At 40.7% G+C, this 234,685-nt stretch overlaps 1 protein-coding gene across 1 annotated transcript; it reads left to right on the top strand.

The window, feature by feature from the left end:
- Positions 1 to 81,300: 81,300 nt before the first annotated feature.
- On the top strand, positions 81,301 to 224,616 carry Sdc2 (syndecan 2). The gene is made up of 7 exons (XM_042672908.1): positions 81,301 to 81,464; positions 84,062 to 84,198; positions 114,259 to 114,563; positions 207,875 to 207,986; positions 217,325 to 217,458; positions 221,641 to 221,776; positions 223,298 to 224,616. Exons 1-7 carry the CDS (start codon positions 81,301 to 81,303, stop codon positions 223,459 to 223,461), a joined length of 1,152 nt encoding a protein of 383 aa, XP_042528842.1. The 3' UTR covers positions 223,462 to 224,616.
- Positions 224,617 to 234,685: the final 10,069 nt, after the last annotated feature.

Raw genomic sequence — 234,685 nt, 5'->3', positions numbered from 1 at the left:
ATGGCTGGTCCTGGGCACTCAGGGCTAGTGCTCTACCACTTGAGCCACAGCACCACTTCCAGCTTTTTTGAGTAGTTTATTGGAGCTAAAGATCTCACAGAGTTATCTGCCCATGCTGGCTTCAAACTGCGATCCTCAAATCTCAGCCTCCTGAGTAGCTAGGATTACAGGCATGAGCCACCAGCACTCGGCTTATAGTTACAATTTTTAACTTTACAATAGATAACATTTGTTTAGTTTCACTCTGCATTTTGCTTTCTGAATTGGGAAAGCTTACATTCTTCCTCCATGGTGTCTGTACCCATGGCATGTCACTGAGAATTTTCAGGTTTGTTTTCCAGCAGAGATGGGCCTGGTACCAAAGCACTCTGCTGGCTAGTCCAGTTCCTCCAGAAGAGGTCCATGACTTTTCTCTACCACCAGAGAGAGGAGGTGACCTATAGATTGGGTGGTTGAGTTCAACTTTGCTCTGGCATAAATCAAAGAGCGAAATATGCATGAGAATTTTTCTTCTGTGGCGTTGTAGGAAATAGCTAGGAAAGTCCTTCAATACTTTCCATACATTTTCACTGAATTTAAACTTTCTTTTTCCCCTTTCAGCCAGTGCTGTTGACTATAGCAGTTACAAAGCCAGTACTTTCCATGACTGGCCAGAGCCACAACTACCATTTCTCCTCCCAACCACACTGCTGGGCTTGGCCTACTTTTCCACCGTCTCTATGGCAATGGACTTAACATTGATGAAAATAGAATGTCTCAAAGTCAGCCTTCAGGATCTGAGATGATTTGATTGTACATCACCTCATACCAACTACAAATTACTGTCTTTAAAGACAGCACTGCTGAGGGCATGAAGCATGGTGATTGCTTTAATGCATTTTTCTCCATAGATCTTACTGTATTGAGTGTTACGCACTCTTCTTTGCTTGTCATTCAGTTCTTAGAGTGACGCTGAGTTGTCTCAGGCCTCATCCACTGTTTTTCTGTCCACTTCACCATTTGTAAAAGCTTTGGCCAAACTACCCTCCTGGTTGTGCTAGTATGTGCCACTGACATGTTTATACAATGACAGAAAGCATCCTGGAAATGACTGTCTTCCTTACATCAGGACTGCTATTTTAGCTCCAGAGTCAAGTTCTCACCCAGGAGAAAGAAAACTCATTAGCAAGTTCATCAGCTTCAGCCCCATTGGTCTTTCCTCATAAGCCACTGACTCCATAGCATCCGGATGCAAAGCCTGCTGTTGTTGAAAGTGGACTTGCAGAGAGTTTTGGGTTCAGTGGTGCATTAAGGGGACCTCACAGAGTTACTAAGGAGGAAGGAGGTTGGACCCAGAAGGGTAGGTCTAGTCTATAGATTGGGAAAGAAGAAATGTAACTGTTGGAGCTGGATTGCAATGAGCCCATTGAGCCTGCAGTGTATTCTCTGCTGTCCACATTGTACTCAGTGGCTTCTGTGAATTCCTGCGCCCACCAAGATGTGTACCAGATGAGTGTTGTTGACATCCTTCTTATTATTAGGACAGCTAGAAACCCCACAGGCAGACCATTACAGTGCTTGATGTATTTCCCATTCGTGTGATGGAAATCAGAACGTGAGAGTGGGCTGTGACTGTTGATAAGTATTCCATCACCTAATGGAACACCTCTTTTTTATACATGTATGCACATTTCCAGGACTAGTTGAGATTTTGTTCTTTGCAAGGGTCACTATGGGAATGGTTGAGACTGGTGGATTGCAGTATTGCTAACTCATAATTACAGCATTTCTGCTAACTAGTTTTTATTCTAAACCTAAAGATACATAGGTGAGGGTTGCAGTACTTTTTTTTTTTTTTTTTTTTTTTTAAATTTTATTTTATTTTATTTGAGAACATACTGTACAGAGGGGTTACAATTACATGGGCAGGATAATGCATACATTTCTTACCAAGCATTGCATCCTCCTCCTTTGTTTACCCTTCACCTCCCTTCCCAGCCTCCCCCCTCCCTCCCACCCAATCATACCCCCCCTCCCCCCCCCCCCCACCGACATTGTAAAGCTGGTTTTGACATGACATTTTGTACTTCTCATTGTTGCAACAGGTCCACCTGAATCCTTAAACGACTTGTTTGTCCCCGTCTCCTCCACATGTTATACTGACATCAAATATAGTGAAAGCAGGGGTTACACTGTGGGGGAGGGACACACAAAGCAACAAAGAAATAATCTTATAAATGCATTAGAAACACATGCATGAAAGAAACAAAAACATTAAAATACATATTTGAGGTTTTGTTTTCCTAACATCACATTATCTGACTTTTTCCGCTTGACTCATACCTATACTAGATATTGCAAATAAGGGAAACCATGGGACCTATGTTTCTTTGGGCCTGGCTTACTTCACTTAATATAATTTTTTCCAAGCCTTTCCATTTCCTAACAAATGGGGCAATGTCATTCTTTCTGATGGAGGCATAGAATTCCATTGTGTATATATACCACATCTTCTTGATCCATTCATCTACTGAGGGGCATCTGGGTTGGTTCCATGTCTTAGCTATGGTAAATAATGCTGCAATAAACATAGTTGTGCTGGTAGCTTTAGTGTGGCCTTGTTTGTGATCATTTGGGTAAATGCCCAAAAGTGGGATTGCTGGGTCGTTGGGGAGCTCTATGTGGAGTCTTTTGAGGAACCTCCATACGGTTGCAGTACTTTTTAAGACCAAATTTGATGCTGTAAATAAATACGGCCTTTTGAAACTGCTCTCTTCTGTGAATTTAGAGAAATCATTGACGTCTACAAAAGAAATGAGGGACTTGTATTGTTTTTATTGGTAAGCATACTGAAACCCTTGCCTCTGATGTCCATTCTAAAACTGCCATTAGTACATTCCAGAAATGTCATCTGTGGTTAAGCGCTGGTGGCTTGGACCTGTAATCCTAGCCACTCCGGAGGCTAAGATCTGAGGATCGCAGTTGGAAACAAGCCTGGGCAGGAGAGTCTGTGAGCCTCTTATCTCTAATTAACTACTCAACAGCCAAAAGCAGAACTGTGGATCTAGAGGGCTAGTCTTGAGCAAAAAAAGCTAAGGGACAGCACCTAGGTCCTGAGTTCAAACACCATCCCCTTTGTGGCCACAGCTGGACACCATATACAGGCTCAAAATAAGCCCAGATCCCTTCCAGGGTTCACATGGCTCAGGTGAACTTACACTTTGTAATTTTCAGAAAGTGTGATACTCTTGTTTGTTGAAAACCAGTCTCCAGGTTCAGCTTACCTGGCTGGCTAAAGAGGTAGGTGACAGACAAGCTTTCTACCCAGACTCATAGTAAAAGAGGCTCCCAAGCCAGCAGCCTTATTCTCATGGAGAAGAGATTGGAGCATCCAGTTAAATCTGCTCCTCTTCTTAAAGCTCAACAAAGCCACTAACATCTTTCAGAAAGATATTGCCAGAGGGCTTTGCTTTCACAGCTGAGTCAACTCCTAAGCCACTTCAGCTGACCTGGGCTCTTGTACTTTTTGTGCTTTTGTGTTAATGACTGTGTTTTCTTCGCTGTTGGAATGTTCTAAAAGCATCATGCCGCCCAAGGCCTGCATGTTGCGGGGCCCCATGATGCTCTGGGATAGCAAGAAGATTTCCTCACCACCGCCTGACCTCCTCCTGTTCCCAGGAATCAGAACTAGAGTTCCAGGGCAGGGTGTGTCTCTTTTCTGGATGCTGAGTAAAGGGGGCTTGTGGCTTTACAGACCACAGGAAATGAGATGGTGTTCCCCGCCCCCCCTTTTTTCTTTTTCTGCCTTTAAAAGAAAATGATTTCTTAACATTTCAGACCAAAGAACCAAAAGATTGCATTTTCACATCTGAACTATACACACAATAGCCTTAATGACAGGGTCAAGTTGCAGGCTGAGTTGTAGAATGCTCTGTGCTTGGAAATGTGTGCTATAAGCCTGACTCATCCCACTGCCCTAACAAAGGGTTGCTTGCGCTCTTCCTGGTCCATCTGACTGCTATATAACATCATGGGCTGGTGAGGTAATTTATGGGGCAACTCCCAGGACAGAATAAAAGATCTCGAGCATGCACACTGAATGTTTAGGATCCTTCACCTTTGAGTGAAGGAAACCCATTCAGGAGCAGGAGAATCTCACCAAGGCTTCCTTATGACTAATCTTCCAGACAAAGTCTTTTGGGGGATAGATGCCCCTGCGGAGGGCTCTTAGAAGCTCATTTTGCTCATCAATTTCCCTACCAGCCAGCAAGATTGGGTTTGTTAGTGAGCCAAGTGTAACATCTTAATTCTAGAGGAAAGGGCATCGCAGATCCCCACAAAAATAGCTGTTCTTCCTGAGTCCTGTGACTGTGGTGGTATCTTCTTATTTCCCAGGAATCAGAGGCAGAGAGGCTGGGTACTTGCCTCAGGCACATGAATCTTGGAGGAGGAAGGTGGTATCAGGTCAACCTAGGACCTGAGATTCTTTCTACCTTCCAGATTCCTTGGCTTGTGGTGTGCACAAGTCTTATGCCCTGTTGCCAGACCACAGGCCTCACAGATCCCTACCACCTCCCTCCTGACCACCCTGAGCAGTTGACACATGGATGATGAACAGCCATTTCCTTTGTCTCTCTCTCCTTACAAATAGCCTCAACTCTCAGGGACCACTTCCTGATCAAATATCAAGCTACTCTGTGGATATTGGTTCCAGGTAACATTGACTGGGTGGGGGTGTAGTAGAGGAAATGACTGGTGTTAGCTATCAGTGTCTGCCATGTTGGATGGGTAAATGGTTCCCAGTCTTTCCACTCCTTTGTGGCTTAAATGGGCCAAGATGTCATACAGATCTCTGTATGGGCCTCCCCTATACAGGGTTTTACCTCTTCTCTCCACCTAGGTACTTTTTCTGGTGGTTTGATGCATGCTTTAAGCCATTGGAAGGCAAATCCTGTCCTCTATAGCAGCTCCCTCTGCCCTCAGGAATGTGATTTACAATCAGCAGAGGCCATAAAGCTCTGCTCCTCACCTCTGGAAAACAGCAAGTATGGGAAAGAATGTAAATCATAAATTCTGAATTCCTATGGTCAGCGATAATGTAATGGTCTGGGTAAGAATTTTTTTTTAATATGGGATGCATATGGCTTTAATTTCTGAGACCTCTCTTATAAACACCTCTCTCTCTCTCTCTCTCTCTCTCTCTCTCTCTCTCTCTGCCATATATCTAGGGAGAACAGATAAGAGCAGAAAGTCCTGCTGAGGTCCAATGTTTTTCCAAAATGAAAAAACATTTCTGAGATGACTTACTAGCCAAATACTGCAAAATGTCACTTCACAAAAGGGGATGGGGCAGTAGATGATGAGGAGACCCCATACTATCAGCCTGGTGATCTGGTATCTCACCAACCCAAACTACTCACCCCCACCTCCCCCCGCTGACACCCTGCAGTGTCCACACTTAGATACCCCCAGCTTTAACTTCATAGGAGGAGATTATGAGAGTTGGAATTTTCTTTGACTTCCTCATGGGTCAAGATTCTGCTCACTGATTGGGAACAATTTATTGCTGCTGCAAGCAGTTAAGGCAACCACAAAGCCATCCGAAAGTTTTCATTCCAGCGGTGGGTCAGCTCCTTCCTTAGGTTTCACAAGCTGGGCAGCAGTGGCCCCTGGCCACGTGAATTCCTGCTGCCGGAATCCTCAGACCGCAGAAGCCAATGCCTGGTATTGCTGTGCCAGTGTTCAGCAATTTTCCCCCTTTTAAACCTAGCCCTGGCCCAATTCAAAATGATGGGTGAAAGCTGAAAAAACACAAAGGGCTCAGAGTTCCCAAGCTACTGTTGTAACAGCTTTGAGTCTGCCAGAGCACCTATTAAACTCATCACCAGGCTCCTGTTTTTCTTGGTGTGGTCAGAAGTCTGCTAACAGTGGAACAGTATACACACTGTGTGTGAGAATATGATGCTTAAAAATCACAGTCGTATCTGCCACAGAATCGATCACCTCAGGAGCACCTGTTCACTCCCACATTCATTCTGTGTGTCTTCCTGTTGTTCTCTTTAGACTACATGTGGCTCACAACATACCAGCCTCAGCTTGAGTATGGAAAGCCAGCCCACCTAGCACATGAAAAAGAAATGGCCTTCGAAAATGCACACTTGGGCCACGCAGATAAACTCAGTTGGGAGTCCCTTCCCCGGCATCTTGTCCTTATACAGGATTGCAGCTCATGTGCATCTACACATTTCAACAACAAGAAGAGATATCCACAGAAAATATATATGTCAGCCTCAGATTTGCTTTGTAAGCTTAACTCATGAAAGAAGTAGCCAGTCCAGGACATATTGGTATATCAATTTAACTTGTCACTTTTTTTTCCCCAGACATCATTGCTGGGAACAGCAGAGTTACTGTTTAGTACAATGATATAAACACCACTTCTACTCTGTTTCTACTACTTTATTAATGTGATTGGAAAGTTAAAAACTAACACTTAGGTTGACTATGTGCCAGTCACATGCTTGGAGATTCCCATGGTGGGTGGAGATGATTGACTCCTCACCAACTCCTCAATGGTGTCATCCAATTTTACAGATGAAGAATCAAGAGGTTTGAAGAAGTGGGCTGACTCAGGTAACCTAATTCCAGAATGTGAGTCTTGATCCCTCGACCTGAGAGGGGATAGTGGGAGAATCCTGACATACACACCTGACTTCCCTGTTTCAAGTCCTGCCTCCTCCACTCACAGATGTATGACTTTGTACAGGTTATTTTATTTGTATCTCCCGTTTCCTTGTCTCTAACGTAACACCTACCTCATGTGGGTGTCAAGAAGAGGGAATATATGCTTCCTTTTAGATCATATCAAATGGGATTCAGCCTGTTGTAAGTGCACAATGATCACTGTTAAGGAGACAACCTTCTTTTCAGGCAGAACCATTAAGGGGGCATATTCAGTAAACTAATCAGGACCTATTTAGGACCTAAATTAGAGAAGCCACAGGATGGAGAGGACTGAACAGGCAAGAGTGCTCAGAGAAGCAGTCAGATTTGATACTCAATGGGAGGAGAATCCCGGATAAAGCCCATGTTGTTTGGTATCTTTAGGGTCATCATACTTTGACCTAGCCATTTGCCCAGAATCAGCTCTTCTTCATCTTTAACCACCCTTATACCTCATGCTATGGGACTCTGGGTCTTCTTCATGGCCAATCAAGTGCACCATTCTTCAGAGTCCTCAACATTTTAATCTCTGAACATTCTGCCTGGCAGGACCCACTCATCCTTCCAATTCATCTCAAGTACACCTTGCAACCTCCAAATCCCTTGTGCACATGGGTAAGCTCCCTTCTCTTAGGTTCTGTTGTTTGCCTCTAATGGTGGTTGCATCTCCTCAACTAGTCTGTGGGCTTTTTGAGCTCTCCATCCCCAACAGCTCACTTACCATCCAATGTTCTTTGAACCAGGTGGGAGAACAGAGGCCATGGGCAAGCCCTTTCAGATATAGGACTCCTGTAACCCAACATAGGGATTCCATCTGATTCTTTGGAAGACTTTGACAAGGTCCTCTGGTCCAGCCACAGCTGGCCACCTCGACTTTCTCAGCCCATGTTGAACTGAGACCCCTCCCATGTCCCATGGATGCTAGTTCAAGGATATAACTCAACCCTCCAGGTTTTTGTGGGGTCTTATATTTGAGATTCACATTCCTAGAAGTCCTCAGAAAGATAATATGGGAAACTCTTGTTCCTGAAATTTCACACAATCCAATACTGACTCCATTGCAAGGCTGCCCCTTGGAGTCTTGGAAAAGCCCATGCAAGGTACTTAAAAATCATTCCTTTGCATTAACTTCATACTCAATCCGCACCCAACCCCTATAGAACCCGCATAATTTCCTCCACCTGGTTAGAGTTCAAGCAAGCCACATGTCATATTTTTCCAATTAATCTCAAATCCTAAAGTGCCATTACCAGCAGGAAGTGTAACATTACACCGAGGCCTACCACCTTACTCAGATTTTCTGAAGCATACTAGGGGTGTCTTCATTCCACTAGTATCAGTGAACTGGTCAATCCTACCAAACTGGGAGCATCAGAGGTGTTCCACCCTCCTACCCCAACACAGGGCAAGGAACAATGACCTGATCCACCATGATGTTTCCTCACCAAACCCACCCCACAGTAGCAGTGTCCCAGATCTAGTGGCCCAGGTGGCATCATGGACAAGCAGTCATTCCCGAAGCATGAAAGTAAGAATGTGGTCAAAAGGTTGAGCCTCAAACGGATCCTGCCTAGACCCAGCTCTTGCTTCTTGTGGAGCCTGGACAAAGTCCACCCTCTTTCCTCATGAGGAGCTTTCATTTGGTCTTCATCTGAGTCCCCATCCCTTCCAAGATCAGTCCTTCTATAAGGACTGATCTAAAGGAAAAGGTGTAGCCCTCAGTTTCTTTCTTCCATTTTAAATGAGCTCCACTCAGTATCTTCTCCTTAGGATCCTATGCTAATAGAGCTTGCTGCAAAGTATCTTGCCTGGCTGCAAAAACAGAGCAGAAATGTTCAGCTACTCCGCCATCCCCACTTTTATGGTTCTTTCTCTATGTTTTTTGTACCAGTATTGAGCTACACTGCTACTTGTGGTTTTCTAGTGGTTAATTGGACATAAGAGTCTTAAAGACTATCCTGCTCAAACTGGCTTTGAACCCCAATCTTCAGATTTTAGTCTCCTGAGAAGTCAGGATTACAGGCCACTGATACCAAGCTCCCCCTCCCCGTCTTTTTTAAGGAGCTGTCAAGATCTGCTACCTAGGATTGGAAAGTTTACAAAGAAGTTCTGGTTTCTGATGGGACCTATAGCCATTCTGGTTTTCAGATAGACAGCATTGGTGGAAGGTTTTTCTGAAGCTTTGTCAACAGCAGGTTGTGGGCTGTCAGGGGCTGCATCTGCTTCTGTATCTGGAAAAGATGTCCTGCATCTTGCAAAGGCTGCTCACTGCTTTCATGAGCCCAGAAGAAAAGGCCATTGGTAGCTGTTCCCAAAATGAATTAATCATTTTCATCCAACTAATTCTATCCTGCTGCAGCCAATTTAGTTGGGGGTAACTATTTTTGCTTTTTTGTTCTTTCTTCTTGCATGTAATCACCATAGGCTTTTCAGATAGGTGATGATAGATTCTTGAGTAAAATGCATTCTAGTGAATAAAACATTTTCTAATACACTTCCTGGAGAAAGCTCCTCCTTACTTGCAATATCCTCCTTGTATGAGCCCTCTAACTTCCCTCTGGCATTAACTGAGCCCCACACTACTAATTCACTTGGTTTCATGAAGAATCCGACTCACTGTTCTGCAAGATTCCAATCCTGTAATCACTTCCCAGCCCCTTCTGCTGATGGAAACCGGAAGACTGGACTGTATTAAAAGATGGTTGAGGAAATGAAACAGAATCACACATTTTCACCCCTTTCCCACCCAAAGAAAGCTGCTCCCAGATGCTGTGTCTGCTGTCCAGCTTCTGACTCACAAATGCTTCAAGGAGGAGGTGGTAGCCTTAATGGCTAAAAGCCCTTATTAGAGCATAGCTATCACATCGCTACATGTTCACATTCCAACCTTGGGAAGAAGGGACCATAGAGAACATCTCATAAAGCTGACCAAGGGCATGGCTGGCTGTGCTAGAGCCAGGCTTAAAACCATCTCTGGATCTCTACTATTCCTGCTGTTGAACAACATGTCATTAGCAAGACACCAAAGAGGACTCTTGTTGCTTGGGAAAGCTCCAAGATGGGGAATTTGTTTTATTGTTTCTTTTTCCTTTCCTCAGCCTCCACACTTTCTCATCTTCAGAACCCAGGTCTACTCTCCAAAGCCTTCTACTACCAACAGCTCAGAACTGGAAAGATACACACACACGCACACATACAATGTACTATACATAGCAAAGGATCTTTACAAAGAGTGACGGAAACTTTAAAAAGAGATAGTCTTCCCACTGATAAACATGAGATATTTAAAAAGAGATGTGTTCAATTTTCTAAAAAGGAAGTGGCTAACACTTTCCAATGAAACCTATAGCACAAGGAGGGAAAACAAAAGAGTGTCCTTGGTTTGGTGAAAGAGATCAGTGCAATGGTGTCTTTGTGCCAGGAGCTCTGGGAACTGAGCTCTAGTTCATATATGCAAGGCAAGTACTCAACCAACTGAGCTACATCCTCAGCCCACTCTGTTTCTTACCATATCTTGTAAGTCAGTCTCTGGTATCTGTACCCTCCAGGAACTTTCTTTCCTCATCTTTGTCCTTCTGACCAGTTTTCACTTCTTGAAAATGCATTAGAGTTTCCCCATCATACCCAGTCTCCTTCACCAACACCAGGCCAGTGTTGTCCTCCCAAAATCTATCACCTATGAGCAGCTTTGAAGTCTCAGGGAGGACCATTTGAAGTCAACCTTGACCATGAATCTGATTACTTAGCTTTCCTTTATTAAGTTCTCAGTCAAGATATAATAGAACCAAAGCCCAAGACAACATCTAACTGCATTTATAAGTCTGGGCTCCTGGGATAGGAATTCTCAGGGCACTAAATTTGAGGTATTAAGCTCTGATGAACAAGAAAGTGTCACATCAGGAAAAAGGAAGGAAAAAGTAGATTTTGAAAACTACATCAGCAAGCATAGCATTAATCCACAATAAATCCTAGAACTGATTATTAAAGGGTATCCTGGGCCTGGCCCCACAGGAAAGCAGAGGTTAAAGAAGAACAAGTTGCATGAGGCCAATGCTGAGTCCTTGTCCGATCAGGAAGCCAAGAGAATATCACAAATGAACAAATCTCAGAGCAAAAATATAACCTAAAAAAATTAACCAGGCACCAGTGGCTCTACTCAGGAGGCTGAGCTCTGATGATCACAATTCAAAGCCAGTCCAGGCAGGAAAGACCAAGACTCTTATCTCCAATAAACTACTCAGAAAAATCCAGCAGTACCTCTGGAGCTCAAGTGGTAGAGTGCTAGCCTTGAGCAAAAGAAGCTCAGGGATGGTGTCCAGGACTGAGTTCAAGCCCCAGGATCAGCAAAACACAAAAAACCTTATATACCTTGAATTTTCGAAGCCCGGAACGCTAAGATAGCTCCTCTTGGAGAGCTGAAATGCACTGTAAGACGTTAAAGGCTCTAAAAAGTTGTATAACAAGGAAATATGTTTAGTGTTATGCTGCTGGAAATAAACTGTTCTACAGAGCATATGTGGAGAAAGGATGCTTAAGACCAATTTCAGCAAGGTGTTTTTTAAATTATATAAACTGTGAAAGAAGAGAATTATGAGGTTAAAACAGCTCACTGCAATCACGCAGGATAGACGACTATACCTAAAGGGCATGAGTTAATCAATGAATAGCCACTTGGTAGACTGTCTGTAATAGAATGTCTCTAGGTCCTACCATTGGTCCTAGCAATAGTTTCCCTGACTTGCATGATATAGTACTGAGAACCTTCTTTTTAATTTTTCAGGTAATCTTCATTCAGCGAGGCAAACACAGAGAGGCAATCAAGAAAAAAAAACATATTGAAACACTCTAAACCAAGAAATTAAGAGAATCCACCAACTTAAGTAGAGATAGAATGTATCTGGAAACTACCATATGAAAAAGACCTTAGGTATAACTATCCCAACATGAACCCAGGCCTCACGTGGGCCAGGCTACTGTTTCCTCATGTCAATGAAGCCTGAGTAGGCCAGCAGGCAGACGAGATGGTCTGCAGTCACTGAGTACACCACCCTCGCCTCACGTTGCATGTAAAGAGGCACACTGACACACGAAAGCATGTTCAGAGATCATGCTCCATGATCTTGTCGGGAGAGATCTGGACAACAGGCCCTGAGAAGGAAAGGTTGAAAATGAAAGACTTTTTCTGTGGTCTATAGAAGAGAAGAACATGACAATGACAACTGGGATGGGATGGTAGAAAAGAAGTATATTTGGGCGTAGATTCTGTTCCAATGTGCTAGGCTGTATAACCTGGGACAAATTTCTTAAGATCTCTTAGCTTCAGAGCCTTTACAAAAGACATCATTATCCATCTTTAGGGAGGTTATTTAGAACAGGCCAGGAGCTAAGTCAGTGGTTGATGTGTGCTTCTATTCTCTTTCTCCAAGTAAAGAAAGCAAGTCAAAACAATGAGAAAGGTGATCAGTTTGGTTTGGTCTCAAAGAGGAAACTGGGACCAATGGAGAATTCCCCAAAGGGAGATAGATTTGGCTGATGAAAAGTAGAAACTGTGAAACCCCAAAGGTTGGGAAACAATGGAATGACTCAATTGCCTTTAAGCTGACAATGGGATTGCTCATATGTTACAGGAGAGATATCTATGTTGAGTGAGAAAGGGAATCAGATTCCTTCCAACTCTAACATTCCATGATGCAGTGTCAGCCAGACTATGTATTGCCCTCTTCCTTGTATAGGGAATTACATACTCAGCCTGCATTCATGAGCAATGCTGTGCAGTTACGTAAAACTATTCCTTTGTCATGCCCTATGGATGGGTTCTTTCTCTTCTGTTTTGATGTCTCCACTACTTCCTAGGTCAGAGACTTGTCCACAACTGGGCCCTTCAGAAATGTTGATAGACAAACAAAGACCACACACTCTCTGTGTAGGACTTATACCAGGCATACACTCGAATCTTAGCTTCACATCTTCCTCATGTTATTCTCTGGGAAACCATTTCCCAATCTGAAAGCTGGAGGTAGTAATTACAGCATTATGAGATAAAGTTGAATAGGGAATTTTAAGTCCTTGGAAAAATAGCACATACGCAATAAATGACAGATACCATTATTTTTGCAGTTGCTATCAAAGTGAACATAAATCCACCTAATACTCATACAGAGGTTTTCTGACTGCAAAATATGAGGCTTAGGGAACAATTGGTTCTTCCTACACCTCCTTATTTCAAACTATTTTCTCTTAAACAGTATTTTTGGTTACCATGTCATAAGCTTACTTAAGTCTGTTCATCTTGTTCTAGCAGCATTTGCGATTGGGGAAAAGAAGAATCAACAGGAAATGAACACAAATGGAAAGAGAAGTGAGGTTGATTCACCCTAGCCAGAAAAGAGAGCAGTCAGTTCAACCTAGCCAGCCTGGAGCACTCTGAAGCACCCAGAAGGGGAACACCTTGTATGCAGTCTACTCATGGTGGCTGCCTATGGAACAGTGACAGTGGGAGCAGATTTTGCACGCATCCCTTCTCATGCCCTGTAGAGGAGGAAAGGTAGCCAGAGAGGATGCTGTAGGAGCCCCATGACTTCTTCTGTACAGCGCCTGTGTCTTAAGTAGTTAGTGCCTTACCTCACTTAGACTCTAGCCTGGCCTTAGAGATGTATGACCAGAAAAGGAAGAAAAAATGGAGAGAATGCTTCCCAAAATGTTTTAATTATGGTGTTCCCCACAGACACATACACATTCACAGTTTAGCACCTAAACAATTGTAGATGGATAACTCAATAATATCAAAAACATTCATATTGTTGTGCAATGAATCTCCAGAACTCCTTTTATCTTACAAAACTTAAAACAGGACACTCAATAAACCACAGTGCTTGCTCCTCTCCTTCAGCCCCTTGCACCCACTAATCTATTCTCTGCTCTGTGAATTCAATTCCTGTAGATACCTAGTGTAAACAGAACCATATATCTTTGTCTTTTTATGCCCAACTTATTTCATTTAACATAATGTCTTCAAGCAGCATTATTGACAATAGCCAAAGGTACCAGAAACCCAAGGGTCCATCAATTGATGAACAAATTGTCTATTCGTATAATATATTCATTCAATACTCACTGTGTACATTTATTCGTATATATTGTCATTCCACACATTTGTGTTTAGTTATACATGAAAATAAGTAAAATAGCAATACATGCTGCAATTTGGATAAACTTTAAGGACATCATGGCAAGTGACAGAAGCCAGTTACAGAAGGTCACACATTATATGGCTCCATTCATGGGACATGCCAATAGTAGGAAAACCTATAGAGACAGGAAGTGGTTGAGCAATGCTCAGCGTTATAGAGAGGAAGTAAAGGGATAGAGGCAAGAGCTGAAGATGACACAGGCTTTTTTTTTTAGTAGAAAAGGTGATGAGCAGGAGAGTTACTGTTACATATGTAAGGCAATGAGTACAATTGTTTTTAAATCATTGTTACCCCATCCCTCATCATCTCCCACTTACCCCTATCTTTCCCCCCAGGTGTAATGTTCATATCCAACATTGACCAAGTGAGTATCAATATTTCTTTGGTTCATCCATTATCCTGCTGTTTCTGTGATTCCCTTTCCTTTCCACATATTGAATATTCTTATATGCAAAACACAAGGTTAAAAAAAACTGAGAAAGGAATAAAAAAATAAAAGAATAGAAAAAAAGAACACACTACATACAGGGTCTAATAATTACTTCTTGTTTCCATATACTGGAGTTCATGTTGATGTGCTTCATTATATATGAGCCTATGCACTAAGCCGTTGGGTTATTGAGATGCCCTGTTAAGAATACCATATACATATTCTAGTTCTTACAAATGAGGGAATCATGCAACCTACTTTTATTTGGGTCTGGCTTACTTCACTTAATACAATTTTTTTCAAATTTTTCCATTTCCTTATGAATGGAGCAATGTTATTCTTTCTGATGGAAGCATAGAATTCCATTGTGTATATGTACCACATTTTCTTGATCCATTCATCTACTGAGGGGCTCTGGGTTGGTTCCATGTCTTAGTTTTGGTAAATAATGCTGCAATGAACATGATTGTGCTGGTAGCTTTAGTGTGTCCTTGTTTGTGGTCATTTAGGTAAATGCCCAGAAGTGGGATTGCTGCGTCATAGGGGAGCTCTATGTTGAGTCTTTTGAGGAACCGCCACACTGCTTTCCAGAGTTGTTGAACAAGTTTACACTCCTACCAACAGTATAGTAGTATTCCCCATTGGCCACATCCTCACCAGCATCTGTTGTTAGATTTCTTGATTATGGCCATTCTAACTGGTGTAAGGTGGAATCTCAGAGTTGTTTTGATTTGCATTTCTTTTATGGCCCGAGATGTTGAGCAATTCTTCATATGTCTCTTGGCCATTTGTATTTCCTCTTCAGAGAGGTCTCTCTTAAGGTCTTTAGCCCACTTTTTAATGGGGTGGTTGTTTCTTTGGGGGCTTTAGGGGAATGGCTGGTGAAAATATTCTCCCAGTCTGTGGGGTTTCGATATATATTGCTAGCTATGTCCTTTGCAGTGCAGATTCTCTGCAGTTTCATGCAGTCCCATTTATTCACCTTTTCTTTGATTTGTTGTGTTTCTGGGTCTTCATTAGGAAAGTTTTGTCCTGTGCTAAGGAGCCCTAGTGTTTCTCCAATTCCTTCTTGTAACATTTTCAGGGTATCTGCTGTTACCTCCAGGTTTTGATCCATTTGGAGTTGAATCTGGTGCAGGGAGATATATAAGGATCTAACTTTAGTTTTCTACACCTCTTTAGGCAATTCTGTCAGCACCATTTATTGAAGAGGCTGTCTTTCTTCCTTCCTATTTTTTTGGCTTCCTTATTTTTTGTTTTTTGGGGTTTTTTGGGGTCTGGTCGTGGGGCCTGAACTCTGGGCCTGGGCGCTGTCCCTCAGCTCTTCAGATCAAGGCTAGCACTCTACCACTTGAGCCACAGCGCCACTTCTGGCTTTTTTCTTATGTGGTGCTGAGGAATCGAACCCAGGGCCTCGAGCATGCAAGGCAAATGCTCTACCACTGAGCCACCTTCCCAGCCCCTTGGCTTCCTTGTGGAAGATTAGGTGGCCATGGTCTGTGGGTTCATTTCTGGGTCTTTGAATCTATTCTATTGGTCCTCAGGCACAGGCTTCTTTTTGAAGTGATGAAGATGTGTTAAGATTGCACATATCTGTGAATATACCAAAGATCATTGAATTGTATGCTTTATTTTTTAAAAACTATTTTATTGAGAAATGATTGACATACAACCACTGTATGTAATCCAGTGAGTACACACCCATGAGACTGTCACAATCAAGCCCAAAACTTATCCACAGCCTCCAAAAGTGTCCAACCACCCACTTTATGTATGTATATGTGTATTTACATAGGTATGTATTCATCATTTTACATATATATGTATGCATACATATATTTCAATAAAATTCCTTTTGTAATAAAAGCACTTAACCTGATACCTCTCTCAGAAAATTTGTAGCAGTACAGTACAATATTGTTTAACTATGGACAATATTCAATAAAGTGGATATATAGAATTTACCTATCTTGTATAATACAAACATTGCACCCATTCATTAATTTCTTCCCATTTCCCATCTGTCTTGACATGCACTCTTCTACTCTTTGCATCTATGAATTTCACTTCATTTGATTCCTCATAAAAGAGGATCACACAATATTTGCCCTGTCTGACTTATTTCACTTAACATTACATTTTATTCTGTCCAATAATGTTGCAGTTGGCAAGGTTTCCTTTTTAAGACTGAGTAATATTCCATTTTGTATATGAATCACAGTTTTTTATTGTCCACCCATAGACCCTCAGTTATTTCAAGTTAGACAGCTGTGAACATGCAAGGACATCTTTTTGTGATTTTGACTTCACATTCTTTGGAAATACACCAAGAAGTAGTATAGTTGGAGAATGGCGTAGATCTATTTTTTTATATCTTTAAAGAAACATCATTATGTATCTTGAGGCTTGGAGCTGGTACCTCACTATTTTGATCTCCATTTCCCTGGTACTCTGGGATGTGAATCATCTCTTCACGCATCCATTGCCATTTTGTATATCTGGTGAAATATCTCTTCAGGTCTTTTGCCCACAAGTTATTTTGTCAATTTTCATTTTTGTGTTTTGTTTTTGTTGTTGAATCATAGCACACCCCTACATATTTTGGAGATCTGCAAATACTTTCTCTAATAGCATAGAGATACCTTTTCCACACTCTATTTTTTGCTCTTTCACTATGTAGGAGCTTTTTGATTTTATATAACCCCAGTTGTCTGGCTATGCTTTTGGCAGCCTAGCCAGGAAGCCATTGCCAAATCCAATGGTTGGAATCCTTTCCCTCATTTTCTTATAAGAGTTTTAGTGACTCAGGGTTCGAATTTAACTTTTTAATCCATTTAGAGATGACTTTTATGCATGGTGTGGAATTATGTAGGAAGATAGTACAGCATATAAATCACTATATCTCACTAAAGCTGTTTATTTAACAAACAAAACAAAACAAAATGACCACGTCTGGGTATGATAACTCATGCCTATAATCCCATCTATAGGGAAGTTTAGGTGGGAGGCTATTGGTCTGAAACCAGACCAGATAAAAAACTGTGAGACTTTTTTTTTTTTAATTGTGAAAATAACTTTTCAACTTTGGCAGGGGCGGGGTGGGGGGAGGGATGAGAAGAAAAACAAAGGAGGAGGCAACAATGCTTGATAAGAAATGTACTCATTACCTTGTCCATGTAAAACTGTGAGACTCTTATCTGAAAAATACCTAAAGCACATAGGGTTGAAGAATCTATCAAACCTGAAGTCCTGAATTCAAAACTCCAGTACTGCAAAAAAAAGAAAGAAAGAAAGAAGGAAGGAAGGAAGGAAGAAAGAAAGAGAGAGAGACAGAAAAAGAAAGGAAGAGAGAGAGAAAAATAAAGAAAAGAAAGAAATAAAGACAAGAAGCAAACATGGGACGCAGACCTGATGGGACCTGTTTTCTCAGGCCTGGAGTGATCAGTTCAGGGAGCAGGGGCGCCTGGGCCTATGCTTAGCCTGGCAATGTTGGATGAGCAATTGTGATCCTCAGAGGGAATCAAAGTCTATTTTCAGCTTTTCGTACAGAACCAACATTTAATGAGCACCTTTTCTGTGCCACATTCTGTGTCAACTGCTTTCACAAATCTAATCCCACTTAATCGCCATCCACATAGAGTGAAATGAAAGCCGGTGCTGACTCAAAGAAAACATTCTCAATCCAGTTCAGCTTGTGGTGTGTGAATAATGTCACATGAAGGCCACAACTGGTAAAACCATCTACCCAAGGGGAGGAAGAGGCCTCGTCAAATGGGATTACCAGCCACAGAATCTGGTGACCAGACACTAAGTTGTTTCTTCTTCTTTTTTTTTTTTCCTCATCAACACAAGACCCAGAGTTTCTCATGGTAACCGAGCCACATTTAGTTTAAGGAGAAATATATGCAAACAATGTCTATTGGGAGGGTGAGCTACAAAAATCATATTTGGTTCTTAAACATGGGCGATGTATGTGCTCTCTACTTTACAGTCCTCTAGGGCCTTGATTATCTGACTTTACTCTTTTGGAAAGGGATGATTGCTAGTTCCTGGGGTTGAAGGTGAAGAGCAAAATACAAGGAAAATCCATATTCTTTAACATAATCAGTGCTCATAGAGGAGGCACAATCCAAATCCAAACCACATTTTCAAAAAAAGATTTTCCCCCTCACTTCTCAAATCCATGTGTCTTCCATGAGAAATCTAATCCGTATGCCTCTTACTCATTTACACTTAACTCATCAAAGCGTTTCCTCGGAAGAGCTATTTGATGTTCAAGGAGACTTTAAAGACTTTTTTCTTTTAACAACCCTTTGTTCTTAGAAATAAAGAAACTGCTCAAGTAGTAGAGGCAAAGAATAAATGAACTTGAACCCCAGAAAGGTCAAGCTTTGTTTCAAGTAGGTTCTATATTGGGAAGAAACAACTTTAGGAATGAGCTCTTTTTTTTCTTTATTTTAGGAAGGGTTCCAAATGGATGTTTGGATTTTTTATGCCAAAATAATTTCCTCTCCATCCAATGGTAGGCCCCATTAGATGGAGAGACTCTATCCCCTTAAGGCACATTGTGAAGGTTTTTCAGTTAGCAAGGATTACTCCTGAATTTGATCTCTACCTGATAACTTGGGGCAATATCTTCCTAGAGGAAGCTGCCTTCTTCTAAGAGTCTCAGCCTAGATGTGTTGAAAAGAACAAAGCTCCCAGGTGAGAGAAGAGCTGTGGATCCATGGGGTGGGACCATCTCTCCCATCTCCATGTTCTGGTATTCATCTCCATCCTTCTTCCATGTCACCTTACTGGGTATCTCCTAGCACACCTGTGTCCTGGGGCAGTGAGGGATGGAAAGAAGTCCAGGATGGTTGTTGTCCTTGTCTCTGAGGACAGTGGTAGGAGGATTAAGGTTTAAGTTAAGGGGTAGAGCATCTTCCTCTGGGTTCAAACTCCAGTACTGGGGGGATTCGAAGGAGGAGGAGGAGAAGAAGAAAGAATGGTCTAGGAAGCCAGAATTCACTTAGCTTCTCCTTTGTTAGGTTAGTCTGTGGTGTCTTACAAACACATTTTCATTTGTGTTCGTTCTCTGGAATATTACCACAAAGCCGACATGTGATGCCATTCTATGAGCAGAGGGACATGCATGGAGCTAACTTCTTTCCCACAGGCAGCAAATGAGTGAAGTTTGGATTGGAATCCAATACAAAACCAGGTCAACATAGAAATAGGTCTTGCTGACCCCCAGCCAGGGCCCACCACTAGGGCACATGCCTCCCTCTCACAGGAGAAGCAAAGGAAGGTTGAGCCTGATTGTGGAGAACAGAATGCTGATGTCTTGGGAGATGTGGCGCAGATCTCACAGCTGTGAAGAGTGGGATGGACTGGGGGTGGTGATGATTACAGTCAGGAGGAGAAATGAGGAGCCATAGAGAAACCTCAGGCCAAACAGAGGGAGCAGCTGAAGGCAGGGGAAGAAGAGAATAAGGCAATGGAAATTGTATCAGTGACTCTGCTGCCGGGAAACACCTGGGCTGAAGATGGAAGGAGAGGGAGAGAAGTTTCTAGTCCTAAGAAGACATTAATGACACTGAGCCTGGATGTCAAGGGAGGACATGAGTTTGAAGAGAATGATACTAAGTCTTTTGTTTTTGAAGTTCAAGGGGGAAGTTCAGGGTTGAAACTTCTGGAACATGCTAGACTCATCATGACCTCATGATGAGTCACTAAAAGCCAAGGTGGGATCTGTAGAAGGCTGGGACTACTAGGGAGGAAAACAAAAGAGCCCACAGAACACTGAACCTTTGGCGTTACCATACTGTGTTTTCACAGCACAGCATGGCTGCTTCCCTGGGAAGCTCGGCTGCCTTCCATGAGGAAAATAGAGACTAGGACTGTCCCAGGAAGGGGAAGCTGCAGGTCTACACTGGGTATGAGATCCTGTATCCATGTATAATGAAACATTACTCTAGCATGCTCCTCTATCTAAGAGGGCTTACCAAAATACCCCATTGAGTGTTTGTGTAGATTAAAAAAAAACTGTTTAGAAGTCTCTGGGTCTAGAGTCTAATTACAGTTTCTATATATACTCATATCTTTGGCTCCATTTAAATTTATTTCATTTTCTCAGGAGTGGAATTATATGTGTGTGTGTGTGTGTGTGTGTGTGTGTGTATGTATATATATATACATATATATATATATGTTTGTGTGTGTATTTCTCCATATATATGGAAAAAATAATGCTTAGTTTTGTTGGAACTTGACTGAGTTGTACTTTAGAAAATCCCATCTCTGCTAGGCATGGCGGTTCATGTTTATAATGCTAGCTACTCAGAAAGCTGAAATCTGTAGGATCATGGTGTGTCATTTCTAGGAAGAGGTGTATGTAGCTCAAGTGATAGAGGGCCACCTAGGCAGGCAAACTATGCAAGCTCTAGGCCCTAAATTCAAACTCTAGGGAGTATGGGGAGAAAAAAGAATATTTCATCTCTGATGGCATTACCATGCCCAAACTTATCCTGTAACATTATCCCAGTAATGGTGATTCTGCATAGGCCCTCAATTGTCTGGTTGTTTGTCTTTCTTGTCTAGCCATGCATTGACATAATTTCTTTATAGGTTCCTTTCCTTCATCTTTACCATCTGGGTGGCCATTATACTATTTTTGAAAATTTTATGTGTGTGGTGAGTTATATTATGTTAAGCTCCATTTCAGGAGAGTGAATGGCTTTAAAAGTATTATAATGTCTAGGGCTGGCAGAGTTGAGAACCACTGGTTCTAGCCATCACCATCCAATAGAAATTTAATATGGGACACAAATAAATATTTAAAGTTTCTAGCAGCCACCTCAACCCCCCCCCCCCAAAAAGAATGGAATATAATTCTGCCTTTAAAAGGAAGGAAATTCTCTCCTATGATTCAACATACATGACATTTCTGTGGGGTTCTATGGATTGAACTCAGTGCCTTGAGCTTGCTGGGCAAAAGTCATGCCCCCAAACCTACAAATGACACGTGAGCATATTCTGCTAAGTAGACACAGCTAGCACAAGAAAGACATATCACATTCCATTTAGATGAGATGTCTAGAGTAGCCATGTTTGTAGGGACAGAAAGTGGAACAGAGCCTACCTGGACTGGGGAGAAGTACAAATGAAGAGCGAGGGCTTCCAGTTTACAACATGAAGCCATTGTGGAAACCTTCAGAGCAATGAGGACTTGACATCACCAAAGATGACTTAAACAGAGTCAAAATGGTAAATTTTATGTTAGGAGCTATTTTGTCGCAATACTCTTTTTTAAACCTAGTTTCTCAGGAGGTGTAAACCAGAGTATTGATGCTTGAGGCCAGCCCAGATCAAAGTGAGATAAAAACTAGTCACAAACACAAACTGACTGTGATGGTACCTGTCTATAATCTCAGATACTTGGAAGGCAGGGTAGGAAGATTGCAATCAGATGCTTGAAACCTTATCTGAAAAACAAGTTAAAGCAAAAAGAACTGAGGGCAGGGCTCAAGTGTTAGAACACTTGTGTAGCAAGCACAAGGCCCTGAAAGTTCAACCACCAGTATCAACTAAAAAAAGGAAAACTATGCAACAAGTGAAATTATTTTTGATAATGTATGTAACTCAGTAGAAACCAATCACTATAAATCCATGATCAATCAATATAAAGCTTACCAAGAAGATATCATATACTATATTCACTTTCCTGATAGGACTCTGAAATCTGTGTATATTTTCTCTACATATGCATATCAACCAGGAGCGTCCATTTCTCCAGTGCTCAGTAAGTACCCATAGCTAGTAGCTGGGATACTAATGAGCAAAACTCTTAAAGAACAGGTAACAGCTGTTGAGCAGACCTTAGGTGTCAGCACTATTGTGAGTCCTTTACACTGAGTGATGTTTCATCAGCGCCTACTGAGATGGACACCAGGAAACTGAACTCTTGAGACTTAAGCGACGTGCCGAGGTCAAGCATGCCTCATGGCCAAGTAGACTGTTGAACCTAGGCATTTGATTCCAGATTCCCTGGTCTTTACTACTGGGCTCTTCCCTCCACGTTGGAAGGGTGGTGATTTTCCTCAGGATCCATCCCTTTCCTGACCACCTGGGAACCTATTTAGCTCTTCTTCTGAGGGACTTGACAGGGAGTTTCTTTCCAGGGCCTAGAAGAGCAAGTTAGATGTGGGCACAGGTTAGATGTGTGGCTGGCCCTCTGGAGAGCCAGGTAGCTTGTCTTCCCCTGTTGTCCTGGGGCCAGTGCTCCCGGGTTCTAAGCAGCAGAAAGAAACCTGAGTTTGCTTTCCCCTGCACCGCAATGTTCTCTACTCTCCTCTGTAGTTCCATTCCAGGAGGTAATGGGCCTGGTGACTCAGGACAAAATACAGATGTGGCAGAAAGACTGTCCCAACACACACACCTAATAAAGACTTGCTACCAGGGCCTTGCTGGTGAATTGCCTGCATTCCAATAACTTTTTCTCCTGAGTGTTCCTTAATAAAGACAGATTTCTTCATTTCCTGCAGCTCCCTCAAGATTAGACTGACAACTTCCCCATTAATTATCAAATTATGGCCTGGGTTGCAAAATGATTACGTTTGCTTCCTACCTAAACACCTCCCCTCATTTAGAAAAAGTCTCATTTAAACTAATCTGCTTTTAACTTGCTTAATTTCAACACCTCCACGGAGGCTACTAATGAGCTGATTCTTTGCCCGGCTGGTCCCTCGGCCCTTCCTTATGTTCGCTATTCCAAGACCAATTTTGATCTTGCAGCACAGGAAAAGGGAGGACTTGGCCTTGGAGTTGGATGCTTGGCAGGAGCCTTTCTTGAGTGATTGGTGTACTTAAAGAGGTGACCTAGACTATGAGTCCCCTCCATCCCTCACCAAGAAAAGGCAAAGGTGAGGCTCCACCTGCAGCTTCCAGACAGGTGGAAATTGCCTCGGAGTGGGGAACCACAAGAGGAAAGTGACCTCCCACTTTCAACTGGGCAGTTTAATGAGTCAGATATAATTATACTCAGTTCCCCTTTCCAGGGGTGTCTTAATTATTATGTAATAAGGAGATGATTCCAGGCTGAGGCCTGCAAGGCTGGCAACACTGTAACCACAAAGCTGGAGAAGTTCTGTCTCCCAGATGTGGTCCTCCTCTGGCAGGGAGACAGAGGTGCTTTGAAAGGACCTTTCCGCTCTGCCTTATGGAGAAGAGCATGTTCCCAGAGCTCCTCTTCTTGGCACAGTCTTCTCCGAGGTGTCAGATGGGTCACTTCGCTGGGGTGCTGGGAATCAGGTCAGACTGTTCCTCCGATTAACCCTGATCTCATTCAGTTGGCAGCAGGCAGTAGCCTGAGGCCCTGCTGCCTCCTGAAGCTGCCCACTCATGCCAGGGCCACTGGGAGGAGGAAGAGCCAACAAGAACACATGAACCAGAATGTCTTCTAAGGGCTCTTAATGCCTTGTTTCCTCAACTTTTCGCTATGCTGCCTTTCTCTGTTTTATAGATTGGGAAACAGGCTTATAGAGGTTAGATTCATTTCAAAGACCACACAATTTATTGGAAGAGCTGGAAGTTGAACTCAGGAATTTCTAATTCCTGAGCTTGACTCCTCAGCCATATCCAAGGCTGAGGGTAGAATTGGGGCAGAACATTAGTGGATTATCTAAAGATGTTCATTGTTACCAATGTAACATCATACTTTGGCCTTGTGCAGGAATCTATACAATCCATCATGGTGGCCTTACGCCATCATAATCCTTAGCCTTAAAGATGGGCCCATTACCGCAGCCAGACCAATAGAACGACTTCCCCGGGATTTTCAAAACAGAACTAAAAAAAAATATGGGTACAAGTGGGTAGATCAGAGGCCCCGGCTGCGCAGGGAATGAAGCAAGGGAGTGGAAAAGACAACATTGATAACACATAAAGAAAGAGAGAGAATTCCAATGGAACTTGAGTCCTGAAGATTCCTCAGGTACAGCTTTTACTTTTTTTTTTTTTACAATTCAGTCATATAAGCCAATGATTGATCTCCCCCTTCTACTCAAGCTAGTCCTGGTTATTCCTTGTGATCAAAGCACTTTCAATGTACCACGTTCTGAGGACAGCATGTTGTCTGTACAGGGCTTTAATCTGCACTTCAGAAAAGCAGCTGTTCTGTGCCATAGGAATAAGAATGTGGCAGATGATACAGGTATCAGGGAGATCAGCGAAGGCCTCCTGCTCCAGCGGAGAGACAAAGAGAAGCAGAACTGAGGCCGGGAGGGCTGGTGGGCCAGTGGGAATGGAGTCAAGGGGTGTTTCACTTTTAGAAGTTCTTAGACTTGGTAACTGATTAAAATTGGGGAGATGATGGTGATGCCATTGCTCAACAGGAAATGGGAGGCAGAGCAGACTTGGGAGAGGCAAGTAAATGAGCAACAGATAAATAAACTTAACCTTGAAAAGCCTATTAGTCCAATTGGGTGGGAGTGGCTACTTCAAGCCAACCCAATATGCTGTGCTGTAGAGGAGTGCTGTGTTCATTTCCTGCTGTTCACAGCCTCATTCTCACCTGGTCACATACCCTGTTCTTCCTGCTCCCAGTTCTTCTACTGCCCAAAGGTCTTCTTACTCTGCAGAGTTGTCAGGGCTGGCACTGTCTTTCTGGTAAAACATGGGCAGCTTTCCATGAGATCTGCTCCTTCCTGCTGCTCAGCTGAACTGAGCCACCTTGGATGACTCCCTCCCCAGAGTGAAAGGGAAGGGAAGGATGGCTAGCACCATCAAAAACAAACTCAGGAGCCATGCTGTGGAAGGCAGACTCCAGCCAATTTAGCTGAGTGTGACTGTTGGGTTCTTTTGGCAAGATATCTAGAGCCTACCATATTTAAAGGGAGGTGCAGATCACAGATCACCTCCTGAATCTTACTCATAGATACCACGACTACCTAACTAAGAGATATGAGCAGGTTGTGCTGAGTGCAAAACCCCAATTGAATTCTGCTATACCAGAAACAGGCATCATAATAATGCACAACCTTTTCTTCTAAGCTCAGATCTTTGCTCTTTGACCCATACCTAGCATGATAAGGAATATTCCAGAATTTAGTAGAGCTAAATCAGGCCAAGAATCATGTGTTAAGTGGCACATAAGACTGATGGTCTTCACCATGTGAGCCATTCTGAAGGACTTTTGACCTTGAATTCTCATAGTCTTCTCATACAAGCATGAAAGCCCCCGATTATATTCCTAGCCATCCACATATCTCATGTGCCAGGCCTGTCACCAATGGAAAATCATTTGTAAAGATATGACTCCAGCTGCAGGAAAAGAAGGACTGAGAAAGCTATTTTCCAGAAAGCTTCTCTCGAGTGTAGAGTTGTCGCGAGAGACTTTCACAGCTAATGAAACACTCTGGCATCTGTACTCCTGACCAGCTCCTTTACATGTTAACAAATCACACCCAGAGTGCTGGTTAAGCCTAACACACATCCCTCCCTTGATCAGTGTGGATATATTTGAAAATAAAATCCATGCAATATCATCCAAACTTCTGGGTGTGATGTCTTTGTCTCCTTTGTATCCACTTGCACAGATAACTCCTATTTATCCTAGCTGTCACTCAAGGAAGCCTGGCTCTGCTGTTATCTCTTTTATTTTTGGCTGGTATAGGAGCTTGAATTTAGGACCTCACACTCTTGCTTGGCATTTTTGTTTTCACCACTTGAACCATGCCTCCACTTATTTTGCTGGGTAATTATAGAGAAGAATGCTGAGGATCTGTCTGCCCAGATGGGCGAGCTCCAAAATCACAATTCTCAGATCTCAGTTTCCTGAATAGCTAGTGTTAAAGGCCTGAGCAACTAGCAACCAGCTTGTTTTTATTTTAAGTGTTCCAAGTTCTCACTGCATCTGCTCTTAGGTCAGCTCTGGAGCTGGGGATTGGCAGTATCATCTGCATCTACTGATTTTTAATTTTAACCCGATAAGGGGAAAGTAGCCAGAAGCCTCATTCATCCACTGCTTCCCTACAAGTCATGTGATTACTGGCTGAGTGGAGGTAGGTGAGTCAGACAGAGAGCCCACCAGGAGGCCGCTGACCTCATTTTTGTCCACCACCATCCAAATACATAGACTTGAACTTGACATTTGCCAAAGCACAGCTAGACAAATAATCGTCAAATGATGCTCCACCTGTTCAGCTCCACATTTAAGCAGTCGAGTGGGGTTTTGATGGTAGAAAATAGACACAACAGATATTCTGAGACAAGAGTCCTTTATTTGGAGGTACTCTTCCTTTGTAACTCTGAACCTGTCATTTTAAATAAGACCAAGTGCATCTATCATTGGGCACTTAATTTCATTTAAATAAACAGTGAAGAACAAGAGGATAATGTGGAATTGATACATTCAACATGTGAAAAGTTCATGCTTTCAACATGATGGGGGAAAACACCGTGATCAAGTGGCTGCTGTTCCAGGAGTTCCAGGAAAGGAGCTGGAGGCTGGGGAGCAGCCCAATTTCTCCTTGATGCCAAGCTACAACATCTCCTACCCCAACCTTTAGTCCTATGTCATACCACACTCAGCATTCTGGGGCAAGGGCAAGAGGCAGGGAAGTTCTACAGCACAGAGTCAAAAGCCATAGTGCTAGAGAATGGAAAAGAGATTGGTCAGTGTTCACTGAGAAACTGGGCCTGCCTTCAGTTTGAGCTGGACTGGTTTCCTATGACCTAGCCTAAGCTTTATTATTCTTCCTTATTGGAGAACAAGGAACTTTTGCAAAGACATAAAGTCTTTTATTTTTATTTTTTTGTACTGAGGTTTGAACCTAGGGCCTATAGCTCACTAGGCAGGCCCTGTGCTACTTGAGCCATACCCCAACAAGGATGAATGTTCTTCAAATGAATGTTGCTCAAATGAATGAGTATGCTCTGGTAAGTCTGTAAATTTTTGTGTTTAGCAATTAGTGAAGATACTTAGAAGGGAATCACAAAAGACTCCAATCAAGCTGGGAGCCAGTGGCTCATGTTGTAATTCTAGCTACTCAATAGGCTGAGATTTAGCCAGGCACTGGTAGCTCCCACTGCAACGCTAGGTACTCAGGAGGCTAAGATCTGAGGATTGTGGCTTATAGCCAGCTCCAGGCAGTAAAGTCTATGACAATCTTATCTCCAACTGACCACCAAAAACCCTGAAGTGGTGCTGTGGCTCAAAGTGGTAGAATGCTAGCCATAAGCCAAAAAGCTCAGGGTCAGCGCATGGGCCCTGAGTTCAAGCCCCATGACTGACAAAGAAAAAAAGAAGAGGCTGAGACCTGAGGATCATGGCTTGAATCCAGCCCAGACAAGAAAGTCTGTGGGACTCTTATCTTCAATTAACCGCCAAAATGCCAGAAGTAATCAGATGTGGTTCAAGTGGTAGAGCACTAGCCTAGAGCACAAAAATCTAAGGGAAAGCATCCAGGTGCTGAGTTCAAGCCCCAATACAGACACAAAAATAAATAAATAGAGTGAATAAATAAACAATTTAATCTCTCATCTCTAATACTCACAAGGTCAGACTTGCCTTAGAACACATTTTTTGTTTCAGAAATATAACATCATAGCTATCACTTCATGGAATCCTCCTTACCAAAAGAAAAAAAAATCACTTTTGACTATTTTTTATTTTGACGTAACACTCATACGAGGCCACATGACTATGAAAAGTACACATCTCTCTAGATCCTTATAACTCACTGAGTGAGTTATAAGAAAAGCTTTGGGGAGAAAAATCAACATGCCATCAGGGTGAAAAGAAACAAACAAAAAAAAAAAAGCTTTGGATTTTCAGAGCTGCTTGAATTTCAGATTTTTGAATTAGGGAGCTCAGTTTAGCTTTTCAGAAAACAAAGATTCCAGAAATCTCCACTATGCCGCTTAGGAAGCCTTAACCTGCCAAGGGGTCAGGTGGAACAGCAAGAGCTCCTCTTCACAGAATTTCTTTCCTAGAATGACTTCGTTTTCCTTTCTTCTATGTTCTATTTAAAGCAGCACTGGCTTCATCACGGCACACATCCCCAGCAGGCTGGCGCAAGACAGAATGAGAGGGCTGGTGCGTAGAAGGCACTTGGTTGCAATCCTACCTCTGGCACTGTTCAGCTTTTGTTGAATTCTAGTAGCTGCTTCACCTCTGAACCCCTGCTTATTCCACCACAAAGCCCTCTTACAAGGTTATTGAAGAGTTAAATGAGACAATAAGTTGCCAACATCTGTGGCATGCTTGGCTGTGTGAAGCATTGTGTTGAGTTTTACGTGGAGTTCTGATTGATTGAACAGATACCATTCCTAGTTTACAGGTGAGGAAACTGAGGCTTAGGAGAATTATATAAATGGATTCATGTTGCCATTAATGGAGAAGCTGATTCAACATTATGTCGTCTTTCTCCAGTCTCACTCCACCTACTCTTTACTGTTCTGCTATCTGACTCATTAGATAGTGGGTGAAATATTTAGCAGTTTCTGGAAGAGTGAGCTCTTTGTGTATAGTGTGTGGTAGGCATGATGTCATAGTGATGGTTGTGGTAACAATAAAGAGGGATCAAGCTTTCCAGTAATCTGGTGGATGACCACCGAAGGACATGGCTGTCATTGACCAATGGCACAGTGCCCCTGATGACACCTTGAGGACAACACCCCCCTAAGACTCTGTCAACATCTTTTCTCCCTTCCTTCCTTTCTTTCCCTCTCTCTCCCTCCTCCCTCTCTCCTCCCTCTCTTCTTTCTTTTTTCTTTCTTTTTTCCTACTCCTCCTGCTGCTATCTCAAGAGTGCTGCTGGGATTACAGGTAGGCACCACCATGTTCAACTTCTGTCATCTTTTGAAGAAGCTCCCCCCCACACACACAAAGTATTACTGGCATCTATATACTTTTTAAAAATTTGTACCATCTGTTGTCTATGTTGAATAGCACTGCTCTTGTGGATCTGAGGCCTTGGGAGACAGATCCACAGGCAGAGACTTCTGTGTAGAGAATTCATTGACTACCAGCAGTAGGGCTCAAAGGGAGTAGAAGTAGCCAGAGGGGAGAGTTGCTCTGTGAGGCTGGGCCCACAAAGGTCTGGCTGACACCCAGGGAGTGCTGGGGCAGAGGTAATTGGTAGTAGACAGAATCCAAAATAAACCTGACAGCCCACCCTCAGGTGCACATGTCTTGAATATTATTTATTTATAGTTTGATCTGTATCTCTAAGACTTTTCTTCATTCTGTTCTTAGTTAGCACCATACTCAAAATCACTTCCCTCTCTCTACTTCACAGAGTTCGATCTTGGACTTTGGGGGAGGAGGGCAAAAACATGGGCTGTTCTTTGGCCACTCTTGGCCCCTAGCCCCTGAATCTGTGTACCAAGATGATCCTGCTAGACTCTTGGACACTCATTTTTTGTCCCCATTTTGTAATCAATATTTTATTTCAATCTTATATAAGAATTAAAACAATATGACATTATTGGTCAACTGTGCATATATATATATATATATACATCCTCTTTTTTCTTTTATTATTATTAATTATTATTATTATTATTATCTTTAAGCAGTTGTACAAAGAAGTTGCCATGGGCACTCAGTCTGGAACTTGACAATCGTGGTGTCATGGATTGGATGTTTTGGTGAAGTGTTAAGACTGCAGAGATGAGGCTCCAGCCTGTTTCTTCCTAGGGACTGTGCAGTATTCAGTAACCGTGTGCTAATGTTCGGGAAGATCTGATGCCCTCAGGAAGCCCCAGGGCACAGACTGACAACTCATCCTTCACCTAGTCTATCAGCACATTCGCCGAAGACTGAATCCCTTCTCTATCTTTCTCACAGATCTCTGCCTTAAGCCCACTCTAATTCTTCCAAAAAAAAAATGTCACTACATGGCTCAGGAATCCACTCTCAGTATTATTCTACCTGATTCCTCTCTCTTTACTTCTAGTTCCAGGCTGTTTGTTCAAACCTATGGTCCCTCCATTTATAACAGCTCTTAGGGTGTCCCTTTGCAGTCCCAAACCTGTCTGCCTGGCGGCATTCTGGCTGCCAGTCCTCCAGCTTGATGTGCTGGGAACAGCAGTGGCAGTGATAACAGCAGGTAAGAAGAATGACTTTGAGGAATGACTTCAGGGTGGCTTTGGTGGGTTGTAAAGATGTGACAAATGATTAGTTGAAGGGCAAGAGGCCTTCAGAATGGAGATTTCTAAGTATTGCCTGTGCGAGGAAATAGAGAGACGCAATGGCCAGCTACAGACTGGTCTTTGCCAAGGACAAAGCTTTTATGTCCTACTTTAAAAAGAAAATCAAAGCTTTATTAACATGTGGACATCCAATCACCCTGTTGGCTGATAGAACAGTAGATGAAAGCAGACATTTCACCAGGATGGTCTTTCAAAACCCCAGTTCATCATCATAATTTTAAAAATTAAATAATTAATTAATTGATGTTTAGCAGCACTGGAGTTTGAACTCAGGGTCTTGTGCATGCTAGGCAGGTACTTTACCATAAGATACATACCTCCAGAGATTTTGCTCTTAATTATTTTTCAGGCAGAGTGTCTTGCTTTTATCTCTAGGCTGGCCTTGGTCCACAATCCTTCTACTGACTCTCTGCTACTCTTGGCCAAGTACATGGCTCAGCTCTGCAAGGTGCCTGGGGACACAGCACTTCCCCTCCCCAAAGTTCCCTTTCTGTTCTGCACCAGTCCTACCTGCGTCTGACATACTTCCTCCCACAAACAGGCTCAAACATTACTAAGCATCTTCACCACAGCACCCTGTGCCAGAGGTTTGGGTGGGAAACTAAGAAGGTCTAGAAACCACCTTCTAGACTCTTTTGTTTAAAAAGCAACATCTTCAAGTGCCTACTAGAAGGCGAGTGATGAAGACTGGGAAAGAAGCCTGAGTGGATTTCAGTTGGTTTGTGTTTGAACCAATGGGTAGCAATGAGAGGAAGGCATGAGATGACCCCACACTCCCTCACCAGTCCCTGGTGAGACTGGGGAGATAAAATAACAAAATACAATGGAGAACCCAAGCAACATTGCAAGGGCTGGCAGAGCACAGGGAGAGGATATTCCTTGACCCAAATGAGATGGGAAGAGTAACAGACATTGAATGTCCATGTCCAGCAAAGTACAAGAGTATTGTGCTTAGGTGTTCATTTGCCCCTGGGAAACTTTTTTTCTGGTATTTCTCAGTAACACTGAGATAGACCAAGAACATGTGATACACCTAAAAGAAAGATGAGTATAAAATATGAGCAGTTCATCCAAAGCAAGCAAGCATTAACTGCTCACCTTACTCGGAAAGCATCTCTTCTTCCTCTGTGTACAGCTCTTCCTCAGATGTAAGAGAATGTATGCTTTCATTTTTCAGTAGATAGCATAGCTGATAGAGAATGAACAGCATCTTGTTTGATGGAAAAAAGTTGACTGTGCAATCTGGGTTTATCTGCTGACTGTTAAAAATTGTTTTACAATAACTAGGAGCATAACTCAAGCGTTAGACCACTTGCCTAGCTAGCACAAGGCCCGGAGTTCAAAACCACAGTAACATGAAGTTGTACTAAATTCTCCACAGATGACCTAAGAAATGAAGGGCACAGATGCTAATTTGGAAAGAGAAAGCACATTGTGCATCCTGAGTGATCCCACTGATGTCTAAAACTAAAGAATATTTTTTTCTTTCACTCTTCCTCCTGACTTTCCCAGCAATAGGTAATGGTGACAATAATAGCCAGTAATGTTCAGAGGGGTCATGTAGCTTATTACCCAGACGTGGTCCCTTTGAGAGTAGAGTGCTAATAATCATTACTCCAAGACAACAGATGAAAACAGAGACACTTGCTCATCCTAATAACAGTGGGAGCACTATGGATTCTGGAGTCAAGGCCCAAGTTTTAATCCTGTCCCCCACACCTACTGATCATGTGAAGGCAGACCCACTAAGTCACCTTTTTTTTTTGTCAGTCATGGGGCTTGAACTTCAGCTCACGGCAAATATTCTACCACTTGAGCCACGGCGCCACTTCTGATTTTCTGGTGGTTAATTGGAGATAAGAGTCTCACAAGCCAGGCGCCGGTGGCTCACACCTGTAATCCTAGCTATTTAGGAGGCTGAGATCTGAGGATCGAGGTTCAAAGCCAGCCCGGGCAGGAAAGTCCGTGAAATTCTTATCTCCAATAAACCACTCAGAAAACTGGAAATGGCGCTGTGGCTCAAGCGGTAGAGCGCTCGCCTTGAGCTGAAGAGCTGAGGGGCAGTGCCCAGGCCCAGAGTTCAAGCCCCACGACCGACCAAAAAAAAAAAAAAAAAAGAGTCTCACAGACTTTCCTGCTCGGGCTGACTTTGAACAGCGATCTCCAGATCTCAGCCTCCTGAGTAGCTAGGATTGCAGGTGTGAGCCACGGTACGTAGCTCTACTAAGTCACTTTTAAGGCCCCTCTCCACACACTGTGATGATAAAACTATTTATACTTATTGTCATGGGGATTGAGATAAGATATGTAATAGCACCAAGCATAGGGACAAGACCAGTATTGCAAATATGTCCATATTCCTTGCTTTCTATTAGAATTTATTTGTTTATCTGTGCACTTGTGTGTGACTTGGACAAGTGTCTATTGAGCAAGGCCCTTGGCTCTCATTAGAAACAATGCTGCTCCCTAGGAAACACTTTGGCAATGTAGAGGTCTGTTTGGTTGTCACTATGTGGGGAGTCTACTAGAATTAAGCAGAAGGGTGCTGGGGACACACACTCTTCTGTGTGTATCTTGGAACACACAGAAGAGTCCTATACAATAAAAGGTCATCTCTCATCCCTCCCAGCCTCCTGATGTCTCACTGGATGTTAATGAAGTTTAAAAAAATCTTCATAATTACCTGGACCTAGAGTCATTTAGCTTACATAAAGCGTAAAACCTTTTTTTTAAAAAACAAAACAAAACAAAACTCTAGTATGCACCGAATTTTTCCAGGAAGGTATGTGCCATGTAAATTAAGGAAGAGAGATTGTGTCTCAAAGCCAGTCCAATCAGGAAAATGTATGACATTCTATCTCCATTTAACCAGCAAAAAAGTGGAGCTGTGGCTCAAGTGGTAGAATGCTAGCCTTGAGCCAAAAACTTAAGGGACAAAGCCCGGACCCTGAGTTCTAGCCCCAGTATTGGCATGCATGCGTAAATAAATAAAGGGCAATGTGTGCTTTCTTCATTTTTTTAAATCAAGAATTGTGGAATTCTTGTGATTGGTGACAATACCACAGTTGGAAAGTAATGGTAAATGGGGAAGAATATGTCCCTCACTAATAAAGCACACCAATTCCAGCCACACTGAAGACCTTTAGGGTCACATGACTGTCCACATGAGAATGAGCATTGATCCCATGTCTCTTAGTGTGGCTATTCTAAGGATTTGCATAATGGATGTCATAGTATGTTAATTTTCTATTTTTAAATAACATGGACATTGTTTTTGTGGCAGACTGCTAGATACCCATCAAAATCCACATTCTCCTCTCCCCTAAACACACAACTAAACTTAGTTTCTCAACCAACTTGGCAAGCAGTTGTGGTCATGTGGGTGTATTCTGACCAATAGTCTCTGAACAAAAGGCTGATATTAGTCTGAAATTTCTCCTGTGGAAAAAAAAAAAGCAACAACCTAGGTTTTAAGTAGACTCCAAGTTTTTCTCATTTTGTAACCTCATTGAAGTCAAGAATTTATTGAGTAAGAAAGATGCTACAGATTGTACATGATTCCATATTATATACCATGAAAAATGTCACCCCCAATTAAATCATGAGTAAGCTTTCTTCAAGCATCAATTGTAAAATGCATCCCAATATAAGAAATGTTAAAATGTTAAATAAGTAATGCATGCCCTAGAAATGATAAAAATGGTCATATATTTCTAAAATGAATATATTCTATCCATTTTACAACATTCAAAGGAAGTGGAAGCATCCTTAAGTGGTTGAGAGTCAACCTTAAGCAAAAAGGCCAAGCAAGAACATAAAGGCCCTGAATTCAAATCCCAGTCCCTGTTCACACACAAAAATAAACTATACACTAAAATAAAAAGATACACAAAAAGAAAGTTCTAAGATGTTGGCCTTTAATATGCAAAGATCAGATGTTCTTATTGTACCCCTAAGGATTACCACGGACACCCCACTCTGGGGGACCCTGGCATGGAGGGCCTCTGTGGGCTCAGAAGAACAGGTGGTTCGTGGCAGCTCTGCCTGTGTGGCTCTGGCTGAAGATGAAGAACATTCCAGATGAGGAATGTTGCCAGAGCACAGAAACAGATGGGGTGTCTGGAAGGTACTGAGGGACAGTAAATAAGCCACAGAACTGGAAATGTTCTGTGCCTCAGTATTGGGGCTAATGACAGAAGGAGGGCGTAGCCAGGCTAGGCAGCTGCTTTCTGAAAAATAACATAAACAGAGGCATCTATGTGGAGCTAACCTGACCAAGGTGAGCAAATGAGAGCTGAGTTCTGTGTCTAACGTCAGCACAAAGAACAACAGGAGATTGGGTAAGTGTCACTCCAGGCTGATCTTACAAGTCAGGAGCTCCAAGCCTATGATGTCTCCCTTACAGCTTGTCACAGTGCCTGCAATTGATCCTTGGGAAATTAATCCTTTGGAAGTAAAGGACTAAAATCTCCACTTAAAATGCACCGACCCTCAACACAAGCAAGTCATGTCTTTGTTTCTTGTGAGGGAATAAGTTGCTTAGAGGAAGCACTGTGGACATGCAGTGAGGAGCTAGAGATAAGAGAGTAGGAGCCCAGGTTGAGATGAACAGGAGGTAGAGGACACGAGGATTTGCTCAAGTGATCTGGATACTCAGGACTTGCTACAGTTCAGTTCAGTTCTTCTCTGAGTTTATTCTCTCTCTGCCTCTATCTCTGTTTTGTCTCTTCATACATGTGTTTGTGTGTTCTCACACAGTTGTTTCTAGCCAACAACACAAGACAATCATAAGGCAACTCAGAAATAACCATCTTTAAGCTTTAAAGAAAAGAAAGCATAAAGAGAAAGATCAAATAGATACAGTTATCCCCCTTACCCATGCATGAAACAATGAACAATTTTACATAAATAGTTTCATGAGCCCCATAGATAGATAGAGATAAATATATTTTTTCTTATGCATATACACCAATGATAACATTTTAATTTACACATTAGTCATAATGATAACTAATAAGAAAAGAGAAACCAAGTGCTGTGACTCAGGCCTGTAATCCTAGTTACTCGGGAAACTGAGATCAGGAGGCTTAAGGTTCAAGGCCAGCCTGGGGAAAAAGTTAATTAGATCCTTTCTCAACCAACAGCTGGACTCACATCTGTCAAGTGCAGGATGCTGAGACTGGGATGATTGCCAGCCCTGGGAGAAAAGTCCTGGAGAATCCCTCTTGACAGAAGAAATCAGGCATGATGGTGTGCACCTGTCATCACAGCTATGGCTAGATGCCTGAAATAGGAGGATCATGAGCTATATGCCATTGTCTCATCCCTGTAATCCTAGCTACTTGGGAGCTGAGAATGGGAGAATCATGATTTGGGGACAATTAGGTGCAGTGGCACACATCTGTCATCCCAAGCTATGTGGAAGGCTGTGAATGGGAGGAAAGGCAATCAAGGCCCACCCAATCAGAAAAGGCCATGAGACTATCTCTGGAATCTATGGAAGGGATCCCTAAAGTGACTGAGATCCCAAAGAAGATGGGTCATAGCTCAAGTGTGTGCCCTGGCAGGAAGTGAGACTCATCTCAAAAATCACTAGTAAAAAAGCAGCTTGGTGGAGGGTTAGACTGATAGAGTGCCAGCCTAGCAGAGAAGGACCCTGAGTTCAAATTCCAGTACCACTGTTTATGTCCAACGATGTAGCAGACTTCTTTTTTTTATTATTGTAAAGATACTATACAGAGGGTTACAGTTTACATGAGTGAGGTAATGAGTACACTTCCTCTTGAACATTGTTACCCCCTCCATTGTTTTCCCCCTATCATCCCCTCCCTCCCTCCCTTCCCCGAGGTTCTTTTTTTTTTTATTGTGATTAAGTGATTACATAATTTCCGGAATTTCACAGTATTGTGGAATAATGATGCTCATTTAAAGTCACAAGTTCATTCTAACTTTCCTGGAGCAAATTGTCTATCACAGTCTGTAACATATAACGGTGTTCACATGTTATATACCATATATGTGATCAGCAGCATGGGGATATTTAGTAGTGGTTCAACCAGATGAGTGGGAGTTCTTTGTTTCTTAAGTCCTGTTAGTTTTGTCGTATCACCTAACATTTTGGATTTAGCATCCACTTATCAGGGAGACCATGTACCGTTTGTCTCTTCGTTCTTGGCTTACCTCGCTCAACATGATTCCTTCTAGCTCCATCCATTTCCCTGCAAATGCCATTATTTTGTCATTTCTAATGGCTGCATAATATTCCATTGTGTATAGATACCACAATTTTTGGATCCATTCATCTGTGGTGGGGCATCTGGGTTGTTTCCATATCCTAGCTATTGTGAACAGTGCTGCAATAAACATGGAGGTGCACGTGTCCTTGTATATTGGTTCCTGTTGTTCAGGGTAGATGCCTAGAAGTGGTATGACTGGGTCGTAAGGGAGGTCAATCTTTAGCTTTCTAAGGACCCTCCAGACTGCTTTCCAAAGTGGTTGTATAAGTGTACATTCCCACCAGCAGTGTAATAGGGTTCCTCTTTCTCCACATCCCCTCCAGCATTTGTCATTGGCTGATTTGTGGATGTGGGACATTCTGACTGGGGTAAGGTGGTATCTCAGGGCTGTATTTATTTGCATTCGATGTAGCAGACTTCTAAGGAATAGTATCTAGTGAGTCTAGGACCTTCTCAGGCATAATAGCAGCCATGTAAGTTGCTGGGACTTGGGCCAGAAAGCAGTTGGTCAATCACAAAAACCTTGATGAGATGGGGACTAGAACATTCCTTACACCTCCATGGAGGTGCTGCCTGTGGGTGAGAGCAGGCACTTAAGAACCATCTTGTGAGGATGTTTACTTCCCCTCCCCACACCTCTGCCACTGGCCCTATGGGCCCCAAAGATTGGCTTGGAGTGTTGAGTGCCACATGGAGCATGGTTGCTTGGATCCCCCAAATACTTTCACATGACGAAGAAGGAAGCTTTTATTTGTGAGGTCATTGAGACATTAGCATTGCTTATGATCACAGCACACTTAGCCCAGCCTGATTAAGATACTTACTTATTTCAGTGAACATCAGTTGAACTAAGCACTTACAATAAAACAGATCCAAAATTCTATTTATAAGAAAATACTAAGAATTGAGGGGAGGAGGGTATAACCCCTGTTTTCACTGTATTTGATTCCCATGAATTGTGTATTCCCTGAATTGTGTACATACATTTTTCTAATTTGGGGAGGGGAAGGGAAAAAACAAAATGCTGAAATAAGGATATAGGTTGACCCATTGTAACTATGAGATGTACAAGACACTATGTTGAAAACGAACTTTACAACTTGGGGGGAGGAGGAGTTAGGGAGGGGGGAGGGAAGGGATGGTAGAGGGAAAACAAAGGAGGAAGTAACAAGGCTTGATAGGGAATGTACTCATTAGCTTATTCATGTAACTGCAACCCCTCTGCACAGTATTTTTATAGTAAAAATATATACAAAAAAAAGAATTGAGGGGAGGGGAGGCCATTTTCTACTTGAAGATGTATATGGAATGGTATTTGAACTAGAGTTCTTCTAAAAGGTTAGTTGCTAAAGAAAAGCATAGCAGGAAGTGGCACTGTGGATCAAGGTGGTAGAGCGCTAGCCTTGAACAAAAAAGCTCAAGGACAGCACCCAGGCCTTGAGTTCAAGTTCCACAACCAAAAAAACAAAAGCAAAGCAAAGCATAGAATAGCATATGCAAGGAGTAGATCTTTATGAGGAAAATATATTAATGGAGAAATATTTATGATTGTCATCCTCACAAACGTCCTATATATGTAAAGTAAGATTGATAGAAAAATGCCCCAAAATGTCAGGTAAATTTTCCTCCTTATTCTTTCTACAGGTTAGAATTTTCTCAGTGTTTAGACAAATTTTTCCACAATGAAAAACTGCTCCTCTTTCAATTGTTCAGTTTTATAAATGTAAAAGTAATAGGCCATTTTACTATTATTTCATTGGTAAGATTATTTTTAATCCTGGAAATAGATCTTGCTCAATATGCTCCAAAATCCAGATGATAGATATTTATATTTGACTTGTTTTCTAGGTTTGAAAATACACATTCCACAGAAAAGATTTTTATGTATTCTCTTTTAAAGGCACTGCAGGCCATGTAGATTTTAAATGAGTGAGGCTGAGCTTCGCCCTCTGCTTAGGAGCCCATTGGCCTTTTGTATCCAGTGAGAAAGTTGAGATATATGTCCTGGAATGGTAGAAATGATATCCAAGAACAGGGGAGAGGAAACTTGATTGGATACATCTTCACTCAGCCTGGGTCAATTCTGGAGTGACTGGCTTGTTACCTCACTGGCTGCCCCTCCTCTCTGGGCCTGGGTTTTTGCATGTAGACAATGAGGAATGTTGACTAGACGGCCTCTAAACTAGCCCCTCAAAACCCCAGTAGTATGCTTGAGCCAATGTTTATTGCTGATGTCATGTGATAACCTTACCATTGATTTAAAACAAAACAATACACACAAACAAAAACCAATCAACAGTAAAGATAGGAGAGTCACAGATTGAGGCCAGCCCAGGCAAACATTTAGCTAGATCTACGTCAGAGAATGAGCCAGGTATGGTCTCTTGTGCCTGTAATCCCAGCTATTACAAGATATAGATAGTGATAGTAGGTCCAAGGATTGAGCAAAAATCTCCAGATCTTATTTCTTTAAAACAAACTAAAGTCAAAGGACTGACATGTAGTGCAAGTGGTAAATCTTAGCAAGCAGGAGGCTCCGAATTCAATCTCCAGTACTTCTAAAAACACAGACAAACAAAACAAATGAAACCTATGATACATATACACCAGGGTGTTTATCTGGCCAGGTTTCATGACAGATGCCTGGTTATGGGGGATGCTCTCCAGGTTTGCCTTATCTTGAGCAGTCATTTGCCCAAGCAAGCCTCTGCCCAAAGGTGCCTGGCTTGATTAGGCTTTGAGCAAAGCAATTACATTCATCCCCAAGCCAGATTTGAAGAGCAGAGAGGCTAGAAGGCCAGTCTCACTCACAGACCCTGGGGCTGACTAGAGAAAAGGGCATTTCCTACCACGTAGGGGAAGTTGACTACACTGACACAGCAATTATCTCGTTGACCTCTGGGAATCTGGCTTTGGAAGAGAGATCAAGAGGTCAGGAATCCCAGAGCAGAAAATATACAACATGGATCTAAAATGTCAGTAAGAATTTACAAACAGGGTTGGGATATAGTTTGGTGATAGAGGATCTGTCTAGCATGTGCAAGGCCTTGGGGGTGGGAGGAGGGGATTTACAAGCAGATCATCTTCTCAGAAGGAAATATAAGGATTATCATCCAGGGCTGCTGTCCATGACCTGGTGTTATCTTTCCTCTTAGCTCCTCCTCAGCCTCCTCTCTCCCAGACCTCACCCATACCTGTAGCTCTCTGCTAATCTTTGATTGACAGTCCGACAATGATCTACCTGCAAGATGGAACACATCCTCCCACCTTTTCCCACTCTAGCGCATCCAAATTTGCAGGAGGAGGCAACCCTGAATCAAGTCAATGGAGAAAAAGCAGCTGGGGAAGGTATTTCTGCCCAGCTCAGCCTTTCTCCATCACTTGCTTATTTTAAGGGGCTGAATGTGAGTTTTAGTTGATCTTCACATAATGGGAGCTACTGAAAGATTACCCCCTACACCGTCCCCCCTCTCCCCCCCCCCATTATAGAGCTTGAATTTTGGGCCTGAGCATTCTCTCTAAGCTCTTTTGCTTGACTAGCACTTTACCACTTGAGCTATAGCACCACTTCTAGTTGTTTTTTTGTTTGTTTGTTTTGGTGGTTAATTAAGAGTCTCATGGACTTTCCTACCAGTGCTGGCTTTAAACTATGGTCTTCAGAGCTCAGCCCCCTAAGTACTTAGGATTACTGGTGTGAGCCACCAGTGCCTGGCTTCACTGGGAGATTTTCAATGGGGTGGTATTGCTGTGAGGTCCTGAGGGATTGAGTATACTTTGGAATTCCACATTTCCAGTGAGAGAAGTTAGTTTGCAAAGGACAACAGGATGAGGAATTCTCTGCACAGCATAGTGCAGCAGAAATGTGCACAATCTCTAGGTTTGGTTTTCTTCTATGCATCCACCTGCTCAGCAAGAGCAGAGCATCACTAAAGATCTGTCTATGAAGCGCTGACTTTATTACACTTCCACTGAGCTGGCCTGAAACTTGGTTGTCTTTTTCTGCTTCTGGGCTGTGGCTGCCTAAGCAGGAAAAGAGTTGGGCTTATTTGTTATGGGAAAACTTCCCATCATGCCTTTCAGCTTGACTCCTAGACAAGAAGTAAGGATTCCTTCCAAAAAGCCTCACTTCACTTTGCTATCCCAGAACTACTGAGGAAGATAAAAATCTGGGCTTCAAACATGTTCAACAATGTAGTAGCTGCTCTAGTAGTTGATTACACACACACACACACACACACACACACACACACACACACACCCCTTTAGGATGATTTAGCCTGGAAAGACTACAATACACTAAGCACTTTCTGTAAAATGTCCCATCCTGGGTGTTAGAGATGTGATAAAGATTTCCATATATGGGAGTGAGACTAAAGGCTGGGGGAGCTTGTGGCAGAGACTGCTGGCTACACATCTCGGATAATTCCTGAGTAGGAAAAAGGATAATAGACCTGCGGTGCACAAGAAATGTCTGGCTAGCATAAAGGCTGAACACATTTGTGTGGGAAAATGCTCCAGCATTCAGTGGAGAGAGGACTTCAGGATGCTTCCTCCTCCTTTCTCCAGCCCTCCCTCCTCCCTTTCAAGCATCTCAGAGTTTCTTCAGGGACATCTGAAAAAGACCACACCGGAGGCCAGCACAGTTTGAGTGAGAAAATCACTGCCTTAGTTCCTTGTTCTTTGCAAAGCACTGAATCTCTCTACCTCTAAATTTTGTTTGGAAGTCGTGAACTTCTTTCCAGGCTTCTTACCTTTCAGAAGCTAGCCCAGCATGTTTTACTCATGAACAACTGGTAGAAAGTAGCTTTAATGCCAAACTAAAAACTGTAGCTTGCCTTGGCATTTATTTTTATATAAAGTTAGATTCTGTCTGCCAGATGTGAGTGTATGCCATTGAATTAAAGTTGTTTAATCCTTGGCTTTACATTGTTTTTCTAGTCTAAAAATATCTCAGCAGACCAGAATGCCTGGATGGATGAAGAAAATAGAAATTAGCCGAAAAATCTGGTGTTTCTTGCTTATCAGGAGCAGCATCCCGGTGCCCACATGCATGCATGGACTCTGTGCATATAAGGTGGCTGCTGCTTTTTTTGTGTGCATGTGTCAGTATCAAGGATCACATTTTTCTGCTCAAGCCACACCTATAGTCTGGCCTTTTGCTGCTTAATTGGAGACAGAGTCTTTCAGTCTTCTCTGCCTGGGTTAGCTTCAAACTGTAATCCTCTGGATCTCAGCATGCTGGGTAGTTAGGTTTATAGGCATGAGCTACTGGTGCCTAGTCAGTCTGCTGCTGCCTGAAGTTTTCTTTGTGCCCTCTTCCATCTCTCCCACCAGCCACATCGAGGCATCAGGGTGCTAGGATCACAGTCCATCCTCATGACAGCAGGTATTGGGACCTAGTCACTTACCTTTGCTAGGCTTCCAGTGAAGAAGACAGGAAACCTTTCCCACAGACAGGTAACACTCAAATAAGGTGACAGATGTTAAGTCTGTACCACAATGTCTGACAATGAGAGCCCTCTATCCCCAGAGTTGTCCCTTTGTGTCTGAGCATCATTTTAGAGGACAAACTGATAAAAGTTCCACTGAGGTTTTTTTTTTTTCCAATAATGGGGACTGAACTCAGGGTCTTACATTGCTACTGCAGCCACATCCCCAACATTTCTTGCTTTAATTGATTTTTCAGGTAGAAAAATAAAACTTTAATCCTCCTGTCTATGCTTCCCACATTTCTGGGATTAGCCCCACCACATCCAGGTTGGTTTTTGAGATAAGATCTCATTAAATCATCATCATCATCACCATCATCATCATCATCATCATCATCATCATTATTTTGCTTATTCAGGCCTCAAACTTGAATCCTTCAATCTGGCTCCCCAGTAGTATTTCTGATATAAGCCAATTCAGGAAAGGTCAGGACATTGAAAAATATAAAGCCTAGAAGTGTGTCTTCAGAGTTAACTTAAAATTCACACTCGAAAGAACTGTGAAGCCATCTGCAGAGTTTCAGTAATGGATAGATTTGTAATAACTCAGTCAGTCACCTGTGTCAACCCTCCTGAGTAGGGCTAAGTTGAAGACCAGGATTGTTCTCCTCCTATTCCTTCTTTGAGCAGAATCACAGGAAAAGAGAAGTCAAGGCTTCTCTGAGTCCATGACTTTGCAGGTTTTATTAACTTGAACCCCTACATTTCAGGACTGACATTCCTACTTGGAAAAGGGTCTGAAAATACCACCATATTGCCTGCCTTTGTACATATAGTGTACAAAGATAGCCTGAGGTTAGTCTGGGGTCCCAGGGTCCTGGCCAGCCACTGGGTATATGGACTGCAGCACAGTCACTTCACCCTTCCAGGTTGACTTGAGAACCATGGATCATGAGCTTTGAAGGGATGATCATCCCAGCTACTCAGGGAGGTAGATATGGGAGGATCCTGAATTCAAGGTCAGGGAGGGAGTAGGAAAGAAAGAGAGGAAGGGAGGGAGAAGGGAAGGGAAAAGAAGGGAAGGGAATACAGAGGGAGAGAGGAGATGATGTTGACATATATTTGACATCTCCTCCAAGAACTCTACTTCTACCAGAAGCCCACAAAATGGGCTAGCCTGAGCTACTGATGATGGCAAGTGCTATGCTTAAATTAAGGTTATTCAACCACACAGGGTAAAAAAGAAAATGTCATCATTCTACCAGTGGAGACAAGAAGATGCACACAAGAGGTACTAATGTGAGGATGGCAAATCAGAAAATGAAGCAAAGGGGAATTTTTCATTATCTATATCTGGGTTTTATGTTTCTGGGTTTTATGTTTTATGTTTTGGCTAAACCTAGTCTATAACCATCTAAGCACTCCATTGGGCTGGAACTTAAGCAAATATCTTGTATTCTAGTTAGTAGCTTTGTAGCAAACATCAGCAATATAAAGGGAAAAGCAAACCTGACTTGAAGTATTCCCACCTTAGACTTAATAAATGTTCCCTTCTCAAACTCAAGTTGAAAAGAAGGAATCTTGGCTGTTGTCAGGAAGAATGAATTTTCTCACTTTTTTTTAAAACACAGACAACATATTTATTTTATTGAAGGCCCTTGGCATTCAATTTCAAGTTTCAAAGTGTTGGAACTTGTTCTTGGAGCAATATTGGGGGGAGGAAAAGCACCACATCTCTTTAATGGATTTTTTTCCCACTGTCAATAAAAGTCAATTGAAAGCTTTCCCAACATTCTTTACTCCTACGCCATGTCCCAACTTTACCTTTCAGTTCAAAACTGCCAAATTTCAAGGAAAGTCTTCCTTCCCTAAATGTGAGAAAGTTTGAAAAATGAAATTAAGCCACCTGTCTTTGGCAGTGAGGAAAGAACAAAACCCATGGGATGTTTTCACTGCTACTTATTCCAATCATCTATGAAGCCCTGAATGATGCAAACTCACTCAAATTCATACAATGTGAAGTACATACCTGATGTATACCCAGCCAGCACAAGTCTTAACTATTGTGCTATATTGCTGTGTCAAAGTTGGGAGAAAAAGGATGAAACATGAGCCCCGGTGCTCCTCCAGACAAAATTTGAGTACTCCTAAGCCAAAGAATCAGACTGAAAGGCTCCGGGAAACAAATGAGAGCCTTGTCCTGGAGGCTGGGAGACCCATTCCAGCTCTAATCCTTTGCTCACCTTCATGGCTTGGCCAATTTCCTTGGTGTCTTCTGTGAGTCTCCAGGATGATCAGAATACTTTTGAGTCTATCAGAATCTCTGCTTTTTCATTAGTAATACAGTGATGGCAACACAGATGGTCCAGATGAAGATGCAAACTTCAAAAAGACTGATGTAAATGATTAATTACTAGATCACTGTTCCTGTGAGCTTTCCATTTTTCACCCACTGGGTATCTGCGACAGTTGTATTTCCCAGGTGGGTCTCATGCTGAAAGGGTTCAAGGAGAAAGCACATGGACATATCTTGACACAGAACCAACATCTAGTGGGTTTTTTCAGCTTGATTTTACCGCTGGGAGATGAGGCCATATCCTGCTCCAGGCCTGAGTTATAACTCACTGGCAACTGGGATAACTTCCTAACCAGTCTTCCCATGATGTCTACCCTAAGCTATTCTCCACATTAGAAATGAGTATGGTTTGGTACAGAGGAATAAAACAAATAGACCAATAGAGAAAAAATGGAGAGCTTAGAAATGTATCTTTGCACCTACAGAAATGATATTTAACACAATTAAAAGTGGAGACGAGAGAGAAAAGGATGATGGAATCAATAAAACTGGGTGCAGCGTTGTGAGTTGGATCATGTCCCTCAGCCTGGATTTAATCCTTTTAGTGTCTTCCAGTGATTCTTAGAACAAAGCTGAAATCTTTAACAGGACCTCAAACATCATATATAGTCTGGTTCGGAGCAGCCTCAGTGCATTGGAGCCTCACCCTGTTTAGCTCTGGCCTCCCTGGGCTTCTCTTGCTCCTCACCTCCATCTTCAAGAAAGTCCTATAGAAAGTCAGGAAGTCTTACCTTAAGAAGGACCCTTAGATCCCATTTACATGCCTTCATGGCTTTATCTTCATTCACGACTGTGTATCTACATGTTTATTTCACTACTGTTGGTCACTAGACTCTTACGAATCTTGCACACTTGCTTACTAATCTCACTGCTATCCACTGTGAGAACTCTGAGTAGGAGCTTTGAAAATGTGTTGCATGAGTAAATGGCTTTGGTAGGAGACACTATCAGCATCAATTTCTTTAAGGATTAGGGTAGACTTACTTCAACATCCCTACTTCCTCTGGGAATAAATGACTCCATGTCTCCTATATCCTTCTGTCTCATTTCCTGAACACCTTGGTATTTAGATGAGTCTACAGATGAGTCAGACAAGTAGAAAATGAACCTTGAACTGAATATGTATAAACTTATATTCTGATATTATCTTACCCCTTTATGATAAAATAGACATTAATCATGCATACAATCTGAACAAATGAAATGGTTCTTTATTGTTAAAAGTGGTGGAGATGGACATGGAAGCTCAGTTGTCCTGTAATCCAAGAACTCAGAAGGCTGAAGTAGGAAGCTAGTGAACATTGGAGGCCAGGTTGAACTATAGCAATCCCTCCTCCAAAAGGAAAGAAAAATCTAGTAGAGAATTCTACTAGATTCATAGATATAAGTTCAAAATAAAATTTCATTTCTTGAAACTGCTAATAAAATATATTACTTATAAAAAAACAATATGTGAGGGGGTCTATGAATAAACATCACCAAAGTTATGCAAGAACTTTGTGAAGAAATTATAAAGCTCATCAAAAGACACTAAAGAAGACCTAAATAATCGAAGATATAGACCACATTCATGGATAGGAGCACTCACACTTTTTTTTTCAGAGAAATCTATAAACTCAATACTATTCAAATCAAATTCCTGACAGAGATTTTCATAGATTTTCATAGTTCAAGCTGGTACTAGAACTAGATAAAAGGGCAATGAACCAAGAAAAAAGTCTTAAAAGAATCAGATAGGGAAAATAAGTTACCCTTAATTGCTAACAATTTATAAGCAATATGGTTTGGCACAAAGAGAGAAAAAGAGACCAACAAAAAAATGAATAGAGTTCAGTAATATATCTTCACATATACAGGAAAAATATTTAACAGAATTAAGATTGAAGATCAAAGAGACAAGGATAAAACTAGGCTGAAAAACTGGTTGTATGTGAGGACAAATAGAAAATTGACCTTCAGTTGATTCAGTTTTCTAAGATTCTTTTTACATGTAAAAGGCATAAGAATGAAAGGCAAATTTGTAATCTTTATTTTTTGGAAGAGGGGGAACTATTGTAGGGCTTGAACTCAGCCTGGGCACTGTTCCTGAGTGGTTTTGCTCAAGGCTAGTGCTTTACTACTTTGAGCCACAGTGCCACCTTTTTTAAAGTTAATTTCACATAAGAGTCTCACACAATTTCCTGCCCATGCTGGCTTTGAACTGTGACCCTCAGCCTCTTGAGTAGCTAGGATTACAGATGTGAGCAATCAGCACCTGGTTTGTAATCTATTTTTTTCAGACAAAATCCAATATATTAATAAAAAATTTCTAGTACATGACACAAAGTTCAACCCTTGCAAGGAAAGATGGCTAAACGTGAATGCATGAAAATCTCAACCACTATTAATGAGACTGTGTAGATGTTTCAGAAAAATAAGTTCTAGAGTTGCTGGTGATATTTGCACTGCCATGTAACTGCAGTGAATGCCATAGAATGATATATTTAAGAATGGTTAAGGGCTGGGAAGGTGGCTCAGTGGTAGAGCGCTTGCCTTGCATGCATGAGGCTCTGGGTTCAATTCCCACATAAGCAGAGAAAAAAAAAGAAGTGGTGCTGTGGCTCAAGTGGTAGAGCACTAGCCTTGAGGTGAAGAGCTGAGGGACAGCGCCCAGGGCCAGAGTTCAGGCCCATGACTGGAAACCCCCCCCCCCCCCCGAAAAAAAAAGAATGCTTATTTTTTTTAAGAATGTTTAAAATAGTGACTTTTATGTGGTTTATTTTCACCACCAATTAAAAATTCTATTAATTAAAGCACTATTAAAAAGGGAAAAGACAAACTATAAAGTGGATAAAATATTCTCACAAATATCCACAATAAGAAGCCACACAAATGAAAAGACAAAAAACAAAAAACAAAAAAAAAGGAAATTAGAGAATGGTCAAGGTCAGAAGAGTGAATCCAAATGGCCAAGAAGAACATCAGAAGACCCTAATGGAGTCCTGATCATGGTAGGAGACTGTAGATACATTCTTCACTAAGATATTATTTCATATCTATCATACTGGCAAAAGTGAGAATGCTTCACAATACCAAACATTGGCCAGAAAATGAAAAACACAAATTCTCCTTCTTATTTCTGGGAGTACATTGGAAGCCAAACACCTTGAGACACTGTGGTAGCATCTTGTTACTGTGTACTGAACATTTATACCCAGTCTAAGTGCATCTTCTAGGTTAGGTTTGCCTAACCTCCAGGGTGATACAGTGATTGGAAGGTAAGAAAGTCATGGGGCTGAGGCTTTATGAACGAGGCCCCAGAGAACTTGTTTGCTTCCAACACCTTTCTGCCAACACAGAGAGCAAGTTCTTACCATATATCAAATCTACTGGACTTCTGACCTTGAACTTTCCAGCCCCTAGAACTAGCTGGTAGCTTCCATATCACCCACGTTGCCCCCTTCCACCAAGTTTAGGAATAGGTGCCACCACGCCAAAGTAGATGTTCAGAATCTGTCCTGTTCTCTTTTTTTGGTAGTGGGCTGGGATTGTAGAAAAGGCATATGGGCTTGACACCCTTCCCAGCTCTGAGCATAGCATGGAGTGGAGCCTGTGCCCTATTTTCCCCATGACGTTGCTAATGTTCATAAATGTTCGATATGTGTCCAGCTTTTCACTTAACACTTTATATCCATATTATCTGTTTTAATCTTCCTAAGAACCCCATGAGGTGGGCCATAATACTAATATGCATTTTCAAATGAGGCTAAACATGGATTGTGGAGCTTAATAACATAGCTCCATCTTACCCACCCTCTCTACCCTTCACACTCAGCCATGAATTGCTTGAATCTGCCATCCCTTGGCCTTATTTGTTCTGTTAGCCCCTCGTAGGAGGAGGAGGAGTGGGAAGGAGGGGGCAAGCTTTTCACTTTGCCCTCTCCATTCATCTTGGCTTCCAGGCAGTATACCAGTAAGTTCCTAATGAACTTAACTGTTGTTATACAATATCCAGTGATTGGGCTGTATTAGACCCCATAGTGTGCGGATTGTGACACAGTTACCCTTCTCCTCTAGTGCAGAGGAGGGTGAAATGGGAACAGATACTCACCCTCAATAGATTGCAAATGCATCTATTAAGAGCTGAGATTGAATAGCAGGAGTGATTTTTCTGCTGAAGCCATCTGGAAGACTTCTTGGAAGAGGTAAAAGGATAGAAAAGGTGTTAGAGGGACAGAGCTGGGATATGACAGAGTATGAGACAGAGGAGGAGTTTCCTGCCCCCACCCCCCAGAAGGCCTCATCCTCAGAACCTCAGTAAGACAAGGGTTAGAATGGGAAGGGCCTTACAGCTTAGAACTTCTCTCTATGGTCAGAGTTGTCCTATGACCTGGCCAAGTGAGGCTCAGGTGGACTGGGCACAGGTCTTTCTTACTTCAGGGAGTGGTTTCAGTTTTTAAAAATTGTATTATATATAAATTAACTATGGGCCATAGTTTGGGTCTGGAATGTTTCCCAAAGGCTCATGTCACTCAAAAGCTTGTCCTCTGCTTGAAGCTACTGGCCGATGGTGGAATCTATAAGAGGCCGGGCCTAGTAGAAGGTTTAGGTCACTGGGCCCATGCCCTGGAAGGGGATTCTAGGATGTTGGTCTCTTCCTCTTTTTTCTCATTCTGGTAATGAGGTAAGTGATTTTGCTCTTCTACATGCTTCCTACTGTGAGCGGCCACTATAGACCCCAAAGCAACAGGGCAACCAATGGGGAACTGAAACCTCTAAAATTGAGCCCAAATAGATTTTCCTCTTGATTGACTGATTGATTGATTGATTGAGGTATTGGGGATTGAACCCAAGAACTCCAGTTTGCTAGGCATGTACTCTACCACTTGAGCTATAACCCAGTCCTTTTGCTTTGATTTTGTTTTTTCTAAATAGGGTCTCAGTAACTTTGTCCAAGGTGGCCTCAAACTCCTCAGTCTCCTGTCACCAACTCTCAAGTACAAATGTACACCATCTTACTTGGCTAATTTATTTTTCTTTGAAAGCTGATCATCTCAGCATTTGCTACACAAGAGAAAGCCAAGAAACACAATATTTTCCTATTTATTTTGTGTACAACATGCCTGACACTGATTTAAGTACATTACATCCTAATGTACATTATCCTCACCCTACCTAAGTAAGAAGATGCTCATCCCTCATGTATGGCAGAGGTAAGAACCTCAGGAATCAGCCAGAGGACACTAGCCCGAACCAAGCCTGTATGAAGTCTGAGTGATGTGGTTCCAGACTCTTCACCACACCTCTGCTTGAGCACTCACTAAGCTGCATCATCAACATTATTACGCTATTACTGGTGTTGTGACAGAGTCTTCTCCAAGTCTATGGGGGCTCTAGGCCACTCCAGTTTTTAAAGCTTCTGGTAGAAATAAGGAAGTGTGAAAATAAGTATTTTTTAAACAATTTTAAGCATTTATATTAAATGTTTAAACTAGTAAACAATTATTTCAAAAAATATAAGAAGGCAATGCCTTCAGGATCAATAGGAAAAGAGAAGTTCTGGGCTGTTTTCTGCCTCACTTGCTTGCTTTGAGACCTGTATACTCCTTATCTGCTCCAGGATCTCACCCCAGTATTCAGGGTCAGGGATGGAGGTGAGAACTAGGAAGCTCTTTTGAGCTCTAGCCCAGGCTAGTTTGGTGGGAAATGCATGTAATCAATTAGAAGGAGCAAAGTCTAAATGGTCATTGTTGTAGTGTAACTATTAATATTCTATGACCCAGGAAATAATATTTTGCATTTACTTACAAATGTGCATTCATGTAGCCAGTTGTTACTTTAGATTCTAAAAAAATTTTTTGGATATGTATTATTCATTTGTTCTTGGGGACCAAGGCAAAAATCACTCTCATGCCTCCTTCCTCCCTTCCAAATGAGGCTGTAGAACAGAATTTAGTAATTATTTGTTGGGTAGTCCCATGCTTGGGACTATAGCAATGGCAGTGACATTTCTACCAGCTACCTACAGAGCACCTACCCTGCACCAGTTCAGGCTGCTGCTTCCCATATCGTATTTTTATTTAATCCACATAACAACTCCGAGAAGTCTGTTTTTATTATACCAATTCATCTATACAAGGAAATGGAGACTCAGAGAACAGGTCTATTAGAGCTAGTAGGGCTGTTCACATTCTCTAGGGATCTACTCCTATGGTAAAGTCCTAATTGAAGTGACAGGTCAAACTGTCCCTTTATGATTAAGTTTTGTCACCCATCAAATGTGAGAACTAGAGTATTTCTAACATTCCTTCAAAATTCTAGCTTCCTCTCTACCTAAAGAGTACACATTTCAGATAAAATAGAAACTTATCTTCCAAATTGTATTTGATCTTGGGGTTTGTATGTCTGTAACTTTTTTTTTGGCAGTAGTGGGGTTTGAATTCAAGACCTCACAATCACCAGGCAGGTTCTCTACCACTTGAACCACATCCTCTAGCCTTTTTGCTTTTTTTATTGTTCAAATATGATTACTTCAAATATTTTTCTCTTTATAAGTTACTAAGGTAGCTAAGAGGAAAATATATATTAGGATGTAATATGCTTAGACCAATGCCAGGCATGTTATAAACATAATAAGTAGTAAAATATTGTATTACTTAGCTCTCCACTGTTGTAACAAATGCTGACATAGCTTATATTTGAAACTATTTTCTTTATCGTGCTTTCTGTCTGGGCCAGCCTGAAATCCTCCTGCCAATGCTCCTTGCATAGCTAGGATAACAGGAACACCACAGCATCAGCTTTTTTATTAGCTGAGATAGGGTTTGGGAGAACATTATGTCCAGGCTGGCTTTGAACCACAATTCTCCAGTCTCGGCCTCCCAAATAGCTAGAATTACAGAAGTGAGTCAGAATGCCCTGGTTATTTTTCTAACATTTTGTTGAAGTTGTAGCTTGTATATAGAGAAATGCATACATCTTGATGAATGGTCTTCCTTCTGATGAATACCATAGGTAATCAGCCACTAGAATTATCTCAATTATCTCAACCAATATTCACTAAGCATCTATAACTGGCTAAAAAATATGCAGCCAAGAGGATAAACACAAGTCATAGACATGTAGGAAATATTTTTTAAAAGACATATCTGGGGCCAAGCATGGTGGTTCATGCCTGCGATCTGAGCTATTTTAGAGGAAGAGATGAAGATGATTATGTATCAAGGCAAGCTTCAGTAAAAATTTAGCAATGCCCTATCTCAACCAACAAGCTAGATGTGGTGGTGCCAGTCTCTGATCCCACTGACAGGCAGATATAGGTAGGAAGATCATGGCCCAGGCCAGCACCAAGCAAAAACATGTGACTCTATCTAAAAAATAACTAAAGAGAACAAGGCTGGAGGCGTAGTTGAAGTGGCAGAGGATGTAGCTAACATGTTCAAAGCCCTGAGTTGAAACCTATGTACCATTAAAAAAAAGGGGGGAGGATATTTGATAAGAGCTAAACGGGGAACTAGGAAACAATAAGAACATTAATGATCTAATTGAGCACATGAGAAAAGATCTGAAGAGACATCTTTATGAAGAAGATAAACAAATAAGAAAAAAAAGCATCTGAAAAGATACTGTAGCAGCAACAAGATAACACAATGGTCTAGACAGATGTTCTAGACCACCAACAGCACCAAATGCTGGCCAGGCTGCAGGACAGAAGAAACCCTCATTCCTTGCTAGCAGCAAGGCAAAGTGGCCCAGCCCACTGGCAAAGGCAGCTGAGTAGTTTCTTACAAAACAAAACACTCTTACCACACAATCCAGCAATTGTGCTTTGTGGGTATCTCCCCCATATAGTTGAGTAATATGTGTCTGCACAAAACCTGGTACATGACATTATTACAGCTTTATCATAATTGTCCAGACTTGGAATCATGGTGTCCTTCTGTAGAGGAACAGATAAATGAACTGTGCTGAATCTAACAATGGAATGTCATTCAGGGCTAAATGGAAATGATCTACGAAGCAAGCCATGAGAAGATTCAGAAGAAATGTAAGTGTATATCGCTATGTCAAAGAAGCCAGCTCAAAAAAGACATTAGATTTCATGATTCCAGCTACTTGACATTGTGGAAAAGGCTATATACTACAGAGATAGCCAAAAGATCTACGGTTGTCAAAGCCTGGGAGTGGAGGGGTAGAGAGATGACTTGGGGACTTTCTGGGCAGGGCAACTATCCTGTGTGATGTAGTGGTGTCCACACCCCTGTGAATTTATCCAAATCCATAGAAAGCCTAACACCAACCATGAACCCTGAGTGATAGTGATGTGTTCATGTAGGTTCAGAGTGTAACAAATGTATCACTGTGAGGCAGATATGGGTAACAGGGGGGATCTCCTTGTACCAGTGCAGAGGACAAAGGAATTCTGTACCTTCTGTCTGGTTGTTCTCAACTTAAAATTGCTTTCAAGAAAGATAGACTATTTTTAGCCAGGCACTGGTGGCTCACGGCTGTAATCCTAGCTACTCAGGAGGCTGAGATCTGAGGATTGCTGTTCAAAGCTAGCCCAGGCAGGAAAGTCCATAAAACTCCTTTTTATTTTTATTTTAAAATACCATACAGAGGGGTTACAATTACATGAGCAAGGTAATGAGTACATTTCTTATCAAGCATTGTTGCCTCCTCCTTTGTTTCCCCTTCCCATCCCTTTCCATCTCCCCATCCCCCCTCCACATTTCCCCCACCCTCCCACTCCCGCCAAAGTTGTAAAGTTCATTTTTTGACATAACATCTTGTACATCTCATTGTTGCAATGGGTCCACCTGTATTTCTATTTAAATGATTTGTATTTTCCCTTCCCCCACAAAGTATACCAACATCAAATACAGTGAAAACAGAGGTTATACCGTGGGGGATGGACATACAAAGCAACAAAGAAATCATCTTATAAATATGTTAGAAACATTAGCAAGAAAGAAAAAACATTTGAGTCCTTATCTTGGGGTTCATTTTGCCCAACATCAACTTATCTGACCATTTCTGCTTGTCTCAAACATACACTAGTTATTGCAAATAAGGGAAACCATGGGAGCTATGTTTCTCTGGGCCTGGCTTACTTCACTTAATATAATTTTTTCCAAGTCTTTCCATTTCCTAACAAATGGGGCAATGTCATTCTTTTTGGTGAAGGCATAGAATTCCATTGTGTATATATATCACATTTTCTTGATCCATTCATCTACTGAGGGGCATCTATATATCACCAGAAAACTGGAAGTGCTGCTATAGCTTAAGTGGTAGAGAGCTAGCCTTGAGCTGAAGAGCTCTCAGGCCCTGAGTTCAAACCCCAAGACCGACAAAAAAAGAAAGATAGCCTATTTTTTAAAAAATGATAAAGAATAGAAATTGAATTAGGCAATCCTAGTTTCAGCTTTATTACTCTTGACCCAGGACAAATTACTTAATCCTTTCTGAAAAATAAAGTAAGGCTTGATAAAAAATCCCACACTCCCCTCCAACTTTAGATCCCATGTAATAAAATTGGTATTCAAGCACTTTACATCATTTTACAAAGCATTTTTGTCTTTGCCAAAGTGAATCCTCTTTATATTTAATTTTCTCCTGGGACTATGACAAGAAAAGCTAATCAGATTATAATAATGTCACAAGACTTTTCTACAATTTTAAATAGTGCAGGGAGTGCAGATCTTCAAACAAAATTGTGAAAGGAGCAAACACTTCCTCTGTGTTCACAGCCCCAAGGTCCCTTCCCCCTTCCCTTGTACTTTTCCTGTCTTCTGGGAGCCAAGGACTCTCACAACCTTCCCTCCTCTTTTTTGAAGATCTGTCCACAAGGACTCGATATGCTTCAGATAGGGTGCCTGACGCACTGGGCCCCAGTTCCACAATGGTACCAGGGTTCTGGATCCTGCATCTGTGCCCAACTCCTTAGCTAGAATTTTAGCACCTCTACAACCGTAGCTCATGCTGAGCACAGACTCTATATATCCTTTCAAATGAAATAATTTCATCCTGGTATAGTAGCCAAGATGTTAGCACTCAGAAAAAAAAACTCTCAGGACTCAGAAGGCTGAGTCAGGGGCGTTGTGAATTCAAAACAACCTCAGCTACACTGCAAGATCCTGTCTTAAGAGAAAATGAAAACAAGTCAATAAAGTCACCTTACTTTTTCATCCACTGCTGACGAAGCCCATCTTAGCTCCCTATGAAGTACATGTGGCTTCTGCAGTTTCTACTTTATTTCAGATTTATTTGCTACCTCAAATTCTAAACTCAAGGACATCAGGGCCATGCATAAGACAGAGTGGTACAAACAGACCATCTGATTTGCCCAATCTCAGCAGAGTCAAACAAGATAAGCAGATATCCATTCTGGAGTCTACTAAGTGGCAACACATTTTTTTTCTTTTTCTTGGTGATCTTGTCTAAAAAGTATAGTGTTGGAGGGTGGGGTGTGTTCCTGAGAGAATGAAGGCTGTGGTTCTGTCCCTTTTGGATAAAATGCAATGTTAGACAAGCTTCTTTAGTCCTAATGCTGTGGCCCTGAGTTCAAAATAGATAAACAAATCTACAATATATATTAAATTAGGTACCTTAGAAGAGGAATGCACATAAAACAAGACTGTGTTGATCAGTTGAGCAAAATGTTGGGACCAGAGACTGGGGAGAAATCCAGCCAGCATTTCCCCTGGGAACAAGCAATGGTTCAATGTCACCCATCCAGCATTTGTAGGGACCTTACAACACTGATACCATGAATTTGCAATTTTCCTAGGACACAAGGCCTGAAGCTCTTTGTTTACAGGATTCCTATGAGCATCAGGAGCACATGATCTGGTCAGTCAGCCAACAAGATGGGTGAATGGTCACTCGTAGTGACCACCTGGAGTCCACATAGTTGAGAGCATTCGACACAACTGTCCCGGAAATGTAAAAGCAGCATACAGGTGTGTCTGCACTTCACAGCTTGTGGCTGCAGGAATCTGGAACCAAATCCAATTCTTTTCGGCACCTAAACACTATTAGAGACATCATTAGTGAATAATTCTTCTTTTAAGCAACTTTTTATGAGAAAAACAAAAATAACTCTTATCTAACCCTCAGGTCTATGATATTCTAAATTCAGATTCTTTTTCAAAGATTAAAACACAGATTAAGTATTAAAATGTAAATCATACTGAAGCTCCATAGAATACATTAGAAGATTAATATTGAACAAAATAGCTCTTTACCACTTAGGAACTGTAAATAAAAAGGCTTTAAAATTTGCTACTTATAACTTGAATCTGGGGTCCATTAATTTTGCAGGCTTATTTTCCCCAGGGAGACCAGAAAGATGAGAGAAATAACCTTAAAAACAAACAACAAAAATTATAAATGTGGCTATTATAGTAATTTTGCCCAATAGTTTAGTGTTGCATTAGCTTCCCGTGGCTACTGCAACAAATTACCACAACTGGGTCTTTTCGTCTCTTTAAACAACAGAAATGTAATCAAGGTAAGGCCATAGTCCCTCCTGAGGCCAGAAGAGGGACATTATTCTTTTTCTCTTCCAACTTCTGCTGGCTGATGGTATTCTTTCCCTGTGTCAAATTCCTTCTTCCTCACTTTTATAAGGGTAAATGTGATTGAATGTGAGGCCTGTCTGGCTGATCCAGGATTATCTCTCCCTCTCAAGATCCTTAACTTTAATCACAGGTACAATACCTTTTTATTTTTTGGCCAGTAGAATAATATTTGCCTGTTTTAGTGATTAGGACATGGGTATCTTCTGGGAGAAAGGGAAATTGTGTAGCCACATCATCAATGGTAAAACCGATCTCAGTTGTGCCTGTGTGCCCGTGACCTAGCTCACGGGGAGTGCCTGTAAGAGCAGCACCCATCCTGAGCCCTTACACTCAATGATCAGTTAAGATTCTCTTTGCATCTGGGTGATGAGCAAAGCTAATGTTCACTGGCATCCTCTGTGCTCCTGTTCTAAGTGTCTATGTTTTACCCGATGACCCTTACAGACACTCTGTGAAGCTAGACTATCAGAGTTCAGTATTATACACATGAGGAAACATTAGAAGCTAAACCCATGTCAAGAGTGGCAGAGCCAGGGTTCCAAGTAGCAAGGGTCTGATCCCACCTACTCTTCCCACCGTACCCGGAAAAGGACATCACAAGCAGGAATGGGTGGCCCTTCCACAGGCCAGCAAAGCCACCTGCTATAACACTGGTGCATGAGCTTCATGTTACCCTGAGATAAAATTATGGGCAAGTGCTCATTTTAAGCTTACAAGATAATCCGGGTAAGTCTTACCTTTCTAAAGGCACTGAGCCGCTCTAACATACTGCCTCTAACAACCTCTTTAGAGTTTCTGTGCATAGCCACTGATGAGCATGGAGCCCATGGAGTGAAAGATGCAGAGGACAGAGGGTGACAGAGGCTGCAGCTCCTTCCACACAGAGCTGTAAACAGACAGGAGGGATGGACCTGGTAAATGCCTGCCACGGAGGGGCCAGACTCACTGTGGACATAGATGGAGCGAGCTGTGAAATCGTATTTCTGTTCTAGAACACATCATCTCCATGTCTGTGCTCATAACACCCTTTCTGGTTTCAACTCCCAGGGAATGGAGTCTCTCCATCTGGCTCCACGGAAGGCAGTGAAACAGGAGACCACCCCACCATGGAGCTGAGTGAGGTCACAGAGAAAGAGAAGTGGGCAATTTATTCCAGTGCGTGTAAACTAGTACAAGTTAGTCATTTGTTTGTCCATTTAGCAGGTATTTTAGGAGCATTGATGTCAGTAATGTTTAACAATGCCTCCTCCAAACTCCCATACGACTTGTTACAGTCTCACTGACCAAAGCATAGTCACCTCAACTAAACAGAAAGGCTAGTTAATAAAATATTCTAGCTTGATTTCTTGCTACTCCCATTTCAGAATCTGGACTGGACCTTGGATATGTAATTAGCAGTCTCTGTGAGGGCCATCAAAGAAAGTGAAAATAGTCTAGTCTCTAGCATAGCAGTCAAGGATTTCCATGGATGCCATGATGTGTTACCTTGGTCTCCTGCAATGGAGGACCAATAATCTTGGCTTCCAAGAAAGCTGGTGGCAAGGAGCCTGCTCTCTCAGGCCCCCCGGAATTGCCTGTGTGTATGGGGTGGGCGTGGGGGGTGGAGGGAGGAACAAGGAGTCTCAATGACCATGGAGGTAAGAACACTAGACACAACCACATGTTCCAACTAAGAAAAATTCTTTCCAGGGTTTTCCATGAACTTGACCAAGGCCACTGTTGGGTCACATTGTAGCTTGACTTTTCCCTCTCTTCCCACTTCTGCTTCCCCTTTCCATGGTGCTGGTCCCCAGGGCTCTCAGTATAGACCTGCCCACAACATCATGGGTTTGCTTTCAGGCAACTCAAGCTGGGACAAACAGGAGGGTTTGTCTACCCAGGCCGCGTGTCAGCATTTATAGGAAAGGAATTGTTCTTATTTGCTGGAAATAGAAAGGCAGGGAAAGGGCCACGGTGCGAGCATTCTTCTTGATTGGCCTCCTGATTGTTTCTCATGTGACTACTGAACCCTTCCAGAGCCTTCCATGTATTAAGGTCTCCATCTGTTGAGGTCTGCAAACAGGACTTCTCATGTTTGTTAAAATTGTGTGTAAGGAGAAGAAAATGGATGTTGGACAAGAACTGGGCTTCCTAGACAGCGAGAGACAGAGAGTGTGCATGCATAAAATGTCTACACTCCCTTGTCATTTTCCGAGAGCTCTTTTTGGTTTCTTTCTTGGTTCTTAACCAAATAGATGAGCTGTCCTTGCTCCAATCCTCTCTTTCCCTTCCAACCTCTCTCCTCTCCCTTCTCTCTGTGCTAGAAGTTGAACTCAGGTCCTCATACATGCCAGGCAAGCACTCATTCACACACTACATCTTCAGCTCCTCTACCTTTAAAAAATATATATTATCTTCAAATAGTTGTATAAAAGATGACCTGCTATCTGGAGTGTACTACCATGAAATGTTGAAGACATGAGCAAGGGAGTTTATGGCTGAAATACTGAGTGACCGAGTGAGTATGAGCTCTGGACATGGAGGAAGAAGAGGAAGGGAGAGGGTTAGACCAGCAGTTCCCTAGCTACATGTTGGAGTCACCCCTCTGTGGCAGAAGGGGGGCAGGGAAAGCAGGGTTAAAGGTTCCCAGACCAATGAAATCAGAGAAGACATATTTTCTCCACTCCCCATACTGGAGATTAAACTCAGGCCTTTATCAATGTTAGGCAACACTCTACCACTTGAGCACCCAGCTCTTCAGTTTTGGGTTTTTTTTTGCCAGTCATGAGACTTGAACTCTAGGCCTGGGCACTGCCCCTCAGCTCTTCAGCTCAAAGCTAGTGCTCTACCACTTGAGCCACAGCGCCACTTCCGGCTTTTTCTGCTTATGTGGTGCTGAGGAATTGAACCCATGGCCTCATGCATGCAAGGCAAGCACTCTACCACTGAGCCACCTTCCCAGACCGTTTTGTTTTGCTTTGAACTGAATTCTCTCTAACTTTACCCTGGCTGGCCTAGAATCATGATCCTCCTGTTACCCGCCTCTCTAGTAGCTGGGAATTATGAATGTGAGCTACCACATCCAACTCAAGATTGGTATTTTCTTTTTTTAAGTTGCTCCGGAAATTCCAATTGCGGGCAGGATAGACAATACTGAGTCAGGAGGATTAGGAACAGATTGACAGAGGAAGTGGCTTTTGTGAACACACTTTGAGGCTAGGTAGAAATGAATGGGAATACGGGAATGTGGTAATGAACAAGTCCTGACTCTGTTCTTCTCTCAACCGCAATCCAGCTTGTCTCTTCTACCTACTGTGGATGGTGGTGACTATAAAGGGCATCTGGATAGTTAAGCTCTTCTCTTTCCTCAGAGCCCTATGGCAGTATGGGCCCTAGCTTCAGAAGGACTCTGGTGGGGCTCTCAACACAGAACATCCTAGAGAGCTGGCAGCCAGCATTGCCCACGCCATGAAATGTCCGCATCAGTTGGAAAAGCACATCCTGTTTTCAGTATGGAAAGTTAAGCAGAAGTTGTTTCATCCTTCAAGTTGTGCGCTCACAAAAAGTCAGGCAAATGAAAAGGCTTCCTTCCTCTGGCCTGCTCAAGTGGTCCACAACCCACCATTTCCTCCAAGTCCATAAGCAATAACTATGCTTGGAACAGATGCTCCGTATGGTTCTCACCAGCTCCCCGTGAAGTAAGCATAGGAAACAATACATTAGAGAAAGGCAATAATAGAGAGAATTAAGAAGCACAAACATAAGACAAAACATGAGACACTGTTAAAAAAAAAAAAGCTCTTAAAAACAGTTCATAAAGCTGATATAAATACACTCCACTGTCTAAGAAAACAGAGCAAAAAATAGATAAGAGTGGAAATTTTAAAACCTCATTCACAGATATGTAGAAATTCACAGATATGTATTATATGCTAAGTTCATGCATATCAAGAGGAAACTGCCAAATTTAATCCATGAAGAGAAAAACCTGAATAGCAAGTTATAATAGGGGAAAAGAAAGATTATTAAATATCTACCATTGAAAAAGGTATCAAGACACATGATTCCACAGTTCAGTTTTCTAATCTTCAAATAATAGATAATATCAGTGTTAGTTAATTTAAGCTAAGGGGGGGAATGAAAGTTTCTCAATTTATTTTATTAAACAAGTGTAATTTCAACACTGATAAAGATAATGTGAAAAAAGAAAGTATTGGCCAATCTTATAGCTGTGGAGGCAAAAATTCTCACTAAAATATGAAGTTAGAATGCAATATGGCAAAAGGATAATTGCTGATACTAATTTCATGTAAAATTATCAAGCTCAACAATCAATGATCATAAATATTCTCATTAATGTTAAAAAGGTAAAACAGTATTTCATCCTATCAGTGGTTCATTTTTTTAAAAAGGTGCTTGATAGAATTCAGCACTCATTTTTATTTTGGTTGGTTGGTTGGTTGCTGTTGGTTAAAATAAAGCATCTTTAAATAAATAGATAAAATATCTTTAAAAATCAATACTATAACCAATATGCCAATCAGAAAAACTCCAAAAGCATTAAAAGTTAAGAATCAAATAAGAGGGCTGGAAAGGAGGCTCCATGGTAAAGTGCTTGCCTCTCATGCATGAGGCCCTGGATTTGATTCCTTAGCACCACATAACCAGAAAAAGCCGGAAGTGGCACTGTGGGCCAAGTGGTAGAGCACTAGCCTTGAGCTGAAGAGTGAGGGACAGTGCCCAGGCCCAGAGTTCAAGCCCATGACTGACAAAAAAAAGAGAAAGAATCAAATGGCCACTATTGCTATTTTAATTCAACATCCTCTTGGAGAAACCAGTTTATAGAATTCTTCTTGTGCCTCCTCCCAATTTCTGTTCCCATCATGGAGGACTGCTCTCTTGATGTCGAATATCACAGATTTATTTTGTCTTGAAATCTTTTCTTTTTAATGAATAAAAATGTGCTTGAAACTTACAAGGAGAAATAAATATCACAGAGAGACAGAGACAGAGAGACAGAGAAGAGAACTATAATTGAGCAAAAAGGAAGGCTGATCTTAACATTAAAACTCCAAAAAGCCTTTGCAAAGTCATCATCAGGAATTAGACTGACTGATAAATACAGCGATGAAAAAAATTGACCCCAATATAAAGATGTTAGCGTTTCAAGCATTTTATGCATAAAGTTAAAATCAACAGGAAAAGAATGGACCATTTAGCAAATGATACTTAATATTTTACTCTCTAGAAGAACACATCAACTCCCATTTAAGGCCATATACAACATGAAATTCCAAACATACTAAAGACTTCTAACATTTATATAACAGAACAACAAATAGCTTAGAAGAAAATCTAGGTAGGAAGTCCTTTAGAAAAACCTTCTTATCATTACAGGACATTTAGACCCTCTGGAAAGAAAAGATATATTTCGTGTATTTAAATAAAAATGTTTCATAAAGGATAATGGCCATGAGATAGATCGGGAGGACGGAGAGAGTTCAGTAGATGTATAGAATTCCTCCTAGAAATTGTCAAGGAAAACTAAATCTAGGAGAAAAATCAGCAATGAATATGAATAGAGTAATTCACAGAGAAGCAAATTCAAATGCCTAGCAAAGAGTTGGAAACATGCTCCATTTTACAATTCAATGGCAAACTACAAGGTAAGTTTCCAATGAGAGGGGTTGTATTGTTGTCATAATAGAAAAAAGTTAAAACAAGAAGGATAGTAACAGTTGCTATGAGAGTGTATGCAAAGAATATTCTCCATCTTCTGCGCTGAAAATATGTCAGACTTTTTGAAAGCAATCTGGAAGCATACATTTTAAATTGCATATGCTTTTTAACCCTGGTATCTATTGGTTGGAAATGAGAGCATCCATATGCAAGATACATGCCTAAGAATATTTATTGTGTCATTATTGGCAGGGATGGAACTTAAAAGAGAGGAAATGCATATCAATAGAGAAAACATCTGATAAATTATGACAGAGCCTCATTATTGATTATTATGTAGCCTACACAAATAATGGATTAGAGTCATAAATGGGACAGAGAAGGATTTCCACAAGGTATTTCTCAGTAAATAATTAAGATACAGAAAGCATATGTTTCAATTTTCGAAAGAAAATAAGGAACTTGAGGAACTCCCCCAAATGTATGGATGTATACATAAGTACTTATATATATATGTAGACACATACACAGGTAGAATATGCCTTATTATATATAATATCACACACAAATATATGATGAATACATTATATATAATGAAATATAAATATATATCATGAATTATCTTGGGGATGAGGCCCAAGCTATGTATCTATGTTCCAGATACACCGTATACACATAGCCTGAAAATCACTTTACTCATTATTTTTACTCTATCTATCTGCATTTTGACTGTAATCCATCATTTCAGGTCAGGTGTGGAATTTTTCAGTGATGGCATCATGTCAGAATTCAAAAAGTTTTGGGTTTTGAAATATTTTGGATTTGGGATTTTCTTTGATTATGGATGTTCAATCTGTACACTCACATATACACATGCTGGATCCTTGGATGTTGTAATTTGAGCATTGACAAAACAAAAGATCTTAGTCATCTAGGGCTCAAGGCTGGGATTGGAGCTGAGAGGAAAAAGGAAGAAACGTGAGAGAGCACTTGCAGAGCAGGGAACAGTTCAGCTAGCCTTAGGGCTGCTACCAGCTTTCGGTGCTGAGCTCCAAGCCTGCCAGCAGGGCCATCTTGTGGAAGATGCCAAGGCTTTGTTTAGAAGATGATCTTGCCAGACACATCACAGTATGTACTCTCCTCCCTCCTAACATCTGACCAGTCAATAACTGCTCTAAGTCTCTGCACCATGAGTCTGGGGTAACCATGGAATCTCTATGCACAGAAGCAAATAAGCCCCAGGGCTAATCTTATTCAGTTTTGTAAGCCAAAGCCCTACTGAAGCCCAGAAGATATAAAGAATATATCCCAACCTTCCCTTATATCCTCTGAAGAACATTTATGGATCCAATTCGTAAGCCACATGCACACATCTGCAAATACCCTTTCTCAGGGTTTTACTTTAGAGCAACGGAAAGGTGTGGGGGTTAGCCAGAGGTGGTTGAAGGCACACGTGAATTTTTTACCTGCCACAGAACTACTCACCCTAGAAAAGCTACATTTCTGTTAGGTGAATCCCACCCTAAAATATATTTAAAAGTAAAGAGCCCTTTCTCTCCCAGCCTAAGATTATGAATCTTATGCTCCCCAAAGTTCAGCCCACATAATCCACCATTTTCCTCCCCATCCCTTCGCTCTTGTATTTTTGTATTGTCCTGGTTTGCCTTAGCCAATATCTCAAAATCTCAGGGGATGAGCTGCCAAACACAGAATCACCATCTGGGCCAGAGGATGAGAGGAGAGGGAAGGACACATTTCTCTTTCTCTTTAGCTGGTGGTGGGAATGAACGAATGAGAGCTGGCATTACTTATTAATGTTTGGTCCTTTCACTTGTGTGATCTTGAGGTACTTTGGGGATGGACCACCCTTTGCTGCCTGCCTTCTGTCATACCACACCCTAACCTGTCATGACAAATGTTCTTGGTCCCCAAAGCCAAAGCCTTGTAGTTTGGAGCTCCCAGATGAAGAGCTATTGTGTCAGTGTTCAACAAGAAATGTTGAACTCATTTGTACTCATTACCTTACTTATGTAACTGTAACCCCTCCAGTAGAGCACCTTTACAACAAAATAAAATAACTTTTTTTTTTAAAAAAGAGCTAATCTGTGTGTGTGTGTGTGTGTGTGTGTGTGTGTGTGTGTGTGTGTGCCTGTGTATGCACGCACATGCATGCCTGGGGCTTGAACTCAGGGCCTACGCACTTAGCTTTTTCCACTCAAGGCTAGTACTCTACCACCTGAGCCACAGCTCCACTTTTGGCTTTTTGGTGGTTAATTAGAAAAAAGAATCTCATAAGTTTTTCTGGCTGGGCTGGCTTCGAATAACCATCCTCAGATCTCAGCCTCTTGAGTAGCTAGGATTACAGGATTGAGCCACCCAAGATGAGGTGCTGGCCTTGGAGAGCTCTTTCATATGGAGTGTAGGTACTACTGCCTAGTCCTCATTGTTCCGCAGTCTCCTGGAGCCCTGGCCGTGTGCATTCTCAGGGAGGCCAAGAGTGACGAGAGAGCTCCAGGCTTGGCAGCACACCATCTCACAACAGGTGGTTTTGTTTATTTTTCTCTATTCAATTTACCAAATTGTACCCTTTACGGAAACAGCCTTGGGGTACAAGCACAACCAGTACAGACACAATAAGACGACATTTAATTAAAATACAGAAATACAAGCAGTAGGCATGATGAAACAGTAAACACTGCCACAAAATAAACACTTAAGCTGCCACTGCTATTTGCTCAGCAGCTGAGAGGACAAGGAGATAGCAGTGTCCGGCTTGGACTATGTGGGCAGCAAGGCCAGAAATGGTTGTCATCTGAAGGGTCTGAGATACGTCACCCCCTGTTCCTGGCCACCTCTTCCCTGGTAATAATGTCATCTCTTCCAATATTTTAAATCCCGCCCCTCTGGGATTGTCAGATTAAGTAAAGAATGGCCAGAAAATTCTGAAGTTTAGATGAACAAGTAGTTGTTCATTCTGAGCATGATTCATCTCATACTTTAATGTGTATTTGCTAAATCCAGGGATCCTGGATCTTTCCCCAGGCCTAGGTTTCAGAAAAGTGGTTATTTGGACAGGGCATCTGATTGTAGGGTAGCAGCTTACTACTCACATCAAGAAAACTTCTGGAAGTCTAAAATTCATGATGGCCCAGTAGAAATGACTTTTTTTTCTTTCTCTCTTGACATCAACTTGACCTGGGTTTATATCCTGGCCCTGGGCCCTTCCAGTTCTATTGAACTTCCACAAAACCACAAATTATCTAGGCTCCGTTTGTTCATTTTGGGAAAGGTCACTGGCCACCATGCTGTAACTTGCTTAATGGGGTTCTCAATTTATTAGAGGCACTAATACGGGATATACTTGTTTCTGCCTACACTTGCCCCTCATTGTTTTTGTGCCAAATCTTCCCATTCCTCACTGGTCATAGCAACTTTGATGAGACATTGTCCAAGGCCATGATATTATAAAACAGTTACTTTTGGTCTTTAAGACTCTGACCTCTTCATTTGCAAATCTCAATCTTCAAATATTTGTTCTGTCTACCTAGGATCACCAGGTAAAAACAGCAAAACCCTAGCAAATTTAAAATTGGAGATATGCAAATAATTTTTGGCCCTATGTGGTTTTGTTTCCACTTTTTTCCAATTTTTAAAAATTGTGATCATAAAGGTGATGTGCAGAGAGGTTACACTTATGTTTGGGATTTTTTTTAACTGTATTTTTTTTGTCTTTTCTTTTTTGGTACTGTGGATTGAACCCAGGACGTTGCACTTGCTAGACAAGCGCTTTGCCACGGAGCTACATCCCAGCCCAGGTTACACTTATGTAAGTCAGGTAATGAGTACATTTCTTTTTGGACAATGTCACCCCGTCCCTCACTGTCACCTAGTTTTTCCCTCCCATCCCCACGTGCAAACTGTGTAGTGCATTCTCAACATCATGTCCAGGGAGTACTACTCTAACCCTAAGTGTTTTTTTTTTTTAATTTTGATTTTACTGTAAAGACGCTGTACAGAGGGGTTACAGTTACATGAGTAAGGTAATGAGTACATTTCTTTTTTTTTTTTTTTTGCCAGTTGTGGGGCCTGAACTCTGGCCTGGGCGCTGTCTCTCAGCTCTTCAGCTCAAGGCTAGCGCTCTACCACTTGAGCTACAGCGGCGCCACTTCCGGCTTTTTCTGCTTATGTGGTACTGAGGAATCAAACCCAGGGCCTCATGCATGCAAGGCAAACACTCTACCACTGAGCCACCTTCCCAGCCCGTGAGTACATTTCTTGTTGAGCATTGTTACCTCTCCTTTGTTTTTCTCCTACTATCCCTTCCCTCCCCCACCTCCCTTACTTCTCTCCCACCCCCAGAAGTTGTAAAGTTGATTTCAACATAGTGTCTTACAAGTATTGTTGTTGCAAGGGTCATCCTGTATCCTTGTTTCAGCATTTTGTTACTCCCCTTCTCTTCCGCAAATGTATATACAAGATGCAGGGTACCAAAATCAAATACAGTGACAACCAGGGATATTATCTGGTGACCCTGCACCTCTCACCAAGCACAGGCAATTACTTTGGCTATAGAGCTGTGGTTCTCTTCTGGGTTATGCAGAAAGAATCTAAACGCCTAGGTTCTGCCGCAGACCGGTCAAATAACATCTAGGCACATCCAAATCTTTTAAAAACTTCCCCGGGTGGGTCAATGTGCATCCAAGGTTGAGATGACTGCTAGGGTGGCCTTGCTTCTTCTGGTTCTACCAAGCCCTCCCACTTCCCAGCATGCTCTGCTTTGGTCTTGGGGATGTGAAGAGAGAGGGAGGCAGGTCTCATTGTACTTGACTGTCTGTTGTAAGTCTCTAATCTTCTCTATTGGTCACCACAGCTCCATTTGACACCACTGGGCCATTTGTTCCCAGTATGTGGCTAGTGTCCAAATACAGGTTCTCCTGTGAAGCCCATTTGTTGCATTATCACAGGGGCCTCCAAGAGGCTTCCTCCTGCCTGTCTCTGGGGTAGGAGATTAGCTTCTGGTCTACCCTTTCTACATCATTTTTCTGCCAGCAGTCAATGCCACCCAAACAGTTGTGACCAGAGGCATCCCTCCTACACTGGGCAGCCTTTGGCCGGAGGGCAGTAGATTCTGGCATACCAGTGTAAAGCATCACCTTCTGCTCAGATGTCTCCCAGGGGCCTCAGGTCCCTTCCTACACACACACTGATGCTGAAGGAAGAATGCTTTCTCCTCAGTCCCTTGACTTTTTTCACAGCCTGAAAACTCTGTACAGTGGCCCAGGGGCTTTCCTATAACAGACCAGTCCCTAGATTAGTACAGACAGTGGCTCAGTTCAGACCCCTGCTTAAATAGTTAATTTCATACCCCTAAGAGAGATATAGGCTTGACACACAGTGGTCTCTCTCAACAGCAGGGACTATAACTATTATATCTCAACAAGCTCTATTGAGCTCTCTACATCAAACACCACACCTCTCTGATCTATTAGAAGCACCTCTCAGGTGAGGGCTCATGTACCCACTTCCATACTCCCTCTTGTTCTACCACTGTGGTTCATTGAAAATAACGCACATTTGTTGAAGTTTTCTGTCTGGCACTTGCTCAGTTATGTCATATGGGTCCTTTGATCTTCAGAACAGGGCAGGGAAGTAGGAAAGAAGACCCCCACTTTCCCCCAAAATAAAGTTTGGCTTAGAGTTAAATAATCCACTGAAACTCAAACAGCTAATAAGCAAGTAAGGATCAGAGCTCCAATGAGACTTTTCTTTTGTCATTATAATTTACAGGACTTGTACTTCCTCCAGCTGTGATGTAATTTATGAATAAAACTTACTTTGGTGTCTGCTTCACTGCAGGCGCTCAACAAATGCTAATTCTCTTCCTGCAAAACTCTCATCTGAAAATCTACCAAGCACAGTCCTCTAGTGTTCAATCCAAGTTACCAGGAAACATTTGTTCTCCTCAGACATTAATCTACTGACTAATTCACTCTTTTCAAACATCTAATATGTGCCAAACACTGTGCTACAGCCAAAGATAGTGAATAAATACTGTTATTTTCCTATGGCCGCCTTAAACAAATTATTACAAACTAAGTGATTAAAACAACAAAAATCATTCTCTGACCAAGTGGAAGTGTGAAATGTGCTGACCTTCCTCTGAAGGCCTTTTGTGCCTCCTTTGGCTTTTGAAGGCTCCAGCCATTTCTTGGTGACATCGTTTTAATGTGTACCTTCATTTTCACATTTTAGGGTCCATCTAAAAAATTCAGGATTCTTAATTTCATTTGAAAAACCATTAATTACATCTGCAAATTGACCCTTAGTTCTTCTGTTACTATAATGAAAAACCTGAGTCTGAGTAGCTCAAGTGTGGATATGAAATGGGAAGTCCATGATAGAGCAGATCATATTTCAGATAGTAAGCTTGATGTTCTTTTGTGGTAAAGCTGGAGTGTCTTCCAAACATTTTGATTTGGGAATACCAACTTCAAAGTAATCATGGAAGGGAGGTAGAGATACAGAACTGGTCTTCTTAGGTTCAAGCCCCAGGTCTCCCACTCTGGTGAATCTGATTCAGTCTCTTACTCTCCAAAGTCAATAGCAGTACCCACCTTGCAGCATTGGTAGAAGGATTAATGAGTGAATATCTGTAAAACAGCAGTAGCTGGAAGTATGTGTCATTTCACCATAGTTAAGATACAGAACCAACCCTGATACCCCTCAGTAGATGAATGGATCAAGAAAATGTGGAATATATCTATATATGTGTGTGTATATATATATATATATATATATATACACACACACACACAATATACATTGTAAACACACACACACACACACACACACACACGCACACACACAATGGAATTCTATGCTTCCATCAGAAAGAATGACACTGCCCCATTTGTTAGGAAATGGAAAAATGGAAAGACTTGGAAATGGAAAGTCATATTAAGTGAAGTAAGACAGACCCAAAGAAATATAGGTTCCATAGTTTCCCTTATTTGCAATAATTAGTATACATCTAGGATAATCTTATCAGATGAGCAGAATAGCTCAAAAGCTATGTACATATGACCATATAAGATAATGCTAAATGATGAACCCCAAGATATGAACACAAAAGATTCATCTTTGTTGTTGTTTTTAATGTACTAAGTGATTTTCTTTTGTTTCTTTTGTATGTTCTTCCCCCTGTGGTATATCCCCTGTTGTCTCTATTTGCTTTGGTACCCTGCATCTTGTATATACATTTACCTAATTTGGGGAGGGGAAGAGGAATAACAAAATGCTGAAACAAGGACACAGGATGACCCACTGCAATAATGATACTCACAAGACGCTATGTTGGAAATGATCTTTACAATTTTAGGGATGGGGGAAAGTGGGGGTGGTGAGAGAGGGAAGGGATAGTAGGTGAAAAACAAAGGAGGTGTAACAATGTTTGACAAGAAATGTACTCATTACTCATGTAACTGTAACTCCTCTGTACAGCATCTGTACAATAAAATAAAATTTAAAATTTTTTTTAAAAATTTAACACTAGCCAGGTGCCTGTGGCTCACGCCTGTAATTCTAGCTACTCAGGAGGCTGAGATCTGAGGATCACAGTTCAAAGCTAGCCCTGGCAGGAAAGTCCATGAAACGCTTATCTCCAATAAACCACCAGAAAACTGGAAGTGGTGCTGTAGCTCAAGTGGTAGAGCGCTAGCCTTGAACTGAAGAGCTGAGGGAAAGTGCTCAGGCCCAGAATTCAAGCCCCACAACCAAAAACAAAAAAAAAGTTTAACACTAGAACCTTCTGGGGTTCCTGATGTTCTTGTAAATTTCATCCCCCTTCCCAACACATATCTGCATCTATCTTCTCCTGGACCATGGTGGAAATGTCTGTTAAAAGCAGAATGCAGCCTGGTGCCAGTGGCTCAAATCTGTAATCCTAGCTTCTCAGGAGGCTGAGATCCAAGATTTGCCAGGGCAGGAAAATCTGTGAGGTTCTTATCTCTAATAAACTACAACAAGCCTGAAGGAAATCTGTAGCTCAAATAGTAGAATGCTAGCTAGCCTTGAGCAAACAATGCTCAGGGTCAGCACTCACGCCCCAAGTTCAAGCCCAAGGACCAGCACCAAAATGCAATTGGTCGGCTCTCAGCTCTACAAAAGATCTCTGGAGGTAATGGATGACAAGAAAGAAAGAAAGAAAGAAAGAAAGAAAGAAAGAAAGAAAGAAAGAAAGAAAGAAAGAAAGAAAGAAAGAAAGAAAGAAAGAAAGAAAGAAAGAAAGAAAGAAAGAAAGAAAGAAAGAAAGGAAGAAAGAAAGGAAGAAAGAAAAGAAGGAAGGAAGGAAGGAAGGAAGGAAGGAAGGAAGGAAGAAAGAAAGAAAGAAAGAAAGAAAGAAAGAAAGAAAGAAAGGAAAGAAAGAAAGGAAGGAAGGAAGGAAGGAAGGAAGGAAGAAAGAAAGAAAGAAAGAAAGAAAGAAAGAAAGAAAGAAAGAAGAAAGGAAAGAAAGGAAGGAAAGGAAGAAAGGAAAGAAAGGAAGGAAAGGAAGGAAGGAAGGAAGGAAGAAAGAAAGAAAGAAAGAAAGAAGAAAGGAAAGAAAGGAAGGAAGGAAGGAAGAAAGGAAGGAAAAAAGAAAGAAAGGAAAAAAGAAAGAAAGAGAAAGGAAGGAAGGAAGGAAGGAAAGAAAGAAAGTAATAAAGGAAGGAAAGAAGGAAGGAAGGAAATGTACTCATTACTTGATTTATGTAGCTGTAACTCCTCTGTATATCACCTTTGTAATAACAACAAAAAAGTAAAACATTTTTTTAAAGTTTCATCTCTGGGGACTGAATAAACAAAGAGCTTGATTATGCTTAGACTTTGAGATCACTCTAGTCTCCAAGTCATTCTTGGATACTAAGAAGTCAGTGATTTACAAAATGGTATGTGGCTTGTAGAGTGACAGAGGGAATGCTAGCAAATGATTATGTTTGTGGAACACCATTCTGGCTGGGTAGCAGCTTCTAGATTATGCTAGGAATTAAAGTTACAGGTAATGATTCTATTTGCAGCTGTTGGTGGAAGCCTTTTTCCTAATCAGAAATTCAGACAGTGACGCTGACAAAATGTAGTGGGATGTTTATTACAGTGTAGTTTGTCATAATGAGAAATTAAAAATGATTTAAATAACCAACCACATGGAGTGGTGAATGATCATGAGGATTTGGGATGTGGCTCAATAGTGTACACTTGCCAAGCATGCACAGGGCCCTGGGTTCAATCTGTGTGATAAAATTATTCGGTTACTGAAATTCTTATTGTTTGAACGTAGGGCCTCATGCTTGCTAAGCAAGCTCTCTGTCACTAGCCATGCCTGTCTTCAGTCCCTTCTTACATTTTGAGATAGGTCTTACTTTTTTCCCAGGCCTATGCTAGTCCTGTTGTCCTGTGGCTTACACTCAGAGTCCAGGTAATGTCCCTGAGATTTTTTCCCCTTAAGACTAGTACTTTACATCTTTTGAGACCATCTCCAATTCTGGGTTTTGGATGTTAATTGTAGACAGGAGTCTCATGGACTTTCCAGGCCAGAATGGCTTTGAACTGCGATCCTCAGACCTCAGCCTCCTGAGAAGCTAGGATTATAAGCATGAGCCACTGGCCCACATCTGATTATACTTTTTTGCTTCCTGCCTAGCTGGGATGATAGGCATATACCATAATGTGCAGCTTCTTCCATTGAGATAGATTCTCATGAACTTTTTGTCCAGGCTGGTCTGGAATAGGAATTCTCCCAATCTCAGCCTCATGAGCAACCAGGATGAAAGGAATAAGCCACCACAGTGGACTTAAAATTCATATTTTCCAAAGGACTTCCAATGACAATTCAATGTATTTGGTACAAAGGGTAGTAAAGAGAGCAAGATGCAAAACAGCATAAAGTATACAACCTCAGTTTTGTAAGAAACACGCATACCCACACTCTCAAAAAATAAAGATACTGGAATAATATACACTAGAGACATATTCGTGGTTGTCTTGGGGAGTATTAGATGGTTTAATTGTCTTCACTCTATTTTCCTAGTTTTCAATAATTATGACACCTTCACCTTATTACTTGTTGCAAGTTACTAAATGATTTATTCCAAGAGGACAGGTCCACATATTCTGCCTATCTATGTTCATGGTCCTAGCTGTGCTGCTTCAACTTTGTTGTTCATACTCTCCTTGTCTGTTATGTGATTCCCTGATCTTCATCCAGTAATTTTCCTTTTTGCTTAAGAAGGGACACAGCTGGCATACAAACAAAGGAATGTTAATTATTACTATGCTCTATTTCCAGTACATACATCTTACATCTTTGACTAAATTAAGTTCTTTGATGCGAAGGACTGTGTCTTTTACTTCCCCCTGTACGAATCAGATATGCCAATTCTTGAACATAGGATTTCCACTTCTATGGATTTCTTTCAAATAGGCTCGGAGTACAAAGAGGCATATCACAAACACTTAAAAGGATACAGTTCCCTGAGTAGCCTGAGGTCCATTCAGAGGGTAAAGGTGGCACAAAACACAGAGCATCTTCTCTCTAATCAGCCAAAGAGGCACAGCAGGGCCTTTCAAGAGCAGAGCTAGCTTTCAGGAGGCAATGTTGCTGAGCACTGATCCTGTCATGAAGACATTCTTTTCACTGCTATCATTAACTACCAGGCTAACCAGCCTCAAGGCAGGGCACCAGCCATGAGAGACATAGAAGACTCTCTCCACAGCCTAATCAGATATGAAACTGAGGCTGGACTCAGTATAAACATGGATCCCAGGGACATTGGGAGGGGCCATTGTGAAGTCAGCAAATGCAGGCTCAGACCTGCTTCCAACCCTCTTTTGCCATTGTTTTGAATGAAACAATGTCATAGCTAATGAGGTTTTGCAAACATGATGCCATAGCTACAGCATCCCCTTCAAAATAATAAAAGACACAAGTAGAGGTCAACTTCAATGTCTCCATCTGCCTTTGGGGGTCTTTCCCTTGTTGGATCTATCCTTGTCTCTGGAAGTCTCTCTGCTTCTTTCCTTAGCTCCATTCTTGGGCTTTGATGGGGGAATGACAGTGCCAATATTTCCTCTGTGAGCACACGTTCTGGCAGCCCTAGGCTGGTAGCAATGGCTCTTTTGTGAGTTCCTTAGCACCCTGATAATGTTCTTCCCAGCACGCTTTGTGGTGGTCTATTTGCGGTCTTTATGGCACTATTGTGAGGCCAGGGATCCGGCCTCACTTCACTGGTGTCACCATATTGACTCTAGCCTACGGCATTCAGCAATGCACTCCACAAATACTTGCAAAATGCACTTTATGCTCCAGGACTATCTGAGTACTGGGAAAGAGGTTTGCTCTCTGTGCATATAGAACTTACCTTCTGATTTGAAAAACAGATGTACATCCAATACAACACACAAATAAATATGCACATCTATTACTGTGCCGAGCTCTATTCTAGATGCTGGGGATATAACAAGGAAACCATATCCTTATGGAATTTGTGTCTCTAGTTACCTTGTTCTTAATATACAATGGGGGAAGGATATAGTACTATAGAGCTTGGGACAAGGACTTGGCCTGCTCTGGGTGGTGTTCAGAGAATGCTTTCCTAAGGAATTGACTCTTTTAAACACCTAGGCCAGAGCCTGAGATACTCTGTGTGTGTGTGTGTGTGTGTGTGTGTGTGTGCATGTATCTAGACCTATATCTCAATCTAGCTATAAAGCTAGATGCAGACATAGACATGGATTCAGGTTTATTCTGAGCTCCACAGGATGAATAAAGTGACCCAAACAGCAGAAGGGAAGGCATATTGCTGGTAGCATCTGTGGGGCTCTGGTGTAGCTCACATCATAGTGTATGGTCCTGAAGGAGCTGGCAGGACAGACAGAAGAGGAAGTGGGGAGAGCTGGGAATAGACAGCTGGGGCTCAATGGCTTCTGTGTGATGAGCAATTCAGTATCTTCCACTTCTTTGGGAAAAGTAGCCTCAGTGTACACCTGCCTTATCTTACCAGGTGAAAATGGCATCTCCTTTAAGCAGCCATCCCTTTCCTGGCACTCAGGGTCTAGGGTTTCCTCCTAACTTGCTGATCATTTGTTGATTTCTTCTGGCTTGGGGCCTGGCTTACTCCTGTGGTTGCTTGGATCATTTCTTGGTGACAGGTCTCTCCTCCTCCTCCTAGTTTACTGCTGCTTCCAGTATCCATGCATTGTCACACACTCAGTAATTCAGAGTGACATCAGGAAGCCAGGATCTGTTATAACTATATTATATAAACACACACTGATAGCATTGTCCACCTTCCTTATGCAGGAAAAAAAAACACTGGACTGAATTACCATCTGATTTTGTTATTAAAATTTGCCGTCTTTGCAAAAGGCATGAGGTCACATACCTGTAAACTCAACACTTAGGAGGCCAAGGCTTGAGGATATCAAATTCAAGGCCAATCTGAGCTACATAATAAAATCCTGTCTCCAAATATGTATATCTTCCTTCCTTATCCAAAGCTGAAAAGCTCTTTAGGATGATGACATGGATTTTCCTTGAGGAATTTTAGGAGTAATCTTTTAGAAACCTATCTTGTGCTTGTTGGAATAAACCAGGAAGCTACTCTAGCTTCTTCTGGAAGACTTTTTGAAGGTATTTTTTTATAGATCAAATATGCTGGAATAGGCTCTGAATCCTTCATTTGTGACTCACCATCTCCTGGAGAATGGGATGATTCATATGGGAAGAGCATAAGAACCCCTCTTCTTACCTCTATGGAGCTTAGGAGGAGATATCAGAGGAAAGGAGAGAAGAGGAGAGAAGGTGAAGGGAAAAACATAGAAATGAAGGAGAAAGAAGGGAAAGGGAGAGATGGGAAAGGGAGGGTAGGGAAGCATAGAGGGAAGGGGAGTGGAGGAGAGAAGGGAAAGAGAAGAGAGACAGCAATTGCTTTGCAAAAACAAAAATGAAGGCTATGAGAGATCAAGAAATTGCATGTAAACACAAAACACACAAGGAACTAGAGAAACTGGGCAGTGAGGAACACATCTGAGCCACTAGCTTTTGAGTATCAGCAAGCTCACTTCTACTGCAGATGACCTGCCCATGGGAGACATTGATCAAGTGGTAGGCTGCATGTAGGGAAAATGGTTCCAACCTAGGATGAGTTTGAAAGCAAAGACAGGAACTAATGGATATTGGAAATCAAGGAATGATGACATTGATTGATGATGGGAGAGAGCGTGACTTCCTGAAGCTGGAGACATTTCTAAGCAGTTGGCCACCTATAGATTTCCTGTGAGGCATCTTGGATCTTCAAGGAGATATTTGGTAAATGAGATAACTGGTTAAAGTAAAGCACTGAACATACTGATGTCTTCACTTAAAATAAAGCTGTGTTTCTGGTCACCAAGACAAAATACACAGATGAAAAGCATTCATACAAAGATTATCTAATCCCATCACCCAGGGAGCATATTAAGAGTCTTTGAGTATTTCTTTGATCATAGTTTAATTTATGTATATACAAGCACCTCTTCCCCCAAATTAAGAAATCATATGGAATATTCCATGCTGTAACCTGCTTTTTAAAATCATTTAAAAATGCTTTCTTTATCAATATCTTTATCAATATCTGTGACTTCATATCTCTTATGACTAACTAGTATACAATCATATGGATTCAGAGTAATTTATTTAATCTATGAGTTAGAAATATGTCTTTTTAAACTTTTAACCTTATAAGCAGTGTTTTATTGAAGCCTTTGCTGATAAGACTCACTATGGAGCCACAATGACTATCTTAGAATACAGACTAAAAGTAGAATTGCTAGAATAAATAGCATGCACTATTTGTGTTTTATATTCTCTTTATAAAGGTCATACCTATTTATATCTCTGGATCATACTAGCAGGATTGAAGCCTCCTCATTTTCTCAAGAAAGTGTAGCTCTCTAGATATTAATTCATAGGAACACTAGCCATACAAACTAGGAAAATTTGAAGGAAAGCACTTGTTAACATTTTTATCTTTCCTTCCATCATATTTAACACATCGTCCATTCCCTTGTTTTCTTCGTAGCATTATTTGGGTGTCAATCTACTGCTTGTGCAAAAATCTTAACTAGTTTGAGAGTAATAAATCTGTCCTATTCAATTTATAGTCTTCTATACCCTTAGGCACTAACACAGAAATTTTTTTATGTGTATGTGATAGATTTGTTAAATATTTGCTCAAGTAAATTAAATGAATTCAAATGTTTAATTTAGCTCCAAAGAAACTCAAGAGATAGTGACTCAGTGCAGGGGGAAAAAACAGTGTTTGGGGAATTATGAAAATGATTGTTTCATTTTGAAGTCTAAAGATCACTTTGCAAGAATCCATACTCTTGAGATTCTTGTTAGGATGCTGTCCACAGTCAACATATTTCCCTTCCTTCATCCCTCCCTCCATCCCTTCTTCCCCTCCTTTCTTTCCTTCCCCCTCTTCCTACTTTCCTTCCTTTTCTCATTTATTCAAACTTACCATGGACATTCTGAGCAATAAGCTCATCCATGAAATAAAACGCAATTGCCACATTCAAGATTTTTTTTTACAAAGGTTTGGACAGAAGAAACACACACTTCAACAACAGGTGTCCAGCACTGGGTTTTACCAGACCCTAGGGCTACAGAAATAAATCACAACTCATCTGCAACCTCTCAGTGTTTATGGTCCCATAGAGACAGAACATTACAGAGAAATAATATCACTATCAGTGATGATCAGTACTATGTGTCACACAATTCCAAGCAAGCAGGAGACACTAAGGTGTGGTGGGAAAAGAACAAGGTTGGAATTTATGATTTTCTCCATTCTAATTTTGTGACCCCTCAAGCCAGATTCCATTTCCAGAGACCAAACAAATGGGCCAGTGGAGTGAAATATGGTATACAAAGTCCTCTACACATTATCCAGAGAATGCTGTTAAACATTTACTATTAGCAGGGACAGATTTACAGAAGAGGATGGCTGGGCCTGGACCAGGAAAGAAGGTGCGGCATCACTAGGCACAAAACACGAAGACAGGAATTTCAAACATTCCAGGCACGGGGAACTGCACATCCAAAGCAGAAGCATGACAACCAGTTGGCTTGTTTGGAAAATTAAAGAAGCCTCATGGCATTTCACCATAAAATAAGTGAGAAGCAGATAGTAGAAAAGAATGGCCAGGGCTGGGAAGGTGGCTCAGTGGTAGAGTGCTTGCCTTGCATGCCTGAGGCCCTGGGTTCGACTCCTCAGCACCACATAAACAAAAAGAAAAAAGCCAGAAGTGGTGCTGTGGCTCATGTGGTAGAGCACTAGCCTTGAGCTGAAGAGCTGAGGGACAGCACCCAGGCCCAGAGTTCAGGTCCCATGACTGGATCAAAAAGAAAAAGAAGAAGAAGAAGAAAAAAAGAATGGCCAGTGGGCTTTTAAGTTCTGACAAGGAGTCTGGACATGATCTTCTGCAACATAATGTCCAATACACAGTGGTTGGCCACATGTGGCTACTGAAATAACATGCAAAGTTCATTTCCTCAGTCACACCCCATCTCCAATGCTCAGTAGCTACATGTGGCTGGTGGGTGGTGGCTCCTATATCCGACAGCACAGGCTTAACATTCCCACTGTTATCTGCATAGCCATCAGCACAATCCAGGAGCTCAGCTGCTCAAGTGTTCAGCTAGCTGGACAGAGTCTCAGGCCTTATGTCAGACCTACTTGAATTAGCCCCTGCATTCCATAAGATTCACCTCACCCCCACCTGACTCCAGGTGATTCTTGTGAGCAAGGAAGTTTACGAAACACTGCTCTCTGGAATGGGAAACTATTGAATGGGTTGAGTAGAAGCAATGAGGTCAAAGCCACAATTTAGAAGTTGATTCTAGTATTTTAGAATAAGAGGAGAGCAAGACAGAAGAAGAGAGACCAGTAAAGAGATGGTAAACAATTGGGCAAGTTAGAGATAAGCTCCTCTTCTGGACAAAAGAGCCCAAACAACTATGGTAAGTGATTAGGCTGGGCTTAATCCCTTCCCTTGCCACCCTGCGCAGTGCCCCCCTTGCCCCCCAACATGGCACAGGCACCCTTGTACAATGAATATTGCATACCCGAGGAGTCAAGCATGGTGAGGGATGAAGAAGGCCTAAACAATACAGCTCTGAGGATATTGATTAGCAGCAACCAACTACCATGAGAGGAAGTGTTGTTCTATAATATGCTATGGCAGGAAAGCGTGGCAGTAGGCATAAGAGAGTAAGGCCTGCCAGGAGCACTAGTCTCCCCACGTCAATGCTAGTGGGCAGCTCTGCTCGGTGGAGTCCTTGCTTCATTTCCCATCAGGAAAGTGATTAAACTAATTGCCTTAAACCAGGGCTGTATTTCCTCTGTATAACACCCATAATTTGGGGTTTGAATACAATTGCAGTAAATTATACTAATCACAGGAAAACTTCATTAAACCAATATAGGTTTATTCAAAAGAATGTAGTTCTAAGCAATCAGTGCTCCTCTAGATGAAATGGTGCCTTCTGGTTTCATAATAAAAGATAGTGGATACTTTAAAACTCTGCTAATTTTTTTAAATGATGGGAAGTTTTTGTTTTGTTTTGTTTTGTTTTAGCAAATGTGAACCCATTTGGAGAAATGATCATCTTTTAAACCATGAACCACAATTGCTTGAAAGAAAACCAAAGAGCAACCTCGAATAGAAAATCTTGAAATGTAGTTCTCTCTATTCGGAGTATTTCTGCATTTCTGGGACAAAGCCAACTTTAACTTAGGTGTTTCCAATTGCTTTAGGTTACAAGAGTTGAGGAAGCGAAAATGTTCACCATTAACTGCACAATATTGCACACATGCGTGTGCGCACGCACACACATCTTGTATTGGCCAGAGTTCCTAGAGGAACTAGGCAGCCCACTGACCAGTCAACACTGAAGATTGTTTAATGAAAGAATCACTGACAGCTGTTGAAGGTGAAGTCATAAGGAATAAATGAAGATTACTAAAGCACTCTGGGTCTGCAACAGCTGGAAAATGTTATCACGCTAGGCCAGAAGGGAAATAGAAAGGAGAACTTTCAGAATCTTCAAGAAAGTAGCACCAAGATAGGGACACAAGTGATTTTTTTCTTGCTTGCTATTGTTTCTAACGTATTTATAAGGTGCCATGTAATTTTTTTTTTGTTTCTTTGTATGTCCCTCCCTCATGGTATAACCCCGTTTTCACTGTATTTGATGTTGGTATAATTTGGGGAGGGAAAAGGAAAAACAAAATGTTTAAATAGGGATATAGGTGGACCCATTGCAACAATGAGATGTACAAGGCACTATGTTGAAAAACGAACTTTACAATTTAGGTGGGGGCAGGGTGTATAGTTGTGGAGGTGGGAAGGAAAGGATGGTAGGGATAAAATAAAGGAGGAGGCGACAATGCTTGATAAGAAATGTATTCACTACCTTACTCATGTAACTGTAACCCCTCTGTACAGTATTTTCACAATAAAAAACTTACTTAAAAAAAGAGAAGGCTGATCATGAAGAGCTTTGGCCTTTATACCAGAGGATGCAGTCAACTTGCCATGATCCAGAGCAGAGGAAAGCAGACAGGAGGGGAGGAGAGAGGAGAGGAAAGGGAGGAAAGGAAGAGGAAAAAAAAATACCCAATCTCACACTCCTGCTTTTCTCCTGGCACCTACTGCTCCCAAACAGGAAGCCCGATGTTAGAGACAGCTGTTACTGCAGCCATTCAGTGAGCTTTCAAAATTCAGAGCAAGGTGAAGGGGAACAAGTGTGTAGGTAATAGGAAGTATTCAGTCCTAACTCCACAAACATATCGTGTTACATAAGCATGTCTGACATTTTCAGAACACCGTACAATTAGCAAGTACTTTCAAAGATTTTTCAATTATATATATAAAATATAATATATATAGTTATTAAGAATTTTTCAGTACCAAGGTTTTGAACTCAAGACCTTGTGCTTGTTAGGTAAGTCCATTACCACTTGAGTCATCTCTACAGTCCTTTTGATTTTAGTTTGTTTTTCAGATAGGGTCTCATGCTTTGGCCCTGAACTACAATCTTCCTTCCAAAATCGCTAAGATTACAAGCAATGCACCACCATGCCTGGCGTATATTTATTAAATAAAAAAAATTATTTGCCACTGAACAGATTCCTTCCACTTTCAATAACTAAGTTTCATTATTAACTTTTTATACTGTGAAAAATATACCTAATATGAAATTTACCATCTTAACCATTACAAAGTATACAATCCAGTGTTAAATATTTTCACAATTTGTTCAGTTATCATAATGCTGCAGAACTGTCTGCCACACCATCCCAATGGGGATCTCAGGCAACAAATTTACTCTAAAAGCAACAGACTTGCTTTTTGTATAAAGATTGTGAAAGATGAATGGTGTGACAATTTTCCTAAGAGTCAACATTTTTAAAAATCAATATAACTTTATCAGTTGAGATACAGAGAAATCCATAGAAGAGTTACTTCGAATTAACATAAATAATGTAGTTAATTTAAAGACTTGAATATTTAAGAAAATAACTTCTTGTTGGATACTCTGTTTGATCAAATTATTTTTTTTCTAAACAATTTGGTACTTGTGTGGCAGAAGAAATGCTAATACAATTGGGTTTACTAATCAGGTGTTAGTGTAGTGGTACATGCCAATACTCCTAAATATTTAAGAGGTCTCAGTCTGAGTTCCAAAGGGAAATCCTATCTCAGAAATTTAAAAAGGCTAGGGCTGTGGCTCAAGTGGTAGAGAATATGAATCCCTAGTGAGAGTCAGACTGGGGATTGGGGTGGGGTGTGGGGAGGAAGAAGAAGAAAAAAAGAAAAGGAAAAAGGAGATGCAAATGTCCTGATAACATATTCCTTCTTTAATGGTGAAATAATTTCAATCCCAAGCATTGCAAATGAAGCCAAAATACATTTCCAAAGAGTTTTAAGCAAACCTAACTTCTATCTCTGTAGGGATGTTAGTGGCAAGTGAGCAGTGCTGTCCTAGCTCTGCTGTCCCTGGCCTTCTGCATGCAGGCCAACAACTTAGCCTTTCTTATCTGTGTGATGAGGGTTTAAACTTTGATCCCTGATGCCCCTAGCAATTCCAATGTTCCCTACGACTTTAGGCATTGCCTTCAAACCTTCTAAGCTCTCACTGGAAATGTTCTCAGACTAAGCACATCAAATAATTAAACATACAGTATTTACTCTTTTGATGAAACAGAGCGGAACTTGACCCTTTTAAAAATCCTGGATGTGGGAGCCAAACATTTGTGCACATAAGCTAGTGGGACATGGGTTTATCATTTAAGAACACAAGTAAAGCAGATGCATTGACTCACCTGTCTTCAATGGGTATTTTAATAATACGGAGACACAGTTTTGACCTATTGTTGGCAACACAGTTTTCTCTGTGGAGCTGGCTGACTGGCACTGATCCATCCTCACTCTCCCACCTGGTCTCCTTGGTAACCATGGGCCTAGATCTGTGGGATGTTTGCAGGACATCTGGTGGGATTAAGGTTCAGACTACTGCTATCAGAGATCAGGCCTATAGCTTGGCTTTTGAGGACCCCCAGCTAATTAAAGAATCAACAGCCACAGGCAGGAATGTGGAGAGCCCCGATGTTGCTAGGAAGTGAGGACAGCCCAGCGGTTAACCATCTAGCACCAGAACAAAGTTGCTTGGGGCTGAATACTAGCCAGTGGTAGAACCTGGGGCAAATTAATGAGCCTCTCTGAGCTTCTATTTCCACATTTTCCAAACCAGTTTAACTGAAGTCCCTTCCTTGTGCAGACACAAAAGCATCTAGGTGCAACCAATGCAACAGGAATAAGAAAACAACCCCTTTCAAGATAACTATATGCAGCTTTGTTTTAAGGGGACTATAAAACTGTAGCATACAAGTGAGGTGCTAGTGGCTCAGGCCTATAATCCTAGCTACTGAAGGCTGAGCTCCAAAGCCAGTCCAGAAAGACAAAGCCAAGAGACTCTTATCTCCAACTAGCAGCAAAAAGCCAAAAAATGGAGGTGTGGCTCACGTGGCAGTGTGCCAGACTTGTGTGAAAAAAGCCACAAAAGAGCACTAGACCCTGAGTTTAAGCGGAAGCATCTGTACCCCCCCCCCCCCCCCACCAAATGTAGCTTCCAACACCTCTGCTCTGCACACAAGGCTAGAGCGCCAGAGTGAGACAGGACCACAGCCAAAGAATGCAAATCTTAAGATCATATTTGGTCGTCAGATCAAGGTAGGGGTCTCAGCTTTACAGATGACTTAGCTGCATTGACTTGAGCACGTCCATCTGCACTTTGCTCTAAAGTGCAATGGAGATAAACCCAGAATCTACCTCAGAAAGCTATGCCAACGAGTAGACAGATAATGCACAAACAGTACTCCAGGCAGTGCAAGTCATCAATAAGTATGATTGGCTACCTCTGCTATGTCCACTGATGTCTCACACGACCCCAGTGTTCCTGTATCTCTAAGTTTATTCCTTTATTTCATGTGTCGAGCACTTATACCAGGTTGGACGCTAGGACACTCGCAAATACTTAAAGAGAAGAGGCTCCTGCTCCTAAGTATCTCACATACTTAGCTAGAAATAAGTAATACATACATTAAGTAATGGTAGAACCTTCAAGATGAGGCATTGTATGGACCATGAGTGGTTGGCCAGGACTGGGAGCCTGGCCAGGACTAAAGAGATGTTGGGAAGATAGTCTTGACAGCAGAGAAGTGGGGCAAAGCCATCTGATGGTGAGGGGTACAAGTTTTAGATTTTGACAGCCAATATTGATAGTCCCAGATCTGCCACCATGAACTCATGTGACCTTGCATGTCTCTGTCACCATTGCATCCCTCCATGCTCTTTTCTCAGCAGTAACATGACAGAATGACGCTAGTTACTGAGTTACATGAGTCAAAGCACTTGACTTGTAGCAAATATTGTTATGGCATGAGTAAGAAAAGAATCTTCAAACAACGACCTTCCCTGGAGCTTTGTGTTTCATTTTGCTTTGGTTTTGTTGTTGTTGTTGTTTGTTTTTTTTTTATGTCTCTGCTCTGTAGCCCAGGATAACCTCACACTTGTGATCCTCCTGCCTCTGTTTCCCAAGTGGCAGGATTAATTACATGTATGTGCCACAACATCTGGCTTTAGATAACAAAAAGAAAAAAACGAGATATGCTGGTTTAACACCACCACTGTGGATCTTAAAATCTAGAAAGATGAGTGGATCCTCTTAGTACAGTCTCACTTGTGAACTTTCAGAAACATTCATGGCCTCCAAGGACTGGGGTGAGTATTTCTTCATTCTTTCATTCATTCTCCAAAGTCTTGCTGCTAAGAAGTAGCAGAGTTAAGGGGTGAAGTCAGATCATTTTGAATCCAGATTCATTTATCTCTATCTTTGGGTTTTCAGCAGGTAATATACCTGCTGGAGCCTTCCCTCTTATCATGTTCATCTCTACACAGTCTCGGCCTCAGCCTGTCATTTTCCTGGGCTCCTTACTGATGCTTGACTTGGGTCTTGTCTGTCTGTGTTTCCAAAATGTTCCGAGTACCTGTCTCCTAAGCAAGAAAGCTCACCCTAGAAGCAGACCTCTTTCAGGCTAAAGCCAGCTTCCTCCATTTCAGGCTAATAGCAACTCTCCCCATTAACAGAGAATGTTGTTACTCCTTAGTAATGTGAGTGGACATAGCATTGAAACTACAGAAAATCTCCTAAGGAATTTCCTACTGAATTCCTTCCCTATGCTACGGTCTGGAATAGAGCACAGTTTGTGGCTTTCTTTATAAGGTCATCCAATGTCAAGATTAAGCCCCTGAGGTCTAATTTAGGAGGGTTAAGGGTTTAACAGAGGATTCACATTGCCTGAGAGCAACTGAATAGAAGCAGCATTCCCTAAGCCCCATTGGATTCTCATTCCTGAAACATCTACAGACTTATCATCTCCTGACCGCCATGACTCAGTGAGCAGCCTGGCTCAGCATGTCACCACGATGTCATCACTGGATGCATTTGCTTCTACTGGCCATATGGTGGTTTGGAAGAGCTCTTTTGTAGTTTGATGGTCTGGAAATGATGGAGGTTCTTTTTACTTTCTGTGTTGCTGGCTCATTTCTGTTTGCGAAGATGCAATGCCACTAGGACTTGACAGTATTGAAGGAAGCCTTATGAACTGATTTTTTCCTCCATCAGTCAAGCTCTAATGTCTTAACTTGCTGAGACAGATGGGTAAGGATCAGAACTTTAGAAACCCTTATCAGCAAGCAGCATTACAAAACAATGAAAAGGTGCCAGCCAGAGTGTTGGCTGCTGGAGATGGAGATAAACAAGACAAATAGCCTGTTCCAGTGGGGGAAGCAAGGTAAGGAAAGGGTGATCATGGGGGAGTTGGAAAAGAGCATGGGAAAGCAGGGTTTGTGGGAGACCATGAAAGCTGAAAGAGCCAGAAACAGCTTCCCAAAACAAATTCAAGTTGAGTTGTAAGGGCAGAATATGTTAGTTGAGCTCCTCTAAATCCTGCTTCAACTCATTCATTCTCCAAAGTCATGCTGCTGAGACAGAGCAGAGTTAGGGAATGAAGTCGGTCATTTTGAATCCAGATCTATTCCTCTCCATCTCTGAGGAATAAGATCTCAGGACAGGGACCAACCTTCCCCCATGGGGAACAACTCTGTATTCTTAGCCAAAGAGGAAAGGGAAGTAGAGTTCTCCCTCAGGTCTGTGGTAGAAATGCACCACGGTCTGCTGGCGAGTCCTGGAGTGGCTTTAGGTATCCAGGCACCCCAGGATCACCATGGATTGGATGGGAAACCTGGGCACCAGAGGAAACAACTAGAAAAAATTTGGAAAGGCCATTAGATTTCTAAAGGAACCTCACAGCACACAGAGATTCTGGAACATGATTCTTCTCAAGTTCTCAGTTACCTTAGGAAGAAAAAGTGATCAACTAGGAATTCAACAACTGAAATGTGGAGGGCAATGCCTACCCAAGGAATAAGACCTGAGTTTAAGGGCAAGGTGGCTTTATTGGCAGCAGGGATGGGGCGGGGGGGGGGGGTAGGGAGGAGGGGGCGCTGCGGAGATCTCACCTTAGCTACCATAAGCACTGTTGACTACTATACTAAATCCAGGCTCCAGAATGGCACCAGAAGCTGTAAGAAGGGATCACAATTGCTCACTATCTCAACATTGGAAACCTAACAGCCTTATTCAGACTAGCTGTGGCTTTCATCTCTCTAAGGCATGCTGAATGTCCATGGCTCCCCTCCTTGGCAGAGTTTATTCTATCTGTATTAACCTGGAGTATCATTCCCATCTAGTCAGAACTTTGATTAAAAATCTACAGTATTGGGAGGCATTTGTAGCTCATGTTAGTAATTCTAGCAACTCAGGAAGCTGGGATTTGAGGATTGTGGTTCAGAGCCAGCCCAGGCAGACAAATCTGAGAGACTCTTATCTCCAGTTAACCAGCAAAAAGCCAGAAGTGGGATTGTGGCTCAAGTGGTAGAATACCACTCTTAACATAAAAACTTGGTGGAAAGAGCTCGAAGCCCTGTGTTCAAGCAGGAGAGTAAAACCAAGAATGTTAGGATTGGGACCAGTGGGAAGAGGAAGGATGATAGGAGCGGATGGAATACTTTAAATACAGGTTTGGAAATAGAATATTAAAACCTATTAAAATTTTAAAAAAAGAAACCTAAAAAAACCTATTAAAACTTTTAATTAATTTATTTTTTTAAAATTAGAAATCTTCATTAAACAGAAGGGTTACACTTAAATAAGTCAGTCAAAGAGTACATTTCCTTTTGGACAATGTCACCCCTACCCTTGATCTCTCCCAGTTTTTCCCTCCCATTCCATCCACAAATTGTATAGTGCATTTTCAACATAGTGTCCAGTGAGTACCATTTCTGCATTTGTTCACCCTTGGTTCCTTCATTTCTGTGCCCCCTCCTTTATACTCCCAAAGACATAAAGACAAACCAATGAAACAAAAAGAAAACATTGTAAAACTAGTTTTTAAAAGGGAAGTGAGCCAGGCACTGGTGGCTGTAATCCTAGCTACTCAGAAGGCTGAGATCTGAGGATGGAGGTTCATAGCCAGCCCCGGAAGGAAAGTCTGTGAGACTCGTATCTCCAATAAACCACTAGAAAACGGGAAGTGGCACTGTGGCTCAAGTGGTAGAGTGCTAGCCTTGAGCTGAAGAGCTGAAGGATGTGCCCAGAGTTCAAGCCTCATGACCGATTAAAAAAAAGGGGAGAGGGGAAGTAGATAAAAGGTTGAATCTGATCAACACATGCATAGATATATCATAAGGAAGCCTCCTTCTAAGATTGATATATACTAATAAATTTTGTAAAAAACGTGTTTATATGTTGGTTTACATACTGGAATTTTAATACTGTACAAAAAGGTGGCAATCTTAGTTACCCATCATTAAACTGACCATAAGCTAATATTGTCCACGTAGCTTGGACTAAGTGGGAGGTTTTGCTTGGCTTTCTGGCCTCTTTCTCGCCACTTTCAATGTCAGTAGCAGACAAAACTTAGGAGAGTTCACCTCCATGCTTCTTGCCGCAGTGATTTTGCTTATCTCCACTTTGCCAGAAGGGTCCCCTCTCTGCCCCCACCACATTACCTGCTCATTCTTCAAACCTCCACCCTGCGCTATCTTCAACTGTTCTTTACTTTGTTTGGAAATTCAGGAGGCTTACTATTTTTATTTCTCTTCAATGTCTTTGGGTGTGTAGAGATGTTTGATGGTTTTATTTTGTTCTTACTTCTGGAGCACAGGTCTAAAATGAGATTCAAACTGTTTATATCATTTCAGAGGCTAGAGCAGCTGGATCCTAGGCTGCAGTTATTTTGTAAGAAGCAGTTTGAAAGATTGTAGCAAAGGGCTGTTTGTTTTGCTCCGGACTTGGAGAAAGATTGAGGAGGGCTTTAGAAAAACAACAGGGTACATGGCAGCAGGTGCTGTTCCAGAGCAGAAATGAAGCATTAATGTAACACTAGAATCAAATTCAACTTTTCTCCCTGTGCTTAGAAGTCACTGGAAGGAAGCCAGGCTGTTGTTTGGACACCCTCTAGGCTCTCTAAGAAATACAGAATTGGATCCCAAGAGGGACAGAAGTTTGTTAGCTATCAAGCTCTTAACCGAAGCAAAATCCACATAAACACTGATTCTCCCTCTCCTGGGGTAGTTCTATGACAGAGGATAGAGGCCACTAAAGTTTTAATAGAGTAAGGAATTTAACCTGACAGTGCCTTGGCCAAAGATGATACGGATCGCTTACATGGAGCGTTAAAGCTATTATCGGGGGCTCAACCTGGTGATACGTACCAGGTAATTCCAGACCCAAAAGTCTGAAGGAGAAGGATTGTGGTCCCAAGTCCTAGGCAAACAAAACAAAACATGAGACCTATCGGAACAACCAACTAAAGGCAAACGGACAGGGAGTGTGGCTCAGTGGCTGGGCCCTTACCAGGAAGTACAAGGCTCTAGTTCAATCCCGATACCACCAGAAAAAAGAAAATGATCAGTGAAAAGAAGACGAATCAATCTGGTTCAACTCCAGCCTGCAAAGCCATTGAGAATTTTACCAGGAGATGCACACATGTGCACGCGCACACGCGCACGCGCGCACACACACACACATTCAGTCCTATAAAGTCACACCGGTGCATCACGCTGGGTATCCCCCATGAAGTCCTCACCACATCTTGAGCCATGGATTGCTGACTTTCATGTTAATGAGAATATTACAGTTTATATCTGTTAGGCATCCTATACAGATGAGCCATTGACAAAACTACTCCAGAGTTTTGGAATGCTGTTATTGTAATGGGCATCGTCATCATCGTCATTGTCATCATCATTATCATTACTAACATGGAGTGAATTGACTGCAATCTCCGTAGCAGTTTATGACTCTCTTTTGCTGAAACAATTTTCTGAACCAAATTTTATAGGACTATAGGAGTGAATGAGATTTTAGCATGCTAAAGCAAGGAAAGGCCCATGTGAATGTGGTATGGTTTTCAGCAGGACAGAAGAAATGAAAACTAGGGCGACATTAAACAATTAGACAACAGTCAGTGACGATTATTATTTACACAATAGATATATCTACACAATAGATATATATTTATATAGCAATATATAAATAATCAATTCCTATATTTTTAAATGATCATATAGTAAAAATCATCCTGTTTACTTTTGAAATATCTTTATACTCTGGAGATAAGTCATTTGTTGGATACTTGACTTGCTAACATTTTCTCCCAGTCTAGAGCTTTTTAAAAATTCTAACAGTGTCTTACACAGACAAAAAAATGTCAAAGTCTAAATTATAATTGTCTTCTATGAATCATGCTTTTGTGTTATATATCTAAGAACTCACCCCAGGTTGTAAATATTTTCCCAAGTGTCCTTTTTAGTTTTCTATTTCTAAGTTTTACATATAGATCTGTGATTTATACTGAATTTTGCTTAAGGTAGAAAGTTAGGTCCAGTTTTGTTTTATTTTGCTGTCTTTGCCTAAGACTGTTCAATTGTTCCAACACCACTTATTGGAACAATTCTTTCTCCATTGAGTTGCTTTTGCCCCTTTATCAAAAACCAATTCTCTCTATTAGTGTAGACCTATTCCTACACTCTTTGTCCTGTTCCATTGATCAGTACAGCTGTGTTCCTTCATCAATACTGTGATGACTGTCTTCATGACTTTAGCTTTCCAATAAGTCCTAGAAGCACATTGTGTGATTCCATCAATTGGACTCTTCTTTCTCAAAATTCAATAATTAGGTTCCAATGAGCTTCTGCTATGAATCCAACACCATGCCAAGCACATTACATGAATGAGCTCATTTAAGCTTGCCAAGAAACTTTTGAGTTGGAATCTACCAGAAAACAGATGTTCAGGAGGATGTAATGGATTTATTGGGGGAAAGGCTGTGAGAGGATTAAGGGGGAGAGGGAGCTGGACTAAGCAGGGAAAGCATCACACTGAGCATGAGATTGATCTGACACAGCACACTGAGGCGGCAGGAAGGAGGCTTGAGTAGAAGTCAGGCTACAGTCCACCCAAGGCTATGGTGGAATTTCACAGCAGTGGACCCAGAAGAGTGTAAAAGTATCACCAAGGCTCCTGAAACCAACTGTGTATTAGTTTCTCATCAGCTGTAGAAAGTATGGCCTCCTTAGGAAAGCAGCAGAGGAATTATGTGCAGAGTGTCAAGATTCTAACTATAACTGTCATTGCTTCCCTAACCGCAAACTCATTCTCACCAAGCATTGGGATGCGCTTGTAGTATGTAGTATGTAGCTAACTGAAGAAGGGTGTTTCCTTTCATTGCAAGTAGCTTGCAGTATGTAACTAAGAGGAAGAGTGTTCTTATTGTTGGGAGCTTGAGTATCAACAGGACACCACAAGAAGGGGGGCTGGGACATCCCCCCCACTTCTTACCTGCTCATTGTGTAATATGTAGCTAGTTGGCAACAGGAATAGCCTCACAAATAAATAGCCTAACAAAATAATGATCTTTGTTTTTCAGACCTGCTGAGACTTAAAACAACTAATAACTAAGTATTCCGGATAGGAAATGTATTACCCAGCCTTTGTCCAGCTGTAGGAAGGTAGCCATCAGCTTGGCCACCTACATAAACCACTTACATATTCCCAGAAAAAATAGAACAGTCTTCTGTCTTTGGGCCAGCCTTTCCAATAAAGTCATCTTTGGTGTCTTACCAGCCTAACTCTTAACTGGCCAATCATGGAACAAACTGTCAGACTTTAATTCTGGTAATATCATCTCATGATCAAACTTAATTACAGTATTCGAAACATACAAACTAATTTGATCCTTCTCAGAAATGAACATATCAAGGTTGATAGTTACAAGTTCTCTATCAGTTTTGTGCACTGTAATACCCAAGTGCTCTGAGACAGCATTTAGAGCCATTTTCCTAGACAGACATAGGGAGCTAGTTCTTGCCCTGTCTCCTTGTTAATTGATTCTTTTTCCTCCTTTACTATTGGTCCTTCCATTTCTTTCTCTCTTATGCCTCTCTTTAAATTTCTCTGAAGATCAAAGTCATGGCCCACCCACATCCTCCTTCCAGCTGCCTTCTGCTTTATCTATAAATGAAATTCCAAATCTCCAATCCATGTTCCCACTTGCCATTTGTAATAAAGTGTCATATTATTCATTGCACAGATGAGGCCTCTTTCTTTGCAGCACTGGTAACTGGTTGGCAAGTGTTTCCACAGGCTTTGCTACTTTAAGTGCTATGTCATGGAACACTTCAGGGCATTTGAGGGTCTTCATGTACATACTAACAAGCAGCTGGCCAGCCCCAAGTTTCTTCTCCTTTGATCTGCACCGATCCTTCTATTCATTAAGAAGAGCAATTGACAGGGAGCAGAGAGATAAGAGGACAGTGGTCGGAGTTCCATGGGCAAAAAGTTGGTAAGAACTTTTCTCAAAAAAGAATCTGGGCTTGATGCCTCATGTTTATAATCCCTGCTACTAGGGAGTTAGAGGGAAGAGGATCAAAGTTCCAGGATGGTTCAGCGAAAATGAGTTTGAAATTCTATCAGAAAAAAATCAACTAAAAGCAAAAGGACCAGGGGCATGGTTTGAATGGTAGAGTGCTTTGCCTAAATGTGAGGCCCTGAGTTCAGTCTTTAGTAGTTCAAACTAAAGAACAGCAAGGAGGATGTCAAGAAAGAAACATCCATTCAAAAGGTATCGTTTTTAGTAATAATGACATTGGCTAAAATGTATAAAGTTCTCTTTATTTTGGAACATGCCTCTCACTTTTCATCCTGGAGTGAGTCTATGAGAAAACAAGAGCTAATGGAATCATCACTCTTCTACACATGAGGGAAGTGCGACTAGAAAGCTAGAGGAACTTCCTTGACAGAGCTCTACTAATGAAAATCTATGAAGTTTTATTAGTGGAATCGTATGTTTTCTTCCCTGTACATGAATCCTGCATAGTGGCATCATAATATATAAACACAGAAAATACACGAACATGAAAGAGGAAATCATTGACAGAAGGTTTTGAGTGTTTGTGAACAAGGAACATGCTAGGCATACATATGTTTATGAGGAAGGCCAATCATAAGGGTGAGTGAGAGTGGCCTAGAGATGGTTGACTCTTGAGTGATGAATGAGGGCCTGCCCCAGACCTGGGCAAACATCCCTGCTGTCAGCATGGGGCTCAGAACATAGCCTCGGGGTTTATTTGTTCCAGTACACATCTTCCTATGTCATGATGTCACATGCTTTCCCACTCCATTTGTCCCCTTCCAGGAAGTCTCTGCTGGTGGTCAGAGAGTGAAGGAAAAGTGTTTTCCCTGGCCCGGGGTGGGCTGGAGAGGGTCGATATAGGATGAGAGGGATGCTCTTTCATGATCTGGAAGGAAATAGAAGTGCTGGGTCAGCCTTTCGAATGGGCACATTTATGTGCATTCAATTCGTTCTAAAAAGGTATCTCTTCTTCCTGCATCAAGAGCTCTGTCATTTAACTTAGCACATTGCCTATGTGTTCATCTCCATTATTTTTGGAGCAAAATGACTAGTAGAACACATCATTCATCTTTACATGTTTAAATGCCAGTCACTAGAGCCAATGGAGTATCAGTGCATAAAACCATGAGTGATTCCCAGTACTGCCTGCATAATAAAAACAACCACAACAAAAAGTTTCATTCAACCTTGGTCTTCCCAAGAAGACATGAAAGATCCCCTGTGAAATTTTGAAACCAAGTCACCTTAGCTGAGGAAGGGAAACAGGTTTTAGTAAGGCAGATGTTGAGAAGCTCACAGTTACAGGGAGAAGAGACCAGCACACACATGGAAAGAGTGGATGTGAACCTTGCCGTCTGGATTAGCTGCTCATTTATCTAGACAGTCAAGCCTCTACCCGTTGGTGTACACCATGTGCCTTTACTGTGCCAAGTGCTTTCTGGCTATTATCTTAGTAATGCTTCAAATGGTTCTTCAAAAGTACAGTACTCATTATTCTTAATTTACAAATGAAAGAATTCAAGTTGGAAAACGTGAGTAATTTGCCTTAGGTCCTAGTCAGGAACAAATGGTAGATTTGGCTTCCATGCCAGGCCACACAATTGCAGAACCCCATGTGATGTCTTGTCTGCTGCCTCACTCCCCCATCTGACCAGAAGGCATGGGAGAGACCGGGTAATGCTTCAGTAGAAAGGGAGATCTCCAAAACATGTGCTCAGTGGAGAAATGATGATCCTTCTGAAAGACTGCTAGGATACACTAGCTTTATCAGCTTGGCAAGCAAGTCTGTCAGAATCTTAGGGGAAGGGGACAGGGGACAAGTACATAGTCATCTTCTTTACAGACATGGCCAGTCTGTATAAATCTAAAGAGAAGCAGATTGAAAAGAAGGTAAGGAAATGATAGAGACCAAGTCCACAATTTCATCAGGGCTGGCTCTGCTTATGGGGTAGAAGAATTATGCTTTAGATTTTTTTGCCCCTTGGACTTTATTCTGCTTATTTTTATTATTTTATAAGCAGAAGATTATCTAATAAAATAGTAAACATTTGGAACACTTAATAGATGTTTTGGAATGTGTTCTAAGTAATGTTTACATCAATTATGTCATTAAATCCTCACCACCACCATGCACTGAGTTGACTCTCAATAAATATGGGTTGAATAAATGAATATTGTATGTAGTAATCTGTGGCCTGCCTTTTATTTCTTTGACAAACAATATGTTTGAAGAGTTTCCAAGTGAGGATATAGTTATGTGTTACATTCTTTTAACTGCCCAGAAATTATTCTATAGTATTGCCTTATTCTGATTTAAATAACCATTCTCCTATGTGTGGGCATTTAGAACATTTAACTTTCTTACACAAACAATACTCCAAACCAGTACCCTTGTTCATACAACCTTGTGCATATTTGCCAATGAATCTGTAGGATGAATACCAAAAATGAAGGTCACAGGTTTTTGTTGTTGTTTATTTTGTTTGTGATACTGAGGGTTGAATTTAGGGCCTTCTGCTGGCTGGACAGGCATTCCATCAGTTGAGTCTCATACCTAAATCTTCTTTTCACTATTATTACTATTATGTTTTTATTACTTTTCTTTGAGACAAGATCTCACTAGCTTTGTCTGGGCTGGCTTCAAACTTTCCTCTAGCTCACAGATCTCCTGTCTCAGACTCCCGAGTACCTGCAATTACAGATGTATGCTGCCACATCCAGCTCATGGTCCTCTTTAAAACAACAACAACTAAATCTAAGCTTTCTGAATTGTTGAGTTAGTGAAAGAACTCTAACTTCTGACCTAAATTAGTTTTTGAACCATCCATTTTCTGTTCTAAAGCGAAACAAAAGCATCATTTTTAAAAGATAGTAGTATAAATTATATGCCTTTTCTTTAAGATAATAGAGCAAAAAGCTGTGCAATCATAAGACAGCTATAAATTTGTGTTCTGTTGTGCAGCATGAGGCAAATAAAAAATATCAGACTAATGAATATAATTTGGATGCTTTCATGTCTGTCTCAGGCTTTATCTCTTGAAGTAATACTGTTTATGGTTTATATTTTTGATTGATTTAAAACAATTTTTTTTTGTCGGTCGTGGGGCCTGAACTCTGGGCTTGGGTGCTGTCCCTCAACTCTTCAGCTCAAGGCTAGTGCCCTACTACTTGAGCCATAGTGCTACTTCTGGCTTTTTCTGCTTATGTGGTGCTGAGGAGTCAAACCCAGGGCCTCATGCACACGAGGCAAGCACTCTACCACTGAGCCACCTTCCCAGCCCAGATTTTTAGTTTTTGCATGGCCCACCAAGACATAAGGGAACATACTAGAGAATCCTCAAGTACTTCTTTAATATGTATATTTTTATTGTAAAGATACTGTACAGGGAAGTTACAGTTACATGAGCAAGGTAATGAGTCCATTTCCTATCGAGCATTGTTATCCCCTTCCTTTGTTTTGACCCTACTATCCCTTTCATCCCCACCTCCCCAACTCCTCCTCCTTCCCCCCCCCCCAAGTTGTAAAGTTCATTTTCAATATAGTGTCTTGTATACCTCGTTGTTGCAATGGGTCATCCTCAAGTACTCTTTAACCTTCCTTTGCATCTGTTCATGCATTGATTCAGCTAAATATCTGAATGTGTCATTTCAGCTAGAATGCAATTGGTTGGGAAAGCTGGATAGAGATGGAGTAATAAAGAGGTAAACTAAATATTACCTTTGGGTTATCTTCCTGTAGAAAAGGCTCCTAGACTCTGAGAGAGCTATAGGTAGGCAGACAGAAGCTCTACAAAAGGGTGACTGGATAAAGAAAATGTAACTTAGTCTTCAGCCTTAACAAAAATGGAAGGATGATTTTTGTTTTGTTTTTGTTTTTGTTTTTGGTCCGGTCGTGGGGCCTGAACTCTGGGCCTGGGCACTGACCCTCAGCTCTTCAGCTCAAGGCTAGCATTCTACCACTTGAGCCACTTCCGGCTTTTTTCTTTCTTGCTTATGTGGTGCTGAGGAATTGAACCCAGGGCCTCATGCATGCAAGGCAAGCACTCTACCACTAAGCTACCTTCCCAGCCCCTGGAAGGATGTTTTTAACATATGCTACAACATAAATAAATCTTCAGAACATTCTTCTAAGTGAAATAATTCTAGAGCTTGATTGTACACAAATATGAATATTCATATTCATTAAACAGTACTGAACCCTACATTTAAAAATGGTTTAGGTAGCCAATTTCATGTTATATATATTTCATTATAATGTTTATAAATTGAAAATAATCTAACCTAAATAATAAGTCTTGTGATGGAAGGCATTCTGACTTGGAGGAATTGGCCTATGTTTGCCACATTGAGTACTGCATTCTTGAACTTATTTGTATTGGCTGGAATTATCTAGGCCCTTAGCAAATTGGCCCTTAAATGTAAAATGTCTCAAGCACAACAGAGGATGATTTCTCTCTCATGCAACAGTCTGTGGTGTGTGGGAAATAAATGTTAAATGAATGACAGACTGAACAAATGACTACATGAATTTGGCTGGAGATACCCCAGTTAAAGACTCTGACTTCCAGAATGGGAAGATGGTAGATGTGTGCTGTAAATCACTCAGTTTGAGGTATTTTGTTACAGCAGCCACACAAAACTAATGCATACCCATACTCACTTGCTTGGCAGTGGTAATGGAACTGTGAATTGGGGAGGTGGTAATGGGGTTACAGGGAGCTCACTGAGTACAGGACTTAGCAAAGCCCAGTTGGATTCAAAACGCAGGCCAATTAGTAACTATTAGTAACTATCCTGTGCATAGATTTCCTTATCTGTAAACTGGGACTAAAAATAGTATCGGCCTCACCCAGTTTTTGTGAGGATTAAATCTACTCCGTTAGGCAAAGGGCTTACAACAGTGCCTGGCATACTGTGAGCACTCTGCAGTCTATGTATTAGTTGTCATTGTATTTAGTGGTTAATAGCCTCTCCTTAATTTATGCCTGGATTAGATCATGCTGGCCCACTTTGTTTCTCAGTTTAATCCACACATCTGTCACTGGCAGATTTCTGCCAAGGGGACTCACCCCACAATACAGGCAGTCACCAATCTCTTTGTATGTCAGTTAATTCTATCCCATAATGTTTCACCTATGCTGAAAGCATGAACTCCCCATGCCAATCTGAAGCAGATGAAGGTGTCTGTTGGTTGATGTAGGAAGCTTCTGTAGGTGTTGAAGCTAAAGGCTCACCCCCACCTCTGTATCCAGAGGACCCATTTGCCTTTGCATAGTGGAAGTCCCTATGGAGTTGAGGTGCGCTCACCAGGGGCCAGGAGCTCTGAGGCAGGCTATAAAAGTCCTGTTTACTGTCTCAGGGCAGGACCCACTGCTGCATAATTCATGCTCCAGAGATTAAGAGAATCTGGTGGAAGTCCTTCCTCTTCCCTCTCTTGCTGCTTCCACCACCCTATAGGGGTCTCCTGAGACCCTGCTCTTGTCCACATGTCCTGCGCATGTGAAGTTCTCTCATGGGTTCTCCTTCTAGGGGATCTGAGCTAAATTGGGTTTTAAAGACTCCAAGACATTTAGTCAGGTTGTTTAGAGCCCATGATAGATGCGCAGGAGCCCATACGGAGCTATGGGATGGTAGAGAAAGGAGGCACTGGGGTTGGAGGCCTTTGGGAATGAGCTGTGCCAAGCTTTGGCCTAGGCATACCTAATTGAAAAGCACTGCTTACAGAAGCTTTGTTCCCTGGCCACCTTCACCTTCAAATGTCATTGTATTTTGTGCAGATGGAATGTGCAATGCTATTTTCAACCCAACCTTAGTTGTTACAAAGTATGCATTTCCTTAAAAAAAAAAAAAAAAAAAGAAAAAGAAAAAGAAAAGCAATAACACTTCTACCCCTTAAGGCCTCCTTATGGCCTAGATCTTAAAAGTAAAACTAAAAAGCCCCAATTTTTGTTGCGCAGAAAAACAGAATAAACGTTTCTAAGAGAAGTATGTTATGAAAAGAGAGAGACACCAGACAAACCATTAAAATTTAAGACATGTCAACCATTCATAGCATTGTCTTGCTTTATTTTCTTCAAGTGATATACTATATACATAAATTTATACATATAAATATAAACAGATATTATACATATAAGTTCCCTTCTGACTTCCTCACTGTCCAAAACAACTCCTATCTCATTTAGACTCTTCTCTCCCACATCATCCATGCAAATACTGCCCCTTCCCACCCCCAGATACCTTAAACAAAACCCAAGGGAACTACCACGATTGGAAAGCGACTGTGGGAGCTGAAGAACATAGCTTCTTAGATTCACTAAAAAACCAGACAGATTCGCTGAAAAAGTCACTGACTGTATGCTCTATTGAGGTCCTCCGCATAAATCTACAGGATAGCATCCTCCCTAGGACATAAAAATGTTCAATGAAAGGAGCAGTGAACAATGAGCAATCATTTGCCACTGAAGAGGACAAGAAAAATGGTCATTAGCAACTCTCCACCAACCATTTGCTTCTTTATGTCCTTCCCTTTTACCCACCGCCTTTCTAAGTTTTCTGAACAGTCACCAGGAACAAAAAACATAAACCAAGTGAAGTGTGGGAACTGCACCAAGCTGACTCAGGGAGGGCCCCAGGTTCCCGTAGTCCTGTGTGCCACCAGGGGGTCACAGTGCCATTGGAGAAGCTAGTAGCCGCTGCCAGCTGAAAGGCAGTGTATCTTCCCCCAGGAACCAGAGGTGCCTACAGGTCACAGGTGGCACAGATTGGCAGGAGGCGTAACTTGCTGAACCTGTGAGGCTCTGAGCGTCACTCCCAGGACTGCAAAATAATACATACAGTGAAACCACAAGGTGAGACAGAGAAGAGGAGAGCATAAACTGCTCCTTACCTGTCCTCTGTCACTTTCCCGCCTAGAATCTACAGCATTTCAACACTTTTGCATAGAAAGTCTCCAAGATAGTTTTATTACGTTTGTGTTTTTGAAGCATAAAGTTGAAACTTAGAACAGAAGAGAATAGTTTCATTCTTTCCTTTCATTTCTCTCTAAAAATATAGTTATTGATGTTCCTTTGCTGAGCTTTTTTTCCTTCCATATTTCACTCTTTTTAGGTCTAAACTTAGAATGCATCTAAACTAAGGATGGACCAGAACTCAGATGGTTTACAGATTCTTAAAGGAGAAATGAGGATTTGAGCTAATGAACCCATCATGCAGTACTTAATCGTAGTGAACTATTTTTATATCAAATAAAACCATGTAAAATGTGTTGGTAACTCCCACTTAGCACGCTGACAAAACCAGATGAAAAATAGAATGATTTATTCAAAATTCATCACATTTATGTCATAGTATAAGCAAGAAGCCCTTTGATCTCAACCTTGAAGAGCCTGTTTAGTTTCCAATTTTATTGGAGAAAAGAGTTGTTAGTACACATCTTTGAACACAAAGCAAAGACGAAATATAATTTGTAGTCCATTAACTAATTCCCAGAGAATGTAGTCTGTAGATTTCGTTTGTTAGTCATTTTCAACATTTAAATGTGTTTTAGGGACTAGGAACGGGGCCTAGTGGTAGAGCGCTCTCCTAGCATGCATGAGGCCCTGGGTTCAATTCCTCAGCACCACACGCACAGAAAAAGCCAGAACTGGTGCTGTGGCTCAAGTGGTGAAGTGCTAGCCTTGAGTAGAAGAAGCTCAGGTACAATGCCTAGGCCCTGAGTTCAAGCCCCAGGACCAGCAAAAAAAAAAAGTGTTGAAATATGTTTTAGCCTCAGCCTCAGTTAAACCTTCATCTATTACTAGACTACATAGCAGAGTTTCTGACAAAATAAAAATTAAATCTTAAGTAAATGAATGGATCAAAAAACTGTGGTACCTATACACAAAAAGTGTGGAATTTTACACCGCCATTGGAAAGAATACAGAATAGGAGGGGGAAAAGCGTGAAAAGTTCAGCACTGGAGCTTACTGGACACTAATGAAAGGGAAAGACACAACTTACAGGTGGAGATGAGACCGGGAGGGACTGGGAGAGAATGAGGGAAGAGAAGACACTGGACCAAAGGAAATGCACTCATTACCTGACTCATGTAATTGTAATCCCTCTATACACCACCTTTATAATAACAATAAAGTAACTTAATTAAAAAACAAAGGATACTATTGTATCATTTGCAGGGAAATGGATGAACCTACAACAAATCATGTTAAGTGAGGTAAGCCAAGTTCAGAGAGACAAATGGTGCATTTTTCTCTCATATGTGGAAGCTAGATCTAAAATCCTCTGGGTCATGACAAATAACAGGACTCCAGGCATTCCACACAGTGAGAGCAGTGGAGGATATTCTTAGGAGAAAAACACAAAGGCACAATCACTATGTGCATCTGTTCATGCAAATAGTATTTATCAAAATGAACTCCAGGAAATAGAAGCAAGAGCTTTTTCCTTTGTTGCTGTTTTTGTTTCTTTTCTTTTGGTCTTGTTTGTTCGTTTATCTGTCTTTGGGAGGGTAAAGAGAGGCACAGAAATGGAGGGACACAGGGTAGACAAATGCAGCAGTGGTACTCACTAGGCACTGTGTTGAAAATGAACTATACAATGGGTCTGGGAAGGAAAAGCTGGGAGAGAGCAAGGGAAGGAGTGACATTATCCAAAAAGAAATTACCCTTTTAATAACAATAAAAGATGAAAAAGTTAAATCTTATACATCTTCCCCCTGTCCTTGCCTCTATGCATGTATTACTGCTTCCTGTTGTCCACCAAGGCCATGAAACCATCATTAACAAAGGCACCTGTGTCTTTGTGTGTCTTTATGACTTACTACTTAGTTCTACCTGGAGACCACTGAAAAGATACAGAAGAACTGTAATTCATGCCCCAAGTTTTAAAAAGTTAACCCTTCAGCACATGACAAGAGATCTTTGCTGAGAATACTAAAGGCAAACACACTGAGAGCTACCCAGAATAATATTTTAACAGGAGGAAATGTAAGAATAAAATAGGAAGAGATGACAAATGTATGGCTTTTCTTAAGATGACAAGGTTTGCATAGGTTTCTCCAGCTTGTTCTTATTATAATATTTGATAAGTAAAAAGAAATGTATCACTTTTATTAACAAATAAAATATACATCTAAGAGTAACACTTTGCATTTGAATCGCAAGAAGGGCTTTCTCATTTTAATTATTCACATTGGTAGGCTAACATGGAACCATCACTAATTTATTTTTGTCCTTTGTTTTCCTATTATCTAAAAACCTTAGCATTTGATTTCAATTCATAGTTTCTAATTTCATTTTTATGCCCCTGTTGTATTTATTGTTGAAAAATTAGTGTTTTCAACTCTGACAGTCAATTTATTCCCTTCTGAAGGTTCATCAGGGTCAACAATAAATAGAATTAGGCTTAAATAAGATGAAACTGAGTGTAAACTTTACAATTGAAAAACATTAAAAAGGAACCATCAGTATTCTCTTTGCTAATCTTATGACCCATTTAGTACTCTCATATGATCCAAAAGAGAGGTAAATAAGGCAAATAAGAGAGGATAATAAAAGTTTTGTAGAATCAGGTTCCAAACTTTTACTTACAATGTTAATTTAAACTAATTTAGGCTTATGATATTTGGGGAGATCTGTGATACACATGCAAATTATCACTGCAACATAAGAAATTATTTTCCTGTAGGGGCTCAAGATAAAGGAATTGAGCATGGTTTTATGAGTAAGCAAAGGGAAACTTTCTTTTTTTTTTTTTTTTTTTAAAAGTTAAGCAAAGCTTTTATTTATTTATTTTTTTTTGTTTTTTTTTGTTTTTTTTTGAAAGTCACTTGGATTTTTTTTTTTTTATTGTAAAGCTACTATACAGAGGGTTACAGTTACATGAGTGAGGTTATGAGTACACTTCTTCTTGAACATTGTTACCCCCTCCATTGTTTTCCCCCTACCATCCCCTCCCTCCCTCCCTTCCCCGAGGTTCTTTTTTTTTTTTTTTGATTGTGATTAAATGATTACATAATTTCAAAGTCACAAGTTCATTCTAACTTCCCTGGAGCAAATTGTCTACCACAGTCTGTAATATATAACAGTGTTCACATGTTATATACCATATTTGTGATCAGCAGCATGAGGATATTTAGTAGTGGTTCAACCAGATGAGCGGGAGTTCTTTGTTTCTTAAGTCCTGTTAGTTTTGTCATATCACCTAACCTTTTGGATTTAGCATCCACTTATCAGGGAGACCATGTACCGTTTGTCTCTTCGTTCTTGGCTTACCTCGCTCAACATGATTCCTTCTAGCTCCATCCATTTCCCTGCAAATGCCATTATTTTGTCATTTCTAATGGCTGCATAATATTCCATTGTGTATAGATACCACAATTTTTGGATCCATTCATCTGTGGTGGGGCACCTAGGTTGTTTCCATATCCTAGCTATTGCGAACAGTGCTGCAATAAACATGGAGGTGCACGTGTCCTTGTATATTGGTTCCTGTTGTTCAGGGTAGATGCCTAGAAGTGGTATGACTGGGTCGTAAGGGAGGTCAATCTTTAGCTTTCTAAGGACCCTCCAGACTGCTTTCCAAAGTGGTTGTATAAGTGTACATTCCCACCAGCAGTGTAATAGGGTTCCTCTTTCTCCACATCCCCTCCAGCATTTGTCGTTGGCTGATTTGTGGATGTGGGACATTCTGACTGGGGTAAGGTGGTATCTCAGGGTTGTCTTTATTTGCATTTCCTTCACCACCAGGGATGATGAACATTTCCTCATGTGTTTCTTTGCCATTTTTATTTCTTCATTTGAGAAAAAGGGAAACTTTCTGATAAAAACAATCAAAGGTTGGAATGAGAAATATTTTCTCAGAGATAATCTTAAAATGAGTCAGATAATGACTTGTCCTGGGTAATTTAGTTGAAGCATCTATGGAGGGTGAGTGATAAATTCTAGAACTCTGAAGACCCTTCCTATTCCTACCATCTGATAACAAATCTCTGGGCAGTAATTTATATTTGTGTTTTCACTAAAGTTTGACATGGTCATCTCCTCCTTGGTTCTAGTGAAAAAATTCAGAGTGAGAGGCGTTCTTAGGCTGTCATTCTTCCTACCAGAGCCACTTGAAGGCAGACATGATTATTTTAAAGCAACAGGAACAAATGAAATTGGATCCCTACCTCATACCAAATTGGAAAATCAATTTTCAATTCACTAAAGATTTATATGCCAAATGCAAAAACTTCTAGTCTTAGATTTTATAAGTGAATACAATTCTGATCATGGATTCTTAAAACAAGACATCAAAGTATGTTGTCCACAAAAGAGAAAAAAACCTTATATATTTAGCTACATTAAAATAATCAGTTCTCATCAAAAGAGACGATCAAAAAGTAAAGATTTATGTTATATATGGAGTGAAAATAGTGGTAATATATCTAATAGAAAATAATCTTATTAGAGTACAGAGTACTCTTTCAAGTTAATAATAAAAAGACCAGCAACCTTACAGAAAAACAAAGAAAAGAAATAAACAGGGATTTCATAAAAAATAACATGACCAAAAACCATTTGTAGAGATATTACAGATTATTACTAAAAAGGGAAATGAAAATCAAGACCACAATGAAATATCAATTTGCACTCTCTCAATGGGCAAAAATAAAAAATTTGACAATACCAAATACAGGAAAAGATGTAGTTCAAGAGAATCATTTGTACATTGTAAGCAGGAATGGAAATTGCTACCGCTATTTTGGAAAACAACTTGGCATTATTGCATCTTGTAAAGTTGTACAATTTCATCTCTTGTAACCCAGCAATTCTACTTCTAGGCATATACTTGTGCATTGCTTGAACATTCATTCTGATGGATGTTCCTACTACTAGCAAGATAGATAAATTATTCTGTGACATATTTACTCAATAGAATGTGTGAACTACAGCTATCTAAACTGATGTGGGTGAATTTTGGTAACATAATGGGGAATGAGAATAACATGCCTGAGATATAAAAAAAGCAAAACTAAACAACATATTGTTTGAGTACATGTGAAAATGATGAACATAAAACTCAAGAAAGAGTTGTTTTTGGAGTTGAGGAAAAGAGTACACAGGTAAGTTTGAAACTTGGGATAGCTGTAGCTCTTAGATATGCAGGGCAGGTTCACAGACATTCATTTAATAATTTAACAAAAGCAAATTAAAAATAAATAAAAAGATAGCTGTATGGACTAAGGATGATGAAAACGAATCCCTGTCTGTCAGTCTGATTATAGCCACTCTGGTGAATGAAAAGGACTGTCTCAGTGTGATTTAGATTCACATTGGTTGAACCTTGCTGCCACATTTCTGGTTTTCTGAGTTTATTTGGGCTTCTGTCACAAAAATACAATATATTGGGTAGCTTATAGGTAAGTTTCTAAGTAACACAACATTTATTTATTTTAATTTCTTACCATTATGGAAAACATAAGATCATGTTGCCAGCCAGGTGGCCATTTTTTGTTTTGTGTTCTTATATGGCAGGAGAGTTGGGGTCTCTTTTATAAAAGTCACTCATTCTATTCATGAGGGCTGTGTCCTCATGACCCAATCACCCCTCAAAGGGTCTACTGCCCTATTCTGTCACATTGGGGATGAAGTCTCAACATATTAACTAGAGGAGAAGTCTTGAGAGACTTTCTCAAATATCAAGATAAAATACATGCAAAAGACATATCCAACAAAGGATTCTCATCCAAAATGTACCAAGAACTCTTAAAATTCAACAAGAAAATCAACCTGATTAAGAGCTACTGTACACCTATTGGAACGGCCAAAACACCAAATACCAGTGAATACACGAAGGCCACATAACCCACAAACCATACTTCCTGGTATTTATCCAAGTAACTGAAAAACAATGTTCCCATAAATGCCTGAACATGGATGCTTGCAAAAGCTTTGTTCATAAGTTCCCAAACTTGGACACAAGCAAGATGTCCTTCAGTAGCTGAATAGATAAATAAACTGTGGTACATCCAGACAATGGAATGTCATTTCACCCAACCAGCAATAATCCCATCTCTTGGCCTTTGGCAGCCAGAGAGAGAAAAACAGACAGAACAATGCAAACACATAGCCAAGGGAATGAAACTATTATAAAAGACAGATGAAAACAAGGTTGGAAACTAAATATACACCCAAGAGCTCAAGCATATTTGCAAAGAAATAATAAGAACAATTTATTAAATGAAGACTAAAAGCACAGATAATAAAAAATATTTCCCAATGAAGAAATCAAGAATTGAATGAAGTATCAAATAGTTGCTACTGTTTACATGTGAATTAGTGGAAATTCATGATGAGCATGATCAAGCCAATCTCAAATGGAGATTATGACAGATAAGATTTGGAGGATTTCTATTCAGACCACTTAGTAGACAAATAATAACAATTCAAGAGAGAGAGAGAGAAATAGATTATAAGACAGAAAACAATGTAAAAAGTTTTCAAATAAGAAACCTTTTACTTGAGGAAAAAGAGCTGAATTTCTAAACTGAAAGATTCATGCAAGAGAAATCACAAGTATATAAGCTTATTGTAGTAAAACTCCTATTTTTTTCTTTGAGACAGGGTCTCAAAGACTGGGCTGGCCTCCAACCCTATTGCCTTTCTTAGCCTCTCAAATACTGGAATAACAGACATACATCCTTTCTAACAAAACAATAGGAATTTATGTAACAAGAAGTTCATAGGAAAGTCATATGAGCAGACATTTAAAGAAGATCTGCACTCAGTATAACATTTTCTGGTTTGAGATGACTTAATAGCATAAAAAATGTTAATTGTTCCTCAACCAATCTATAAATTTAGTTCAATTCCAAATGGAATCCAAAAATGGGTCATTTTAATTGCCTAAAACATCCTTAGAATTTATGTGAATGAAAAAAAAACCCTAAATGTCCAAGAAAGGCATGGAAAAAATAACCATCAGTGTGTGGTTGGAGAATGCAGTGAGACTGGCTTGGGTACATGCAGTCATGGTCATCATGTGAATAATTTATGACTTGGGAATAGCAAAACAGTACAGTGGATGGAATATCAAAACAGTTCGGTGGATGGAATACCAAATTGGAAATGTCAGAAATCAATATGAGAATATACACAAGGTGATTCATAGCATAGCCCTATGAACACAAATTAAACAAGTTCTTCCAAGAAGACGGTACGTTATCATGTAGAATGACAGAGAAAGGATTGGAATAGAAAAGTCACAGAAGATCAATTCCAGGTAGCACTAACTATGACAAAATACTGTAAAGCACTAGGTGCCAGGAAAGGGCACATCATATGAACATTGTGTCATCACTGCAAGCTTATCAAACTGGATGGGTGAAAGCTAACACCTATTGCTGGCTGCATGTGGAGAAATGAAAGGATATTCTACATAAAACTGGGGGAGGAGTAAAAACTTTGTGTTATAAAACTGTCAAGAAACATCCTATAAGATTAAAAATACTTATACTTTTCAACCCAACAATTTCACTCTTGAGAATGTAGCCCACAGAAAGAAATTCATTAGGGGTGTGTGTGTGTGTTTGTGTGTGTGTGTGTGTGTGTGTGTGTGTGTGTGTGTGTGTGTGTGCCAGTCCTGAGGTTTGCAAGGCTTGGGCACTATCCCTAAGCCTCTTTGTGCTCAAGGCTCTACCATGAGCCAGAGCACCATTTCTGGCCTTTTCTGAGTGGTTTATTGGAGATAAGAGTCTCACAGACTTTCCTGCCCTGGCTGGGTTCAAACAGCAAGCCTCAGATCTCAATGTCCCAAGTAGCTAGGATTACAGGCATGAGCCACCAGCACCCGGCTAATTCACTAGTTCTTAAAGAAATATCTCAAAGATATTTCCTCTAATATTGTTTGTAGTCACTGGAAGCTCAACTGGAAACAGAAATGGCTGGATCAAGTACAAAATATCAAACTGGGGATATAGCTTGGTAGAGCACTTGCCAAGCATGGCTGAGGCCATGGGTTTGATCTCTAGTACCCTCCCCTCCCAACACACATACATACACATATACACAAAAATATGAACTATTTATACCAAGATGTGATTAAGAACATAAATGGAACCAGGTAGAGTAGTATATGCCTATAATCTCAGCTACTTGCGAAAGAGAGGTTAAGAGGGTTGTAGGGAGAGAACTGCCAAGACAAAATTAGTGCAAGAACTGGAGCCTGGCTCAAGTGGTAGAGCACTTGAATTGAAGGTTCTTGGTTCAATCTCAAGTACTGAGAAAAAAAAGAAGATCATGAACTGTCAGATGACTTGGAGGGATTTCTACACGATGAAGAAAGTACGTCTAGGGAATCTCAATTTTGTTAAACAAGAACAAACGAAACAACCCAAATGCCTCATGCGTGTGTCATGTGTATATGTGTGTAATCACACAGGGTTATATGAGCAGAGAGGAAAAATGGGGTATAATTCCTATACACTACTTACCTAGGCCATGTTGGGGTATATTAACGAGGAGTAGGGCTGGGTGGGAGGACAAGCTGCCTTTGAAATGTAGAACTGGAATAAAATCTGTAGAGAATGGCAAATAACTCTTAGTCACTGCACTACTGATAGCTACAAGAATAAGTAGACATTTGAGTTCCGGGACCATGAAAGATTGCTTTTCTTCCTTTTAGAAGCATTACCTCATTGCTAGTTAAAATCAAAGAGATCATTTGTTTGTTGTTTAATTTTTTTGTATGGTACTGGGGATTAAACTCAAGGACTAGTGCTTGAAGTACTCTAACACTTGAGCAACATCCCAAGTTCTTTTGCTTTTTAGTTTGTTTTTCAGAGAAGTTCTCAGACTTTTCCCTGGGATGGCCTCAGATTGTGGTTCTTCTGCTACTGTGACTCTAACTCTTGTGTTAGCTAGGATTCCAGGAGTGTACTATCATGACTGACTATAATCGTTTTTTCTCTCTCTCTCAGTATTGGGATTTGAACTCAGTCTCTCACAAACTCGCTGGTCAAGTACTCATTCTACCACTTGAGCTATATCCCCTTTTGCTTTAGTTATATTCCAAGAGTTTTGATAAAATCTGGCCAGGGCTGACCTAGAGCTCTATCCTTCAACTTAGGCCTCCTGTGTAACTAGGATGTCAGGTATATGCTGCCATGCTCAGCTTATTAATTGAATGAGGTTACCTTTTGATCCTGACTGGCTTCAAACTGTGATTTTCCTGCTCTCTATCTCTCATGTAGTTAGGATTATAGGCATGCTCCACAGCTCTGGCTAAGATCTTTTTTTTTTTTAAAGAATTATTTATCTAGGGGTCTATTTTGTTTTAAATTTGTTATAGTACTTTTATCTTAAAATGGTGTACGGTATACTTTTGTTTCCCATGTTTTTCCTAACACTATTGAGTAATTACAGACTGTAAGGATATATTTCTAAGAGCAAACTTTACACTATTCTATCCTAGCTTACAGTTAGTAGGTGAGTATTAATTATCTGAAAGGTCTGTTATCCAATCTAGGGGGATCAGGAAAGGCTTTCTGGAAGTGTGTGACCCATACAAGACAGTCAGATATTTGCTAATGGAGACATTTCTAAACTGACACTCAAGAGAAAAGTTAAGAATTTGGTATATAAAGAGAGTTGAAAGTACAGATAGGTTATTGCAGGCAGAGAAAACAATAACTGTGCTGGCATTTATAACCACTGACATTTATTGAGAGGAAATACTAATAAATCACCACTGGCATTTATGGAAAGCTCACTATGTGCAAGGCAACTTATTAAATACTTTGAGTCATTAGTTTAGCCGTTCTCCACATTTACCCTAAGTTATCCATGGCACAGATAAAGAATGAAGCTTAGGTTCAGAGACCTGGTCAGGTGTGAGTAAGAGGTGGAACTGGGATTCAAGCCCCAGCCCTTCTGTTTCTAAAGCCTGAAGCTTTAACCACTGTAGGGAGCAGACAACCCCTAACTGTAAATGGATAATCCTGAATTCAGTATCCTGATGTTTGTTGTTACCTAACAAGTCTCCTACTTGTTCTCATTCTATCAACTGAAAAAACATAGTGGTACTTTACACATCTGGATTTTTCTGTCTAGATCTTTCAGCAACATTTTCAGTAAAGCCATTTCTGATGTTAACTTGTAGGAAATCCCAGTATTGACACAATTCTGTTCAGGAAAGTATCTATACTCTGCTCAACTTTGTAACCTTACTCACATGTTAAACACTTCTCTCAAGATAATTCAATAATGAAAATCTTTTTCTTTAAAGAACACACCTTTTTTTCTTGAAAAAATATTTTTTGATTTCTGCAGTTCTGGAGACGTAAATATTTTCAACAGCAGTTTGTCTCATCAAGATTGCTCTTTACCTGTCCATGACTCACAAACATTAACTGGCAAGAATTCTCTGTATTTGGAATGATGATCAGGGAATCACAATTCTGCCTCATTTTTCTCTCGGCATTTTTCTGAGATTATTTGTTTACCAGAACAGAAGCCCTTTTAAATGAGCTAAGGAAAAAGGAGGAATTTTCTTTAAGGATACCAAAGTATCTTATAGTAAATATCTTACAGTAAATCTTAAAGGAAGAAAATTGATCCAGGACTCAAAAGAGACTAGGAAAGGATGGGCTGGAAAGGTGGCTCAGTGGTAGAGTGCTTGCCTTGCATGCATGAGGCCTTGACTTCAATTCCTCAGCACCACATAAGCAAAAAGAAAAAAGCCAGAAGTGGTGCTGTGGCTCAAGTGGTAGAGCACTAGCCTTGAGCTGAAGAGCTGAGGGACAGCGCCCAGGCCCAGAGTTCAGGCCCCACGACCGGACCCCCTTCCCCCCCAAAAAAAAGAGACTAGGAAAGGAAATAAAAAAGAAATCAGAAACCCACATTATTCAGGAGTCACACCTTTTCCTGTCTCCTTCTTTCCATTGCAGATCAACCTTTGGCTCTGAAAGACTTCCAAGGCAATGGAAGCTAGTCTCCAAATGGGAGCCTAACTTGACTGTCATTCATTAATTGCCTCCTCTTACTTCCAGCCCTAGTCTATACAATTATGAGCAGGGAGGTTTGGGATAATTCAGTATGGAGTATATAGGACTCTTCACATAGAGAATAATGAATGAAGGAACTTAGGACTATCATTAAAGTAATAGCCCTGTAATGATAAAAGAATGATCATATACCAGTGGATAAATAGGTTAACAAAAATAGCTGATGAATATCTGTATAGACACACATACACACACACACACACACACACACACACACACACACACACACACAGAGGAATCCTATCTAGCCTGTTTCGAACATGGATGAATTTGGACAACTTTCTGTTAAGTGAAATGAGTCAGATACAGAAAGACAAATAGATGATCTCACTTTTACGCAGAACATAAGAAAGTTGAACTCAGAAGTAGAGCATAGAACAGTGGTTACCAAAAACTGGGGGAAGGGAGCAGGAATAAAGGTGAGTCAATTGAGACAAATTTACAGTTAGGCAAAAGGAATACGTTTGGAAGATCTATTGTTACCACAGTGAAAACAATATATCACATCCTTTAAAATTACTAAAAGTAGATTTTAAGTGTTCCTACTACAAAAAAGTGACTTTGTGAGAAAAAATGTGTGTTTTAATTAGCTTGAGTTAGTCATTCCATAATATGTACATATTTCAAACAATATATTATAAGACATAAATGTGTATACATATATAATCGTTATTTTGTAAGCATTTTTTTGTGTTGTGGGGTTTTTTTTGTGTGTGTGAGACAGATTTTACTATGTAGCCCAGGCTGGATTCAAACTCTTGGCCTTTTTACCTCTGTCTCCAAGAGCTGGATTACAGGTGAGTGCCACCATTCCTGTTTTATCTATTTTTTCTAGGACTATTATTTTATAGAAAGTTATTCATGATGAAATTTTCCTGCCCAGCTCAAATAACTTGAAGATAACTGGTACATTCCTAAATTCATCCATCTCTTTAGAAAAACGTTTGACGAATGATATATTTTAAACATATGACATTTTATAAAAATGTTTTTCTTTAAAGCATCATTACTAATTTTAGGATGAATTTGTCATACATCTTAATTGTAGGCTTATGATTTAAGAACAACTCTTTGCTTGTGATATTTTTGGAACTGTATCTCACTCTAGCCCAGGCTAGCATTGAATTTGTAGTCTGTCTTCTTCCGCTTCCCTGTTGCTGAGATTACAGGCATGTATTACAACCCCCTGTACAAGGGTATCTGCTCTATCACGGTTCAAGGAAATTTGTATGCCTACTCAGTGAGTACCTAGATTGTGGTGAAGTATGGCAGGTCAGGCACACATTTGTTGAATGTCAAGTTTGTTAGCTTTTGTGTGTGTAGGGGGTGGCGGTGTATGGGTGCTAGTAGTCCATTTTGAACTTGAACTCAGAACCTACGTGCTGTCCCTTAGTTTTTTTCTCAAGGTTGGTGCTCTACCACTTGAGTCATAGCTCTATTTTCAGTTTTTGCTGGTTAACTGGAAATATGAGTCTCAGAGACTTTCCTGCCTAGGCTGGCTTTTTGTGATCTTCAGATCTCAGCATCTTGAGTAGCTAGGGTTACAGGTGTTTTGCCAGCCTTTTGAGAATCTTTAGGGAAACTGGCATATGTTTTTTGTCTTCTGTCTCATTCAGGGCATAATTTATGTTGGAAACAAGACAGTTTGGTTCAACATTAGCACTCTATGAGTTTATAAAACTCAAATGAACCAAGTTCTCTGGCAAAGAACTGTGGCGGTAAACCAACAGTGGAAAGTTTGAGGCTAAATATTTTTTGATTTTTGGATTGCCTGGAGATTTTCCTCATGCCTCAACTCAATCACCATTATTAGCAATGGGTAATGAACAGCTGGCTGGCTAGATTTTCTCTTACATCCAGGTTCTATCATCTGTCAAGTGAATTTGGTCTGTGTGGATACTACCAAATTGATTTCTAGTCTAGATCTCCCATGACAGCCCAAGTGTAGGAACAGTCCAGAAAATGAAGTGACAAAATTGCCTTTTACAGGGTTTAGTATGCTGATAGCTAACCTAGAGACCAAGCCCTTGTCTTTCCATGGTTGTAATGTGGTTGTAGATGCCATTAGGGCAGAATCCAATGTACCAACTCAGGTTAAAAACTTTCAGTAGCTTTCATTTCTATTTTGCGATTTATCTGTCTCTAAGTCTCTGTGGTCTGTGAAGTTCATATACTTTCTTCAGAGATTCCTCTGTGTTTTGTACGTGGTGACAAGATCTTGCTATGTAGTCCAGGGTGACCTCAAACTCATGATCCTCTACCTTAGCATCCAGAGAGCTGCTATTACAGGCATGTACTACTATGCCATGCTCTTCTGAGATTCTGCAGGTGGGTGTTTTATCTTTTAGTAAGCAAAGGTAGGCACATACCTATCAAGAGAATGCATTATTATCCCCTACCTTTATACATGTTTTATTAATAGCCAATCTCATGTGTTTTGTATACTATCATAGCATCTCTCTTGCCACACCTGTTGATGCATATGAACATGAAACCTTAAATGTTTGTTTACATATACCTTGCAGAATCTCACCCTCACAACGGTACCAATTCCAGTACTGCATATAGTACCAATGCTGCAAAACTAACTTTAAAGACTAAGTTTCATAGTGTCTCATAAATGCCAGGTTTGCAGAGTATCTTCGGCATCCTTCCAATGATGAATCTGCTCATTTCCCCCGCTTTGGTGCCAGGATTGGGGCTTGAACTCAGGGCTTTTTTTCCCCTCAAGGCTAGTGCTCTATCACTTGGACCACAGCTCTTTTTGTAAAGTCTCATGGACTTTTATGGACTTTTCCATCTTGGGCTGGCTTCAAACACTGATCCTCAGATCTCAGTCTCCTGAGTTCCTGAGCTAGGATTATAGGTGTGAGCTCTGGGCACCTAGCTTTATCATTCATTCATTCATTTACTTTTTTTTTTTTTTTATCACAGTGCCCAAGCAGACTCAGAGCCACTCTATTCCCTGTTAGGAGAAAGCTCCATACACAGCCATAACTGTAAAAATGAAGGCATTACTTATTTTTTGTTTTGAGAGTCTACTATTTGATGGATTCCTAACCTTTGGGAACAATTAGGTGTGGGAGTGTGGCCTTGCCTTAAGGTTAGAAAGTGTACTAGGTCCATCTTGGGGACCTATATAGTGGCTTGAAGTTCTTCCATTTTCCTTTGGAACCTCCTTTCAAAAACTCCCCTCTCACAACATTTCAACACACTAAGAATCCATCTTCACAAATATGGCCATAGTTCATCTTCCAAAACCCAAGTGGGATCCTCATTGGCTCAGCTCAGTGGTGTCAGCTCAGCCTCTGAAAAGCATTAATGTTTCACTTCCAGCTCCTAACCTTCTTTGTGCACTCCTCCATTTCTCCATTTACCCTTTTCCCCTCCTCCTCTTCCTCCTCCTCTTCCTCCCCCTCCTCCTCCTCCTCCTCCTCCTCTCCTCCTCCTCCTCCTGCTCTTCTTCTTCTTCTCCTTCTCCTCCTCCTCCTCCTCCTCCTTCTTCTTCTTCTTCTTTTGTTTCTCGAGTCTTATTTTACTTTGCCATATCTCTTTATGTTTTTGATTTAACATCCACATATCATGGAGACCATGTGCCATTTGTCCCTGTGCTCTTGGCTTACCTCACTCAACGTGATTTTTCTAGTTCCATCCATTTCCCTGCGAATGCCATTATTTTGTCCTTTCTAATTGCTGCATAATATTCCATTGTATTCCATGTACCCTTTTCTGTTCTTCTTTTTGGTTGTTCATGTCTTAGATTAGCCCATAGACAAACATAATTGTCCCTTTTAAATTTCCTTTTGTGAGTTTTCTGACCGTGATAGATTACTAAGACATTGTAACTCACTGTTAAGGAATAACTGTGTTTTATTTTTTATTTATTTATTTATTTTGGGTCCGGTTGTGGAGCCTGAACTCTGGGCCTGGGTGCTGTCCCTCAGCTCTTCAGCTCAAGGCTAGCACTCTACCACTTGAGCCACAGTGCCACTTCTGGCTTTTTTCTTATGTGGTGCTGAGGAATCAAACCTAGGGCCTCATGCATGCAAGGCAAGTGCTCTACCAGTGAGCCACCTTCCCAGCCCCAATAACTGTGTTTTATTCTAAGACTTGAGTTCAAAAATGATCCTGACCTCCTATTTCTTTGTCTACAGCCATGTATCTTAAAGGCTAGCAACTCTTTTTGCTTGTTGTTGTTGTTTTTTAAAAGAATGAAGATTTATTGTCACTCACAGATTCAGTCAGTGGTTGGCTGGCTCTATTAAGGCTGGCAGCTCTTATGTAGATGGAGCTTTCCATCAAAATTTCTTCAAGAGGTATTGGTGTGTAGTTTTTACATATCAGAAATGAGAATACAGTGGTGACTAAGACCGAAAGTTCCCTTGATCTCTTGGAATGGGCACTGTAGAAGCAAACAGATCCACAATTCATTTACTCTCGAAGTCAGAGAGGAAAAAATGGCGGCGGAGAAGCCAGAAGGGGAACATACATTTGCCACATTCCACAACATACCAAAGGCAACAAACACATCACTTCATCACCAAATATTTCCTCCACCACAAGAAATACAAGTGCATTATTTTCTTCAAGCTAGAGAGGAGTTTATCCCTCCTTTCTTTGAAATTCTCTTTAGCTTGTTATTATTCAGGGTCTCTAGCCAATTTTTCATCAAATTGCCCTATTTGTAGCTTCCAAATGTGAACACCAGTATGCGGAAATGGAGCCTAATAATTGCCCTGGGGCATGCACTCTGTGTGAGGCAGAAATGCCATTCAAGCCTTTAATGAAATTATGCGCTTTGGAACTGCTCATACTGGGTAGATAGGATCCATCCTGCCCTTCCTTGGTTTAGAGGAGGGAGAGGGAGGGGAGGATTGTGTGTGTGTGTGTGTGTGTGTGTGTGTGTGTGTGCGCGCGCGCGCGCGTGCATGCGTGTGTGTATGTGCGCGCGTGTGGGGCCCATTTTTGTCTTTTAAAATGCAAATTTCACAAACCAGTGATTTATGAGCAGTTCACCTCGTTTGAACATTATAAAGTTTCTCTCTCTCTCCTCTCTCTCTCTGTCTGTCTCTGTCTCTCTCGCTCGCTCGCTCTAGCTCTCGCTCTCTCTCAACTCTCCCACGCGTTTCTTGCTACTTACTGGCCCTAATCTCCAAAAAGCGAAATATTGCTGTGGATTCTTTGCCGCTGATCGATCCGACCCTTTAGAAAGAAGCGTTAGCGGAGGAAGCGGGAGAAGGAGCCCGTGCCTGCGCTCGAGCGTGGCGGGCGCAGCCACAGCGCGGAGCCGCGGGCGCCCACTGGTCCCGGGAGCTGCCAATCGGGCTGTAATCCGGGAGGAATTTCTCCCGGGTTGATCTGGGAGTCACTCGACTGCCCAGGCTGGCTCGGAAGGGAGGGAGAGTGGGAGGCAGGGAGGGGGAGGGAGGGGAGGAGGGAGGAGGGAGGGGAGCAGGGAGGAGGGAGGGGAGCTCGAGGAGGCGGGCCCGGGAGGGGGCGGCGCGGAGGAGGCGGAGCGCGGCCCGCGAGCCACTAGCCGGCCTCCGAGGCGCAGCTCTCCAGATACTCCGGGAGCTCCGGCCCCGCACCGCGCGCGCCCCCGCCGCTCCGCCCGCAAACTTCAAGCCGCAGCTCCATTTCCAGCCACTGAATTGTGTTCCTTAAAAAAGAAAAAAAAAATCCCCGAACTGAATCCCCCACCAGGGGAGGGATTCGCGGAGGAGTCACAATCCGGCCGATCAAGAAGCTCGAGAAGAGCAGCCTCTCGGGAGCCCCAACTCGGCGTCTGGAAGCGCAGAAAGCCAACAAGTGAAAAAAGAAAGAAAGAAAGGAAAGAAAAAGAAAGAAAGGGGGGGAAAGGCGCCGCGTTCCCCGGGGCGCTGCGCGGGCGGCGGGAGCAGGCGCAGGAGAAAGCGAGCGCCCCTCAAACCCCGCAGCTCGGAGCCCGGGAGCCGCGCTTGCTGCGGCGGCGGCTCGGCTCTCCGTTCCCTCGAGGCGGCCCGCGCCGAGCGCAGGACTGAATCTTCCCTTCGCCCACTTCGCCCGCAGCGCCGGCGAGCAGCTGGTCCCCGGGAATATGCAGCGCGCGTGGATCCTCCTCACCTTGGGCTTAGTGGCCTTGGTGTCGGCCGAGTCGGTGAGTGGAGCCCAGGCGGGGGCACGCGCGCAGAGCGGGGGATCCCCGGGCAGCGGGTGGGGGAAATCGGGGAGCTCCATGATCAGATGGAGGGGCGACGGGTGTGTGTGTGGGGGTCGTCTAGGACAAACGCGATCTCTCTCCCACCCCCTTTCCCCACTGTCCCTTCTCTTCCCGCAGAAAAGCGTGGATTGCTGGGGGGGGCTCCATGGTCTCTAGGGATGGGGGGTGCACACTTAAGAGTAGCAGTCTTGCCCAAGTCACCCCCAACTTCCTCACTTTCGGGGGAGTCTTTTGCTGGACCCGAGGGAACCGCTGTCTGGCGACCCGAGCAACGCTAGGCTCCGCTGGGGATCCGGTGCGCTCCTTGCGCGCGCTCGGCCAGCCCTTGGGATGACCTGGAAACTTTGGGCGTGGAGAGGGGAACCCGTCCTCCCTTCCCCTCCTCTTTTCCAACTCTCCCGAGTGCAAGTTTGGGGATTCTGAGCTCCCATTTCAGAGACCCGCGAAGGTCCGGAGAGAAAAGTTGGTGAAAGTTCTTTTGTTCGATGCTCCCCGCGGCGACTGGGGCGAGGTACCCGTTCTCCTCCGTGGAGACGCCGTCCAGCAGTCCCGCGGGGGACACAGACGCACCCCCGAAAAATGTCAGGGTGCTGGCTGCTGGAATCCTAGCCCTCTGAGACTTTCTCCTCCCCAGAGGGCGTCCTGAGCCTTGTGGAGATGGGGCAGGGGGAGACGACATTTTAATCCGGGCTGCACTGGAGTGCTGAAGGATGCGTGTGACACGGAGCTCGGCCCCGGGCGGCGTGGGCCCGCGGGGGTCGAGGCTTTCCTTCTGTTTGCTTTCTTCCTAGCTCTCAGGCCCAGGCCCGGCAGGCAGGGCTGGCGGCAGCCTCCAGCATCCTCCCCCTGTCTGGCAGTGGAAACTTGATTTTTCCTATGGATCGCTTTTCTGGGTTTGGAGCTGGTTTCGTTGCATTACCCAGTGAGCGCCCTCTAATGGAAACTGCGTCCCCGGCCTCCCGGTTTCTTTGGCTGCCCTTGCCTGGGTGCTGGGTGCCTGGAGTTCTGGATCTCCTGGGTGGGAATCCTTGGATGGCTTCGGTCTGCAGCTCTCCTCCTCTCCCCCCACCCCCGTCCCAACTCCCGTATCACCCTCTGGTCAGGGCCGGTGACCCTTTCTGCCTTCTGTAGTTCCCAAGGACTTCCTCCTCTGCCGCCTAGTAATGTGCCCATTTCTAATTAATTGAACTGTTGCTTCCAAAACAAATCACTGTATATCATCTTCGTGTGTGTCATATTCTCCTAAACCCTTGAAACTGGGAAACATCTTTGGTGTCTTCGGTGGGGGGGATTCCCCCACCCTATAAGTTAGTTGAGGTCAGAGCATGGAGAATGGGAAACTTGTAAGTAGATAAGGAATTGGGCACTCCCATTGTAAAATGCAACTGTGAACCTTATCAGTATTTCTCAGTGGCAAATGATGGTTGAATCCGTTGCAATTAGCAGCAGTCCCCCAGCTAGTTATGAACTTTGGCACGTTGTACACGCAAGGGAAATGATTCTCTATTTATTTCAGAAACAAACAAACAAACATCCTTGTTCATCTTTGTTGCAATACAGGGCAAAAGGACAACCTCATGTAGTTAAGAGAAGCTTGGCCAAAAAGCTGAACAGGGAAGGGGAAATCCACTCCTCCCCCTATTCCTGTTTAGAACTTTGCTAGGAAATACGACCGTTTTGGGACTGTGGAGAAAAAAGCCTTTGGAGTTTTTGCATAAATCTGACAGTTCTCCTTATGGAAAGGTCTTGCTCAACTGTAGGTGGCCTCCCCAGTGAGAGCTTTTCCCTGAAATCCAGATCTTTAGTGTTTACTAGTTGTCAATTTGAATCAGAATCCAGTGTTTCTCCTGTGAACAGCTTGTTTGTGGGCAGGCAGTTTTGAACCACTGGATATCCCCTGCAAGTGTGATTAGTGTGTGTGTGTGTGTGCACACACACACACACACACAAGCATGCTTACTTGCTTGCTTCTGTGCTGGTTCTGGGGCTTTAACACAGGGTCAGGAGCCCTGTCTCTGAGCTTTTGTGCTTCAAGCTGGCCCCTGAGCCACATTTCCACTTCTGGCTTTTGGGGTGGTTAACTGTAGGTAAGAGTCTCATGGACCTGTTACCGGAGGACTTCTGCTTTCAAACTTAGGATCTCATCCGGAGTAGCTAGGATTACAGGTGTGAACCACCAGCCATTGGTGCTATCTTGGTTAGATATTTTCAAGATATCAACTTGGATATCCTCCTATACAGTCTTTGTTCAGTGGTGAGTCAGTCTTTCTCAGTAGAAACTGTTTCACAGGCTCAGAATGGCTAATGGTCTCTTTAAATCATCCCTCAGCCTCTTGAATGTTTCATGTTAGCAGGGCATTAATAGAAACAGACTTGAAAGGCTTAATTTTTAGAAGTTTAGCTGCCATGAAACATTATTTTCAGAATTTTGCCTTTTAATTTGGAAACTACAACTGTGTCCTAGGATTTAGAAGTAATCATTGTTGGAGCCAGAGGCTTTTTCAAAAGGGGAAAAAAAAAGGAAAAATACCTGCAGTTTTGTATTTAGCAGGGCCGGTGGGAATGGGAGTGGAGGTTGGGGTGGTTCTAAGGGACTAAGTCAAAGGTGTCTGAAAGGAACTAGTAGTCCTTCTCTCTTGGATGCAGAGAGCAGGGAAAGCCTGTTCCCAGTGGTCCATTCATGCCTTCTACAGGCAGGTTAGGGCTTTCATTGTGGGAAACAGCTCAGCAAAGGATGTCTGTGTGTGGCAGTAGAGATATGCTGCTGCTAGTTTTTCTGTCCATTTGTTTCATGACTTGTTTATCTTTAGAAATAATATATTGCAGACTGCTATAAACACATAATTTGAAACTGGAAATATGTTTGAGAAAAGGAAGCATTTTGAAGTAGTGGAATTTTATAAACATGCTTAGATGTCTATAAATGAAAAGAAACTGTCAAGTCATTTGGAGCCATGCATTACTTCGAAGGACATTATGAAAGGCAGGCTCTGGAAAGTTTGCATTACAAGAGGAAAAGACATTGAAATCTTAAATCCTTGCAGCTCTTTGAAAAGCATCTATTTGCACTGTTGTAGTGACACAAATTAGTTTGGTAGGAACCAGAGCTCTTTATTTTTTGTTGGATATTAGCCGTAGATAAATGGCATTTAAGAAGGAAAATTCTTAGAAACTCAGATTTGCAGAAGATGGTGTCCAAGAGGAAATCTGTCCATATCTTTCAACTCATAGTCCTGGAACCTGGTATATCTGTTTTGTTTCTTAAACCTATTGAAAATATTGTACATATTTATGGATATTGTGATTACATATACTATGTTATAAATATAATGTGTAAATATAATACATAATATATATTACATAATAAATATTATTCTATATATTTTATGTATAATCATTTCATGTGCTTGTGCCAAACTGAGGCTTGCATTCAGGGCTTCATTCTCTCGTTTGACATTTTTACTCAAGGTTGTTGCTCTGACTTGAATCACAACTGCACTTCTGGCTCTTTGCTGGTTAATTGGAGATAAAGGTCTCACTGAGTTTTCTGCCCTGGCTGACTTTGAACTGTAATCCTCATTTCTCAGCTTGCTGAGTAGACAGGATTACATCATGAGCTACTAGCACTTGACTCCCCTGTGATGTTTTGATATAAGTATACATTATGCCGTGTTCAGATCAGGCTAGTATACCTCATGTGATGGTACCAAGCTTTCAAGGGACAGTCTGACAGGGGAATCCCCCTGTAACATGGTCATTCAGGTGGTGCCTTGGACAATCATTTGTTTGGAAAGAATGAAAAAAAAAAACCAGCTAAGGTTTTCCCTGAGCTACTTTTCAAGTTACCAGAAGCCCTGGAAGCCTGATTGTTCATCTAGAGGGTAGCTTAAAGGTCTCTTGGGTTGGTTCTGCCTCTGGCTGGCCCAGACACACAGTGCATGACCAGCTCTGTCATTAAGGTTTATAGGGAGTCCCATCAAGTCTGCGCTGTTGGCCTGCCTGCTGGCTGTGACCCAATAAGTCTTAGGAGGAATGCCTCTGAGTTTAGTTTCTCACGAGATTTTCTTCTTCTATTGCCAAAACAACCAAACTAAAGGATCCCACCCATCATTTTCTTCTTCCCAAAGCAGGAAGAAAAGCTGTCATTCTATCAACAGTATGTTTTGGTAACTCAAAATCAGCTACTTCTTTTGCTGACTGGAAGCTCCTACAAAATCTCAGAGAAAAGCAAGAAGTCAGGAAGATGACCTTTGCTGAAAACAAGCTACTCTTACTTCACATTTGGTCAAGTGTCTCAGGACTGTTATTTTCATTAGAGTCCTTTTGAGGGCAGTCTAGGAGAAATCCTTAACTCACTTGACTTGGTTCACACCCATGACTGTCTGGGCCTAAATCTGAATTGTCCTTTTTTATACTGGGATGCAGTGCTGGCAAACCAGTAAACCCTTCTGGTCTCCCTGGGGCTTGTGTTCTAGAGAGCCAGATAGCTTTTCTTCCAGTGTGTTTCACGTTTACTTATTTATGTATTTGGTAGCTCTTCTAGCTTATGCATCGGTCCGTCACTGAGTAGTTGCCGTTCCTAGCCCAGACGCTAGTCTGCTCTTTGCTATGTTCTCTACTACACTGATCATGACACCTACGGTCTAGAAAGATCTGTATGTCCTGTTAATCATGCTTTAGCGAGAGTTGTAAACTGTTCTTTATCAGTGCTCTTTCCTTGTTACTGGCTTGGTCACTCCTTACTGTGTCTCACGCTTTGGCTTGCTCATGTCACTGTTAGGAGCCCTGCTTGTGCATAGCTACCTCTTTAGAATTTCTCCTTTGAAATTCTATCAGTGAAGTCTAAACTTCAGCTAGCTTTCCATGACAGCTCCACAACCCAAATGTTTATTTCTATGCTTCTATATGTAGGAAGCCCACTGATGGTCAGAACCACTGCAAGTATGCATAGCTACAGGACTCAGGACCTCACCTCTGACCTATGCCATGAGAGGCTTTGAATGGGGGTGGGGATGGGTAATTTGTATTTTTTTTTTTTAATAAAGCCTCTCTGACGATTTTAATGAGTCAAATCACACTTGGAAATCACTGGTCTAGATGACATGGGTTACCCCCTCATTATGTGCTATCCCATATCACTTCTAGAGCTCTCAGGAGTGGCTGGGGTTAGAGCACAAAGGGTTTGGGTTTGGGAAGTGGGCAAGTTTAAGTTTTAGTCTTGAAACTCAAGCCTGGTTGAACTTGAACCACATCTCTGTATTCTAGGTAGCTGCTTTTACAGGCATGTGCCACATGCCTAGCTCCTTGGCCTCTGTTTTCTTGGCTATGAAGTGGGGGACCCATAGTAAGATGTTGCTTAAAGTCTCTTACCTCCATGACCTCTCTCCCATCAACACTGACTCTGTCTGAATGGAGGGGTGGCGTCTCCATACCCTTGAACTACACACAGGCCTGGGTCCAGGGCAGAGGCTAGGTCAACCACTGCTGTTAGTGAGTCATCAAATACAGGTACTCAAGGGCTGGAGTGTGGGGTTGATGGGTATTCTTAGTCCATCAGTTTTACTGTGGCTATCGATGGCAGTGTTCTGGGAGGGCCTTGGTGGTCTTGGGCCACCTGGCCAGCTTTGACTCTTCCTGACCCAGCCTCATTGTCTAGGCAAGGATGATGTAAAGTATAAACAAGAGCCAGATGAGAAGTCCCAGTACACCAGCAGTGTGTATTCCTCCTTCCTTGCTCTTTCTTAGCTGGCTTGAGAGTCCAGAATGATCTGTGTTATGTACATGCCAGTGTACTTGCTCTTGGACATCTAGTGGAAGGGGCCGAGGACCCATTCGGAGTAATTTAATTGGGAGGGAGGGGGAGGTGGGAATGCATGGAATTACTCCTTTTAGCTATTTGGAGCTTCAGCTCATACTATTGAGAAATCTTAATCACATTTTGACAAGTCTATTTCAGAGCAGAATTAACGTTAGCAACAAGGCTTGTGAATAAGAATGTGAAAATCGGGATGTGGATGTTTCTCTTTTTCTCACGTGTCTCTGGGCAGGCAAAAGGGAGTAACCTTGAAGTCTTTGGTGGCTTCTCCAGTGAATGTCTTACGAGCAGTGTGAGGTGTGATGTGTGATGGGTGGTTAATTTGTGGCGAGGACTCTGAGCTATGGAAAAATGTTATTAAAGCCCAGACATGTTCTTAACAGTTCTTTCCTCAATGGTTGACTCTTTGTGAAATTATTGCAAAGATGCAGTTACTATTCCCTTTACAAAGCATTTTGATGTTTATTTTTCTTATGATTATACAAGTATATTAACTACAAATAGCGCTGAAACAGCATGTGCAATTAGTGGAATTTAATCTTACAACATACAATAAGATATGTTTATGTATCTATATGGGTATGTGAATGTATATAATGCAATTATTAAAGGAAAATATTTTTGAGGTCTTACAAAAAGTGGGGAAAAGTTAAACATACTTTTCTACAATTTGTTATTAAGATAAACTAAAGTTATAGTATTTTAATGCAGAGTCAGGTGAAACTTTGCAGGTAAGAACAAACCTCTGTGGGATCATCTCTAAAATGGTGGAGTTGAACTAGAGGAACTTCTTGGCTTTAATATTTATGTGTTTCTTCCCAATCAAATACTTCTTGTTTTTTCCTTTTAAGATTTACCTTTATTTACTTTGTTAAATAACAAATAACAATCATATGTGTTTATTGAGAATACCCCATTTTAAAGAGAAATGCTTCTGATTTGTTTATTAAAGCTAGGAATTGATTCACAGTGTGGAAAGGTGAGTCCTTTCTGACAGCTGCTGGCTGTCTGTTCAGTTGCACTAAATGTGTACTAGGATGGATTACATTGCTCTTCCTGTTCATGACCTAATGGGTGCATTTTCTAATATAAGCCAATGTATTATGACCAGTCGGTTTGCTAGAGTTTACTTTCATTGTAGATAGAAGACAACATGACTTCCTGATGTTATTTGGGAGGCATTTTTAGGCATCGTCTTAGGAAGTATGGCAAGCTCCTCCCTAGGTTTCTGGCTTGTACCTCTACTTCCACAGTGGGTCTGGAAGTGGGTTCCTCCATTTGCTTCCTTCTTCATCACTGGGGCCTGCTAGGAGTTGTGGGCCAAGCATAAATGGGAATGTATGAGCTGGCTCTGGTAGCATGGAGCAGAACCTGGGCTCTGAAGCTAGGCTAGCTTGGGTTAGAATGCACCCACTATACAATCCTAATGTTTCTAAACATCCCATGGCTCGGTTTTCTCACCTACAAGATGGACTATCCTAAAGTAAGTTCTTAGGCATATGTGAGATAAAGTAGGTTGGAGTTATTTAGCAAGTGGCATATTCATTCACTATGTCATATGCAAGTTATATACTTGGTTTCTCTTTCTCTAAAGAGAAAGGACTTGGCATATATACTACCTGGGTCATCTGATGAACACTAACTTACAAATATATGTAACAGAGCCTGCGTTTGCATTACTAGAGCCTTTCCCTACATTGGGGCAGACTTGTTCTGTGCTGAGATATTGAGCAGATGTTGAATAGTCAGTTCTCTAAAAGTGGGTGATGTGAGAAAAGACATCATTTATCACTTCAGGCTGATGGAACGTTCTTTTTAAAAAATTTATTTTATTGTAAAGATGCTGTAGAGAGAGGTTACAGTTACATGAGTGAGGAAGTGAGTCCATTACTTGTCGATCATTGTTACCCCTCTGCTTGTTGTCCCACTGTCCTTCCCTCCCTCACCTCCCCCACTCCTCCCCACCCCCATCCCCCACACTGCTACCTGAAGTTGTAAAGTTCCTTTCCAGTATACTGTTTTGTGGGTATCATTGTTACAATGTGTTCTTGTTTCCAAGTTTTGTCATTCCCCTTCCCTTCCCCAGATTAGACAAATGTATATACAAGATGCAGGGTACCAAAATCAAGTACAGTGATAACAGGGGATATGCCAGAGGGGAAGAACATACAAAGGAAACAAATAAAAAAGAAATCACATGGTACATTTAAGACAATAACAATAAAGACAGACTTCTTGTGTCCATTATCTTGGGGTTCATTTCACTTAGCATCATCTTATATGGACATATGTACATAGCTTTTGAGCTTTTCAGCTCATCTGATAAGATTATCCTATATGTATACTAGTTATTACAAATAAGGGAAACCATGGGACCTAAATTTCTTTGGGACTGGCTTACTTCACTTAATATGATTTTTTTCCAAGTCTATTTCCTAACAAATGGGGCCATGTTGTTCTTTCTGATGGAAGCATAGAATTCCAAATATATATATATATATATATATATATATATATATATGTACATATATATATATATATCACATTTTCTTGATCCATTCATCTACTGAGGGACATCTGAGTTGGTTCCATATTTTAGCTATTGTGAATAATGCTGCAATAAACATAGTTGTGCTGGTAAGTTTAGTATGGCCTTGTTTGTTTTCATTTGGGTAAATGCCCAAAAGTGTGATTGCTGAGTTATAGGGGAACTCTATGTGGAATCTTTTGAGGAACCTCCATACTGCTTTCCAGAGTGGTTGACAAATTTATACTCCCACCAACAATGCAGTAGGGTTTTCTTTTGGCCACATCCCCTCCAGCATCTGTTGTTATTAGATTTCTTGATTACAGCCATTCTAACTGGGGTGAGGTGGAATCTCAATGTTGTTTTAATTTGCATTTTTTTTATGGCCAGAGAAGTTGAGCATTTCATCATGTGTCTATTGGCCATTCTTACTTCCTCTTCAGAGAAGTCTCTTTAAGTCTATAGCCCACTTATCAATGGGACAGATGTTCTTTGAGGATTTGGTTTTGGAGTATTTAATTTTTTGAGTTCTAAGTATATTTTAGATAAGAGGCCCTTGTCTGTTGTATAGCTAATGAAGATCTTCTCCCAGTCCAGGGGATCTCTATTGATCTTACTAGCTATGTGCTTTATGCAGAAGCTCTGCACTTTCATGAAGTCCCATTTCTTTGATTTGTTGGTTTCTGGGTCTTTATTAATAAAATTTCGGCCTGTGCCAAGGAGCCCTAGAGTTTCTCCTCTCCCTTCCTGTAATCTTTTCAGGGTGTCTGCTTTTACTTCGAGGTCTTTGATCTAGTTGGAGTTGATTCTGGTGCAGGGTGATGTATAAGGATCTAGCTTTAGTTTTTCCAGCACCATTTACTGAAGAGGCTGTCTTTCTTCCATTCTATTTTTTGGCTCCCTTATTGAAGATTAGGTAGCTATATGTCTGTGGGTTCATTTCTGGGTCTTCGGTTTTATTCAGTTGGTCTTCAGGTCTGTTATTATGGCAGTACCAAGTTGTTTTGATTACTATGGCCTTGTAGTAGAGTTTGAAGTCTGTATTGTTAGTCCTCTAACACTGTTCTTTCTGCTAAGGATTATTTTTGCTATTCAAGGTCTTTTATTGTTCCATATGAATTTTGGATTGCTTCTTCGATCTCATTGAAGAATGAGGTTGGGATATTGATAGGTATTGCATTGAATTTGTAGATAGCTTTTGGCAGTATTACCATTTTCACGATGTTAATCCTTCCTATCCAGGAACATGGGAGGTTTTTCCACTTCCGCAGTTCTGCTTTAATTTCTTTTTTCAGATTTTTAAAGTTTTCATCATAAAGGTCCTTCACTTCTTTGTTAAGTTAATTTGTAAGTTTTTTGTTTTTGTTTTTGTTTTTTTGTGAGGTTATGACAAAAGGAGTTGCTTTCCTGATTTCAGCTGTGCTCTTCTCATTATTGGCATACAGGAAAGCCATTGATTTTTGAGGGTTAATTTTATACCCTGCTACTTTAACAAAGTTTTGAATCAGCTGGAGTAACTTGGGCGTGGAGTCCATGGGGTGCTTTAAAACAAGATCATGTCATCTGCAAGGAGGGAGAGTTTTACTTCATCTTTTCCTATTTGGACCCCCATTATGTTGATGGAAGGTTCTTTCAGGGACTTGGTGACACGGAAAGTGTAAGATGTGAATGCACTTCTTTTCCAGTACTTTTACTTCTGCAGATCTGTCCAAAGGAAGTGATTTTAGCTTAAGAAACACTTTACAAATGTGTTGAAGACTTACTTAAAATAGTTTAAAACTTGCATACAACCTGAGTGTACAGTAGTATAGTAATGGTCAAAAGAAGAATTCCTATTTGTGTTAATTGGCATGTATATATCTTGCAGACTTTATAACAGATAATGTGAGACTGAAAAAAACCGTATAGTAAGTATATTAAGATTTTGAGCTGCAAACCTCTGGATCCTGAGTATCTGGGGTTACAGGCAGGAGTCACTACACCTGTGGGATAGACATATATCTCTACATTAAAACCTCCCACAATCCTGTTCGTGGGATAAAGTTGTGTAGAACTAAGTACATCCCTCCCCCAATACCCGTATGCGCACAAACACAAGTAAAAGTGGAGAAACCTGAGTAAAGTATGTGATGGTTTGATTGTATTGATATTGATACCCTTGTGATATTTACCCATAGTTTTATAAGATGTTCCACTGGGGGAACCTAAGGGTACCAGAGATCTGGGTGTGAATCAACAATTACTTTCTCCAAAAATTAAGTTAAAAATGTCAGCACTCCTATATGCTTTTACTAAGTAAGTTGTGCTGATTGTTCAAAAACCACATCATTGACATTGCTGAGCTAGAGAGAGATAGGAGGCTGCTCCTTCTCATCGTCTGGGCTTTGTGTTCCTTTGATGAATACAGCTACTTACTAAAAGAAGAACTATGAATGCTTTGACATCAGAAAAGCAATACAATTATTAAGTTTCAGCCAGCAATAAGATGATCTCAATAGATGCAGAAAAAGCAAAGCATCTGAGAAAAACAAAATAAAATAAAAATGGTCATGTAAAGGTGCTTAAAACCTGTGTAACTGAAGGTTTACTCTACTAGGGTTAGCACATTTGTGCAGGATCCTGACTTGATTGGCTTCACATGTTTAGGAACTGAAAGGCCACTGTTTATGGAGTTGTTAGGCAACAGTCTGTCACATGGGCAACAGGTGTGTGATAGCCCAATAAAGGTAGTTCGAAGAAATACAGATTGTAACTCAAATGGAGTTACGGGGTTCAGAGATATACTTTTCTGAATCAAGATTAATGTAAGGGATGATGTCTAAGACTCTGGAATCTTGACAGTTTACATTTCTGTTTCTGGTATTTCCACTTAAAAGCCATGTGACTCGGAAATTTCTTACCATCTCTGAGCTTATTTCTTTGGTGCAAAACTGAGGCTTATAATCATTTTCTTTTCAGTTATTTTGAAGATTACCACAGTAACGACTGGTTATTTCTACCACAAAAACCTGACCCACTGTTTTAAATGTGTTAGTTTGAGTAGCACCTGTCTAGCAAGTGTGAGGCACTAAATTGAAACCCTAGTAATGCCAAAAATACACACATGCACACATCCCTACATATTTATTTCTCTTTCCTTCTAGCTTTAAGTGTTGAGCTTCTGGAAAAGACTATGTGTAAGTATGCATGCATGTGTCATATTTCTCACTTATATTTTGACCCTTGACTTTCTCACTATATTCTGGCCTTTGACACCAAAGGACATACATTTCACAAATTTAGGACCCGTTTCTTTTTCACCAGGCAAAGGGTGATGCTACGTTACATGATTTCTTTCCCCCATCAACCTTGCTTTCCAAATTACACTTAGCTAAAGCACACAGTGGACTTGGTACAAGTTGGAAATTTAGTTACCAACCTGGGGTAGGTCTTAAGATTATCATAGAAAAAAATGCTTATAGAAAGTTAATGTTTGGCCGGGCACCAGTGGCTCACACCTATAATCCTAGCTACTCAGAAGGCTGAGATCTGAGGATTTCGGTTCAAAGCCAACCTGGACAGGAAACTCTGTGACACTCTTATCTCCAATAAACCACTAGAAAACCAGAAGTGGTGCTGTGGCTCAAGTGGTGGAGCCCTCGCCTTGAGCTAAAGAGCACAAGGACAGCGCCCAAGCCCAGAGTTCAAGCCCCACGATCGACAAAAGAAAAAAAAAAAAAAAGAAAGTCAATGTTCGAACCTTGAACTGTAAACACCAATTAATCTTTAATTTACTTATACGTTAAGACCTTAACTATGTCTTCTGAAGTCATTTAAGTAAGTATAATGTTTGGATTTGATTATATTAGATTTTGTAATTATCTGGATAAGCTATTCAGAATGGCGGGCCAGTCAGCACTTGATACTTGTTACTGTCCATCTACCAAAGGCAAAGCTTGTGGCTAGTGCTGTGCTTGAAAAGGCATGATAGGGTGCTTATTTTCAAGAAGCTATGATCTACCTATTGCTTATTCGTGAAATTAGAAGATGAGTTGGTCTATCTAGGACATGTATGATATGTTAAATATGAATCAATTTTTGTCTGAATCTAATTGGACATATCTAGTAGTCAGCATGGCCTTCATGCAGAAACCTACAAGGATAACAAGAGTCCTTTGTAGGAGAGAAGTCAAGGTTTTCCCAAAAAGTAAAAACCTTCCCAGAGTGGACAAAGAGATGGAGAAAGACCAGAATCCTGTTGATGACTGCCAAAAATTTGGTTTTTGCATTTTTTTTCTTTTTCCCTATTTGCTGTCTAAGGAAAGACTTCTGAATAGTAAATGTTTCAGAAGGCATGAACACTAAAAAACTGTTTAGGACTTGAAGAGTTTTTTCAGAGGAGAAAGAAAAAAACCTCATATATTATTCAGTCAAATTCTCCATTGTCCATACTTTGGTCTCCTCAAGGTGAGAGCTGGACTTTGCATGTTCAGTTAATAGGTCTTGGCAGAGTGGGGATAATTCACAGTCTGCTCTTTTGGATTCTGCCTTTTCAGTTCTTACAACAGATGTTTGAACTGGAGTTGACTTTTCGAAGGAAGCAATCCAGAGAGGATGTAGTTAGTCTCAAGGTGACATAAGTAACCAGTGGCAGAGTTCCATGTTGAGCCTAGGCCATCAGACTTATTGTTTCTTATTATTCAGTGTTCCTTTTCTAGCTCCCTTCCCTTATTCCCCATATCAACGATTAGCTGCTAATACACGTTTTTATTTCCTATGTGGTGAAGAACTGAATTACTGGGTAGAATGTACATTATATGTAATACTCCCAGAATCTATGGGATTAATATATTTTGTGCAAAATAGGTAATTTTAGGTAATGCTTAGAGATAAAAGCTTCCTGGAAATATGAAATAGGGCTAGAAGCAAAATTTTCACGTATTAATACTATGTTTTTTTCGGGGGGGGGGAGGCGGAAACCTGCATTTGTAGGTTGAAGGAAGGATAAGGAACATTCATTGCATTTTTATTCTGAAAATATCAGTACTGCATAGGAAGGTGGGGCATCTGGGGCTCTTGGCTTAGGTATAAGCATCTTTTTTTAAAACTCATTTCCCCCATTTTCTGTTGGAAGCAGATTCATCCCTTCTTTCAATAATTTCCTTTTGAAACACAGCCTTTTATAAATCTTAGTGTAACAAATAATCTGTGTCAGTGATCTTCAGAAAATGAGAATGTAGGATGATACATTTAAGGAAAGGATTTTCTTGAAAGGCAATAACATTAAAAGTTACTACTCTGGTTTCCTTATTAGTTGTTACAAGGGTGATAGGCACTTGGCATTTATTATCAACCATTGTTTCACAGCTTCCAGGCAGTATTACTTGCAAGGACTAGCTGCAGTAAGATCTTCTGTTTTTCTAGCTTTCAGTATGCCTGCTAGGATACTGTAATCTTCCAAGGGAAGAGTCAAAGTGTTTTAAATATCTCACCACTTTTTAACAAACTAAAAGAGTGTACCCTGGAATTAATGAACTGTCAGATCATTTGCATTGATGGTCACAGCATTCAGAGTTATTTAATAATAGGTAATATTTTACCATAATGGCCCTTGTCTACAACGATGAGTTTGGTAATAGGGAGAACTGAGGCATACATTGCCTTATTTATATATCTTTTTTGTCTAGGGCTTTTGTGCATAAGAGTCAAGCGCTTTATTACCACTGAGCTGTATGCCTAGCCCTAGTGGGAATGTTTTTCCATCCCAGCTCTCCTCATTTCTGGCTATCACTTGGACAGCTTATATTACCTGTCTATGCTTTGGTGTTCACATTTGTGAAGAGGAGATTGGTCACAATATCAGAGATGCTGGGAGGGTTCATGAATCCATGTTAGTGAGTCAAGTGCTTAGAAGGGTGTCTGCTATGGAGACTATAGTGTCAGTATGAGTGTATAACAGATCGAAGACAAGATTGTCTTGTGTGGTTTTGAACTCTAGAGAGAGAAGAATGATGGTGCCACCAATCATCAGGAAAGTTTGAGGAAAAAGGAAGATATTTTTCTCCTTTTCTACTTCTCACCTGGGTCCTGAAGAGGCTGTTGTGGATCAGCTTTGTCAGCTTGCTCTGCATGTTGTGATTCTTCTGGGGAGCTTGTAAAACCTCCAGACTCATTAAATCACAGGCTAGGAGGTGCAGAGTCCAGCTCCTGGGTTTGCAAATGCTCTCCAAGTGAGTCTTAACTTCTAGCAGTGGTGGGAATCACAGCATGCGCTGGCTTCCTGGTCTCTTCCAGCTTAGAGAGCTGATAAGACTTGGTACCCTCAGTGTATGCTCTCAAGCACAGGTGACAGTCACTGGAAAATGGTGACTGCAGGTCGCACAGGCTACAGAACTAGAATGTCCTTGCTCCCTTCCACATTTTTCTACCTTCTTCTCAGTATCTGTATTTGCCAGCTCATAATTATTTTTGGTGCATTGTGATACATTTGAGAACTCTTTAGGCAAAAGATGATATATCTAGAAATTAAGTTCATATGATGATGTCTTTAAAAAAATGGAAACATTTATCTTCCCAAAGAGAAGTTGCTGGCAACAAAGGGTATTTGTTCTCTGGGTTGGCTGCAGAAATGCCTGTTTGGTCAGCTTATTAGATTTGCCTGAGTTCAGGCTTTGCACACAGGACTGTGTGTGTTTGCTTGATTGGAAATGTGTGCAAGTCCTCCATTTGTGTCCTTGACAGTGGCTCACGTGTGGTAAACATGCTCCCATTCCTGCAGTCTGGACCCAGTTCCAGCTGTGTTTATTGCATGCTGTGCCATTGTTAGCAGTTGAGATAGAAGAGACAGCTTTAGGCTGTCTTGTCTTGGGAACAAGGACTTTTGAGTTGCCTTTAGCTCATGCTTAAGCATAAAAGCCCAAGATCTGATCTATTAATAGTTTACTTTGTTCACATATCTAATTTAAGGGTATGTTTGCCCTCCCTCCACTCTAAAAAAACACAGTTTTCCATTTGTTGAATAAAATACAGGATATCTTTAATTGTCCGAGGCGGGGGGGGGGGGGGGGGGGGATGGGGAGGGGTGGAGGGGGGGTGGGGAATACCTTGTTTAAGAATCCCTGCTTAAGAATTCTGGATTTCTCAATGTTTTAAAAAATTGCTCTGTGGGATAAAATTAAAATACTGACCTTCTCTCAACGTATTATCTGTCCTATGATGGAGTTGGAGCAGGGAGTATTTTGAGAGCTGTTAATTTGAACCATTCACTATAGCTCATTGGCTTGTGAGCCCACTTGGTCCATTGCAATATCTAGCATGACATGTTTAGTATTTTGGTGGCCATAGGGTTAGATGTGTCTCCACAAAGCATTAAACATACACACAGATGGATCTTTGAAACTAAAAAAGTGGAAATGGGAATGCTTTTCCTCTTCTTCCCAGGCACAAGTGTATCTCAGAAATAAATGTCCCAGAGTTGTGATATAATACAATTTAGTATATAGTATTGTTTTCCTGTATAGACACCAAGGCCCATACCAGGGAGTCTATCAGGACAGTGTCTAGTATTAGGACAGTACTTGTCAGAAATAAATGTCCCAGAGTTGTGATATAATACAATTTAGTATATAGTATTGTTTTCCTGTATAGACACCAAGGCCCATACCAGGGAGTCTATCAGGACAGTGTCTAGTATTAGGACAGTACTTGTCAAAGTGCAGAAGTTCTCAAATCAGCATCTTCTTTCCACAAGAATTAGTGCAAAATGCAGTATTAGCCTCATGCCAGACCTACTAAGTAAATCAGAATGGGGGGGGGGTAGGAAGCAGTAAGCCTAGAGATTTTGAAGGGTTTTGTTTTGTTTTTCTTATTACTGGGGTTTGAATTCAGACTCATACTTTCTAGGTTGGTGCTCTACCAGTTAAGCATGACCCCAGTCCAGTTTTGCTTAGTTATTTTTCAGATAGAGTCTTGAGTTTTTGCCTGGGGTGGTCTTGGACTGTGATCCTCCTATTACCTCCACCCTCAGAGTAGCTGAGATTGCACTTATATACTGTCATGCCTAGAATATTTGTGTGTGTGTTAGTGTGGTGGGGTCTCACTAACATTTGCCTGGGCTGCTTTGGAACTGTGGTTTCCCCTCCCCTTCTCCCCATCTCTAAGCACCTAGGACCATAGTCATGTACCAGCATGCTTAGCTTACTTCTGAGCTTTGTACAGTCTTCTAGGGGATTCTCTTGCAAGGTAGAATTTGAGAACAAGTAAGCCATGATTCTCTGACAGAACAGCATCCTTGATTGTGTTGCCCAGATATCCATCTTCACTTTTGATGCTGCCTACGTGATTCTTGTGTGCAGAGAGACTTTCAGACCTTGCTGCTGAACACATGGCTCAGACCAGCATCATCTGGGAGCTTATTAGAAATCTAGAATCTGGAACCCCACTGAGACTTACTGAATTATAGTTTGCATTTTAACAAGATTCCTAGTGACTCATCAGCACATTAGAGTTTGTGAAACACTGCTTTATAGAAATAGTGAGTTTCCTTTATAGGAGTCAGTCCCTAGAACGCTTTTCATTTACAAGTGTTGTGAAGAGGCAGAACAGCTGCTTTGTCTGCTGCCTGGCGGTGACTCAGGGATGCAGCTCTTGGAGGAAAGGGAAGGCATCAACAGCTGGGACCATTAGGAACAATAGACCTACAAGCCAGCATTCAGTGAGTGAGAGTTGAGATCCTTCCAGGTGCAGGTATCAAAAATTCCAGTTCAGATGGGGCTTAACAAGAACAAAGATATTTTTTGCCCAGATAATGGGAAAGTCCAAAAGTACCATTGTTGAGGGTGGGGCTGCATCAATATGCTTCTGTGTTCTCATCGAGCCTCAGGTTTTACCTTTCTGCTTTCCTTTGTGAGAGTTACTTCTTTATAGAATTGAGGTAACAGCAAGGCTGTTAAGAAAAGATCTGTAAAAAAAAAAAAAAGAAAGAAAAGATCTGTAAATACAGGGCTTAAATGCAGATGCATTTCACTTTTGATATAACAACCCTAACACAGGGATGGCAGGTTAGGTCTACCACACTCACTTATACTTCTTACCTATGCGCATAAAGTTGCAATTTACCTTTACTGATTCCCAGTCCAAAGAGTCAAGGGAAGAACGTACACATTCTCTTAGGGGGGTCACTACCTGAAAGTGGGAAGAGTCTTTCTACTGACATTCCATTGATCAGAATAAGTCTCATAGCTTCCCAAGGTGCAAAGCATGCAGGGAAATGCAATCTTTATATCGTGGCCATTTACCCAGCCAAAATCTTGGGAGGTGATGTTACTACATAGGCAAGATGCAGTGTGGCATCTCCAGGTTAACAGCCTGTGCTCTGAGCTGTTGAACGTTTCTCTTTCCTGGCCATTTGAGTAGGAGTTCCATCATGGCTACTTGTGGTTGGCCTAGTCTTGCATCACATGCATCATTCCTGGAACTGCATGTGGAGAAGGTTTCATGTGGACTCTAATGGGAAGGAAATGCTTCCCAAATAGACATGGAAGGTCTATTACCTGAGGGAAGAGAACAGAGAGGCCACTTCCTGCTGCCTCTTCCATCATCTGTGCTCTGGTTGCCCTGTTGCAATGTCTCTTTCCCTTTCAAGATTGATCTTAACCTTATCTAATTTTCCAGGATAAAATATTTGACAGATAAAGCCTTTTGTCTCAGTCACATCCCTAAAGACCTATGTTGGATATGGGTTCAGGCTTTACCCCTTGCTTGTTGACAATCAAAAACAGGCATGGCTCAGATTGAGATTCACTTTACTCTTGGGCAAGAAGGGAAGTAGAGAACTTGGAAGAGGTTACAGTGAGGTTGTGGGTGTTTACTCTCTGTCAGGTTAAATGGTATATTGGAAGATGATTAGGGGATAAAAGGTATTTAAGAACAACTGTATTGGTTGAGTTTAGTAAACACAGAATGTAGCAATGTACTTTTGATCTTCTGTTTGTTTATTCTAGTGACTGGTAAATTTGAATTAAAGGAAGGATAAATTTGTTTATGACAAAACTTTAAAAATCTTCTAAGTTAAATGTTTTGAGTCTTTAATTGCTGTAGATTTGTAACACTGTTGTCTTATGTGTTACAAAAATGATGATTTGAACTGAGGTTTACCATCCCTGCCTCAAAGTTTGATTTACTTCTTTTGTATGTTCTATTTAGATCTTGTACAAAAGAACTGATTTCCAAGACTGAAGGCCTTTTCTGCAAGAAATGATGTAAATAGTTGAATTATATTTAGATCCAACTAGAGTACATTAAAAAGCATACTCTGTAATGCTTTCTGAAAAGTTTTGACATCTTAAATGGTAGAAAAATAATACACGACATTCAAATAACATGCCGTTTCCAAGCCTTTCAACGACATGCTTATTGTCCTTCTAATAAAAATGGAGATCGTAGACACATCAGATGTGAATGAACTACAGTTTTACTTGCCAGAACTCTGTATTCTGTTAATATGATTTACCCACAACACTATTGTTGGCTCAATAAATATTAAGAGAGCATTTGTGACATGCCTCCTGGCATTCACTGTTTCTCTGCTCTGAGCATTAACTGTTTTTGTGACTTCTTACCAGGTTGCTCTTGTTGTTTGAGCCTCAAGGTACATACAGAGAAAACATGATGGAGTCAAATTTCTTAACCATAAACTATTTACAGATGTTGTTTGGCATTCCTTCAATAAAAATCTTTTAGTTTATTGAATAAAAAGCTATTTTCTTTTCACATTCTATGTATTCAAGAGTTTTTTTTTAATTTTACTGGGAATTAAAGAGGACAATAAAAACATCTGGAATTATAACCATCTGACAAAGCTTACATTAGAAAAATATAATGACTTGCATCTGACCCATTTAATTCTAGTTTCTTTGGGACAGACAAAAGTGAAAGGGGCAGAGACTTTGAAGAGATTGATTTTGGTTGGGTACAAGCTCTCTAAAAACACAGGCAGATGGAACAAGCCCATTGGGCAATAGATAGTGTCCACCCTGAAGGTAAGTAAGTGTACACATGGCCACTTGTGTGAGATCCTTAAGATCTTTAGAGGAGGTTTAGATCATCATTTTGTGGGAACATCAGCTGATTTTTTTTCCAGCTTCCTCCTGGCCTTAGAAGACACTGTGGTTGAAGCTGGATGCTGAGTACCTTTAGGATATATTTTATTTCTGTTCCTGATATTTTAGTGTGACTGGGTCTAGAAATCTTGTTTTGTTCTTAGTTGAGGCAGTATAGTAGTTTATGATTGACTTTCTGCTAAATTGATGGCAGAACCTCTACTTACCAGATTTATGGGACTTGTGTAACCATTGGAAGTTAACGTTGTCACACGTCTCTGACATTGGCTATTCTAGCCAACTCTACTCTCTGATGTGAGCCATGGATGTGTCTTCTGACACTGAAAAGTTAGGCAAGTTCAAAACCATTCAAGTAAGTGGTTTTGATGGAGGGGGAAGAGAAAGAGTCCTGGGAAGGTACAGAAGTTGTAAAGCCACATGTGGAATAGAGGGAAGGGCCACTGCCCAGCCTGTCAGGGCTTTGAGAAGTACTCTTAGTGTCCCAAGTATTCCTTCAAGCAGTATGGACCCAGGTGGCCCTTCTTAGATGGTGGTGCTGTGCCATGGGTCATCATTCCAAGCTTTCCATATGAGCCTTAAGTGATAAACATCGCAGAGGGAAATGGAGGGCAGGGAAACTGGATTATAAACCATTTTTCTATTCTGTTTTCCTCCATGAGCACTGACTTCTTTCCCTCCCTCCCTCCCTCCCTCCCTCCCTCCCTCCCTCCCTCCCTCCCTCCCTCCCTCCCTTCCTTCCTTCCTTCCTTCCTTGTTGTAGGGCTTGAACTCAGAGCCTGGGCTCTGTCCCTGAGTCTCTTTGTGCTCAAGGATGGTAGTCTTCTTCCAGTTTTTGAGTGGTTAATTGGAGATAAGAGTCTCGTGGGAACTTTTCTGCCTGGGCTGGTTTTGAGCCAGGATCCTCAGATCTCAGCCTCCTGAGTAGCTAGGATTACAGGTGTGAGCCACCAGTGCCTGGCCCCATGTTTCTTTTTTATTGTTGGTGAAGCAAAACATGTGATGGGTGTGGAGATGATGGACAGGTAGCCAGAACACTTGGGCTTATATAGTCATGTCTCTCTCTGCCAGTCAACAACTGTGACAAGTAGAAAATTGTTCAGCCTCTTTTATCTCTTTCCCTGTTTGTGAAACCTGCTATTCTTGGAGCCAAACATTGAGTGTTTTGTTTTTTTTTTTTAAATAACAGCTACTTATTGATTGATTGAGCCAGTACTGGGGCTTGAACTCAAGGCCATGAGCTCCCACTTGGCTTTTGTGCTTAAAGGTGATCCACTATCATTTGAGCCATGCCTCTACTTCTGGCAGTTTGCTCATTACTTGGAGATGAGAGTTTCATGGACTTTTCTACCCAGGCTGACTTTGAACCTCAGTCTTCAGATCTCAACTTCCTGAGGAGCTAGGATTACAGGTGTGAGCCACCAGAGCCTGATTATCTTTTCTTAAGAAAATCATAGCCAATTCTCCACCCCTGCATTCTATCTTACTGCCTTGGAGTAAAGTTCTTAAAATTACAACCCTGAGTTTTAACCTTGTGTAGGCTAGTCTCGCTACTTTGCCAGGCAGGTAGATTGGTTACAGTTTTTGCTTGGCATGCAGTAATCTTTCATGATAACCCATTTCCTCTCACAGACATGCCACCTCATCTAGCTGCTTAACTTATATTTCTTCTTCCAGATAGATAAAAGGATAGAGGTGGCTTTTGCTATGGGAAATAGGAGATGGAGTAGGAGAAAAAGTTTCCAGTGTGTGTGTGTGTGGGAATGTTGTCCATCTGTTAAGAGACAGGAAATAACTGGGGTGTGAAGGCCAGCTGTCCATGTTCCATCAGTAAAAATTCCCAGTTGAGCTTTAATGTATTTTAAACGGGGATATTACCCACTGGATATATAGTCTTACTTTCCTGGACCTAAGGGGTTGAGTGCTCTACAGAAAAGATCACCTGGCTTCCAGGATTGGTTTCTGGAGACCCGAAAGATGTGATGAGGGCTGACACTTCATACAGCTTGATTTATCTAGGATCCTTCCATTTTGAAGACATCCCAAGTGCCCATGAGACTGGTGGCATGTATTATTAGAGGCAGGTGGAGAATACTCTTCAACAGTGGTAGTGACACATACTGACCTATGGCCCATAAGTCCAGGACTGCTTGAGAATCTAGTGTGGCCCTTGGGGGGGGGGGGTTCTCTGCTCTTCTCCATGGGGGCAAATTGCACTTTCTTGGTCCCAAACCAATGTGCTACATTAGAATGTGTCTCAAACCTGTAGAATTATAAAATTACTTACGAAAGCCTGCAATGACCCCAGACCTTAGCTCATGTCAGCATTTGCACTTCCAGGTATGTGGTTCTCTACCCTGAGCTAAGGATCAGAACATACCTAGCATTTATCATAAATTACTTATTCCTTTAAAAATACCTTATTTAACCATTTGTGGATAGGACTGTCCTATAATGGTTTGTGGTTTCTATTATATGTGTGTATACATTCTATGCATATACATAACATTTAAGGTCATATCATGACAGCTTTGTTGAGCTGTGAATTAATCTACCACAACATTTTCCATATTTAAAGTATAAATTTCACTGGCTCTTGGAACACTTAGAGTTGTATAACCATTACTGCAATTTTAGAACATACTATCCCCACTAAAATGGACTGCACCTATTAGTAGTCCATCCTCCCTCTACCCCCACCAAATCTCAGACAACCAGTAATCTGTCTCTGTAGACTTTCCTGTTTGAGCATTTTATTTAAGTGGAATCATACACTATATGGTCATGTGATTGGCTTCTTTTAGTACGTTTGCAAGGTTTATTCATATTGTATATATCCATATCTCTATTAAAGAATAATATTTCATTGTATGGCTGTATTACCATTTTTATTTTGTTTTATCTATCTGATTTCTTTTGTGGTCTTTGGGATCAAACTTAGGGCCTTACCCATATTCTACCCTGTGAAAACCCAATTGTTAGTACAAATTTATGTGGTGGCATATGCTCATCTGTTTTGATTTGGGGGGGCACATTTGTAGTGCATTTTGTAGGTCATATGGTAACAATGTTGAACATTTTGAGAAATTGCCACACTATTTTGCAAGGTGGTAGCACCATTTCCCATTCCAGTCAGCAAAGCACCAAGTTCTAATTTCTTCGTATCACCAGCAGCACTTCTGTTGTCTGCTGTTATCTCTGTAGTTTGGATGTTTGTTCACCTACTGGCTAATGATAAACAGGGAATGTATGTTGCTTTATTAGCCATTTATATTACGTCTATAAAGAAATGTCTTCAAAACCATCACCCCTATTTAACTTGGATTGTCTTCTTAGTACTGAGTTTTCAGAATTGTTGGGATATGAGGAATACAAATCCTTTATCAGATGTGCAATTTGTAAATATTTTATCCCAGCTCAGTTTTCGTTTTTTAAAAAAAATTATTCTTTAGTTGTTTTTATTTTTAAAGTAGTCTTATATACATAGGCTTTGAACTCATAATCTTTCAGCCTCAGCATCTCCACTGTTGGGATTACAGGCGTGAATCACCATACCAGGCTTATTCTCTTGACAGTGTCCTTTGAAACACAATTTCAAAATTTTTATAAAGTCTATTTTATGTGTTTTTCTTTTGTTGTTTATACCTTTGGTATCAAATGCAAGAAACATTCCTGATTGTTGCAACACTTTGTTCTTGTTTCCTCCAAAGAAGTTTTGTTGTTGTAGTTCTTCGATTTAGATCTGTAATCCATTTTGAATTGAGTTTTGCATGTATTGTAGCATGGAAGTGCAACTTCCTGTTTTCCCTTTTTATTCTGCAGAGGGTATGCAGTCATGCTAGTGTCTCTCTTGTTAAAAAGATTGTTCTCTCACCGTTGAATTATCTTGGCAGCCATGTTGAAAAAAATCACTTTACCATGAATGTAGTGATTTATTGCTGGACCTCCATATGTATTTGTGTGTATATGAATCTTAAAAGTAAATTCATCTGTGATTGGCTTTAATTTAGGTGGCTAGGGAAATGGAGCAGGTTAGAATATAGCACTGACTACAACAGGACATGTGGCCAAGAGGTGTCTCCTGCTTCTGTTGATCCCACTTGTCAGGAGTCAAAGAATAAGTGTCAGGGTGATTGTTTGCTGTTTGTGTTCCTTCTTTTTCTCTTCTTCCTGCCATGGAAGGGAAGGCTTTGGTGGTAATTCCCCAAGTAGGTTTTTTCCCCAAGTGAGACTTTGGCTAGGTGGTGAGTCCTAAATGACTCCATCTACAAGTAGCTGATTCACCGAGGTCCTAGTCTCATGGTCTCAAAAAGCTTGGTGTGATCCTCATATAGTTTCTTGGATTTTAATGATAGAAAGTCCAACACTGGGGAAAACCATGGCAAGACTTTGCTGTGGCACCTTGTGGTTCCTCCTTGCAGATGTGGCTGAAGAGACTGACTGCTCTGCTCTGAGAGTCCTTAACTATGGGAAAACAGCTGAAAGGTTTTGTGCAAATGCATTAATTTTATTCCTGGGTCTGTGGGAATTTAGAAATACAGTATAGGCTTCTAATTGTTCACAGCTGGCGCATGAATACAGCAATAATACTAATTAGGGATAAGAAGGCTCACCTCTTAAACTGTTAGTTTTAATACACTAAATGGTTTTGTTCTGAAATCTGGCAGTCTCCAAGTGAAGTTATTTTGTGGAGGCCCATCTGGTTTTCAGTCATGAAATGTATGGCATCTGCCTTGCCCTGCTGTGTGTGTGTGTGTGTGTGTGTGTGTGTGTGTGTGTGTGTGTGTGTGGTGAAGGGATTTGAATTCAGGTCCTTGCACTTGCTAGGGAGATATTCAATCACTTGAGCCACACACCCCTTTTTGAGATAGGATCTTATTTTAGTTGGGGCAAGATTCTCCTATTATTCTTCCTCTTGTAGTTGGGATGACAAGTAGGTACCACCATGCCTGGCTCTGGCTCTTTCCACCAAGATGGGATTTTGCAAATATTTTTGCCTGGGCTGGCCTAGAATCCTGATCTTCCCAATCTCAGTCTCCCTTATAGCTGAGATTACAGATGTGTGTACTGAATCTAGCTACTGGTTGAAATGGAATCCTGTGAACATTTTGCCTCAACTGACCTAAACCATAATCCTCCCAATCTCTGTCTCCAGTTTAGCTGGAATTACAGGCATGAGCTGGTTCATTAGCTTCTAGCTAATTTGCTGCGATTATAATGCTTAGATTTTGTTTTCTGTTACTTTTTTCTTTTTCTTTTTTTAACTTAAAAAGTCAAAAACAGTCCCTACTCAACAGAATCTATCCAAGCATTTTTCCTCCAGAGCTGGGAGACTGAGCAACACATATCTTAAACATGTATTCACCTTGTGTGGAGTGAGGCAGCCCTGGCATTCTGTCCACAGTGGGATGTTTGGAGCGAAGGTGGGTTTATTCCCAGATAGATGTGGATGAGAGGCAACCAGAGTGGTACTCCTTCCTTGGTAGAAAAACAACCCTTTTAATTTCCTAGGTGGTAGTTGAAAGTCATAAAGCAGATTTACAATGATTTATCTACCTCACTCTTTAAAAAATAAAGTCTTCTAATTCCTAAGTACTAGTATAAGTTAATGTTTATTAATTCTCCACAATATTTTCCCAACACATTTCAGAATTATCAATATTTATTAGCTAGTAAGTCTTAATGAAGAATGTTATTGAAGAGTGACTTAGATGAAGATTGTATTCTAGGAAACTTAGAAACACTACAAATGAATATGTGATGAGAGCATGTAATTATATCACATTATCATTAATGTATGATATCATATCATTAAGAATTTCTTTTTGACGTTAGCATTTTTCCCCAAATTATCTGAATTTATGCATAAGAGGAGAAATATTTTAAAAACCCAATGGTCTTTGTTATTTTTAGAAGTAATAGTACAAAGTTAACTATATGACTATATAGATAATAGCCTCTCTAATTTATGCCAGCTACTAATTTGACTCATTTAGTAAATACTCATATCGCATTATCATTAATGTATGATCCACATCATCAAGAGTTTCTTTTTTGATGTTAGCATTTCTTTCTTCCCAAAGTATCTGAGTTTATGCATAAGAGGAGAAATATTAAAAAACCCACTGGCCTTTGTGTTATTTTTTAGAAGTAATAGTATAAAGTTAACTATATGAATAGGTAGATAATAGCTTCTAATTTATGCCAGCCACTAAGTTGACTAATTTAGTAAATATTTGTTACCTAGAACTGAGCAATAATCCTAACTTATCTTCACATTTCTCACCAGATTTCCTGCCACAAGATTTTACTTTTTTTTGCCAGTGATAGTTGATATAAGAATCTAGCCAAGGAAACTTTGTAATGACAACCTTTTTACTTTGAAAAGTACACATCATAAAACACTCTCTTGAATCTATAAATGGAAGTCATTTCACTAAAGCTAAGCTGTGAGTCACATTATACAGTATTTCCAAGAAAACAAAACCTAATCATTTTTCACTTACAAGAGCCATGGAATTACAATAGTAGAGAGGGCTTGTAACTACCTAAGAACAACAGATCAAGCTTGAGAAATTAATGTGAGCTCTCTATATAAATTTAGTGATCTCAAAATGGATGATTTGGGCTGTTTTACTCACTTTTACTGTTTCATGAAATACTGTCTGACAGAGTGAACACGGGAGCAGTAGCAATTCCATTAACAGTGAGTCTTACATCCTTGTCCCTTAAAGCGCCTTTCCCCAGCTTACACCCTTTATATATAGTGTTCAGTGTGTGGACGTTTAGCATGCTTCTGTTTGAAGTACTTGCATCTGGAGAGACAGCTTGAAAAAAAAAATAAAGCAAAACAGAAAAATCCATTGGCATTTTGAGAGTTGAATCCACAGAAGATGTCGTTTGCAATGTGCTGAAAACATAAGGTCCCAACAGCCGGAACAGGCCGGGTGCCAGGCAATTTCACTTCCAGAGAAAGGAGGACTGAGCAGTCCTCCAAGGATTAGCTCCAACTCAGCAGCTGCTGTCTGAGTTTGATTAGGCACATCCTGCTCTAGGAGACCTACATTAACCCTCAAAGCCCCCAGGGAACTTCAGGGCTGTCTTTTAAACAAAAGACTCTTCCCCAGGACACCCAAGGGCAAAAGGCAAAACAATATGGAGGTTAAGCTCCCCAAGACTGGATTTGAGAGAACAATCTTGGAAGGAAGCTGATGCAGAGTTTCAGAATTGCAAGTCCTTTTCAGATCCTGGAATTTTAACACACTCGGGAGGGGAGCAGAGAGGGTAAGAGAAGCTAGTGATTTGCTGGAAGGAGACTAGTCATCCTTGATATCCAGGTCTTCCTGAAGTACCAACCAGAGTGCTGTATCCATATCACTACAAATAATGGCTGTGTATTTTTGAAAATTGAGCTGAGATAGAAGAAACTTTAAGGAGGAAAAGAAACTTTAAGGGGGAAAAGAAATCATTATGGAATTGTGTTACATCTTACATAGATTGTTGAGGCATATTGAGAATTTTTTTTCTTTCAGAAGGTTTATACACACTTTTTAAAAATCAATGTGTATTTAATAAGTAGCCAGTAAATGGATCACTCCAGTAAATTTTATGTTCTTTGTGTGTGTGTGTGTGTGTGTGTGTGTGTGTGTGTGTGTGTGTGTGTTTTAAAGTTAGAGCAGGCATCCAGAGAGGGTTTTGGGAGGAAACGTTGAATCCAGGCCCACTTGTCTGAGAATGAGAAGATGTCTAATGGAATGAGCTCTTTTGTTCCACTATGGCAGCATGAAGAGCCCCCCCCCCCCCTTGGACGATTTATGACCTTCTGTCTGTAGATGGTAGGTGGGCTTACATTATCTGGGTTGAAGAATATGTGTGGGGTCTTTGGGCCTAAGGCTGTCCAGGTAACAAAAGGTTTTTTAGAAGAAGAAAGCTATCTTGAGTTCTCAGAGGGTAATATGTTGTTGTTTGTCTAGCATCTGTGTTGAGTATTGCGAATTCACCCTGATTTGTGGTTGTAACAAGATCCTCAGCTTTCTTCCTTTTAAAAGCTGGGGAGTTAATTTCTTGTAGGAAACAACACATGAAATCCCAGGCTATCACTAAGATGTGTGCTTTCTCTTTTTGCCCAATTAAAGGATAGTACCATTAAGGTTCTGTTCAATATAATGGGAATTATTAAACATTGTTGCTTTAGAGTGGTTTGGCTAAACAAGTGAAAAAAATTTTAGGTGGTCTTTTGCACTTCAGTTTCCAAGTGGGATTTTAGAATCTATCTTTATATATCTGAATCCATGGAATTTTGAAATTGGTCATTTTTCAAGGTTGAGGGTGAGTGAAGTGTATATTTTCTCTTGTGGTCTTGCCATGATCCTTTCTGCAGAATTCACAAAAAGATAGTTCAACTTAGAATGCTCTGTAGAGATAGAGGAATTTCTCTCTCTCTTTTTTATTTTGCAATTATACTTTTCCCCCCCTAAGGTTTGGGATATGAAACCAAGAATGTCTGCCGTGAGAGCTATGACTTGCAGACTATTTTTGTTTAGGAGACACATCAGAATGTACCTGTGTCTGTTGATTGATCAGTTGAGCTTTTGAAGTACCTGTTGTCTGAAAGTGAATTTTTCAAGTGATTTACCTGATTTTTTTTTCTTTCCCTTTCTGGCTGGAGAAAAGTTAGGGCAGAAGGGAAAGCTTTGTATTCTTTTTGTTGTCTGTTCACCACAGATACAGCTTTCGATTCTTTAGAAAGAGGAGATATCAAAAGGTCTTTAATCCTTTTCTTTCTTTGTTCCCTTTTAGTGGTAGTAGTGTCTCTTGGCCCCATGGAAAAGTCTTTTCCTAATGCTATTATTATACTCTCAGTGATGGAGAGGCAGCAGCAAAAGTGATCTCTGTAGGCAATTATTCTAGTTCATACCATGGACTGCACAACTTTGAGAAAAATCAAAGTAAGGGAAATAGCTTAGAGATTTAAGATGCACAGTGATCAGTTTTAGGATGTGAAGTTGTCAGATAAATCTTGTAGCACTGCCTCCAGATTGTTGCCTTAGCTAGAAGTCCTGTTGCTCAGATGGTGGTTTTTACCTAGGAAAGGCCATATTTGTTTCTGCAGTAGCTTTCTACAAGTAGTAAGTGCTTTCTGCCAGCTCTGTTCTTTCTTTCCTGGGATTGACGTTACCCCTTCTCAAATGCTTTTTGCTTTGTGTTTGGTTGGAAATATATCATCCCTTTCAGAGCCAGCCAATTGGGTGGTATGATTCATCAAGTAAAATTTCTCCAAGGAGTTATTGATTCAATTGCTCCATTGTAAAGTAGTTCACACTACAGTGATAAGCCCAGAATGTGAAATCTCCTTGAAGAATCTTTTTTTTTTTTTCTTTCAAAAATACACATGACACATTATTAGGTCTGGGCCGCCAAAGTCCCACACTAAATAGCACTGCTATCTTTTTCTTTTTTCTTTGTTGCCATTTCTGGAGCTTGTACTCAGGGACTAGGTGCTGTCCCTTAAGGCTAGCACTCTACCACCACTTCTGGTTTTTTGGTAGCTAGTTAGAGATAAGAGTCTCACAGACTTTCCTGCCCAGGCTAGCTAGCATAACAGCAGGAGCCACCAGCACCCAGCTTTGGCATCTTGTGTTTTAGAGGCCTGGTGGTGCTTTGCTGTTTTAAGCTAAACATTCTATCAACAGAAAGTTGAAATTTTTGAAGAATAGATGTAGTTCAGGAATGTTGTGGGGAAGGATGAGAAGGTGAATGTTGTGTATACATGGGTATCTGTACATTTTTGGTTTATACATGCATGCCATGTGTTTTTAATTCATGCATGTTTGAAAATATTTATGTATTCAATTTTTTTTCTCTAGTGGTACTGAGATTTGAACCCTCCATCATTTATTTAATCCATACCTCCAAACTTTTTTGCTTTATCTTTTAGCTGGAATGACAGATGAGTACCAGCATGCCTAGCTTATTGGTAGAGATGGAGTCACACTTACTTTTTGCCTGAGCTGCCTGCTTATAGGGAATTGTGTTCCCTATTAATTTTGCTGGGACCTGAGTTTGCCCCACTGGACTGTGCTGTGCTTTTTCCAGGGGAGTTCACTGTGCTTTTGAGAGGAGCCTTTCATTCTAGACATTCTGGAGCAGATTGACAGTAAGCTGGATAAAAATATGTAGAAAGGTGATTAGTTTAATTTGCCCACTATTATAATTATTCAGTAGGTGACTGTAGGCTTGCCATTATAGCCCTGGTAAGAAGGGGAGGAGAAAGCCATGGAAAACAGCAGCAACATTATAAAACATTAGCTTCAACGTGCAGTTAATAACAAATTACCCTGGCACTTTAAGGACAGAGAAATTCTTAACTATTTGGTACAAGAATTCATCTGAGGGGGAAAAAAAGAGACAGAGAGAGAGGCTTTTTTTTTTCTTCCCCAAGGATAACTGTGGGAAATTCTGCTAATGGCTTCTTTTCCATAGGATACCTAGGAGGAGCAGGCTTTCAGGAGAGGTAAAATCGTTCTTGTGTATGTGTTTGTAACTTGAAGATACTGTCTTCTAAAGTCGTGTCCACATTCAGGGTGGCCACAATGATGGTGTTGTTTTGATTTCTTTCTTTCTTTCTTTTCTTTTCTTTCGTTCTTTTTTTTTTTTTTTGAGGGGTTAAGGGGAAGAAATTCAGCCCCTGGGTAACATTGTAAAGTGGAGTATTTTTCTTTCACATCAAAGAGCAGAGAATGTTGAACAGACAGTGAGCTAAGAAGTGAGGAGCAGGCATTTTGGTCCTTTCACTGGGAAACTATGCGTGGAATGTCCTCCTTCATGGACCAGAGACCCTGAAGTGAATTCAGGTGCCTGTGTGGTGCGAAGATTTCCTGCAGTGCAGTGACTACAGGAAGAAATTGCAACCAGATGAACCCAAAATAAAATGGATGGCTTTATTGGACATTCTTTTCATGAGATTTAACTTTCTAATGTGCACATATATCACTCTGGAGATGTCATTAAAAACGGCTGACCTTTTGTTGGGGTGTGGGGGAGTGCTGCATGCTGTCTGTGAGGCTTTGCTTGGTGTGGCTTTGATTCCCACCCACAGCTGTTGAGCATGTGAGATCATATATATATACATACATACATATATATGTATGTATGTATATATGTTTCTATGTATGTATGTATTTTTTTCCCTTCATCTGAATCACACTAACAACTGATTAAAAGCATTTAATGAAAACCAGTCAGAACCAATTTCAGTTAGATAGTCCAGTTTAGGATCAAAGTGTTTCTGGTTTCAGATGTGGAAATTATGACTTCCTTAAAAATCCTGGTTGAAGGCAGTATTAGGATGTCTCCTTGCACAGGGCACTGGCTTGCTTTATGTTGAGTTCCTTCCACTCTTGCCTGGGGTTAATGATTGCAGGGTTACTGGGAATAATGAACTAGCTCTGCAAAGCTTGTTTTCACCAAGCTGGTACCATATTTAAAACTGGACCTCCTCCCTCTTGCCTTTCCAGTAGGAGTCAGCACGCTGTTGGTTTCACCGTACAGATATTGCAGTCTCCATCAGGCTGTTTAATGGGATTTGGTGTCCTGCCATTTTGTGTCCTTCAGTGGTGCTTCTTCTTTGTGTATGGGTTTTCCTCCACCTTCCATGGAAGTTTGAGGACTTTCTCCAGTTATAGTCTTTAATGGGACCAGTATTGGAGTGAGACAAGACTAGGGTCCTTACTTTTTAGCAGTTAAAGGAAATGGATTGCAGTGATACAAAATTGTTTTCTGCACTTCAGATCATTCTAAAGAAATGATCAGACTCCAGCTGACACATCACTTCTGTCAAAGTCATGATGATAGCCTCTGCCTAAATGTCCCATGTTCATGCCTATGATCCTTTTTTGTGACTTACCTTTTGCCATCTTAGAGGCAAGACGTTGTTGGGGCTTCCAGTCAGTGTGTGATGTCCTTAGGGAAAAAGGTGGTACTGTCTGGTTCCTGGTCATCCTTAAGAAGAACCAGGCTGCTATATGTCCTCATTAGTCTCCATTTCTCCTCCAGTAACCAGCCTTTCATCTGTTTCCTTAGAACTGGAGGCTACATCCCTGAACACTTCTTTTTCTAAGTCCAGTTCCTCTCTGAGTTTATCTATGCTTAATCTTGTCCTCCACAATTCTTGCTGGACTGCCATTATTTGAGAGCTCTCTTAGAGAACTGGGAGAAGGTTCTTACCTTGGGGTTGGAAGTGAGGCCCAATTTCTCCAGCCTTTTGTTCTCCCATAAAGCATTCTATTGGCCAGAACTCCTCTCAGCTTGGTCACATTTCAGGCAGGGTAACTGCATTGAGGCAGATAAGAAAACAGACTCATTCTAAGACCATTTATGGACAAACTGGATTCCTGGCTCTACTGGTTTCAGAGGGCTTTCTCATGCTTTGTGGGACCCTCCCTGACCCATATTCTGCATGTAAAATCAGAATAAGAACACTAACTCAGTTCTTGATGGGGAGAGTGCCAGGAAGGAAAGAAGATAATAAGGGCCTCTGGAAGAAAGGGTCCAGGAAGACAATTACAGAGCTTTCTATACACCATCAAAACTGGTTCTCACTATAACTTTGTGGGTGTCATTGACCTCATTCCATGGATGAGGGAAACCTGTCCCCAGACAGATTGAAGGGACGCCTGTAATGTAAAGATCACACCTGTAATCCTAGTTACTCAGGAAGCTCAGATCTGAGGACTGTGGTTACAAGCCAGCCCAGGCAGGAAAGACCATGAGATACTTTTTTTTTTTTTTTTGCGGTCACGGGGCTTGAACTCTGGGCCTGAGTGCTGTCTGTCAGCTCTTCAGCTCAAGGCAAGCGCTCTGGAGCCACAGCACCCCTTCCGGTTTTCTGAGTGGTATATTGGAGATAAGAGTCTCACAGACTTTCCTGCCCTAATGGCTTTGAACAGAGATTCTCAGATCTCAGCATCCTGAGTAACTAGGATTAGGCACGAGTCACTGGTGCCGGGCTTTCCATGAGATTCTTATCTCTAGTTAACCACCAGAAAAGTGGAAAGTGGCACGGTGGCACAATGTGGTAGGACACTAGTCTTGAGCAGAAGAGCTCAGGAGAGCACCCAGGCCCTAAGTTCAAGCCCAAGACTGACCAAAAAAAACCAAAACGAAAAACAACAACTATGAGCATCTGGTCTGAAATTTAAGTACCAACTGACATAAATAACCATGGCTTTAAGACCTGACTTGGAGGCAGTGGTAGTTATGTTTTCTTGTTTACTTCATCATTTTTTTCTTGATATTTTGGTTCCTCCAGAGTGGCTGTCTATTATCTATGCCTATGGAAGATAGACTTCTGTGAATACATACTGATTGTTTATGAGTCTAGGTTTATTTTATTTGTTTTTGGTAGTACTAGGAATTAGACCCAAAGGGCTGTTTAATTTTTATTAGCATTTTTTATTGTACAAAGAACTTTTACTGTGATATTTACCTATATACATGCAATGTGGTTTGATCAAGTTTGTCCTGTCTATATTACTCTTCACCTACCTAACTTTAAATTTAGGCATTTTCAAAGATAATCCAGACTTTGAAGTTTTGGAGACAATATTTTTTCAGTCATCCCTCATATGGGAGTGGACTTGTTTCCAGAATCCTTGCAGATGCCAAAATCCAAGGATGCTCAAGTCTCATAATAAATGAATAGTAGTTGTATATAACTTTTGCACATTTCCTGAAATACTGGCATAAATCATACTCAATGTACAGAACCTATACATTCAGTCCTTTTACTCTTAAATTTGAGAGATGAAAACGAGGTGGAGAAGAGGTAATGTCAATTATAATGAGATCTACATTCTTCCCACTCCGTAATAGTCAGTACTATAGTATGTTATAAAAGTAAATGGTGGCTCACACCTGTCATTCTAGCTAATCAGGAGGCTGAGATCTAAGGATCTCAATTCAAAGCCAGCCAGGGCAGGAAAGTTGATGAGACTCTTATCTCCAGTTAACCACCTGTAAACTGGACGTGGTGCTATGGCTCATAGTGGTAGAGTGCTAGCCTTGAGCAGAAGAACTCAAGGACAGTGCTCAGGCCCTGAGTTCAAGCCCCAAGACTGACAAAACAAAAGTGAATGGAAGAAGAGATATCAAGGTGTCAACAAATTATTTCTGGTTACTGGCATATGAATAATTTATTATTGTTAGTGTTGTAATCTTTAAAATTTCATTTAAGGATGTATAAAGTTTAAAATAGAAAAATTTTAAACAAAATTTTATGGGTTCAAGTGACCATCGTGACTATCAGGGTTAAGAATCTAACAAAAATAAAGACCGAATACGTCATATCATGGAGCATTTCACCCCAGGGCTTTGTACTCAGTGCTATTCTCAAGGCTGGTTTAAGTAGTGAGAAATAACCTTAAAGCCTTTTTACTAGAGTGGCTTCTCTCACTACTCCTCTTCCCATTATCTTTCCTAAAGATATCTATCTCTTGTCCCTCAAATTGCTGACAGTTCTTTTCTTTCTTTGCTTGTCTCAGTCCCTTATGTATACAGTTAGATCTCCCTTGTGCCCACTTAGCTAAGTGATGGAGATTCTGTTTTTCAGTTGTCTCTCATGTGCTACCCTCTGTAGTTCCTGAATCATTATAATTTTCTTTCTTCTAATCCCCTCCTATCTGATATTTACATCTTTTGGGTAATAAGATAGCTAGAACTTTCCAGTCTCTTAGTTTAAACTTTTAGTTGTTGTTGTTGTTGTTGTTTTTAATGGCAGACTTTTTTTTCCTGCCCTTTGTTGGTTTTGCTTTGCTTTGAGATAAATACTATATTCATTAAAGGTGTTGTCATTCTTATTTTCTCTGACTTGTGAAGAGTTACTTTTCATTGGCTTCTTATATTTTAATTGTCTGAAGTGTGACTGTTTTGTCTAACTTCTGAGGTAGATGATGTGTGTGGCATTAGGTGAAGTGTCATTACATTTCAACAGGAATTTGAAATCACTAGGTTAGCATGTTACATAATAATTACTTATAACTATGAGAATATACTGTAGTTCTGTTAGTATTATAACTGTTTTAAATAGAGATTATTTTTAAATTTCTATAATACTTTAGGATCTTATAGTAGAATGGAACTTTGTGAGCCTAGATAAAAAATTTAAAATATTTGTAAGGTATAGAAATTTTCAGTTGGTAGAGTACTAGTAAACAATAGCGCAATCATATACTTATTTTTTTAAGTAATACTGGTTTCTTATAGGATGTCACTATATTTTGAGCCGTTTCAATGACTTTTTGTGTGTACACAGTGCTATGTTGAGCTTTGGTCCTGTAAGACCACATAGTTGGCCCTGAGTAGCATCTTGTGGAAATCCAGAGTGAGAAGTTGGACCACAGGACCAACCTAATGCCTACCAGTTATTCTCTCATCATGACACCTATGATGAGTTGTTCTGCACACTATACGATGCAAATGACTGCTCCTAGCTGAAGGTGATAAACCTGGGCTTCTTCTACCATGGACTCTGTACACTATCGGTCAGGGCTGAGAGGCATCAGAATTTTGGCACAAAGGGCTGGGGCATTCCAGTTGGGTAACTGATCAGATCCAACTCTTCCATTTTATAAATGTCTGTATTTATACAATTAAGACACAAGATGGTAAAGTAGTTGTTGTAATGTGTTATTCAACATCACACATGAATTAATGACGTTGACATAAGTAGAATTGGAGCACTTCAGAAACTATAGCCTAATTTCACTTCTCTTTTACATGGGATGCCTCATTCTCTTCTAGGGTAATGAGGACCATAAACACACTTTAATAGCCATATTTTTTCCACAAGGTTTATCTCTTTTATCATATTTTATACAGAACTGTAGGAAATAATAGCTGTATCTCTTACACAACTGGAAGACTAAAAAGTTGTCTTAAAAAATCAGGTTATAATTCTGAAACTAAAAATACTCTAGCATATATAAAACAACCAGATCACTTAAAAATATTTTATTTATATAAACCAAGAAAGCATCCAGTGTTTAAAACCTGTATGTTTGCAGTTGCTTCACTTTAAAAAAACTAAAAGACTAGAATTAGGTCTTTCAAGAATACTAGAAAACATGGCTGCCTTGGCTTGTTTTAGAATTCAGTTCTGCTAATGTTGAAACTTTCCAATTCTGAAAAGTGATTTTGTTTATGCTAATGTATTGTGCCTTGGTTCACCTTTATGTATAATCATGTATGTGCTGTCTAAGATGCACCTTAGATTCTGGTCAGAACCACAGACTTGTACAAATTCAGGGTAACTAGAGGTGGACTTGATCCACCACAGCCTTAAGATGGTAGTGTGTGTCCTTGAAGACAGATGTTCCTTAATTTCTCCTTGCTTCCATTTTCTCACGTGGAAACTTAGGGGTAATCCTACCTACCTGTTTAGGCACAGGTTTTATTTATTTTTTTATTTTTAATTTTTTTATTGTAAAGATACTATACAGAGGGTTACAGTTACATGAGTAAGGTAATGAGTACACTTCCTATTGAGCATTGTTACCCCCTCCATTGTTTTCCCCCTACTATCCCTTCCCTCCCTACCTTCCCCAGGTTCTTTTTTTTTAAAATTGTGATTAAGCGATTACATAATTTCCCAAATTTCACAGTATTGTGGAATAATGATGTCATTTAAAGTCACCAACTCATTCTAACTTTCCTGGAGCAAATTGTCTATCACGGTCTATAACATATAACGGTGTACATAAATACACCATACATGTGATCAGCAGCATGGGGATATTTAGTAGTGGTTCAACCAGATGGGTGGAAGTTCTTTGTTTCTTAAGTCCTGTTAATTTTGTCGTATCACCTAACATTTTGGATTTAACATCCACTTATCAGGGAGACCATGTACCGTTTGTCTCTTTGTTCTTGGCTTACCTCACTCAACATGATTTCTTCTAGCTCCATCCATTTTCCTGCAAATGCCATTATTTTGTCATTTCTAATGACTGCATAATATTCCATTGTGTATAGATACCACAATTTTTGGATCCATTCATCTGTGGTGGGGTATCTGGGTTGTTTCCATATAGGCACAGGTTTTAAATAAAATTAATAAAACAACATTCTAAGGATAATATCAGGCACACCAAAATAAGTATCATCAAAAAATTTAGTAAGTGTGAACTAGTGCCGTCATCATTGTTCTTAACAATTATCGTGGGATAGATAATTTCCAGATAACACTGGAAGTTTCTTATGGTGGCCTATTTGGAACTATGCCATGACAGTGCCTTTTTACTTTGAGTTAATAGTTCCCAAGCTCTTCCACTTCTGCCCTCCTTCTCCCATGAACATTTTAGCCACCATCTAAGGTCAAAATTTGGCCTGTTTTGTCATGGAAATCTTTCCTGCCCCTTACCCCATTACATCCAAAGCCTTTTCTTTTTTTCTTTTTGGTCGGTTGTGGGGCTTGAACTCTGGGCCTGGGCGCTGTCCCTCAGCTCTTCAGCTCAAGGTGAGTGCTGTACCACTTGATCTACAGTGATGCTTTGGTTTTCTGATGGTTTATTGGAGATAGGCATCTCACGGTCTTTCCTGCCCTGGCTGGCTTTGAACCGAGATCCTCAGATCTCAGCCTCTTGAGTAGCTAGGATTACAGGTGTGAGCCACCAGCGCCCAGCTCAAAGCCTTTTCTTTTTCTTTTAATTGTTCTTTTATTGGGGTTTAGTCGTCTTTTGTTTCCACAAAGAACATTGCTAGGTGAAATATGGGATTCCCAATTCCAGAGGAATTTCCAAATGGACACCAAGTTGTTTGTCTGTCTGTTTTAGGTAGTTTTGGAATTTGAACTTAGAACTTTGTCCTGTTAGTCAGGCATTCTATTGAATTACACCCACATTAACGAATTTTTAAAAATGTATGGATATCTAAGCGTACCCCATAGACTGTGCATTACTGAAACTAAACATTGTTTGTTGTTCTTTGATAATTCAGGTTTACCTATCTATCTCATATTTGAAAGTCTGGAAACCTAACTAATATTTGTGCCTGTTACATTATTAAAAGTTTCACTCCCACAGCAGCATATTTGTGCCTTAAGGATGACAAGAAGAATAACAGATTCCTAGATACTTCCTAAGGCCCTATTTCAACTAAGTTAAAAAGAAAAGGCCTGAAGGTTAATAGGAGATGCCGACTACTGAGAGAGATTTCTGTGATTTCAGGGCAGGAGACATTTATTGACTTGGGTAAGGAATGTCATCCCTGGAAGCTGATATAAGGGCCATTCCATTTCAGTTCAAAACTTAGAAAAAAAAATTATCTTCGTATAATTTGCCACCCTAATGATCAGGCTTTAATTGACCAAAATAGAAAGTCTGCCTTGGAATGTATAGTGAACCAGTCTTCAGGCTTGAGACTTGAGATACAACATAAAAGGTGAACCTATCATGACATTAGTCAATTTTATGAATTGTAGTGATGGCCTTTTCATATAGCTCAAAGGCATGATGCTGAAGGAGAAACAACCAAAGAGGAATGATTTGTGTTTGTCAACCCAATAACATTTATAGAAATGCCATGGGGAGTACCAGGGTAATCGGATGATACGGATTTGCTCCAGAGAAGGATTTAATTTATGGGTGAGAAATTTGAAAATAGACTGGTTTACTTCAGCTTTTCCTTTTCTTCCTTCGGTTTCTTCTTCAGTTCCCCTCATTCCCACCTGACATCCCCACATTTAAAAGAACTAGATCTGCCACAGCTCTGGGTACAGGCTGTATGAATGGCTCAGTAGCATTTCTTGAGAATTTTCTAAGTGGGCTCATCATCCTGTTGGTGTGTGTGCATGTGCGTGCATGCACACACATGCACACCTGGCAGTATTTTAGGTTGTGGGAACAGAAGTAACACAGGCAGTAGGCAAAGTTCTGGCTCTGTGGACCTTATGTTCTATGGAGAAATATAAAGGTAGGGAGTTCTGGTCTCTGGGAACATCCTTAGGGTTGATGACCCATGCATTTCTCTCCATAGTGATTAGTGACATGGTCTTACTGTTGACCAGAATAATCAATGCCTGCATTGCTTGAAAATCCCATCAATCTCAGGTGCTTCACTGAAGAGCTTTTGTTTTTACTATCAGAATCTTCAGTATATAGTCCATGATAACAGTGGTCAGCTTTAGGAAAATAGCTACTCAGTCAGTCTCTCTGTTTGTTGCATGAAGTAATACAGACTCCAGGCACCTCAGTTTAGATAGAGTATCTCTTTATGTTGGTGCATTGACAGATGTTATGAAAAAGAGTGGAACTTGACAGCTTGATCAAGGTAGGGGACAAAGAAGATGGTTCTGTCTCATTAATTTTTGTTTTTTTCTCTTTACCAAAATAATCTATAAATGTTACAGAAAAAGAAAAAAAGCGAAATGTTGGTTTTTTGGTTTTGTTTTGTTTTTTTTGCCAGTCTTGGGGCTTGGACTCAGGAACTGGGCTCTGTCCCTGAGCCAGTCTGTGTTCAAGGCTAGTGTCTTACCACTTGAGCCACAGCAACACTTTTGGCTTTTTCTGAGCAGGGTGTTTTTTTTTTTGTTTTTTGTTTTTTTTTAATTGGAGATAAGAGTCTCATGGACTTTCCTGCCCAGGCTGGCTTTGAAATGTGATTCTGGATCTCAGCCTCCTGAGTGTCTAGGATTATAGGTGTGAGCCACCAGTGCCTGGCAGCAGCTAAGAGTTTTGAAAGAGCTTTTATTTAACAAAAGTGGGAGGAAGGAAGGAAAGGAGGGAGGGAGGGAGGAAGGGAGGGAAAGAAAGGAGGAGAAAGAAAGAAGGAAAGAAAGAAGGAAAGAAAGTATGAAAGAGAAAGAAAAGAGAGGATAATGGAGAAAATCACTCTGATTCTAAAGCCCTTTAAGATTTGAACTCTGGACTATACGACCTGGAGATGCTTTGGATTCATAGCATGAAGTTTACAAGAGTCAGTGTCCTGGCATCTGAAAGCTGCCACAAGTTCTAAGAAAATTCTGAAATTAAGATACTTAGGGGTAGAGTGGGAATATTGTGTTGGGGGTAGCAGGGTACACTATTGAGGAAAACGGCAAACCCAGCAGTAGTGAGATGTTATGTCAAAAAGACTGTATTGAAATCAATAGATTTAGGTGTTTAGAGAAGTTAAAAAATTAATAACTTTTCCTCTGGAAGATATTTTTGCTTTGGGATATTTTGGTTATTAGTTTAGTGGTTTCAAATGTTACTTTAATGAACACTATATTTTTGTAGCGGTGCCATTGATTTTAAGGGTAATGTAGAGGAAAAGATCATTTTTTTCTCCTTAGAGGCTAATGTACTTAGAACTATCTGTTCTTTTTGTCTTTAAAAATCTTTCTGCTTACAAGTGATCCCTGACCTCACACCTAATTGGTTCCTGAACCTTCAGTCTGGAGGCATTATAGGTCTTGTGTCACATAGAATGCTTATGTTTATATATTGAGCTTTCCTTCCTGGCTGCCTATTTTATAACCCTAAAACAAAATGCATATTAAAATATTTCACCTATACAAATTTGAGTTTAAAAATGCTTAGCTAAATATTCTTGAACCCAAACCACTAAAGATAGAAATGGTTTTTGCTGTGTACAAGTTAGTATTTAGAAATGTGTTTTCACTGCTTAGGCTGCATTGACTGAAACTTTTAGGAATCTTATATTAAATCTCTCTATAAATAAAAGTATTTTTCCCATTGTTTGAATGATCTTTAGATTGTGTTAAAAGAAAAAAAGATATTATCTGCTTTGAATTCTATGGTATATGAAATGGTAGAAATGACTTTTCTTAATTGCTAAAAGTTAAAGGAAGGGCAGTTTCCATGGCAACTTCTTCAGCCACCCATACTCTTACTTTTCAGAAGGATCTTCATTGCTGAGCTGTGAATGAAATATTAAGAATTCAATCAAATTTTTGGAATGTGAAGAGCTACAGAAATTCATTTGCCCTAAGCACAGTTAGGGCGAAGAGCTCACTGGGTCTGTTCTGTTCCTAACTAGGTCAAGTCCAGCAGTCCATTGAGTGGGTCATTTCCTATGAATATTGATCTTAGCAAGTCTGACCACTTTGTAGTTTTGTCATCCCTGTGAGGACCCTATGGGAGCAGTTACAGGGAGAGCTATCTTTTTGTTGAGTTTGACACCTGAACATCATTAGGATATGTCCTTTTAATCTATATGTTTGTAAACAACCTGTTTATGTGTAAAAACTTAATTTGCGCCAAAAGCATTTTCTGATTTTTCCCTTTAAACCTAAAGGGATAGAGTAGGACATTATATTATCTTACAATAACCAGAATTGAACATAGAATTTTATGTGTCTGTGCCATAAGAACTGTTGGTGAGCTTGCAGAAATGACAAGAACACCATGTTTTCAAAGATGAAACACCTCTAAGTATGGATGAGATAATTTTAAAGTTTTTAAACACTTTTGAGTGCTTAGTTTTTCTTGCTGATATCTGTCTACTAGGTTTTGTGCTCTGAGGGCTTGCATACATGGTAAAGTATTAAAGTATTTGCGGGTTTCTGATAGTCTTTCTTTTTTAATCTGTTTGAATTTTTACTTTAAAAATTACACTAATGAAGCAAGAGCCCATGTCAATCTTGTCTTATTGCTAATACTCAAGTAAACCAACATGTATTACTGTCTATACTTTCCTATCATTTTACTATGATGAAATGGAATAAATGATCCTGACTTCCTTTAAATTGCCTGGTCTCATTTCCTGACTACTTATTACTGGTTTAATAGCAATTGGATGCAAGGCGGCACTGGTAGCTCATACCTATAGTTGTAGCTCCTCAGAAGGCTGAGACTGAAGATCATGGTTTGATGCTAGCCAGGGCAGAAAAATCTGAGACTTTTACCTCCTATCAACCACCAAAAAGCCAGAAGTAGAGATGTAGCTTAAGTGGTAAAACTATCCCTGAGAGAGAAAGCCAAGGATTCAGCCCCCAATTTAATCCCTAGAACTAGTGTGTGCACGCGCGCGTGCGCACACACACACACACACACACACACACACACACACACACACACACACACTATGGCATGAATTTAATTAGGTACTCATTGTAATACTACCTTTTCTTATTTACTTACGTTAATTCTTGTTTAATTGTTAATTCTTGTTAATTCTTGTTTCCTGTTTGTTAGATAACATTTCTGGTATGTTTAGTCTTCATGGGTTATTCCTCTGCTTAGGTTTTGCAGTTTTCAAAAGTGTCATTTCTGAAAAAATGTATAATTAATCTGCTCTACCCATAGCACATTATATAATAGAAACAAACAGAAGCAGATTTGACCAATTTGCTTGGATGGAAAAATGGCAATCTACAAGATAGAAGAAATATGCTCAAACAGTTTATTATACTTAACTGTATTGCAATAACTAGATGAAATCTCCAGAAGTTCCAAGGAGTAGGAAAAACAATGTATGCATTCATTTTGAAAATTGTTGGTGGCTATGGCTCTCTGATCTCCCTTTGGAAACTTTAGAAGGGGGAAGAAAGGAAAAAGGAACCCCTAACAGGTTCAGCCATCAGATGTAGATGTACACAGAAGCTTTTAGGCCTTCCTATGCTTACCTGGCCATCTTTGGAAAATCACTGTTGTGCAGATAGTAGTTACCCAGACACCCCTCTGCCCTAGTACACACTTCATTTTCAAACTTTTATGGCTTACAGAAGCCAGGTGTTAAGAGAAGACTGAGCAATGTTTATGCTTCCTGTACTGGCTTTCTCTTTCCAGATAAAGAGGGTATGTTCTTGACCTTCATAAAGAAAGCCAGTGTTACCTCAGCATTGAAATGGTGGCATTGAAATGTAAGATGATAAAAGCAAAGCAGTTTATCAAGGAAGTCTCAGCTCATACAAGCCAAATGTTTTTCTTTTCCTTGCTATTTGTTTATTTTTCCAGTATTGCAATTTGAACTCAGGACCTTGATACACACTAGGCTGACACTCTACCACTTGAACCACTTCCAGTTATTTTGGAAATGGAGCCTGGTCTCAAGACATGATCTTCCCAGTCTCAAGGTCCAGAATAGCTATAGGATGATACGTGTGAATCACAGACACCCAGCTCTAAGTGGGTCATTGAATCCTACATCTTTGAGTGGCAAAAAGTAAAAATGAGTATTAGGGAAGCATTTTCTTACCTGATTTTGTCTTGTGGTTACCAGTCTATCTCTGATTATCAAAAGAATTTCTCTAAGAAACTAAAGATTTCCATTCTAAGAAAGAGACTTAACACTGGATGCTTGTGGCTCATACCTGAAATCCTAGCTAGCTACTCTGGAAGCTGAGAGCTGAGGATCTCCATTAGAAGCCAGCTCAGGGTAGGAAAGTCATTGAGACTCTGGTCTCCAATTAATCACAAAAAAAGCCCGAAGTGGAGTATGACTCAAGTGGAAGAGCATTAGCCTTGAGCAAAATGAGCTCAGACACAGCACCTAGACCCAGAGTTCAAGCTCCAGGCCTAATTTTTTTTTTAAAAGAGACTTAAAATTCTCTTCAATTGAAGGAGACTGCTTCCCCTGTAAGAAGTTACTTCATTGATTCAAAAAGTCTTCGTTCTGTGTAAACAAAATGTGATATATACACAACATAGAATATTACCAAGTCTTTAGAAAAAGAAAGCAGCTGGTGTGGTAGCACATGTCTGTATCCCAGTGCTTGGGAGGGTGAGAAAGGATAATTGTGAGTTCAAGACTGAGCAATAAACAACAACAACAAAAATCCAAAAAAGGAAATTCTGTCCCCTGCTTCCACACAGGTGGAGCTTGAGGACGTTATGCCGAATGAATGAAAGCCAGATATGAAAGGACAGAACCTGTGTATATACAATTCCATTTGGGTAAGGGGGATAGGAATTGGTGTTGAGTGGTGCAGAGTGTCAGTTTTGCAAAATGAAAAGATTTCAGGATGTGGCAATGGTTGCACAACAGCGTGGGTGGTAGTGTAATGCTTCTCAACTATAGACTTACAAATGGTTTGTATGATAACTTTTATGTTACATCATTTTGCCTCCATTCTTAGAGAAGATGCTTATTGAGCATTTGTTTTTGTTGATGCAGTTGTGCCTAGTATTTGGCATAAACAACCCCAGACTTTCACTTGAGGGAGCCTTCCCAGTGTCAAACAGTGGGAACGAGGAACACAAGGTAGGTCCTGGTTAGGGACTACAATGCAGATGGACCTGAAAAGCTACCTGTGTAAAAGGACCAGCACTGGTTGTGTTGGCAATGCTCCCTTCTGCTCACCTTTTCCTTACAGCTGCCTTATTGCAGCCTCCAATGCCTGGGTGTTGGCTTCACGTCTGAACCCTCTCTTTTCACTGGATTGGTCTTTCTCCATAGCTAGTCTGCCCTTCCTCCTTGACTGACAGTTGTACATCTTGTATTTGATATATGTGCCTCTCTCATTTTAGCCCACATCACCTTCCCTCTTGGACTCTCAATTCAAAGAGGATGTGGGCTTTGCCCTCTGACCTCTGTAGCAGCCAGCACAGTAAACCATGCTTAATGAATGTTTTATATAAGGGCAGTGCTCTGAAGTTGGAAGCTGACATGGCTAATGCCTGTTTAATGGAAGGTTATTAATGCCTCTGTAGTGGTGAAGGATGGTCTTCTGTTTATGGCAGAGAATAGATGAGCCCTCAAGCTTTATTGAGTAGTCCTGAAGAGTTCTCAGTTAAGATGTGGCTCATTCCTATAATCCTGGCTACTCAGAAGCTGAGATTTAAGGATCTTTGTTGGATGCCAGCTGGGCAGAAAAGTCTTGTCTCCAAGACTCTTTATCTCCAATAAACTATTCAGAAAAAGCTGGAAGTGGCACTGTGGCTCAAGTGGTAAAGCATTAGCCGTGAGCCAAAGAAGCTCAGGGACAGTGCACTGGCCCCGAGTTCAAGCCCCAGGACTGGCACACATAAAAAAATCACTCCAATACACATTGACCTGACTTAGCGTGCCAAAGGACACGAAGGAAACAATTGGATCAGTGGAGCAGCTTCCACTAGAGGATTTTGGAGAGAGGGTTTTTTCCTCCTGTGCTTGGCTCCACTGTGGGATTTCAGGCTGGAGTACGTAAGGCGGCTTATTTTCTCTTGCTGGGTGAATACTTATTTTTCTGCCCAAGAGAAATAGGGAGCGGATGACCATACATACCAGTTTTCAATGCATTTGCCTGGTTTAATTATTACTAGCTCCCTCTTCCACTCTAAACAGTGCCCTTGGTTTGAAGGTAAATTTTATTGCTATCCCAGTTATTAGAAGACATGTGAATAGGAGAGAATAGGACTGATGAGGGCTGGAGAGACAAAGGGAAACTGAGGCTGGCTAGCAGATTTAAAAGGTGAGGAATTGGAGGACTAGCTTTGCAGTATGGTATGTTAGATAATCTTTGCATAGAAAAGTATTTGGCTTTTAATTATAAATAATGTAGTCTAATAAGTTAAGCGTTTGGATTGCACAGGATCAAAAGAAAACTTATTTTAATTAGCGGTACAGGATCTTTTAGTGCAGGTTAACATGTTAAGATGTTGGCTTAGAGCTTCAAACATTTTTATGGCCAACGTTAAGAGTTCACTGGAACCCTTAGGAGTGTGTGTGTGTGTGTGTGTGTGTGTGTGTGTGTGTGTGTGTTTGTGTGTTTGTAATGCATTTGTTTCTTTAGATGTGAAAAACTCTGCTTTATACCTGCATGTGTTTCACTGAGATATTTATATCGTGGGTATTCAGCATTGATTAAACTTCAAAATTCGTAATGAAGTAAAGTTTCCTCTCATTTGTGGAGTGCACACATATAATGTAAACAAAATAAGTAGTACAAAAACCAGTATTTTTTGTGGGGGGAGGAGGGACTTGAACTCAGAGCCTGTATACTATTGCTGACTCAAGGCTAGTGCTCTCCCACTTTGAGCCACAGCTCCACTTCTGGTTTTCTGGTGGTTAATTGGACATAAAGAGTTAAGAGTCTCATGGGCTTTTCTGCCCAGACTGGCTTTTGAACCACAATCCTCAGATCTCAGCCTCCCTGAGTAGCTAGGATAACAGGTGTGAGCTATCAGCACCTGGCAAAATCAGGTATTTTGATGGTCAGGGTTGATCTTACATAGAGGCCCAGCAGGCCCCCATAGGGGGCCTGTGTCCCTTTCTCTGCTCTGACAGCCCAGGTATCTGCTTCCTTCTGACTGTGTTTATTATTTCCCTGGCTGTGGAGATTTGCTATGCCATAAGAGTAAGTATTTATCATGACAGTGTGCATGTCTCTGGTTGTGTATTACATATGTGTGTGCGGTGTGTTTACTTGGAAGTAAATTTTAAAAAGTATTTTCCAAAGTGATCCAGCAACACTGCTTTTACAGTTTGAGAGTACCTTCCATTAAGGTACTTGTAGCATCTGCAGACTCTTTGTCAGGGTGGTGAAATGAACCATCTGTGTTTTCCAGGGGGAAGTATGAGTCACGTCCTCAAGGTATGACTGCTGGCCAGGTGAACTTAGACTCAAATCCCTATCTTCCAAGTTAACTCCATTGCTGTAGGTGTGGGATTGCCTCTTACACATCTTGCTCAATATATTTCAGAAAGAATTCTCTTTTTTTCTAGTTTCTTTTCCACTTAGACTTAATTTGAGGATGAGCCACCTTGTCTTTTGTTAGAAAAGAAAGAATCCAGATGTGTTTGCATTGACCGAACAAGGATCCAGAATCCTTCAGCCAATTCTACCTCTCCTGCCTTCCCCCATTACATTGCAAGGTGAACAATTCTGTGTGTGATCTTTAGCTCTCTCCCTTCTTTCTTGCTGATTGTCTGTCTATTCTTACCTCCGCTTGAAAGACTTATGTTCACCCCTTCAGAGCAGCTGGAACGCTGGCGGCTCTGAGACTTGTTTGCTGTCCATATTAGTAATTGCTCTTTCTCTTCTGAGTTCCTGGAGCACCTCAGATTTCTCTTATGACCCTTCTCACATACTGCTTCACACCATGGCTATTTGTCTTTATTATATTCCCCCCTACAAGGACTATCGTTGAGTGAACATTTCTTATTAACTTTGGTATGTCTACAAGCCCTTAGCCCTAGGAAGTTTTGTGGTTCCTTTTTGTCCCTTCCTAAATGAGTAGCTTTCAAAATGGTTATGCCCACTCATAAGAGATGAGGCAATTGTAGATTTTTAAGGCACGTGGCGATTACAGGGAACCTCCTGTTAGTATAATTATCACCTGGTTTGTGCATAATTAGGAAACATAATTGTATATATATATTTTTTGCAGTCGGTAATCATGTACTGTTTTAAGATTGCCCTACTTTTTTATAGGCCTACCATTTAGTGACATCACACAGGCACTTTGGGGAATGTGTCTGGGAAGAAGGGAAGAGAGGAGCTTAGTGAGCTGACATTGTTGGTATCCCCAGTATATTTTGCTTGGGCCTGGTAGTGACCTAGGCCAGGACACAGGTGTTTCCACCTGGCTGCCTTTGCTCATGTGGTCTATCACGGGGCTCTAGGATTACTTTCGGATTTTTAGAAAGTAGAAATTTAATAGACAAGACAGGTGTTGTTATCTTTTTTTGTTTTTGTTTTTTGTTTTTGTCAGTCATGGGGTCTGAACTCTGGGCCTAGGTGATGTCCCTCAGCTCTTCAGCTCAAGGCTAGCACTCTACCATTTGAGCCACAGCACCACTTCCAGCTTTTTCTGCTTATGTGGTGCTGAGGAATCAAACCCAGGGCCTCATGCATACAAGGCAAGCAATCTCTGTCTTCGGAGTATCTAGGATTGCAGGCATACACCACTAGCCCCTACAACCCTTTAGCACCTGCATTCCTAACAGACATGCAAGTGAAACTGCAGTGATAGAGCCCAGTTTTATTCAGTAGATGAGGGCAGGCATATGGATGCACTAGGACTACATTTTTGTGGTGCTTATGATTTGGGGTGAAGTCTTCAGATTTAAGCTGGGAGATCCATTCCAGGCCTGCTGAAAAGCCTGCACTGTGATCAGACCAATAGAGGCATATCAATCAGAAATTAATGGCAGAACTTTTCCTCAGAAGAAAGTATGGACAGCTGAAAAAGGTTCACTGATCCATAAACGACTTAGAATTTACCAGAATTTTCTATTTTTATTCTTTTGAAATGTTTAAGCTTTTTAATCTATCTAAAGGCCTGACAACGGCCCAAAATAGCTCAAGGTTAGAGATTAGTCTAGTTGAGGGATTCTGCTTGGATTCCCTGACTAGTGAATGGTTGGATGTAAGAGCCAGTGAACAAACTCCCTGAAGCTGTGGAACTTAGTGTGGGCATGTGTTTTATGAGGAGATAGCTCACAGTCTTGACCACATCCTCAAAGATAGCGTTACTAGGATTTGGGGTGAATAATATAGTGGCTGTCTGATGGCTGGCTTACTTTCTCTCTCTTTTTAAAAATCTGTTTTTTAAAAAGTAGCCAAAAGAACATCGAAGAACCACTATGGCAAAGATGGAGTCATGGAGGAAATGTGTTCTCTTTCTAGGGTCTTCTCCATTTGCTTCTATGTGGGTGGGCCACCGTCATTAGTGAACTGGAGGAAAAGGAAATGGAGGTGTGATGTTGAATCCACACGGATTCATATTTCTGTTCCTCCTGGTCTCCTTGAAGTACAGAGAGGTTGTTGTAAACCACAAGGAGTTGAATTACTATCAAGTTTGGAGCTAAAGAAAATAAGCTGGCATGTGAAACAGGACCATGTGTGAATGGATTTCTCAAGTGTTTCATTAAAGATTCGTCAGAATGGTTAGCCCTCTAACCACGCTACAGTCTCTGCTTCTGATTCCTTTGTGGAATTAAAAATGCTTTTAAGGAAGAGGAGCTAAACAAGCCTTTTGTTTGATTTCCATATATTGATTAATGGGCCCAGCAGAGCATCCTGCTGTGAATTCGTCCACTGAAGGTAACTATCACAATGAGCAAAGCTTTCTGAACTGGCACTTTCCATGCAGCCTGTAGGCTGCTATATTGGGTGTGACAATTTTGAAAAAGCCACAGTGCTGGAATGAAAACAGGCCATTTTCTAAATGGCCTATTGATTTGCAAAAGCTTTTTGTGTCAGACTGAATAGTCTCATATCTGAGTTGGGATAAAAGATGCGGGCTATTTTCAATTTATTATTGTGTCTTAAAGGTTTAAGTTGACAACGTATCAGTGGTGATGCTTGCCTCCTGTTGAAAGGTCTGCTTGAGTCTCATGCCTTAGTGAAACACGTAAAAATTTGCTTCATTAGCTTACACTATAAAAGACTCCTACAGTTCCTCTTAAAATATGAGTCACAGTCCTTGACTATGGACGTAGAAGGCCTAATTATGACTCAGGATTATCCATAAACTTGGGGACCACCTCTCCACCAACGCTCTCCACCGGGCTATTTACAGAGGAATCACCAGAATTGTTAGGTGGCTCCATGAGCTAGGCTGACAGAGCCTCCCTAGAATTCAGTCTGAAGCCCTTCTTAGGAGTTATATGGGGTATGATACGCTGTCTGCTTTGACCTGGGAGCTGTGGATCATATGTGGTTTTTTTGTTGTTTATTTTTTGGCCTGCTGGTAAGGATGGTAGGATGACTTGACTTGTGTAAAAATGTAGTGTCGGCATCTAAGTGATGCTTTGGAGGATGATTTAGATTTTAAAAAAGTCATTTGAGGCAGCTTTTGTATTTAGTACTTTTAACAGCAACAACAATGACAGCAATAATAGACACACCTCCACTTTTGGCTGTATGATAATTAAAGATGAGATTCTCAAAGACTTTTCTGTGTAGATGGCTTCAAACCACAATCTTTAGATCTCAGCCTCCTGAGTAGTTAGGATTATAGGTGTGATCCTAACTGGGCAGTGCCTGGCTGATGCTACTTTTCAAACTTGTTTTGGATCTAATCACCCTTATTTTTCTTTTCTTGAAATGGCACAAAGCTTAGTGAAAGGTGATGAGGTAGTAGAGGTAGCTATGTCCACTGAGATTACTGGCTTGAACATTCTAGTGAATATCACAACTTACTTTAAAATTTTATTTTATTGTAAAGATGCTGTACAGAGGGGTTACAGTTCATGAGTAAGGTAATGAGTACATTTCTTATTGAGCATTGTTTTAATACTGACAATCTGCTTTGCAGTGAACATGAAACAAGAAATTTGCACAGTTGAGCATGGTGTACTTTACAGACTTGATGTCAACTTTGCTAAGTTAGGACTGATTTTCAGAAATAAAAAACAACAGCAATAACCACAACGAAAACACTTAGATACCAATTCTACATATGAGACACACTGCCCGTCTAAACAGTGTAAACCTGCATTGGACACTGTAGTTAGTGGGTATGCAGTGCACCCTAGTATTGTGGTAATGTGTGTGGGGATAATATTCCTTCCTACCAGTATACTCAACAAATGGAACTCATGTGCCCCAAGAACATTGTATCTCCTATATAGCAAATCATATTTGTCAAGAATATTTCTTGGGTAGTCTGAGTATAGGAGTCTAAATACTAAATGTTCAACAGAACTGTTGGGCTATAATTGAGACCCTGTTTTTTAGTAAAATATATCAGAATGTGTTCTTTTAAAATCATTTTGAGGATTTTTACCCTAATTTTCCTCTTTCACATATTCCCCCCCACCCTGCCCCACCCCAACCAAAAGCCCTGTCTTGGAGAAGAAAAACAAAATAAATCTCTCCCTTGCTCCCATGTTTCTTACTCTCAAATTGCTCAGCCCCAACCCTCAAGCAAGCCTGGTGGCTTCTGAGCTCCCAGACAAAGTTTGGGATAGGTTGAGGGTGAATGATAAGGACCTTACCAACAGATAACCCTGGAGCCTTTATCTTTGAGAAATGCACAGGAATTGCTGTGAACAGAACAGCTGTTTTAGAAATATATGGCTTCTGAGCTACTGAGGTAAGATAAAGTTGGTTCCTAACAGAAATGACACCATTAAGCACTAACACAGCTGGCAAATAGCCCTAGTTGTCCTTCATCTAATAGGTTAATTGGAGCCAGAAATTTAGGAGGGTGTTTGTTAATTGGCCCTTTGTTTCTCTTTGTTTAGAGTAATTTCATCAGACTGTTGCATGGTACCTCCCACCAAGGAAAACCTGGTTTTAAAGACCTTCATATCAGTTTCTCTCCTGCAGGAAGGCGTAATAACTCATTCCTTTGCATCAACCCCTCCCCTTGCCTTTGTTCTGGGACTCAAAGTGTATTATTGAATTGGACTTTTAAATTAATGAATGTTTAAACCAAACAAAGCCTGTTTCTTATTGTGGATGTTGCTCAGTCTTAGAGTACTTGCTTTGCCTGCTCAAGGCCTTGAGTTTGATTCCTAGCACTGCCAAGAAAAGGAATAATAAAACAGCAGTAATAAAAATGTTTTTTTCTTAGTTTGATCTAGAGCTTAGAAATTGTTATAATGTAGTGGCATGTGTATTTTTCTCTTAGATAACAGAATAGTTAGAATACTGAAATCCAGCTCTACTTTGTGACTGTTCTTTCGTTTATAGACTTGAACTTCTAAATTTGAACTTGTAAGGCCTCCTTGGTATTGTACATTTAAATACACACTACCTCCATTGCCTAATGGAGATAGTCTGGAAAAGGCTTGATTTATCTAAAGATGGAAACTTTAAAAAGTTTTTCAAAAGACTTCCAATTTGTAAGTTTAATATATAAAACAAAAAATTAAAGTGAATCCACGCATTAGTGGCCCACACTGGTAATTTGAAAATCACAGTTCAAAGCCAACCCAAGCAGGTAATTCCTCTGAGACTCTTATCTTCCACCAGAAAGCTGGAAGTGGTGCTGTGGCTCAAGCGGTAGAGCACTAGCCTTGAGCTGGAGAGCTGAGGGACAGCACCCAGGCCCAGAATTCAAGCTCCATGACCAACCAAAACCAAAACCAAAAACAAACAAACAAAAAAGTTAAAGTGAAAAATAGGTGTTAGTCTGAATCTCTCACTAGGATTTTGGAAAGAATCAATTTGTGAAGGGTGTATTTGGTAAAGAATACTCACAGTCCTCAGAGGTAGACAGATGCCACTAGGAAGCTAAATGGCTGATGGACAGTGCTTCTTTATTATTATTATTATTGTTAATTCAAGCCTGGTCAAAGCTGCTTTTGGAACAGAGATTTCGATACTATCCAGCAGGAATGTCATGTGTCCATTCTGTTGGCCTGGTACCTTCTCTTTATTCAGAACCCCAGGGAAATAGCAAGACACCCTTCAAACAAGACCTAGTCTCTTACATTCTAGCAAATTGTATTGGGGGTGGGGGGGAGAAGGGTTGGGGTGGGGGAGGGTCTATCTGAAGCATACTGAGTGATTCTTAGAAACCCATACAGGTTACAGAGAGTCCATGTCCTACTTTGTTTCTTGCCAGTTTCCAGGAGCTTCCTGTGATGTTCTCACACCTGAAGTACCAGGAGTCAAATTGCTTCCTGCTCATGGGTATCCTGATCCTTTTTTCTAGGTTTCAGATTATTTATTGACTGCTTCTTCATGCAGGTCCCAGGTTCCCTTGGGTCTCTGCTGCAGTGTCTATGATTATCTGTTCGGCCAGGTCTGCAGGAGTACACAGAGTGATCACCAGAGCCTATTGAGGAAGACTCATTTTGTGTTCTGCTAGTGATGAGTACATTCACACAAGTCTCCAAGGGTGCTGGCAGTGAGCAGGTCTTTGAGAATAGTCTGTGGTTCTCCCTAGGAGCTCTGCCTGATTCCAGTACTGTGACTTTGGTGAGATTTCTCTGGCCCACCTGACTCCTAATCACCCTTGCCAGGAGTTATATCACATTCGTCCTACAAGCTACACTAAATGGAATTTAGAGGCAGTCAGCCATCATTATGATTTTTCAGCTCAAAATCTCTCTCTTCTTCAGTAGGACAGCATAAAACAGACCCACTACCTCTAGCAGAAGTGATGGTAACACTGGGCACTGGGTATTTACTGTGTGCAAACACCTCCTGTTATCATCCTGGGACATGAAGTCACTGGATCCTCATGGTCATCTCATGAGAAAGGTGTACTATCATTAGCCACAGTTTACAGGTGCTGAAATCGGAGACATGTAGTAATTCAATGACTTGCCCAGGTCATAGGGCTGGTGGAACCAGAGATAATTCATCTGGTTGCAAGGCCCTGCTCTTAACCAATCATATCTCACATCCTCTAGTGCAAGACACTTTTTAGGGGTGGTTATTGAGGCTTCTGACAGGCTTTTCAGGTGACTGAGTGACATCCTTAGGAAAGCAGGCAGGTTGTTTTCAACTCTGTAGGGGCAATAGACCAAGCAGAGTTGCAGAGGGCTGCTGTGGGCAGACCTCGGTATTCTTTGATGCCTCATGTCCCCTGTTTCTTTTTTTTTTAATTTATTTTATTTTATTTGTGAACATACTGTACAGAGGGGTTACAATTACATGGGCAGGATAATGCATACATTTCTTACCAAGCATTGCAGCCTCCTCCTTTGTTTACCCTCTCTGAACCTGGGTGTTGAGTTTTCTTGTGCTCATTGCCTTTTTCTTGGAATAGATTTTTCTCAGGTATCCTTATCTTTCAATCTTCTCTTCCTCCTTCCTTTTTCTTAAATGAGAACAACCTGTTTTGTTTTTTGTGTTTTGTTTTTCTGGACAAGCTATATATCCCTGTGAATCAGTGACTTGATTGACAGGGGTTAGTGTCAATTCATGCTGCTCCTGGGTGGGTCTGAATGTCTGGGCCTTGGGCAGAGCAAAATGGCATAGTTCTGCAGTGATGTGTATTTGACTCGCCATGTTGATGTGGCTCTTTCCTCACTAGGCTTCGCCAGAACCCCAGCTTTTCTCAATATTGTTCCAATCATTGTCAGCCTCTAGGTGAAATGAGGAAGGAAATAATGATCGTAGTAGCTAATATAAAAACCAGGAGTTTTTATTCTGAGCTCCATCTTGGGACTGCATTCCATCTGGAGGTCTCAAGGATCTTTTTCTCTCCCTTATTTTGATATATTAAACCTTGTGAATTATACCTCATGCTATTGATCTTGGCAAATGAGGCTTCTTAGATTGAGATGGAAGTAAATGATACTGCCTGGTCATTACTGTGCATTGGGCTGACTTCCATCTGCCCTCTGACAAAGGAATTCTAATAGGCTTTTATCATAAAATCAGTTCATCCTATGCTTCTAAAAAATATTTGACTAGTTCACTACCTTAAATGCGTGCAATAGATAAAAATTTATTCTGATTCAGTATCCTGATGAAGTCTTCTATTTTACTTCATCAAATGTTGATAGGCCCACCTGAAAGCTGTCTGCCCTGCCTTCAAAACTAAAGGGGACAAAGGAGTGTGTTTTTATGGCTGTTTTTGTTTGTCCCTGAGTTATAGTAGGTAATTAATGTAGTTTTATACTATTTTGAAGATCTTTCCTGGTTATGTTGTTTTTCAGAAGAGATGTGTGTGTTCACAGTGAATTTAGTTAACTTTCCATAGAGAATGACACCCCTTCTACCCCTTCCCCAGTTAGGGCATTCTGAATGATAAAATTCCTTCGGTGTCTTGAAGCATCTTGTTCAGAGAATAATGTTTCCTCAATTCATTAAGATCCTTAAAAGTTTTCTGGTATTGAATAAAAAAGAATTGTAGGTATTTCAGGAATTTCTGACTAGCTATTTTGTAATCAGGTTGATGAAAAGAAAGCCCATTTTAGCCATGGACTTACATGTAATGCAAGTGTCACATTTTACAAATGATGCAGAAATCCAACCCCTTGATTTTCCATCAAGGGAGTCAGGGAGGAGAGGCATAAGCTAAAGTTTTATTTAATACATACTTCAAAGAGAAATGTGTTTGTGAGACCTGTTTTAAAATAACCTTAAGTCCTATGAACAGATATATCTGTTGTTACTAATTTGAGAAATTTTAAATTATGGATACTCAACTTTGATAGTGGATCTATTAACTGTCCATGCAGGTTGTGTATAGGAATATATTTTTGTAATATTTTAATTGTTTTGTTTTTATTTGTAAAGGAATTTTTGAAGGATCTGCAGTAATAGGTATCTATTAATTCTTGTACTAACAGGTGACTTATAAATTATGACTTTTAAAATAAACTTAAAAATTGAAATGTGATGAATGAGTTTTTTAAGTAAGTATGTGTTGTAATCTTTCTCTTATGGAGAGGTAGTAGTAGTACAGAAAGCTGTAGAGATGTGCTACATTTACACTGATCAGTTTTCAAGTACCTTGCCCTTCCTTTTCCTTCTCTGCTGCTTTTTGGCAGCAAGAACTTGCGGGGAAAAACTGGGAGAAAGTGAGGGAAAGAGTGACATTGTTCAAAAAGAAATGTACTCATTACTTGACTTACATAACTGAAACCTCTGTGCACCACCTTTACAATAACACTGAAAATAATATTAAAAAAGAACTTGCACCCCATTAGCATAGAAGACAATATAGACACTTAGCTATATCTAAAAGTCACAAGTATTACTGTTTTCTTTATGCAAATTTTACACTACTTCAGAATAGTAGCTCTGACCAAGACAACCACTTATATATACTTCAACTTTCTTCTGTTTATTTATTTATTTATTATTTTTTGTTGGTTGTGGAGCCTGACTCTGGGCCTGGGCACTGTCCCTCAGCTCTTCAGCTCAAGGCTAGTGCTGTACCACTTGAGCCACAGTGCTACTTCTGGTGTTTTCTGCTTATGTGGTGCTGAGGAATCGAATCCAGGGTCTCATGCATGCAAGTCAAGCACTGTACCAGCGAGCCACTTTCCCAGTCCTCTTGTATTTAATTTTATACAAAGATTCTTAGTCTTCTTGTATGGCTTGGCTCTAAGCTTTTCTGATAATAAGCTAATTGATTAATGACATGCAACTCTGGATTTTTGAGGTTTTTTTCTATAGAAGTTTTTGTGATAATTGCTTAAAATATAGGATTCTGGTATATTGAACTATGTAAGTATGCACACACATAGAAATTGATAACTTCACAGCTTGTTGTGTATAAAGTTAGAGTACAGCTATCTTCTAAATTTTAGTTAAATCTTAGTTTTGAGCATATCATTTGCTCAGTGAAGCTCAAGTACTGATGTACACATTTAAAGTGATTATATCTAATGTTCTAAAATTTGTCTTTGATTTTAAAAGGCAAATGTAAATTTTAAGCCTATCATATTTTCCATTCCAGAACTTAGTTTAAATAAGCCCTATAATCTTACAGTGTCATTCACCTGGGGATTATTTCATCTTTACAATGCAGTTTCACAGCCTTTATCTAGATCATTCCTCACATCTGCATGCTGAGATAGGAGCTAGTATCTTGTGTTGACGTATGGATGAAACAGATTGGACCCACTGATGCCTGGCACCCTTGAACGGCTGAACTGGCACCTGGGATCCAGCTGACTTCCTGTGACTCAAAGCTTTTTGGGGATTTGTTTTTCTAATATCATTTTTTGTTAGGATAGAGAAAAAAATCTGAACCAGAGCTTCAGGTCTGGTTGATGCTATTCCCCCCCTCCCACCCCCCCCTTTCCCCAGCTCTTGGACTTCCTGCCACCAGTACCAGGGGATATCTCACAGCTTCTTCTCTTACCAAACTCTCTACCTCCAAGGACTGTTGAAAAAACTACTGTTTCTACAAAGATCTTCTTCTTCTGTTTCTACAAAGATCTTCTTCTTCTTCTTCTTCTTCTTCTTCTTCTTCTTCTTCTTCTTCTTCTTCTTCTTCTTCTTCTTCCTCCTCCTCCTCCTCCTCCTCCTCCTCCTCCTCCTCCTCCTCCTCCTCCTCCTCCTCCTCCTCCTCCTCCTCCTCCTCCTCCTCCTCCTCCTCCTCCTCCTCCTCCTCCTCCTCCTCCTCCTCATCCTCCTCCTCCTCCTCTTCCTTCTTCTTCTTTCTTCTTCTGCCTCTTCTTCTGCCTCTTCTTCTTCTTCTTCTTCTTCCCTCCCTTCTTCCCCTCCTTCAAGTCTCTGAACTGTCCTCTCTTACCTCCTCTTCATTCCACTCCCCTCTTCCTGAAAGCAATTTTTCCTGAAGTTTATTTTCATGTCACATGATTGTCTTTTTCTTTAAACCAAGGTTTTGGCTTGACTGGATTCTCATCCAGTTTTTCATTCACCATATTCTCAGCTGCTAGCATGGTTCCTGGCATGTATGAGACCCCCATAGGCTTGGATGTATGGATGGATGGATGGATGGGTAATGCAAAGGCGCATCAGTTCCATGGACTTTGTTCTGTCTCCTTGTTACAGGCTATTAGAGTAATGGCGACAGTCAATGAGCATCCATTAAGAAGAGTAGCTGATAAAGAGTAGCTGGAACCTTTTATAATATTTAGTTGACTCCAACTAACGTGAGTAAAGGTGTGAAGAATTGTAGCTCTGATGTTTTCTTTATTGCTCTATCTTAGCATTTGATCATACTTACAGAGCACTGACAATGATTCCAAGAGCTGCCAAAAGCCACCACGTAGAAGCACACAGATAATAAATACCAGAGTAAGGTATTTCTGGAGCAGGTAAATGCAAACTGAATGTCATCAGGAGAAAAATGAACTAGGCTCAATTTAGAGCTTCTTCGTTGGAGTATAATACTTCCTAGTTTTGAAAGTTTTCAGAAAACGGAACCAATTCTCATTTGCTTCAGATGAATTTGCAACTTACCTTCAAATCTTTCAGTATTTTCTGTTTCCGTGTCTTTCCATAGTTCATTTTCAAGCTCCCTTTATTGATCATGCAAGTTAAGGCACACAAATAAGTCTACTTATGGAAAAAAAAAACTTGGCATACTGTAGGGAAGATTAGAGATAATGTAAACTTTTTTTTCCTAACCATGAACAATAGGTTCTTTCTACCCTAAACAATAAAATTGCTTGGTTTACTGAAAGCTCTACCTTTCTATTTTAAATGAATACTACAATACAGTTGAGAGAGACTTTTCAGAGTATTGTAGCTTCTATTAGTTTTGTTGTATCATTGAATATTTCTAACATTTATGTTCCCCTCTAAGGATGACAATTTAAATTATCTACATATTAGCTTTAGGAAGGGCTTTTATTGTGTTAAAAAGGAAAAGAGCTTAGTATGGTGGTATCCATCTGTAATCTCAGCACTCTGGAGGCAGAGGCGGAGGATCATGAGTCCTAGATAAGCCTGGGCTGCAGAGTGAGCCCGTCTCCCAGAAAGAAAGAAATTAAATATGGAAATTGTTCCTTCTTTGTTTCCTCTACCATTTATCCCCTAGCCACATAACTCTTTGAAAACAGTGGTAGGAATTTATCAATTAAATCTTTTCCCACGTGTCTGGGCCGTTGGTATCTTTATGTAAGAAAGATTCTTTCTAAGTAGTATTTTTGTCTCTTCCATGGCTTGTCTTATACTAAGATTATACCAGCTCTACTGTGAAGTAGGAAGGTTCTACCTAGAATGTCAGGCTAAAGAAGATTTAAAGGAGTTCATGTTCTTGGAGCTGGTCCTAAGGACAGATGTTAGGGTGTGTCAAACCATATTTCCATTCAGTGTCCTTGTAAAGAAAGCCTATAATTGGCATACATGAGTAGTCAGTGTAGTTCTAATTGCATGAACCAGCTTGAGACGGGTCCATTCTGTTCTTAGTGGTTGACAAGATTATAAGTGTGGAGGAGAGCTGTGTGTCATTTAGGAAGGTTTGCTAGGGTTCAGTGAGATGTGCATCTTTTTTGGTGGGTGGAGATGATTTGAGTTTAAAGGAGCTGGATTTGTCTGGTTCTTAAGCAAGAAGGGGATTTGTTTTTGTTTTTTGTTAGGTGTATGTGTGTGAATACATACATATTTGTATGTCCCATTATTCTGGCCTGGTTTGTTGAGAAGATTGGGTTCCCTCCCCCCTCTTCTTTGTATTGCCTTTGTCTTTGTCAGGGGCCACTTTTGATCATGCCTATGTGGCACAACCTGTAGTGGCTCAGAGCTGGAAAAACAGGTACCGTTCTTTGAGGCTTCTTCCTCTATTTGCCCTCTGCAGAGTTTCTGAATGCCTTGGTCAACCTGAGAGTCAGGACGGCAAAGAGCTGGCGTGGAGGGCACCTTGTGGGTTATGTTTCAGTCTATGGAAGTGTCAGAGCACAAGCGGAAGCTGTGCATTAGTGGAATGACTGAGTCCTTTCCCCAGGCTCCCCTCATTCCTGATGTCCACATTCTCACCAATTGAATGATTAGAGCAAAGTTTTGCCATGAGTACTTGAATGACTAATTCCATGGAAACAATTGGTAATCTTCATTTTCAGGTTTTCATTCCAGTGACACCTAAGAGAAAAATAGAGTTTTCCAGCTTAAGTCATCATCTTTTTCCTCCTGTATCTATAGTAGCTTCAATTCCTTATTCTCCACTTTTGAAAATGGGGATGACTCTCTTGGGGAAGACCAAACTTAGTTTAGTGACAAGGTAGTAGCTATGCAACAGGAACCATGTTTGCAGTGCAGTTCTGATCCTTCTTCTTGGCTTTTCACTTAATTTATATCTTGCCTCCTGATTATTACTTTCAAATATGTCATCTTCAATTTGTTGTTCTGGCTCTGCCTTCTTTTATCATCTGTAACATTTGTGTTCCAATCACTTGATAACATTATCCCTTGATACTAGTTTTTACTGAGACACCAACAGAAAACTCTTGTCAGTTTGCCTCCAAATTTACCATCTCCACTGATGACTTCTGTCAAGGATGTCGGTGTGATCTCTGTGGCTGAGTCTTGTTGAAGGTTCCAGTTCTAAAACGTACAAGTCTCTCCTTTGTGCCTATTTCATTATGTTGTTCCTGAGAGCCCTCTGTCTAGCTTTTCTGTCTCTTCTTAACTGACCCTTACAGGTATTCATCTCCTCAAAAATTTCCAAGAATGCGCAATGTCCAGTTAGCTGGAAGTTGGGCCTCCTGGCCCAACACCAAACAAAATGCCTTTACATTTGCCCGGCTCTCATCTTTATTTCTTTTACATCCTTTCAAGCCCTTTGCTGCTTTAGTTGAGGTCTCATATTTTACTCATTTGAACTTTTTTTTGTCGGTCGTGGGGCTTGAACTCTGGGCCTGAGCGCTGTCCCTCAGCTCTTCAGCTCAAGGCGAGCGCTCTACCACTTGAGCCACAGCGCCACTTCCTCATTTGAACTTTTATTTATTTCTTCACTCTAAGACTTCTAAGCTCAAATTTGAGCCTTCATCAGATTTATTGAAGGGCTTGCTAGAACACAGATCCTCGTTACTAGGCCCCCAGAGTTTTTAGTTCAATAGATCTGGGAATAAATATCCCTCACAAGAGTTTGATGATGCTAATGTTTCTGACTCAGAAACCCTACCTTGAGAATCACTCTTCTAAGCAAGATTCCTAGGTGTTGTGGAAACACTGTGGTTCATATTATATACATTTTGGTTAAAAATAAAGGTGGGTCATCAAAGAAGTTGCTGTAGCTATGTGATAAAGGGATGATCCTTAGCTTAGCCCATTGGGAAGCAGCAAAACCTTTAACTGATGAAGTATGGTGGGAATAAATTACATCATAGGGCACGTGAGCTAGAAAGGGATGCTGGGACCACAGCTCCTCCTCTTTCTGGGTTCCCAGTGCCATGAGGGGAGCAGCTTGCTCTATCACATGCTCCCCCCTGTATATCCCCCCTCACCACAATCCCAAAACAATAGGAACAACTGAGCATGGACTGAAACCTCCAACACCCCTTCTCTTTTTTTTAAAGTTGATGTATTTCACCTCTTTGTTATCATAGTAGAACTCTGACTGAACACGGGCCATTGGTTATTCAGGTATGTTCATTGGGTTTTATGTGCAATAGTACACTACAATTGTGTTGTGAACTTACATACATGTTGATTTCTGTTCTGTGTCAGTGGATGGGCTCTTTGCCCATGAAGGCAATGTTGAATTGAGGGTTATACTTCTGTGTCTCTGGATGTGTTGGGTGAAGACATTTGCCATATTTAGCCAGGAGTCATGAGTTTAACTGCCAATTATCCAGCTACAGGCCTAAATTCCGAAACAATTTTGCCAAGCTATGCCAGGTTCTTGTTCATTCTTTCTGTGCCCAGGTGCAGTCATAGACTTGTAGATTGGTGGCTTGACAGTTACATACTTTGAAATACACAGATGTTTCCAGCTGTATTATGGAAAGATTTTACACTTTAGACTTATTAAGTGGTAGAGGTCATTTCTCTATCTCAAGCAAAATGGACCTATCAGAAGAGACGTGCATCATTAGTGCTGGGCTAGCCAAGGGGACAGTTAGGGAGATTTTTGTGGCCATAGGAACATAGGCTACCAGATTGGACAAAAGGCACTGGAGGCATTTTTCTGTCCATTTTACTTGCAAGAGGATGTCCAAAGATGAATGCAATTTCAGTAGAATTTTGGGGATTTTTTTTTTTAAAGAAGGAACTTAGGACCTAATAGTCTGCCTGCCTACCTGCCTGCCTGCCTACCCTCCCTCCCTCCCTCTCTCCCTCCCTTCCTCCTTCCCCCTCCCTCCCTTCCTTCCTTCCTTCCTTCCTTCCTTCCTTCCTTCCTTCCTTCCTTCCTTCCTTCCTTCCTTCCTTCCTTCCTTCCTCGCTCCCTCCCTCCCTCCCTCCCTCCCTCCCTCCCTTCCTCCCTTCCTTCCTTCCTTCCTTCCTTCCATCCTTCCTTCCTTCCTTCCTCCCATCCATCCATCCTTCTTTTTGGCTGTACTAAGAATTGAATTCAGCACCTCGTATTTGCTAGGCAAGTGCTCCTCCACTTGAGCTATGTCCCACCTGTTAGTTTGCTTTTCGAGATGGGGTTCCACTAATGTTTTGATCCTCCTATCTTTGCCTCCTATTATGTGGGATTGCAGATATGCCTAACAAGTGTTTCACAATATGTTGGTTTAGACTGGAGATCCATGTTGGTGGCACATGCAGCCTTACATGAAGAAGTACAGGTCCTCTGTTTAATGAGGCTTCTTGTATGAGAATGAAAGTGTGAAGAGAGCTCTCTGGTTGGCCAATGGAGCTAAGATGATTGACGTGCATACACTCCTCCAGATTTCTGATACTTGATGTTAAAATAAAACTTTCCAACAAAATGCTCTGAGATTTTTTTCCTATGGTTTATCTTAGAGGTTTTGTTAGCTCCCATAGAAAAATAATGGAGTCTGACCCACCAATGACTTGGTAAATCACTATACCTATTTGTTTGGGGAGGCAGACTTGGGGATCATTTAGAAAATGAAATTATCTACTGCTGTATTTTAGTCTCTGTATGTCCTTCACTCTGCTTCATAATCACTGATAAGTTAGCAGTGGGGTATTCCTCTCTGCTGAGGATATTTTTCTTTAAATTTTGAGGAAAGTAATTTAGGGAAAAATTATAGTGTATTAAATGTGAAATGTATGAACTATTTTAGGTTGATTACTTTTGTTGGATTTTTAAGCATGAACACACCAAGTTCTTACTTTTGTAGCATGTGTTACTTCAATATGTCTGTTCAGATAGATTTAAGTCTGATAAACAGAGTCTGTACTGCTATTTGTTGGTTAATCAATTAAAGAATTAAAATGTCTGATTTTTTTTTTTTTGGTGGCAGTCTTGAGGCTTGAACTTAAGCTGGGCACTATCCCTGGGCTTCTTTGCTCAAGGCTAGTGTTCTACCGGTTGAACCACAGCTTCACTTCCTGCTTTTCTGGTGTTTATTTGGAGATAAGAAGCTCATGGACTTTCATGTTTGAGCTGGCTTGGAATCATGACCCTCAGATCTCAGCCTCCTGAGTAGATAGGCTTACAGGTGTAAGCCACTCTGCTGCTCAGTGCAAATGTCTGATTTTTTTTTTTTTAGTTTTAGAGGTGAAAGTTTTATTAGAGGTATTGAGAAATCTCAGAAGTCATGCGCTGATCACTAGAATCCATCATGGATCACAGTGGGTCACTGCACTGGAGAGAATTGTCATGATTCCTCTGTGCTGTGGTGATGAATTCAGATCAAGCCTTAGCTTGATAGAGTTTGGATAAACAGTACTTTCCATCTACCCATTCTAATATATATATATGATCTTACATTAGGGGCAGTACCCTGGAGAGAACTGAATTGAAAGCCTTGGACTCTAATAGCAGATGTTGTAGTGAGCCTGTTGATGAGCATTGCTACCTTAAGGGCTGCATCTCTGATTTTCCTACTACCTGCCTGTGTGTCTCATACATTGAGGACTACTATATTCCCTCTACAGACTCTAGAAAATGTCTCATTAGAAAGATTGTGGAAATAACTGCCATGTAGTGGGATATGATTTTTACTTAGTAGGGTTTCCCCCGAGGTGGGAAATGAAGACCCTAGGAGTGGGCAGAGGAGTGGCCAGTGGGTTGTGACTTGGAATTCTGCAACCAGCTGTATTGCTATCCACAGGAGATTCATGCTGCCAGTGAGAAATGCAGTGGGCTTGTCACCAGAAGAAAAGCTATGCTGAGTCCCGCCTTTTTGTGCTACCTATAGTTGTATGAACTTGGATAGGATCCAAGATTCACAGCATACTCTTTTTTTTTCCATTTGTAAAATGATAATGGCGACTACTGCCTGGTCTACCTCATCTGGGAACAGAAAATATTTATTGGGATGATGGGAGAACATCCAGATAAAGCAGAAAACTGGAATAACTATCTGGTGGTCTATCTTGATTATGAATACTTGTTGATTAACTTTATCCTTAGCTTTTTAGATGCTTCACTTTAAGACAATGGGAAATTTGTGACTTAAAAGTACATGTCATTCAATACTGATAAATTTATAAACTTAAGCTCTTTCCTGGCCTTTAAATATTTCTTGATTATTTCTTCATCCTAATACTATGCAGTTATAAAACCATTAATGGCATTTGGCTTTGGAAGCAAATACTGTGTTTAGCCCCGTAGAATGATAAGGAGTATTATGCAAGGGTTTCATAGCATCCTATTAACATTCCTGGGAAAATAATGCAATGAAAGCTATAAAAGATTTTACTTGGCTAGAATTTACATACCTGAAGAAGTCTGTATAGCTATTCTACTTTCTAATTTTATGTGAAAATGTAACCAGCAAACACATAAGCCAACAAAAACAATTTTTTTTGAGATTGGTCAGTTTTTAAATCTTCAATCATTCCAACCTTGTGGTTTGAAGCACACAGGCCCTCTCACAGTTTGAATTTCTTACTAAGATTTTTTATTGGAATATATTAATTGTCCAATGAAGTTTCACTGTGGTATGTTCATACATGCATATAATATGCATATAATATGCTCAGATCAAACTCACCCCTCTATTATTATTCCTTATATTTAAAATTTTATGGAATTTCATTATTTTACTTCCTTACATGTATAGAAAGAACTTCAATGATATTATTAATCCTCTCACCACCCTCTCATTTTGTCCTCCTCTCTTATATTGAGTCCTAAACAGTACCCCTTTACATTCATGTGATTTACCTTTTAGGTCTAAATTCTGCATATGAAAGAAAACACATGATATTTGTCTTTCTGAGTCTGGCTTATTTCACTTAACATGACTTAATTTCACATTTCTGTATGGTTGAATAGTGCTCCATTGTGTGTGTGTGTGTGTGTGTGTGTGTGTGTGTGTGTGTGTATGTGTGTGTGTTACATTTTCTATGTCCGTTCATTGATTGGTGGATACTTAAATTGAGTCCGTGGCTCGGTGATTGTGAATAGTGTTGTAAACATGGGTATGAAGATATCTCTATTATACCCTTGACTTACATTCTTTCAGATATATGCCCAGAATCGGGTGGCAGCTTTATTTTTTGAGGAATTTTCATAGATGTGGCACTGATTCTCATTCCCATAGCTATAGCAGTTTCTATTCAGCTCTAACAAAAGCCAAACTTCAAGAATTCTGGTAGTAACAAAGTAAAGAAAAATGTTCTTTGCCAGTGTGAAAAGACAGATGTAAAACATATAAAGCATAAATATATTATAAAGCATGTGAAATATTGGTATGTTCCTTTAACCTTTATCTGGTTAAGACGTTAGAAGATAAATGAGTTGTCACAGATTAGTATTTTTTTTATTCTTCAGCTTATTTAAAAATTTAAAGCCTCCTTACCTGTTTTCTGAGAAATGGAATTAAAGTGGTATCTGTGGAGCCCTGCTATCTAACAGGCCTTTTTTGGTGCCTTAGGTGGTTTGTAAACTATCATAAAAGGCAGTACTACTATCTTTTTTTGGGGGGGGGTCAGGTAGTGGGTCCTGAACTCTGGGCCTGGGTGCTGTCCCTCAGCTCTTCAGCTCAAGGCTAGCGCTCTACTACTTGAGCCACAGCGCCACTTCCGGCTTTTTTTCTTTTTGCTTATGTGGTGCTGAGGAGTTGAACCCAGAGCCTTGAGCATGCAAGGCAAGCGCTCTACCACTGAGCCACCTTCCTAGCCCCAGTACTACTATCTTTTTAAGAAGAGAAAATTCTCCCAATGTGCGGGGTGTTATTTGAACACAGGTCTTTTGTATATGAGGTAGGTTCATATATTTCTCCATGTCTTATCTTTAGAGGCTTAATTAATTGGTAATGTGGTCAGTGATAAGAGAGCCTATTGTATTTTTTGCATCAATAACTTAAAGAAGACTTGTCTCAATCTTGGTTGCATTGTGCTAAAAAAATTATATGAAATACTGAGACGGGTAAGCCCTGTGTCTCCTACAAGGCTTGTAAATCTTGCTCTCTCACTCAGAAGTTCTTAATTACCTTTGGCACATCTATCTGGTGGTGAAAGAATATGTCTTGTGGGGGTGGAATATGAAATGTACACTATAATAATAAAATTGTTGGCTAACCCAAAGAGTTGCTTTAAACAAAAGGGAGGAACAGTTTGAATGAGTTTGTTTTTCATAATCTTTAAGACATAACTTGTTAGACATATTGAACAACTGTTTAGTTTCTCAGATGGTAGAATTAGCACTTGGTGGTAGAGCCCCAAAGCCCTGTCTATACTAGCTAGACAGGCAAAGTAATTGGAGGGGTAATAGGAGTCCAGAAAGCATAGCTGCCTGCTTTAGGAAAAACCTGGAGGTGGAGCTGGCCTGGAGTGCTTGGTTTGCAGGTAGAAATGAATACCATAGAGACAGAGTCTGTGACATCCTTTGTTGTGTCTGCAAGTTTGTAAAATGTGAACTCACTAAATGTAGTAAATGGAGTGTGAGTCTGTGTGAAGCCAGAAACTGGTTGTTAGGATGGTCACTTCTGGGACCTTATGCTTAGGCCACCATTTTAGAAATGTGGGTCTTTAAGAAAGTAAAAGAAGGGGGGCTGGGAAGGTGGCTCAGTGGTAGAGCGCTTGTCTTGCATGCCTGAGGTCCTGGGTTCGATTCCTCAGCACCATAGAAGCAAAAAGACAAAAGCCGGAAGTGGTGCTGTGGTTCAAGTGGTAGAGTGCTAGCCTTGAGCTGAAGAGCTGAAGGACAGCGCCCAGGCCCAGAGTTCAGGCCCCACAACCGGACCCAAAAAAAAAGAAAGTAAAAGAAGGGCATTTACTGTTTCATGATAGAGAATCAGGTGAATGGAGACCTGTTCATCTGTTTGGGGTAGCAGACATAAGTCAGAATATAATGCAAGGAAGAGGTTGTGAAGACTAACAGATCATTGGGTATATGGAACGTGAGGAGGTTCTTGTGGCGGCTGTTTGGGTCAGAATGGTAGAATGTTCTTTCATGCTCTTCCTCCCTTCTTCCTTCTTTTTTGAACTCTAAAGTCTAGATATCCTTTCCTGCATGAAATACCTCATCTGACTCCACCTAAGTGGGTCAGTCAGGTTCTCTTTGTCAAGGGCACTTACATGTAGCAGACGAACTTCCTCCAGATTACAGCTGAGGTGTCTGTCTCCCTGACCTGACTGTAAGCTCTTGTAAAGCAAGAACCAAATGTACATAATGCCATTTACATGATTGGCACTCAAATGAAGCTGCAAAAATTGGAGTCCAGTTGTTGAGGCCCATGTAATAATACTAGAGGAAATTTATTGAGTGTTACTATGTGTTAAAGACCACAAAATGTTTCTGGCAGGTATCAGCTTACTTAATTTTTCAGTGATCTTCATAGTACGCATGCATAGTTGCTGCTCTGTTTTGCAGATATGTGTGTGTGTGTGTGTGTGTGTGTGTGAGGCACGACAGTTGTCTTTTTAAAGGGCCCTCACTTTGCTTTTTGTCTCCAGATCACTGGGCGGGGTGGTTTGTTTGGCTTCTGGAGACCAAGGGGTGAGGAGTTGTATATGAGTGTGTTTATGTACACAGGTACCTTCTGGAGAAGAAACCCTGTTACTGTTGTGCAGGTAGATTGCACCATGAGGAAAGTCACCTGGAACAGTACAAGGTCACTCCAGAAGGGCAAGGATTAAACATAGTAGTGTGGTTTATTAACCCAGCAAACACCTTACGAAGCACCACACTCTGTCCAAAATGCTCCACAAGTATTCGTTCATTTGATGCTTTGGGAGTTCCATAAGGAGGGCACTCCTGCTTTCACCTCTACCTACCTCCTAGATGAGGACTCTGGACTTCAAGGAGGTCCCACAACTAGTAGTTGGCAAAGCCGGCTTTTAACTGCTATCCCAAGCTGCTTGTCTTATCTTCTGGTATAAAGGCAGTAATTGCCAGTCTCCTCAGTAATGTTTCTATCTAACTAGGACAGGGGATAAGCTGGTATTTGGGGAATAGAGCCTTCTATTTCCAAAAGCATTTGCTTTAAAGTATTTGTCTAGATTTTCTATGATTGTATTTCATATATGCTTGGCTAGAACAGGAACAAAAGAACCAGGCCTTCCCTTGGGAACTTATATTTTACTAAGGCAGATAAACTTACAAAGAAAAAAAATAATATTTCAGTTGTTAAGAAACAAATGAGGGGCTGGGAAGGTGGCTCAGTGGTAGAGCGCTTGCCTTGCATGCTCGAGGCCCTGGGTTCGATTCCTCAGCACCACATAAGCAAAAAGAAAAAAAGCCAGAAGTGGCGCTGTGGCTCAAGTGGTAGAGCACTAGCCTTGAGCTAAAGAGCTGAGGGACAGCGCCCAGGCCCAGAGTTCAGGCCCCACGACCAGACCCAAAAAAAAAAAAAAAAAAAGAAACAAATGAAATGTCAGGTGCTGGTAGTTCACACCTATAATCCTAGCTCCTTAGAGGGATGAGAGCTGAGGATCATATTTCGAAGCCAGCCTGGGCAGAAACGTCTGTGAGACTCTTACCTCCAATTAACCATCAAAAAGTTGAAAGTGAAGGTATGGCTCAAGTGGTAGAGTGCAAGCCTTGAGTGAAGCCAATCAAGTGAAAGGCCCTGAGCTTAAGCTTCATACCAGCACAGAGTGTGAGGGGAGCCAATAAAGAAAATAAAGGTCAGCTGTGGAACAGATCTGTGCTGTCTTCCATGACAGCCATGTGTCTGTTGAGCCCTTGACTGTGGCCAGGCTAAATTACAGAATGTTCTACATGTAAAATGCATACTGAATTCAAAGACTTAGTATTAGAAAAATTATGTGAACATCTCAATTTTTGCAATGGCAAAGCATAAAATAAAATTGGATACATTGGATTACAGTGTTCTGTCTTGTACATTGAGCATTCCTAATCTAAAACTGTGAAATGTTCCAAAATATGAGTTATTTGGGGCAATTCCACACCATGAAACTTTTGTTCCATGTACAAGATTATTAAAAATATTGTCCAAAAATTTAAGGTGTATGCAAGACAAAAATGAATTTTGTCTTTGGGTTGTGTCCCTAAAATAATCTCATTATGTATATGTAAATATATTTTTTGTAAATATATATTTTTAAATACCTGCAATCCAAAACACTGCTGATTGCGAATATTGTTGCTAATGGATACTAAATCTCTTAAATGAACCATGAGATAAGCAAGACCAGAAAGGATAAACACTGTATTGTTGCCCTTACTTTGAGGTAGCTGTGATGGCCAGATGCAGAGTTAGTGAAACAGAGGTTGCTGGGGCTGGAGAGAGAGAGAGAGAGAGACAGCAGGAGCCACTGTCTGATGGCTATAGACACTCAGTCTAAGGTGAGATGAAAAGACTGAGGAGATAATGGTGGCAATAGTTAAACAGTAATGTGAATGTACTTATACCACAAAACTGCACACAAAATGTAATGTTTCAACTTTGGAACTGGGTGGCAGCCACAGAGGGGTTGAAATAAAACATTTTGTTATGTGTATTTTTACCACAAATGTAAAAAGGCCCCTCCCCAAATAATACTTCAAAAGGTACGTGAATAACTAGAAAATTTAGAATGATGTGTGTGTGGTAAAATTGCATTTCTGGTAGATTTTGCTTGACAGAGTCAAGAGAAGAGGGCCAGGGAAGACAGACCCCCCCCCCATGTGTGTGTGTGTGTGTGTGTGTGTGTGTGTGTGTGTGCATTCTGGTACTGGGACTTGAACTGTGGGTACTCTCATGTGACTTTTTAACTCAATGCTGGTGTTCTACCATTTGAACCATGCCTTCAGCTCCTACTTTTTGCTGGTTAATTGGATATAAATCTCAAGATATGTCTACCAGAGCTATTTTTGAACCTCACTCTCAGATTTCAGCCTTCAAAGTATCTAGGATTATAGGCATGAGCCACTGGAACCCGTCTGAGGAGACCCCTTTTGAGAGGTTTATATTTGTGTCCTGAACCAGCAGAAGAAACTGACCTCCTGAGACACTTGAAGCAAAGCTTGAGCTTCAGCTTGGGGCAAAATCCTAAGTGGACTCAAAATCTGAAATTTGGAGAAGAAGAGATGAAATGTAGTTGGTAAAATTTGTTTATGATTCCTCTTCATTAAACTTGAGAATGAAAACAAAGCAATTAAAAATGCAAATTCCTATAGATACTAAACCATACAACATTGCTGACCTTAAAACCTGTATATAACATATACAATTTTAGTTTCATAGGATTTTGACTTAATTGCTGTGTTTTGTAGTTTGGAAATCTAATGGATTGTTTCCCGAAGGGTAAGCCTGGTCTACTAGCAAAGAATGCACTCTCTTTGTTTCCTAATTATTTGTTCATGAGTGGACAGCTGAGGGGACAGCACCCTCCTGCTAGCTTGCAAAGCACAATGCCTTACCACAGATCTGTGTGGAAATGCTGAAAACCTTCCCCAGCTCAAGCCAAAACTACCTAGTAATAAATCCTGAAGGCAATACCTTGAATGTTTCCAATTTTCCTAAAGCTTTGTCTTTGTCACCTTGGTGGCTTTGGAACCCAGAGAGAGAGAGAGATAATAGTATCATTAGCACCTTTAGACCTTGGCTCTGTTAAGTCACTGGGGTGGTTGTTATTATTGCACAGGTGGACTTTTCCTTCTGGAAAGGTCTTGGCTCAGGACAAGTAAATTGAAGGGTTGGCTTTCTCGGTAGGGGAGGGTGGTTAGAAAGGTAAATTGGAGTTTATTTATCCCTGTATTAAAGGCCATCTTTGCTGGCTCACAGAGTTTCCTGGCAGCAGCTGCTATCTGGTTCTATTTGAAGCCATCTTGGTAGCCTTGTGTGTTATTGCTTTTCCTGGACAATGAGAGATGACTCCATGGGAGGTGCTGCCAAAAGAAATCTTTATCTTAATGGGTTTTATTTTTTCTTAAACTCCAGAGCCCCTGGTAGAAAATATTGGCTTTTAAGGGGAAGATGGCTAATACCTTAATGTGTTTCATTTCATGACAACAATTTCTGGGCTGTGAACTATCTCTGGCCACATGCTGGGGACACTCAGTCTAGCCAATGAGAACACTGTCTTGTGCTCTGGTCTTCTGTAGAGGTGTTCTCTGGCATACATGAACCAAACAATCCCCTGGTTTGGAAGGCACGTGAGATTCTGGGAAGAAGAGAGGTGACTGTGGGTTTGCTGGATTTGGTTGAGTTTTTTACGTTGTCTGGTTACTTTGTGCCGGGCTGTGATGACTGGATATTTCCCCAAGGCCTTGGTGCTAAGTGGATTTGCTTAAAAAGAAACAAACAAAAAAACCAAAGGTTTATTCTGTTCTCGTTTATATAATTATTGATATCTGAACCACAATCCAGAAGTCAATGCTCAGAGACTATTGTACAATTCCTAGAATATTCTCAACTCAGCCCATGGAGGTGCATTTTCTGTAGGCTTTGTCTTGGCATCTGTCACTGCCAAATGGCTAGCCCACCCAAGCCATATGTGGCTATTTGTCAGACACATTTTCACTTCCAGGAACTTCTTATCTCAGTATATTTCTTTGGAAGTGGGTTTAGTTGTGGCCTAGCTACAGAACCTTTCTTCATTTCCTTTTAGTCTTCATTTTCTTTTAGCTTCATTTGTGCTGATTTTGTTTGTTTATGTCTGGATTCATGAGAGCGGTATGATCACCTGGCTGTTGAAAGCAGTCTCTTTGAACCAGACTTATCTAAGAAATAAAATGTAGCCACACCAAAGGAAATAACTATTTGCATTAGGTGTTTTTTTTCAGTTTATATTAACTTTTACACATTTCATCTCTTTTACATTTTGAATGAAATCTAGGAGATTGGCATTACCATTTTCTCATTTAACAGGTAGAAGAATTCAATGACCGAGTTTCAATCCAGGCATGTGGACCCAAGATTGGATTCTCTTCTTCACACTGCTCATATAACTTCCCATGTTGTTGCTAACCTTTGACAAGTAGTCAAAAGGACTATAAGTAGAGAAAGTGGTCCTTTAGCAGGTGCCATTTCCAGTTCTTAATGCTAATAACTCCTAGCAGATCTTGCTTCCTTATTCTTCCACCATGCACATAGTAGGTACTCAATGAATAAACAAGTTGACCGCTTAACCCGTTGCTCAGTGGCTGTCATCTTTAGCTTAGGTCTCTAGTCTAGGGGATAGGGATAGCCAGACCAGATAATAGCCGCAACTTCAGGGGGAAGGGCTTGGGTTCATAGCAGAACTACGGGGCAAACCTAGGAAGAGAAATGAGATCAGTGTCCACAAGTCCCTTGCTTTATCACCAGCAAGAATACCTCCCTGTGGATTTCTGAACTGGATTCTATGCAGTAGGCATTGGCCCACAAGAAATTTTAAGCAGCCATTTAACTATTCAGAATTTAAATCATGATTGTCTCCACAAGATACCCTACAAAAGCAACTGGTTCCACCAGAAAAGCAGGACAGAATGACCAAGTACAAAATCTTCACTAGTCAAAAGTGAAGGCTTGCTGTGAGAACCAGGCCTGCCCATGCTTTCTACTGAGGGTTCTAGTCCAGTTTGCTTTTCATTATTTCACACCTTACTTTGTGCTTTGCTTCTTGGGAAACCCAAGAACTGTGGAAAATATATCTTGGAACTATTTTGGGATATTGGAGTATCATGTAGGAATAAGAGACTAACAATAGGAATCAGCAAGGCAAAGTTTACTTCTGTAGAAGGCAGTGCTACTGACAGGAAGCCAAGCAAGCAAGCACACCAGGCAGGCAGTTCAGTTCCCATTACTGCCTTTTGTTTCAGCTGGTCAGAACTTAGGTTCTCAGTCTTGGAGCGGTTGGCTAGTTTGAAAGGGAGGGGCTACAAGTTCATCTAAGCAATCAAACGAAAATCAGGACACTTGGCCAAAACTTGTCAGAAAAAACAATTCTTACTCAGCTAGTCTCTACCACTGGAGCAATGCCTCCAGTCTCTCAAAAAAAATTCTTATAACAGGATATGGCTTAACTAAAATAACTTCTTGTAAGATGGCAGCTACCCTTAAAATAGCAGCACTTATTTCAAGCCACCACTTGGACAAATTCTAACTCTTGCATGTATTGCATTATGTGTACACCCTAAGCATGCAGAAATCCAAGTCTAAGAACTTACGGGGCTATGAGGCTTGGCTGCCATCAGATGCAAAGCCTTTGCAATCGTGTTGATTTCTCTGACTTAAGCCCTAGATACATCAGGTATCTGAGTCACAAGGTGCTCTAGGTGGGTGTGTGGTAAATGTGTGGTAGGAAAGCTGTGTGAAAGAACGGAGTGACTGTGAAGAGGCACAGTTTTCTAAGACTGAGATTACTCTTTTACATTGCTTTGTTTCAGTCCATCTTTTTACTGAAATGGAATGCAGTCAGAAAAGTACACTGATCCTGTGTGTGTACAGCTTGAGTTTTCAGGTTGGTTTATTAATAAATTAATATATAGCATGTAAATAATTTAGGCTTTGATACTATCACCAGCTTCTTGTTTAATTCATGGAAGGGATTAGGAAAGATGAAGATAGAAGTTTTGAATTCTGCTCTCTCTCTTTTTCTTTCATTCTTTTTGGTGTTGTCAATGGAACCTGCTGAGCCATAGGGTCTGTTGCTAAGCTGCTCATGCAACCTGAATTCTGCTCTCTGGATGCAAATTCCCCATAGATACTTGTTCAAAGTGGCAAGGTTTTCTTTTACTTTCATTTCTATGTCTTGAGCCTTTTAATACATGCATGATTCCATGATAGCCACATACATGTAAAAAAAACGGTTCCTAATCTGTGTAACAGATCCTTATTGGTCCCAGGGAGGTGCACAAAGAAATTGCCCCAAGTGTTCTTCTGACAAGGATGTATGGTGCTTAGTTAATTGGACTTATTTTCTCTTATGAAGATGCCTCTTGTCATTCAGCAAGGTAGTAGTCTGTTTTCTGCTACTGTATGAAATTCCTGAGGCAGTCCAACGTAGAAAGAGAAAAGGTAGCTCACACTTGTTGGAGTTCAGAGGCATGGTGGTGACCACAGCTCAGCTTTGGTGAGGAATTCATGGTGGATGGCATGGCAGCATGGGAGTGTTCTGTGTATATAGAGGGGAGAGATCCCATCCCCAAAGAGGAAGCCTGAGAGATTCACCCTTAACCACTTACTCCCTCAAAAGCTCAGTGTTTTCATGAGAGCTAACTGCCCAACTGAGGCAGTGCCTGCAGTGATGTAGGATCTCCTTCTTGACTACCTCTCTCTCACATCTCCATATTGGGCCTCCATCTTCCAACACTTTTGGGGCAAATTACATAAAAACCCTAGCATCCCCCTTACTGTCCTCAAAGAAACCCTTGCCCTTTGGGGCTCTAGTTTATCTGTCAGATTCATAGTTACCGTCTCTCCTAGACAATTATCTGATCACTTCTCAGCTCCCACACACCATGGAGCCTTTGTGGACCCAGTTTATTTAAGCTAACCATAAACTGGCATTACTTTTAGTGAGGTCCCTCTTACTCTTTGGCCTAGTATGAAAAAAAGTGCTTTCTGGAACCTTTAGTGATGATCAGCCTGAATTTTTTTTTAAGCCCCCTGTTCCCACTTTCTAAATGTTGAATTCTCAAATATATAGAAAGCTTGAAAGAATATCCTGTACTGAAATTGTATAATCAGTAGTCTTTTAGAATATTTGTTTGATGTGTGTGTGTGTGTGTGTGTGTGTGTGTGTGTGTGTGTGTGTGTGTTATTTAGTTCTTCAACCTTTTTATAAAAGGTTGGTCCTAAGGCTTCTTCAACCCTGAAGACTTGAGCATGTATTCTCTAGGTATAAGTAAGGACAGTCACCTGAGAAACGAATACTGATTCCCAACCCATCCTCAGATTTCCCAGTTGTCTCAAGAATGTCTTTCACATAGCTTTTATACCTTGCAATTTATTGATGCATCAAAAAATATCCCAGTGATGGTGATGGCTGAGTGGATAAACAGTGCTACAATTGTTTGTCAGACATGTGTAAGCAAATGAGCCATTTTTCTAGCATAGACTGTCTGTGGCTGGCAGTTTTGTGCTTGCTTGATGTAGCTATGTAAACCGGAATGAATGAATGAGAATGAATGTGTAAATTCTATCACAACTGTAAATGGGCCTCCAAACCTATTGTTACTGTAGAAGGGACCATGACTAAGGGCAGAGTATGTGGATGGGCTTCAGAGGTTCTCAGGGGTACTTTGTGATAATTAATAGGCTTAATTTCTAGTATAGTTTATATTTACAGAATAAGTAAGCTGAAAGTACAAAATGCTTCACTCTGTCTCCCATTTCCCTTAGTAATGTTTATCAATACACCTTCTGTTAGTATGCTATATTTGATGCAATTAATGAGCCCATATTGATATACTGTTATTAACTGTAGTCCCTGATTTATATCAAGGTTCACACTTGTACCATTCTGTGTTTTTGATAGATTCCTAATGTCATGTCTCTGCTGTTACAGTATCAGGCACAATAGTTACAATGTCCTGAGATCTCAACATGGTTCATCTACTTATACATCTCTTCAAAGCTGCACTCCAACTCACTATTCTGTCTCAGCCTTCCTAGCACTGGGATTACAGGAGTGAACTACCATATCCAACCACTAACTACTGATCTTCTTGTTGCCTCTCCAACTATGCCTTTTTCAAAATTCCCTGAATTTTAGGAATCAACTGGAATATGCAACCTCTACAGATTGGCTTGGTGTCTTTCACTTATCAAGATGTATGCCATACTTCCTGAATGTCTTTTGGTGGCTTGATAGCTTGTTTCTTATTATCACTGAATAATATTCCATTGTCTGAATGCACCACAGTTTATTCACCAAGTTTGTTGTTTTATCTGTAAGCAAATAAAATATTTCAATACATGGTAATTGTTGAGTAAAGTAGATGAGCTAGTTTGGTAGACTCCTTAAAATTTTAGTGCCAACGGAGAACTGTGGTGAAAAAGGAGATCCTAGTGTTAAGCACTGACTTCTTCAAACATTATTGTTCAAGCAGATATTGTTTAAGCAGAGTAACTAGCCAGTACAGGCTTAGCCCAGCACATGTGGATGGCTTTGATGTGTCTAGGCATTCAATAGCCATTCAAAAAAAATACCCCCCCAAAACCAACAAAAATCACTTCTCTAGCAATGCATTGTTCCGTTAATGGTAGCCACTAGCTACTTGAGGTTATTTGCACATACATTGAGTAAATCTAAGTAAACATTTTAAGTGTGGTACTTCAGTCGCACAAGCAATATTTCAGCCATCGGTGGCTAGTCGAGGCCATTTTGGATGATGTAGATGCAGACCACTTGCCTTCATGGCAGAAAGCTGTATTGCACACAGTCCTGGCTCAAATAAAAGCATTCCAATAGGAGGATGGGATTGAAATGAGTTGAGCAGGCTGATTCTAGTTTCTCTTTAATGCTTTAGCTCTTTTGTGCCACCGCAATTTTACAATAGAAGAGATGAAGCCCGGAGATTTGTATGCTAGAGAAAAAGTTGCTTAAAATGACTTGCTGGGGATAAAAAAAAAAAAAAAAAAGCTGCCAGAGCCAGTGAAACCATGAAATGCCCCCTGGGTTACAGCTGCAGGAGGTACAGCTGGACAACAGTTGAGGCCCTGATCAGCTAGGGTTGAGGAGTTTTATAGAACTCTTAGCAATTGCTAATTCAGCTTAGCTAAAAAACATAAAGTCCAAAGGCAAAAGCCTGCTCTAATTTGAGGGGAGGGGGTAGATTTGGACAGGGAGTTAAATCTCTCAACTTGAAAAAAAAAAAAAAAGAAATGCGCAGAATTTCTACCTATCCCTTAAGTAAAGTCCTGGAGCTCCCACATGCCAGGAATGTGAACTTGAATAAATACCAGATATTTGCCACAGAAATTATTGCTCCCTCGCAATTGAAATCTCTGTTATTTGAGAACAAAACAAATATGAGTTAAGGGTTTTGTTGTTGTTGTTTGTTTGTTTTCTTGCTCTCCCCCTCCCCCCCAGCTCTTTGGATTAGATGAGATCTAATTTGATTCATGTGGTAGATATCGTGCCGACACAAAGTATTATAGGCTGTCAGCCTACCTGGAGCTCAGTTCCATATTCATTTTATTTGTGATGTTCTAATAAAGTCTTCATTTTTTTCCCCCTCTTCTAAATAGAAGTACTGATAACAAACATTACATTAAATTGTGCTTTTCCTTCATGTCTAATCTGGAAATTGGCTGTTGACACTGGTAAGGATTTTTAATGAAAATGCCAAATTTCTCTGTCTGCACATTGTAGTTTTAAATATTGACTCTTTTACCTTTCAAAATGCTTGAGTTTCTAAGAGGCCTAGTGTGAAAAGGCAAACTTGACAGAATAATACACCTACCATAATGCCTATGAAAAGGCTTGGCGTACTCTAGTGTTTGGAAGTTCTCTCTGAGAGTGACCATTTAGAGTAATAACTGTCTATAAACATAGGCTTATAATTGGTAATGTTCTCTAAGAATAGGCATAGAGAAAAAGTATATTATCTTGCAAATTAAGAATTAGAAATGCTAGATCTCAATGAAGACAGATTTCTTGCATCTTTGAGCCAATGTTACCTGAAAAACTACTCTTACAAGAGTTGCTGAGGTTTAATAATTACGGAATTTGTTCAACTGACTTAAAATATTTTGTCTCTATTGAGTGAAAGGCAGGGTGACAGATCAAGTTTGGGTTTTTTAGTGTCTGCTACGGTTTTCATGTAATTCTTAAAAATGTGTGTTTTGATTTAGATAGTGTTTCATGTTTGCAAAGTCTCGAAAAATTGATTATGGTTTCTTAGCACAGGATTGTTTTCTTAAAATCTGTGAAAGGGAAAAGAATCAATATGAAGGCTTTCCAAGTGGCAGCTTTTTACCAACTGCCCCCCCCCCCCAGCACGATTGATTACAGCTGCTTTTGTAAAGGATTTTAAAAGAACAATCTATATGAAAAACATCATTCTTTGGTATGAGCTTGAGCAGTTCCAAATGGGTTTCCATGGGGGCTGCCCTGCAATGTGACCACGGGAAGGGATTGTGGTCAGCATCGGTGGGCCAGGGCAGCCAGGCAGGGGGAGAGGCGCTTAGGTGAGGAGGTGCTGGCATGCATGCCAGAGAGGTTGCCCTGGTAGCTGCAGTCTTTCAGCCACATTCCTCAGCCCCCAAAAGCAGGAGGGGTGAGGGGCAAGTCATTTTTCTACATGCAACAGCAAAGGTTAAGCCCCAGGAAGGGGGAGTCAGAGGATGTCTTTGTTTCAGAGTACAGCCAGAGTCAGGTAGGTCCAGCCAAAATTGAGGACCATAGGAATGGGTTGCCTTCCAACTTCTGGGCTCTCAGCTGTTGTCTTGAGTCCAGTGGACATGTCTTCATTTGTCATCTCACACATGATCACATTAGTCTGAGGCTATACACCAATCTGCCCAAAGTGGGCAGAGGTACTCTCTGGAGTCAAGTGTGACCGCATTGTGACATCCACTAGACATCCAGTCTGTCTCCACAGGGCGCAAGACAGGCCATAATTGTAGAGTGGGCCTTTCGAATTTAATTCTCACTCTACATCCTTTGGGAAATGAAGGTAAGTAGGTAGATGAAGTGAATGTCATTGTGAAATAAAGGTGTTGGGGGAGGCATTTTATACAGATGTAGCTGTTAGTTGTTTTTGGAAGGCCTTGGCAGGAATGAGTGGCCAATTGCCTTTGGAGAGCTAAAGATCCAGGAAAGTGGGAACTTTTAGAGACGGGTGAGTTTTGTACAAGTCTTCCTAAGCACTTTCAGGTACTGAATTACTACCAAAGCCATTAGTGTGTTTCACTACAAAACTAGATGACATCGACTCATAAACTTTGTTATAAGACTTACCAAAGAAGAAAAAATTCTTTAACATTATCTAACATATACTTGGTTCATTAGATTTGCTTTTTACCTGGTGCTGGTGGCTCATGCCTATAATCTCCGCTACTTAGAAGGCTGAGATCTGAGGATCTTAGTTCAAAGCCAGCCCAGGCAGGAAAGTCTGTGACTCTTACCTCCAATTAACCACCTAAAAGCCAGAAGTAGAGCTGTGACTCAAGTGGTAAAGCACCAGTCTTGAGCATTAAAGCTAAGAGACAGTGCCCAAGCTCTTAGTTCAAGCCCCAATACTACACACACACACACACACACACACACACACACACACACACACACACAGATTTGCTTTCTAAAATCTCCCATGTTTGTAGTGAACCAACTATTACATCTGTTAGGAAATGGCACTTAGGAATGTGTGTTCTATCCAAGACTTTAACACCAGTGAATTACCATGCATCAGCCTTCTATAGAGGCAAAAAAAAATGAAGTGCTTCTTTAAAAAAAAAAAGCGCTTTATGAAAGGTGCTTCTTAAATATTATTTTTTCCTTGAGAAGATAACTACCATCTTGGACCTGTCGTTTTTTTCCCTTCTGCATCTACAACCCTCCTCTCAGGGTGAAAGGGTACAATTCTGTCAGTATGATGTGAGATGTTTTCATATATAGATTCTGTTGCAGGTAAATCAGAAAGACATAAGGGAAAACTGGAACAAATGAGGTTACTTTTTTTTGGATGCTTGCAGGCGTTGGCCAGTTTATTTAATTATTTGCTTGTTATAGAACAGAGCTGGAGATCCTTTATTAATTTCAAGTAAATCAGACTTCAGAGCAAGAAACATAATCATGAGACATTTTATAATAAAATAATATGTATACATATGTATGCAAGAAAATGTAAAAGGCTTTAATTCATATGTGCCCAGTAAACTACCAAATGTATGAGAGAAAAAATGACAAGTAGGGGCTGGGAAGGTGGCTCACTGGTAAGAGTGCTTGCCTGGCATGCATGAGGCCCTGGGTTTGATTCCTCAGCAGGACATAAGCAGAAAAAAACCAGAAGTGGCGCTGTGACTCTAGTGGTAGAGTGCTAGCCTTGAGCTGAATTGCTGAGGCCCAGAGTTCAGGCATCATGACCGACAAAAAAAAAAAAAAAGACAACTGCAAAAAGAAATAGATTCCTTATAATACCTAGAAATTTCAACATCCTGTTTAGTAATTGAAAGAGCCAGCAGGTAGAAAATGAGTGAAGGCATATTTAAACTGAAGAGGACTATCAATTAACAGTACAATTAAACTTGCAGAGTATTTTATAAAACAATAGCAGAATACAAATCATCATCAAGCTCAGTGGAACCATTACTGTAGAACATTTCTGCACTAGAAACCACATTTTAACAAATTAAAAAAATAGAAATCAAATCAAAATGCTCTCAAATAACAGTGGAACGAAACTAGATCTTAATTACAGAAAATGAAGCAGAAAATCCCCAAGTGTTTGGAGATCCAAAATATAGTCTATTTTTTTCATTTTCCTTAAAAAAAATAGTATTAGCGTAGAGGAATTGTACAAAGGGATTTCATTGGGATATTTACAGCATGAATTTGATAGACATTCATCAAAAACATATTCTTTATTGGCACATATGTACGTCACATGCATGTCATATATGTCACATAAGTCAGATGTAACACATATGTGAAATAGGTCAACATCACATAATGTCATATATGCCACATATATGCCATATATGTTAAATGTCTTATATGTCATGCATCACATGTCATGTGTGTCATGCATGTCACACATACCACACACGCACACCATACAGTTGCATGTCAGTTAGATCACACATGCCACATGTGCCATACATGCCAATCACACATCTTGCATGTCACATGCCATGCATGCGGTACACATGTCACAAGTGTCATGCTTGTCCTGCTTGTCATGAATGGCACATATATATCAAATCCTATATGACACATATGTGGCTCATGCCATGTATTCTGTTGTCATAAATGCCATGTGTGTCAGATAAGTCACATACATCATACATGACACATCTGGCATGCCACATGTCCCACGTCACATGTGTTGCCTGTGTCACACATGCCACAATACACCACATGTGTGACATGCATGTCGTATGTGTCAGACATGTGGCATGGGTTTCAAATATCACATAACATACATCACATGCATTGTGCCATGCATGTCATATATATATATATATATATATATATATATATATATATCAGCACATACACATATCGTTGACATATATGTATTGGTGCTGGCCAGTTTATATGGTTGGTTCATTGTTGGTAAAATCGAGTGTTACTGTCCAGTTTTCTTGCACATTTATGAGACTCTAAATGTTATCTTTTGCTACAGTGCTCCTGTGCAAGGCTTCAGCACAACAACAGAGACTCTTTCTAAAGGTCATTTGCTTTGATATGACCAGCTCATGTGGCCTTGGACCCTGTGTTTGTGATACATGTTATTTGGCTGGCAGTTCGTGCTTCACCATGCTGCTTGAAGAGGCTCTGGTTCCTGGAGAATTTCATGGCAGGGTCACGATGCATTTCATAATTGTCTCCAATTAAACTTTCAAACTCATCCTGGTTACTTAGCCCAGGAAATCATTTTAAAAGCTGCTGGACTCTCCTTATTTATTTTACTTGGTTAAAAAGTTTGGTTAAGAACAATTTCAGAACAAAAAATATATGTGGTGCCTGAGGCCATTAGTGTTGAACAGAAATCAGGTTGGTTTCCCGGTGGGTTCTCAGCAATGTAAATAAGCCTTTGGGCACAGTACAGGCACACAGTGACTTGGCACTGGGTTTTAACAGGCCGCCATTCAGCAGAGTAATTTCTTTAAATTCCCCCTGAACTCAGTGATCTCATCACCCTTGGGTTTAGTCTCTGTTTTAGCTTTGTAGCCATAGTTTAGGTTTTTTAATGTGTGTAGATTTTTGGTTGCTGTTCTGGTTTTTGAGATGGCATCTCTCTAGGTAGCCTTTAATGGCCAGGAACTCATGATTCTCCTGCCTTTTACTTTCCAAGAGTTGGGATGAGAGGCATTCAGTCTCATGCCTGGCTATTTAGTTTGTTTTTGAAAATGCTATCCTATTTCTGATCTTACAGTTTGAGAAACAAGCTGAAGATATCTTCTTCATTTAAAGAGACCTGAAAATTAGGAGGTCACTGGGCCAACTCAGCTTTCTTGAGACCAGTCAGCAGGTGCAGCCCGCATTGTGGCAGACCAGGAGGCTGAGAGGGGGAGCCGAGCAGCATACTCCCAGGCTGTATCGAGTCAGTTGTGAATGACTCATTGGTCTTGGGGGGTTTGTGTGTCGATGTGGACCATGTACACAAAATACACACTTTATAAATATGATGAAAATATGACAGTAATAGCAATTAGGAAAACTATCAACACAAGCCCATCTTTCCATTCACCCCTGCCATATCTTACCAGGTAAGTATGAATTTTAATGTAAGGATAACATTAGAAAAGATTTGTGTGCCCCTTGCTTTTACTTTTAATTGTACTTGACTGTTATAGTAAAGGTGACTGTTACCGAGGCGGGGTTCCAGTTACATAAATCAAGTAATGAGTACAGTTCCTTTCAGACAATGCCATCCCTCCTTCCCTAGCTCTCTCCCAGTTTTCCCTTCTTGTCCCCAACCACAGTTTTATCATTCATTTTCAACATGGTGTCTAGTGAGTACCACTGCTGCATTGGTTCACTCTTTGTTCTCCCATTTCTGTGCCTCTCTGACCCTCCCAAAGACAGATAAATGAACAGACAAGACAACAAGAAAAGAAAATGAAAATAACAGCAAAGAAAAAAAAAAACTCTTATTTTCATTACTTGGAGTTCATTTCAATAAATTTTATTTTATATGATCAGAGTCACCCTTTGCTTTTAAAATGGAATGTCAGAAACATTGTCCCTTGTTGCTCTATGGTATATGATTTTAATGACATTGTGGTGGAAATTAATGTGTCATGCACAATCACAAATCATACATACAGCCACTCCTACCTAGTACTTGGTATTTGGCTTGTCTAGGTGATTTTGTTGTAACAGAAAACACTCTAGTATTTCTTGCTTTTAAAAGTCTTTCTTAGGATAATTCTTTAGAGAAGGAACATCAGTTCCAATGATGTGCAAGTTTTTATGGTTTCCTAAAACATATTGCCAGGGAGAAATTTCTAAAGGGTCAGGGCCCTGCTGTGCTTGTTGGTGTTGTATATATAATCAAGGCTTTGCTTTCTGGGCTAGCAGTATAGTGGTACAGTGCACTCTTCCTTTTGATGCTCAGCTGCAATTCTAACTTAGCTCTAAAACATAGCTCAGTTGGTAAATTCATCCATCACCTCTGAAGGCCTCAAACCGGGGTCTTTCCCCAGCTGGATAGGTATGGTCTGCTCCCCTGTCCTTTAAAGCCAAGTTCATTCCATTTTCCTGTCCCTTAGGCCTCCTGTGGCATTCTGTCAGCACTCGACCCCTCCCTTATTGGGTGGGGAAGATATGCAGGCCTGGAACTGTGGCCATTGAAAACTCCTTAAAGTGGATTATTAAATCTAAACCAGAGCTGGTTGGCCTACTGTGCTTGATGTTTGGATGCTGTTCCACAATGGTAGTTTTTATAAAACACTTCTGAATAAGAAATAAATTCCAAATATCTTTTTCCCCACGTCTCCTGCCAAACACTGCCAGGAAACAGCATCTCATTATTTGAGTTTGAATTTATTAATACTGACCCTCCCTAGCTCTTGGACCGTTCAGGTTCGGCTCACACAGCTTCTATTTTTATTCTAGTCTAAACTGTAGTCATATGGATATCAAAATAAATAACCGAAATATTCTAGCTTGGGCGGGGGGAGCGGCAGCAATGCTTATAATAACATAGCTCTGGCTTCCCTCTATTTGATATTCCAAAAAAGGAAGAAAGAACAACGGAGCACATCTGTAAGCAATGAACATTTTCCCTTTGTGTGTCATACGTATTCACCATAATCCCGCTCAGAGGCCCTGGCATTGCTTTCATCCACATTGCTTCTGAGATCCTTGTTAGTGTTACCAACAAACTTAATTCAGCACACAGGTTGCTTCCCTTCTGTCCCTGGATCAGGAATTGGAACCCATTACCACAACCAGAAGTATGAGCTGTCATTGTGTTCTGCTTATATTTTTGGTTTCTCCCAGTGGTTACCTTCTTTTGGTTTTGTGTTGTTGTTTGTTGCCAATGAGGAAGACATTTGTGTTTAGTATGAACAATAAGCTAATTCAGAGTTTCAGAAAGGGTATTTTTAGTTTTCATTGATTTACCTGTGGTGCTGAGGGTCCAGTCCAGGGTTCTTGATCATTGTAGAAAAGTGATTTACCACTCAGCCATATCATCACTTCTGGAAAGATATTTCTTTTTCTTTCCTTCTCTTCTTTTTCCTGTTGCTTTTCCTTCTCCTCCTCCTCCTCTTTCTCCTTCTTTTCCTCATGGTGCATGAACTCAGAACCTGGGCACTGTTCCTAAGCATTTTTGCTCCAGTGGACCACTTAAGCCAGGGCTCCACTTCCTACTCCCCCACCCCCTATGGTGTTAATTGAAGATTAGAATTTCATGGATTTTCTTGTATGGTTTGACTTTGAATTGTGATTCTCAGATCTCAGCCTTCTGAGTAGCTAGAGTTATAGACATGAGCCACCAGTGCTTAGCTCTTTCATCTTTTTAATTAGCTTACATTAGAGAGGATTTCATAATTATATATTTCCATACATTTATAATATATTCCAACCCATGTCGCCCCTTCTATCTAGAAGGTTTTTTTAAAAAAAAACCCAACATATTAGTTAAATTGTGCAGTGCCATGTTTTCAAACTAAATAAATTACAAAACGAGAACGTCAATCTGGTAGGATATTCAGCTTTTAATTAGTTGTCTCTATAATTATCCTAGGTTACAAAGCATGAGCTATGTCAAAAATTTGGTTTGAAGCTAGGCACTGGTGGCTCCTGCCTGTAATCCTAGTTATTCAGGAGGCTGAGATATGAGGATCATGGTTCAAAGCCAGCCTGAGCAGGAGTCCATGAGACTCATCTCCTGTTAACCAGAAAACCAGCCAGAAGTGGCATTGTGGCTCAGTGGTAGAGCACTTGCCTTGAGCTGAAATGCTCAGGGACAGTGCCCAGGCCCTGAGTTCAAGCCCCACAACTGACCAAAAACAAATTTGGTTTGGATGTCTTTGCACTATTAATTCAGTTTATTTCTCTTCTTTATTAGAGGGTGGCTTGTAGAGACAGAGGGACTTGGATTAGAGGATTTGTGGGCTCACGTGGCAGAGAGCATATGTGATCAGAGCTTAGTTATAGTTACAAAGTTCTAGATTAAAGAGAAATAAGACTGGTAGACACATGTCCTTTTTGTGTGTCCTACTATCTGGGTGTGGGCGAAGAGCATATTCAGCTAAATATCTTTCCAAGTCACCAAATCTAAGATGCTGTTTTAAATGTACCCAACAACCCACTTATTGATCCAGCTAGCATTCTGTAGAATCGATAAACAAACACTGGTGGAAGAAAACTAGTTTTGTAGCACTGGATGTACCAACATAATGCAGTGAGACATCTTTTCTGAAAATAATATTGATTATATTGAATCATAGATGCTAGTTCAGATGAACTAAACAATCCTCTAGCTAGTGTTTTTTTTTGGGGGGGGGGAGGGGCAGACAAAGAGGACATATGTAGGATCATCACATTGTATTATAGATTTTATTAGAGCATTGTTGGCCTAGGAAATCTGACTGCTTTAAACCAAATGCACTCTTTTTCTAAATAGGAAGATGTACATAGGTTCTGCACAGTCACTTTTTTTTCAACCATTTATTTATCTTTTCTAGACTAGTGTAACATCTGGCTTGCTGGAGGCCTTAATGGGTTAAGGTTTTCTCCCAAGGTTAAATGATCTTTCCTGGCAGTCTTTCTCACTTTATAGGACCAAATTCCAGCTTGCCCTTTTGTAATGGTAACAGTGTTGACTTACCATTCCCAGGGGTGCAATAGCCAGGTATTCTTTTTTATTTTATTTTACTTTTAGTTATTCAGAAAGGGATTCCACTGGCCAGGTATTCTTTAAATTCCCTTCCATTAGATGGCCTAAACTAAGACCTGGATTTAGCCCGTCAGAAAACCTTGTTGTTTTGCTCACATTAGTAGACAAGAGGAGATTCAGAAAACATCAGAGCTGGTCCTGCTTCTTCAAGGTACATTGTCTGTAAGTGGTGAGATAAGGCTTCCAGTCTTATATGAGGCATCCAACGGGAAGATCCAAAGTCAGCGATTAATTATAAATGAGTAGTTTAAAGTTCACACACCATGAATTTGGTTATCTCCCATACCTTTGGTTTGTTTCAAATGCTTCACAAAAGGCCAAGCATGGGTGCCATATGCTTATAATTGCAGTTGTTACAGAATCAGATTGGGGAGATTGTAGTTGACCAAAACTTTAATGAGATGTCATAGGCATGAGGGCATATGCCTGCCATCCCAGCTACATTGGTAGCATAAATAGGAAGACCACAGTCCAGGTTGGCTGGGACAAAAATGGGACACCTATCCCAAAAACAACTGAAGCAAAAAGAGCTAGAGTACTTACCTAGCAAGGAGAAGACCCTGACTTCAAACCCCAGTACTTAAAAATAAGCAAACCCACTTTATAGAACTAGCAAAAAAAAAATCTCCAGAATTACTTACAATTTGACTTATCATGACCACACCATTCACCCTTGTGCCTCAAACCTCACACTCAACTGAGAATAAGACTTTTCTGACTTTATTTAGACTTCCATGTAACTAAGGACTGCTATAGATATTTGAAGTATTTCTGAACTAAAGATCTTTCTTAAGACTTCCTTAAGGAATTTAAGAATTTTCTTCCATGTGTGACTTCATGTCCTTTCTTTTTCTCCCATGAATGACTTGAATGTAGTATATGTAGGGTAAGCCTGTAACATCTTATGGACTGGAGAGCTCCTTATGGACTGTGGAGAGCTCCTTATGGACTGAACAGATCCTTAAATCGCGTACTTATAAATGATGATTATATGTCTTCCATCTTCAAGGAGAACAACATCTTTCCCCAACAATAATCAGAGAGGGTTCTTTTCTTCTGTCACATTTTTTACATTGGTTGAGGCATCTATTTGTTTTAAAATGATGGTGTTAGAAAAATGAACAAATGGTAGTGGATGCCCTGGCTTAGGCACCCACATCTTTGATATTTTTAGGGTGTTGGCAGAAAAGAAATTGTTGAGCCAGAACTCTATAAACTTTTAACATAATTTTTTCCCAGCTGTAATGCCAAAATCTCTAGTTCTGAAAGATGTTAAATACATATTCTGGTGGGAAAATTTCCACAGAGTTGGGAAATGCTGCATTAAGTGAAAGTTCAGTGTGGCTCATTATTGAAGATCTTCTCTGGGTCTTCGTTGTGGCGGATGTGTGAATCACAAGGAAAGGGAGGAAGATGTAGACACAGTGTGTGTGTGTGTGTGTGTGTGTGTGTGTGTGTGTGTGTGTGTGTGTGTGTGTGTGAGATCATCGTCAGTGACACAATGTGCTTTGAGCTTGACTCCCCCTAGTCCTGACGTGAGTGATTCCAGGCAACCTTGGCTTCCTGGTCTGCAGTGGGGTTGTAGAGATGATTAGATGACCCAACACTTATAAAGCACTTAGCAAAAAATAGCTAGAACTTAATAAACGCTTAAATTAGCTGCCTCTAATCCTTTTTAACCTCATGCTGCATGGTCTGCTGACAGTCACTTTGTGAACCCTTAAAGTGCACTGGAATTAAGTGTCAGGAGATGATATTTTCACTACTTTATTGCAGTGGTATTCTCTTTTCTTCCTTTTTGAAGCCAACAGATGAACAGAATAGGTGTCTGTTCGAAGTCTAAAGTTGCATATTCTTTTGGCCTATTCCAAAGCCAGAATTGGCAACTTCAGTTTCAGGACAAGCCTGTCATCTTTGAGTGACTGTATGCGAGGGAGAAAGTTGTTTCTCTCCCCCACCCCCTTTACAAGGTATATCCAAGTGGTTTACTAATTCATGTACAGTGCTTTGTAATCTCCATAAAAACTAGTCTTCATTTTGAGTCCAAATTAGAGCTGGACATTTCTTTGTCCTGAATTCAGAGACATCACCTTGGTGTGATACAGAGGTTGATTACTAGGCTGTATGAAATTTGTGTTATTTTTGTGTATTCAAAGCCTAATTCTTTCGATTGTTGGGTCTGTAGTATATCTGTCAACAGGTAGGCTTTCATCTTCTGATTTTGCTAACTAACCAAGTTAAACCACAAGATAAATTTAGCATCTACTCTTTTGAGTTTTAGCTAATGCCTGCTGTTTGGCTTGCACTAGCTCAAAAATCTGGAGAACATTTACTTGGTAGATAAGGTGGCATGTATCTTTCAAGTAAGGTCATAGATATCTAAATCACTGGTTTCCACACTGGAAATTTGAAACATGGTATTGCTCGATGTAGGCTTTACTTACAAAAGAAAAATCAAACAAGTGGATTTGTTTAGTTGTTACCCAGCAAATTTTCTTTACTGGGAAAATGGACAGGTTTGTGATGTTTCTCAATAAAACGAAAACTGGTATACTCAGTCTCTTATGCACTGAGGCAACAGGTCCTCTTTACATTTTGGTTACAAACACCATTGTCAGTTCAGTTGTGTCCTAGTTTTTATCATGTATAGAATCTCTAGTTCTTCTCCATTTTCCATCCTCAAAGGAGTTTATTCCTCTTAGGGGTTTTTATGTGGTGGTTTTTTTTGTTTTTGTTTTTGTTTTTTGTTTTTTGCTTGGAGCATGGGATTTAGGTGACAGACATAAAGAGCAGCTGATTCTGGAGATGCAGGTGAGTCCATAGGCAGGAGAACTTCCTTCCAGGCTAAGAAGATTTTAAGTAATCCTAGACATGACTAACAGAGAGCCAATAAAGGGTATTTAGCAATTGAGTATTATGATGTGTGTTTGTGTGTGTATATGTGTGTGTGTGTGTGTGTGTGTGTGTGTGTGTGTGTGTGTGTGTGTGTGTGTGTGTATGTGTGTGTGTGTGTATAAATATATCATTGTGTGATATGTATATGTGTGTATATTTTTCTTTCTTTTTCTTTTTTGGATCCAGTCGTGGAGCCTGCCACTTGAGCCACAGCGCCACTTCCTGCTTTTTTCTTTTTGCTTATGTGGTGCTGAGGAATCGAACCCAGGGCCTCAGGCATGCAAGGCAAGCACTCTACCACTGAGCTACCTTCCCAGCCTGTGTGTATATTTTTATTTTATTTTTTGTTATGGTCTTAGGGCTTGAACTGAGAGCCTAGGCATTGCCCCTGAACTTTTTTGCTTAAGCAAAAAAGTGCTGTACACTTGAACTCCACTTTCAGTTTTTTGGTGGTTAATTGGAGATCAGAGTCACACAGACTTTCCTGCCTGGGCTGGCTTCAAACCTCAATTCTCAGATCTCAGCCTCCTGAGTAGTTAGAATTATGGGCATGAAACACCAGTGCCCAGCCACTGCACTAATTTTGAGAACTATCTCTACAAAGCATGGCTTTAAAAGTGAAGAATTCTGCAGCACCTATGTCAAAAGGCCTTATTCATAGCCCAGACCCAGTAAGATAAGATTACTGAAGTTTCAGTGCTAAAGAAGGAAGGATGGAGTTGGTAGATAAACCTGTATCTTGCCTTCTTTCTAGCCATTGTAGGGGATAGAAAAACTGCCTGAGATGCGCATTCTTCTGGGAATTCAGTCAATAGAAACAATGTGCGTCATTTTTCCTGGCTGAACATGACATGAAGCAGAAGTCCTGTCTGTGTCTACAATTGATTTTTCTTTTTGCAGCACCTGGTAGCTTTCTACAGCTTCCCTTGGCTTTCCTTTCTTCAGATCTTGCATCAGCGAAGGGGAAAAGGTCTGAAAGATCCACTTTGTTTTTCTTCCAGCTTATACTCTGAACCTGTTAGCCAACAGTATTGGCATGGCCTCACAGCCATGGCCATGGCCAGCCCCAACCCAAACAACTTCATTATGAAATCCTGCAGGCAGTCAATAGCTTTTTGCCTGTGCACATTTCTTTGCAGTTACTCTCACCCAGTTTCTGTCCCTATTGACCACGTAGACATTTGCAGAGTGTGTAGTGTCCCAGGGTTTTCTGTGCAGTGAGGCTGACCACATCCAACCAGGTGTCAAGTCAGTAGTTTTGAATCATGTATTTTTATGGTCTTCAGGAGTTTCCAGGCCTGTTGGGGAACTTCTGTAATCCTAGCTACTCAGGAGGTAGAAATAGGAGGACCACAGTCCCAGGATAGCCTCAGGCAAGACTCTACTTGGAAATCAAGAAAAGCAAAATGGGCTATGGATATGAATCAAGTGCTAGTGAGCCTGCCTAACAAGTGTGAGGCCCCCAGTTCACACCCAGTGCTGCCAAATAAAGAGAAATTGAGGGGGAGTGGTCAAGAAGGTAGGGGAGATTGTTACCACCTTGTTTCAAGAGGAGTGTTGGTGCATAATTTATTGCCTCTTTTAAGTGTGTTAAATGCACACGTCCTTACCCACACAGTATGTGGTGTCTTCAGAAGTAGAATCTGTCCTATTTGGAACTTATTTTTTCTTTACAGGAAAAGAAATGGAATTCTGTTTGTTTTGTCTTTGATTTTTTTTTTTTTTTTTTTTTTAGCATTATCAGCTACACAACACGAAAGAACCCTGCTTCTTATTCTCTATATTAGGACATGGACAATTGGCCCTTGTTTTCTTAGTATTCCTGAAATCAGAATGGAAGAGAGCTTTTTTAGTTTGATGGCAGAATTTTTTGCACCACACTGACTGATGGAAAACAAGTACTTTTGGCTGCCAGCAACTCATTAAACATCCAATCAGCGTCAGATTACCCCCTGGAGGTACCTACAGGCCCTGAGGACGAGGGTTACCTCTAGGTGCTCCCTGGCCTCTTCCTCAAGTCTGGTAGTAATGCAGGTTTCATAGCTGCCTCTTTAGAAGTCTGTTGGCTTGTCAGGCTGCCTGGTGTAGTTACAGTGTGAGGTGGCTAGGATTTTCTGGCAGACATTTTTTGGCCCACCCACCTTGTGGTGTGACAGATGTATTGTCTGGATAAACTGAGTCTTCCAGTGGCTGGAAATTCAATTTCACATGTAAGGATTAAATATCTGTGTTAACCTTTGCCACATCAAATTCTTCAGGCAGAGGGCCAAGAGGAAAGTGAGAGGGTGAAACTTGTTTCTGAAATGTATAGAGAACCTTTCTTTTATATATATATATATATATATATATATGTATTTTGTATATATATTGTATATATATATTTAAAACTCTGGATTACTTAAGTAGATACAGGGCAAGGTACGGGAAGTTTGGGGAAGATGCTCTCTCAGGCTTCAGATCAAGAGATTTTAACTATAGGAATCCTACAGATCTTGGACACCTGTGAACCCTAAAACCCAAGTCAAAGGTTACTTGAACCATTTTGATTTAGTAACCTCAGCTGACAAATATTTGTTGAATACCTGTGCACTTTGAGAGGGACAAAGAACAAACTCACAGAGGTTTTTTAAAATAAGTATCCATAACGAGGAGCAAAACAAATAAACTGATTTTTTAAAAAGAGTGAGACTCTATGCCCTAAACTGCACATAGGCTACAGAATGTAAAAGAGCACAATTTGTAACTTAAGGTGCATATAAGGAAAATGACTGGAGGTATCAGAGGATGTTTTGGAAAGTAGATGAGCGATTTGACTGAGGATGACAAAAGGTCTTCTAGGCAAATCTGATAGGACAAGAGTTAAAACAGGCAAAGTAAACATGGCTTTTAGACTGGGAGCTCAGACTTGTTCAACCTAAGCCATGTTTACTGGGTGGGTAGCTGCTGCGATTTGGTGGGGGAAGAAGGAGAGGTTAAAGAAATTAAATATTAAAATTCACAACTGTGCAAGTTAGTTTTTGTTTCTACATATAATAGAATTGTATGACCAGGCACCTATGGCTCACGTATGTAATCCTAGATGTTCAGGAGCTTGAGATAGGAGGACTGAGGTTTGAAGCCAGCTCAGGCAGGAAAGTCCATGAGACTCTATCAGAAGTGGAGCTGTGGCTCAAAGTGGTAGAACACTAGCCTTGAGAAAAATATCTCAAGGACAGTGCCTAGGTCCTGAGTTCAAGCCTTAGGACCAGCACACACATGTATACACACACCCCCACACACCTACGAAGAGTAGTATGTTCATAAAAGCTGTATACTCCTTCCTGTGTATTAGACGACTTAGAATATCTAATAAAATATAAATGCTATGGAAATAGTTGTACTGTGTGGTTTAGGGAATGATGAAAAATGAAAAGATATATGCACCTACTCAGTACAGACTTTTCTTTTGCTTTTGAGGTAAGTTTTTGCCATGTAGCCCTGGCTGACTTCAAACGTGATCTTCCTGATTCATCCTCCTTAGTGGGAAATGACAAGTACAAGCCACCATACTTGGCCAAACTGGACTTATTTATTAATTTTCTTATTTTGAATCTATTGTTGGTTGAATCTGTGTTCGTGGAGCTCAAAGGTACGGAGGGCTAACTGATCTGTTCTCTCCAAGGGGGATAGAATGTCCAGTGTGGCCAGTTAAGTTGTGCCAAGATCTGTGGGATGCAAGGCTCCCAATTTGGTTGGCAAGCTTTGGGAATTACATTCTGGAATGGTGATTGCCTTGGAGACTGGTGCCATACAGCCCAGCCTCAGATTGCAGAGTTAGGCTCTGACTGTGCAGGCAGGAAGAAAGTTCCGGCACACTCTTGGCTGAGGGGGGTCACTCAGTGCCTGCAAATCTGATCCCTAAGGGCTCAGACCTCAGACTCTGCCGGTGTGATCGCTCCAACAGAATGATTCCCATACTTTTCTGTCATTGGCACCGATGTGTGTGGAGACTGTGGGCTCAGATTTAAAACCCTTCAGCCTCTCCAGCCAGCCACTGAAACCTGAGAGAATAAAGCATGTCTGTTCCAGAGGGTGGGCCTGTCCCTCCTTGACTGTTGAGACCAAGTCTTACTTTAGTGGAAATCCAATGAAAGCCAGCATAGTAAGGGGGACAGTTTTTTTTAAAAATATAATTCCTGTGAGGAACAAACATCCAATTTGATTTTTTTTAATAGGATAATAATGAACACTGCCTGTTTCCAACTTTGCGTCAAAGCTGCCAGTCTGAGATACTGGGGATAAAATATCAATTTACTAAAACCATTTAAAAAAATTCTGTCTCTTCTCCATCTCCAATTCATGCATGTTACCCCTTTGGCAGGATTAGGGTGAATTTAATACTAACCTCTTATTAAAGAGCTAAGAAGCTGTGGAACGGGTATGCTTAGTGCCTGATCCTTCTCCACAGTAAGCCTGTGATTTGCTACTACCAAGTGCCAGTAATATTTTTTTAAAGTGCTCTTGTGGGTTTATCTGTATTTGTCATTAAGACTCTGCTAAGCCAGTGAACCCTAGACGTGGGCGTGCTGTGGGCCCTCACTCTTGGCAGATGAGCCCCATAGTCCCTGCTCTACACGGGGTGTCCTGCCTGGAGTCAGTGTAGATCTGCATGAAGCAGAAAGCTCTGGATGGCCTGCTCGACTAGGGAGCCTCTCATCTGTCATGAAGCTACGCATGGCCAGGCCTGTGAGCACTTGGCGTGCCTTGATGGCTCCCTAGGTGATTATTGAGCCTAAGTGCCTCCATACATCCCCAAGAAAGTCTTAAGTGATTTGGGTGTTCAGTAGCTTTTGCAATAAAGGAACCTCATTCATGACCAAAAGGAATGTCTGAGATAGCTTCTGATTAGCATTTGGACAACCAAAACCCCAATGAGTTTAGTACAGTGGAACAAACCTATGGTAGGTGCTTAGGTCTGCAACATCCTCACTGTAATGGATTAGGCTCAGAAGCTTCCCTTTCGGGAGTCAGACTAGAGTCAGCCCTTAATTACATACAAGTTGCCAGGGTGCCCTGAGGAAAGGGATGGACAGACATAGGGACTCAGGAATAGGGTACAGGGGTAGTCACTGGGGCATCAGGGTGAACAGTAGGTAAAATCAGTATGTCTTAATCTCTTGCCATCCTGAATCACATCTTACCTTTCTCAGCGAGCAGAGCTGACATCGGACAAAGACATGTACCTTGACAACAGCTCCATTGAAGAAGCTTCTGGAGTATATCCTATTGATGATGACGACTATGCTTCTGCATCTGGCTCAGGTAAGACTGGCTGATGGCCATTCTCAGCTTGCTCAGACACATACTTTGTGGCATGATTTCCCAGAGACAGGCATTATGCATGGATAAGAGCATGGACCCCAAAGATCTTTGAACCCTGAAGATCTGGGTGTGAAGTTCTAAGAACTTGGGAAGCTATTTAAATATGTAGAACCTCCTTTGTAGATACCTTAAATACCAGTCATAAAATGCTTGCCCTACCTATCCTTTGTTGAAGATTCTAAGATGTTACATTCTTTTAAATTCCTAGAGTACAGCTCAAAAGAAAGTAGGAGAAATTATAGAGCAGCTAATTAAAACAATGGTAGAGTGATACTTCTGACTTTTTGGTATATTAATTATCTGTTATCTCTGTAATGCTGCATAACAAACCATTCCAACATGCAGAAGCCCCAGGCCTTCATTTAATTCATTATTCTGCAGGGTAGCCATGTAGTGCTGGTCCCTCATGTGTCTGCATCTACAAGTGGAGTCTTTAGCTTGGCTGATGATCTTGGCTGGTCTCTGTCATATCTCCAAGTCAGCTGAGCAGGACCTGGCTGTGGTCCACACAGTCTCACATCCTCTAGATTATGACTCTGTATTTGTTCACTGAGAAGCAGGAACGTGCCACAACAGTGTATAGTCAGGTATAAAACCAATTGTATTCTAGACTTAGAAAGACACTTCATGCCTTGCTTTTTTTTTGTTTTTGCATTTTCCAGTGCTAGAAATCAAATCTAGTGTGCTAGTTAGTTTTCTATCATCACTGGGACCAAATCTCTGAAAGAAACAACTTAAGGGAGGAGGCATTTCTTTTGGCTCATGATTTTAGATGGTTTAGTCCATTCTTGCTTGGTCACATGCATTCTGCAGAAGGTCATAGTGATGGAGTATGTGATGGAGGAGTTTCTCAGTTTTCATGATGGACAGGAAGCAGAGACCAAGGAAGAAACTAGGGACCAGGGGCAATCTTTTAAGGTGTGCTTTAATGATGTACTTCCTCCAGTTAGGCCCAGACTAGCACCACCAGCTGGCAACCAAGTATTAACATATGGACCTACAGGAATCATTTCATGTTCAAAGCTAAATGTCAAGGGCCTTGAGCACTCAGAGTAAACACTCACCCACTGAATTATGCACCCAGCCCCAGACTCCACTGCTTAATGGAGAGAGCCATAGTCACATTGGAGAGGATGTGGGCTCAAGGAGAAATAAAGGATCCTGGCCATTTCCTCAATTTACTTTGCCTGGTATTGTTTCACCTGTATAGGATGGTCCCCAAGAAACTGAGAAAAATAAGGAAGAACTTGAACATATATTTAGTTAATAGACAGGTCAGAAATGTATGGTCAACAGCACACAAAGAAGTCTTATCTAGAACTTTCTTATTTAAAGCTTTCTTGTTTAAGGTTTTTATTTCAGTTTGAACAGATGGTAAAAGTCATGCTGAGTGTAGATATCAGACAATGAAGTTCATCTGGGCTTTGGAATTGACCCAGAACAATTTAAAATCAGTTGTAACTTGTTAAAGAACCAGATGCATGAGTGTTTTTAATTGAGAAATGACAAGTATGGAAAAGACAACAGAGAGATGAAGGCTGACCTAGTAACCATGAGCTTACGATGCAATCCTAATGTGAAAATAGCCCTAGTTATTCTTGGGAGAGTGATATATATCACACACAGAATGAGTGTGAAAGAACTGTTCTCCGTAGCCCACAACTCTATTAATACCTTTCACTCATGGCACCTCTTTTTTTTAAACACCTCAAAAGTGCTTCGTAACTGTCATTTTCAAAATGTTCCAGGAAGTAATAAATATAGACACTTTTTTTAAAACCCCATTTCACAGATCGTAGAATCCAGTAGTTGTTAGGGATCTATGAGATTGCCCTTTTCATTCTCCTGCCAGGATTGTCCTACCTTTAATTTAAGGGAAGCAGGTACACAGTGCTGCCTGTTCACCTGCCCTCCTGCCTCCTGCAGGTAGAAGGTGGTAGTTGAAGTAGTCATTTGAAATCCTGAATCCACTTATCAGATAGATCAAGAGAAAGCTTAAATATTGCCCAGATTCTTCAGCTCCAGCTTTAGGCAGATTGTTGTGAACAAGTTGAAGGTCAGTATTCTTGACTTAGACATCATTTTGCACACTGATGTGAATTGTTATTTTATTTTATTTTATTGTTTTGGTCAGTTGTGGGTCTTGAGCTCTGGGCCTGGGCTTTGTCCCTGAGCTCTTCAGCTCAAGGCGAGTGCTCTGCCACTTGAGCCACAGCACCGCTTCTGATTTTTCTGGTGGTTAATTGGAGAGAAGAGTCTCATGGGGACTTTCCTGCCTGGGCTGGCTTTGAACCGTGATCCTCAGATCTCAGCCTTCTGAGTAGCTAGGATTATAGGCGTGAGCCACCAGCACCTGGCTTGGATAGTTTTTTGTTTTTGTTTTTGTTTTTTGTTTTGTGTTTTTTGTTTCAGCTTGCAGGTAGTGGTTGTAATTGCTTCACAGTTTTTGAAGTATTTACTACACTCAAGCATGGCTCCATCCTTGTTATATTCTTACAAGAATAGATTGTATTGTCATTGCCATTTTTCTCATGAATAAACCTAAGGTACAGCCTCTATGTACTTCATGTCATGATGTCAGAAAATCATATAGCTGAGACAGGACCAGGGAGTGAGGCATGAGAGTGAGTTCTTTTTAGTCCTTTGCTGTGCTACTTCCTGTGTATAAAACTCCCTTCTAGAACCAAGAGACCTTATCTCATTACCTAACCCCAGCTAGAAGCACCAATCCCCCTAGCATTCTGCCCAGTATTACCATCTGTCTTAACTCCTATCAAACTATCCAGTAGGAAAGCAAATATCCTGGAGGAAAAAGTCTAAAAGCCCAGTGTACTCTTCCCTATAAAAAGATGGGCCCTGAGCCAGGCGCTGGTGGCTCACGCCTGTAATCCTAGCTACTCAGGAGGCTGAGATCTGAGGATCGCGGTTCAAAGCCAGCCCGGGCAGGAGAGACCGTGAGACTCCTATCTCCAATAAACCACTAGAAAACCGGAAGTGGCGCTGTAGCTCAAGTGGTAGAGCGCTCGCCTTGAGCTGAAGAGCTGAGGGACAACGCCCAGGCCCAGAGTTCAAGCCCCACGACCGACAAAAAAAAAAAAAAAAAGATGGGCCCTGTTACATTGGACACGAACATACATTGGCAAACACAAGAGCCTCTACAGGCATTTCCTGTGTGCCATACGTGATGCCATGTTCTTGGGACTCATGTGGCAAAATACTTGCTTGCCATTCTCAAGAGACCCAAAGCCTGATGAGAGAAGTAATAATTGTAACACCTGTAATGAGTGACATAACACAGGAAAGTACTGTCAAATAAAAATTTGAGTTAAATAATAAACACTGATTAAAGATGGTGATTAAGCACAAATTCCTTTTAGGACCTGGTTACATTGATCATAAAGGAATTTGGTATAGATTCACAAGTACTAACTAGAGAGTAGAAGAGGCAACCATCACAGAGTTCTGAAGCTGGGAAGCAGATGCACTGATTGTAATAGTCTTGGCAAACTGAAGGCCAAGTTGGCCAGCAATGGGCAGAACCGAGACACAAATCATTCTACCCAACAGAGTTCCCTGAGTCTCCAGGAATTGATGGCACACATAGAGATTGAAAGTACTGCCACGGAGCTGGAAGGTGACTCAGTGGTAGAGTGCTTGCCTTACATGCATGAGGCCCCAGGTTTGATTGCTCAGCACCACATAAGCAGAAAAAGCTGGAAATGGCGCTGTGGCTCAAATAGTAGAGTGCTAGCCTTGAGCTGAAGAGCTGAGGGACAGCACCCAGGCCCAGAGTTCAGGCCCCTCGACTAGCAGAAGAAAAAAAAAAGTACTGCCAAACGTAGTTTGATTAGGTAAAAGTGTTTCCCCTCTAGGCATCCACACACAAGTGGATAGATATTGCATATGCTCCAAATGAGAATATTCTTAGGAGAGGAACACAAAGGCACAATGCCTATGTGCTTCTAATCTTATAAAATGATATTTATCCAAATGAACTCGGGGGGGGGGGGGCGGGGAAATGTGTGTTTCCCATCATCTGTGAAGACATTCATGCCCTCCCACCTCCGGAAAACTGGAATAAAACATTGGATCTTTGTCTGGGTGCTGGTAACTCACACCTATAATCCTAGCTACTCAGGAGACAGATCTGAGGATTGCAGTTCAGGCCAGCCCATGCAGAAGTAGAGTTGTGGCTCAAGTGGTAGACCACTAGCCTTCAGCACAAAAGCTCAGGAACAGTGCCCAGGCCCTGAGTTCAAGTTCCAGGATCAGCCCCAAAATAAATAACTAAGCTCTCTGAACTGATGCTACTTTATTTAAGAACAGGAATATCCAGCTATTGCAAAAGCTGAGGCAAGATTATTTGAGGCCAGAATTTCAAGGGGGCTATCTAAGCAACATAGTAAAACCTCATTTCAAAAATATATATATTCATAGGCATAAAGTAAATTTTAAATTAAAAATACTTTAAGGCTAGCCAGTTGTGGGGCAGGAAAACCTCAAAGTTCAAGATTAGTACTAACCAAGTTAGTGAAGCCCTGTCTCAAAAACAGAAGGGCTAGTGACATGACTCAAATGGTAGAATGTTTGGAGACCCTATGTTTAATTCTCAGTAGCACACACATACATACACACAAAATTCTTTAGTGCTGAGATATCCCAAAGTATCTTCTGCCCAGGAGCTTTCTAGAACACTGACTGTCACCCTACCCCACTGGGGAAGGGGTTACACTTTAGAGAATTAGTTCAAGTACAAAGAAACAACTCAAAGACAACTTCAAACACATAGTACCAAAGATGATGGCCATGTTTGACAAACGTCTCTGATACGTCTCCAGAGCTCTCAGTCAGCTTTTCTGTGTTTAATTATGAAAAGGAATAAGGCTCTCCAGACATTTATTTAAAAAAAATCACTTGTAACATGAAAGATTGAGACTTCTTCCTTCAATTCCAAAATTAGGGGATGACAGATATAGAACAGTGAGAAGGGAACTTACAGGAGGGAAAAATTCATTATATGCAAAGAGAGATAGTTCTCTAATGGCAAAATAAGAACAGGATATCATAAAACAGGAACATTGAGAACACAAAAGAATTTCTGGTGAGTAGATCAAAAATCTCCTAAGGTGAGAAGATGTAAGATGTAGAGGGTATCGGTTCACTTACTGAACCGTCACTGAGTAACTAACCACTACAGGGGGGCAAGCATCACCTTAGGAACACTTTGATAAATAAAATTAAACAATACTTTCTCTAGAGGTGGAATAATTCTCTTCATTTATTTCTCAGTTTACAAGTTTCATCTGTGAAAATAGATTCTTTTAAAACATATATATCTATATTTGGGCTTATGACATTTTTTAAATTTTATTTTATTTGCAAGGTGATGTACAGAGAGATTAGGGTTACATACATACATTTCTTTTTTCTTTTCATTGTTTTTCTTATTTTATTGTAAAGGTGCTGTACAGAGGGGTTACAGTTACATAAGTAATGAGTATGTTTCTTGTTGAACATTGTTACCCCTTCCCTCATTTTTATTCCAGTTTCCCTCCCCTCCATTTCCACCCCCCCCCCCAAGCAATAAGGGTCATTTCCAACACCATAAAAACATATTTTTAACTGGCTATTTTGTAAACAGCATAAGTTGATTAGAAGTTGAAAGTGAAGGCCTCATTGGATGTGGTGTTTGTGAGAACTTGCTCTCTGCTTCATACCTCCATACTATCAAGACTTTTGAAACCAAACCTACGCTATTTTTTTTGACAGAACCACCCAGCACAACCCCTCAGGCACCTCACATAAGGTGCTAATGCCATTCGCACAGAAACCTAGTTACCTTCTGAAGACCCACCTCTTAATACTGCCTCATTTGGAATTGAGTGTCAGCACAGAAATCTGGTAGGGAGTGAAATATACACATTGAAGCCAGAGCATTAGTAGAAAAAAGTTATAACAAACAAAGAAATGGCAGAAGAGATACAACTGAGCAGTGGGAACACAGAGTTAAACACATTTCCACAGTAGAAGATCACAGAAGGCTTCAGAGAGGATAGAATAGAAGCTGGATGTGCTAATGTAAGAGAGAGGTTCCTAGGAAGAAATAGGTTCTAGGGTGTGATATCTCAGACCCAGGGAGTAGTGAGAGGAGGGAGAGAAGTCATCAAGGGGCCTCTTGATTTCTTCTTTTTTTTTCCATTAACGATAATAAAACTGTTGCTAAGGCAGATTATACATAGGTCTCCAATACTAGCTGAAGGGAACTTTCTATTTTCTTTCTATATTCTCTTTCTATATTCTCTTCTCCCATATTGCTCCTCTCTGTTCCTCATTTGGTAAGTCATATTTGGACCCCCTTTGAAACAAGGGGAATCTTAACAGCCCTTAATTGAAATACTTTATTTCTTATTGAGATTTAATTATTTATAAGAAAATGATTCATTTCATGCATGTGTTTCTAACACATTTATAAAATTATCTCTTTGTTGCTTTGTATGTCCCTCCCCCACAGTATAACCCCTGCTTTCACTATATTTGATGTCAGTATAACTTGTGGAGGAGATGGGGAAAAACCAGTTGTTTAAGGATACAGGTGGACCTGTTGCAACAATGAGAAGTACAAGTTGTCATGTCCAAAACGAGCTTTACAACATTGGTGCGGAGGGGGGGGGGGCAGGGGGGGGAAGGAGAAGGATTGGGATTGGGGGGAGGGGGGAGGCTGGGAAGGGATGTGAAGGATAAACAAAGGAGGAGGCTGCAATGCTTGGTAAGAAATGTACGCATTATCCTGCCCATGTAATTGTAACCCCTCTGTACAGTATGTTCACAAATAAAATAAAATTAAATTAAAAAAAAAAAAAAGAAAATGATTCATTACAGAAACTAGCCAAACTTAAGTGAAAATTTGATGGATAATCTAATAGACATATAAAAGAGCAGTGCATTTTGGGATTTATCTCTCAGAGGTTTTTTGTTTTGTTTTGTTTTTAGTGATGCTGAGGTTTGAACTTAGGGCTTTGCAGTTGCTAGGCATGTACTTTACCACTTGAGTCATGCCTCCAGCCCTTTTTGTTTAAATTTTTCAGATAAAATCTGGTGCTGTGTTTATCCAGACTGACCTTCAACTGATTACCTTCTGTCTTTTACCTCCCACGTATCTAAGATTATATGCACTCATCACTACCCCTGGGATAACTTATATTACATAACATTTTTGTATCTACAGAATGCTTCCAAACATGTATTGCACCTGGGGCCAGTATATTACTATATATTACCCCATAATAATGTTTTCATAACAATAGACTGAATATACATTAGTGATCCTATAAGATTAGAAGGAGTTGAAAACTTCCTATTACTTAGTGACATTGTAGCCATTATAATACCATGGTACAATCTCTTACTCATATTGGTGGTGACACTGGAATAAACAAAACCTACTACCCTGCCAGTCATATAAAAATATAGTACATAGCCAGGCACTGGTGGCAAATAACTATAATCCTAGCTACTCAGGAGGCTGAGATCTAAGGACCACATCTGGAAGTCATCCCAAGCAAAACAGGGATAGCACCCAGGCCCAGGACTGGCACAAGAAAAAAAGGTGCATATAGTTGTAGAGCCCATAAAACTACATAGTTATAATAGTTATCATTATTTTGGACTATATTTCACTACTTGTGAAACAGTCTTCTCATTCCAGCAACAACAGCTTTATATATGCCATGTTTACTAGTTCCTTGGATTAGGGTATTGGCCCTAAAAGTATAAAAAGAATAAGGACAAACTAAGAAGGCAAAGTTGATAGAACAAGCTGATAGATTTCATACAGAGAGAGGCAAGGAAGAGGAAGTCAAGAGTTCTGTTATGAAGAAAATAGGGTTCCTCACTCAAACGGGAGAAAACTGTGTTTGTAGAAGGAGAGAGTTCTGTTTTGGACATGTTAGAGGTGTGTGGTATCTGTGAGTCATTCAAGTGAACATGTCAAGCAGGCTGTGGATATATTGGTCTGAATTTGAGATGGGTAGTAAAAGATGACATTGTAAATTTAGTTATTATCTATATTTAGATGTTAACTGAAGCCACAGCCAGAAGTTATGGAAAATGTGTAGCATAAGATGAGGCCTGGGGTTGAATCGTGAGGCATTCTTGATATTTGGCATTTTGGTAAAGGAAAATAAATCCTCACAGGAGACTTAGAATAGCTAGAGAAATAAGGGAAAGGCAGAAAGCTGTAGAAGCCCAGAAAAATAGGGTATATCAAAGAGATGGCAGTTGACAATGTCCAGTGGTGCTAGGAATGTGTTTGTTTTCCACTATATTATAACAAAATATCTGAGATTATCAGTTTAAAAAGAACTAAGATTTGTTTTACATATGGTTTTTCAGGTCTTAGCCCATGGCTGGTTGTCCCATGGCTTTGGGGCCTATAGTGAAGTAGAACATCGTGGCAGGAATACATCGTAGAGGAAGCTGCTTGTCTTATGGAGGCCTATAAGCCAAAAAAACAAACAAAAAAAAAAAACAAGAAGAGACCAAGATGTCAATATCTCTTCAAGAGTATACCCTCAACAACTAGATTTCCCCTAGTTCCTACCTCTGAAAGGATTTCCTGTCTCCTAATAGCACCAGGAGTGAGGAACCAGCCTATAATACACAGATCTGGGGAGAAACTTACCTAGATGTAGTCACAAGGAAGTTGATTAGATGATAACTGCTTAGAAAAATGCCATTAGATATGGCAACACAGAGGGCTTGCTTTAGTGGCCTTCACACCAGTATCAGTATGACCATGAAATGTAGCAAGGTACCCAGTAACAGAGATTCTAAGAACAGGAACCAGTAGGAGCCCATATTGCCATTGGGAAAGTTTGTCATAAATGAGAGAGGCTAAAAGCTCACCAATGAGGTGAGTCTGTTCTCAGAGAATGTTCACTTTGCATATTTTGTTCTGTTGTGTTGTGTTGTTGTTTTGTTGTTTTTGTTTTGTTTTACTGTATTCAGTAAGAAATCTTACTGAGCAGGAAAAACTGACCAAGCATGGAGAAGAGAGTTACTTAAAGAGTGTTCAGGATAATAATAGTGAAAAACAATAACAAAACTGTCAAGCTATCCACATATCCCTGCTGAGACCACCTCATCAGAGATGGACTGCTGGAAGGACTGAGCTAAATACTTAGAGCGTGGCTCTGTCAGCATTGTGTTGGTAATACTGCTTGGTAATATACATGTCCATCATGATTCTCATGCTGTGTTTGTCTGTGCTTATTCTTTAGGAGCCGATGAGGACATAGAGAGTCCAGAACTGACAACTTCACGGCCAATTCCAAGGATCTCATTTACTAGTGCTGTTCCAAAAGTGGAGACCACGACATTGAAGACACAGAGCAAGATGCCTGCTCAGACAAAGGTGCCTTTTGCTTCTTGTTGCTTGATCAAGTTATAGTAAATGCTTCTCTTGTTTTAACTGTATCGAATGGCCCTCTTCAGAGGTCTTGTCTTGTCATTGTGTTTGTTTAGGATCATTTTGGTATACCTGCTGGTTTTACAGCCAGGCCGAGTTTCTATACGTTTTTATTAGATGTGACAGTCTAATTTTGAGGAACTTCTCAAGCCCAGTTAAGAAGTAAAACCTTGTTTACTCGGTTAAGCCAAATGTCCTCTTCCCTACTTCCCTCATTTATGTCATGGAGAATAAATGGTCGTCTGAGTTTAAGCCATTGTGAACTCTCCATAAACTGGGCCAGGTTGTGCAATGAGACGCAGAGTCCTACCTTCACATGGAAAAGTGTCAGTGAGTCATCTCTTAGTCTGCATGGACCCACCATCCATGTAAACTTGGACCACATACAGTGACCATGATGAAGCAGGGCACATCTGTATTTATTCATTTTAGGTCTGACTTCAGGAAAATGAGCTGGCTGGCCTTAGAACAGAGCAAAGCTACCAGCTAATGAAAACTATGAGCTCATGATTTTGACTTTGTCAGCATTCTGTTGCAGTTAGCTGGCGGTCTACTAAGAGGTGAGCTGTTGATGTTGGGAATTGCATGACAAGGGCCTCCATTTGGAATCCTGGGTCCATTAGAACTTCTTGAGTCATTAAGAAGATTAAGTGTGAGTCTGTATAGCATAACACCTGTATGGCGTTTTGTAAACAGTAGTTGAATTCTGGTGGAGCAGAAGAGATTAAGCCAGTTCACCAAATGAGCATGTGTAATAACTGCAGTGGTAACCTTTGAAGATGCTTCGGAGGTAGCATGTTGATTAGGAAGACCTAGAAACACAAATGTCCCCCTTGGGACATGTCATTTAGAAATGAGATGCTTCCAGGTATTTATGGAGAGAGTAACAGGCCTATGCTGCAATGGGAAGCACCCCTTTGTAGACACAAATACAAGTAGGCTTTTCTCACCCTTAGCAGGGTTCTTTCTTCCTCCTCTTCTTAATTCTTCTAGTGCTGTGTGGGAATTAGCACAGACAAATGGCTCTCTGCAGATGAAGCACATGCAGATTAATGTGTTCTCTGTAGACTTCATAAGGGTCAGTTACTATTATTGGGCAGTCGGAGCTCACAAGCCAAGCAAGAAGCAGAGAAGAATAAGCTCTTGAGGACTAAGGCAGACAGGCCTACTGTGTTGAGGCTCATGAATGGAATCTGCCCATCAGTGCCCAGGTTGGATGAAAAGGGAAAGGGTGAAGGAGAGAAAGGAAAAGTAGCAGATACAGTTGATGATGGTAGGATGGTGGAATACCCCAGAATATTTGGGCACAATTATCCAGCCTCACTATGGAGAGATACACCCAGCCTTTTTACTTGTTCTTTTCTTATGACTGCATCTATTGAAGTCAATGACCATTGACGGGATAAAGGGAAGAACCTCTTCTGGGCTAATTTTGGCTTTGTGTGATAAAGCAATGTGTCTTGCTGACCTTGGGTGGTGCATGACTATAATCACAACTACTTAGAAGGCAGAGATGATTACAGTCCCTGACCAAGTGAGGCAGAAGGACTGGAGCATGGCTCAAGTGATTGAGAGCCTGCCTAGAAAACATGAGTCTCTGAGTTCAAACATGAGTACTGCCTCCTTACCCCTATGCATAAATAAAAGAGTTCTAAGTGCTTTGGTTTGACTTAGATTTCTGGTTCACTATCAATAATGGATTGAAAATTGATTTAAGATTATAAAAATTGACTTACGTAATTGAATTAGATCAAATATAGACATTGGTCAGATGAATTTAGAAATTGAAGGTCCCAGACCATTTTTAATATATGTACATTCCTACTGTTATTTATATTCATTATAATACTAAAAATTCATTGATTCATGGGAGAGTTTTCATTATGTGTCAAATACTGTTCTAGGTACTGATAATATAATATTGATCATGAATAACAATAATAGTGATTTAATTTCCATTTTATAGTCACATGGTACAGCTGAATTAAATATTGTCTGTAGGATACCATTAGTGAAGATTCTGCTTTTAAAATGTTCTGACAGTTGCATTAGTGTCCCTGTTAAAGATATTCTATTTAGTTGTTATAAATTATGTGATGAAAGAGTAAAGAGCAGCCAGGCACCAGTGGCTCACACTTGTAATCCTAGCTACTTGGAAGGCTGGTTATCTCAGAATGGCAGTTCAAAGCCAACCCTGGCAAGAAAGTCCATGAGCCTCTTTTATCTCAATTAGCCACCAAAAAGCCAGGAGTGGAGCTTTGGCTCAAGTGATAGAACCCTAGCCTTAAAAGAAAATGCTAAAGGACAGCTCCTAGACCCTGAGTTCAAACCCTAGTACTGGTACAAAAATTTAAAAAGAAAAAGAGTAAAATGCAGTTGTTTATTAGAGCTTCACTCATAATCTTAACGCCATTGTTTTTCTGTGGCATACACACAGCATGCATCTTTTAGATCTTTAATTGGCTTCATTTAATTATCCATGTTATCTTCTTGTAATTTTATGTATGTATATATGTTTATGTATATATATATGTATATGCATGCATATATATATATATATATATATATATACACGCTTATATGTATGAGATCTCAGATTGGAGCTATGCTGTGGAATGGTTTATTCTTAGTCAAGACTTTGTATACAATAAAGCTTTTCAATATCAATTTGAAACACAAAATGACTGTCCCATTCAGAACACCTTAAGGTTTGTCCACTGAGAGCCCATTCCTCTTAGGAGCATGCTCACATTGCTCAGTTCTATTGAGACAGTCTGTCCCACCTGCTCAGATCCCTGGAATACTATGTTTCTTTCATTCATTACTAGATCAGAAGCCGAGCCTAGGGGATCTAATAAGTCAATCTTCTTAATTAATTGACTTTTGAGACTCAGGGAACCTAAGGTGGAAACGAGATTTGTCATAACAATGGGGATAAAGATGATATGGATTCGAGTTGGTATTTAATGTAGAGTCTGGGAACAGGGAGAACCCCATCAGAAATGGCAGAATTCCTGGAGAAGGGCCAGGGATTGTTGCCTCAGCACCTTGGAGCAAGAATGAAGAATTTGGGTTAGCTGGAGGGAGATAGTGGCCAAAAGTCAGAAGATTAGTGAGAAACCAGAGAACTTAGGAAATGTCAACTAAAACAACTAAGCATATCATCTGAATGATACTGAACTTAGTAAGTACCCATCTTACCTATTATTGCCGATGACAGATGATATGCAAAATAATGAGCTACATAGGTCCACTGTGGGCCTCATCCATTGGTATAAGCATCATGCAAAATGATTATTTCCTGCCGAGCACTGGTGGCTCATGCCTATGATCCTAACTACTCAGGAGGCTGAGATCTGAGGATCGCAGTTCAATGCCAGCCCCCACAGGAAAGTCCGTGAGGGGCTAGGAAGGTGGCTCAGTGGGGCTAGGAAGGTGGCTCAGTGGTAGAGCGCTTGCCTTGCATGCATGAGGCCCTGGGTTCGATTCCTCAGCACCACATAAGCAAAAAGAAAAAAAGCTGGAAGTGGCGCTGTGGCTCAAGTGGTAGAGTGCTAGCCTTGAGCTGAAGAGCTGAGGGGCAGTGCCCAGACCCAGAGTTCAGGCCCCACGACCGGACCAAAAAAAAAAAAAAAAAAAAAGGCTGGAAGGTGGCTGAGTGGTAGAGCGCTTGCCTTGCATGCTTGAGGCCCTGGGTTCGATTCCTCAGCACCACAGAAGCAAAAAGAAAAAAAGCTGGAAGTGGCGCTGTGGCTCAAGTGGTAGAGCGCTAGCCTTGAGCTGAAGAGCTGAGGGACAGTGCCCGTCCCAGAGTTCAGGCCCCACGACCGGACCCAAAAAAGAAAGAAAGAAAGTCCGTGAAACCCTTATCTCCAATAAACCAGAAAACTGGAAGTGGCCCTGTAGCTCAAATGGTAGAGTGCTAGCCTTGAGCTGAAGAGCTGAGGGACAGCGCTCAGGCCCAGAGTTCAAGCCCCACGACCAACAACAACAACAAAAAGATTATTTCCTAAACTACGTGTTTAACAAAAGAACTTTGGAATATATTAATCTATTATTTCTTCGTTCTACCACATTTCTTAACAAAAACAAAAAACTAATATACTGTTTACATGTTTCCCATACCAGTCCCCTGAAGAAATTGATAAGGAAGAAGTTCACATGCCTGACTCAGAAAGGAAAATGGACCCAGCTGACGAAGATACAAATGTGTATACTGAGAAGCACTCAGACAATCTGTTTAAACGGACAGAAGTCCTAGCAGGTGAGTAGCCAGTTTCAGATCTGGTGGGAGGATTCATCATGAAGCCTCACTATCTCTAAGTGATAGTCAGAGGTTCAGCAAAGCTTGCAAAATGTCACCTTCCTCCTAAAGTGGTCTGGAGAGCCTTTGTTGCAAAGTGAGAAGTTAAGCACATTTGCCTCAGTTTTCTGCTGTGTCTCTCAGCCTAGCTGTTAGTTAGCCAGGGATGGAGGCCAGGCAGTGTGAGATGGAGCCTGAAATAGTCAAGAAATGATCTGAATTGGTCCAGAACAACTATGCCTGGGAGAATGGCAAGGTGTGAAGAAGACCAGTCATATCTTCCTTCAAGTCATCCCTGATTTCCAAATAAACTTGAGAAGGAAAGGCCTTGGTGGGGAAGGCAGGTGACACGGATACTTGCCCTAAGTGTAAAATATTCTAATTGTAAATTATATGATTGAAATACAAATTGTGCATCCCTATTCTAAGAATGCAGTCTGAAATCTCCCAAAACATTTTGACTGCCAATTTGATACCACAGTGGAAAATTCCACACCTGACCTCGTAACATAGGCAGTAACAAAGCATAGGCACACTACACAGAATTATTAAAATACGGTATAAAATTTCCTTTGGGCTATGTATATAAGATATCTATGAAACATCAGAGTTTCATGTTGAGACTCAGGTCCTTTCCCAACCTGTCTCATTAGTCTAGACAAATATTCCAGTCTAGAAAATTCATAAACACTTTCGTTTTCAAGAATTTTGGATAAAATCCACTCAAACTATTCTAACATTTGTTTTAAAGAGAACAGTTTGCAAGATTTAGGAACCCCAGATTATTGAAAAGATAGTCTCACATTCAAGGCTAGAAAGAAATTTTCACCTTTCCCTTCATATTTACTCGTGAATTTTTAAAGTCAGCTATACCATGTTTTGTATTTGTATCAAAATAAACCATTAGGGTTTTTTTTTTTTTTTTTTTTTTTTTTTTTTTTTGCTTAGTACTGAAAAGATGGTAAGCATTTCAAAGTATGGAATTAGTTCAAGTCAGAGCCAGATTTTTTCTATTGAGGCTTTAGGCGATATTAATACAAATCAAAGGAGGTATTATTGTACTTTTAAAAGGAAATGTCAGATTTTCATAATTGCCTTTATTTAATCCAGGTTTTGTTTTTTAATGTGTGTTTTCAGATTAAGTGTTTCATAAAAGTATAACAAGGTTTGACAAAGCTCATTTCTGCACTTCTCAGATTGCAATGCACTGGTGGCTTATACTTGTAATAATCCTAAACTACTCAGGACACTAAGATCTGAAGCTCAAAGTTCAAATCCAACCAACCCCAGGCAATAAAGTTCATGAGACTCTTACCTCCAACTAGCCACCAGAAAGCCAAAAGTAGAGCTATGGCTCAAGTAGAGTACTAGTCTTGAGTGAACAGGCTAAAGGGATAGCACCTAGTCGCCCTGAGTTCAAGCTCCCATTAATGGCACATGCATACACAGGAAACGATAATATTCTCTTTTGGTGGATTTCAGCTGTCATCGCGGGTGGAGTGATCGGCTTCCTCTTTGCCATCTTCCTCATCCTGCTGCTGGTCTACCGCATGAGAAAGAAGGATGAAGGAAGCTACGACCTCGGGGAACGCAAACCATCCAGTGCTGCTTATCAGAAGGCACCTACTAAGGAGTTTTATGCCTAAAACTCCCTCTTAGGGTCTCTATTTATGAGATCGCTGAACTTTTCAAAATAAAGCTTTTGCATAGAATAATGAAGATCTTTGTTTTGTTTTTGTTTTTGTTTTTTGGGGTTTTGTTTTGTTTTGTTTTCATTGAAGAGCCATTCTGGCACTTTAATGCTAAAATCCCATTGTATTTAAAACTTTTCATGTATTTCTTTAGAACCGAAGTAAAATTGAAAAACATCTGCAGTGTTCTTGTGAGTAGCAGTGGCAAAATATTATAATGTTATGTTCTGAAAACCTTCAACACTTTTGATGCGCAAATACAAAATGATTGTTTCTTTAGGTTATTTTGTTTTGTTTTGGCTTTTTGGTTTTTGTCCTTTGGTTGGAAGACAAAAGCTGTTTCATTTGTCAGCATGTCTCTGATTGACCTTACTGAGTTAGTCTGACTTTGTTAATTTATCTCTGGTCCTTTATTCTCTTTCCTCTCTTCTTATCCCTTTCAGAAAACAAAACCAAGCCCTTTTGTAGTTGTCCTGGTGTAATTTGTCTTCTTGGAATGACTCAGATAATGGTAATTTAGTGTATATGTGATTTTTCAAATATGTAAACTTTAACCTCTGCTTTATGTAAATTTTTAAATGTCAGGACTATCCATTTTACACTTGCTTTTATGTTTCATTACCTGTAGCTTCAGGCAGATTTGAAACCACAAATTAATGTGTAAAATCGGATTACAACTCCAAGACTATTTAGTCCTATCTCTCTGATCAGATCTCCTTTTAGGAAGACCTGATGTGTGAGTTACTGATAAGCTTTAGCAAACCCAAAGATGCAAACAGTATTTGAGCAGTTGCTGCAGATTCCTTTGGCCACTGTATTTGTTAATTTCTTGCAATTTGAAGGTATGAGGAGGAGTTGAAAGAAACAGTTTTTGTTCTTAAAAATTCATTTAAGTTGTAAACATCTTTTTAAGCCTTTGAAGTGCCTATGATTCTATGTAACTCGTCGCAGACTGGTGTTCTTGAGTATATAAAACAGTTTAAAAACAAAACTTGGTATTTTATAAGCACAGACAATTCTAATGGTAACTTTTGTAGATTTACGAATAGACAAATTGTAATTTGGGAACATAAAAACTACTGAATAAATCATATGGCCTAATATTGAAAATGTCACTGTTATAAATTTTGTACATTTTCCGATCAAATGTACATGTCCCCTTTGCTAATGAGACCGTCTGCTCTCAAGGATGACATGGTTTGATTTCTGAGTGTTCCACAGTATGTATAAATCAAGACCAAAGAGCCCATCACTAAGGCTGTTTATTACCAGATTCACTTCTGGATTGGATAGAGGAAATGAATGTAAGCTCCTATGTGTGTCTGGTACCAGTATTGGAAGGCTGCCAGGGAATTTTAAAGTTTGAAACTTTCATATAATAGCTGATGGCAATATTGAGACAGATGCTTGCTCACTTTGGCAAATAACTGAAGGTTATAAAATTCCAAAGAACTGAAGGGGCCTTTCTGGAAATAGGTAGATTTACCTTTGAACGTGTCCTAAAGCTTTCCTGAAAATCAAAACGATAGACCCATGTGCTGAACAGCCCAGCCCACTTCATAAGAAAAGGAAAGAAAGGCCTGGGAAATTTTGTGTATTAGGGGAGATCTTTGCTGCTTAGGGCTGAAGTTTCTAGAAAGAGTGATACCTTCCTAGAAGTTTCTAGAAAAGAGAAGCTGAAGGTATGGCAGTACCCTGTCCAGGTACTTACAGTACTGAACAGTCCCCGTTCCTATTTTGCCATTAATTTTGCTTTAAACTGTGAGCCATGGAAGTGTGATGGACAGCATAAACAGCAACTCTTCCAACATATCATTTGCTTTTCATAAGGTTTCTAACACTTTATTTAGAGAATTTTCCCTGGAATTGCCACACAACTCATTTTTTAAAAAATGTTTTTAAGGCAATACTTGGAAATGTTTTACCTAAGTCATTAATGGCCTTAATTCTCAAGTTCCCCTTCCCATCACTACAGGCATTGTTCACTTTGTATAGAATGATTAAAAGGACTTTCTAAAACTGCACGAGGTCTCTCACCTCCAGAGACTAAGGATGTAGTGGGGATACCTTTAACTGTATAGGCAGAGTGAAATTCTCTTCATAGAACAACTTGCTTGGAATATATACATAAATAAATATATAATATCCGTGCCAGGAAAAAAGAAATTTCTGGCAAATATTTTGTCACTGCTGTAAAGCAAAATATTTGTGAAAGTGCCAAAATAAAGTCTGTCATGCCGAAAGTAAATCATTGTATAGACTGACATCCAGTTTTCTTCAACTGTACATTTTCTGTCTAGTTTATTTTTTTATTTATTTTTAAGACACAGTTAAATAATACTAATTTTTTGAAAAAGTGTTAGTAGTCATGACTGAGTCTAGGAAAATTTCAGTCAAATGTAAATATTCAATCCAGTGTGAAAATTTCCTGTTTCCTTAACCATGTGTTAATGGTTTCCCCTGTGTGAATATGGCTTTGTGTTGGAGAGACTTGCAGTATTCAAGCTTTGAACACATGGGGAGGGGGAAGGGGCTGGCTATGGTTTTCTTCCTTATTTTTGAATCACATTTTTTAGCTACAGGTGCATACTACCTGAACTTTAGGGTTAGGGCTTGGCTAATAAGACTGAATGCATGTAGATTGTAGAAATTGCCATCAGTGAATGTTAAAAGTTGATCATTTCACAGAGATGTTTGGTGGGTATTCTGGTAATGTACTATTTTTGTAAAGGAGATGCCATCCTTTGTTTGTTAAGGTAAGATATAGTCTATTTAGGGCCAAGGAGAGAAAATTAAAGAAGTAGGCTGCAGTTACTTAAGGAAACTAGTATATCCTATATAAATAATTCCCTAGTTTTTAGGAGCTTGTTTCTTTAATGTTTTAACATGAAAATTCAAGAAAAACAATTTAAGTGAGGAACAAAAATACAAAACTTTATTACAGGATTAGTTTCATATACTGGGTTTATCTTCTTGATAGCTTTATTACAATTACATAATGGGATAGTAGAAAACATATTTTAGAATAAATGTGAACATCCCTATAGGTCTAGCTACTCAGAGGCTAAGGCAAAGGGTACACAGAGTTCAGGAGTTAGAGATCAGCCTTTTAAAGTTAAAATGGTAGGTTTGGGTTGGAATGTAGTTTGGTGGTATAGTCCTTGCTGAGGGTAGAATACATTTTTAAGGCCCAGAGTTCAGTATTGCAAAAGGAGAAAAAAATGTTTTGTTAAAAACAGGCAGGACAGTAGGCGCTGGTGTCTCACATCTATAATCCTAGCTACTCAGGAGGCTGAGAGCTAAGGATCACAGTTCAAAGCCAACCCAGAAAGGAAAGTCCATGAGACTTATCTCCAATAAATTACAAAAAAAAATGCAGTGTGGCTCAAGTGGTAGAGTACTACCCTTGAGCAAAGAAAAGCTTAGGGATAGCCCTCAGACCCAGAGTTCAAACCCCAGGACCCGCAAAGAAAAAAAAAGCCAGAATTAGCCAGGTGTTGGTGGCCTATGCTGTGAGATAAGATCTCTGAGACTCTTTATCTGCAAAAGATGGAAGTAGTGCTGTGGCTCAAATGGTAGAGTCCTAGCCTTGGGTAAAAAGACTAAAGCAAGAGTAGTGCACGACTGTGAATTCAAATCCTAGTAACCAGCACACACACACAAAGATTGCCTTCTTTCTCAAGCTAAGTACCTGTGGGCTGGGAGGGTTTTGCTGTGAATGCTTGTTATCCCTACTCCAATTACTCAGAACCATAAGGTCAAAACAGACAGAGACCAGTAGCACTGTACATCACTCCCACCCCAGTTTCATTGGCCAAAAGCAAGTCATAACACCTCTAAGGTCCCGGGGACAGAGAAGTGCAATCCAACTTGGTGCTCCAAAGGAGAGAGATGTGAACAGCCAAGGTCACTGTCTGGCCTAGTCAAGAAAGATCTCAGGGAGGGTACAGCCTCTGTGATGTGGAGCCAGAAGTGATCAAATCAAGACAAGCTTTCCACACAGATCACGGAAAGACTGTAGGGAGGGAACAAGTTTGGCTTGTTGGAGGATCAGCAGAAGGGGAGTAGCTGCAAAGGAGGGGACACTGAGAAAAGAGGAGAAGACTGCTGAATCATTGAAATTTGTTCCCTTCTACTTTATTTCCTACAAAGAAGCTTGATTAATCTCATTAAGATCTAATTTTTTAAAATTAATTCTGTGTTAGTCCCTTTAAGGAGTCCTAAAGACTCAGAATAAAGCCTTCTTGCCTTCAGGATCAACAAGAACTGCCCCCTGGGAGTGCTTGGCAAGTTAGGAGGTCACTTTCATCACCTATAGGAGGCACAGGGCCATCCGGCCTGCAGTGGTCATACTCACATTCATAACCGTGGGTGATTTTTCACTCAAGGGGAAAATCTTTTTTAAATATTTTGTTATTATTATGAAGTTGATGTCCAGGGGGGATTACAGTTACATAAGTCAGGTAAATAGTACATTTCTAAGCTGTAATCCTAGCTACTCAGAAGGCTGAGATATGAGGATCACAGTTCGAAGCTAGCCCAGGGAGAAAAAGTCCCCATGAGATTCTTTTCTCAATTAACCACTCAAAAACTGGAAGTGGTGCTATAGCTTAAGAGGTAGAGTGCCATCCTTGAGCACAAAAAGGCTCAGGGACAGCACCCAGGGCCTGAGTTTAAGCCCCACAACTGATAAAAAAAAAAAAAAAGTACATTGTTTTGGACAGTATCATTCCTTCCCTCACTTTCTCCCAGTTTTTCCCTTCTGTTCCCATCCAGAAGTTGTACAATTCATTTTCAACAATGTCTAGTGATTACCGTTGCTGCATTTGTTCACTCTTTTTCCATTTCTGTGCCTCCCCTTGTCATCCCAAAGGCATATAAATGAAGAAACAAGACAAGAAAGAAAAGAAAGAAGGAAAGAAGGAAAAGAAAGAAAAAAGAAAAAGAAAGAAAGAAAGGAAAGGAAGGAAGAAAAAAGGAAAGGAAGGAAGGGTGGGAAAGAAAAAGAAAAAAGGTAAGAAAAAAAGAAAGGAAGGAAAAAGAAAAAGAAAGAAAGAAAGAGAAAGAAAGAAGAAAACCCTCTTTTCCTTTTCCTGGACCAAAGGGGAAATCTTAAAGGTAGTTGTGGGCTGGGTGGCCATGTTAACTTAGAAGGAACTGCAAGACACTTAGTAGAGTTTTCAGATAAGGGAAGAATCTTGAGCTCAAAGAAGGGGTCTGCGTTAGAGATAGTAGTTTAGGAGTAGCATTCATCCTTTGCTGGACTCTCTCATGGCCTGCTCTTCCTCATGTACTCTGTATGGGTTTGAGGGCAGGAAGAAGACTGGAATGCTCAAAGTTGACCCATGCAAGCGACATTTCTCAGGCTTCTTTGCCAACTAGCTACTGGGAAGGGTTGGCCAATGGAAGGCACCTGCGGAAGACCACGATGAGGAAGAGGGGTAAAGCCAGAGTAATTCCCCCCTTTTTTTTTTTGTTGCATTTGCAGCATTTCCAGCATTAATGCATCTTCCTGGTGATTAGAATTCCCACGTGGTAGGCTCTCCTCCAGGGTCCCTGCTCCCACAATTCCTGAACTCTGGTAACCCTCTTCCCTACTTCCTCTCTAGCCCAGGCAGGGTAGCAACTTCCTGACCTTGTTATTTTCTGGGCCGTCTCAACTCCTCAGTCTGAACTTACAGCTCTCTCCACATCATTGTAACTGCCTCCAGGATTCAGTTCTCTATTGCATTACCCAGTGATGCATAAGACACAAGCATGGAGCATGGTGGGTTCTTATTCTCTGGTAGTATTAAAGTAATACCAGGAATGATGGACACAGTTTAAAAGAGTTTATTTAGTAAAAAGAAAATAAAGACCCCTCCAGAATGGTCTAGGCTGTTGCTTTATGTTGCCTCTGTACTCCTCCCCACCTTTCTTCAGGCAATCTGATTACGACTGGCTATGCTTGAATGAGGCCCCACCTCCTCCAGGATGGTGGCCAGGCACTCACCCGGGTGATGGTCTGAAAAAGGTGGGTTTGGCAGAACCCTAGGCCCTTCCCTGCATAGTGGCTTGTAGGAGGGCTAGACCTTCCCCTGGGTAGTAGCCACCCATGGGGGAGAGGGCAAGCCGACCTAACCAGTTTGCTGATGTCCTTCACCGGCATGGATTCTGTTTCCTTTCTGGACTCCCAGCTGATTGAACAGTAGTAAATAATCTGTAGATAGTATTTATAGCTGTGGGACTCGAGATTATTTGGAGAGGTAGACAGAGAAGGTTGATGGTACCAGCCCTTCTTTCTAGAAAAATCTGACATCTTTTTAGATAGTGAAGTTACCAGATTCACTCACTAGCACTGGTTTGTCATTTTGGCAGATGCTTAGCAAAAGAAACATATGTTCTTTTATATTCCATGAAAGCACATTTTGATCAAATTAATGAATGTTCAAGCTTCCACTTCTTCTTGGTCATTAATAAGAAAAATGAACAGGGTTTGAACTAGAACCAAGTAATTGGGCAGGGAAGTAAGAACTGTTCGTACAGTCAGGAAACATCTCTATTGTCTGTGTTTACAATGGGAACAAATCAGCAAACAAAACAGCAAGTCCTTCCTCCACTTGCAGATTGTACTAGGGTCACTGAAAGCAATATTTTTGCTTCCTGAGTTGCCTTCCACTTAGGTAAATAGCAAGAAAAAGGAGTTAAGATTTATTTTTTAAGTAGATGACTTTGTTTTCTATCAGACCAGTACTTGGAGAATCCTGGAAAGTGTGTGGTTTTGATAACCCTACTTCTCAGTCTTTCATTGTTCAATTATCTGTTACTTTTTTATTCAGCGTGGTTCTTCATTTCAAATGTAAAATGAAGGCAAGGGCATCCTCCTTGTCAGATTGTAAAATTCAATGAGTCTGTGGAAGATTGGGCTAAGTAAGCCCTCTATCTGGGCGCCTGGGAGAGCCTCAAATCAGGATCATTTGTTCATTCCTCGACTTGAAATTATTTGTCATGCATGCCCCCCCCCCAGCCCCTCCTTTGGGAAGAGACAGACCATAAGCAAGTTCATAATGGAGGTCAGCCAGATGTTGGCACTTGAGCCAGGTACCAGGGGTTTGTGCTGTAATCATAAATAAATAAATAAATATTGACAGGTGGTGGTGAGGGAATGTACCCTAGTTGGGGGTGAGAAAGTAGTCTGGAGATAGAGGCATCTGGGGTACATTACAGGTGGAGGGAACAAGAGCCAAGGCCTTGAATATAATGAGGAGCAAGTGTGCTGCAGAGTGAAGTGTTGGGTGGTCAGCAGACTATCCCCAGGCCAGATCATGAACACCCACCAGGCAGTGAGTAATGACAATCACTTTGAAGGCACTGCAGGACTTTGAGCCAAGGAGTGGCATGTTCTGATCCAGGCGGTACCTTTTTTTTAACCTTCAGCAGCAGCCAGGGAAGGGGAACTTGGTAAAGCTTTGGAACCCTGACCCTATTATGTTCTGATTCAGCAGATGGCTGGAACCTGAGACTCTGGTTTTGAGCAAATTCCTCAGGTGTAGCTACAATACCAGTATGTCACAGAAGCTTTGATTGTGTTGAGAATAGGCTGATGGACAATAGGTGTGGACAAAAATAGTAGAGAGACTAACACTACTAGTGCTGTTGACCAGGAAAGAGAGGATCACAGTAGACAAAAGAGGCCTGATTGTGCAGAGCCAGGGGTATCCTTCAAGTCTGGGGACCCAGGGGAAAGGGTTCATTTGCTTGCATGGCAGTGCCTAGTGAGCAGTGAACTGTTTAAAGCCAGAGTCTACAGGGGTTCATAACAAATCCTATGTGATGCTCTCTTCATCCAGATGGCCATAAGCTCTGGAATCTTCTCTTCTTTAGATACCCTTAAGGGCCATTGCCATCTTATCCCTTAATCCTCTTTCTCTTCATTCCTATAATCTTTGTCATGTACTTGTGTCTGGCCTTGTATTATGGACAATACATAACCTGCTTTTGCCTTCAGCCCAGGGTCTAGTATTCCCTCTTTATCCACTGTTTTACTTCCCATGACTTCAGTTACCATGGTAAGTATGGACTGAAAATATGAAATGGAAAATAAATAACGGCTGAGGATTATTTTTCCTTTTTTTCATGAACTTAGGGTCTGACACTTTGACCCAAAAGCTGGCATTCTATTACCTGGGCCATGTCTCGGGCCCCAACTGCTAAGTTTTAATTTCTTTACAATACCTTGTTATAATTGTTCCATTTTACTGTCCGTGATTGTTGACTCCCCTTAGTGTGCTTTAAACTTTACCATAGATATGTCTGTATATGAAAAGAATATTGTACATAGGGTTGGGTACGTTCTGCAACACAGGAACCTGCCATGTATCTTTGAGTGCAACCACTGTAGAAGAGAAAGGATTTTTATATTTAGGATATAGATTGGAGTTAATTCATTTTGCCACTACCTACTCCCTCCCAATGTCCCACAGTTAGTGCTTCACCTCTTCTTAGCATTCCAGACATTGCCACATCTCAGTACTAGCCTCCTGTTTAATTCCTCAGTGGAATCTGGTAGGACCTTACTTGTCTGAGACCTCCAACCAAGCACAAGAAAACCAACTAAATTACTTCAAATCTAAATAAATTCAAGCAAGTATGTATCCACAGATAACCTGTTTAAGCCTTGGGCTTCAATGTCACCCAACTTAAAACAGAAAATGCTCCAATGGATTGGTGCTTTCCTTGTAGATACATTTCAGCAGTTTGCAGAGAAATACTTCGCTTTACTACAGGGAGGTGATTAGTGTTTTCTTCCTTTGTTCTTTCAATATTTCCATTATTGTGTCACATAATCACCATGCTGGATTCAGGCTGTTCCCGAGATCAAAAACTACCCTTTTTATGACCCCCTTCTCCCATTTATGTGAAGGAGGCTGGGCTGTAAACGTGGTATGAAAAAAACATTCTTATATGCCATCTTGATTGCTAACATCTGTTCAAATTGCCATTCATAAACTTAACATTCAGGCTTCTACAACCATCTGTTTTCTCCCAACAACAATCTGAGAAGAAGAAAAGCCTAAGGCAGATGAACAGGTGGGACAAGAAGTCCTATCTGTCTTAGCCCACTTTCATGAGTTTGTACTTGTTCTCCTTGGTTTTGGTTCTTTGGTGGTGGTGGTAGTTTGGTTTCTTTTTCCTCCCTAGCAGAATAGGCAGGACTTGTTGTTTGTTTTTCAGAGCAGAATTTCAATCTTTGTGTCTCAGAAAAATGAGGAAAAGAAATTAGGAAATACCTTTTTCTCCCTACTCCTCCCAATGTCTTCTCTCTCCCCACCCGCCACCTCTCCCCTCAGTTTCCATTTCATGAACAAGAAACCAGAAGTAAAATGTTTCTGCTGATTTGCTCATAGTTGCCCGATACTCTCAACAGACACCAATGAACTAGAACCTACTTCTTTCCTACATCACAAGCAATTTTCTAGCTTGCTGGGCTGCCGGGCCTCTCATTGGGAATTTCTCCATGGATTTACTTTGGCATGGTTAATGGATATGATTTGGCAGCTGCAGGGCCCAGATGCCAAACTACCCAATGGCCCTTTTTGATTTTGCTCTTGGCAGTGTCATCGATGTCTAAGGGACTGAGCTTCTTCTAAAGCTGTTTGGCTTTGTTCCAACCTTGCTGTTGGAGCAACTGTGAATGCCTTCGAAAGCTGACATGACATTTAAGGAGCCTGCTGAGCTACACTACTCTCTGAAATGTGACCTAGCTTGGGACTCCCTTTGAGCTTCAAATACTTCTCTCCCTCCCTCCCCCACCTCTCTCTCTCTCTCTCTCTCTCTCTCTCTCTCTCTCTCTCTCTCTAGTTTTTGCTGAGAAACAAGCTCTCAACAATCTACAGGTGATGTCTATTTGTCATCTTAGTGTCCTCCCTGATAACCTCAGCAAGTGTGAGGGAGGACCCACCCATGCCAAACCTTAGTTTAGCAGTCCAGCATGTAAGCTAGTGGTTTGTGGGATAGTCTTGCTGGGCTACGTGTACTCATTTTCATTCTGCTCTGACATTACTTTTATATATAACTCATGACTGATGTTCTCAGCCTCACTGTGCGACCTGAAATGAGTCATTTAGCTATGCTGAACCCGACTTCTTGAAATGCCAACAGAATAGAAGATATTGATACTTTGCTCTCCTTGTGCTCGCCTGCTAATGGTTTCAAACTGTCTCTCCAAATTTCATGTATTAGTAGCTTAATCCCCAAATTCATAGTTAATATTATTGAAAGGTAGAACCCAGTTGATGGGCAGTAATTAGAATTAGATGAAGTCATAAGAGTTTTTGCATTAGGAAGAAAGGCCCAACTAGCACACATCCTCTGTCTTGCTAGATGATGCTCTCTTACCTGTTCTGATGCAGCCAGAAGACCAGAGGTCATTAACCTGTTATGTTCAGAATGTGAGCTGAATAAACCTTGTTCTTTTCAAATTATCCAGTCTGTGGTATTCAGTTATAGCCACAGAAAATGTACCAAGACACTGATGCTAATTGGATCATTTCGGTAATATCTGTATTCTGTGGGGAAGAACATGGCATCACTGATATAGGAATACTTGACTTCTAAACTATCCATACTTCTGAACAGCTGTGGTCACCCATCAGAGCTTCCCTAGCGGTCAGTTCCATCCAGCCCTCCCTCCCTGCTTTCAGAATCCCTGCCTTGTCTTCTCCTTGCTCACTCCCTAGATATCTCAGGACTCAAGATGGAGAAGTACATGGATACGAAGTTGAAAGGCTTACACTCTATTGAGTGTCAGTGCCATCTGTACAGAGATGGCAAGCACATGTTTTTCAGGAATCTCTCTTCACTCTCCATTCATGACACACATCACTCATTGATCCTCTCATGTGCCCCATATTAAGGCTGACCTCAGAATTCTCCACACAGTGTTTGCTGTAAACACAATTAATTGATCAAAATTGGGTTGGAAGATGAAACCTATTCACTAACCTTGGCCTAGAGGGGAACACTGATCTCGAAGCCACAGCTGTTCTCTGTTTGTTTAAATAGGTTAGCCTAAGGAACCACACCTAATCTGCAAGGCTGTTTCTTGGGGAAAATGCTTTTGGAACTTGAAACATTAACTTACATGGGGGTGGGGTTAGAAGCAACTGGTACATACATTAGAGTTTCATGGTTTGGCTTA

Source organism: Dipodomys spectabilis, unplaced genomic scaffold (assembly GCF_019054845.1).
Source record: "Dipodomys spectabilis isolate Male_0828 unplaced genomic scaffold, ASM1905484v1 ptg000783l, whole genome shotgun sequence".
In the NCBI taxonomy this organism is placed as follows: Eukaryota; Metazoa; Chordata; class Mammalia; order Rodentia; family Heteromyidae; genus Dipodomys; species Dipodomys spectabilis.
Note: the sequence above shows the minus strand (reverse complement) of the source record. Positions and strands in the feature narration are given on the sequence as shown.

What these genes read in the sequence shown, in the direction of transcription:
- Sdc2 (XM_042672908.1), top strand. Translation starts at nt 81,301, where the DNA reads ATGGGCCTAGATCTGTGGGATGTTTGCAGGACATCTGGTGGGATTAAG. An exon ending in CCTTGGTGTCGGCCGAGTCG is followed by an intron (nt 114,564 to 207,874) that starts GTGAGTGGAGCC and finishes TACCTTTCTCAG; the next exon opens with CGAGCAGAGCTGACATCGGA. An exon ending in AGATGCCTGCTCAGACAAAG is followed by an intron (nt 217,459 to 221,640) that starts GTGCCTTTTGCT and finishes TTCCCATACCAG; the next exon opens with TCCCCTGAAGAAATTGATAA.